The 250,484-nt window shown below is 45.1% G+C and overlaps 2 protein-coding genes, 1 long non-coding RNA gene, 8 other non-coding genes and 1 pseudogene across 39 annotated transcripts; 6 read left to right on the plus strand and 6 right to left on the minus strand.

Annotated features, from left to right (window-relative positions):
* Positions 1–3,432: 3,432 nt before the first annotated feature.
* On the minus strand, positions 3,433–28,750 carry ZNF746 (zinc finger protein 746). Of its 7 annotated transcripts, none has more exons than XM_009454474.3 (7): positions 28,457–28,750; positions 25,149–25,448; positions 24,934–25,015; positions 23,802–23,915; positions 8,204–8,395; positions 7,562–7,687; positions 3,433–6,120 (listed from the first exon to the last, which is right to left on the minus strand). In XM_009454474.3, exons 1-7 carry the CDS (start codon positions 28,478–28,480, stop codon positions 5,024–5,026), a joined length of 1,935 nt encoding a protein of 644 aa, XP_009452749.1. In that variant the 5' UTR covers positions 28,481–28,750; the 3' UTR covers positions 3,433–5,023. The 7 variants fall into 7 exon arrangements, with proteins under 7 accessions (XP_009452749.1, XP_003318918.1, XP_009452747.1 ...); XM_003318870.4 differs by having other exon boundaries at positions 3,433–6,123; XM_009454472.3 differs by having other exon boundaries at positions 24,934–25,060.
* A 48,397-nt stretch (positions 28,751–77,147) lies between these two features.
* On the plus strand, positions 77,148–77,219 carry TRNAC-GCA (transfer RNA cysteine (anticodon GCA)). The gene has a single exon. It is a non-coding gene; the product is annotated as a tRNA-Cys (tRNA).
* Positions 77,220–77,769: 550 nt separating this feature from the next.
* LOC107975983 (zinc finger protein 746-like) lies at positions 77,770–212,240 on the minus strand (annotated as a pseudogene).
* TRNAC-GCA (transfer RNA cysteine (anticodon GCA)) lies at positions 107,049–107,120 on the plus strand. Its single transcript has one exon. It is a non-coding gene; the product is annotated as a tRNA-Cys (tRNA).
* TRNAC-GCA (transfer RNA cysteine (anticodon GCA)) lies at positions 111,404–111,475 on the minus strand. Its single transcript has one exon. It is a non-coding gene; the product is annotated as a tRNA-Cys (tRNA).
* TRNAC-GCA (transfer RNA cysteine (anticodon GCA)) lies at positions 134,127–134,198 on the plus strand. Its single transcript has one exon. It is a non-coding gene; the product is annotated as a tRNA-Cys (tRNA).
* Positions 145,387–145,458, minus strand: TRNAC-GCA (transfer RNA cysteine (anticodon GCA)). Its single transcript has one exon. It is a non-coding gene; the product is annotated as a tRNA-Cys (tRNA).
* Positions 163,285–163,356, plus strand: TRNAC-GCA (transfer RNA cysteine (anticodon GCA)). Its single transcript has one exon. It is a non-coding gene; the product is annotated as a tRNA-Cys (tRNA).
* On the minus strand, positions 189,704–189,775 carry TRNAC-GCA (transfer RNA cysteine (anticodon GCA)). Its single transcript has one exon. It is a non-coding gene; the product is annotated as a tRNA-Cys (tRNA).
* Positions 206,130–206,201, plus strand: TRNAC-GCA (transfer RNA cysteine (anticodon GCA)). The gene has a single exon. It is a non-coding gene; the product is annotated as a tRNA-Cys (tRNA).
* Positions 212,241–213,415: 1,175 nt separating the features above from the next.
* Positions 213,416–233,063, plus strand: KRBA1 (KRAB-A domain containing 1). Of its 23 annotated transcripts, none has more exons than XM_009454479.4 (17): positions 213,416–213,556; positions 218,031–218,157; positions 218,494–218,613; positions 219,320–219,475; positions 219,869–220,024; positions 220,912–221,043; positions 221,275–221,448; positions 222,219–222,374; positions 223,137–223,334; positions 223,800–223,973; positions 224,372–224,545; positions 227,007–227,159; positions 227,672–227,854; positions 228,631–228,825; positions 228,912–229,052; positions 230,156–230,260; positions 231,698–233,063. In XM_009454479.4, the coding sequence occupies exons 1-17, from the start codon at positions 213,545–213,547 to the stop codon at positions 232,537–232,539; spliced, it is 3,198 nt and encodes a 1,065-aa protein (XP_009452754.3). In that variant the 5' UTR covers positions 213,416–213,544; the 3' UTR covers positions 232,540–233,063. The 23 variants fall into 23 exon arrangements, with proteins under 23 accessions (XP_009452754.3, XP_024213844.3, XP_009452753.3 ...); XM_024358076.3 differs by having other exon boundaries at positions 213,417–213,556; positions 219,872–220,024; XM_009454478.5 differs by having other exon boundaries at positions 213,427–213,839.
* A 4,748-nt stretch (positions 233,064–237,811) lies between these two features.
* Positions 237,812–240,138, minus strand: LOC104007443 (uncharacterized). The gene is made up of 2 exons (XR_008536297.2): positions 240,052–240,138; positions 237,812–237,950 (listed from the first exon to the last, which is right to left on the minus strand). It is a non-coding gene; the product is annotated as an uncharacterized LOC104007443 (long non-coding RNA).
* Between the last annotated feature and the right edge of the window lie 10,346 nt (positions 240,139–250,484).

Genomic DNA, 250,484 nt, shown 5'->3' on the forward strand with positions numbered 1-250,484 from the left:
CATAATTATTTAAGTGTATGTATTTCATGTCTAAACTGTATTTTTAATGTTTTTAAACAATCAGGTACAATTGTACAGCTCTGGGCTAAAAGAAACTTGACAATTACAACAAAATTAGAAACTTCATTTTATAGCTGTCAGGGAATGAAGGCCTCCTTGTGACTTCTAAGTTTCTTGCCTTATTTTTTAATTTAATTCCTTTTTAAATTTTTTATTTTTTGAGACAGAGTTTCACTCTTGTTGCCCAGGCTGGAGTGCAATGGCATGATCTTGGCTCATTGTAACCTCCACCTCCTGGGTTCAAGCGATTCTCCTGCCCAGCCTCCCAAGTAGCTGGGACCACAGGCGCCTGCCACCACACCTGGCTAATTTTTCGTATTTTTAGTAGAGACGGGGTTTCACCATGTTGGCTAGGCTGGTCTCGAACTCCTGTTCTGCCCGTTTCAGCCTCCCAAAGTGCCAGGATTACAGAATGAGCCACCGCGCCCGGCCTCTTGCCTCATTTTTAAACAGACAACTTTTACACACAAAGGGAGAGATGGTCTCATGAGTTGACGGATGGAGCCTGAGCAGGGGTCTGTGGGAAAAACGGGGGAGGTATCAGTTCCACCTGGAGAGATCAGGGAAGGCTGGGTGCTGCCTTGGGCCAAGACCCTGGGGAAAGTGGGAGTGCACCAAGTGGGCCATGAGGAGGGGAAGGAGGACACGACATGCAGTGGGAACGGCATGGTGCTCAGGGAAAGGCCGGCAGTTCGGTTTGTCTAGAGGGTGAGATGCAAGTGGAGGAGTGGATGAGGAGAACAAGGAAGAAGTGCCCTCATGAGAGGCTGGATGTGCTGTGCTGAAGTATGGATTTCGGCCAGCAGATGACGGGGAGCCACTGGAGTACTTTAGATCAGGGAGCCTCAGTAAGCAGACTTCCCAGTTAAAAAGGCCCCCCTGGGTCAGTATGAAGGATGGACTTGTGCAGGGTGGGGGTAGGAGTTATAGACCTAAGGCCCAGAGACCTCTAACATGGCTTCAATGTGGAAAAATGATCGATGAATGTCAGAGGAATGCCAGCGTAATACTTACAAGTGGTCAGGGCAATCTTCAAAGATCTCGATGCTATTGAGATGGTTAAAGTGCAGCTTAACTCATCTTGTCTTCAATCTGCCTGTGAACATGACAATGATGCAGCATTGCAACCTAACAATGGAAAGAGTTGGAGGGAGGGGGCCATCTTCAGAAGCATCGGGAATAAGAGAACAAAACTGTAAAAAGATGAAGGAAAAGATGTCAAGAGGAGGTAATAGCAAATGAGCACCTTTTGATGGGCAACAGAGGGTGGCCAAGATGAAGGAATGGCTGGAATGATGAACCTCAAATGTTCTCATTTTGGCACAAGTTATTTCGGTACCAGAACATATATGAATGTCCCAGGGAGTATTTGGCCTGGCCTCAGAGAAGCAATGAGGGTTGCCCTGACTCTTGGGAGGTGTGGTAAGTTGAATAATGCACCCCCGCCCCCCCGCACCCAGGATGTCCACATCCTAGTCCCCAGAACCGGTGAATGTGTTAACCTTATATAGCAAAAGGGACTTTGCAGACGTGGTTAAATTTGGATCTTGAGAGGGAGAGATTATCTGAGTGAGCCCAATGTAATTCCAAGGGTCTTTAATGAAAGAAAGGCAGGACAGTGACAGTCAGAAAAGATGTGACAATAAAAACAGAGGTCAGAGTGATTCCTGTTGGAGGAAGGGGCCACAAGCCAAGGAATGGAGGGAGCCTTAAAGGTTGGAAAAGGGAAGGAAATGAATTTTCCTCTGAAGCCTCTGCCTCGGGAAGCAATTCTGCCCTCATGATACTTTGATTTTGGCTCCAGAACTCATTCTGGACTCTGATCACCACAATTGTAAGATAAACGTGTGCTGGTTTCAGCCACTAGGTTCGTTATCATTTGTTACAGCAGCAGCAGCAGCAGGAAACTACTAGAGGAAGGGAACCCTGTGCTTGGCCAAGCATGATGCTTTGGGACAATAGTAGTGCAAGGGTTCCCAAGAAGTCCGTGGGGAGTGGTGGCCCCCTCATTCACTGGTACTTATCTGGTCTCCCTCACAACTGACCGGGCGCCTCCTCTGGGTGTATGAAGCAGAACTCAACTCCCCTGCCCAAACCTGCTCCTCCCTGTGTTCTGTCTTGGTGAGTGGTACCCAAACCAGAGACCAAGGAGTCCTTCATTTAGGAAACCACACGCCAGGATTCTGGCCATGATACTCAAGATTTCTGCATTTGGTGTGTGAATGAGAGGGAGTGTGAGAGCACACAAGATCACTGGGGAGGGTATGGGGTGAAGAGGTGCCCCAAGCTGGACAGACACCAGAGGCTACCCCAGCCAGCTTCCACGTGCTGGAGACCCATCCAGGGGGCAGGTGGACCAGAAGCACAGCAGAGAGGTCAGGGCTGGCGAGGAGGGCAGCGTGTTCCCATCCCCAGCTATCCTCATAGCAGCCAGGGCAGATCTTCTCCCATGCCCGCTGTGGCAAAAATTAAGGTGGATTTGACATTTTCATTTTCTTAAAAAGGCTATCACCAAAACAGAAGACTGAAAACATGAGATAAAAGGGTAATGATTATTAACTCTGGCTGATGGGAATATGGGTGCTAGCCTGGCTCAACTGCTATTGGCTAGACTTTGCTCTAAGACCTGGATTACAACTACAGGCATCACGGTCCTTTCTTCACCTCCTGCCCAGCCAAGAAAAGATGCAAGAAGAGGCCGGGTGTGGTGGCTCACACCTGTAATCCCAGCACTTTGGGAGGCCAAGGTGGGTGGATCACCTGAGATCATGAGTTTGAGACTATCCTGGCCAACATAGTAAAACCCCGTCTCTACTAAAAATACAAAAATTAGCCCGGTGTGGTAGCGGGCACCTGTAATCCCAGCTACTTGGGAGGCTGAGGCAGGAGAATCACTTGAACCCAGGAGGTGGAGGTTGCAGTGAGCCAGGATTGCACCACTAAACTCCAGCCTGGGCAACAGAGCGAGACTCTGTCTCAAAACAAAACAAAACCCCGAAAAGATGCAAGAAGAAAGCATCCAACATCCATTTATCTTGGATACTCTGCAATTTTTCTCCCAGACTTTCCTATCTTCATGTATGTCATCTCAAATCATATACAACGTAATGACGTAAACCATGTTTATATCCTGTTGGAAAGTGATTTGATGTGTTTTGATTCTCTCTCTAAATGTCAGTTTTTCTTCACAGAGTCAAATTTCTCTGGAATCTTCCATTCCTAGTTCTCAAGGTCAGTTACCTGTCTGGGTCCAAGGTGACCAAGCCTAGGAGGAGGGCACTAAGAAAGCTGACCAGACAGCCCCTTGGAGGGCATGTTTGGGGGCATCAGCGACAAAGACACATGCCTAGGAATGGAACCCAACAAACTGCCTTGGTGCTGGTTAGGTTTTATTTTAACAGGATGTTTTCTCTTATTTTTCAAAATATCAGTTATATCAATATTAGAAGTGTAAACAGGTACAAAATATACAGTACATAGAAACAATTTTCTTAACTAGTCTATCGCCTAATAAAAGTATGCATGAGGGGGCTGAATGAATGGGCACTGCCAGGTCCCTCCATCTGCAGGGGAAACAAGAGGACCAGTGGCTGCTTCAACAAAACAGGAATGGATATTTGTGTGGTAGGAACAGCACTGTGGTCGAATCAAGAAATCTGGGCCCACCTTTATGATGTTAGATGCTGGAATGAACAAGCCACTTGGCCCCCAAACCCAGCCTCGCGAGCTGTGCCCTCTGAGAGTGCACACATTAAGGAGGCTGGGGCACAGGGGAGGCGGCTGCTACAAGCAGAAGTTCCTTTGAGGCCTGGTGACTGGACTCTTGTCGGTGTGGGACAAATATTTTAAGAGGGAAAACCTGGAAATCTCTGCTCCCCCACAATGATGTTCCAGTAGAATGAGGCATCTCACCTGTTGCTCTTCCCCACTCATGGCACGCCACGTGTACCCACAGTGAGAGGCTGAGGTGTGTCCCCTCTGAGCAGTTTGCACCTCTAAAAAGAAATCCCTGTCCTGCTGCTTCCCAAGGTCACAGTAATGATCAAATGAGATGCATTTTGAAAATAAGAAACTACCACACAAAGTGAACAGGAGACAGAAGCATCTCACGGAGTGGGAGGCAGCCCCAGGTTGGGGTGGGCGGCCAGGCTTTGCTCCCAGCTCTGCTGAGAGCTAGACGTTTGTGGTGCAGCTCCCCAGTTTCAGCTTCTCCATCTCTCCAGACCTAACGCTGGGATTTCAGACAACTCGTCCTTATGAGGCCAGGGAGTCACACACTAGGGGACACCACCAAGTGCCCTTGGGACGGGTACCACAGATGGCCCAAAATAGAGAAAAGTTGGGGCCAGCACTTTTGGGGGGCCTTTTCAAGAGAGGCAAGCTGGGAAATGCAACCGCTACTCCCGGAGGGGTCCTTCCTGCTGCGCTGAGGTGTGCTCCAAGGGACCCAATGGCCCTCACTGCCCAGGGGCTTGGTGCGCTAGGCCCACTCAGCCCAACTGGGCAGAGCAGGGGCACACACAGGACCCCATCCCCAGGAGTCAGTGGGCCAGGGGTCCCCAACTGGCCAACCTTCCAACACACTATCAGACTCAGTGAGATAGTGACAGAAATGCACGCCCTGAAAACCAAAAGTACCTACAAAATTTAAATGGCCCTATTACTATTTTCCAGCTTTTTCCTCAAGAATTAAAAAAAAAACAAAAAACAAAAAATAAAACAGGTTTGCAATTAAATTACTTAAAATTCTACGGCGCTCCCATTTCACAGAGAATTCTACTTGGTGTAGAGGTGGCAGCTGTCCTGGTGGATAGTTTCTCCTTCTCCAGTGATCATCAGTTCAGCAACTTGGACATTTGGTTCTCCCCATCCCGCGTCTGCCTGAAGCTTCCACGCCGCCCTGCTGCCTGCACACGGGGCTTTTTACACGTGCGGCCGGCAGGGGCTATGGGGCTGGAGGCGCTCACATGTCCCCGCCATCGGTGGGTCCCAGGACGCTGAGGCCACAAGTCCAGTCGGTCACAAGGTCTGTGGAGGCCAAAGGTCCTTTGGAGGCGGGGCTCTTGAAGGGATCAGGAGGTGCGGGCGGCGTCGGGAGTGGCTGGCCTCGGGCCGGGGTCTTGGCGCCCGCTGCATGGTTGCGCTGGTGCTTGCGGAGGTGGTCCTTGCGGATGAAGCTTTTGCCGCAGACGGTGCAGGTGAAGGGCCGCACGCCCGTGTGCGTTCGGTAGTGGTCGATGAGCTTGGAGCGTTCGGTGAAGCGCTTCTCACACTCGGTGCAGGGGAAGGGCCGCTCGCCGGTGTGCAGCATGCGATGGCGGATGAGGTGCGCGGGGCGCGTGAAGCAACGGCCGCACTCCCCACACCGAAGGGCGCTGCCATCCCGTGCGCTGCCCCCACCGCTGCCGCCACCGCCGCCGCCGCTGCCGCCGCCGCCACCACCTGTGCCCGGGCCCGACCCGTCGGGCGCCCCACAGCTGCGCTGGTGCGCGCTCAGGCTGACTTGCAGCTGGAAGCTCTTCCCACACGTGGCGCAGGTGAAGGGCCGGCCCCCGGGGGGCGCCGCGGGGTGCTTCTTCAGCCCTGGCTTGTGGCCGAAGCCTTTGGTCCGGCCAGGGTATTTACAGGGTTCGTTGAAGGGCCTTGGGGCCTGGCTGGGGTCCAAGATGGCCTCTCCGTTGTCCGGGGAGGAGTAAGGAAGCCCCTCGGGCCCCGTCCTCGGGTTCAGGCCCACTGGCGGTTTACACCGGAAATTCCAGCCCCACCGGACCCCTCCGAAGAGCCAGTCCCCAGGAGGGGTCTCCTCCTGGGCCACAGCCGGACTGAGCTCACCCATGTCCCTCTCAGGCCGGGCGGGCTCTCGCAGCCCCAGCACAGGGTCCTGGCTGGGGAAGGAGCTGCCCTGGCTTTCCCAGGCTCCTTCCTGGGCAGGACTAGGGAAAAACCGTGTGGCTTGGCCTGGTCCAAACAAGGTCCCGTGAGCCTCTAGGTCAGTAGGATGTACGGGTGTGGCCACCACCTCCTCTTCCTGGACTTCTGTTTTTATTACAATTTTTACATCTGCTGAGAAAGACAGAGAGACAGATACTGACCTGTCCCTTGACTGCTGAGCGAGCCACGATCTGCCACCATCACCTGCTCAGCAGCTGCGTGGCCAGACAAACTCCACCCAGGCCCTCGTGGCTGAGCCCAGAGGGCAGCTCAGCAGAGCAGCCTGGTGGCTGTGAGGCTGCCTCCCCCTCGAGGACACCAGTGTTCTGGCACCTTCACCACAGGACAAGCCACCATATCTGCTCCCCAGGCTCCATTTTTCAGTTTGGCTGTTAAGGCTAAGCATGAATTGATCCTCAGAAAGGAATTCGAACTGCTGCAGGCACTGTGCCCCACCACAGTGCAGGGAATGGGGGTTCAGACAGCTCGGCCACACACCAGCTGTGGGCTGCAGGCAGTTTCTAACCCACAGCTCATCTGTGAATGCCCACTTCACAGGTGTGAGGATTAAACCAGACAACATGTCTGAAAGCACCTTAGTGAGCTATTTGACATGCAGCAGCATTCAATAAACGGACCCACTAGCTAATGATAAAAATATTAGTGAATAAGAATGTGTTTGGCCAGGCGCGGTGGCTCACGCCTATAATCCCAGCACTTTGGGAGGCCAAGGCGGGGGGATCATGAGGTCAGGAGATTGAGACCATCCTGGCTAACATGGTGAAACGCCGTCTCTACTAAAAATACGAAAAATTAGCTGGGTGTGGTGGTGGGCACCTGTAGTCCCAGCTACTCGGGAGGCTGAGCAGGAGAATGGCGTGAACCCAGAGGGCGGAGCTTGCAGTGAGCAGAGATCGCCCCACTGCACTCCAAGCCTGGGGGACAGAGTGAGACTCCGCCTCAAAAAAAAAAAAAAAAAAAAAAAAAAAAAAGAATGTGTTTGATTTTATATAAGCGTACTTCAACTTCACATTCTGAGGTTTCACATCAGGGATCTTGGCTATTAGCACGTTTTTTGGGTGCTAAAATATGACGTTATTATAGTAACAGGTGACTGGTCTTCAAAACAGAAGTAAACAGAAAGCTAACAGATAAATTTGGTGGTGGTTCTTCTGAAATCGGCCTTCAGACACCTGTCTTTGGTAGTACCAATATCTAAGAAGTGGTTTCAGTTCAATTTTGTTTTCCTCCATGCCAGAGAGAAGCCACAGTTTCCTAAGCTGGGGAGGAGGTATATCCTTCAAGAGATCGGCTTATTAGAATAGACCACTTAACACCATATGAAAAAGCAACAGACTGAAACATGGATGTCCTCAAGAAGGGCTGCTGACACCTATGATTTGGCAAGGAGATAAATAACAGAATGTGCAAAGGGTCATAAGAGTGCAGACACCCTAATGTCTGTTGGCTGGAAGGTCAGAGCAGTTCACCAGTGAAAATGGGATGCCTGGACTGAGGTACTCCCCACAGGCAAGCATGGCCCTTCCCTTCCTCCTCTCGCCACCTGTACCTTCCGTGGAGGCTGCTGTGTTGAGCTTCAGGGTCCCGTCCGAGCATGCTGAAGAGGGATGGTGGGGAGGGAGATCCGCTTGCCAGGAGGTGGGCGGGATGGTGGTGGAAAAGTTGGAATGGACACCTGCGGTAAGGGGAGAGCAGAGCCGGTGGGTTAGGGGACGGATGGGGAGGACAGAAGACTGTTGGGGAGGAGAGCAGGCTAAACTCTGAGGTCCCCCCACTGGGGGCTTTTCTGAGTGAGCATGAGGACCCAACCTCTCTGAACCCAGTGTCTTTTGTCCCCCTTTCTGAGGCACTGGGAAGCTCAGACATCATCAGTATGTTTCCCACGGGCCCCTCTCGAATAGAGGCAGCCAGTGACTTCAATGCCCAATGCTGGGGCAAGAGGAGCGGCCTCACAGTGATATAGGGGCCACTGGAACAGGGCCAGAGAGAGACCCAGGGACAGCATCAGCCACCCGAGAGAGGCTCGAGACAAGTCCTTTAGTACAGTCCTACCTCGAGACGGGAAAATTTCTAAAGTTGTCAGGCCGGAAGTGTTGAGGGCCCACAGCTCCCCCATGCTGCCACGAGCCCTCCCCTGTCCCTCCCGTGATCCCTGCAACTTGTTCCTTATGTCCCCGTCTCAGCCACTTACCAGAGGTGGCATCCGTGGAGATGTCTCCTGCTCCGGAATCCAGCTGGCTGAGGCCCCAGGGCTCCTCCCCGATATCTGGCTGCCCGGCTGCCCACGCCTCCACGCCCAGGGCCTGCTGCTCCTGGAGCTGGAGCTCACCCTCCTGCTTGATCTGCATCAAGAGGTCTGGGGCAGGAACTGGGGGCCCCGAGCCTAGGAAAGGGAGTGAGTGTGAGGATACAGCATCACGGCCCCTCAGCCCTGGGGCATACACGCATCCAACCGGAGAGAGAGACACAGGGGCCTTACAAGGGTCCAACAGCAAAAGAGCCTGGTGGGAAGGGAGGCAGCAGCAAACAGGATGGGAGCCTAGGGCAGAGCCTGAGGTCACATGGTATTGGGAATGCGGGTAGGGTAGGAAAGGCTGAGGTGGGGGAGGGGAAGAATACACAAGCACATTCTCAGGGCTAGGCTGGTGGTCCAGGGGGAGACTAAGTTGCCCTGGGGATGGCCTGCCCTCACTTGAAACACAAGAAATGCTGAACAAAAGTGAACCCCAAGTCCCCCTAAAACCTTCCCCCCTCATATATTTAAGTGAGTGCAAAAGAAAAGATCCCAGAGGCAAGAATGACAGAGAACACACAGAGTCAATCAAGAGTTACAGTGGAAGGCAAGTGACCTAGAGAGTTGTTGGAGTAGGATACAGGCCTTAGGGGCTGGGCTTTCATGTCATGTGAGGTTGGGAGTGTGGCTGAGCCGCCTGCCTGAAGCCAGGAGTCATAGGCTCTGGCCTGTCTGTGAGATGGGGACTAGGAAAACTCTGTCTGCCTGCGGGAGCCACCAGGAAGCAGCCTACTTGTCCAGGGCTATGTGTGGGAAAGAAACCCATAAAAACTTGGAATCCCATGTCCACACAGAATTCACACTACCCACACAGGCAGACACCATAAACTGAGAAATTCACAGAAAAATTGGCTGAGAGCCATGGCAACTCAGGAGGCCCCAGCATGGGCAAATGCAGATCTGCCTCAGAGGGGCACCCACACAATGCAGTCCACAGGGGGCTCCTAAGGGAAAACTAAAACCAGAAGAAAAACTAAAACTTACAAAACAGAGGAGGTGCCAAATGGCCATGAGAGTCATGGCAGAGTTCACTCCCAAGAACTAAAGAAAAAAAGGAGAGGCTGAAAGATACAGTAACCTAAGTATGTCTAAGATCATCAAAGAGATAAAGAACAGAATCTTTAAGGCAAGAACAGCAAATTATTTTGAAAAAGGTAGATTTGAAAAAGATCTCAACATTCTAGAAACGACAGAGGCAGCTGTGGAAATGAAAAACTCAAATGGATGGCTCTGGCTCAACAACAACAGACTGAACACAGCTAGAGAGAATATTAGTGACTTGGGAGAGAGATCCAGGGAAATAACCCAGAGTACAACACTGAGAGATAAAGAATGAAAAATATGAAAAAGTTAAAAGACATGGAGGACAGAATGAGAAATTCCAACACATGCTGGTAGAAATCCCAGAAGAAGAGAATGGAGAAATGAGTAATGGCAATAGGTAAAGAAATAATGGTTGAGAATTTTCCAAAACTGAAGGCATTGTAAGTCCACAGTTTGAAGGAACAGACCAATTCCCAACTAGGTAACAAAACAAACAAACCTAGACAACATTCATGTGAAATGGAACCACAGCAAAGACAAAGAGAAAAATCTTAAAACGTACCCAAGAGAAAATAATGACATTCAGACTACAGGAGATTTTCTTCAGCAACTAGGATATCAGAAGACAATGGAATATCTTCAAATGTTGAGAGAAAACATCTGTCAACTCATTTTATGAGGCTAAGACAATTTTTATTGCACAAACTAGAGGGGTAGTATATGAACAAATTTAAAAAATAATCTCATATATGAACAGATATGCAAAGATTCTAAATGAAAGAATTACAAATCAAACTCAGCAATATATTTTCAAAAAAGAAAAAGACATATTATGAACACATTGGGTTTATTCTGAGAGCTCAAGGATAACACTAGAAAATATAATATTATAACGAACAAAGTTAAGATTAATAGCAAAAACAATATAATCATCTCAACAGATGTAAAAACAGCATTTAGCTCTTCTATTTCTGACATATGGCTGGCTAGATGTGCAGAGAAACAGAAATTCCTCCCAATGTGGAATATCTAAAATTGCTGAGTAGGCTGGGTACAGTGGCTCATGTCTGTAATCTCAGCAGTCTGGGAGGCTGAGGTGGGAGGAGCTCTTGAGCCCAGGAGTTTGAGGCTGCAGTGAGCCATGTTTGTGCCACTACACTTCAGGCTGGGTGACAAGGTGAGACCCTGTCTCAAATAAACAAACAAAAAAAGCCAGCCTAGGCAACATAGAAGACCCTGTCTCCACAGAGGGGGAAAAAAAAAGTTTTTAAAAAAAGTTAGCCAGGCATGGTGGCATCCCCTGTGGTCCCAGCTACTCAGGAGGCCCATTGTGGCCCAAAAACTTCCAGGTCAAGACTGTAGCTTGAAGTGGTCCTAAGTCTGCATTGGCATCAGATGACCAGCTGAGGAACACACACACATTCTCAGGAGGAAAGCATTTTAAACATAGCTTTCAAATAATCAATGAGCTCACAATTACACATCACCATCTCAAGAAAATCAGCACCACAAACTCAGCAGAAATCATGAACTGGAGAATATGACCAATGACTTTGGATATTAAAATTATCATATAAGGAATATAAAGTTCAATTATTTACAGAAATAAAAAGGGGGAATGAAAGTATGGGGAAATAAGACTATCAAAACTGACCAAATTTTGAAAAAGAATCAAATGTAACATTCTTTACAATGGTGAGAAAAAAATAACTGTTGTTTTTTTTGTTTGTTTGTTTGTTTGTTTTTTGAGATGGAGTCTCGCTCTGTTGCCCAGGCTGGAGTGCAGTGGCGCGATCTTGGCTCACTGCAACCTCTGCCTCCCGGGTTCAAGCAATTCTCCTGCCTCAGCCTCCCCAGTAGCACTGGGACTACAGGTGCACGCCTCCAGGCCCAGCTAATTTTTATGTATTTTAGTAAAGATGGAGTTTCACTGTGTTGCCCAGGCTGGTCTTGAACTCCTGAGCTCAGGCAATCTGCCAGCCTCGGCCTCCCCAAGTGCTAGGATTACAGGCGTGAGCTACCACGCCTGGCTAATAACTGAAATTTTAAAATCCAATGTGTAGGTTAAACAACAGAATGGAAATGATTGAATGGTGAATAATGAACTAACTAGAAGATAGAAGAAATTATTCCAACCTTAACATAGAGACTGAGCTAAAAATATAAAGAGGGGTTCGAAGTTATAAAGGATAATATGAAAAAGTTCCAGAATAAAAGGTTAGAGAGAAAGGGGGCAAGGCAAAATTCAAAGAGGGAAGATAACACATTTTCCCAAATTGGTGAAACATTTCAGTGATTAAAGCAGGATAAAAGAAAATAAATCCACATCTAGACACATTGTATTAAAACTGCAGATCACCCAAGACAGAGACCTAAAAGCAGGGAAAGAAAAAATGCAGATCATCCACAAAGGAATCCTGATTAGACTGATGGCAGATTCTCAATAGCAACAACAAAAGCCAGAAAAAAAGGGCATATTATCTTCAAAAGCTAAGAGAAAATAACACTCAAGCTAAAATTATGTCTTTCCACTACAGTTGTCCCTTGGTGTCAGTGGGGGATTGGTTCTAGGGCACCCCATGGATACCAAAATCCCACAATACTCAAGTCCCTTATATAAATTGGTGTAGTATTTGCATATAACCTACACACATCCTCCTGTATACTTTAAATCACCTCTAGATTACTTATAATACCTAATACGACGTAAATGCTATGTAGATAGTTGCTACACTGTATTGTTCAGAGAATAATGACAAGAAAAAAGTCTGTATATGTTTAGTAGACACCTTTTTTCCTGAATATTTCAAATGTGCAGTTACCTGAATCCACAAATGTGGAATACATAAATACAGAGGACTCACTGTATAGGGATGAAATAAAGATATTTTCACACATATAAACACATATAAACTCATATATACACACAAACTGAGGGCTCATTACCATCAGACCCACAAAAAATAACTTCTAAAGGAAGAAAAAATTTCTAAAGATTCCTCTATAACAATAGAAATAGAATACATAACTGTCAAATTAATTTAAAATAACAATAGTTTGAAAAGGAAAAAACCTAAATGAATAATTCCCAAAGGAGAGGCAGGAAAAATACAGAAAAGGCAGAACTAAAGATTAACAGCACAATTTAAGATAGTAAAAAGAATCCAAATAAACTAATAACCATAATCAATGTAAATGGTCTAGACCAGAGCTAAGAAGAAAAAAGAATGTGAACCACATATCTAATTTTAAGTACTCTGGTAGTCATGTTAAAAAAGTAAGAACAGGTGAAATAAATGTTAACAGTACATTTTATTTAGCCCAAGATATAAAAAATGTTACTTCAACGTATAATCTATATAAAATGATTTATATTATTTTATACATGCATATTTTGTACTCACGGCTTGTTTTTGTACACGGTTTTTGAAATGCGGTATGTATTTTATCCTTACAGCACATTTCAAGTGCTCAGTAGCTACAGGTGGATAGTGGCTACTGTTTGGATATTTAAAAGGTAAAGGTAAAGATTTTCAGACTAAAACCAAACAAATCCCCCAGCTATCTGCTGTTTACAAGAGACATACCTAAACAGAAGGACGCAGAAAGCAATGTAAAAGAATGAAAGATGTACTAAGCCAGAACAATGTAAAGAAATGATGTAGCTATACCATATCACATGAAATAAACTTTGAAAGTAAAAATATTCATAGAAATAAAAAGAATTACTGCATAATAGAAAACTAACCAGGAAGATAAAGTAATTCTAAGGTTTTTTTTTTTTTTTTTGAGATGGAGCCTTGCTCTGCTGCACTGGCTGGAGTGCAATCGTGCAATCTCGGCTCACTACAACCTCCACTTGCCAGGTTAAAGCAGTTCTCCTGCCTCAGCCTCCCGAGTAGCTGGGATTACAGATGTGTGCCACCACGCCTGGCTATTTTTTATATCTTTAGTAGAGACAGAGTTTTACCATGTTGGCCAGGCTGGCCTCAAACTCCTGACCTCAGGTGATCCACCCATCTCAGCCTCCCAAAGTGTTAGGATTACAGGCGTGAGCCACCACACCCAGCCAATAACTCTAATTTTTTAAGCTTATCATATAGCTTCAAAATAATAAAGCAAAACTGATAAAACTCTAGGGAGAAATGAACAAATCCATCTTTACAGTAGGGGATTTTGATATATCTCTCTGTAATTGATAAATCTAGCCAACTAAAGGTTATATAAAATTTGAGCAACTCTACTAACAAACCTGATTAAAGGGACCTAAGCAGATTCCAAACACAGAGAAAACACAAGCTTTTTAAGCTACAGAGCGTTAAGGAAAAATGAACACTTTCTAGGTCATAAAACAGACTTCAGCAAAATTTAAACGACTAGTATTTTACACACTGCATTTTCTAGCTACAACACAATTAAGTTTGAAATCAATAACTCCCATACATACTAAAAATTTAAAATATACCGCTTTCTAAATAATCTGAGTCTAAGAAAAAAATCACAATGAAAATTAGAAGGTATCTGGAACCCAATATTAATGAAAATATTATCTATCAAAATGTATGGGCTACAGCTACAATGGTACTTAGAGGAAATTTTATAGCCTTGTATGTTTATATTAAAAAAGATAACACAGGGGCTGGGCGCAGTGGCTCACACCTGTAATCCTAGCACTTTGGGAAGCTGAGGCGGATCACGAGGTCAGGAGATCGAGACCATCCTGGCCAACATGGTGAAACCCCATCCCTACTAAAAATACAAAAATTAGCTGGGTGTGGTGGCATGTGCCTGTAGTCCCAGCTACTCGGGAGGCTGAGGCAGGAGAATGGCTTGAACCCGGGAAGTGGAGATTGCAGTAAGCCAAGATCACGCCACTGTACTCCAGCCTGGTGAGAGAGCGAGACTCCGTGTAAAAAAATAAAAAAACAAAAACAAAAACACAGGTCAAAAATTAATGGGTTAAGCGTCAATGCAAGACATTAGAAAATAAATAACATTTAAGAACCTTTTCGGCTGGGCGCGGTGGCTCACGCCTGTAATCCCAGCACTTTGGGAGGCCGAGGCGGGCGGATCACAAGGTCAGGAGATCGAGACCATCTTGGCTAACACGGTGAAACCCCGTCTCTACTAAAAATACAAAAAATTAGCCGGGCGCGGTGGCGGGCGCCTGTAGTCCCAGCTACTCGGGAGGCTGAGGCAGGAGAATGGCGTGAACCTGGGAGGCGGAGCTTGCAGTGAGCCGAGATTGCGCCACTGCAATCCGGCCTGGGCTAAAGAGCGGGACTCCGTCTCAAAAAAAAAAAAAAAAAAAAGAACCTTTTCAAAAGTAGAAGGAAATAATACATATAAGAGTATCATAAATTAATAAAAGAGAAGACAAAGATAGAATATAGTTAGTCAAAGTTGGTTATTTGAAGAGACTATTAAACCAATTCACCTCTAGCAAGGTTATCAAGAGAATGGGAGAGACAGCACCAATAACCAATTGGAAGAATGAAAAAGGGAACATAATGATAAATGCAGCAGAGATTTAAAAGATATAGAGGATATTATGAATGTTATTCCAAGTAATTTGAAAACTCTGGGGAAATGGACAAATTCCTAGGAAAATTTCAACCTGCGAAAACTAAAGAAGAAATAGAAAACCTGAATAGTCCTGTAACTAAAATAAATTACATCGGTAGTAAAAAATCTTCACCACAAAAAAAACTTAAGGCTCAGGTGGCCCCACTGGTGTTTTCTACTAAATGTTGAAGGAATAGATAATTCCAACATTACAAAAACTCTCTGAAAATTAAAAACAGAATGAATACATCATAGCTCATATTTTTAATACCAAAACCAGACAAAAACAGTCTGAGAAAAGAAAATTACAAGCCCATCTCCTCCATGAACAAAGATTCAAAAATCCTAAACAAAATAATTAGCATACAGCAATGTTCATAAAGGATCATGACAAAGTTAGGTTTATTCCAAGACTGAAAGGTTGGTTCAACATTAGAAAGTAACATGATTTACCTTACTAGCAGGTTAAGGAGAAAAAAATGTATAATCATCTCAATGGATACCAAAAGAAATTATATAAAATTCAAGTCATTACTGTTAGAAACACCTAGCCAAACACAGACACAGGAAACTTCTTTAGCCAGATAAAGGATATTTGTAAACAAAAACTTTAGCAAATATTATACTCAATGTGAAAAGTTAAAAAGTGTCCTCTTTAAAATCATGAACCAATAGGACACCTGTTATCATCATTTCTATTTAAGGATTTTCTGGGAGTTCTCAGTCAACACAATAAAACAAGAAAAAAACCCATAAATATTTAAAAAGAAAAAATTATTACTCATAGATATGATTAACTTTTCAGAAAAACTGAGAATGATTAGACAATTAATAGAAAGGTTATTAGCATTAATGAAAATTTTAGTAGGGTTCCTAGATCATTATCAATAAATGAAAGACAACTACATTTTTATATATTAATACTGTGAGGTTTTTGAGAAAGCCTATCAGTTACAATTTTTCTTCCTTATCAAGGGTCTTAACAAACACAGAAAGAAAACAAAAGAGGAAGACAGGTGAGGCTAATCTATTTTTATTACTGATAATTCAGGGCATAATTCTGCATAAAGGGCAGGGACATTGGAATGCGCTCTTGTGATAGGAGAAAAAGCATTTGAAGAGGGGTATTCTCTGCCCTCAAGTCCCCAACAGCAACAAACAGAAAATGCAAGTTAAAAAAAGATACCACTGACAAAAGTGATTTAAAAAAAAAAAAAAGAACCTAGGAATAGATCTAACAAAATATGTGCAAGACCTTAATATAAAACTTCATTGCGACATTATAGACAAACCAAATGGAGTGACTTAGGACAGTCACAGATAACATGACTGAATATAGTAAAAGTGTCAATTCTCTCCAAAATGTTAATAGATGGAATGCAATTGCAACCATAACCCCAACTGGAATTTTTCATGGAACTTGATAAGGCAGTTTGAGGGGCTATCTGAAAGAGCAAAGGAAAAGAAGAACCAAAGTGCAGTGAAAAAGAAGCAGGGTCTCCACCTCATAGCACCACAAAAGTCCATTTCTGAAGGATGAAGAACTTGAACATGAAAGACGAACTCTGAAAACCTTTAGTAGGAAATATGAGAAGGTGCACTGGTGTACTACAACATTGAAGAACGTAAACATTTCTTAATTGCTTAAGACACAGAAAGGACAAACCACAAAGGAAAGACTAGTAAATCCAAGTACATTAAAATGAAAAGCATCTGTTCTTTAAAATATACCACAAATGGAGAAGATAACGGCAACACACATAGTTGACAAAAAGGTTAATATTTAGAATACGTAAAGAACACTAACAGGCCAGGCACAGTGGTTCACACCTGTAATCCCAGCACTTTGGGAGGCCGAGGCAGCAGATCACTTGAGGTCAGGAGTTTGAGACCAGTCTGGCCAACATGGTGAAACACTGTCTCTACTAAAAATACAAAAATTAGCTGGGCGTGGTGGTGCACACCTGTAGTCCCAGCTACTTGGGAGGCTGAGTTAGGAGAATTACTTGAACCCAGGAGGCGGAGGTTGCAGTGAGCCAAGATTGCACCACTGCACTCTAGCCTGAGCAACAGAGCAAGACTCTGTCAACAAAAAACAACTTAAAAAATGCAAAGAAGACATAAACACGCATTTCACAGAAGAGGAAGGACAAACGGCTCACCAGTAGAGGATGTAATGCTCAATCTTATTAATTAGGAAAATCCAAGTTTTAAACCATAAATTTTAAACCATTTCACTCCCACCAAACGGGCAGAAATAAAAACAGCATTTCCCAGGGTGGTGAGGATGAGGTGTGATTGGAACCCCCAGGCCCTCCTGGAAATACCAGCTGGTATCCCCACTTGACATCACCTGGAAAAATTTGAATACATGTCTTTTCTTTCCTATGACCCAGCAGTTCCGCTCCTGGATCTACACCTAGAGAAGCTTTTACATATGCATAAGAATGTTCACACCAGCAAAAAAAAAAAAAAAAAAGAAAAGAAAAGAGACAACACAAGCACCCACCAACAGTAGAAGGAATAAATACATTGTATTATGGTCACAAAATACAAAACTGTAAAGTGGTGAAAATCATGAAAATGAATGAGTTACAGCTATACTACATTAACATGGATGGCTCTCAAAAACATAACGGCAAATGAGAAAAGCAGGTTAAGGAAGAACATATGTGGTATGATTCCATTTACAAAAAGTTCCAAAGCAGATAAAACTAAATGTGTTACTTAGGATACATACTGAGGGAATAAAAATGTAAAGAAAGGCAAGGGACTCTATTTCTGAATTTTCAGTTTATGTATACTATAAGAGGAAGGAAGGGGTGTGATCAGGGGAGGACGGGGGTCCAGGAGGTTCAAGCTGTGGTCTCTCTCATGCTGGGTGTTGGGAATATGGGGTTTACTACTAATCTCTAAATGTCACACGAATTTTGTTTTGTATGTATTTTGCTTGTTATGTATAATACACAGTAACAATGTTGTAAAACAGGGGTCCCCATGCCCCGGGGAACCTGGACTGCACAGCAGGGGGTGGGTGGAAGACGAGCAAGTGAAGCTTCATCTGTAATTACAGCCACTCCCTTGTCGCTGGCATTATTGACTGAGCTACGCCTCCTGCCAGATCAGTGGTGGCATTAGAGTCTCACAGCAGCGCGAACCCTATTGTGAACTGTGCATGCGAGGGGTCTGGGTCACACTCCCTTCTTATGAGATGGAACAGTTTCATCCCCAAACCATCCTCCCGGTCCCCCATTGGTGGAAAAATTGTCTTCCATGAAACTGGTCCCTGGTGCCAAAAAGGTTCCGGACTGCTATTTTAAAAGAAACAAAACACAATATTTTTAAAAAGGAGAAAAACAGCATTTGATACAATATAACACTTGTTCACAATAAAAACTTTTGGGTAGCATGGTTAGAAGGAAATGTCTTTAACAGTATTTTCAAAAGCCAAAGGCAAAAATCATACTTAAGGCTGAAACTCTAGAAATATATCTTGTCCACAGACAGGATGCCAGTATCACTGCTGCTATTCAATGATGTCCTAGTCAAACTGCTAAATAAGAAAAATAAAGTTATAAAAAGTTAAAAAACAGACACAATCTTTGTGTGATTTGTAGAGGATATAATTACCTACATAAAAAATCCAAGAGAATATAAAGAAACAAACCATTAGACATGAGAGCAAGATTTTTTTTAATAAACAAAAGTCAACAGCATACCTGTACACCTGAAATAACTAATACATCTAATAAACTGTAAAAATCTCATTTATAATGAAAAACAACTATCAGAAGAAAACTGTAAAATCTTATTCAAGCACATAGAAGCCTTCAATAAATGAGTGTTCCAATGAGTAGAAAGGCTAATGTTGTCATGAGAGCAATTCTCCAGAAATTAGACTGTAAAGTCAATGCAATTCCAATCAAATTTCCAACAGGATTTTCTTAGGAACTTGACATACAGATCCCAAAATTCATATAAAAGAACAAAGATCCAAGAATAGCCAAGACAATTTTTTGAAGAACAAGCAGAGAAGGATTAGTCTGCTAGATATCAAGGCTTATTATGAAGCTAAAAGAGCAAGCTGTTGGTGCAGAGACTGACAAAGAGACCAATGACACAGAAGCAAGCACCCAGAAACAGACTTGTGCACATGCAGAAACCAGCTCAGGACAGAATCGCATCACAAATCAGTGGAGAAAAGCTAACACATTCAGCAAACTTTGTTGGAAAATCAGACCATCGTTGTGGGAGAAAAAACCGAAACCCTCCCTTGCAAGCTACACAAATTTTAATTCTAGATAAATTAAAGACTTAAATTTAAAAAGCAAAACTTTAAAAAATTTATTAAAAAAATAGAGAAGAGTATCTTTCTGACCTTGAGTGAGGTAAGCAAGGATATCTCACTACAGAAAAAGCACAGATCATAAAGGAAAAGACTGACATGTTTGACTCTTTCAACAGTGAAAACTTCCATACAAGAACTACAACGTTAAAGACCTGCCACCGACACGGAGAAAATGTTTGTAATGCAAATAATAGACAAAGGATTTGTATCTAGAACACATACAAAGAAGCCCTGAATCAAGAAGAAAATGAAGAATATCTCAAAAGAAAAACAGAAGACAACTCACTGGAGAAGCAGCCAAATAATCGTATGAAAAGGGCGTGCAACTTCACTAACAGTAGGGAAAATACAAGTTGAAACGAGAGGCCATCTCACCCCCATCAGGTCGGCAAAAATGTAATTATGGAAACTGGGCAGACGTTAGGAAGCAAGTTCTAGGAGCACCCGCTGGCACTGGGTACCCCTGGGGAGGGCCATACAGTAACGGAAGAGATGAAATCAAGCCTACGACATGGTGAGGCCACCGCTGGGTCTACTCCCTGGAGCAGCATCCCCAAGGGCCACAAAAAAACAGGCGCAAGAACGCTCACTACAGTATTGCTTGTGAGAGTGAACAATCAGAAAAAGCTTAAGTGCCAATCAGTGGAGGAATGGAAAATAAATTACAATATAGTTGCTTCTGGAATATTAAGCATCTGTTAAAAGGAATGAACTTGATCTACATGTATCAACATGGATAGGTCTGAAATACAGAATGAGTGATAAATATAATGACATCTATGTAATTTTTCAGAACACAAAAAACCGTATTATATATTGTTTACAGCTACCAAAGTACACAGCAGACGTTTTAAAATGTGGATACAAAGAATAAACAGAAAATTCCTAGGGAGGCCTGGGAGACCTAAAAAGGGATTTAAATGCTATCAGAAATACATTATTTCACACACACACACACGTTTTAAATTTTGAAACAGCATACATTCAGCAAATAGTTATTGAATTCCTACTCTGTACTAGGCAATACTCTAGGTTCCTAAAATGATTAAACAGGTAAAAATTTTTATACTTTTGAAATTGACATTCTAATGGAGGAGACCTGACATACGATGAATCTATAAATAGGAAACATATATATTATGTGACACTGTCTAACACGGAAGACCCAAAGCAGGAAAGTAGGCCTGGAGTCCTGGGTGGGGAGGGCCTGCAGTGCCGATGACACGAAAGGCCTGCAGGTGGGACCTGCCTGAGGAGGACTCCCAGTAGAGGGCACTGCGAAGGCCCTGGCACAGGGCGGAGGGAACAGCACCAGGGATGGTGCAGCTGGGCAGAGTGAGAGAAAAGTGGAGGAGGTGAGCTGACGGTGCGGGTCAGATGGAAAGCCAGGACTTGGGTCTAAAAGGGATTACTCTGCTGGGCTGAGGCAAGACTCTGGGGGATCAGGGCAGGAGGAGAGGGGCTGGCAGGAAATGACGGGCCTACGTGGCAGAGTAGAGGGGACAAGGCCAAGTAAGAAGACAGACCATTCAGGACCACGGAGGGCCCTGGTAACCGAGGTTGGAGAGGTTTTGGTGGAAGGGGTAACAGAGTGGGAGGGAAGGTGCAGGAGACAGCAAGCGCAGATGTCCCCAAGGGGCTCTGCCACAAAGGGGAACAGACAAGCGGGCAGTGGCTGCCGGGGTAGAGGTCAAGGCAGGATTGCTTGTATTGCCCTTGAGAAGATGGCATGAGGTGGGATCTGGTGCCAGATCGAAGTGAGGCTTTGGCTGGAGGGTTGACAGTTTAGCAGTCACAGAAGTGAAGGCAGAGAAGGGGGCACTGGTGCAGGCAGATGGCGTGGAGAGGGCTGTGCGAGTGGTGCGTTTCTCTTTAAAAAAAAAAGGGTTAAAATATAAAACTGTTCTCAGCTGTGCACCATACAGAAACAGATGAGCTAGGTTTGGCCCTCAGCCACAGTTTGCTGGCCCCTGGGCTAAGGAGACACGGTGTGACTGCGTGGCAGAGCGCCCACTGAAGTCGCTGGTCGTGAATGTCACGTGACACCAGCAGCCAGCTTACCTGGTTCTCTGCAGCCATGTGCAGCTGCTTGGCTGCAGGTGCAGAACACCGATGGATTTCACTAAGTGGATACAATGAACAAAACAGGGGCAAGAGTGCTGAGGGTGTGTGTAAGGGGGGACCACAATGGTGGGCATGGAGGGAAATGAGGATGAGTCAGGGCAGTGAAAAGGCAGCAGGGTCGATGGCTTGCAGGTCTTGAAGGACTGGAAAACTGCTGGAATCAGGACACCAGACGGAATTGAAGGGACGGCAGGAGGCGGCCAGGGAGTGGTGTGCTGGAGATGGAGATGGTGGGTATGGTAAAGTCACTGTCGTCACAGTCACGGATGGCTGTGGGATGGGTGAGGGGGGCACAGGACAATCAACAAGGAGGCTGCCATGGCCAAGACTAAGGGCAGGAAGAGTGATGAGAAGAGAGGGAAGGTCTGCAGAAGTAGCAAAAAGACAAGGCCTGAGACCCAAAGGCAGGGTCTCTAGAGAGGGATTGAGGCTGGCAGAGGCACAATCTGAGGGGTGAGGACCCTGTCCCCAGTGGGCCTGGGCTGAAGACGGAGGCAGGGAAGAGGATGACAAGCACTCAGAGGGCTGCAGTCCCCTGGAGCTCAGTCCGAGCAGGGAACACTCAGGACCTAGCGGGTCTGCTGAGCCCTGAGTCCCACAAGGCTCAGTGGAGGGATGTGCAGGAGGTGAGGAGAAGGGGAGGTGAGGTCTCACAAGGGGATGGGTCAGGCCAAATGTGGCAAGGGATAAGCTGGGAGTCCTGGCTTCTCAGACAAAGGGGACAGGGATAAACGCCACACAGATCCCTGCCAACAGGCTCAGGATGGACAGTGGAGTTTGTGTCTACTCATCTTGTCTACTGGTGGGTAGAGGCCACGGATGCTGCTGAACATCATACGGTGCAGCTAGAGAGTGTTACAGGGTCTTACCAGCAACCAGCGTATTTCCAGCCCCTCTTTACTCTCATTGAATGATGCTGTGGAAGTGAGGGAAGCCTCCACACATGGTGTAAATACAACGAAACCCACCCACCCAGAACCTCCCACCCAGGCTAAGAAGCTGGACGCGCATAGGTTGTAACCCTCTTTTCCAGCCCAATAGTATCTGTTCTCAGCCATCTTTCTGTCCTCTAGTGTTCAGCACTGTCCTTGACACCTAGAAGATTCTTAAAAATGCATCTGTAGAGCTAAACTGTCAATGTCCCGATGACGACTGGCAAAGCGGCCAGCCCGGAACATGCTTCTGCCCTTAGGAAAGTGCAAATCTGACTGAGATGAGATGACGGACATGGGGGATGCATTTAATTTCACGCAAGTGGCGCACAGGAGGGCCTCTGCGGAACACCACCTTTCTCAGTGTCAGACGAAAGGGAAAACCAAAGCAGGTGGGACGGTCAAGGGCGGGTCTTCTGGAGGAATCAGGGGTCGAGCCTTGCAGAGATGTGGTCTCCCTAGTCAAATGACCCAGCAGGTCTTCACTTTAGGAATTTGGTTTTTCTCCTGTGTCCACCTGTCCTTCCCTTAACTTTCAAAGGTGCTGACTGGCTCCAGGGAAATCTGAGACGCTGATATCTGGTAACAAGATCCACCTTAAATAAATGTGTGCTTCTAATAATACCAAACCATAAGGCTGACCAATGTAGACCAAAGTAGCTCTACAACTGCTACTGGTTTAAATTAAGGTTGGTTCTTGGAGGCAAGGCTGACTCTTTGCAAAGCTTTGGATTAATTTTGTTGTCAATATACAGCTGACCTTGAACAACATGGGTTTGAACTATGCAGGGCCACTTATAAATGGATTTTCTTCTGCTTCTGTCACCCCTGAGACAGCTAGACCAACCCCTCCTCTTCCTCCTCAGCCTACTCAATCTGAAGAAGACAATGAGGAGGATGACCTTTATGATGCTCCACTTCCACTTAATGAGTAATAAATATATTTTCTCTTCCTTATGATTTTCCTAGTAACATTTTCTTTTCCCTAGCTTATTGTAAGTATCACTATGTAACAACAGAACATACAAAATATGTGTTATTGACTGTTCATAGTATCAATAAGGCTTCTGGTTAATAGGAGACTACTAGCAGTTAACTTTTTAGAGAGTCAAAAGTTATACATAGATTTTTGGCTGCGTGGGACTGGGGGCTGGTGCCCCTGGCCCCTGCGTTAAGGGTCCACTATGCTCCTGCCTTCCCTCTCAGTGTCCTCCTCTCCCTCCCCTCAACCTGTGCCCTGCCTTTGTCTCTTCCTAAAAGATTAGGTTTGCCACCTGTTTCCCCGATAGAAAGTGTTCATTTCTGGAGCATTAGCTGACTAAGTTAGAGATTAAAACTCAACTATAAAAAACTCAAGACATAAAACCTGTAAGTTTCATGTTTCTCCTCGACTCTCTCTGGAAAGATCACACCCTTCCTGGCCTTTCCGTCTCTGTTTCCCGCACAATACCTGATGCCTCCCTGGCCTTCTCCCAGCCCTTACCTGGACTGGGGTCCACAGGAACATCTGGAATCTTGGGGCCAGGGCGGCGCCAGTTGCAGGGCTCCTTCCCTTGTTCAATCTGGGAGAGGACCTCGGGCTTGGAGATGGCGTAGTCTGAGGAAAGACAGAAGGTTAGTTTTTGCCACGTTCCAGTCAAAGCTGGGGACAGTCATCCCGGAAAACCAACAATGGTCTAGAAACGAAATCTCTTGATTGTCACAAAGCAGTAGCTCTCAACCACAGGCAATTTTGCTCCCTGGGGGCATCTGGCAAAGTCTGGAGACAATTCTGGTTGTCATGCCCAGGGCTGGGGGAGAGGTGACTGGCATCTGGAGATGCCCTGAGAGGCCAGGGCTGCTGCTCAACATCCTACGATGCAGAGGATGCCCCCGACACACAGAATCACCTGGTCCCAAATGTCAACAGTGCCAGGGTGAAGAAACTGCCACAGAGCGTGCACGTTAAACAGCAGTGCACTTGTGCTGACGAAACATAACCTCACGTCTGCACCTGCTCCTGCCCTCTCTAACAGGTCTCACTGCCCTCGGCTCCGGGGTCACACAGAAACCATTAGGAAGAGGAAACCAGCCCAGGAAGAAACAGAGTCCAGGCCCTTCCTGGGCAGGATTAAACAAGGAGAAGAGCAGTAGCCCCAGGGGCTGAGGGAAGCAAAGTTTTGAGGCATGAAGAAAATGTCTGCTGCAAGCAGCACCGTCTGCCCACGTTCTCCACTGACCTCGAGGCACGTTGCCGTAAGGGCCACTCATGTTTGTAGGAGAAGGCTGAAGGAAAGAGTCTTTCTCAAATGTGAGTCAATTACATACTGGATCTGAGAGCAGATGGGGCCTTCCCCGCTCCAAGTCAGCAAGAACAGAAAGGTCCACATCCCGGGCCTGCGTAGGAGAGAAGCCACCGCCGTTCCCAGACTGGCATTCTGGGAAACTCAACACAGGGAGAAGGGAGCTTTTAACTCCATCACCCAGGGCTCATCCTTCACAAAAGGTAACAACTTGCAAGGTCAACAATGTTTCTGGTGATTTATATAACACTGACATGAAAACAACTACGTGGAGGGAGAACTCTGAGGACTTGCAAAATCCCATTTAACAGAGAAATGAGTGTCAGGCCTTACCCAGGGAGACCAGCGTCTCGTAGTTGCCCCTCATCACGTGCTTGTAGAGCTCCTTCTGCCAGTCCTCCAGCTTGCCCCACTCCTGCTCGGAGAAATACACGGCCACATCATCAAAGGTCACGGGCACCTGGAACCACAAGTGTCACACTCGCTCACCCACACGCTCACGGGTTTGGCCGCTTGGGCTCCCACACCCCAAGGCGTCCCAGGGCTACCTTAGGGGACTCCCCCTTGCTGCCCGGGGGCAGCCGCAGGATCCAGAAGTTCCTGTTGCGCAGCAGGTTCTCCACGTTCTCCAGCCGCCTCTGCAGCAGCCCGTACTCCTGCAGCAGGGTCCCCAGCACGGCCCACTTGCCCTCCAGCTGGTTCCCGAACTCCACGGCTGTCTTCTCGCAATCAGCCAGCTTCTTCTCGGCCATCCCGGTTCGACCTTCTAGGGAAAGCAGGCGAGCAGCCTGCGATTCAATCTTCCTCTCCATGGCCTGAATCGTGGCTGCCATCGTCCACGGAGAAATCTTTCAGAAACAAAAGAGAAACTGGCATCACTCATTCCATCCACTGTCTTCATTGAGCCCCTCTCTCCCTAGGCACGGGGGAGTTGGGCTGGGAGTCCATATGTGTGGACAAGTGGGGCTATCCTATACCACATGCCAGATCTCAGGTTGGCCATCACCTGCTTGGGTATGTTAGGTCTATGTCTGGGTGGGTGCCTTTACTCCAGGCCTCTGCAGCACAATGCAGACCCTTATCATGGTGCTTATCACCCTACACAATAATTTCCTACCCACACCTACACTGGGCTCCCTGAACATGGTATTGCATCTTTTCATACCACTGTCCTTGACACATGGCAGGTACCCAGTGCAATTTTGCTACGTAAACAGTGACTTAGCATTGCTGGGCATTTTAGTGGAGAAATGGTAAACTGCAGATTTACTAGAGCGCAGCCTGCACCTCCCCTCATGATTACACAGGAACTGTCTACTGATGATGACCCAGCAAAAAAAACAGCTGGTTCACTGAAACAGCACAAACAAGAGTATTGCTCAATTTCTTTTTTCTTTCTTTTTTTTTTTTTAAAGCATCTCATGTCCCCTTTTAACAAACATAAAAATCTAATGGCCAGTTCCTCTTCCCCCAGGACAGTCTCATTTTGTCACCTTCCCATCTGCCCCTCCCCCGCAAGCTAAAATCCCCAGGACTGCAAATCTCCATCAGTCCAGAGTTAGGCTTTTTGACACTGCCTGAGCCCTACAAGATTCTTTCTCTTTCCCAATTCCCACCCCCTCAAGGTAAAAATGACGGCCTCCGACATTTTTGTAGCTGTACCAGGAGCAGTGACGTACCCTGCAGTCTGGTGAAGAAAGTACATATATGCCACAGTTAGACTTGTATATGGGCAGCAACCATCTTAATTAGAGACGGGGGCCTTCCCTGTCATTAGAAATGTTCACATGGCGTATCAGTGACCGGCAGCTGGGACAAGGAAGAATGGGCACATTTTGCGGTGGGTAGGGAGCTGGACTGTTTGAGCCACCCACATCTGAATGTGGGACCTACAGGGCACAGAGGAGCTCCTGGTATCGGGACCTGAGGATCAACGCCTCCTTACAACATTCTGCAAAATAATTCCTCAACAAAAGGTTGGTGATTATTTCCAAAATGAAGAAGTAGCTACTAGAAACCAGTGTGGATTCACTTAGAGAAAGTCACTGAGAACTAGAATGTGGATGGACAGCTCAAAAAATAGAGACAAAAGGAGAGTTTGAGCAGAGGGAGAAACAAACTTGTCTAGGACAGTGCTTAAGATACTGTCTATTTGGAAGGAAGCAGGACCCAAAGAAGGTAGGACTCTAAGGGGTCTTCAAGCTGGGAGGTTCTGGACAAGCTGAACTGTTTCTAGGCGAAAACCCCAATGCGGGTGGGAGTCTTGCTCTCAAGGAGTAGGTGGTCCTACAGCACCTGAGTGGGCCAGCGTGGTTCTGGGCTTGAGTCCACCCTCCACCTAAGGCCACTGTTCCTTCCCTCACCTCTCCTTTCTCAGATCAATCCCTGTCACGTGATCCCAGACGCCAAGAGTTTACTCCAGAAGCTTCCTTTCAACTGGTCACCAGCTCCCCATCCACTGAAATCCTACCCATCCTCCACGTGCATTATTATGGGCTTTGTGTGGCATGAAAGGGACCTCTGCTAAACTACTTTATTAAGAAAATATTAGTCTTTTACTCATGGACAACAAGGTGCATGGTTTTCTTACAGTTCTGATGGGGCCAGGAAACCCTGTGTAAGGCCTTCACACTATGTGGTGGGAGGTGGCGACTGCGCTGCTCACTCCAGCCCAGCTTCTTACTGACAAGTGGCTGGAATATGTGGGGCTGTCCTTGGACTCCTGCCAGGGGAGCTGAAACTCTTTGCTTGAGAGGAGCTGATGGTAAGAGGAGCCGGATCCCTCACCCACTGCCCACCCGCAGGATGAAGTCCAGGCATGCAAACCCCTTCTTAGTCTCTCTCTGCAGACTCCTTTCCCACTGCCTCCAAACCAAAACCATCTTCTCCAGGCTCATGGACTCCTTTCTGTGCCTGCACACGCCCTGCACTGTCCCGTCTCTCTGCGCCTTTGCCCAGGCACTCCTCCCTCCCTGAAAGCACCACCGGTCTAGCTGGGCCTGAAATCCTAGCCTTCCCTAAAAGCCCGGCTCAAATCACAGAGGCGCAGAGCATCAGGCCAGGAGGGGTGGACAGCGGTACCAAGAGGCCCCCTGACACTCCTTCCCCCGGAGCCAACCGCCAGCTTCCACCTGGGCGCCAGCACTCACCCCTTTCTGTTTTGCACGATTATTGCCCGCGTACCTGTCTGCCTGGTCCTTGAACACACAGCCACTGTGTGTCTTTTCACACTTTCCAGCTGGGTAAGCCTGGGCAAGTTAAGTTCTCTAGGCCCCGGGTTTTTCTTTTGTATGACAGAGATTAACACCAGTACCCATCCCACAGGCTTGCTGTGAGGACAGACTAACGCCTCAACAGGGCTTGTTGAAGTGCGTGGCTCTATATTCCCTTCCGCGCCGACCCCGGGAAGCTGGGCACGTAGTGGGTGTCGGTGTATGCGGATTCGAAGCCGGACACCTCCCAGGTGCCACCAGGCCGCTGCGGGGGAGATGGAGAGGGACCTACAGGCCGAGCGCCAGGCAGAGAAAGGAGCCGCGGGTGGGGGGGCACCCAGAAGGAGGGGACAGCGGCTGCGGCGGGGGCAGGAAGCCCCGGAGGGCCCAAAGAACTTGGCGTGGGGCGGCCCCGGCGCGGGGACAACCGTTCCGCCAGCGCTCGGCTTCGGCTCGGAGTGGGGGCCCGGCCGACCGGCGCAGTAGGCCCCGGCGGACCCCGCGCCCCATTCGCGGGAGCCCCAGGCCCGGTGGTCCGGCCCGGACCCCGGAACCCCTCCCCAGGGCCTGCGGCGCCGTGTGCCGGGGCCGGGCCGCCTGGGGCCCCCAGGCCGCGAGTCCCTGCGCGCGCGGGTCGCCCTTACCGGAGCCGCGACCGCCTCGGCCATGGCCCTGCGCTGTCCCGCCCGGCCCGGAGGAAGTCGTCGCCGCCGCCGCGCGCGGCACCACGCAGGCCCGGCCGCCCGGTGCTCTCCGCAGGCGGCGCCTGCCTGGCCTTTCCTCTGCCGCCGCTCCTCGCTGGCTGCCCCTGCGCCGCGCCGCCCGCAGTCGCGCCGCCTCCGTCAGCGCCCGGCCGGTCCACACTGCATCCTGGGAGCCGGCGCCGCGGCCCGGCAGACGAAGGCCCGTGAGGCTTCCTGGAGGCAGCGCGGCCGCACAGCCCCACCTGCAGCCTGAGAGGCGAACGGCAGGCGCTGCGCCCGCCTGCCCGCGGCCCCGCCCCGCCCAGCCCCGCCCGCGGGGCCCGACGGGAGGACCCAGCGACCCCGGGCCGACCCCGCGACCCTGCGACCCCGGCCGGACTGCCGAGCGCGGGGGGAGTCACTGCGCTGGCCCCGCGGCCCAGCCCGAGGACTCGGTTATTGAAAGGGTCCCCCTCATGGGACCCGCCTGGCCGCGCCCGCGGGCGAGCACGGGCTTCCGGGCAGGGCGGCCCCCTCGCCCTGGGATGCCCGGCTCCCCTTCCCCCGCCCCACGGGCACTTCTCCTGCCCGAGGTCCTGGGTCTGGAGGTTTAGGCTATTTTGGGGAGGACAGATGTAACTCATGCCCACCTGTGTTTGAAATGGAATAAATACTTCCAACAACAGGAATATAGTTCGGTAAACCCCGGTAGGCAACCACTTAGCATTTTCTGTAATGGGTTTATTACAGTACATTTTTTTAATGGCATGAGCAATGGGACGCAATACCATCATTTAAAATTATTTCGGTGAAGGTCTTGGTAGGGACAGATGTTCATGATGTTTTAAGAGAAAAAGCCTGTCCAGGACGATCCTGTCTTTGTTTTAAAAATAACATTTTAAAACAATATAGGACATATGTAGCGTCATATACTGTGTACATGTATAATTACAGTTTTGAAAAGTTTGGAAGCATATATATCAACATGGCCTCAGTAGTTCTATTAAAGGTCTATTCCTTTAATAGACCACGGGCCGTTTTTATGCCTTTTCTAATTTTTTCCAATTCATGTTTTTATTTTTCCATGACAAGGATAGTATTTTTAAACAAGGAGAGAAAAATAAAAATTTAAATGTTCTCAAAGAGGCCAACCAGAGCAGGGGAAGGAGGGCGCCTTGGACGGGCCCCCACGTAGTTTCAGAGGCTCATTGCCTTTCAGGAACACGACTTGCTCATCTGTGTATTCCCCAAGACTAACTAGCCAACTGCCTAGCACACGCTGATAAGAAAATATGTGAGAGATCTGTAATCTTTTTCAAAGAAGGCAGACCATACAGAATAGATAAAATTTGAGCTGGATCTTGAAGAATTGGCAAAATATTGATAGGCAGAGAGCATTTCAGACCAGAGGGTGGTAGTAGAGGTGTGAGCTGGATGACAGCCCCAAAAAAAATTGATGTAGGAAGATATAAAGCATTTTAGGGCCGGGCGCAGTGGCTTACGCCCGTAATTCTAACACTTTGGGAGGCCAAGATGGGTGGATTGCCTGAGCTCAGGAGTTTGATACCAGCCTGAGCAACATGACAAAACCCCGTCTCTACTAAAAATAGAAAAAATTAGCGAGGCGTGGTGGCACGCACCTGTAATCCCAACTACTGGGGAGGCTGAGGTACGAGAATCGCTTGAACCCGGGAGGCAGAGGTTGCAGTGAGTGGAGATCACACCACTGCACTCCAGCCTGGGTGACAGAAATACAGTGCATTAGAAATAAGAGACATTTTTAGTGTGCAATTTTAAAAGTTCCCTTTTGACAGGCTGAGTCGGATATGCCAGGGTCATCTCTAGGTAGTAATTTCCAAGCCTGGCTCTCAGAGCAGCTGCATCAGTCTCTGGGGAAGCTTGTGAAGGATATGGATTTCTGGATCCCATCTCATATCTACTGAATCAAAATGTCTTTGGGATGGGTCCTGAGTAATGTGGAGAAAACTTATTTTAAAAGAAGGTCTCTTTTTAACAAGTTCCTTGTAGGGGTCGAGGTAAGGGTGAAGCTGGGGCTCTGCAGACAGCCAAGTTAGGGTAATGATGACTTGCTCTGTCCTCCACTGAAGACAGGCATCTATTGCAGAGCATCTCTGGTGCTGGTTTTCCAGCCTCTATTTGTAAAAAGAATGAAGACAAACCTCCTTGTATTGATATATGAGGCTTCCAAAGCCTTTCCCTCCATTTTGGGCACAGGTGTCAAAAGCAGGCATGAGAGTTTCCACTCCTGTGCCTTTCCTCATGCTTTTCCCCTCTCCTCTTGCCCACCCGAAGTTCTCACACCTTTTCCAGACCAGCATATGCCCTAATTCTTCCAGTTAAGTCTCTCCATGCCAATCACGCCTGCAGCAAGCTCTGCATTGTCCCAACTCTAATAATTTTTATTCTCAGTGCCATTCATTTGGCACTGAGAAAAAAATTACAATACAAGGTAGTAGTTCCTAACTCACCTCTTGGATTATAAGTTCCCTGAGAGCAGGGACTATATCTTATTTCTCTTGTCTCTCCTGCAGTGCCTAATACTGGGCAGGTTTAGGCAACATAAAGTAATGATTTAGTACAAGTCTTAATTGATTGCTCTGTGTGGTGTGATCAACTGTGGTCCAAAGAATCATGCCCCTCCTCTGCTCTAATACTTCTGCAGCCCCTACAGTCTCCACCTTCCTGCTGAGTATTCCTAGAAGAAAAATCATAAAGCATTTTCAACACACCCAGAAGGAGCCTGGAAGGGCTAGAGAACATGAGACCACATGTCAACTCAAGGTGTCAGGGAGGCAGGAAGTGTGTGGTTCAGACTGCATGTAGACTGTGTAGATGTAGGGGCTATGGACCCATGCACCCCTATGAGTGCTTCCTATACTCCAGCAGGTGCAGCAGAACAGGTGGACCTCTATTTTTCCAGCTGCTCCCTTAGGCCTGAGCTTTTCCCCTGGGACCAGGCACACAGCCTAAAAGTTCAGGCTTGGGGTTTTCAAAAAGACTGTGGTAATCATTGCTGCCCACTAAATATTTCCAGCTGGTTTCTCTTGAAGAACATGGCTGGATGGCACTTCCTGGTTTCTTCTGGCTGGGTTGGACCATGTGACAAGTTCTGGCTGATGTTTCTTCTTTCCCTCTACTATGGTAACCCAGCAATATTTGAGGAGGTGGGTGCTGTATTTGCCTGCATCCTGGAGGCAGGGGACATTGAGTAGACTCCCCAGCCATCCCATGATGAGCTACTTACAGCATGAACATGAAACTTTTTGTTGTAACATGGTTTGGGGGTTGCTTGTTCCACAGTTTAACCTAGCCTATCCTGACAGATACAAAGGCATGGTGAAAGTTGGCCAGGCATTGCAGCAGGCATCCTTGGGCTCCAGGTGGTGTCTGCTCGAGTTTAACTTCCCTTACATTGTCTGAGTGCTCTCACATTGAGCGTTACCCTGCAGCGGTTAGATGTGATGAAGTGCTGGAGAACTTGCAGCTGGCCCTGGGGTCTCTCCCATGGAGCCAGTGCCAAGTTCCTGCCTCAAATCCCTCAGTGAAATTTGCAGATGCGGATGGTGGACCATGGCTCTGAGAAGCTACCTCCTTTCCTTCTGCTGGGAGCTGGGAGACTCACAGTCCTCTGGGGTTGGCTGGCTGGAGGCCAGTGCCTCAAAAATATTCTATACCAGAGCCCTTGAGTACAGAGAAAAGTGAATGTATGTCCTGTGGGTCTGGACGCTGCCTGAAATGGCCCTTGGTGAGCCAGAAGTTGTGATAAATTGTCATACTTTAACAATCCATTAGATCTTGTCTCCTTTATAAAACTTCTGTGCTTGTTTTAATTTTAAAAGATTATTTTGATTTATTGACCAGAGTAAAAAATTTATTTGATGTTTCAAAACCCCTCTCTTGCTCCTGAAATGGGAACAATTCCCTCATCCGCCTCTCAGGGTGTGAGATGGGGGCTGCAGCTCACTTTGTCAGTGCCCCGCTGCTCAAACCTCTAGCGGGAGCATGTAGGCAGGCAGGCTGTGGGGCTTATCACAAGGACAGAGGGCTTTCTGTATCCTGGGGTTCTTGCCTTAGTGTGCCAGAAAAATTAGACCACGCGTGGGCTTGGGGGATGGGTGCAAGGCTTTTTATTAAGTGGTGGCAGCTCTCAGTGAGGTGGATGGGGAGGCCAGAAGGAGGATGGAGTGGGAAGGTGGCCTTTCCCTGGAGTCAGGCCACCCAGTGGCCGGGCCCTCCTCCGACTGGCCTCTGCTGAACTCCGTGTCGTCCCGTCATAGATGGCCTGCCGGCGTCTGCTGGTGTCTGCCAGTGTGTTCTTCTGCTGTTGAGTTCCTCTCGATGTCCAGCTGCTTGTGTCCGTGCCCGCTAGGGTCTCAGGATGTTTAAAGGCACAGGATGGGGTGTGTGGCAGGCCAGGGTGGTCTTGGAAATGCAACATTTGGCCACAGAAACAGAAATACCTGTCCTCACCTAGGTCAGTGGGCACAGGCCTGAGGGTAGAGCCTTTGCCAGGGACCCTGCCTTTCTCTACCCAGCACTTTCCTGCCTCCCTCCTGTATCACTCCCACATCCCTCCTCACCCTGGACCTCCCTTTCAGGGGGTCCGTGCCTCCGTCTGAGAAGCATAGCTCCAGGCATCTCAGGTGTTGCTGAGTTTCCACCATGATGGCATCACCCTCTGCCAACCTGGAGGTAAGATCCTGATGTGGCATTAGAAAGCCAGGGGCAAGGTGGGCAAGTGGCAGATGTGTGGAAGAAGTTTCAGTGCCCTGGCGTCCATGATTGCCTTTCAAGTTTTCTAGAAGCTTCCATAGCCTCAGTTATTCTGATATGGTGATGTTAAAACCTGCCTACACCTAGGGTGTTTATGACTGACAACAGCTTAGAGAGTGACCCATCCCAGGGCCCTGGCATCTTCTCTGGGGTCAGAGCTTTGAGCGACAGGAATGAACAACAGGGCATTCCAGACGCCCTCAGCAGAGTGCAAGTCTCTGCACCTGAGCTCTCCAGGGCAGGAGTGAGGTCACCTTGCGCCAGTGGAGGTGAGGTGGATGGTAAAAGAATATAGGAGGCCCTTCCATATTTGGAGCAAACTCCAAATATGGAAATATGGAAAAATCCAGACATATGAAACAAGCATCAGAGTTTTGTTTTTAGATTCATGAAAAATTTTTAATAACTAAAGTTATTGAATTCTCCCATAACTAAAATCTCCACAGCTTTTGAAAATAGTGTTCTAGGTACAAAAATTAGATTTCTCAAGGAGTACTTACTGTGCAGAACATGGCCCACCCCAGCAATATTATTAATTATAATAGAAACAAGCTTATTACTCAGATGCTGACTCATATTTACAAGAGATTTTGAAGTTTTATAGGTCTGACCTTTGAGTTGTCAATTTTTGAGGACCTCACAATAGTCTCTCATGGCTTTCAGAGTGGGGGAAGCCTGTCACATCAAAGCCTAGCCAGATGAAATGAAGAATATTTTATAGGGACACTGAGTCCTTTTGAGCTTGGCTAGGGACAAAACCCACTCAGTAGAAATTAGTCAACAAGTCTATACTGAGTACTTACTGGGTCCTCAGCCAGATTATATATGTGAAACGTATATAATCAAGGTGACAGTATTTTCTAAACAGAAAACTCACGGTTTTTAGTATAACAAAAGATCTTTATGTCATTTATTGGTGCTAAGAGATAGTCTGGGAGATGCAATTTGGACCTCAAATATAGAAAAATATGGGCCAATTTATGCATTCATTTGAATAAAAGAGAATATGTGAAATTATGATTGTCCAAGTATGCATGGTCCTTTGTTCAACAAAAACTGCCCAGGGTTCAGCACAAAGATGAAAGCTGCAGTCCTTGCCTCAAAGAGCTCACTGTCTAGTCAGAGATGGATGTGCAAATCAACAACAATCAGGGGATAGATGTGAAAACAAAATTCAGGAGAGTGAATAAGGAGTGCTAAGTCTTGTCTGGGAGTCAGGGATCGCTTCTCAAAGCAGGTAACTTGAACTGAACAGAGAAGGATCAGTAGACGTTTGCTAAGCAAACTTGGGTCAAGAAATATTCCAGACAGGAAATAGAATGTCTGAAATATGGGGGAATTGGACCATGCATAGAGAATGATAAGAAAATTCAGTATGGTTAGAATGGTGAGTGGCCATAGGATGGGGTGAGGGATGAGAGGCGAGAAATAAGACTGAGGTGAGATCATAAGTAGTTCTGTATACCATGTTCATAATTTATTGTAATTTTTATGGTTTTTTTTGAGACAGGGTCTCACTTTGTCTCCTGGGCTGGAATGCAGTGGCATGATCTCGGCTCACTGTAGCCTCAACCTTCTGGGCTCAAGCAATCCTCTTGCCTCAGCTTCCTGAATAGCTGGGACTACAGGTATACGCCACCACACCTGGCTAATTTTGTTTGTTGGTGGAGATGGGTTTTTGCCATGTTGCTCAGGCTGGTCTTGAACTCCTGAGCTCAAGCAATCTACCTGTCTTGGCCTTCCAAAGTGTTAGGATTACAGGTGTGAACCACTGTACCCGGCCTCATGTACATAATTTAGATGCTATTATCTAAGTCAAGTGCTATCAAATCATTTTAGCTCCAAGCCCCGTTCTTCAAATAAAAATCTGAGAAGTGCAATATAGAAATCGGATCAATGAGAAATTGCCCTGTGGGAGTCTCTCTCTCCTTCTGTCTCTCTCTCTCTCTCTCTGTGTGTGTGTGTGTGTGTGTGTGTGAAGGGGGAGTTCACAAGCCCCCTGGCAGCTTGACCACTTCCACATCCCTACTGGAAGTTCTAGAAGAATTTCCACAGAAAACACTTTGGAAACCACTGATTTAGGAATTGGAGAGTAGCTGATAAATTCTGAGGAGGGAGAATTAGGTATTTTGAAAGATTACTCTTGAGGTTTTATGACTGGTTGCTGTAAAAGGAGTGTGGCTGATACCAAGAGATAAGCACAAAAGTTCAGGTGAGATAGCAAGAGGACAAATTGGAGCTCTCATTGTTGAGAAAAGAGGCCTTGATAAACACACCACCCTTTCAGCTTTGACCCTTGCAGGGCTAGATCAGCTTCATAAACACTCACATCCAATTTGGAATCATATCATTCCCAGACTGATCTATGATAATCTGCTTCTACTCTAACTGCCTGACAGGAGGAAAAGCAAATTTCTCTGAAAGAAGAGAACATCTTGTACAACCTCAAAATATTACATTTTCAAATATAGTATCTGTCACTCAATCAAAGACAACCAAACATGCAAAAAGATAAAATTGAGTGAGAATCAAGAGAAACACAGATGATAGATACAAATTCATGAAAAAGCCACATAGTAAAGTTACCAGACATAGACTTTAGGTTAACTGTTATTTATAAGTTTAAATGTGATTAATAAATGACCTGATGGATAATTTCAATGGAGAATTAGATATGATAAAAAGAATCAAACAGTCATTCTATAATGTAAATAAATAACTTAGTAGATGAGTTTAACAGCACAGTGGGCACAGCTGAAGCAAGAATTAGTAAACCAGAATGCAGGTCAGAAGAAAATATCCAGACTGATGCACAGCGAGACAAATAGTGAAAAATGTATAAAATCTAAAAGAGAATATGGGACATGGAGAAATGGCCTAACATATGCATAATCGAAAACCCAGAAAGACAGGAGAAAGAGAAAAGAGGTAGGAGTAATACATAAAGAGATATTGACCAATAATTTTTGAAAACAAATGAAATGAGACAAGCGCAACTTGCATGAGTTACAAATTCCAATTAGAATAAATAAAAAGGGAATGATATGAACTGATATACTATGGTTTATTTATCATGGGAACTCTCTGTACCTTCTGTTTAATTTTGCTGTTAACCTAAAACTGTTCTTAAAAGTAGTCTATTAAAAAAAAAGATCCCTCACTTATGAAAAAGGAAACTAGGCCTAGACTCACAGACAAACAACTGAAAACTGAAGGACAAAAGGAAATATTATATGTAGCCAGATAAAAAGGACATATTCATTTCAAAATAACATAAATAAGACCTATCACTAACTTTCAACAGAAAAATGGAAGCCAAAGGACAACAGAATGACACTTTGAAAGGACTGAAAGAAAATAGCTGACAATCTACAATTCTATACCCAACAAAAGTATCCTTCAAACACAAACATAAAATAAAGACACTTCCAAAAAGCAAAAACAGATAATTTGTTAGCAGCATATCCTTACTAAAGAAAATAAAGAGGGGGAGTTTTTAAGGCAAAAGAAAGATGAGTCAGATGAAAGAAGGTGTAAATGCAGAAAGGAATAAAGAGCAACAAAAAAAAGTAAATATCCATGTAAGTCTGCATTAATTTTGACTATGTAAAGCAATAATAATAATTAATAATAATAATAATAATAATGTGTCTCATCTTTAAATTATATGTTGGGTTTTTCAAAATGTGATAATAATAATAGAAAAGGCAAGATAGAGAGTAAATGGACTTAAAATGTTGTAACATCCTATATTGTCCAAGAAGCGTTAAGAGTAGTAACTTAAATAAGATTTTAATAAGTCATGGTTGTGTATTGTAACATCTAAAACACTGAAGGAATAGTAAAAGAATATATAACTTAAATTAGTTTTGTAGGGACACTATAACAGATTACCACAAACTGGCTGGCTTAAAACAACAGAAATTTACTCTCTTATGGCTCAGGAGGCCAGAAGACCAAAATCAGGGCATTTTGGGAGCAGGGCCATGCTCCCATCAAAGGTTCTGGAGAGGGTGCTTCCTTGCCTTTTCCAGCTTCTGGTGGCTTCTGGCATTCCTTGGCTTGTGGCTGCATCACTCCAATTCCTGCCTTTGCCTTCACATGGCCTTACCTATGTGTCTGTGCGGTCTGTGTGTCCTTTTCTGTCTCTTATAAGGGCATTATCATCATTTGACTTATAGCCCACTCTAAGCTCTACTTTAATTACATCTATAAAAACTGTATTTCCAAATAAGGTAACATTCTGAGGTTCTGGATGGACATGAATTTTGGGGGAACACTATTTAGCTCACTATAATAACTAGCAAAGAAGATTTTAAAAAGTAGAGAAAAAGGAATATAGAAGAGTTGAGACCATGAAAAAACAAATAATAATAATAATAATAACGTATAAAAGCAAATATATCAGTAATTAAGTGAAATGAAGTAATTAAAAACAAAAATTTCTAAAATTAGAATTAATATAATCTCCAAACAATGAAATTATAGGAGCCATACTTTGAAGCTGAAGATATGTAACATAAAATGACAGGGAAAATATGTACCATGCAAACCTAACAAAAAGAAACAACGTAAAGTTATAGTCCACAAATTATATTTTAAACAAGAAGCATTCCTACAGATAGAGATATTTCATAATGATACCAAGGTCAACTCATCAGAAACATTAAAACAAATTTAAATTTTAGTGCACAGAATATCACAGTCTCAAAATAGATAAAGCAATAATTAAGAGAACTAACAGAAAAAGTGTTTAAATATATAATCATAGTGGGTGATTTTATTTTATTTGTTTTAAAATTAAACATTCAAAGCCAATTGTTCTGAAGAGTGGGTGACTTCAATAACCTCTTTCCGTAGCTGATAGAAAAAGTGGGGAAAATTAGAAAAGATGGGGGGCCTGAAAAATCTCAATTAATAATTTTTTTCTAAGCTGGGCACAGCGATGCATGCCTGTAGTCCAGCTACTTCAGAGGCTGAGGTGGGAGGACCACTTGAGCTTAGGAGCCTGAGAACAGCCCGGGCAACATAGCAAGACTCTGTCTCAAATAAAAAATTTTGATCTACTTTACAAGTATAATACAGTATGCAACGATTGAAGAATAAACTTTCATTTAAGTGCACATGGAAAATTTACCAAAATTCACCATATGTTAGGTCATCAAGCAAGCTTCAACAAATTTTGGAAGACTGAACTAATAAACTATATTCTTGGCCACAGTAGAATAAGCTTGAAATCCATAACAAAAACATGATGAGATAATCCTCAAATGTTTGGAAATCAAACAATATGCTTCTAAATAACTCATAGAAATTAGAAAATACTTTGAAGAGAATGATAAAATGAAAATCGAACATATGTAAAGTTTGCATGTTACAGCTCAAGCCATGCTTAGAGGGAAATCTAAATCCTTAAATTCACAAATTAGGAAGAAAGGCTAAAAAACCATATATGTAGCCATACCACAAAATTAGAAAAAGAAACAAATTAAACCTGAACAATGCAGAAGAAATGAAATAATAAAGACAAAAACAGAGCGACATTACCAAGATGGCAGAACAGAAGGTAATCTGCTCATATACCCCCACAACAAAAACAACAACAATTCTATATGCATCAACAGTCAGAAATCTGTCTGTGGGAGCCTCAGGATTCAGGTAGGTGTTTGTGAAACTTCAGTGGAGTCCAAGACCTTGGAGGGTCATTTTGAGAGTACAGATTAACACCCAGGTGACTGGTTCATCAAACTTGCTCTTGGGTTCAAGCTCAGAAATGACAGTCCTCCGAGATCCTGGCTACAGCTCCGTTTGGCTTTGAGCTTGTAACAGAAACCATCTGCCAAGGGGGCCACGAGGAACTGCGTACACTACTGCCTTGGTGGAAAAGCTCATCTGCCCACTGACATTGGTCATGGCAGTGAACCTGAAAGTTGCCCTGTAACTCAGCTACAGCTCTCCTTAGCTAAGATCCCAGCTCAAAGCTGCTCACACAAGGATCTGAAGGGAGACTTGCCCATATCTCACAACTCAGGAGTCTGGGCCTCCTTATTGGGCCTGCCAACTTCCATCTCACCACAGATCCCAAGGGGATCCAGCTTCAGTTCTGGCCCTCCTGCTGCAATCAGAGAATGATCCTCTCTGTGCTTAGATCTGCTGGGAAACCTATACTTGTCTGGGCCAATGAGACAGGCTCTCCAGCTTCTGTCTCACAGCACATCCCAAGGGGGCCCAGTCCTAGCCCCAGCAACTCCTGCTGCAATCAAGGAACCATCTTGTCTGTGCAGGGACTTGCCAGGACACACATACTCCTCTAAGCCAGTGATGGTGGGCTCTCCAGCTTTTGCCATACAACAGATCTTCAGGGGGCCTGGTCTCATCTCTATCCCCTCCTGCTGCAGTTGAGAAACTATCCTGTCTATGCAGGGACCTGCTGGGAGATGCCTGCCTCTATGAGCCAATGTGATAGCCTCTGTTCCACTGTAGATCCTGAGGGGAGCAAGTCTTAGCTCTGGTCCCTCCTGTTGTAGTCAAGGAATAACCCTGGTTGTGCAGGGACCTGCTGGGTGATGCATGCCCACCTGAGCCAATGAGACAGGCCGACCAGCCTGTGTCCCACAGCAGATCTTGAGCGGGGGGCAGTCTCAACTTCAGCCCATCTCACTATTTTTGGGGACCCATCCTACCCATGCAGAGGCCTGCTGGGAAGCATGCCCATCTGGGCCACCAGGACAGTCTTGTGGACTCAGGTTCCTGGCCAGCATTCCAGTAATGCTGGATCTTACCCAGGTTTATCGGACCTGGAAAGCCACATCAACCTAGAAGTCCTTGTGAGACTTGTGGTAAGCCTGAGTTTAGAGTATCCTCTGTTGCTGAGATGGCTGCAGTGGTCACAGTCTAAGGAAATTCAACAGTTCGTTCTTAGAATCCCTGGAAGAACTTCTGAAGGACAGGCACAAACAAAGCCAGGCTGTAAAGACTAAAATAAATACCTAACCCCTCAATCCAAAGACATTGTCACACATGCACAAGCATCAAGAACATTCAGGGAAATATGACCTTACTAACATACAAAATAAGGTGCCAGAGACTGACCCTAAAGTGATGGAGATGTGTAATCTCTCAGCCAAAGAATTTAAAACAGCTATTTAGGCCAGGTGCAGTGGCTCACGTCTGTAATCCCAGCACTTTGGGAGGCCGAGGCGGGCGGATCACGAGGTCAGGAATTTGAGACCAGCCTGGTCAACATAGTGAAACCCTGTCTCTACTAACAATACAAAAATTAGCTGGGCATGGTGGTGTGTGCCTGTAGTCCCAGCTGCTTGGGAGGCTGAGGCAGGAGAATTGCTTGAACCCGGGAGGCAGAGGTTGCAGTGAGCTGAGATTGCACCACTGCACTCCAGCTTGGGTGACAGAGTGAGACTTCATCTAAAAAACAAACAAACAGCAACATCAAAAAAACCCCAGCTATTTAAAAGAAGCTCAGTGAACTTTAAGAAAGCACATAGAGCCATTTCAGAAAATTATCAGAGATTGAAATAATTTTAAAAAACAAACAGAAATCCTGGAGCTGAAAAACACAGTGAATAAAATGAAAAATGCAATAGAGATCATCAATAACAGAACTGATGAAACTGAAGAAAGAATCAAGCTCAAAAATCAACTATTTGAAAGTACGCATCAGAGGAGCAAAAAGTTTGAAAAAATGAAGAAAGCTGACAGGTCCCATGGGACAACATCAAAAGAGCAAGCATTCAGGTTGTTGAAGCTAAGGAGGAAACTGAGAAAGACAAAGGTGTAGAAAGGTTATTCAAAGAAATAGCAGAAAACTTTCCAAACCTGGAGAATGATATAAATACTCAGGTACAGTAAGGTCAAAGGTCATCAGTGAGATTCAACCCAAATAAGAATATCCTAAGACTTGTTATAATCAAACACTCAAAGGTCAAAGACAAAGAGAAGATCCTGAAAGTAGTGAGAGAAAAGAGGCAAGTAACATGTAAGCAAGTAACATGTAAGAGAAAAGAAGCAAGTATGCATGGAAGCACATTTCTCAGCAGAAAACTTACAGGCCAGAAAGGGGTGGAATGATATATTCAGAATGCTGAAGAAAAAAGGCTGCAAACTAAGAATATTATATCCAGGAATGCTGTCCTTTAGAAATGAAGAAGAGAGAAATACTTTCCCAAACAAAAGCTGAGGAAATGTATCATTACCAGAACTGTCCTGTAAGAAATGCTAAAAGAAGTTCTTCAAACTGAAAGGAAAGGATGCTAATGTAACTGTTATACTAATATTGTAATTGTGGTGTATAAACCATTTATATCTTTACTAAGTAGACTAAAAGACAAAACTATTAAAAACAATAATTACTAGGCCGGGTATGGTGGCTCATGCCTGTAATCCCAGCACTTTGGGAGGCCAAGGTGGGTAGATCCCCTGAGGTCAGGAGTTCAAGACTAGCCTGGCCAACATGGTGAGACTTGTCTCTACTAAAAATACAAAAATTAGCCAGGCATGGTAGCAGGTGGCTCTAATCTCAGCTACTCAGGAGGGTGAAGCAGGAGAATCACTTGAACCCAGGAGGTGGAGGTTGCAGTGAGCCGAGATCACACCACTGCACTCCAACCTGGGCAACAGAGTGATACTCTGTCTCAAAAAAAAAAAAGGTATCTACTACATGTTGTTGAGAAATAGGCAATATGAAAGGGCAAATTGTGACATCACAAATTCAAAATGTGGGGCAAGAAGGAAGAAAGTTAATGTGTATAGTTTTTTTTCTTTATAAAAGGTAAGTTGGTATTTCATGTAGTTTGGCTCTTTGTCCCTACCGAAATCTCACCTTGAATCGTAATCCCCATAATACTCACATGTCAAGGGTGGGACCTGGTTGGAGGTAATTGAGTCATGGGGGCAGTTTCTCCCATGCTGTTCTCATGATAATGACTGAGTCTCACAAGATCTGATGGTTTTATAAGCGTCTGGCATTTCCCCTGCTAGCACTCATTCTCTCTCCTGCCACCCTGTGAAGAGGTGTCTTTCTCCATGATTGTGTTTCCTGAGGCCTCCCCAGAGATGCAGAACTGTGAGTCAATTAAACCTCTTTTCTTTATAAATTACCCAGTCTTGGGTAGAATGAACTAATAGAGTATTAGTTTTTTTTTTCACTTAAAAAAAAGTCTTTATTGAGATTAAATTCACATACCCTACAATTCACTCACTTAAAGTATACAATGGTTTTAGTATATTCACAGACTTGTGCATCTGTCACCACAATCAACTTTAGAACATTTTCATTACTCCCAAAAGTAACCCATACCTTGTAGCCATCACCATATGTTACCCAAATCCCCCAGTCCTACACAATCACTAATCTACTTTCTATCTCTATAGATTTGCCTATTTGGAACATTTTCTGTGAATGAAATTGTGTAATATGTGGTACTTTGTGAATGGCTTCTTTTACTTAGCATAATTTTCAAGGTTCATGTCATTTGTTTTTTCAGATTTCCAAATTCTGTCCTGGATCAAGTTAGACAACCAGATGTCTACATGCTAGGATGATAATAGTTTATCTCAGACATTTTATTTATTTACTTATTTTATTTTTATTTTTTAAATTTATTTTAAAAATTTTTAAATTTTTATATTTCAATAGGTTTTGGGCGGAATAGGTGGTGTTTGGTTACATGAATAAGATCTTTAGTGGTGATTTCTGAGTTTTTAGTGTACCCATCACCTCAACAGTGTACACTGTACCCAATGTGTAGTTTTTTATCTATCACCACCTGTCACCCTTTCCCCCAAGTCCCCAAAGTCCAATGTTTCATTCTTATGTTTTTGTGTCCTAATAGCTTAGCTCCCACATATGAGTGAGAACATACAATGTTTGGTTTTCCATTCCTGAATTGCTTCACTTAGAATAATAGTCTCCAATTCCATCCAGGTTGCTGCAAATGCCATTATTTTTTCCTTTTTATGGCTGAGTAGTATTCTATGGTATATATATGCCACATTTTCTTTATCTACTTGTTGATTGATGGACATTTGGGCTGATTCCATATTTTTGCACTTGCAAATTGTGCTGCTATAAATATCTGTGTGCAAGTATTTTTTCTTGTGTAATGACTTCTTTTCCTCTGAGTAGATACCTAGTAGTGGGATTGCTGGATCAAACAGTAGATCTACTTTTAGTTCTTTAAGGAATCTCCACAATGTTTTCCAGAGTGGTTGCACTAGTTTACATTCCCACCAACAGTGTAAAAGTGTTCCCTTTTCACTGCATTCATGCCAACATCTTTTTAAAATTTTTTTTGATTGTGGCCATTCTTACAGGAGTGAGGTGGTATTGCATTGTGGTTTTGATTTGCATTTCCCTGATAATTAGTGATGTTGAACATTTTTCCATATGCTTGTTGGCCACTTGCATATCTTCTTTTGAGAATTGTGTATTCATGCCTTAGCCCATTTTCTGATGGGAGTATTTGTTTTTTTCTTGCTGATTTGTTTGAGTTCTTTGTAGATTCTGGATATAGCCCTTTGTCAGATGTGTAGATTCTGAAGAGTTTTTTCCCATTCTGTGGGGTGTCTGTTAACTCTGCTGATTATTTCTTTTGCTGTGCAGAAACTTTTCAGTTTAATTAAGTCCCATCTATTTATTTTTGTTTTTGTTGCATTTGCTTTTGGGTTGTTGGTCATAAAGTCTTTGCCTAAGCCAATGTGTAAAAGGGTTTTTCCAATGTCATCTTCTAGAATCTTTATGGTTTCAGGTCTTAGATTTAAGTCTTTGATCCATCTTGAGTTGATTTTTTTATAAGGTGAGAGATGAGGATCCAGTTTCATTCTTCTACATGTGGTTTGCCAATTATCCCAGCACCATTTGTTGAAAAGGGTGTCCTTGTTCCACTTTATGGTTTTGTTTGCTTTGTCGAAGATCAGTTGGCTGTAAGTATTTGGCTTTATTTCTGGGTTCTCTATTCTGTTCCATTGGTCTATGTGCCTTTATACCAGTACCATGCTGTTTTGGTGAATGTGGCCTTATAGTATAGTTTGGAGTCAGGTAATGTGATGCCTCTAGGTTTGTTCCTTTTGCTTAGTCTTACTTTGGCTATGTGGGCACTTTTTTGGGTCCATATGAATTTTAGGATGTTTTTTTCTAGCTCTGTGAAGTATGGTGGCAGTATTTTGATGGGAATTGTGTTGAATTTTTATGTTGCTTTTGTCAGTGTGGTCATTTTCACAATATTAATTCTACCCATCTATGAGCATGAGATGTGTTTCCATTTGTTTGTGTCGTCTATTATTTCTTTCAGAAGTGTTTTGCAATTTTCCTTGCAGAGGTCTCTCATGTCCTTGGTTAGGCGTATTTCTAAGTACTTTATTTTATTTTATTTTTTTGCAGCTATTGTGAAAGGAGTTGAGTTCTTGATTTGTTTCTCAGCTTGGTCACTGTTGGTGTATAGCAGAGCTACTGATTTGTGTACATTAATTTTGTATCCTGAAACTTTGCTGAATTCACTTACCAGTTCTAGGAGCTTTTTGAATGAGTCTTTAGTGTTTTCTAGGTATACAAATATATCATCAGCAAACAGCAACAGTTTGACTTATTCTTTACCAATCTGGATGACCTTTATTTCTTCCTCTTGTCTGATTGCTCTGGCTAGGACTTCCAGTATTATGTTGAAGAAAATTGGTGAAAGTGCCATCCTTGTCTTGTTGCAATTATCAGGGGAAATGCTTTCAGATTTTCCCTGTTTAGTATAATGTTGACTGTGGGTTTGTCATAGATGGCTTTAATTACATTAAGTTATATCCCATCTATGCCAATTTTGCTGAGCATTTTAATCCTACAGGGATGCTGGATTTTATCAAATGCTTTTTTTTTTTTTGCATCTATTGAGATGATCATGTGATTTTTGTTTTTTATTCTGCTTATGTGGTGTATCACATTTATTGACTTATGTATGTTAAACCATCCCTGCATCCCTGGTATGAAACCCACTTGGTCATGGTGGATTATCTTTTTGGTATGCTGTTGGATTTGGTTCGCTAGTATTTTGTTGAGGATTTTTGCATCTATGTTCATCAGGGATATTGGTTGTTTCCTTTCCTTGTTATGTCCTTTCCTTTTTTTAGCATTAGGGTGATACTGACTTCATAGAATGATTTAGGGAGGGGTCCCTCTTTCTCTGTCTTTTGGAATAGTGTCAATAGGATTAGTACCAATTCTTTGAATGTCTGATAGAATTCTGATGTGAATCCATCTGGTCCTGGACTTTTTTGTGTGTTGGCAAGTTTTAAAATTACCATTTCAATCTTGCTGCTTGTTGTTGGTCTGCTCAGAGATTCTATATCTTCCTGGTTTAATCTAGGAGGGTTGTACATTTCCAGGAATTTATCTGTCTCCTCAAGGTTTTCTAGTTTATGCACGTAAAGGTGTTCATAGTAGCCTTGAATAATCCTTTGTATTTCTGTGCTATCAGTTATAATATATCCCATTTTGTTTCTACTGAGCTTATTTAGATCTTCTTTCTTCTTTTCTTAGTTAATCTTGCTAATGGACTATCAATTTTATTTATCTTTCCAAAGAACCAGCTTCTTGTTTCATTTATCTTTTATATTTTTGTTGCTGCTGTTGTTTCAATTTCATTTAGTTCTGCTCTGATCTTTGTTATCTCTTTTCTTCTCGTGGGTTTGGGTTTGAATTGTTCTTGTTTCTCCATTTCCATGAGGTGTGACCTTAGATGTCTATGTGTGCTCCTTCAGACTTTTTGATGTAGGCATTTAATGCTATGAACTTTCCTCTTAGCATCACTTTTGCTGTATCCCAGAGGTTTTGATAGGTTGTGTTACTATTATTGTTCAGTTCAAAGAATTTTAAAATTTCCATCTTGATTTCATTGTTGACCCAAATTCAGGTGCAGGTTATTTAATTTCCATGTTTTTGCATGGTTTTGAAGGTTTCTTGTGGAGTTGATTTCAAATTTTATTCCACTGTAGTCTCAGAGAGTACTTCATATAATTTTCATTTTCTTAAATTTAATGAGACTTGTTTTGTGGCCTATAATATGGTCTATCTTGGAGAATGTTCCATGTGGTGATGAAAAGAATGTATATTCTTTAATTGTTGAGTAGAATGGTTTGTAAATATCTGTTAAGTCCACTTGTTGTAGGGTATAGATTAACTCCATTGTTTGTTGATTTTCTGTCTTGATGACGTATCTAGTGCTGTCAGTGGAGTATCAAAGTCCTGCACTATTATTGTGTTGCTGTCTATCTCACTTCTTAAGTCCAGTAGTAATTCTTTTATAAATTTCGGAGTGCCAGCATTATGTGCATATATATTTAGAGTTGTGATATTTTCCTGTTGAACTAGTCCTTTTATCATTATATAATGTCCCTCTTTGTCTCTTTTAACTGCTGTTGCTTTAAAGTTTGTTTTGTCTAAGAATAGTTGCTCTTGATTGCATTTGGTGTCCATTTGCATGGAATATCTTTTTCCACCCCTTTACCTTATGTGAGTTTTTATGTGTCAGGTGAGTCTCCTAAAGACAGCAGAAACTTGAGTGGTGGATTTTGATCAATTCTGCCATTCTGTATCTTTTAAGTGGAGCATGTTGGCCATTCATATTCAATGTTAGTATTGAGATGTGAGGTACTATTCTATTCATTGTGCTATTAGTTACCTTAATACCTTGTTAGGTTTTTTTAAATTGTGCTATTGTTTTATAAGTCCTGTGAAATTTATGCTTTAAGAGGTTATATTTTGGTGTATTTTGAGGTTTTGTTTTAAGATTTAGAGCTACATTTAGCAGTTCTTCTAGTGCTGGCTTGGTAATGGCAAATTCTCTCAGCATTCTCTCAGCAGTCACAGGCCTCACCCTGCACCCTGCTCCCATGCAGCCTGCAGTCCTAAAGGTCAGTCTCACTCCCATCGTGCCCCCCAGTAGCACCAAGTCTATTTCAAGGCAGCCAGTGACCAGGGCTGAGAACTTTCCCCAGAACACAAGCCTCCCTGTTGAGAAAGCAAGCGTGCTCACAGTTTTTTGGCATCTCAGGGAGTCTGCGGCACTGATTCAGTTCCTTCAATGGGCTTGTGGATTCTCTTGGCTTTCTTGGTATGTTTATGTGGTAGCTCTTGGAGCAAAAGTTCACAAGGTGATTCTCCACATGCTGCTCTGTCCATCCGAGTGGGAGCTGCAAGCTAGTCTCACCTCCTATCTGCCAACTTCAACCCCCATTCTGGTATTCGTTTTAAATAACTTGTTATAACTATAGAATTTTTTGTAAGCTTCATTGTAATCACAAAACAAAAATGTATACTAGACACCTTAAAAATAAAAAGCAGGCCAGGCACGGTGGCTCACACCTGTAATCCCAGCACTTTGGGAGGCTGAGGCGGGCGGACCACGAGGTCAGGAGATTGAGGCCATCCTGGTTAACATGGTGAAACCCCGTCTCTACTAAAAATACAAAAAAATTAGCCAGGCATGGTGGCAGGCGCCCGTAGTCCCAGTTACTCAGGAGGCTGAGGCAGGAGAATGGCATGAACCCGGGAGGTGGAGCTTGCAGTGAGCTGAGATCCTGCCACTGCACTCCAGCCTGGGCAATACAGCGAGACTCCATCTCAATAAATAAATAAATAAATAAATAAAAGCAACAAATTAAAACATAATACTAGAGAAAATCACTTAACCACAAAGGAAGACAGGAGTTACAAAACAACTAGAAAACAAGTAACAAAATAGCAGCAGTAAGTCCTTAATAATAACACTGAAAGTAAAAGCACTAAATTCTCCAATTAAAAGACAGAGAGTGGCTGAATAGATTTAACAACAAGACTTAAGTATATATTGCCTAGAAGAAATTTACTTCACCTATAAAAGCCCAGATAGAATGAAAGTGAAGGGTTGGAAAAAGATATTCCATGGAAACAAACAAACAAAAAAGAGCAGGAATAACTAAAGTGTATATCATATATTTGTATCAGATATAATAGACTTTAAATCAAAAACTGTAAGAAGAAACAAGGATGGTCATTACATAATGATAAAGGTATCAATTCAGCAGGAGGATATACCCATAATAAATACATATGCACTCAACACCGGATCACCCAGATATATAAAACAAGTATTAAAATATCTAAAGGGAGAGACAGACTGTGATACAACAATAGTAAGGGACTTCAACACCCCTCTTTTGGTAATGGGTATATAATCAAGGCAGAAAATCAACAAAGAAACATTGGAGTTAAATTTTGCTGTAGACCAAGTGGACCTAACAGACATTTATAAAACATTGAAACCAACTGCTGCAGAATACATTTATCTCATCAGTCCATAGGACATTCTCCAGAATAGACCATGTGTTAGGCCACACAACAAATCTCAACAAATTCAAAACAGTGAAGATCATATCAAGTATTTCTTCTGACCACAATGGAATAAAACTAGAAATCAATAACAAGAGGCACCTTGTAAACTGTACAGATACATGGAAATTACACAACATACTCCTGAATGACCAGTGGGCCAATGCAGAAACTAAGAAGGAAATTGTTAAAGAATTTGAAATAAATGAAAATGGAAATACAACATACCAAAATCTATGGGATACAGCAAAAGCAGTATTGAGGGTGGAGTTTATAGCCATAAGCACTTACATTAAAAAATGGAAAGACTTCAAATAAACAACCTAACAGTGCACCTCAAGAAACTAGAAAAGAGGAAACCCCAAAGTAGTAGAAGGAAAGAAATAATAAAGATCAGAGCAAAAAAAATGATATTAAGACTAAAAAGAAATATTTTAAAAAATCAATGAAACAAAAAGTTGGTTTTTTTTTTGCAAAGATAAAATTGACAAACCTTTAGCTAGACTACAAAAAGAAGAGTGAAAACCCAGATAAATAAATTAAAATATTACAAGGGATACCACAGAAATAGAAAAGATCATTAGAGACTACTATGGACAAATATATGCCAATAAATTGGAAAACTTAGAAGAAAAGGATAAATTCCTGGGCCCATACAACTACCAAAGTTGAACCATGAAGATACAAAAGAACCTGACCATACCAATAATAGGTAATGAGATCAAAACAGTAGTAAAAACTCTTTAATTGAAGAAAATCCCAGGACATGATGAATTCACTGCTGAACTCTACCAACAATTTAATGAAGAACTAATACCAATTACTCTCAAACTACTTCAACAAATTTAAGAGGTGAGAACACTTCCAGACTCATTCTAGGAGGCCAGCATTACCCTGATACCAAAACCAGACAAGGTCACAACAACAACAAAAGAAAACAATAGGCCAATATCACTGATAAACATAGATGCAAGAACACTCAACAAAATATTTGCAAATGGAATTCAACAACACATTTAAAAAATCATTCACCAGGGATGCAAGGATGGTTCAACATACGTAAATGAATAAATGTAACACATTGCATTAACAAAACTAGGGATAAAACCATATGATAATTTCAATAGATGTCGAAAAGCATTCAATAAAATTCAATATCTCTTCATGATAAAATCTATTGGATATAGAGAAACGTACCTCAACATGATAGAGGCCATATGTAACAAACACACAGCTAATGTCATACTTAATAGTGAAAAGTTGAGAGCCTTTCCACTAAGATCTGGGACAAGACAAGGATGCCCACTTTCTCCACTTCTATTCAACATAGTACTGTAAGTCCTAGGCATAGCAAGTTAGGAAGATAAAGAAAGAAAGGGCATCAAAATTGGAAAGGAAGAAGTCAAATTATCCTTTCTTGAAGATGATATAATCTTACATTTAGAAACACCTACAGTCTCCACTAAAAACTCTTAGAAATGATGAACAAATTCAGTACAGTTGCAAAATACAAAATCAACATACAAAAGTCAGGAATATTTTTATGCACTGACAGTAATCAATTTGAAAAATAAATCAAGAAAACAGTCCAATTTACAACAGCTTACAAAAATAATAAAATACTTGGAACTCAATTTAACCAAAGAAGTAAAAGACCTCAACAAGGAAAACTGTAAAACACTGATGAAATCAATTGAAGAGGACACCAAAAAATGAAAAGAAATCCCATACTCATGAATTAGAAGAATCAATATTGTTAAAATGTCTATGCTACCCAAAGCAATATACAGATTCAATGCAATCCCCATCAAAATACCAATGCCATTTTCACATAAATAACAAAAATATCCTATAATTTGTGTGGAAACAAAAAAGATCCTGAACATGATACTGGCATAAAAACAGACATATAAACCAATGAAAAGAATAGAGAACCCAGAAATAAATCCATGCACTTACAGCCAACTCATTTTAGACAAACGCACCAAAACATACATTGAGGAAAGGATAGTCTCTTTAATACATGGTGCTGGGAAAACTGTATATACGTATGCAGAAGAATGAAAATATATTCCCATCTTTCACCACGTGCAAAAGTCAAATCAAAATGGATTAAATTCTTAAAGGTAAGACCAAAAACTATGAAACTACTGAAAGCAAACATTGGGGAAACATTACAAAGACATTGGTATGGGCAAAGATGTTTTTGGGTTAGACCTCAAAAACATGGGCAACAAAAGGAAAAATAGATAAATGGGATTACATCAAGCTAAAAAGCTTCTGCGCAGCAAAGGAAACAATCAACAAAGTGAAGAAACAACATACAGAATGGGAAAAAATATTTGCAAACTACCAATCTGACTATATAGATATAGATATAGATATAGATATATCTCAGAATATATAAGAACCTTAAACAAAATAGCAAAAAAACCAAATGACCTAACTAAAAATCACGCAAAAGACCTGAATAGACATTTCTTACAAGAAGGCATAAAAATGGTACAAATGGCCAAAGGTATATGAAAAACTGCTCAACATCACTAATAATTAGGAAAATGCAATTCAAAAGCACAATAAAATATTATCTCACCCCAGTTAAAATGGCTATCATAAAAAAGACAAAAGGGCTGGGCGTGGTGGCTCATGCCTGTAATCCCAACACTTTGGGAGGCCAAGGCAGGCAGATCACGAGGTCAAGAGATTGAGACCATCCTGGCCAACACGGTGAAATCCCGTCTCTACTAAAAATACAAAAATTAGTTGGGCATGGTGGCCTGCGCCTGTAGTCCCAGCTACTCGGGAGGCTGAGGCAGGAGAATCACTTGAACCCGGGAGGTGGAGGTTGCAGTGAGCCGAGACCATGCCACTGCACTCCAGCCTGGCGACAGAGTGAGACTCCGTCTCAAAAAACAAACAAACAAACAAACAAACAAAAAACAAAAAAATTGTGGCAAGGCTGTGGAGAAGGGGGAATCCTCATCCGCTATTGGTGGGAGTGTGAAGCCGTATAGCCATTATGGAGAACAGTGTGGAGATTCCTCTAAAACTTACAAATTGAACTATCATATGATCCAGCAATCCCACTTCTGTATATATATCCAAAAGAAGGGATATCAGTATATTGAAGAGATACCCGCATTCTTATCTTTATTGCAGCAAAATTCACAATAGCCAAGATATGGAATCAACCTAAGTGGCCATTAACATATGAATGGATAAAGAAAATGTGGTCTATATACACAACATAATTATTATTCAGCCATAAAAAAAGAATAAAATCCTATCATTTGCAGCAGGATGGATGGAACTGGAGGTCATTATGTTAAGTAAAATAAGCCAAGCACAGAAAGACAAATATTGCATCTTCTCACTCATATGTGGGAGCTAAAATAGTGAATCTCATGGAGGTAGAGAGTAGGGTGGTGCTGACCAGAGGCCAGGGAGGGATGAAGGAAGGGAAGGCTGAAGAGAAGTTTGTTAAGGAGTATAAAAATACACTCAGATCAAAAGAATAAGATCTAGTGTCTGATAGTACAATAGGGAAACTATAATAAACAATAATTATTATAGATTTCAAAATAGCCATGAGAGAAGAATTGTAATGTTCCCAAGATAAGTGTTTGAGGCGATGGATAGTGAAATTACCCAGGTTTGATCATTATACATTATATGTAGGTGTCAAAATATCACATGTACCCCAAAATATGTACAACTATTATATATCTGTAAAAAAGATTTAGAAGGTAAATAAATAATGAAGATAAGAACAGAAACAAAACATTTATAGATAGAATCAACAAAGCCAATGTTCATCAGTGAAAAAGACTAACAAAATTGATAAGTCATTAGCAAAACTGATAAAGAGAGAAAAAAACAAGGCACATATAGCCAATATCAGTAATAACAAAATGGAAGAGCACTTCAGATCCTGGAGACAACAAAGAGATAAAAGAGGGATTTTATGAACAAGTTGATGCCAATACATCTGAAAAAATAGATGTAATTTTCAAGGAATTTTCAAATTCCTAACGACATAATTTATTAAAACTGACCAAGAAGAAATAAAAAATTGAATTTACTTATATCTGTTAAATAAGTTCTCTAACTAAAAGCCTTCCCAGAAAGAAAACTTGATTCTCAGATGGCTTCACTGGTGAATTCTTCTAAATATGTAAGGAAGAACTAATATTAATCTTATGTACAACCTTTCAGGGAATTAGAAACATACGACATACTTCTTAACATATTATATAAGGCCAAAATACATTGATATTAAAATCTGATAAAGACAAGAGAAGAAAATTGTAGGCAAATCTATCTTGTGAACTAGATGAAAATATCCTAAACAAAATATTAACAGATGAATCCAACAATATTTAAAAGGATAAAGCATTATGACTGATCAGATTTATTCCAGGAATTAAAGGTTAACATTTGAAAATCAATATAATTCATTACATTAACAGAATAAAGGAGAAGAATCACAAAATCATCTTAATCAATGCACAAACAGCATTTGAAAAACTCAACATCTGTTTATGAGTAAAAACTATTAGCATAATATGGATAGAAGTTGTAGTTTCCTATGGCTGCTGTGACAAATAACCAGACTAGGTGGCTTAAAAGTATACATTTATTATTTTACAGGTTCTGTAGGCCAGAAGTCCAAAATGAGTTTCACCAGGCCTAAATCAAGTCAGCAGGCTGCACTCCCACCATAGTCCCTAGGGGAAAGCCCACTCTTTGCTTCTTTTAGCTTCTGGTGGCTGTTGGCATTTCTTGGCTTGTGCTCACATCCCTTCAATCTTAGCCTCTGTGGTCATATTGCCTTCTTCTCTGTAAATCTCTCTTTGCCTGTCTTTTATACAGATACTCTTGATTTATTGCATTTAGGGTCTATCCAAATTACCTAGAATAATCTCCCCATCTCAAGATCTTTAACTTAATCACATTTGCAAAGACCCATTTATCTGTGTTAAGGTGACAGTTAGAGGTTCCAGAGATTAGGACCTGATATTTTTTGGGGCCATTACTCAGCCTACCATTGAAGGCAACATTATTAGTCTGATAAAGGGTGTTATAAAACTTCGATAGTAAGTACCACATTCAAGGAGGAAATATTGGAAAGGTTTTCTTTGAGAGTGGGAAAAAGGAACTGATACCTGGGGTTACGATTTATATTCAAAAGGAAATGTAAAGCAAGAATGATAAGAATAGAAGAAATAAGATTGTCATTATTCACAGATGATATTGTGCATGCAGAAAATCCAAAATAATATACAGATCAACTATCAGAATTAATAAGTGAACATAGCAGGTCATTAGATACAAGATGAAGCCACAAAAATTAGTCCTATTTCTGTATGACAGAAACATGAAAGTTAGAAAAATTTCAAACAATTCTATTTACAACATAAAAATCCACTACAGAGGAATGAAAGTGAAGTTGTGCAAGATTTCTACACAGAAAACTATAAAATGTCATTGAACATGATATTTTATTTAAAAAAAGATAGGATATACCAAATTAGTGGAATGATGGACTAAGTATGGTAACAATATCAGTTGCTCCCTCATCTTTATAGACTCAGAGTCATTTCAACCAAAATCACATTCTTTTTGTGGATATTGACATGCTAATTCTAAAATTTTAATGGACATTTCAAAGGCCAAGGACAGTAACACACTCATGAAGAAGGAGAACAAAGTTGGAAGAGTTTATTAGATACACTCTATATAGTAATTAAGACTACAATAATTGGTGTGGCATTGGTGCTTGTGTAAATACATAGTCAGTGGAACAGAAGAAAAGGTCCAGACACAGACCCACACCTATGTGGGCACCTGATTTATAACAAGCTTTGTGCTGCAGTTTGGTGAGAAGGAATGGTTCTTCCAGTCACTGATGCAGAGTTAGCTAGATAACTGTATAGAAAAAAGGTTTAGACTTTCACTCTGTACAATACAATTGATTCCTAATAGATTGTAGCTTGAATATAAAAAATAAAACAATGTGCTCCTGGAAGAAAGCATAAAATAATATCCTTGTGTCCTGGTGTAAAGGTAAAGATTTACTAAAGAGAACATAAAAAACACTAAACATAAATGAAAAGATTGATTCATGAGACCATTATAATTAAGAATTCTTGTCATTAAAGGACACCACTCAGAAAGCTAAAGGTCAAAGAGAAGATATTTGGGCTGGGTGCGGTGGCTCATGCCTGTAATCCCAGCACTTTGGGAGGCTGAGGCAGGCGGATCACGAGGTCAGGAGTTCGAGACCAGCCTGGCCAACATGGTGAAACCTTGTCTCTACTAAAAATACAAAAAATTAGCCAGGCATGGTGGCACACGCCTGTAGTCTTAGCTACTCAGTAGGCTGATGCAGAAGAATCGCTTGAACCCGGGAGGTGGAGGTTGCAGTGAGCCGAGATTGTGCCACTGTACTCCAGCCTGGGTGACAGAGTGAGACTCCATCTCAGTAAATAAATAAATAAAGATATTTGAAGTGCACATAATTAAGAGAAAACTTACATTCAAATATGAAGGTAATACCTACAAGCCATTAAGAAAAACGACAGAAAACCCAATAGAAAAATGAGACTGGAATAGAAAAATCATATCCAAATGGCCCATAAATTGGTACACACAACCACTTTGGAAAATTGTATTTTATTAACTACCAAAACAGAACAATTGCATATCTATGATCCAGCAATTCTACTAGTAGGCATATATTTAATAGAAATGTGTACATGTGTTTCTCAAAGACACATATGAACACATTAATAGCTGCTATGAATAGCCTTAATATTCCTAATAGCCACAAGTTGGCAACAACCCAAACACTCTTCGACAGGATGTTAGGTGAGTAAGTCATGATGCATTTGCATAGTAGAATACTATATAGCAAACAAAACGAGTCAACCATTCTTACATACATTAGTATGGCTGGATATCACAAAAATAATATGAGGAAAAAGATACATAAAATTCAAAAATAGTGTTAGAACAGTGGTTACTTTAGGAGAGAGAGATTATAAATGGGAAGAGGCACAAGAGTGGTTTCTGGGATGCTGGTAATGGTTTTTCTGTTTTTAGTTTTAAAAATAATTTTTAGACAAGGTGCAGTGGCTTATACTTGTAATCCCTACACTTTGGGATGCTGAGATGGGAGGATAGCTAAAGCTCAGGAACTTGAGACCAGCCTGTGCAAGATGGTGAGCCCTCGTCTCTACAAAATTTTTAAAAATCTAGCCAGGCATGGTGATGTGTACCTATAGTCTCAGCTACTCACGAGGCTGAGACAGGAGGATTGTTTGAGCTAGGAGGTCAAGGCTGCAGTGAGATGTGACCACGCCACTGCATTCTAGCCTAGGCAACAGAACAAGACCCTGTCTCGAAAACATAAATAAATACAAATAAAAATACAATTTTTTATTTTTACTTTGAAAATCTTAAACCTGTTGAAAAGTTATAAAAATAGTATAATGAAAATCCTTATACTTTTTACCAGGATCGCCAATTGTTAACATTTTGCTACATTTGCTATTTCTCTTTCTTTCTATATACACACGTGTGTGTGTATGTGTGTGTGTACATATAGATATACATATGTTTTTTCTGAATCATTTGAAAGTTAGTTGGAGAAATCCTGGAACCCCTAAATATTTCTACATATATCTTCTAAGAACGAAGGCATTCTCCTATATAATCACAATATACTCAGAAAGTTTATGAATTACACAATCAGCTGTTATGCAATGCACATTCTATATTTCTTAATTATCCCAATAATATCATTGACAGTCTTTTATTTCTAATGCAGGACCCAATCAAGGCTTTTGTTTGTATATGGTTGCCATGCATTTTAAGATCACTTTAATCTAGACTAGTTCTCTAGACTTCTGTTTTCTTTCACGATGTTGACATTTTTGAGGAGTCTGAGCCAGCTGTTTTGCAGAATGTCCCTGTATTCAATATCTATACAGCAGCATGACTGGATCTCACAAACATAAAAGTATGTAAAGTCAAAAATAGGCCCAAAATATGCTAAAATTAGTATATTGGTTTCTTTGGAGAAGATTTGTCTAATTGTTTTCTCATTATTTAAATAAAGTTCAATATTTTGGTAAAATTACTACAGAGGTGGGGTTGTGCTCTTCTCAGTGCATCACATCAGGAGGCAAGGAAGTCAGTTTGTCCCATGACTGGTGGAGTTGAATTTGATTATTTAACTTAAATGGTGTTTGACATATTTTTAAAAATTCTGTTCTCCAACAGTTTTCAACAAATTTAGCATCTGATAATGATTGTTACCCAAATCAATTACTACAATGATGTTTATAAAATGATGTTTTATATTTCCATCATTCCATCTATATTTGTTAGTTAATTTTTTTGGTAAGGAAGAGATTTTCTTTCTCTCTTTATGTTAAATAAAAAAATAAATTTACTAATATGGATTCACAGACTCTTTAATGAGCTATAAAATATTCCTATCTTTATTTGTTGCAATGCTTAAATTGCCCTAAATTTAGCTAGGAGTGAGTCTCTTCAGGCTGGCTCCTGTGTTCTGTTGACATAACTCTATCAGTTTTTAAGCACTTTCTTCTGGCACAAGATGTTCCATTGTTTACCTTTTAGGTTTCCTGTCCAGCCCTGGAATCAGACATTTCTTCAGGAGTTCCTGACTTCCCTTTCTTTCTTTCTCTTTCTCTTTTCTTTTTCTTTCTTTCTTTTTCTTTTTCTTTTTTCTTTCTCCTTCCTTCCTTTTCTTTTTCTTTCTTTTCTTTCTTTCTCTCTCTTTTCTTTCTTTTTTTTTTTTTTCAGAGTCTTGCTCTGTCACCCAAGCTGAAGTGCAGTGGCGTGATCTCGGCTCACTGCAAGCTCCACCTCCTGGGTTCACGCCTCTGCCTCCCGAGTAGCTGGGACTACAGGTGCCCGCCACCACACCCGGCTAATATTTATTTATTTATTTTTTTTTTTAGTAGAGACAGGTTTTCACCATGTTAGCCAGGATGGTCTTGATCTCCTGACCTCGTGATCCACCTGCCTTGGCCTCCCAAAGTGCTGGGATTACAGGCGTGAGCCACCACGCCTGGTCTCCTGATTCCTCTTAAGGGAATTTAATTCTAAATTATGGGCATTAAGAGTGCTCAATGCAACTAAATGATTGTTTCTGGTCCTTTTCAGAAGGCAGTTATGAAATTCTGTGTGTGTGTGTGTGTGTGTGTATTTACACCACTACTTACAATGTCAGTCCAACACTGTGGTACTTCCTTGCCTCCCTCTGAGAGAGGAGAAAGGAAAAAAACCCAGTTGAGCTGACAGTTAAGGCAGGTACTAAGTAGAATTTTTTCAGACAGAGAAACAGCCTGAAAAATAAAGCTGCAGGCCAGGTGTGGTGGATCATGCCTGTAATCCCAGCACGTTGGGAGGCCAAGGCAGGCGGATCACAAGGTCAGGAGATCGAGACCATCCTGGCTAGCATGGTGAAACCCTGTCTCTACTGAAAATACAAAAAAAATTAGCCAGGTGTGGCAGGTGCCCGTAGTCCCAGCTATTCAGGAGGCTGAGGCAGGAGAATGGCGTGAACCTGGGAGGCAGAGCTTGCAGTGAGCTGAGATTGCACCACTGCACTCCAGCCTGGGCAGCAGAGTGAGACTCCGTCTCAAAAAAAAAAAAATCAAGCTGCAGCTGCACAGATATGGGAGAAAGCCCCAATAAAGAAATGCCTTTGCTCTTTGTATGATCAACAGGCTCCCAAGAAAAGGTTTCCTCCCTTTCTATGAACATGCAAATGGTGGGCTCCGTGGAAACTTGCATGTTGGGGGAGGCTTACCTGAGACATGCTGCAGCTCCACAGATAAGGGCAGTTACACAGACAGCTACACAGATAGGGAAAGTTTCTTATAAAACCCTTTGTATTCAACTGAAAAAATGGCAATGCTTCTGGGCCCCCTGCTGTGGAGAGCTTTCCTCTTTTGCTTATTAAACTTTTGCTCCAACCTCACCCTTGGTGTCCACACTCCTTAATGTTCTTGGTTGTGAGACAAAGAGCTTGGGTAATACCTCAGACAACAAGACTGCAACACTGTGGTGTGTTGGCCAGGAAACGATATATTGGAATGGTGAGCAGGAGCTGACCTCCAACTCTTTCATTTCTGAGACTTCTCATTCTCAGTTTTTAAAAATTAAACAAAACACTGGAACCCTGTCAGCCAGTTAAAGATGAATAATGTGGCTGCCAGCCTTACAAGACTAAGGGGACAGACATGCTGGAGAGGACTTTGTCAATCCCCGATCACCCTCAGGTGGTGGGAATGTTGGCTCTGTTCCAATCCAGTTTCCTTTCATGGAGGGCCTAGCAATTGCGTGGGGCTGGAAGGAGGTCCTGGGGCAACTGAAGGTTTCTTGCCAAGGCTACACCTCAGTGTTACCTGAAGGCCCCTGGACTAACTCCAGTCCTCAGCAGGCCATCAGGGTATTGGCACCAGGACTTCCAGATTTTCTTATCACATTTTCTTCCTTTCTTTTTTGTAGCTTTCATGTCTCCTATCCCTTTTTTGTATGCTATATTAAGGGAGTTTTTACAGCCTGGGGAGATAATCTTGTTGGGTAAAGTTAGCAAATGTCTTAGTAACCAGGAATGTAACTCAAAGAATTGCTGCTTCTGTGATTTTCTTGGGATGGGGTGATTTCAAGATTTCAGTCTAAACTTTCACCTAGTAAGGGCCTTTTTGTCAACCAGTGGTAGTCATTCATCGCACTGTATAGGGGGATATTTCACCCTGAGTGAATACTCTTTTCTCCATTTGGGTTGTTTTTTTTCCTCCATGTAAGAACTCAGCACTGCCCAATGAATTCAAAAAGTTCCTCCATGAGACAAATCAATTTTTTTCCTGCCAGTAGGCATATTGTGGGGACAGCCTACCAAGCCTCACACCTCTCTAACCTCTGCCTGGAAATAATTTGGAGTTAAAGTTTTAACCAAACATTTCAGTCTCTGCCACGCCACCTAGTGAAATGGAATTTTTCTTCATAGGGGGCTTTATCGTCCCTTTGTCCCAAACCTCTAGTTCCCCAAATCCTTTCCCTCCTGCATCCCTCTATCAGTAGTCAGACCCCATGCCCTATTTATAGGCAGGTAAACTCCACTTTCAATAGTTGGGAGGAAACCACCCTAAAGAGACAAATTCTAGCTTAGTACTGTCCCCATAGAAGGCATGACAGCCATTTAATCCTTATGTTCTTTTGAGACACCTGTTCTACATCCAGCTACATTGCCATTTAAACAAAAGGGATTTTATGCTTAGAAATCCGTTGGTTCCATTCTCTATGAATTCAGTAGTCCATCAGAGCCATAGTAAGAGAAGCCAGGTATAGAGTCAGGACAATCCCTCCATTAAAGGGTCTTGCCCAAATCCAGTTACTGCACAATCTCTCCTGGGCTCATGGGGTACCTTGGAAGCCTTTTGGGTCGAGTAGGTTTGGGAAACCCAGAGACAGACGGAGAGCTAAGGCATCAAGTAGGTAAGCATGACTACTCCTGCTGACTAGCTCTTACAGATCGATGGGTGAAGGTCATGCTTGCATCAATGGGCAGCACCTATGATGGTTGCTGGGACCCAGAGGAGACAAAAGGAAAGAGGAGAAGGGGGACACCCTTTCTATCTTCCTCTCTACCCTGGGTCACTCTAATGGGAGGGAGAAGACTAAGGGACACCTTTCCCCCCCTCCCTTTCTAGATCTTCAAGCCTTCACTCCACTTGAGTGTAGCCTGGATCTCCTCTAACCCTCAGACCCTGAAGTTCGCTCTGGGAAAGCCCCAAATTCACTCATGTATAGAGGTCTTCTAGGATTTAACCCAAGTATTTACACTCTCCTGGAAGGATGTTATATTACGCTAAATCAAACCCTAACTGCTGCTGTGAAACAGGAAGCCCTGCAAGCAACAGAGAAATTTGGAGATAAACTTTCTGTCTCATACAGTGCCAGGGAAGGGGAAGAGCCTTAATCAATTGGGAGAGTAGTAATGCCTTTGGAGGACCCTAAATGGGACCATGTTAATAGCATCAGAGATGGAGAGGGAAGTTCTTTCAAATGTGTATTTTGGAAGACTTGCAAAAGACTAGAGCCAAACCTATTAACTACCTCAAGCTTTCCATAATAGATCAAAACTAGATGAAAATCCCTCAGCCTGTCTGGAAAAGCTGAGAGAAACGTTAGTGAAACATACTGCCCTGTCTCCCAATTCAACTGAAGGACACCTAATCTTAAATAACATATTTATTACTCAGGCAGCCCCTGATATCACAAGGAAATTGCAAAAACAGGCCCTGTCCAAAGATCTCTCTGATTTTTCTGACCGTCAAGTTGAAGTGTTGCAGTATGTCAATAACATTCTCCTCTGTGCCCCAACCAAGAAAGTCTCAGGAAGGCACTGAGGCTGTCCTCAATTTCTTAGCTAAAAGGAGATATAGGGTTTCAATATCTAAGACTCAGATTTCAGTAAAGTACCTAGGACTAGTCTTATCAGAAGGGACCAGAGCACTAGGTGAGGAAAAGATTAGGCCCATTTTCTCCTTTCCCCTACCCCAAATTCTTAAACAACTGAGGGGATTCTTAGGCATTACTGGATTTTGCAAACTATGGATACCTGGGTATGGTGAGATAGCTCACCTTTTATACTGCCTTATAAAAGAAACTGAAGCAGCTAAGATTCACTACCTGACTTGGAAACTTGGGGCTAAAGAAGCCTTTAACCAGTTAAAACAAACCTTAGGTAAACCATCAGCCCACAGTCTTCCCATAGGGAAGGCATTCGGTCTCTGTGTATCAAAAAGGAAGGGAATGGCCCTGGAAGTTTTGACTCAGGCTCAAGGTCCAGCTTAACAGCCAGTAGGTTACCTAAGCAAGGATCTAGACTTGGTGGCTAAAGGATGGCCAGCCTGCTTCTGAGCAGTTGCTGTGGTGGCTTTGCTGGTGCCAGAAGTCACCAAGTTAACCATTGGGAATAAATGTATATACCCAAGATAATGTGGTTAGAATTGCTGTTCTCTAAGGGAAGTCTCTGGCTAACAAATAATTGCCTCCTCAAATATCAGGCTCTGCTATTAGAGGGATCACAGTCCAGTTAAAAACTTGTCCTTGTCTGAACCCAGCCACTTTCCTCCCAAAGGAAACTGGAGAACCTGAACATGACTGTGAACAGGTAGTGGTGCAAACTTATGCAGCCAAGGAGGACCTCAAAGAAACTCCCCTAGAAAATCCAGAAGCCGGACATGCCAGCAAAAGGATAAAAGTTTTTTTTTTTTTTAACCAGTCGGACTTTTGTCTTCTTTCTCCCTGTGCAAACTGGTAAAAGAAGAGATAAGGATCACTGTTTATATTCTCTGCAAAGTTTTAATTAATGAAAAAGGATGTTCTTAAAGAGTACTCAGCTTAATTAAAAGTGGATATCCTTGGGAGGCTGAGGTGGGCAGATCATGAGGTGAGGAGAACGAGACCATCCTGGCTAACATGGTAAAACTCTGTCTCTACTAAAAAAAATACAAAAAAAATTAGCCGGGCATAGTGGCAGGAGCCTGTAGTCCCAGCTACACAGGAAGCTGAGGCAGGAGAATGACATGAGCCTGGGAGGTGGAGCTTGCAGTAAGCCAAGATCACACCACTGCACTCCAGCCTGGGAGACAGAGCGAGACTCTGCCCCCCACCCCCCCAAAAAAAGTAGATATCCAAGTTATAGGTATATTTTAAAAAGCCTTGGCTGGGCACGGTGGCTCACACCTGTAATCCCAACACATTGAGAGGCCAAGGCAGGTGGATTGCCTGAGGCCAGGAGTTTGAGATTACCCTGGCCAACGTGACAAAATCTCGTCTCTACCAAAAATGCCAAAAAAATTAGCTGGGCATGGTAGCGTGTGCCTGTAGTCCCAGCTACTCAGGATGCTGAGGCAGGAGAATCACTTGAACTTGGGAGCAGGGATTGCACTGAGCCAAGATTGCACCACTGCCCTCCAGCCTAGGTGAGACACCAAGACTTTGTCAAAAAAAAAAAAAAAAAAAAAAGGGCTTTATGTTTTTTTCTTCTTGGATCTTGTTTTTCTGGAAAGGTTTTCTTTTCTTCTTTTTTTTTTTCCTCAGTCAACTAAATTACTTTTCTCCACTTTTTCTTGCCACTCTTAATGCATGCATAAAAAGCCCTAGGACAACTTCTAATGGCCTGGGACTCCTTGGAAAAAAGAAAAGACGCCATGGATTCCATTTTGGGAGAAATCTCTATTTTCCTCATGGAACACCAGGAATTGGAGGTAAATAGATTCATCTCAAAATCTGTTTTTGTATACCAGGTATGCCTGTTTATTAGGCCCTAGAAACTGTATGATTTCCTAGCCCTTCTCTTTAAGGGCTTCACCCTGAGGCTGGTAATCTAATATGGAGATTGATAAACAAACAAACAAAAAACCCTTATAACTGCTGCATCTTCTGTCTGTCTGTGTAGTCATATGTATTATGTGTATAATGTTTATATTTAAAAAGCTCTAATCAATTGGCTTAAAAAATAAGCACTTAGATCAAATATTTTTTGAAGGAAAAATAAAAGCTATAATGCATTTAGTTATGTCACTTTAATCTTTAAGAAATAAGACCAGCCTTAAAGACTATTAGTAAAATACAAATGTCTTCATATGTAAATATGTGGTTTAAATTATGCAGGTCAGATACTAGGTTTGCTAAATGTTTTAAGGTTGTAAACTGCTTCTTTGGTCTTTGAGAACTATTTGACTTGGCTGCTTCACAATTAATAAGCCCTGGGTACATATCAAATTTACCATGCCCTTAACTATGCTGGAAGGAGTCAGACTTTATCTGTGCCTAGTATATAATTAAAACAACTTACCAGGTTTTACATTAAAGTTAAAAATTGCTAAGAGTTACCATTATAACATGTAATTAAGATTACTGAAAATAGATTTACATGCAATGTATGTAAAAACAGTAAAATGTTTTTTAGTAAAAGATTATAAGAAGGCATGGAAATGTAAATTTCTGTCTAGGGTTAAAGGGTTGTTTTAGATTACAGTCATCATTTTGACTAAAATAAATAGCTTATAGTCATCTGGAATTGTATTTTGTAATGTCAAGTGCTTTGAACCTCTAACATATTTAACAGGCTTCCCAAAATCAAACTTCAGTTTCAAGGTTGTCTTTTCTAACCCCTAACTTTTGGATGCTACAGAGGGCCCCTGGAGCACCTAACAGGGAGGTAAACAGGATTATTTGTCATGTCTGGGTACGTGGAATTGTCTTTTTTTTTGAGACACAGTTTCACTCTTGTTGCCCAGGCTGGAGTGCAATGGCACGACTTTGGCTCACTGCAACGTCCGCCTCCCAGGTTCAAGCAATTCTCCTGCCTCAGCCTCCCAAGTAGCTGGAATTACAGGCATGCGCCACCACTCCTGGCTAATTTTGTATTTTTAGTACAGACGGGGTTTCTCCATGTTGGTCAGGCTGGTCTTGAACTCCTGACCTCAGGTGATCCATCTGCCTTGACCTCCCAAAGTGCTGGGATTACAGGCGTGAGCCACCGTGCCCAGCTGGGATTGTCAAAATGATGTTTAGTATTCTTCAGGTTATATTTTAGTAAATAATATCAACATATATTCCAACATTGTATGGGATTTTAAAAATTATAATGTCTGAATATATGCTACCAACTATAATTAAGGATATTATGTTAAGTTATTGAAAACCACAGAAATAACCAAATTTGTCAATCATGTTCTTAACTGTAAATAACCTGGACATTTCATCATTTCACAGACAATTGATGTCTTGTTTTGATCCTCTTCAAAAGATGGTTATAATCAGCTATAGGACTCTGACAGGTGCTCTCAAATGCAAGTATCTGATAACTTTGGAGATTATAAACATTGGAATAAAGTAAAAATGTACAGGACTAATGATGAGCTGAAATGTTCATGAATATTAACAAGAGTTAACAAAATGGACTGAACTAACAGAAAACTGAAGTAACCTTTTTAGCCTTTTTGCTTAAAACGTTACTGATCCTTGTTTTGTTTTTCAGTCAAGAAAACTTATCTTGAGCTATTTACTGCCTTCAATAATTGAGTAAGGTATATTCCTGTAAACAAAATTCGAAGCATGTTTGTTTATCTCTGCCTGGCATCTCCAGAATTTGGAAACTATTTGTGAGTATTCCTAAATTATGGCAATATACTTATTTGCATCAGTGCAATAAGAATCCATTTTCTTTTGCAACAAGACACAACTGGAGATACTGGTCATTTTACCAAGGCTTTGACCAGAATGGTGTGCTTCCCTTTAAGGAATCAAGCTTCACTTGCAGAGTCAATAAAAGCCCCTTGGAAAAACTAACCTCATACCTTGTCTACCTAGTCCCTGTACAGGGTTCCTAACCTGTGGTGAGTAAAGAATGTCACTTTCTAACAGGCCCAGGAGCCCCATATTCTTGGGACCTCAAGAAGAGAGGAATTTACCCAACTCATAGATATTTAAGGGTACAAACCCATGGGTGGGCTCAGGTTTAAAAGGTCTCATCTTAGATTTTTTTGTGGAGCACAGTTCCATCAAGGCCAATTTAAAAGCCTCTGTGAAGGATTGGTATTCTTGCTGCACTTTACACAAATAATCAGGCCAAGTATAAAACTAAAGTTTATTTTGCAAACAACTAAGTCTTATCATGATTTGTTTTAGAAAAAATGAGGACTGAACAGAGAGAAATTATGTTTCAAGACATATACACTTGTCAATTAATTCTAATCTCAGTTGTTTTTAAGTTTTTGTCTACATTATAGATTCACCTTGCTTATTCCTGTAAACCAGCCAGTGATCTATGGCTGCAGCTCAGAAGAAACAAAAGGGATAGGGAATATAAATAATCTGGATCAATATTTTAATTCTGAGCAATTATCCTGCAAATCCTACCAGGTGATGGGAATAGATAGGGTGCCCATAACTCAGAGGTTTGTGTGTTTGGGAGAATAAGACCAAGAAACCTAACCAAAGTCAAGTCCCATGCACCCAAATCTTAACAGGCATAACTATAGCCACCAGTTACTGGGGAGTGTTGACAGCCTTGGGATTTTTGAGCTGTCCTTACCCCCACCTTGTTTTGTTTTGATACATGTCCTCTAATAATCCAAACTGTTTCTTCTCACTTAGAGGCCATTGAACTTCAAATGGTAATGTAAATGGAACCACACATGGCCACACCATTCTTCTGGGGACCCTTAAATTAACCTCAGGAGAAGCCTTGACTGTTATAGTCCCCCACACGATGCCACTATTTAGCCAGAATTAGCTAGAAAGATCATCACCCAACCTCCCTAACAGCAGTTGGGGTCTCCAGTCCTGAGTGGGGAAATGAGAGCAGAAAAAGGAAAAAAACACCCAGGTAAGCAGACAGTTAAGGCCAGTCCTCAGTAGAATTCTTTTAAACAGAGAAAAAAACCTGAAAAATCAAGCTGCAGCTGCACAGATAAGGGAGCAAGGCCCAATATAGAAACAACTTTGTTCTCTGTGTAATTGGTAGGCTCCCAGGGAAAAGTTTCCTCCTCTTCTATGAACATGCACACAGTGGGATCCGTGGAAACTTGCATGGGAAGGAGGCTTGCCTAAGACATGCCTGCAGCTGCACAGGTAAGGGCAATTACACAGACAGCTACACAGAGAGGGGAAGTTTTTTTTTGTTTTGTTTTGTTTTTTAATAAAAGCACCTGTATTCAACTGAAAAAAAGGCAAACCTCTCAGGTCCCCCTTCTACTGCAAAGAGCTTTCCTATTTTGCTTATTAAACCTTTGCCCCAGCTTCACCTTTGGTGTCCATGGTCCTTAATTTTCTTGGTCATTAGACAAAGAGCTCGGGTAATAGCTCAGACAACAAGACTGCAACACCTCCATCCCATGTTTATATTTCCTGTCTTCCACAAATGGAACACTAGCACCCCCAAATATCAACGTACAGGTTTTGTAAGCTATACCAAATTAACTTAACTAAGTAAAGTTCAATATCTAATTTTTTCCAATATCTTACTTTTTTCCTTAGAATATACACCACTGAGAGTTTTTTAATTCTTTGTAGGCATTGAATCAATGTAATATATCATTAGATTTATTGGTTTTATTTATATTTATTTTTAGGTTTATCTCCTCATACTTATTTTTTGGAAATGTAAAATATTAAAATGATTCAACTGTCAAGGCTACATAAAAATGTATACTTAGAGAATAGTCATTCCCTGCTCCATTCCTTGCATTTCATTGGCATCTACCCATGAGTAATGTTCTATTTCTTGATCTGGATGTGAGATTACAAAGGTATATTTAATTCTTCTTATTCTTAGAGCTGATCACTTATTATTTGTGATTTTTTGTATGCTTCACAGTGAAAAAGTTTAAAAATACCAATGAGATGTGTCAGTCAGTATTCAATTAGGGAAGCAGAATCACTTAAGTATTATTGAATGAGAAATTGTTATAGGACTAAGACCATGCACAATTATAGGATGAGTTAGGGAAGATGGAGGATCAAAGAGCAGTCACTATCCAACCTTCCTAAAGCATGGCAAGGTGGACAAATTGAGATTGCAGGGGGCCCTGAGAATCCAAGCACATTCAGCTGCTGAAGTGGGGCTACAAAGAGTCTAGAGAAAAACTCCAAAGAAATTTAGCTACCACTTCTGTAGGTCCTCAGACAAGTATCTGGTGGTGGCTACTGGGGCTACTGCTAATGGACAGGGCTGGCCACTGGGAAGAGCTGAGCACAGAGCGAGGGAGAGCAGAATGAGCTGGAATCCACTGGTAACTGTCTGTATGTTACAACAACTAGCAACAACAGCTGTCAGAGGGTAATGGCTGTGGCTTCTCTTCTACCTCCCAAATATCACTCAAATTCTTTTGTCCAACTCTAACCTGAATTTCGACGAGGAAATAATTCTGGGAAAGTAGTTTTAGCTATACCAAATTGACATGGTACAAACTGCCACTAGAGAGATGATAACAGTCTTAGGGCAGTGATTGTTGACGTGGAGAAAAGGAGAAAGACTAGGGAGATGTATATGAGTTAGAATTGGTCAGATTAGTTAATAAATTAGATGCGAATAGTGAGGGAAAGTGAAATCTAAAATGACTCTCAGGCTCTAACTTAGACAGCTGTGTGGGTGACGGTGTCATTGACTGAGGCAAAGACTCCAGATGGAGAACGTGGAGATGATGGCTGCAGGGAGATAGGGCATTTAGTTTTGCCCATGTTGATTCTGAGAAGGTGGTGGGGCTTCCAAGTGAAGATATGCATTAGGACCCAAAGATATTACTATATTTTTTAAATGGGCTTTTGCTTATGATGACGATTTATCCTCATTGTGACTGGATTTATCCTCCTATCTAAAATAGCCAAAAAACTGAAAAATATAGGAAACAACAGTTTCAAGACATTGGACATCAAGCAGCAAGGGACAGTGATCCCTGAGCAATGGAAAATAAATCCTATGAATGCTGCAATTGACTGCCTTGGGAAAGCTTCTAGGATACAGCACACAGAAGAGAAACCCAGGCCAAGCCCTATGGACTCCAGGAATTAAATAGATGGAGCTCTGAGCCTTGAGAGATAAAGGCAGTCAGAGTTTGCTAAAGAGAATACTGGAGAGAAGAGAGATGCCCAGAGATAGAGAACTCTGGAGCTCTGCAGAGGATCATACTCAAATGCTCAGCTAGGCACTGATCAGCACATGCACACGAGGAAACTCTCCAGGGCCAAGGAAAGAACCATCTGAAAGGATAAGTGGTAACAATGCATGGTGTTCACACTGGAAATAGTACCTATTTTCACCAGCCAGACTGGAAAACCTCATGATTCATGGGGCACTGGGTAGAGAATACAGAAGTGCCTTGCCCTGTTTTCAAGCAGCTTGACTGAATTCCAGAACAAAGCTCAAGAATATCTATGCAAGTATTAAAATATCCAGCTGCCAACAAGATAAAATTCACAATGTCTGCAGCCAAAAATTACTAGGTATGAAAGAAGTAGGAAAACACCACCTACAATTAGGAGAAAAGTCAACCAACAGAAACTGACCCAAAGTGACACAGATGTTAGAATTAGAGGGAAGAACATTTAAAGTCATTATAAGTGCATTCTGTATGTTCAAAAAGTAGTGGTATAGACTGAATATTTGTATCCCCCTCAAATTTGTATGTTGAAATTTTAAATCCAAAGGTGATGGTATTAGGAGGTGGAAATTTTGGGAGGTGATTAGATCATGAGGGCAGAGCCCTCGTGAACAGAATTTATGCCCTTATAGAAGAGGCCTGAGAGAGGACCCTTGTGCCTTCTGTGATGTAAGGTTACAGCAAGAAGATGGCTGTCTATGAACCAGGGAATGGGCCCTCACCAGACATGGAATCTGCTGGGATGGATCTTGAACTTCCCAGCCTCCAGAACTGTGAGAAATAAATTTCTTTATAAACTACTCTGTCTCTAGTAGTTTGTTGTAGAAATCAAGCAGTTTCATTGAAGCTTTAAAAAAATAGTATATAATAGGGGAAAAAACCAAACTATTTTCTTCTACTATACTCTCAACACTCCACATAAAACACTTCTGGTTAGGAAAATGCGGGGCTGTTTTTCCCCATAAAGCATTCTCCAATTTTCTACAAACACCAGCTAGGTGTTCTACAATTCAACTAATCTGACTCTATTTAAGTGGAGTTAGAATGAGATGCCACAGGTTAAGGGCTTAGTCACACGTCCGACCTCACTTCAGTTGCCGATTTTAAGTGCAAACTTCAGTACTTCTGACAGGCTGGCTATAAATTGGGAGTTCCTATGACCTCCTTCTCATATTTGGTCTTTTGCTAGAATGGCTCACAAAACTCAGGGAAGTACTTACTTAAACTTACCACTTTATTTTAAGGGACATTACAAGGGATGTGGATAAACAGCCAGATGAAGAGGTACATGGAGCAAGGTACATGGGAATTGGCATGGGGTTTCCATGCCTTCTCCAGGCATACCACCTTTCCAGCACCTTCACATGTTCAGCAATCTGAAAACTCTTTGAAGGCCATCCTTTTGGGGTTTTATGCAGGTGTATTTAAAGAGGCTTCACTGTTAAATCATTGGTCAATAGTAATCTATTCAACCTTCAGTCCCTCTCCCCTCCCTGGAGGTAGGGGGATTGGGCTAGAATTTCCAACCCTTTAATCACAGTTGATTCTCCTGGCAACTATCCCTGATCCTGAGGCTACCCAGGACCCCCCAGCCATCAGTCCTCTTACTACCATATTCACCAGACACTCATCACTTCAGAGATCCCAAGGATTTCAGGAGCTGTGTGCCAGGAAATGGAGGCAGAAACCAAATATGTATTTTTTAAAATTACGTCACAAAGACTAAAAGTGAATGAAAGAGATGAAAACTACAATGGTGAGTAAAAAAGACACTGTTTGATTTTAACAAAAGATTAGACATTGTTGAAGAATCATTAGCTTGAAACCATAGCAACAGAACTATTCAAAGTGAAATACCTACTTTTAAGAGAATTTTAAAAGAAAGAAAAAAGAACACAGCATAGTGAGCAGAAAAGAATTTCTGAAAGTTGGGGTGTAGGGCAGAAAAATATCTGAAAAAATAATGCTCCCCAAATTCCAAATTTTAGACCAACTCTACACCCACATATTCAAGAAGCTTAATGAAACCTGGGCACAAGAGATGTGAAGAAAATAACACCAAATTACATTACAGTCAAATTACTCAAAACCAGTAATAAAGCAAATCTTAAAAGCAGCCAAAGGGGGTAAAATACTATGTATGGAAGAACCAAAATAATGACAAATATTTTATTGGAAACAATGCAAGCAAGAAAACAGTAGAGCAACATCTTTAGAATAGTGAAAGAAAAAGAAATCTCAACCTCATTCTATACTGAGTGGAAACACTTTTTTTTTTCTTTTTTGGCGGAGCCTCGCTCTGTGGCCCAGGCTGGAGTGCAGTGGCACGATCTCGGCTCACTGCAACTTCCGCCTCCTGGGTTCACGCCATTCTCCTGCCTCAGCCTCCCGAGTAGCTGGGACTACAGGCGCCTGCCATCATGCCCGGCTTATTTTTTGTATTTCTTTTAGTAGAGATGGGGTTTCACCATGTTAGCCAGGATGGTCTCAATCTCCTGACCTCGTGATCTGCCTGCCTCAGCCTCCCAAAGTGACACCCTTTCAAAACAAATGTGAAATAAAAGCATGTTAGACATAATAAAGTTGAAAGAATTCACCACCAGGAGACTCACAGTGAGACAAATGTTAAATAAGTTCTTTAGGCAGAATAAAAATGATACCAGGCCAGGCACGGTGGCTCACGCCTGTAATCGCAGCATTTTGGGAGGCTGAGGCAGGTGGATCACGAGGTCAGGAGATCAAGACCATCCTTGCCAACATGGTGAAACCCCGTCTCTACTAAAAATACAAAAACAAGCTGGGCGTGATGGTGTGTGCCTGTAGTCCCAGCTACTCAGAAGGCTGAGCCAGGAGAATCTCTTGAAAGGAGGTGGAGGTTGCAGTGAGCCGAGATTGCACCACTGCACTCCAGCCTGGGTGACAGAGCAAGACTCCCTCTCAAAAAAAAGATACCAGGTGGAAATGTGAATCTAAAAAGAAATACAGAGCATCAGAAATGGTAACTATGTGGGTACATCTATATACTTTTTCTTAACTTTAGATCTGTTGAAAGATAACCAACTGTTTAAGCAAAAATAATAACAATGTAGTGTAATATTTGTAGCACATATCAAAGTATAATACACAACAACAATAACACAAAGTTTGGGAGGGGAGAAATTGAAGTATAACATTGTGAAGTTCCCAAACATGCAATGGTATCATATCACTGGAAGATAGTCTGAGATAAGTTAAAGGTGTATAGTATAAACCATAAAACAATACTAAAATAACACAACAAAAAGTTGTAGCTAATAAAATAACAAAGGAGGGAACATGAAATCATTTAAAAATAATAAATATAAAAGAAGGTAGAAATGAGGAAAAGCGGAATTAAAAAACACATGAAACACACAGAAAGTATAAAGATAATATATTTAAATTTAACTATGTCATAAATCTCATTAAATGTAAATGGTTTAAACACTCATATAAATGACAGAGATTGTCAGATTTGATTTTAAAAAATCAAACATCTACATGCTGCTCCAAAGAAATACACTTTTAATATAAAAACATAAACTAAAATATATAGCATGCTAACAGTAATCAAAAGAAAGCTGGATTATCTACATTAGCATTACAAAAATTGGTTTTTAGACGAACAAATATTACCATAGATGAAGATAGTAATTCCATACTGATAAGGGGTCAATTGATCAAGAGAACATAACAATCCTAAAAGTTGATGCCCCTTATTAACAGAGATTCTAAACACATGCAGTAAAAAAGTTTCTGTATTAATTTGATTAGGATAATGGCCTCCAGCTGCATCCATGTTGCTGCAAAGGACTAGATTTTATTCTTTTTATGGCGGTGTAGTATTTCATGCTGTGTATGTACCACATTTCCTTCATCCAATCCACCATTGATGAGCACCTACATTGATTCCATTTCTTTGTTAAATAGGCTACTTTCAATAAATGCATTTTATTTATTTGAGACAAGGTCTCGCTCTGTCACTCAAGCTGGAGTGCAGTGGCATGATCATAGCTCACTGCAGCCTCAACCTCCCAGGCTCAAGCAATCCTCCTGCATCAGCCTCCTGAGTAGCTGGGACTACAGGGGCAAGCCACCACATCTGGCTAATTTTTGTTTTGTTTTGTTTTGTTTTGTTTTTGAGATGGAGTCTTGCTCTGTCACCCAGGCTGGAGCACAGTGGCGTGATCTCGGCTCACTGCAAGCTTCACCTCCTGGGTTCACACTATTTTCCTGCCTCAGCTTCCCAAGTAGCTGGGACTACAGGCACCGGCCACCACACCCGGCTAATTTTTTTGTATTTTTAGTAGAGATGGGGTTTCACCGTGTTAGCCAGGATGGTCTCGATCTCCTGACCTCGTGATCCGCCCGTCTCGGGCTCCTAAAGTGCTGGGATTACAGGCGTGAGCCACTCTTTCCGGCATAATTTTTGTATTGTTTTTTTTAAGAGACAGGGTCTCACTATGTTGTCCAGGCTGAGATGCATTTTAAACATAAAAATACAGATAAGTTAAAAGTAAACAAATACAAAAATAAAGACTATGCAAACACTAATTATAAGAAAGCTAGAGAGACTATATTATCAGACAAAGTAGACTTTATAATAAGAAATACTGGCCGGGCGCGGTGGCTCACGCCTGTAACGCTAGCACTTTGGGAGGCCGAGGCAGGCGGATCACGAGGTCAGGAGATTGAGACCATCCTGGCTAACACAGTGAAACCCAGTCTCTACCAAAAATACAAAAAAAAAATTAGCCGGGCATGGTGGCCGTGGGCGCCTGTAGTCCTAGCTACTCGGGAGGCTGAGGCAGGAGAATGGCGTGAACCCGGGAGGCAGAGCTTGCAGTGAGCCGAGATCGCGCCACTGCACTCCAGCCTGGGTAACGCAGCGAGACTCCGTCTCAAAAAAAAAAAAAAAAAAAAAAAAAAAAAGAAATATTTCCAGTGATAAAGATGGATATTTCATAATGATAAAAGGGTTAATTTATTAAGAAGATGTAAGAATCTTAAGTGTGTACATGCCTAATTACAGAGTTCCAAAACACATAAAGCAAAAACAAAGGGAAGCATAAAGAAAATTGACAAATTCACAATTATAACTGGAGATTTTAGTACTTTCCTTAGTAACAAGTAACACAAACAAGCAAAAAAGTCAGTAAGAATATAGATTTAAACCACACTATTAACTTATTTAAATTGCACTTATGTAACACAACATCCAACAACTACACAATACACATTTTTTTCAAGTGCATATCGAATATTTACCAACATAGACCATATGTTGGGCCATAAAACAAGTCTGAATCAATTTTAAAAGCTTTGGATCATACAGAGTATGAACATCTATGAATGTGTCTCCTGGTGCACATGGAGCAGAGTTTCTATAGGGCATATGCCCGAGAGAGAAATGAGGGTATATGCATGAGTAGCTTTACTAAATAATACTAAACTGTTTTTCAAAGAAGTTATACAGGTGTATGCTCTCACCAGCAGTGTAGAAGAGCTCTCATTGGTTTACATCATTGGAGTAGAAAATGTACTCTGACACCATGGAGTGCCAGGAAATTTAATTTCTTACTAATTTGGTGACGACTGTAACATGGTATTCCATTTTAAATTGCATTTACCTGATTACCACTGAGGTTAAGCATTTTGTATATGTCTAGTAGTCTTTCCTGTTACTTCTAAGAAATGCTTGTCAAGTTCTTTGCTTATTTTTCTCCTCTCCTTTTGGCTATTTTCTTATCAAGATAGTCTGTATTCTGGATAGAAGTCCTTTGTTGACTACTTGGTTGTGCCAGAAATTAAACTATACTGTCTCTTAGCTCTGAGCCCACCCTTCTTGACCCTGCTTACTGAGGCTGTGGCACTCTGCAAACTACATTTCTCATCTACCTGCTGGCTTCCTGCAGATTCTGCTGATTGAAGCAATAGATGAGGATGCGACGGCAGAAAGAGAAGAATGGGACATGCTTTTGTTCCATTTGTTGTTCCCATCAGCACACCCCAGCAATGACCCTTAATGCTGGAAGCACTGGGTCTTGTGCCAGCTTTCTTATGGCACTCCTGGAACCACCCTCATTGGCAGCGCTCTACCTTGGAAGACCCACCCTCTGAGCTCCTGAGTTACTGGCACCAGCTGGGCAGCACCCCATCCTCACAAGTGTGAGGTCCAATTCCTCAGAGCCCCTGCTCCACAATTCTCTATTCTGATAACTGCAGCCTCTTCACTTTTTCTCTCAAAACTAGCAGGAGAAAGCTGCTTCCAGACGTTATTATCTCCGCATCACCTTGGGGTTCTCTTTGCCTTTCCATTTCATGAATGCCTATTTAACCAATACTTTATAATCAATTCTTTCTGTTGAAATGCCGAGTGTAGTTTCTGATTTCTTACTCTACCTTGGCTGATACAATGATTCACAAACCTCTCTTCCTGCTATGTGACTCACCTTTTCACTATCTGAGGACTTTCAGAACAGAGACGTTTCTTAACTGCAATGAACCAGAATGGATTAATACATGGATTAATAAATCTTTTTTTATATTGTCTTAATTTGAAAATCCTTCTTCTACTCCAAGATCTTAAGAATTTTCTCATATTTTCTAAATTTGTTAAAAAGATTTTTTTATATTTAGGTCTTGAATCCTCTTGGAATTTATTTTGTGAATGAATATCTAATTGTCCTAGCACTCTTTTATCAGAGAGTACACCCTTTCTTCACTGGTCTACAATGCTGCCTCTCTCATATATCAGGTTTCTATCTATGGATAGTCAATTTTTAGAATCCCCATTCTCTTCATTAGTTTTGTTTGTGTACCCTTATGTCAATACTACACGGTCTTATAACATTATAAGTCTTCATGTCTGGTAGCGCTGGTTTCCTTGCCTAATTATTTTTCTTCAGATAAACTCTACCTATTCCCAACTCTTTATTTTCCCACATAATTTTTAACATTAGTGTGTCAATTACTATAAAAATCACTATTAGGATTTTGATTGCAATTGCATTAAATCTGTAAATTTGGAGAGCAGTATCTTTACAAAATTGTCTTGTCCTATCCAAAAACAAAGCATACTTCCCTACTTATTTAAGTGCCCTTTAAATATCTTTCAATGAAGCTTTAAAATAGTCTAAACAAAGGTCTTGTACAACTTGTATTTATTCCTAGGGAGCCTGTATTTTTGTTACTCTGTTAAGAAATTTCATTTCTGTTACAGGTGTGTGGAAATATATTTGATTTAAAATAAGTTTATTGTATAACTTATTTGAATTTATTAAAATTAATAATTCAGATAATTTGTAGATTACTTTGTGTTTTCTATATAATCACAGTGTCACTGAAATAATGGGTGTTTTGTTTCTTCTATTCCACTGAAAAACCCTACTTTTTTGGTCTTAAATGCACTACCTCTAGCTTTTGGTGGTTTTAAATAGAAACAAAGCTACCACGCATCTTTGTCGTTTCCAGTTTTTAAGAGAATGCTTCTAACGTTGCACCATTAAGTATGACGGTTGCTGGTTGTAGACTTTTGGACTTTTTAGAGTCTTATTGTTTAACAAGAAGAATTTTAACATGAGGATTTCTTTAATTCCTTCCTTGCCTTTTCCCTTTCCAATAAGAGAGGACTATTGTTGGGGGACCCAGAAGACCGAGAGAGTAGCCAGTGACAGAGCTCCACGTGTCTGTGAATTGGCTCATCTCCTCCAGCAAGAAAGATGGATTCTGAGCTCAGAAGAGTATGCATGCTCAGGTTTGGAGAACTGAACACCAAATAGCAACAGAGTTCATTTGACTGGTGCTACCTCAAGTAATTTATATTAACTCTATTCTTAGTTATTAACCTTGCCAATTTTGCTGTCTTTACTTCCCCCAATAAATATTTATTGCATCCCAACTTTTATGCTCAATATTGTGTTTGGCACTGTAGAAAGACACAAAGAGATTGCATTTTCCTTTGTGAGCCTCTGTGCATTCTGAGCTTTGGTCTCCGTGACAGTTATCACAGGCACTGCCACCATCTCATGTGACCCTTTGGGTGGGTGTCCTTTCTCTACATTTTTGAGATCTGTATGGCCTTTTAATGTCAGAAGTGGCCTTAATGTAGGATGTTGGCCAAGGGCCAGGTTCACTTTGCAGGACCTGTGGTGCTGTGCCTCAGGGCAGGTGTCTGCCCAGCAGAGGAGACATTTCTGGTCCTTGCTGCTTCAGTTGTGCTTCTAGCCTGAGGCCCCTTGGGACAGCTGGGGAAGCTTCCTGAGCTCCATGATGGGATTCAAATAATTCGAATTATTGGTATGGGCTTTCCTGGGTTCAGTCAAGACCATGCAAAAAACCAAGAATAGTTGACATGAGAATAAAAAGAGAGGAGATGAGCAGAAAAGCCCCCAATTCTATCCACTGGGGTAGGGGTGAGGGTGGAAAGAAGGGATGTGGGGACACATTCAAGTTAGTGGACTTTAAGGAGAAGATGAAGGAAGAAAGGAGTGGCCCTGCTCTTGGCAATGATTCTTCAAGCAGGTGTCTTGGAAGTGGTCCTAAGACGAGATGGAAGTGAGCTGAGGAGGCTTCTAGGGGACCAAGTAGGGAGGGATTAATAAGGAAGAAGAGGGCCAAAAGGGCTAATTTGCTGTGAGGCAAAATGTCCAAATCTCTAAAACTTTCTAAGAGTCAACGTAAATTTCAGTGCATAGATGTGAGTGTTGCAACATAGGTGAAAAGGTATTTAGTAGAAACTCCTAGAAGCTGAGGGGGTATAGCTCAGGGGTAGAGCACTTGACTGCAGATCAAGAAGTCCTTGGTTCAAATCCAGGTGCCCCCTGGAAAGAGTCTTTTTTTAGTACCACATACCAATTGGTACCTTTAGGTTGCCCCAGGTCCTATGGCAGGTTGAGGGGAGGTTCCTGGGAAGGAAGTGGAGGGAGAAGAGATGGAAAGGAATCTAGTCATCCTTTGGGCTGTGGCAATGGAAAGTCCCAAAAACTAGGAATGTGGTTCTAGCTATGATCTTGTTATTAATGTGATGTGTGAACTCAGGCAGGCCTTTAGTCTTTGTTTTTTCTTTCAGGCATATAACATGCAAGTATAGACTAAAATCAAAGTTGCCAAACATGTCTGAGAACCAGAATGACCTGGGAGGGTGGTCAAGTATACAGATGCCTTGGGTCCCACCTTGAGATTCTGATTTGTTAGGTGTGAGAAGTTTGATTTTTCTTTCATTTAATCTTCCCACATCACAGAAACACCAGATGATCTCCTGGGCCGCAAAATTCAGCAAACACTTAGGAAGCAGATTCACCACGTACCAGTTATTAATCTGCAGTTTGTACCACTTGCTCGAGTCCAGTGATGCAGAACACTCACACAGCAAGTTAAGCAAAGCAACTTTATTCCTTACAGGCAGGCAAGGGACAACAGAAGCCTGGGATGTAGGGTGAACTGGTCCCCCAAGGCTCAGGAACCTGCCCAGGGCAGATGGAGTCTCACCTGTGTGTCCCACTTCACACTGCAGCTGAGGGACCCTGAACGCCCTCTGCTGTCAAGTTTTATACCCCAAGGGCAATTTGGATCATTGGGCTAAAGCGTTGCAGGACATCCTGTTCTAGGTGTGATGGGAACAGAGTCCAGGTTTAGGACAGTTCCTCCTTATCTCAGGACAACACTCCCAGTACATTCTCTAGTTACTCTGAGAACTACAACCAAGAAAAGAGGGAAGCACCGGGTTGGCCAAGGCCATCCGGAGACTTGTCCTGCTGGGTCATTTAAAAAGCTTTTCTAGGATAACGTTGGCTTTCCAAGTGGTTTTCCAAGCTGATGTCTTTCCCACTGAGGAGAAGCTGTAGGCCTGTGGACTGCCAGGTAGGAGGAGGTTGGGGTTTAGAGGAAAGAGGAGAGCAGGAATGGGTTGTTTGCAGTGGGGCTGTTCCCATGGACTCACCAAGAAGAAATCGAGGTGCTGATGGGGCTGCACAAGTGCTTATCAGAAACAGCTGTAACAAGTGAGGGGTGCAACTGAAGGTACAGCATTTGCCTGCAGGCCAAGCGGTCTCTGGTTCAAATCCATGTGCTTCCCACCCCCCTTCAGTTTTCTACTTATTGAACAAAAGCCTTTTCACCTTGGGTCTATTATACTGGAATCTTCCTGCAAGGAGAGAAGAGAGGCTAGACAGCATAGAGCTTTGCCAGGAAGCCTCTCTAGTTTCTTGTAGGCCCCAGTGAACTTCTCCAGGCGACTCTGTCCCCTCATTAACCCTTATCCTCAGAGCCTTGAAATGGGCCCAATTGTCCCATAGAACTGATGTTTATGGTTTCTCTTGAATAAACCTAGAAATTGACCCTCTCAGTCTTGAAACACAAGGAGAAATTTACTTTTATGTCATCTGAATTCCTTTCTCAGGAAACCAGCCAGCAATCCTCCCAGACGGTATCAAGAAACTGAAATTTACCAGATCCCCACATCTGGAAAGTGAGAAGCCAGACCCCTCACCCATCATGATTCCCCAGGTGACCACCTGCTGCCTGTTGGCCAACTCCTCTTCCTTGCCCCTCGTTAATCCCTGTTTTCCCACATGTAGTTACATTTCTTCCCTGCTATATAAACCCCTAATTTTAGTCAGTTGATGACGATGGATTTGAGACTGATCTCCTGTTCACCCTGTCTGTAGCACCTGGATAAAGCCTTCTTCCCTGACAATACTTGTCTCAGTGACTGGCTTTCTGTGAGATGAGCAGCAAGACCTAGATGGAACCCCTGGTGTTTCCGCAACAGCCTTGCAACTTTCACTTTCCCTGTGGGAACGCTCATCTCGGCCATCCCCTGGAAGGGCGGGTAGGGAATTGACTCCTCTGGAATCCTCACCCCCAGGGACTGTGTAGCATAGGGCCTTGCCTGGAGCAGGTCCCATGGCTGCAGCTGCTCCACCCTGAGCTGCTCTGGCAGGGTCTATACAGAGTGAAGGAACTAAAGGAAGAGCGGTGAGGAGGGCTCCTAAGTGGCACAATGACTGCCAGGAAGTGGCTGTTATAGGCAGGGGTTTGCAAGCTACTTTCAGTCAGGAGGCCCCACACTATGCCCTGGGGCTACTTCCCTGCCCCTTGTGTGTTTATGAAGCCCCAGTATCTGCTTCATAAACACCAGATGTGCATGTGGGGGGCATCTGTTTCCCACCTGAGCAGAGGCTCCCAGTGCCCACTGGGGTGAGTGAGCTGCAACGTCTTCTCAGGGAGGTGAACAAGGTGAAATGCTGTAACACTGACTGTTGGAATCTGGGAGAAAGACTGAAAGAGGCAGTGGTTTCCCCTGTGTCTGAATGAGTGCTCAATTATTCCTTGTGGCAGCATCCCGCGGATGATCAGTTGTTGCTTGCGGGCTTTGTTATTTCAAGTCAATAAAACCACATCCTTACCAATAGGGAGACATCTATTCAATTCCCTTCTGCAAGCGGTATCAGACTTCCACGTGTGGGTTCGCTGCCTCGTTTTATACTAGTTGAAATTCTTATTTGGGACTCGGGGGACCTCTCTTGCCCAGCATGCCCTGCTGGGCTCACTCCATTCGGTCTCTCCATGGAGTTAAAAGCAACAACAGCTAAAAGCAAAGATCCGAAACAAACAAAAAATAATAATTACTTTTTAAACAAAGAAAAAAAAAAAGCAAAGATCTGAACCCAATTCTGCTTAATCCCTAGCAGATTTTTTCTCCCTGAACAAGAGTATAATAGTCCATAATAACATAATTGTAGCTGCAATCTGCTTACTCCCATAAAATATTAGCCTAAGAGACAAACACTGCCACTTTCTAAGGTGCAAGTCAATTTCTTTTCAAGTTTTGAAGAGTGTAGAAGTTGGAGTCTCATGTAGGAAGCCTGGCCTTGCTCTTGCAGAGCTACAGGCAGGAGCCGTGCAGGCAGAAGGAGCCTCAGCAGAGGCCAGCATCAAGTGCGGGTCCTGGAGTGCCTGAGGACGGGGAGCGTGGGGAGTGGTGCAGGGAAGGTGGTGCAGGGAGTAGCAGGGGAACAGGATGCTAAAGATGGAAGGGCTTTATAGTCACCACACAGAATTTGGTTCCATGCAATGCAGCTCAGAGCTACCCTCCGTCCTTTTTCAGCTCTCCAGACTTCTTTTTCCCCTATGACTTCTACCCACCAACTTGCAGTCAGAAATGCGGATATAACTTTTGACTCTCCTGAAATGTAACTACTAATAGCCTACTGTTGACTGGAAGCCTTTCTGATAACATAAACAGTCAATGAACACATATTTTGTATGTTCTATGTGTTATATACTGTATTCTTAAAATAAAGCTAGAGAAAAGAAAGTATTAAGAAAATCATAAGGGAAAATTTATTTCCTATGGAATAAGTAGAAGTGAAGTGAATCATCATAGAAGTCCTAATCTTTGTCATCTTCACAGAGTAGGCTGAAGAAGAAAAGAGGAGGGGTTGGTCTTACTGTCTTGGGAGCAGCAAAGATAGAAGACAATCTGTCTGTTAAGTGGACCCACAGTTCAAACCTGTGTTGTTCAAAGTCAACTGTAGTTTTACTTATAGACTTTACAGATTCAGGACCAGGCTTCCTGGGTCAAAGTAATGGGAAGTGCAGAACCACCTTTGCTGACTAAATGCAAGCCCAGATGAAGGGCGCTTGAACTGGAAGCAAGGCCTCCTGGTCTGCACTCAGCTACTGCACCCTGGCACTGGCACCTGGGCTGGCTGAGCAGTATCTCTGACTCTGGAAGCTGAGTCCCACGCTCTTGTTGCCTGCGGCTCTTTCTTCACACCCAGAGTGGCTCTGGTTTACTAGCAGGCCTGCTCCCCTGCTAAGAGGACACCTTGCTTCCCTTTCAGTCCCCTCTTCTGGCCATTTCAGCCGGCCCTCCTCAGCCTGAAGTCTTCAGCTCCTTGGAGGGCAGGTGGATAGAGAAGCTAGAACCACTTCCTCAGATCTCACTTGGGCTTTTCTGGTAGCTAGGGAGCTACTGTAATTTAAAAATCAGCTCACCCTCTGGGCGTGTCTCTCTGCAGAAGGTACGTGCTCTAAGAGGCGGTTTGTGCATGTGTTGCTGAAGGGGACTTAGGAAGTGCTTACCTTTATTCGAGATGATGGGGAATCTTCCAGACCAGGTATGACCACTGGGAAAAGTGACTGTCTGGAAAGCTGGGGTTGCCTAGAAACATATATGAAGGGGAAAGGTGCTGTGACTTGGTGTTTGTTCCTCCCAGCAGGACCTGAATAATCCCTGGAGAGGGGGCTCTGCTGTTGGGCAGGCAGAGGACAGGACGCTCTGGCCCAGTGCAGCAAACACTCCAGGGGCTGCAGGCCACCTCCACCCTAACATCAGCCTTGCTGCAGAGCCCCCTGCCTGTGCTGATGTGGGAAGGGGTCCTGATTAGGGAGTGTGAATAGTCCTGTAATTGGGAAGATCTAGAGTTGTGAAATAATGTTCATTTTTTGAAATTGTGGCTTTGGGTGAAATTCAAACATTGCAGAAAGGTGAGACCTAAACATGGTACTTATGCTGAGAATCTGCTTGGGGGGCCCACCTGAGCAGCCAGCCAGCCCCCACCCTGATGATATTGCCACTGGATTACAAGGCATGGAGTGTCTCAGGCTTATCACAGGTAGGGGTGAGAATAAAACAGGAGTCATGGGCTTTGCATGGAGATACAGAAATAATCAGACAACTGAGGTCTTTGAAGCCTCAAAAGGACTGTGACTTTTGACATCACTAACGAAGCTTTAGGACTCAGGCCTAGACCACCCCTTCTCTAGCAGGAGTTCATTGATAGCTGACCTGATCAATGGCTTTACTGTTCTTCTACAAACACCTGTACCATATCACTCGTAGTTTCCGATCACTAATCACTCAACATACTCATATCTTTTATGGCCATTCTTTGTGCGTCTTTTCAGCTTCCCCCTCTGCTGTCGGCTCCTCTTCCCTTTCTTGGTGTCTGTTATGTTAACCATCTTGAAAAGAGAGAATCTGATTGGTTATTAACCCTGTGTGGGCAGAACTGCAGGTCACTGGTTCACTTGCATATTAGCTGGAAAGAGAGGAAAACGTCAAAGAAACTAATTAATATTCTGAGAGAAATATGAGAAAATATTCCATCTGTTAAACAAGACACATAAAAGGGTCAATTATAGAACAGATAACTTAGAAATTAAGAAAAAAGCATAGAAGATATAAAAAATTAAATATAAAGTTTGAAAAATAAAGCTGAGGCAGCTTCCCAGAAAGTAAAATAAAACAAAAAGACAAAGGAAAAGATAGTAAGAGAGATAAAAATAAGAAAGTTAGAGGTTAAAACCAAGATGTGTAAAAACCAACTAACAGGCTTGGCACTGTGGCTCACACCTATAATCCCAGCACTTTGGGAGTTCCAGGTAGGAGGATCACTTGAGGCCAAGAGTTGAAGACCAGCCTGGACAACATGGTGAGATCCCTGTTTCTACAAAGAAAAAAAAAATCAGCTGGTCATCGTGGGGTGTGTCAGTAAGCCTAGCCATTCAGGAGGCTAAGGTGGGAGGATTGCTTGAGGTCAGAGGTTCAAGTTTATGGTGAGCAAGACACTGTCTCGAAACAAACAAAAACTAATAAAAGTCCCAGAAAGAGAACAGGATGGAAAGGACATTATAAAAGAACATTACTCGTAATGAAAGGACTTGGCTATGCCTTAGAAAAGATACTCCAAATGCCCAACAAAATGAATAAAAAATTATCTTCATCGAGTACATCATAGTGTGATTACAGAATACCAGGACAAAAGGGAAGATCTTCAAAACTTAAAGAGTGAAAGAAACAGGTGATATACAAAAGATAGAGGATCACAATGGCACTTGACTTTTCTAGAGCAATACTAGACACCAGAAGATAACAGAAACAATCCTTCACAATATGAAGGATTATGAGTTGAAACTAGAAATCTATGTCTGTCCAGACAGCTAATCAAGTGTGTAGGTGGAATTACGGACATTTCGAGGCATGCAAGGTCTTCAAAAATTCACCTCTACTCACCATTCCCAGAAAACAGCTGGAGGACATCCTCTGCCAAAATGAGGAAGTAAATTAAGACACATTCAAGACACGGAATCCAGGAGAAAGGGACTTGCACACAGGAGACAAGAGATGGAAAGAATGTCCTGGTGAGGGTGGAGGAAGTCCCGGGGCAGGGGCTGAGCAGCAGGCTTTCCAGGGCAACCAGAACAAACAGAGCAGGAAGCCAGAGATCTACTGGAAAACAAGAAGTGAAAATGTTCATTATGTAACAGCTTTTACAGTGTGGTAAATTGACTTGACAGGCATTTCATGGAGCAATGAAAGGTTGTGGAAAACCGTAGATATTCCAAGAAAACCAAGCAGTTGAAAATGTGAGGCTATCAGTAACTTGAGGGGAAAAAAAGTTCCATCAGAACTCTTAGTTCAGCTTAGGATTATGTACATTGGCCATAAACACTATTAACTAATCATAATAATTAAAACATGGAAGATAAAATTGAACAGAAAGTAAATATATAGCATTTTATCTGAGAAGTTGATATATAGTAGGTATATCGGAAAACAGAAAAGGCACATGAGTGATAATCCTCACCTACAAAAATAAGTCAGCTAATGATGTCTAAATTTGATTAAATTAGACATACCATATTATGACATATTTATATTACTTAAAATTATAGAGGCAAATAGACTAGAAGAAACAGCCAAAAGGGTGGAGAGTGGCTGCCTCTGGGTGGCAAGAGGAAAATACAAAGGACTGAGGTTTCTTTTATTATAAGCTTTAAAAGCAATATTTGACTTTCAAAAATAGTTGCACAAGATACTTAGATGAAAACAAAAATATATATAAGGTTTAAAATAGCCATGCACTGAGAATGGGGGTGTAGTTCAGGGTAGAGCTTTCCACACTAGCAGCGGAGTTTTCTGGCCAAAACCTGGAGGAGCTGTGTGGTCCTCATGCTATGTTGTCTCCATGATGCTTCCCAGGACTACTCTCTGATCCATGTCAGGGCCTGGGAACTTCCCTGTTTCATGAACTGGATTTAATGGACAGATTCCAGATTGAGAGATCTTCAGATGTCGGTATTGCATGCCTCAATTTGTGTCTCCAAACTGCTATTTTGTAGTGTAACAAGAAGAAATCAGACATGTAGACCTAAAGGCTGTTCCAGCAGTAAACGGAAACACTCCTCCCAGCTGCTCCTGTCACCACAAACTGAGGGAGGGCAAGGAGATGTGCCGGCACGTGAGCAGGGTCCAGGGTTTGGGAATTGGGGATGGACTTTTCTGGGGTGAGTTTGTGGTAAAATCAGTTGCTGGTCTTACTCTCTAAAAGTAAGCAGGAACTTTCAATGTGCTATAGGACTGCTGGGTGTGATTACCAACATGAACGGTGCTTATTAGACACTTATGACAAGCAGGGCGTATAGCTCAGGGGTAGAGCATTTGACTGCAGATCAAGAGGTCCCCAGTTCAAATCTGGGTGCCCCCTACTGCACTTTTTCTATTCATACAAGCTGTTATGTTCTTCACAGAAGCTGTTGGTCATATTCCAGTTTCTTTTCATCCATTCCGCCTATGATTTTCCCTGGAACTGGAAGCTACAGCTCAGGCCTACCCAGCTGCAACCTGCCTCCATGCATAACTTCTTTTCGTCTCTTCCAGCACCAGTTCCATGGGTATCCCTCATATTATTGGTATTCATGGTATCTAGCTCCCTGCTCCCCCTATAGATGTAATTTCTCAAGCTGTGATGCAGTATGCTTCTGGGTTTTTCCAGGGCAGACCAGAGAGTAGTACTGCAGCAGGCTCCCCAGAAACAGACAGGGAATGGTACCCCAAGCTATCACTCTCCTGGCTCCTTCCCACAGCAGCAGTTTGGTGCACTGGAGTGGTGGCCAGACCTGGGGAGACACATCACAGCACACAGCATTCCCATGGAGGGCAGATGTTTCCCCTGGAGAATTGGTTTCTCCCACGCCAGAGCTCACTCACACCCTTGCTTCAACCTTGTAGGCCAAAAGCCTGGCTCAGCTACTCTAACAAGGGAGACAGAGGCTCTGCAGTGCTGCCCCTATGACCAAACTCCTGTAGCTCTGCGGCTGCATGTGAATTACAGCCCACTCTGTGACTGTGGCCCAAGGCTTGGAGGTGGGGGATTAGACTGAAGAGTCTGTTCATATGAGATGATTGGGAATTCCAACTTTGTTCTGTGGGCCACAGGGAGTCCTGTGTGCTGCAATGAAGAACCAGGTCAGGTCCTTTGTCTAAGGAGGTCATTTAGGAGACATTACAGATACTGGTTTGGAGTTTGCCAAAAGACAAGAACAGGAACTGGTGTTATTTTTTTAATGCTTACTATGCCCTACTATGTGCTAATATCATGCTAGGCAGTTTATCATCAGTTATCATATTCGTCCGCTCTGTCTTCACTGCAGGAAAAAGGGAGCTGGGCTGGGAGCTTGGGTTAGTCTGTGGACTGTTTTGGACACCAGTGGCCAGCTCTTGGGTTAATCCCAAAAAACAATGGGAAATGGCTCGGAGTTCTGCAGACAGCCTCCATCCTTTTCTCCTGCTCATGGCTCCACCCAGAGACAGGCCTGGTGAACTGCAGAGCTGAGGGAAGGTGTCTAGCTGTGAATCAGGTCTGGCAGCTTCCAGAAAGTCAGTCCTGGAGGGAAGCCATCATTTAATTTTACAAAGCTGAGTGCTCCCACACTGATGAAAGGTATTAACTAGGTAACCTCAGTGTGCCATGGGGGTATAGCTCAGGGCTAGAGCTTTTTGACTGTAGAGCAAGAGGTCCCTGGTTCAAATCCAGGTTCTCCCTTCTGTTAAGTTTAATTTTGGTAGCGAACTTTATCCACATACATCTTAGATTGGCATGGGCCACACTGATGTTCCTTCTATCTGTATGGGGTTTACCTCCTCAATCCATTATAATCATCCAGATGCCCTGAAGGCTGCCTCGTCTTGGAATCCCCCACCTCATTAGTACAGTGCACTCAAAGCAGGTCTCAGGAATTGCTCAGTAGATAGCACTTCCAACCTCCCTAGCCACTCCCTCCATGCTCCTCCCCTCCAGACCCTCTCTCTACCTTCCATCCCATACTCCTGGTCAAGGAGAAATGGTGCTTGTTTTGGTCCAGAGCCAGCCACAGAGTGCAGAGCTGCATTTCTGAATTCTTAGAATTGGCAAGCTAAGGTTTGAGGGGTAGGGACTTCAGTCTCATGAGGCTGTGCTAACAAGGACAAGTACAACCTGGAGGGGAATACCTGAGGAGGCTGAGGCTGTCAGGAGAGTCACAGTTGAGTCACAGTCATTTACTCATTGAATGTCACCTATTGAAGAGGTGCCAAGCAGTTTGCCCCGCTCTGGAATTACGAAGATCACGTGTTCCTTGCATACATCTGGCAGCAGTGGGAAAACCTCAGAGTTCCTGTGGGATGTCTGATTTCTATTCCAAGAGGCAGGCCCTCCTGGATGCTTGCTGGGGCGTGTGAGGTGAGTGACAACTCGCATAAGTTACTCAATCTCTACTGGGCCTCAGTTTCTGCATCTGTCAAATGGAAGACAATAATCGTGCCACCTCAGAGGTTTTCTTGGTGAGGGTTTAGAGCACACAGAACAATGCCTGGCTGTGTCTGGTGGCTCATGCCTATAATCCCAGCACTTTGGAAGGCCGAGGCAGGCAGATCACCTGAGGCCAGGAGTTTGAGAGCAGCCTGGCCAACATGGCAAAACCCCGTCTCTAATAAAAATACAAAAGTTAGCCAGGCATGGTGGTGGGTGCCTGTAATAACAGCTACTTAGGAGGCTGAGGCATGAGAATCACTCAAACCCAGGAGGCGGAGGTTGCAGTGAGCCAAGACTGTGCCACTGCCCTCCAGCCTGGTTGACAGAGGGAGACTCTGTCTCAAAAACAAAACAAACAAACAAACAAAAAAACCACTAAAAAAACAGTAAGGAGTCGGCATGGAGATTTGAAACAGAGAGATTTTTTAGTCTGTAGTCTCATGCACTAGATCCAAGCCGTTGACATGTCACTCAACAGGTGAATGACTGAATTTTTCTGACTAGTCCCTTCCCTCCCTTCCCCTCCTCTCCCTTGTCTTCCCTTTCCTTTTTCCTTACCTCTCCTTTTCTTCTTTCAAGAGTCTCACACTCAGCTCAGGTCCAGCTCAGACTGGAGTACAGTGCCATGATCACAGCTCACTACAGCCTCCAACTCCTGGGCTCCAGCAATCCTGCCACCTCAGCCTCCTGAATAGCTAGGACTACAGGCACGAGCAACCATGCCCAGCGAATTGTTTTTAATTTTTAATTTTTTATAGAGACAGAGGTCTCACTCTGTCACCCAAACTACAGTGCAGTGGTATAGGTCACGGCTTACTGTACCCTCAAACTTTTGGGCTCAAGCAATCCTCCTGCCTCAATCTCCCTAGTAGGTAGGACTACAAGCCTGTGCCACATGTTTAGCTCATTTTTTTATTTTTTAATTAATAGAGATGGGGTCCTGCTGTTTCCCAGGCTAGTCTAGACCTAGCCATCTCAAGCAATCCTCCTGTCTCAGCTTCCCAACAGCTGGGATTACAGGCATGAGAAACCACGCCCAGCCATAACTAGTATTTCTTCAGTGTTGAAACCACAGCTATGACATTGCCATCTTACATCAGCAGGGTTGACCCACCCCACTGAAAATGTGTCTCTCTTCCTGCTGCCTACTCCCCTTCCACTAAGGCCACGGAACCCTCAGCCAGCAGCCCTGCAGCCTCCTCTCCCTCATCTTTCTCCCTCTGGGTGAGAACAAAACTCCAGAGAGCTATTGACCTATACAGAGTCAGCAGTCAATCCCCTCAATTAAATTTCTCAAATATTTAGTAATCAGGAGGCCAGTCTTTGTGGGAGGATACAGAGATGAGTGAAATCTAGCACAAGTCATCCCTGTTCTCTCTTAGAAGCTCTCGATCTAGTGAGAAAAAGTGATGTGCAACAAAAAATGATATTAGCTGTGATAGAAAGCAGTGTGGACTACAGCCGGGATACCTCTGGGTGTGGACTTAGTGACAGCTCTGCAGACAGTGAGCGTCAGTGGGGTCTTGAAGGTGAGTGTGTGGGAAGGGCATGCCAGCCAGAAAACGCAGAGGAACAAAGATGCAACGTTGTTGCAGTGCTTTCTGGGTCTAAAAGAAAGACCCAGGTGTGTGTGCACCTGTATGTGTTCATGCTTGCAGGTGTGCCTGCTTGCATATGGAGTAGATTGGAAGTGTTTGTGTGATGAGTGTGCAGAGCAGGGGGTGGGAAGACTGTGACAGCAGCCTAAGGCTTGGAAGCGGGTGACTAGACTCAAGACTCTGCACGTATGAGATGTTTTGGAATTCCAACCGTTCTTTTTTTGAGATGGAGTCTCACTCTGTCACCCAGGCTGGAGTTCACTGGTGCATTCTCAACTCACTGCAACCTCCGCCTCCCGGGTTCAAGTGATTCTCCTGCCTCAGCCTCCCGAGTAGCTGGGATCACAGGCTTGTGCCACCACACACGGCAAATTTTTATATTTTTAGTAGAGACGGGGTTTCACCATGTTGGCCAGGTTGGTCTCGAACTCCTGACCTCAGGTGATCTACCCACCTCGGCCTCCAAAGTGCTGGGATTACAGGCGTGAACCACCGTGACCGGCTGAATTCTGAGTTTGTTCTGTGGGCTACAGGAGTCCTGTGCCCTAAAATGAAGCAACCAGGTCAGGTCATTTGTTTCAGGAGGTCATTTTGGAGACACTACAGAGAACGATTTGGAGTTTCCCAAAAGACAAGGACAGGAAATGGTGTTATTTTCGGAACCCCTGTTATGTGCTAATATCACACTAGGCAGTTTATCATAAGTTATATTTGTCATAAGAAATGTTATCTGTGTTTAAGAAGAACAAACTGAAGCTTATAGAGTTAATTACCCTGCCCAGTGACACAGAGTAAGGAAAGGAATGCAGAGGAGAAAAAGGGATTCCAGAGAAACTTTCAAGATAAAATATGTAGGACTTGGTGACTGATCAGATGTAAAGGCTGAGGAAAATGTGAGAAAGAAGAGTCGAGAAATAAAAAATTTCTTTTTTCCAGAGAGAAATATAGCAGTAGCTACAAGGGAAAGTGGGCAATCTAACCTAACTTAGGATAGAGACTGAGCATGCTTTGGGTGGGGGAAGCAGAGATTGAGAAAGAACACAATCAATTCAGTTATAGAGACAAGAGTACAGATGGGGTGATTTGCTTTGGAAGGAAAGAGGAGAATGTTTTCTCTGAGACAGAAGGGAAGGGACTGAGAACAGATGAAGAGAGATGTCTCCGTGGTAGGGTGGGAAGCCGAGGAGCTGAGGTATGGCAGCTTTGATTCTCTCTGTAAAGCAGAGGGAACGCATCGCAAGGACAGAGTGTGGGGAGACAGCAGGTCACTGATGAGCCTGCAGTCCGAGCAGAGGGACTTGGACAGTGCGAAGAGGAGGAGTGTCATTTTGTTGGAGCTGGAATTGGGTGCCGCTCCTCTCTGGAGTCCACCTCTCAATGGGCACTGAGAACACTGATGTCCCCAGATACACTTGTCCCTGCCTAGGTTAACACAAAGAGAGTGCCAATGATTGTACTCTCCAGCTCTTTATGTTTTCATTCTATGCAGATCCTGGCCCAAGGTGTCTAGGTCACTCTCAGGAGTAGACCAGGTTACTGGTTTCCTCGTGTACAGCCCAGTTCTACCTTCTGTCAGTCACACATTAACCATCTTTGGGTGATCCCCTCAGCAGAGGAATCCATTCGCTCAGGGGACTCTTGCAGATTTTTACTAGTTAATTCCAGGCTTGGCTGTGGTAGGAATCTCACCTCTAAACTGTGAGGATCTCTTTCTACAGTGTCCACAAGAAGACCGTAAAGGAGATAAAAAGAAACTAGAACTTGCCGGACAAAGGTAGGAAATTTAATCAAAAGTGTTACCAGTATGAACATGGAATATAATCCATTAAATTCCCTACTTAAAACACAAAAAAATTCACTGGATTAAAAAAAATTGTATCTTGTTCACAAGAGAGGATACAGAAATGTTAAAAATAAAAGAACAGGAAAAGATATCTGTATCTATAACAACTACATATAATGTAGCTATAGTAAGTAATAAAGAAAATAGTTTTTGAGGCCTGAATCATTACCAGGGATAAAGAGAGTCATTTTGCATTGACAGAAAGTTCAATTCACCAAAAAGAGTAATTCTAAATTTGGTATACCTAATAACATAGCCTCAAAATATAATAAGCAAAAATAAACAAAATTGAAAAAGAGAAATGGATAAACCTCCGCTGGATCTTTCATGTGAGAGATCTTAAAAACCCTCGTGAATTTGTAAACAAGCACACATAGTATCAAAAGGACACAGACGATTTGGACAACATGACTAACAAAACTGACCTGTTTAACATGTAAAGAATCTTGCACTTAAATGCAGAATATGCATTTTTTCCAAGCACACGTGGAACACTGACAAACATGAGTTGTATACTGAACCACAAAGCGAGTCTTAACAAATTCCAAAGTATTGAAATCATAAAGAGCATGTTTTCTGACAAAAATAAAATTAAGCTAGAAATTAATAACATCAAATAACTAACAAATCCAACAAATATTAGAAAATCTTTGTGTTTAGAAACTAAAAATTCTACATATAAATAACCCATGGGTCAAAGAATAAATTGTAATAGGAATTATAAAATATTTTGAACTAAATGATGAAAATACTAGATATTAAAATTTATCAGTTGCAGCTCTAGAGTACTTAGATGGCAATTTACAGCCTGAATGCATCTCTAGTATTATAGAAAGAAAAGGTTAAAATGAACAAACTAAGCATCTCTCCCAAAAGGCATGAATAATAGTAAAATGAATCCAAGGAAAAAATAAAGGAGAAAGTAATACATTAATTAATGAAAGCACAAATTAATTAAGTAGAAAACACACAAGAGAGAGGGTCAATGAAGCTAAAGTTGTTCTTTGAAACAAACAATAAAAGTAATAACCCAGACAAGACTGACAAAGTAACACTAATAACCAATATCAGGAGAGAAAAGGATGCATTATTATAGTTCCCCCAAAATTAAAAAGATTGTAAGATATTATTATGAGCAATTTTATGCCAATGAAATGTAATATTTACATGGCATGGAAAAGTTTCTAGAAAAGTAAAACTTACATGAAGAGAGAAATTCTTTGTCCGCTTGATGGTCTTGGCTCTCCCTCCCTTCTCATTAATCTACTTTAGTTTAGCAGTACTAAACTGGTTCAAAGGAAAAACATACAATTTTTTAGCTGATACAGGTGCCATTATGCCAACCTCATAAGCACTTGGTGGCAATGCTCCACATTCTCCTGTCTACCAGCAAGGCTGATTCTTTTGCCAAGAAGCTTCTACTATTACGTATTCCCTCCAAACTTCCCTGTAAATATCTGATGTGACACAGAGAAAGAATGTCTCTTCTGGAGTACTTGCTACCGTGTGTCTAACTGTGTCCAGCTCAAGAACATGCTTCCTTGAAATAAAGAGAGTTTGGGAAGTTGCAGACATTCTGATGCATTGTTTGTAACTTTTCCCAAATAAATCTTACTTTATGCTTATACTAGTGGTATTTGTCCTCAACATCTGGCTTAATTTTATCAAAATTGACACAAGAAGAAGTAAAAATCATGACTAATCATGGAACAATTAAGGAACTTGTATTTACAATGAAACATTTTGCCATTAAAAAAGTAACAAAAAACTTCCAGGCACAGATAGTTTAAACACTTGTTATACCAAACACTTGTTATACCAATCACTTCAGAAAGAAATGATGTAAGTCTTACACAGACACTTCTGGAGAATAGAAAACTAAAAGCAGCAGTCCCTTTCCCACCTCATTTTATGAGGTTACACTTATTATAAAAAATAACAAAGACAATGTAAGAAAACAGGCCAATCTCACATATTAATATAGAATAGACTTTAAAAACCATAAGCAAAACTATTAATAAATCAAAGCCAGCATTACATTAAAAATAACACATAATAACCAAATTAAGATCATTTCAGAATGTAAGCTTGACTTAACATTAGAAAAATCTATTACTGTAATTCACCACACTATAGGATATAGCAAATGCTGTTGCTGCCCCACTGATATTCCTTCAGAACTTATCAGTTCTGTGCATGCAGGCCCCAATTTCAACTGTCAGCACCTGTAACTTTATGTCTGAGGGCATTCTCAGGCTGCCCAAACATATAACAGGCTGAAAGTACCAAATAATTAGGACCCAACCTTCGAAAGCAACCCTCTACCGATGACTGGTAGCAGTAGATGGAGAAATACACAAGTTGCCTTGTTCTTTTGGAGAGGATAACCCTCAAGCATGTTATACATCTTACAAAGTCCCCAACGGTATTAAGCTCCAGTTGCCTATAATGGTAACTTGTCCAATATCCCACTGTGAAAGTTGTCAGAATGAAAATGGAGTCACTTGTGTTAAAACCCGACAAATGGAGCCAGGGAAGGCCACAAAGGTAGAGCTTTTATACATGAATTCCTGATAACAAGAACTATCACAAAAGACTCTGTGAAAACCACAACCTTGCACAAAGGCCATTGTAACCTTACACACTCACAAAAAATACTTCTGCAAGGACATCTGCCCAGCAAAAGCCTGACCAGCCTTGGACTGTTGCCACCCTTGTTACTGATTGCTAGAGCCAGGAATTATTTCTCCAAAACAATTTATATAATCCTTCTCATTTTGCCTTTAAAAACTTTCCCTTACCATGACCTCCTCAAAAACACACATAGTTTACTGTGACACCTGTATTCCCATTGCCAATGCTCATTCCCTAAATAAATATAATTTCCTTTCAGAGAGCTTCCGTCTGTTATTTAGGTTAACACCACCTTTTATTGGCTTCTTTCCTTTCTCTGACTTCCCACTCCTTACTGGTGTTTCCTGAACTTATCTCCCAAATAAACTACTTGCTCTTAAATTCTAGTTTCAGGGTCTGCTTCTAAAGAAATCCAAGCTAAGACAACAGATTAAAGGAAAAAAATCATGTCATTAAAATAGATGAAGAAAAACATCCAATCAAATTCAACACATCTTCATGATGTGTCTACCTAAAACATAAAAAGAAATCTTATTTAATGGTGGGATGGTGAAAGCTTTCAATTGAAAACTGAAAGCAAGACAAAAGTGTTCTTAAAGGAGAAATGGAAACTGAATTGAGGAGCACAAGGCTATCAAAATTCACCAAATATATTTTTTAAATAAATCAGCTAAGACATTCCAGAAATGAAAAGTATCAATGTTTTCCTTTTTATTTACTTTTAATTGAAATACAACTCACAGTAAGGTACAGAAATCTTCAACGTACAGCTCAATTAATTTGTACACATACATACCTATGTACCCACCTCCCAAATCAAGATACAGAAAATTTCTAGCACCTCAGAAGGCCCCCTGGGTCCCCTTCCCAATTACCCTCTCTCCCGAAAAGGTAACACTATTCTATCACCAGGGACTAGTCTTGCCTGTTCTTGATTTTATATACTGGAATCATACATAGTTACTCCTTTGAAACTGTTTTATTTCACTCAATCTTATGTCTATAGGATTTATCTGTGTTTTTCCACTGTAGTGGTACTCTGTCCTTTTAAAAACTCTGTTTGGGATTCCATTGTATGACTAGACCATGACTTATTTACCTATCCTACTGTTCATGGACATTTGTTTCCAGTTTGGGACTATTAAAAGAAATGCTGCCATGAACATTCTTGCATGTACATATACATTCTCTGATGTCTGTATCAAGGAATATAACTGTTGAGGAAGAGGGTGTTTCTATTTTTACTTTTAGCCAATAATGTCAGACGGTTTGCTAAAGTGGATACAGCAAATGACACTACCACTAGCAGGGGATGAGAGTTACTATGGTTCCACATACCATCACTGAGTAACATCAGTCTCTTTCATTTTAACCAACCTAGCAACAATTCTAGCAATAGTTCACTGTGGTTTAACTTGCACCTTTCTAGACTCATGAGGTTTGAGCATCTTTTAATAGGCTTATTGGTCGCTTGGATGTCCAGTTGTATGAAGTAACTGCTCGAGTCTCTTCGTCATTTTTCTACTGAGTTGTGTATTTTTAATTGTCTTGTGCAATTCTTTATATATTTTGGGTATAAACACTTCATCAGTTATGTGCAATAGATACCGTCTCCTGCTGTATGAGGTTTTATTTTCTTACTTGTGTTTATTGGCTCTCATGAATGTCAGCTGATTTCCCTGCGAACTTTTTAACTGTTCAGCAAACAGTATACAGAAGTTACTACGTGCCAGTCCTGTCTTCAGTGCTTTACACAGATTAACTCATTCAATCTACACAACAATCCATCAAGTAGACACTCTTATTACCCACATTTCACAGTAACAAAGTTGAAGAAAGGGAAGGGCAGTAATCTGCCCAAGGTCTTCTAGTGGGGTAGGCCTTGAAGCCAGGCTGTCTGACTTCAGAATCCACACCATTGGTATCCACGCCGCACTGTTTCTCCCAGGCTTATTGTACTTGTCCAAACTCTATCGATAGGCATTCTTTGAAGCATAGTTCCTGATGCAGTCTGGGGAGGATTTTCATTTGGCCAGGAGCCTATAGCACTACACATCCAACTGCAACATGAAATAAGTTGCCTGTAGTTTTTCAGACCCAATAAAGACTGTGAATTCAGGGCCCATTAAACCCCAGTCACTCAGCCCGTGGCTAGGGATTCTCGGGACTGGTTTTCTTTTTCCTGTCTTCTCTTCACTCCTTCTGAAAGAGCTCAGCCCTTCTTGTATCCTGTCTTTGTGCAAGGCAGTCTCCTTCCTGATTCCTCACCATGTGTGGGGCCTAAGACTTCTTCCTAGAAATGCCCGTTCATCACTGTACTACTGACACGTGGCCTCCAGAATCCAAACAAGTCCCAGCCTTCCTGGACTCAGGCTGCTGCCCAGCCCTGCCAGCAGAGCGTTCTGTGCTCCTGCAGGCTCATCAATCCTTTGCATCTTCCCTGGCAGTCCACCCTACTGCCAAAAAGTAAAAGCAAGAGGATTTTAACATTATCATAGAAATCACGGTGAAGTCAGTGTTTCCCCAGGCTCTTGGGCCTGCGGCAGAGAGAAGTGGCTGGCCGTTGACTGCCTTCTGAGAAGGCTGCCAGGACTACAAGGCAAAGGCCTGTGGGTAAAGGAGAAAATTCCAGTAGCAGGGAAAGGCCGTTTACAGAAGAAGAGTTTGCCAGCTCCTGTGACAAGAGCAGAAGTAGGGCCTTGGCACAGCTGAGGAGGTGAAAAGGTATAACCCAAGTGTTACTCCAAGTATTCTTTCTAGGTGGGATGGGGCTCTGTCTGTCATCAGAAAAGGTCACATGGGATGCTGGAAGCAGTGGCTCATGCCTGTCACCCCAGCACTTTGGGAGGCCAAGGAAGAAGGGTGACTTGAGGCCAGGAGTTTCAGACCAGCCTGGGCAACATAGTGAGACTTCATCTCTACAAAAAAATAAAAAAGATTAGCTGGGTATGGGGGCACCCACCTGTGGTCCCAGCTACTTAGGAGGTTGAGGTGGGAGTATTGCTTCAGCCCGGGAGTTAGAGGCTGCAGTAAGCTATGATTGTTTCACTGCACTCCAGCCTGGATGACAGAAAAATATCCTGTCACTTAAGAAAAACAATGCAAGCGAAGTGGGGTTGTTCTGTACCAACAGTTTTTGGTCATGAAACTATGGTAACACTGGCCCTATTAATGCTTTTGGGAAATCTACTCAGCTACACACTTCTCACTATTTCTTGGAGTTGCTCCTTCTCTATCATTCTTCATTTGTATTAACTGAAGAAGTAAAAGTTGGAAGAATCATCTTTTGTCCTAGACTGCAGTTGTGCTGAATCTGCCCTGAATGGAATAATGGGCTAGGAGAGCCAGACCTAACTCTGTCATTAAGTGTGTTAGGATAGACACCTCGGTCACACAGTTTCTCTTGTACATGCCCACCATAACAGGTACTGGAGGTTGACTCTCAAGGCCATTCTAGCAGCCACTGGCAGTGCTTTTCCAGGCTGCTGCCCGCAACCAAGGACTCAAGGCAGGGAAGACACAAGATCCAGGGTATTTGAGAAGGGGGCACTGCCTCTTGTTATGCACAAGGTCAATGAGTTTTCACTGAGGTAGGCCTGGCAGCTCCTAGGAGCTTCCATTGCGAAGTGGCAACGCATAGGTCATCTGGGTGTGACTGTACAAGTCAAAGACATTAATTGAACCCCACAATAGCAGGAGGGGGCATAGCTCAGGGGTGGAGTGTTAGACTACAAACCAAGAGGCCACCAGCTCGATTTCAGATACCCCCTCCGCATTTTCTATTTTGACATTTGTAGAAAGTAAAAAGTTTTGTTTTCAAAGTTTCTCTTTTTATTAAAAAATAAATCATGAGTGTTAAAAGTAATAGTTTCTTTTAAAAAACTAACTTCTTTCAAGCCTCTTTGCTTTGTGCCGATAACTCTTTATTAAGCCTTATCTTATGTAGCTGTTACATATAAAAGAATAAGTACATTCTATGTTTTGTACTTTAACCAAGATATTTGTGCTAAACATGCTTACAAGCACATTCTAGCTCGCATCCTGTGTCCCTTCCTCATTAAAGAATGTTATTACTTTTCTAAGTCTTTTCATAAGCAACTTCCTCTTTTCCTTTCTTCTCCATTACTTTTACCTATTTTAAAGTTTTAAATTGTAAGCTAATCAAATTTAGTTTAAATTATAAAGTCTAGCTCCAGCCAATAGAGACAAGACACAGTAGCAAAGACAAGCTACATAAAAGATAAATGTGCTCTGGCCATTATTCCATCTGCAAAGAGCCCCCTTTCTACACAAAGTAAAATTGCCTTGCTGAGAAAACTTTTTGTCTAAATGCAAATTTTTCCTTGCAGTACCAAAAAACAAACATTTTATTTCTAAATAAACATTTTACTTATAACAAAATGGTGGCCCGTACGGGGACACATTTTCTTCCTCTCTCATGAAGACACGCCCCACTGCCTCATTGCAGTGGCCTCAGGGGTAAGGAATTGAGTCACACCCGGTGCGACAAATAAACCTAGACTCTCAGCAAGGCAGAAAGAAACCAGCCGGCAACCTAGAGTAAAAGATCTTCACATACCACATGGACCAGGTAACCTCATGCATGAGCCAAGGAAGGAAACACCAGAAAAGCTGGTAAAGAATTTCATTGGTGGTCAAGACTAAAGAAAGAAAAGCTGCAGGACAGTGAAGCATTCCTTGGTTAAGACATACCAAGGAAAGAGAAACCACAGGGGCGATAAAGCATTCCTTAGTCAGGACTAAGGAAAGAAAAGCTGCAGGAGGCGAGTGAAGTATTCTTTAGTCGGGGTGTCTTGGAGGTTAAAAAGAGGTGAAAAATCCCCATTAGGGGGAGATTGAACCTCACACAAACCTCTGGTAGTAGGAAAAAATATTTAGAACTTCCCTTTCCCGTCTTCTCAGGGGAAGAAAGAGGCTAAGCTCCACTCCCGCCAGCCACTCCCTAGCGGGAGGGGAAGGAGAGAGGAGAACAGCAGTGTAGGTGGCTGGCAGAGGCATGGAAAGACCAGCAGAGAGAGAAAGAGAAAGGGAAAGGCAGAGACAGAAAGCAAAAATCTTTTGGCAAAGTTTTAAAGTTTTCTAGAAGAGGTGAAAGAAGAAAGGGAACTCGGGAATGCAAAGAGAAAGAAAGCAAAGTCAGTACTTTAAAGGAGAAGGTCAAAGTAAGTGTGTAACGGCTATGGATGTGAAGGTAAGGAGGAAAGACAAAGGGGCCCTCTAGCCCAGGGTTAATTACTTGTGCAATTTGCACCGGGCATCTGCTGAGCCTCTGGGCTGGCGTGGCCCGGGCCCAGACTGCGGCCACGCAAATCCCACCCAACCCAAAAGACTAAGTAGAAAAGAAAAAGGAAACGGGATGACAGAGAGAGAGAGAGAGAGAGAGCGCGCAAATGAGAGAGAGACAGAGGGAGAGAATAAGTGAGAGAGAGGCTGAAAGAGACATAGATTACAGAAAGACACAGAAGGTGTGACTGGGGAAAGAAATAGTGTTAAAAGAAGTCAGAAAGTTGAGGCATGTCAAAGATGGCCTATGAAAGTTGTAAAAAATGTTATAATAGGGAATTTATGCAAGGAATATTGTATAAAAGTAATTAGGTGTCCTAAATGTAAAACTATTAAAGAAACAGTTTATGTGCAAAGCATGTAAGGAAAGTGAAATATACTTTTACTAAAAGAATTATAAGGAGGCATAAAAATATGGATTTTTACCTACATTAAAAGGTTAAAAAAATAGGTGCTAATGAAAATTCAAAAAGAAAATAAATATTGCTAAACCAAAGAGAAATATTATCCAAACCCCTTATAAAGGAAATCTTGCTCCAACTGCATCAAAAAACCCATTAAGGGCCCTCAAGCGCAAAGTTATTAACAACAAGTTTCCACCTCCAGCGGCTCCTAGAGAGGCTGCAGCACAAGCTGATGGGGGAACCTAACCTTGAACAGACATTTCCTGTGCAGGGGAGGGGGTCAAGTGGCCATTAGACAGCACAGCCCAGCCCAAGGCCAGGGCCAGACAGCGAGGGCTCGGACAGGAGCAAAGTCTGAAGGCGGCCAGGTGAGGTACAAAGCCCCTCATTCCCAAAGCCGCAACGCACAGGAGCAGTGAAGGCCACGGGGAGGTGGAGACCTTAAGAGGGGGCAGGGCTGTCGCGTCCCCTAGGCGACGCTAAGTGGGGATGAAGCAAGGGGTGTCACCATGGGGCCTTGAGCCCCAAGATATGCAGAGTTCTGACAAAATAAGGAGCCCCAGAGAGTCCCTCAGATATAAGTAAAAATAAAAAAAGAAAATTTCTCGGCAAAAAGGCACTAGAGACTATAAAATCAAAGAGACACCTATAAATTGCCTTACTTACATTCCACTGCTAACGTCCCCATATTTAAAACAAAAAAAGCAGTTTCTCAGAAATTATAGACTTAGTTTATCTTCCACTTTCCCTTCCCTCAGAACTAAAAGTCTTTTAACACAAGTACCACCCCTAAAATTTCTGGTAAACCAGCACCAGCCTGGAGACCATGTCATCATCAAAAGATAAAAAAAAAACAAAACAAAAAACTCAAGCCAGTCTCGGGATGACCCTGCCTCATGCTGCTAACCACTGAGACTGTCATTCGCACAGCAGAAAAAAGACAGACACATCACACCCAAGTCAAGAAAGCATCATCACCGTCGGAATCATGAGCTATTGTTCCAAGGTTAAGCCCTATCAAATTAAAGCTAAGAAAAACTCAATCTATCTTTTCTTTTTCTTTTCTTCCCTTTACTCCCCATCTTATTATTAATGTAACTAGATCTAACTCATCTCAAGTTATTACTTTTGATGCCTGTTTAGTTATACCTTATAGAGATTAACATAACCAAAGACAGCTTACTACTTCAAAAAAAATATCTCTGTCTCTCTTGGACTTCCTCAGATTGGGAAGACATAATGAGTTCCTGTAAGCATTTATAGTATAAGAGCCAACATTTCAAAAAAAAAAATCCTAGAGAAATTTTTGAAATGCACTTTATTGCTACTTCAACTTCTCCATCAATCACTCCTCCCAAACACAGTGACAAAACCAAAGTCTCTATAGTAAAAGAAAATCTAAATCAAACAATAGCAATTAAAACAGGGTATCAGGATATAAATGCCTGGCTAAAATAGATTAAATATTCTATCTGCACTCTAAAAAAAAGCAATTGTCATGCTTGTGTGCATGGTAGGCCAAAGGCCCAGCTAGTCCCCTTTCCACTCAGATGGTCCTCTACAAGACATCAACTGCATGGTAGCTCCTTTTCAAAATCCTACAGCCTGGGATAGTGAACTGTGCCAAACTCTCTCTCTGCTATTTCCTGAAGTGCAGTACCCTGTGGGTCAGCTGCCGAGGGCCATCCAGCCTCCATATTCCAAGACCAATTTTACCTTGTGTCTCCAACAACAAGAGAATAATTTGGTGTTCCTTAGAGACTAAACAGGAGGCAGTGAGGTCAAGCACTTCCAAGAGCTGACGCATCAGTATGCCCTTATTCATCCCAAAGCAGATGTATAGTAGTATTGTAGAACACCTTTACTAGACACCCTGACAAATAATTAGAGCAGTACTTGTGCTCTAGTTCAATTAGCTATCCTTTTACCCGGGTATTTCATCAACCAAAAAAACTTTTTCTTTTAAAAACTCAAGCAAAACAGCTAAGCCAAGACATGTTAAGAAAGTTTAAAGAGAAAAAAACTATAAAATCAAGAGGAGCAAATTGTAGAAAGTAAAAAGTTCCCTCTTCAAAGTTTCCCTCCTTGTTAAAGAATAAATCATAAGTGTTAAAAAATAATAGTTTCTTTTAAAACCTAACTTCCTTCAAGCCTCCTTGCTTTGTGCTAATAACTCTTCATTAAGCCTAATCCTATGTAGTGGTTAGATAAAAAAGAATAAGTACATTCTATGTCCTTGTACTTTAACCAAGATATTTCTGCTAAACTTGCTTACAAGCATGTTCCAGCTTGCAGCCTATGCCCCTTCCTCATAAAATCATGCTGCTATAAAGACACATGCACACGTATGTTTATTGCGGCACTATTCACAATAGCAAAGACTTGGAACCAACCCAAATGTCCAACGATAGACTGGATTAAGAAAATGTGGCACATATACACCACGGAATACTATGCAGCCATAAAAAATGATGAGTTCGTGTCCTTTGTAGGGACATGGATAAAACTGGAAACCATCATTCTCAGAAAACTATTGCAAGGACAAAAAACCAAACACCGCATGTTCTCACTCATAGGTGGGAATTGAACAATGAGAACACATGGACACAGGAACAGTCAAGCCCCTCAGCTGCAGGTCTGTTGGAGTTTGCTGGAGGTCCACTCTAGACCCTGTTTGCCTGGGTAAAACCAGCAGAGGCTGCAGAAGAGCCAATATTGCTGAACAGCAAATGTTGCTCCCTGATCGCTCCTCTGGAAGCTTCATCTCAGAGGGGTACCTGGCCATGTGAGGTGTCAGTCAACCCCTACTGGAGGGTGCCTCCCAGTTAGGTTACTCAGGGGTCAGGGACCTACATGAGGGGGCAGTCTGTCCATTCTCAGATCTCAAACTCCGTGCTGGGAGAACCACTACTCACTTCAAAGCTGTCAGACAGGGACATTTAAGTCTGCAGAGGTTTCTGCTGCCTTTTATTTGGCTATGCCCTGCCCCCAGAGGTGGAGTCTACAGAGGCAAGCAGGCCTCCTTGAGCTGCAGTGGGCTCCACCCAGTTCGAGCTTCCCAGCTGCTTTGTTTACCTACTCAAGCCTCAGCAATGGTGGGCACCCCTACCCCAGCCTCGCTGCCGCCTTGCAGATCGATCTCGGACTGCTGTGCTAGCAATGAGCGAGGCTCCGTGGGCGTGGGGCCCTCTGAGCCAGGTGCGGGATATAATCTCCTGGTGTGCCGTTTGCTAAGACTGTTGGAAAAGCGCAGTATTGGGGTGGGAGTGACCAGATTTTCCAGGTGGCGTCCGTCACCGCTTCCCTTGGCTAGGAAAGGGAATTCCCTGACCCCTTGAGCTTCCCAGGTGAGGCTATGCCTCAACCTGCTTTGGCTCATGCTCAGTGGGCTGCACCCACTGTCCTGCCCCCACTGTCCAACAAGCCCCAGTGAGATGAACCTGGTACCTCAGAGGGAAATGCAGAAATCACCAGTCTTCTGTGTTGCTCACGCTGGGAGCTGTAGACTGGAGCTGTTCCTATTTGGCCATCTTGGAACCGCCCCCCACTACAACATTTTAAATAGGTGTCTACGTTTTAACTTCTTCCTTATTAGACACTAGGGTAAAGGTTTCATTTTTTTCTGAAATCAGCAAATGCTGAGGCTAGAAAGTGGTGGTTCTTAACCCCAGATATAAATTAGAATCACTTGAAGAGTCCATGAAAGTGCCATTTCCCAGGCCTCACACCAGACCAATTAAATCAGAGCATCCAGGGTAAGGCCCAGGCATGATAAAAGCTCCCAGGAGGCTCTAGACTGTAGCAAAGGGCAAGACCCCACTTTAGCAGAGCTTCCAAGAAGCCTCCGTAGCCCAAGTCTCCCTGTTCCCACTCTGCCTCTTCTTATTCATCCTTAGGTGAACCCCAAATATCTAGAGAAAGGTCTCCATTAATTATGAAAGTGTATTTTGCCAAGGATGCAGATGCATGTCTGTGACACTGACTCAGGGGGTCCTGACAACCTGTTCCAAAGGTGGTAGGGGCACAGCTTGGTTTTATACATTTTAGGGACACATGAGCTATTAATCAATACGTGTAAGATGTACACTCGTTCCATCCAGAAAGGTGGGACAACACCAGGTGAAGGTGGGACAACTGGAAGCTGGGAGGGGGCTTCCAGGTCATAGGTAGAGAAGAGACAAAAGGTTGCACTCTTTTGCATTTCTGATGAGCCTCTCTAAAGGAGGCAATCTGATAGAGATTTATCTCATAATCAGAGGGGTGACTTTGAATAAAATGGGAGGCAGGTTTGCCCTAAGCAGGTCTCAGCTGGACTTTTCCATTTAGCTTAGTGATTTGGGGCCCCCAAGATTGAATTTCATTTCACACTTATGTAGACAGCACTTAAAACTGAACCAGAGGCCGGGCGCAGTGGCTCACGCCTGTAATCCCAGCACTTTGGGTGGCCGAGGTGGGCAGATCATGAGGTCAGGAGATCGAGATCATCCTGGCTAACACGGTGAAACCTCGTCTGTACTAAAAATACAAAAAATTAGCCGGGCGTGGGGGTGGGTGGCTGTAGTCCCAGCTACTCAGGAGGCTGAGGCAGGAGAATGGCGTGAACCCGGGAGGCGGAGCTTGCAGTGAGCCAAGATCATGCCACTGCACTCCAGCCTGGGTGACAGAGTGAGACTGCGTCTCAAAAAACCAAAACCAAAACCAAAACCAAAAACAAAAACAAAACGAAACAAAACAAAAAAACTGGACCAGAACAGCATCTTCCAGGAACAAAGGCTGTTTCAACATTTCCTAGTTGTCTTAATTTTTCCCTTGCCTGATCCAGACATTCTCTCTGGGATGGGGTGGTATTGGTCTTCTATTTCCAAGACAAACCACCAGGATCTACAGCTCAATGAGTAAGCCCTTATAAGGCCAAGACAGTTTGCAGAGGATGAAATGTCAACATGTTAAAGTATAAGTAAAGTTCTATGTTGTGTTCAGATGTTCCAATTATCAACGGCAATTTTACATCATAGTTAAGCTTTAAAGGTGAACTTCTGCAGAAGGGATCACTGAAGTATATCAACCATCTCAAAAACTAGAGGATGTCATGGCGTTCTATGCTTTAGAGAACAAACAACTTTTTTGACACAAATCTTAAAATTCATAGAGGTTCAACTATACAGCATAGAATTCTGAAGCACAATTCATGATTTTTAGTATCCCTTATACTAATCATGTTTTATGAACCTTTTTAAAAACTACCTTATATTTAACAATTCTTCAGATGTATATAAACAACATAAGTTTATACTTTAGATAGGTTGAAAACATGTTCTGGTAATAAAAGTATTTGAAAGCAGCAAAGTCTTACTATCTTTACATTGAATGGCAGGAAAACACAACAGAGAAGCAGGCACTGAAGACAGAGCCTGGTCAAGTGTAGTGTCACTTGAGGCTCTGTCTAATTTGATCATTTTGCAAATGACACTTTGCTGTACTCCTCTGAGTTGAAAATATTCTGCATCCTGTGACTCTCCTTATTAGTATAAGATGTATGGCCTGAAAAACAGAACTTCTTTTATTTTCAATGATATGTTTCATAATTTCTTACTCATTAAAGCGGATTCTTTTAACAAGAGATGTGAACTTTTTATTTAGTATTTTTTTTCCCTCCAAAAAGTGGCATTGGTAACTCAAACGATAAATGCTAGAGGGGATGGATACCCCATTCCCCATGGTCAGCTTATTTCACATTGTATGCCTGTTTCCCAATAGCTCATGTACCCCATCAATATATACCACTATGTACCTACAAAAACTTAAATTTTTAAGAAGTAGCTTTTGCTGTTTCAGTTCCACACTTAGAGCTTTGGCCTAGAACTTGGGTACTTGCCCCTTTCCTGTCCCTGCCCTCCAATACCTTCTGTTAGTAGAAATGGTCTCTTGGGGCAGCCTCCTTCCTGTATCCCCATTACTGTTTCAGCTCCTCTACCCAAGCCCAGCCCTCCAGCTACTCTATAAACAGTCTTCTTCCACCTTAACCTTGCCCTGCAAGTCTGCCTTTTTATGCCTCCTTGTACATTTGAAGGCCAGCTTTCCCCTAAAGCCATCCCTCCCCTTCAACTCCCAGAACAGAGGGTGGGGTCACCTTCTCAGTCACATTCTCCATGTTGCCCCCAAGCCCCAGCTCCTCCGCCATCCCTCCCTGCTTCCCTCTCTCAAAGACATCTCCTTCCACCACTCTCTCACCATTCATGTCTTCTCTGATATTTTACACTCCAGGAACATTGGACATTTTTAGAACCAGACTAACAATCCTATTTTCCTCACCGCCCTCTCCTTTTGTCCTCAGGAATGTCAAACACCACGACAGAATAACAATCCTATTTTCCTCACCACCTTCTCCTTTTGTCCCCAGGAATGTCAAACACCATGACAATGTGCTTCCAATGCTAAGGACTTCCAGTGCTAAGAGATTTCCATCTTCACGGCTCTACAAATGTTCACAAACTCTACTCACTGCAGCTCTCAAGGTGTGTGGTGAGACAGAGATTCAGCATTTTCCACCAGTGTCTTCTACCCTGCTTCTTGGTTATCAGCTGGGCACATGGCTTCCCCAAAGGAAAACTGCATTTCCCAGACCCTCTTGGAGCTGTGAGGCCACAGGCATAAGGCTGGTCAATGAGATGCAGGTGAAAGTGATGGATGTCCTTACAGGAAAGACTTGTCTTTTCCATCTTCCTGCTGCCTGGGAGGTCGATGAGATGCTAATGTGGGTGATGTCATGCTGGAATGAAAGCCAAGCTGGCCAGACAGCCAGAAAGAAGAACTTGAGTTCTTGACCCTATGGAAAGCCATGCCTGGACCACCTAACTGTGGACTTTTAAGCGGCAGATAAGGAAGCTTCTGGTTTGTTTGCTGCTTCTGGTTTTAATCGTTCAGTATTCATAGCCAAATGTGATCACTGCTCAAACTATTCTCTTTCAAGATCTTAGAATCAGAAAGTACTTTAATGACACCACTTCTGATGTTTACCTGTTCTCCTTACTGTGCCTCTCTGCTAATAAGCAATAATTCTATTCCTTTCTAATTCACCTTTTCTCCGTTTCCCACCATGCCTGGTTCACGCTTTGCCCTTCTTCCCAAGTAATGATTCCCACCCTACCTCCTTTATTCTCTTTGGATGACCTGTTTTCTACCTGACCGAGAAGACCAAGATATAGAGTTCCCTCAGCATCCTCTGCTTCTCTGCATCTTCACCTTCTCCTCAACCCCTCCAGAGTAAGAGACAAAGCCTGGTTTTAACCAATTCCCTGCCAATGGATATTTTGATGGTCTCCAGTGTTTGCTGTGAGGAATTAAAAAACCGCTATCATGAATCTCCACATACATGTGTCTTCATGCAATTATAGGAATATTTTTGAAGGATAAATTACTACAAGTGATACTCTGTAGAGAATCATCTTTTCTATGTTTTCTTTTTTTTTTGTTTTTATTTTAGGTTCAGGGGTACATATGCAGGTTTGTCATATAGGTAAGCTCATGTCATGTAGGCTTGGTGTACAGATTATTTCATCAGCCACGTACTATGCATATGTATTTTTTCTGATCTTCTCTCCTTCCACCATCCACCCTCAAGTAGGTGCCAGTGTGTGGCATTCCCCTCTCTGTGTCCATGTGTTCTCATCATTTAGTTCCCACTTATAAGTGAGAACATGCATTATTTGATTTTCTGTTCTTGTGTTAGTGGCTAAGGCTAACGCCCTACAGGTCCATCCATGTTGCTCCAAAGGAAATGATCTCATTCTTTTTTATGGCTGCATAGTATTCCACAGTGAATATGTGCCACATTTTTAAAAGACTAAGTATTATTTTCTGAGTATTTTTTTTTAAACAAAAGCAATTTGCTTTTCCCTTGACAAATTATCATGAACAGTATTCTACGTCAAATACAAGTTTCCAGACACAGGCTCTGGTTTCCTTTCAGTGCTGGAGAGGGTGGTGTCACCTAGTTAGAGTTCCATCCCCAGCCTAGCACACCTCACATGATGCTCAACAATTGCTACTGTCTAAGAGAATTATCTGGATGACTTGAAGGGTCTCTCCATTTATAAAGCTCAACAAGGCCACCAGGGTGTCCTTAACCAGGTACACACAAAAGTGATGGAGAAAGAAGTATCAGTGACAGGAGGGAGGCCAGAATTCAGAGAAACAACCGGCGTAGACATCCAAGCCGGCAGAGCTTGGTCTTGCTCTTGCTGTGCTGACACATGAAAAGGGTGTTAATTACACTGTCTACCTATGACTGGGGGTATAGCTCAGGGGTAGAGCATTTGACTGCAGATCAAGAGGTCTCTGGTTCAAATCCAGGTGCCCCCTACACTGTTCTACTTTTTAATCACCAAAGTGGGTCCTGGGTCATAAGCTCCACCCAATCCACCCACTTGGGGAAAAATGACACAGCCTATCTAATCTCTGACCCACAGCATCTCTGAAGTGCAGACTCAATAGCCCTCAGGTGATTTCATGGGTTTTAAAGTTTGTAAGGCACATCTGTCTCCTGCAGCCCTCTGGATACCACTCCAGGACTTTTGCAGAGTTCTCCAGAATCTCCCCAGGCACATCCATGTGATCCCCAAGAGAGGGCTGGGCCATGTCTCTAAGTCCTGCTGTATTCTCCACAGCACCCAGCTTCCACTGTGGCACAGGAGAACCTGAACCAGCCACAGTCTCATGCCCGCCTCCAATGGGTATGAGAAATCTAATGAGCTTAGATTTCTAAGTGTGCTGCACCCTGGACTTTGGCTCTGGGCCTTCAGGTTCTGGATTTCCCATCTGGGGCTGCTGCAGACTCACACCCTGGCCTACCCAGACCAAGGACTGGGGAAAAGCAGGATTCTGGGAGGCTCTGTGAGACTGTGGGCAAGGAGCGAGATGATAGAGGAAGTCAGCTGGGACTACCCAGAGGACTGACCTGATCCCATCAACCTCTTCTCTCTCCTCCATGCAGACAGATACAGATCACGGGCTCCAGCAAGGGAAAGGAAGCTGGAGTCAGATTCCAAAATCAGTAAATAAAAATAAGAATCTGTAAAGGGCACCCTGATTGGAACCTTTTGGTCTGTCCTCTAAGGCTCATCTCATTATTATGTGATGAAAACCTTGCAGTCTGTAGCCTTTTGGGTGAGAGGAGCACACCATGGGTAGTAACTGTGGTCTCTCGAGCCCCCTCTGATGGTGGTGGTAGCTGAACAAAGCAAGATGCAGGATGTGGTCTTTTCTGGAATATTCTGATGTTCCCCAAAATACCAAACCTCCAGGAGCTTCACAGATGCAGCAGAGCCACCAATAATCCCAAATTATGTGGATATTTCCCACTCCTCAGTGCAGTTTCCAGGCAAATGGCTGAAGGGGCTATTATGGGAAATCTGGCAGGAGGATTCACTGTCCATGACTGGGTATTTTGGCAGAGTACTTTTCTCAAGCTTGGCTTTCTCGTCATCAGGGGAGGCAGGTTCTTTGAGCAGATTCAGACCTGGGGAATGGGTCAGAGGCCAGGAACCTCCATTGTGCCGGCTATGGTGGTAGTTCAGGTCTACACGTCTAGGGGACCATGATGGGCTCCCCACTGTCAGGCCTAGAATCCTCCCACTGATGAGTCACAGCCAAGACCTGTGTGGCAGAGACCATGGAATAACATTCTTTGGTAAAGTGTCCACTGCTTGGCCTCTGACACCCTAGGATCCTCCTAGCCCCACTGAAATCAGGAGCTTCCTTTCCGCTATCATCACTCCCACCAGCATTTTTGTCTACAGAGAACAGCTACCAGGATTCTTTTCATGAATGTAGAAGCTCCACACACCTAGGTATTTTTCAAGCCAGGGCAAGTCACGTGTGATAAATCCACTCCAGCTTACCTACCCCCTGAAGCCAATGGATTCTTTCTACATTATAGCAAGAAATTCCTAGTATCTCAAATGCATTTAGAATTGGCCTCCTGTGGCTGGGCGCGGTGGCTCATGCCTGTAATCCCAGCACTTTGGGAGGCCGAGGCGGGCAGATCATGAGGTCAGGAGATCGAGACCATGCTGGCTAACATGGTGAAACCCCGTCTCTACTAAAATTACAAAAAATAAGCCGGGCATGGTGGCGGGCCCCTGTAGTCCCAGCTACTCGGGAGGCTGAGGCAGGAGAATGGCGTGAACCGGGGAGGCAGAGCTTGCAGTGAGCCGAGATCGCGCCACTGCACTCCAGCCTGGGAGACAGAGCGTGACTGCGTCTCAAAAAAAAAAAAAAAAAAAAAAAAGAATTGGCCTTCTGTGAATCCAGGCTTAGGTCCACCAACTGAGCAAACAGGTTTATCCCAGCTGCTCCAGCTATGGTATCTTAAATAGAATTTTAATTGGGAACACTCCTAATAAAAAAATTCAGACTCATTTAAAGTTATACCCTTTCTACTTTATAAAGTATTCCAAGAATCTACATCCACACATGCTCTTTAAGTTTTTGCTGACAGACATTAGCCAGTTGGAAATGATTTTGGTGTGTGAGTCTTTGCCTCCCAGCAACTGGTGCCCAGGCTCAACTGAGATCTTACTCTCACTGTAAGTCAAGAGACAATGAGGATGGGGAAACCAATCTCTTGCAGTGAAAACCCTTCCATCTGGGCTGGTCGGCTTTCGCGGGAAGAAGGGGCAGGCTTGGAGATTAGGGAGAGCTGGTGATTTGGGATAAACTGAGTTTTCCAAATGCTTCCATAAACCTACCTTAAAATTCCTGAAGTTCCACTCTCTTAATCACTGACCTATTTTCAGCTGGGAGACTGGGGGAAGCTGCAGATTCCATGGACATCAAAGTTTGGTAAGCCACAGGGATCAGACTTGGCTTTCATTTTCACCTAGTTCAGTTATTCGGGGGCAGGAGATCAGAGAGTTTTGTTATACAGTCAGAAAAAGCCCTGTGTTTTCAGTCCATGGGAATGGATCATACAGGGTGACAAGTGAGCTACTTGCTTTGTTTAAACTGGTAGGACCAGTCATCCTGCCCAGAGGCCACTTATAATCTGGGACTACAAATTGGTCCTGATGGGAATGCAGGCAAAAGTTACTCAACTTTTCTACAGCCTGATATGGGCTTCTGGATTTCTATCCCCTCAAACTGCGTAGATTTTCATTACCTTCAAGTTTAATGAGGCCAGATTCCCAATCCACATTCCTTTTATGTTTCTGTAATCATTTATTATACATCCCTGGTACCAGCAAGGGCACTTTGATTAAAGAAGACATCATCTAAGGTGAGTGGAGACACAGAGGGCAATTGCTGACAGGATGGCGAGGAGCTCACGCACTTCAGAGAAGCCTGCAGAGCCAGGCTCATCAAACAGGCAGGACCTCAGCCCACCCTGGCTAGGGAGCCACCACTGCCACCACAACAGACACTAGCTGCAGCCTCTAGCCCTACTGCCATTGCTAGAGCTCTGCCATCTCCAGAATGAATTCCAAATTCACCCTGCCTCCATGTATGATTTAATCAACATTCATAGTCTTGTTTAGGGGAATATAATTGGCTAAACTGAAGCCATTACCAATTGTGCTGGTTAATTTTACATGTCAGCAGGGCACAGTGGCTCATGCCTGTAATTCCAGCAGTTTGGTAGGCTGAGGCACGTGGATCGCTTAAGCCCAGAAGTTTGAGACCAGCCTGGGCAACATGGCAGAATCCCATCTCTACAAAAAATACAAAAATTAGCTGGGCGTGGTGGTGCACACCTGTGGTCCCAGCTACTCTGGAGGTTGGGGTAGGAGGATCTCTTGAGCCCAGAAGACGAAGGTTGCAGTGAGTGGAGATAGTGCCACTGCACTCCAGCTTGGGTGACAGAGGGAGCTTCTGTCTGCCTCAACAGTTTTTTTTTTTTTCTTTAAATGTGTCAACTTGGCTAGGCCATGGTGGCCAGATGTTTGTCCATACCAATCTGGATGTTGCTGTGAAAGTATTTTTTAGATGTGATTAACATTCAATCTATAGACTTTGACTAAAGCAGATTACCCTCCAAAATGTGAGTGGGCCTCATGCGATCAGATGAAAACCTTATGAGGAAATATCTGCTGTCCCCCAAGAAAGGAATTTTGCCTCCATGCTGTCTTCAGGCTGGAGCTGCAACCTCAACTCTTCCCTGCTTCTCCAGATTGCTGCCATGCCCTGAAGACATCACACTTGCCAGCCCCCACAATGGCATGATCCAGTTCCTAAAAATCTGTCTATGTACACACAGGTGCACACGTGCACACACACACAAGCCCCTATTGGTTCTATTTTCTCTGAGGATCCCTGATTCACACACCAACGTTCAGGGAGACAACATATCTGACCTTGTATTTTCCTTGACCAGAAACAGGATCCTGTCTTCCACCAAGACTTACACAATTGTGAATTCCCCAAATGAAGAGGGTTCAGATGTGCAAGAAAAAAAGAGTTCTCCCCAGACCTGTGGACAATGACAGCCTTCAAGAAACTGGGTTTCTCTACAGCTTCTGGTGTCAGGTGAGGCTTTCTAGTGAAGACCTGACCTGCCTCCTCTCTCTCCTGCTTTGCAGAATGAATCCATGTGTTGAAGAAAGGCTAGGAATAGAACATCCTATCATGTTCAGTGAGTGAAAACAGGGAGGGGGCACCTGGATTTGAACCAGGGACCTCTTGATCTGCAGTCAAATGCTCTACCCCTGAGCTATACCCCCATTTGACTACCTGTCTCTAATAAGTACTATAAACCTGTATGGCCACATCCTGTCACCGTCATGAGATGTGTACTTGCTTTGTCATGATACACCCCCTTCCCACTCCACACCTGCCTGCCAGCTCTACTTACAACCAGCATCCTTCCTCCTCCAGTGTGTGACTGAAGGCAGGGACATTAAAATCACTGAGGTTTGCAGCCAAAACATCCTTCAGACTCGCCTAGAACAGAGGGACTCAAAAGAATTGGTTGTTCAGCAGAGCTGCTGGAGGTGAGGATGGGCTGGGCTGGGCAGGGCAGGGCAGAGCTGGGTAAAAGCAAAAGTTCTTGGGCCCCACTTGAGGACTCCTAAGCCAGACTCTCTGGGAAGGGACCTAGGGACATGTGTGCTTCTAAAAAACCTGCAACATTCTGACTCATGGTTTGGAGATACTCGTTTAATCTGTTCCCTTCCATGGTATAGATCTGGAAAAAATGACAGTAATTAAAATCATACCCAAACAAAACACACCTGATTAATGACCAAGTCAAGACTAGAATCCACATTCATGATAAAGGGCCTCTTTGCACTGAACACTCTGAGGCAGGAGCTGAACTGCCTTTTCCTTTCCTCTTTTCCATTTGCTGAATCCCACAATGTGTCAGATAAAAGTAGTGACCAGAAGACAGGATCCAATCCATGGAAAAGTGGAGAAGTGGGGAATCAGAGAAATCTGTGGTCACTGGGACATGACACAGGACGGAGTGACTGCAAACACGTGGGCAGAGTGAAAGGAAGGGCCAACAAGTGACACCATCTTGAACCAGGGACTACTTGATATGCAGCCAGATGCTCTGCCCTCAAAATGTGCCCTCTCAACTGTTTAGACTTTCCTGATTGACACTGTTTCACCTATGTTCCCACGCCCAAGGATCTAACAGACATTATAATTTCTCATCATTTTCAGTGAACCACTGGCAACTGACCTCCTTCAGACAGACCTCTATCTGGCTTTGAACTTACCCTGTCCTTCCCCATGGACCTATCAGAGGACTTCTAGAAATCTTTCCTGCCTAGAATCCTGCAGCCTCCTCCTCAGTCCCTGTGTGGGGCAACCATTTGGAGAACTGCTGTTTAGAGCTGGAAGCTTCCTCTCTCCTTCTCTCCTGCTTTAGTTTTATCTTCTTTAACCTACATCCCATACTCTCTCTCCACTTCACTTTCACCCTCTGCACAGTGGGGTACTTTGGGCCCTGGCCTACATTTTTCGACTGTCTTCTCTTCTTCCCTCTCCTCACTTACTAGTCCTTCCCTTTAAAAGGGAGACACCTTAACAGAGGGGACCCAGCCCCATGCTAGCCCCAAACCATTAGCTCAGCACAACTGGCAGAGCCAGGACCAGGCACGAAGGCTATTTGAGCTCTGAAGCTCAGGCCTCCAGTATCCTGAATTAAGACAAGGATCTCTCCCCATCAGGTTGGCAGAAATGTAATTATAGAAACTGGGCAGACATAAAGAAACAGGTTCTTCATAGCTAGCTGCTGCTAGGCGCACCTGGTGGCACTGGGGTACTTCTGGGGACAGCAATATGGCAATGGCAGAGACGAAATCAAGCAAGCCTATGATATGGTGAGGCCACCGCTGGGTCTGTTTTCTGGAGTAGCATCCCCACAGGGGCACAAAGAGACAGGCCCAAGAATGATCACTACAGTATCGCTTGTGAGTGTGAAAAATCAAAAAAAGCTTAAGTGCCAATCAGTGGAGGAATGAAAAATAAGTTACAATATAGTTGCTTCTGGAATATTAAGCATCTGTTAAAAGGAATGAACTTGATCTACATGTATCAACATGGATAGGTCTGAAATACAGAATAATGAGTGATAAATATAATGACATCTATGTAATGTTTCAAAACACAAAAATCCATATATTGTTCACAACTACCAATGCACACAGTAGACATTTTAAAATGTGGATAGAGGGTGAGCACGGTGGCTCACGCCTGTAATCCAGCACTTTGGGGAGGCCGAGGCAGGTGGATCACGAGGTTACGAGATCAAGACCATCCTGGCTAACATGGTGAAACCCTGTCTCTAATAAAAACACAAAAAATTAGCCAGGCTTGGTGGCATGCGCCTGTAGTCTCAGGTACTCCAGAGGCTGAGGCAGGAGGATTGCTTGAACCTGGGAGGCGGAGGTTGGTGTGAGCCAAGATCGTGCCACTGCACTCTAGCCTGGGCGACAAAGAGAGACTCCGGCTCAAAAAAAAAAAAAATGTGGATAGAAAGGATAAACAGACAATTCAGGACAAGAGGCTGCCCTAGGGAGGTCTGGGAGACCTAAATGGTATCAAAAATCCATTATTTCGCGCACACACATCACACACATACACACATACACGTTTTGAATTACAAAGCATGGCATACATTCAGCAAATAGTTACTGAATTCCTACTCTATGCTCAGCAATATTCCAGGTGCCTAGAATGAATATATGAAGAAAACAGTTAAAAAGTCTTTGTACTTTGAAACTGACATTCTCATGAGGTAGACCTGACATACGATGAAATCTATAAATAGGAAATATATATATTATGTGACGCTGTCTGACACGGAAGACCCAAAGCAGGAAAGTAGGCCCGGAGTCCTGGGTGGGGAGGGCCTGCAGTACCGATGACAGGAAAGGCCTGCAGGTGGGACCTGCCTGAGGAGCACTCCCAGCAGAGGGCACTGCGAAGGTCCTGGCACAGGGTGGAGGGGACACCACCAGGGATGGTGCAGCTGGGCAGAGTGAGAGAAAAGTGGAGGAGGTGAGCCAATAGCGCGGGTCAGATGGAAAGCCAGGATTTGCGTCTAAAAGGGATTACTCTGCTGGGCTGAGATGAGACTCTGGGGGATCATGGCAGGGGCTGGCAACAACCTCAGCAAGAGACGATAAGCCTGGGTGTCAGAGTGGAGGGGACGAGGTGTGGACAGACTCTGGGCAAACCTGGCAGGGAGGGCCAGTAGGGTTTTTGGTGGAGTGGATGGGGATGTGGAGGAGGAGGTCAGAGAGGACTCCTGGGGTTTTGCCTGCAAATGGAAGGATGGAGCTGCCATTTACTGGGTTGGGGAGAATGTGGGAGGAGCAGGCTATTCAGAGAAGACAGGAGCTCAGCGCTGGGAATGTTTGGGGGGAGTTTATGAGACACTGAGGTGGAGATACAGGCCAAGCAGCTAGATGTGCGGAATTTGGGGCAAAAACCCAGGTTTGAGGCACACATTCCTAGATGGTATGCGTGGCCCCAAGACCCTGGGAGACGATGGGAGTAAGGAAATGCAAGTAGAGAGGGGGTGTGAGAACCAAGGGCGCTCTAGGGCTGAGAGGCTCCACAGGGCAACAGGAACCAGCGAAGAAAGAGCAGTGAAGGTGGGTGGCAGGTGAGAGGAAAGCGAGCAACATGGCAAGTGTTACGAACAGGCCAAGTAAGAAGACAGACCATTCAACACCACGGAGGGCCCTGGTAACCAAGGCTGGAGAGGTTTTGGCGGAAGGGGTAAAAGAGTGGGAGGGAAGAGGCAAGAGACAGCAAGCACAGATGTACCCAAGGGGCTCTGCCACGAAGCGGAGCAGAGAAGCAGGCCGTGGCTGTAGGGGTAGAGGTCAAGGTAGGATTGACTGTGTTGCCCTTGAGAAGCTGGCATGGGGTGGGATGCAGCACCAGGTGGAAGTGGGGCTTTGGCTGGAGAGTCGACAGTTTAGCAGTCACAGGACTGAAGGCAGAGAAGGGGGCACAGGTGCAGGCAGATGGCATGGGGAGAGCTGTGCAAGTGAGTGGTGTATTTCTCTTTAACTAAAAAAAAGGGGGTTAAAATATAAAACCAATCTCAGCTGTGGGCCATACAGAACCAGATGAGCTAAATTTGGCCCTCAGCCACAGTTGGCCGGCCCCTAGGCTAGGGAAACACAGTGTGACTGCGTGGCAGAGCGCCCACTGAAGTCACTGGGCGTGGATGTCACGTGACACCAGCAGCCAGCTTACCTGGTTCTCTGCACCACGTGCAGCTGTTTGGCTGCAGGTACAGAACACTGATGGATTTCACCAGGTGGATACAATGAACAAAACAAGGGCAAGGGCACTGGGGCTGTGTGCAAAGGGAGACCACAATGGTGGGCATGGAGGGAAATGAGGAGAGAGGGGCAGTGAAAAGGCAGCAAGATCGATGGCTTGCAGGTCTTGAAAGACTGGAAACTGCTGGAATCAGGACACCAGAGAGGGAATTGAAGGGACAGCAGGAGGCGGTTGGGGAGTGGTGTGCTGGAGATGGAGATGGTGGTTGTGGTGCAGTCACTGTCATCATAGTCATGGATGGCCGTGGGATGGGTGGAGGGGGCACAGGACCATCCACAAGAAGGCTGCCATGGCCAAGACTGAGGGCTGGAAGAGTGATGAGAAGAGAGGGAAGGTCTGCAGAAGCAGCAAAAAAGACGAGGCCTGAGACCCAAAGGCAGGGTCTCTACAGAGGGAGTGAGGCTGGCAGAGACGCAATCATGAGAGGCAAGGACCCTGTCCCTGGTGGGCCTGGGCTCAGATGGAGGCAGGGAAGAGGATGACAAGCACTCAGAGGGCTGCAGTCCCCTGGAGCTCAGTCCAAGCAGGGAACACTCAGGACCTGGCGGGTCTGCTGAGCCCTGAGTCCCACAAGGCTCAGTGGAGGGATGTGCAGGAGGTGAGGAGAAGGGGAGGTGAGGTCTCACAAGGGGATGGGTCAGGCCAAATGTGGCAAGGGATGAGCCATGATTCCTGGCTCCTTGGAAAAACAGGACAGGGATAAAGGCTACACAGGATCCCTGCCGACAGGCTCAGGACGGACAGTGGAGTTTGTGTCTACTTATCTTGTCTACTGGTGGGTAGAGGCCACGGATGCTGCTGAACATCATACGGTGCAGCTAGAGAGTGTTACAGGGTCTTACCAGCAACCAGCGTATTTCCAGCCCCTCTTTACTCTCATTGAATGATGCCGTGGAAGTGAGAGTAGCCTCCACATACGGTGTAAATACAACGAAACCCACCCACCCAGAACCTCCCACTCAGGCTAAGAAGCTGGACGCGCATGGGTTGTAACCCTCTTTTCCAGCCCAAAAGTATCTGTCCTCGGCCATCTTTACGTCCTCTAGCGCTTAGCACTGTCCTTGATACCTAGAAGATTCTCAAAAATGCATCTGTAGAACTAAACTGTCAATGTCCTGATGACGGCTGGCAAAGCGGCCAGCCCGGAACATGCTTCTGCCCTTAGGAAAGTGCAAATCTGACTGAGATGAGATGACGAACATGGGGGATGCATTTAATTTCACACAAGTGGCGCACAGGAGGGCCTCTGCGGAACACCACCTTTCTCAGTGTCAGACGAAAGGGAAAACCAAAGCAGGTGGGACGGTCAAGGGCGGGTCTTCTGGAGGAATCAGGGGTCGAGCCTTGCAGAGATGTGGTCTCTGTGGTCAAATGACCAGCAGGTCTCCAATTCAGAAATGTGGTTTTTCTCCTGTGTCCACCTGTCCTTCCCTTAACTTTCAAAGGTGCTGACTGGCTCCAGGGAAATCTGAGACACTGATATCTGGTAACCAGATTCACCTTAAATAAATGTATGCCTCTAATCATACTGAACCATAAGGCTGACCAATGGGTTTATGTTCTACAACTGCTACTGGCTTAAATTAAGGTTGAGTTTGGACGCGGTGGCTCATATCTGCAATCCCAGCACTTTGGGTGGCCGAGGCGGGCAGATGGCCTAAGGTCAGGAGTTCAAGACCTGCCTGGCTAACATCGGGGGTGAAACCCTGTCTCTACAAAAATACAAAAATTAGCTGGGCACGATGGCAGGTACTCGTAATCCCAGCTACTCGGGAAGCTGAGGCAGGAGAAATGCTTGAACCCAGGAGGCGGAGGTTGCCAGTGAGCTGAGATCGTGCCACTGCACTCCAGCCTGGGTGACAGAGCAAGATTCCGTCTCAAAAATAAATAAATGAATAAATAAATAGACACTGGTTCTCGGAAGCAAGACGGACTCTTTGCAAAGCTTTGAATTAATTTTGTTTTCAATACACAGCTGCCCTTTGAACAACATGGGTTTGAACTATGCAGGCCCACTTATAAGTGAATTTCCTTCTGCCTCTGTCACCCCTGAGACAGTAGGACCAACCCCTCCTCTTCCTCCTCAGTCTACTCAATCTGAAGATGACAGTGAGGATGATGACCTTTATGATGACCCACTTCCACTTAATGAGTAGTAAATATATTTTCTTTTCCTTATGATTTTCCCAATAACATTTTTTCTCTAGCTTACTATAAGTATACAATACATAACATATAGAGCATACAAAATATGTGTTATTCCCTGTTCATAGTATCAAGGCTTCTGGTCAATAGGAGACTATCCGTTAACTTTTTGGAGAGTCAAAAGTTAGACGTAGATCTTCAGCTGCGTGGGATTGGGGGCTGGCGCCCCTGGCCCCTGTGTTGTTCAAGGGTCCACTATGCTCCTGCCTTCCCTCTCAGTGTCCTCCTCTCCCTCCCCTCAACCTGTGCCCTGCCTTTGTCTCTTCCTAAAAGATTAGGTTTGCCACCTGTTTCCCTGATAGAAAGTGTTCGTTTCTGGAGCATTAGCTGACTAAGTTAGAGATTAAAACTCAACTATAAAAAATTCAAGACATAAAACCTGTAAGTTTCATGTTTCTCCTCGACTGTCTCTGGAAAGATCACACCCTTCCTGGCCTTTCCATCTCTGTTTCCCACACAATACCTGATGCCTCCTGGCCTTCTCCCAGCCCTTACCTGGACTGGGGTCCACAGGAACATCTGGAATGTTGGGGTCAGGGCGGCACCAGTTGCAGGGCTCCTTCCCTTGTTCAATCTGGGAGAGGACCACGGACTTGGAGATGGCGTAGTCTGAGGAAAGACAGAAGGTTAGTTTTTGTCACGTTCCAGTCAGAGCTGAGGACAGTCAGCCCTGAAAACCAACAATGGTCTAGAAACGAAATCTCCTGATTGTCTCCTGAGAGCAGTAGCTCTCAACCACAGGCAATTTTGCTCCCCGGGGACATTTGGCAAAGTCTGGAGACAATTCTGGTTGTCGTGCTCAGGGCTGGGGGAGAGGTGACTGGCATCTGGAGATGCCCTGAGAGGCCAGGGCTGCTGCTCAACATCCTACGATGCAGAGGATGCCCCCGACACACAGAATCACCTGGTCCCAAATGTCCACAGTGCCGGGATAAAGAAACTGCCACAGAGCGTGCACGTTAAACGGCAGTGCACTTGTGCTGACGAAACAACCTCACGTCTGCACCTGCTCCTGCCCTCTCTAACAGGTCTCACTGGCCTTGGCTCCAGGATCACACAGAAACCATCAGGAAGAGGAAATCAGCCCGGGAAGAAACAGAGTCCAGGCCCTTCCTGGGCAGGATCAAACAAGGAGAGCAGCAGTAGCCCAAGAAAATGAGGGAAGTAAAGTTTTGAGGCATGAAGAAAATGTCAGCTGTAAGCAGCACCACTGGCCCATGTTCTCCACTGACCTTAAAGCATGTTGCCGTAAGGGCCACATGTATCTGTAGAAGAAGGCTGAATTAGAAAGAGTCTTTCTCAAATGTGAGTCAATTACTTACTGGATCTGAGAACAGGGGTCCTCCCCGCTCCAAGTAAGCACCAATAGAAAGGTCCATACCCTGGACCTGTGTAGGAGAGAAGCCACCACCTTTCCCAGCTTGGCATTCTGGGGCCCTGCACACAGGGCGAAGGGAGCTTTTAACTCCATCACCCAGGGCTCATCTTTCACAGGAGGTAACAACTCTCAAGGTCAACGCTTCTGGTGATTTACATATCACTGTCATGAAAACAACCACGTGGAGAGAGAAGTACACGGACTTCCAAAATCCAATAATGAGTGTCAGGCCTTACCCAAAGAGACCAGCATCTCGCAGTTGCCCCTCATCATGTGCTTGCAGAGCTCCTTCTGCCAGTCCTCCAGCTTGCCCCACACTTGCTCAGAGAACTACACAGCCACATCATCAAATGTCATAGGCACCTGAAACCACAAGCGTCACACTCGCTCACCCACACGCTCACAGGCTTGGCCCGCGGCCTCCCCAACCCCAGGGCGCCCCAGGGCTACCTTAGGGGACTCCCCCTTGCTGCCCGGGGGCAGCCGCAGGATCCAGAAGTTCCTGTTGCGTAGCAGGTCTCCACGTTCTCCAGCCGCCTCTGCAGCAGCCCGTACTCCTGCAGCAGGGTCCCCAGCACGGCCCACTTGCCCTCCAGCTGGTTCCCGAACTCCACGGCTGTCTTCTCGCAACCAGCCAGCTTCTTCTCGGCCATCCCGGTTCAACCTTCTAGGGAAAGCAGGCGAGCAGCCTGCGATTCAATCTTCCTCTCCATGGCCTGAATCGTGGCTGCCATCGTCCACGGAGAAATCTTTCAGAAACAAAAGAGAAACTGGCATCATTCATTCCATCCACTGTCTTCATTGAGCCCCTCTCTCCCTAGGCACGGGGGAGTTGGGCTGGGAGTCCATATGTGTGGACAAGTGGGGCTATCCTATACCACATGCCAGATCTCAGGTTGGCCATCACCTGCTTGGGTATGTTAGGTCTATGTCTGGGTGGGTGCCTTTACTCCAGGCCTCTGCAGCACAATGCAGACCCTTATCACGGTGCTTATCACCCTACACAGTAATTTCCTACCCACGCCTACACTGTGGGCTCCCTGAACATGGTATTGCACCTTTTCACACCACGGTCCTTGACACATGCCTGGCACTCAGTGCAATTTTGCTACGTATACTGTGACTTAGCATTGCTCGGTATTTTAGTGGGGAAATGGTAAACTGCAGATTTACTAGAGCCCAGCCTGCACCTCCCCTCATGATTACACAGGAACTGTCTATTGACGATGACGCAGCAAAAAAAAAAAAAAAACAAAAAAACCACAGCTCGTTCACTGAAACGGCACAAACAAGAGTACTGCTCATTTTTTTTAAAGCATCTTATGTCCCCTTTTAATAAACATAAAAATCTAATGGCCAGTTCCTCTTCCCCCAGGACAGTCTCATTTTGTCCCCTTCCCATCTGCCCCTCCCCACAAGCTAAAATCCCCATGACTGCAAATCTCCATCAGTCCAGAGTTTTTTGACACTGCATGAGCCCTACAAGATTCTTTCTCTTTCCCAATTCCCACCTCCTCAAGGTAAAAATGATGGCTTCAATCATTTTTGTAGCTGTACTAGGAGTGGTGACATACAGTCTGGTGAGGAAAATGGACACATGCCACAAACTTACACTTATACATGGGCAAAAACCATCTTAATTCGAGATGAGGGGCTTCCCTGTCCTTGGAAACATTCACATGGTGTATCAGTGACTGGCAGCTGGGGACAAGGAAGAATGAGCACATTTTGCCTTGGGTAGGGAGCTGGACTATTTGAGCCACCCACATCTGAATGTGGGACCTATAGGGCAGAGAGAAGCTCCTGGTATCCATGCCCAAGGATCGACGCCTCCTTACAACATTCTGCAAAATAATTCCTCAACAAAAGGTTGGTGATTGTTTGCAAAATGAAGAAGTAGCTACTAGAAACCAGTGTGGATTCACTCAGGGAAAGTCACTGAGAACTACAATGTGAATAGATACCTCAAAAAATAGAGACAAAAGGAGAGTTTGAGCAGAAGCAGAAAAAAACTTGTCCAGGACAGTACTCAAGGGCCTGTCTGGCTGTTTGGAGGGAAACAGGACCCAAAGAAGGTAGGACTCTAAAAGGTCTTCAAGGCTGGGAGGTTCTGGACAAGCTGAACTGTTTCTAGGCGAAAACCCCAATGTGGATGGCGAGTCTTGCTCTCAAGGAGTAGGTGGTCCTACAAGTACCTGGGTGGGCCCGCTTGGTTCTGGGTTTGAGTCTGCCCTCCACCTAAGGCCACTGTTCCCTCACCTCTCCTTTCTTAGATCAATCCCTGCCACGTGAAGTTGAACGCCAAGAGTTTACTCCAGAAGCTTCCTTTCAACTGGTCACCAGCTCCCCATCCACTGAAATCCTACCCATCCTCCACGTGCATTATTACAGTCTTTGTGTGGCATGAAAGGGACCTCTGCATAAACTACTTTATTAAGAAAATATTAGTCTTTTACTCGTGGATAATAAAGCACATGGTTTTCTCACAATTCTGATGGGGCCAGGAAACCCTGTGTAAGGCCTTCACACTATGTGGTGGGAGGTGGCGACTGTGCGCTGCTCACTCCAGCCCAGCTTCTTACTGACAAGTGGCTGGAATATGTGGGGCTGTCCTTGGACTCCTGCCAGGGGAGCTGAAACTCTTTGCTTGAGAGAGGCTGATGGTAAGAGGAGCCCGATCCCTCAGGAGCCCCTCACTGGCCGCCCACCCGCAGGATGAAGTCCTGGCATGCAAGCCCCTTCCTAGTCTCTCTCTGCAGACTCCTTTCCCACTGCCTCCAAACCAAAACCATCTTCTCCAGGCTCATGGACTCCTTTCTGTGCCTGCACACGCCCTGCACTGTCCCGTCTCTCTGCGCCTTTGCCCAGGCACTCCTCCCTCCCTGAAAGCACCACCGGTCTAGCTGGGCGGGAAATCCTAGCCGTCCCTAAAAGCCCGGCTCAAATCACAGAGGCGCAGAGCATCAGGCCAGGAGGGGTGGACAGCGGTACCAGGCGGCCCCCTGACACTCCTTCCCCCGGAGCCCACCGCCAGCTTCCACCTGGGCGCCAACACTCACCCCTTCCTATTTTGCACAATTATTGCCCGCGTACCTGTCTGCTTGGTCCTTGAACACACAGCCACTGTGTGTCTTTTCACACTTCCAGGTGTGCAAGCCTGGGCAAGTTAACTTCTCTAAGCCCCAGGTTTTTCTTTTGCATGACAGAGATAACACCAGTACCCATCCCACAGGCTTGCTGTGAGGACAGAAGGACAGACTAAGGCCTCAACAGGGCTTGGTGCAGTACCTGGCTCTATATTCCCTTCCGCGCCGACCCTGGGGAGCTGGGCACGTAAGGGGTGTCGGTATACGCGGATTCGAAGCCTCACAACTCCCAGGTGCCACTAAGCCGCTGGGGGGAGCTGGGGGAGGGACCCACAGGCCGAGCGCCAAGCAGAGAAAAGAGCCTCGGGTGGGGGGACGCAGATGTAGGGTTCAGCGGCTGGGGCGGGGGCAGGAAGCCCCGGAGGGGCCAAGGAACTTGGCGTGGGGCGGCCCGGGGCGGGGACAACCGTTCCGCCAGCGCTCGGGCTCGGCCGGGAGTGGGGGGCCCGGCTGGCAAGCGCAGTAGGCCCCGGCAGACCCCGCGGCCCTGTTCCCCGGAGCCCCAGGCGCGGTAGTACGGCTCGGCTCCCGCAGACCCCGTGTGCCGGGCCCGGGTCGCCCGGGGAATCCAGGCCGCGAGTTCGTGCGCGCGCTGGTCGCCCTTACCGGAGCTGCGGCCGCCTCCTCCATGGCCCTGCGCTGTCCCCCGCGGCCCAGATAAAGTCGTCGCCGCTGCTGCGCGCGGCCCCACGCAGGGCCCGCCTCCCAGTGCTCTCCGCAGGCGGCGCCCGCCCAGCCCTGTCTCTGCCGCCGGGGCTCCCTGACTGCCCCTGCCCGGCGCCGCCCGCAGTTGCGTCAACGCCTTTAGCGCCCGGCCGGTCCGCACTGTATCCTGGGAGCCGGCGCGGCCGACGAAGGCACATGAGGCTTCCTGGAGGCAGGCAGCCGCACAGCCCCACCTGCAGCTCCGGAGGCGAACTGCAGGCGCGACCCCGCCTGGCCCGCGCCCCGGAGCTGACCCCGCGACCCCTGGCCGACCCCTCGCCCCTTCCCCGACTGCCGAGTGTGCGCGCGCAGTCACTGCGCTGGCCCCGCGACCCAGGCCGAGGGACTCGGTTACCAAAAGAGTCCCCCTCATAAGACCCGCCTGGCCGCGCCCGCGGGCGAGCAGGGGCTTCCAGGCAGGGCCCTCCCCGGTGACCGCGGGCAGTGTGGCCCCCTCGCCCAGCTGGGCCCCGGCGCGGCCGAACAGGCACTTCTGCCGCCCGAGGTCCTGGGCCTGGAGGTTTGCGCTGTTTTCGGGGGGGCAGCTGTAACTCATCCCCATCTGTGTTTAAAGTGGAATAAATACTTCGAACAATAGGAATATACCAGTAGATGCCACTTAGCATTTTCTACCATGTGTTTATTACAGTAAATATTTTTTAATGGCATGAGCAATGGAACGCAATACCATCATTGAACATTATTTTGGGGAAGAACTTGGTATGGACAGATGTTCATATTTTAAGAGAAAAAGCCTGTCCAGAACGATCCTGTCTTTGTTTTAAAATTAACACTTTAAAACAATATATGACATCATATGTAGCATTATATACCGTGTATATGTGTATCTATAGTTTTGAAAGTTTGGAAGCATACAAATGTCAACATAGACTAAGTAGTTTTCTTTAATAGAGCACAGGCCGTTTTTACGCATTTTATTTTTCCAATTCATGTTTTTATTTTTCAATAACAAGGATATTATTTTTAAACAAGGAGAGAAAAATAAACATTTAAAAGTCCTTTAGAGGCTGGGGATGGAGGGCGCCTTGGACGGGGGCCCCCACGTGGTTACAGAGGCGCATTGCCTTTCAGATTCCTGGGCTGAGTGGGGCTCTTTCCAGCTGGGGAACCTGCGACATGTGATGCGGGGTCTATGGGGCTTGCCAGGCCTAGGGACCGGGATCTGAACATTCTCCCCTAGTTTCTCTTCATCAGCGTGGGCTGTACGTTCAGTGTATAAAAATGGAATTGCCCCAGGAGTCGTGTGGGGGAAGACTTTACTCATAGTGTTGCCGATGCTCCTGCGTCCGACTTGCTTCTTTGGGTCACAGGCACAACCTAGCTATTCTCTGATGCCTCTCATCTCTGGGCGATTGTCCCTCAAATGAGGGGGTTTAGAGATTTCCTGCCTGGAGCCCTTGGCATCATTTTGTCTTTTGGAGTAAATCCGACAAAGGGTAAAATCACCCTACTCACCCCGTGAGCTGTAGGAGAATGTCCCTGGACCTGCCCCAGGTTTTTCCTGTTTTTTTTTTCCCTTCAGCTCTTCCACGTGATTCCTTCCCCTCTCAAGTAACACATCTCCTCTCCTAGGGGTGGACTCGTGTTTTATGGGTCTGCAGCTTTTGTAATCAGGAAGAACATTATTAAGAAAAAGCCTCATAAAATTACAAATTTAGAAGGAGGCACAGAGCTGGTGCAGAGAAGGCACTCTGAAGCTTCCTTAGCTTCACTGTAATGTCCTGGATTAAAAAAAAAAAAAAAGCCAGCAGGGACATCAAACATACCCAAGCCTTGTCTAGGCTGGGACATGTGCACCACAGAGATTGTAGGGGGAACTGGGAATCAGGAGACCTGTCAGTTCTGTCATTAACCAGTCGAGATCCTTGGGCAAGTCAGTCAGCCCTTGCCTCACATGTAAAGTGAGGAGATTGGAGTAGATCATTCTGCAAATGTCCCTGAGTCCAGCCTTCCTTTCACCACTTGATACGGGACCCAGTAGAAGACCACTGCTTCCTCTCTCACTGTGGCCTTTTTGCGGGTCACCCTGCATGATAATTCACCTCTATTATCAAGACAACAATGTGTTGGCAAGTCCCTGCCATGTTGCCTGGAAGAGCTACTCCCGGATTACCTTGGAAAAGGGCCTTATTCCTGTTTGAGGAGACAGAGGTGTTATCTCCATGGCAATATGGCCCCTAGGGGAACTAGTGCTTTCATGGTGTGTCCCATGGTGTGTCCTGGAGGATGTGAGCAGTGGGGCAAAGTGCGGTCTGGACTTAAGTGACCATCTGTGTGTCCCTTGAAGGAATTTAACATCATAGAAATCACTGTGGAATTCAGTGTTTCCCAGGTCCTCGGACCAGAAGTGGAGAGGAGTGGCTGGCTTTGCTGCCTTCTGAGAAGGTTGCCAGGGCTACAAGGCAAAAGGCCTGTGGGTAAAGGAGAAAATTCCAGTAGAAGGAAAAGACAGTTCACAGGAAGGGACAGTTTACCAGCTCCTGTGACAAGAGAAGAGGCGGGGCCTTGGCACAGCGGAGGAGGTGAAAACGAGCTAACCCAAGTGTTACTCCACGTGTTCCTTCTAAGAGGGACAGGGCTCTGCTTGCCATCGGAAAGGTCACGTGGGAGGCTGGACGCAGTGGCTCATCCCAGAGCTTTGGGAGGCCAAGGCAGGAGGATCGCTTGAGGCCCCGAGTTTCAGACCAGCCTGGGCAACATAGTGAGACGTCTGCTCTACAAAAAAATAAAAATAAAAAGTATTAACTGGGTATGGTGGCACACACCTGTGGTCCCAGTTAGTTGAGAGGCTGAGGCGGGAGAATTGCTTGAGCCCAAGAGTTGGAGGCTGCAGTGAGCTATGATTGTTTCACTGCACTCCAGCCTGGGTAACAGTAGAATACCCTGCCGCTTAAAAAACAATGAAAGAGTCAAGTGGGGTTGTTCTCCTGCAACATTTTTTGGTCCTTGAAACTAGGTTAACATTGGTCCTTTTAAGGCTTTTGGGGATTCCAAAATCTACTCAGCTACCACCTTCTCACTATTTCTTGGAGTTGCTCCTTCTCCATCATTCTCCATGTATATTAACTGAAGAAGTAGAGCTGGAAGAATCATCTTTTGTCCTAGATTGCAGTTGTGTTGAAAGTGCCCTGAATGGAATACTGGGCCAGGAGAGCCAGACGCAACTCTGTCATTAAGTGTGTTAGAAAAGACACCTCAGTCACATGGAGTTTCTTTTGTAGGTGCCCACCATGACAGGCACTAGAGGTTGACTCTGAAGGTCATTCTAGCAGTGCTTTTCCACGCTGCTGCCCCAACCCAGGGACTCAAGGCAGGGAAGACACAGGATCCGGGGTACCTGAGGAGGAGAGACTGCCTCTTGTTACGCACAAGGTCAATGAGTTTTCACTCAGGCGGGTCTGGCAGCTCCTATGAGCTTCTATTTTGAAGTGGCAACTCATAGGTTCCTGGTAATCTGGGTATGACTATAAAAGTCAAAGATATTAACTAACCCACACAATAGCAGGATACAGTATAGCTCAGGGGTAGAGTATTGGACTGCAGATCCAACAGGAAACCAGTTCAAATACAGATAACCCCTCTGGCTTTTCAATTTTGACATTTTAAATAGGTGCCTACATTTTAACTTCTTTTCTATTAGACACTAGGGTAAAGATTTCATTTTTTCTGGAACCAGCAAATGGTGAGGGTAGAATGTGGTGGTTTTATACATTTTAGGGAGACATGAGACATCAGTCAATATGTGTAAGATGTACATTGGTTAGTTCTGGAAATGTGGGACAACTTGAGGTGAAGGCAGGACAACTGAAAGCAAGGAGGGGGCTTCCAGGTCACAGGTATATAAGAGACAAATGGTTGCATTCTTTTGAGTTTCTGATGAGCCTCTCCAAAGGAGGCAATCAGATATGCACTTATCTCAGTGAGCAGAGGGGTGACTTTGAATAAAATGGGAGGCAGCTTTGCCCTAAGCAGTTCCCAGCTTGACTTTTCCCTTCAGGTTAGTGATTTGGGGGCCCCAAGATTTATTTTCCTTTCACACTTAAGTGTACAGTACTTGAAACTGGACCTGGGGCTGGGTGCGGTGGCTCACACCTGTAATCCCAGCACTTTGGGAAGCCAAGGTGGGCGGATCACGAGGTCAAGAGTTCGAGACCAGCCTGGACAACATGGTGAAACCCCATCTCTACTAAGAATACAAAAATTAGCCGGGCATGGTGGCACGTGCCTGTAATGCCAGGTACTGTGGAGGCTGAGCAGGAGCATCTCTTGAATCTGGGAGGCAGAGGTTGCAGTGAGGCGGAGGATGCAGTGAGCCAAGATTGCGCCACTGCACTCCAGCCTGGGCAACAGAGCGTGACTCCGTCTTGGAGAGAAAAAAACAAACAAAACAAAAACTGGACCAGAACAGCATCTTCCAGGAACAAAGGCTGTTTCAGCATTTCCTAGTTGTCTTAATTTTTCCCCTTTTTCATCCAGGCATTCCCCCTGGGATGGGGTGGTATTGGTCTTCCAATTCCAAGACAAACCGCGAGGATTTATAGCTCAGTGAGTGAGCCCATGTAAGGCCAAGAGAGTCTGCAGAGGATGAAATGTCAACAGGTTAAAATATAAGTAAAGTTCCATGTTGTGTTTAAATTTTGTAACTATCAAAGGCAATTTTATGTCATATTTAAGCTTTAAAAGCAAACTTCTGCAGAAGGGATTATTGAATTATATCAACCATCTCAAAAGCTAAAGGATGTGATGGCGTTCTATGCTTTGGAGAACAGCTTTTTTGGTACAAAATGTCAAAATTCATGGAGGTTCAGCTATACAGCATAGAATTCAGAAGCACAATTCATGATTTTTAGTATCCCTTACACTAATCACCTTTTATGAATCTTTTTCAGAACTACCTAAAATATGTTTATTAATTCTTCTGATTTATATGAACAACAGAAGTTTCTACTTTAGATAGGTTAAAAACAGGTTCTTGTAATAAAACTATGTGACAGCAAGAAAGTCTTACTATCTTTACATTGAATGGCAGGAAAACACAACAGAGAAGCAGGCATTGAAGACAGAGCCTGGTCAAGTGTAGTGTCACTTGAGGCTCTGCCTAATTTGACCATTTAGCAAATGGTGCTTTGCTCTACTCCCCTGAGTTGAAAATATTCTGTATCCTGTGACCTTTCTTTTTAGTATAAGATGTAGGAGCCTGAATAACAGAACTTCTTTTATCTTTGGTGACGTGCTTTATAATTTTCTTTTCCTTAAAGCAGATTCCTTTTGTTAACAAAATATTCGAATTTTTTATTTAGTACTTTTTTTTTCCTCCAAAAAGTGGCATTGGTAACTCAAACAAGAAATGCTAGAGGGGATGGACACCCCAATCCCCATGATGAGCTTATTTCGCATCGCATGCCTCTTCCAAAACAGCTCATGTGCCCCGTAAATATATATACCACTTTGTACTCACAAAAACTTACATTTTTTAAGAAGTGGCTTTTGCTGTTCCAGTTTCACACTTAGAGCTTTGGCCTAGAACTTGGGTACTTGCCCTTTTCCCGTCCCTGCCCTCCAATGCCTTCTGATAGTGAAAATGGTCTCTCGGGGCAGCCTCCTTCCTGTATCCCCATTACTGTTTCAGCTCCTCCACCCAAGCCCGCCAGCCCTCCAGCTACTCTGTAAACAGTCTCCTTCCTCCTTAGCCTTGCCCTGGGAGTCTGCCTTTTTATCCCTCCTTGTACACCTGAAGGCCAGCTTTCCCGTGAAGCCATCCCTCCCCTTCAACCTCCAGAACTGAGAGGGTGGGGTCACCTTCTCAGCCTCATTCTTCATGTTGCCCCCAAAGCCCAGCTCCTCCACCATCCCTCCCTGCTTCTCTCTCAAAGCCATCTCCTTTCACCACGCTCTCCTCTCCACATTCATGTCTTCTCCACAAACCTAGTGGAAATTTTTAGAACTAGGCTAACAATCGTATTTTCCTCACCTCCTCCAGCTTTCATCCTCGGGAATGTCAAACTCCAAGGTAATGTGCTTCCAATGCTAAGGCCTCCCAAGATTTCCATCTTCCTGGCTCTAGGAATGTTCACAAACTCCGTTCACTGAGGATTTCAAGGTGTGCGGTGAGGCAGAGGTTCAGAGTTTTCCACCAGTGTCTTCTACTCTGCCTTTTGGTTATCAGCTGAGCACATGGCTTCCCAGAAGAAAAACTGCATTTCCCAGACCCCCTTGGAGCTGTGAGGCCATAGGCATAAGACTGGTCAATGAGATGCAGGTGAAAGTGATGGGTGTTCTTATATGGAGAGGCTTGTCTTTCCTCCTTCCTACTGGCTGGGAGGTCGATGAGATGCTAATGTGGGTGATGGCATGCTGGAATGAAAGCCAAGCCAGCCAGACAGCCACAAAGAAGAAATCGGGTTCTTGACCCTATGGAAAGCCATGCCTGGACCACCTAGCTGTGGACTTTTATGTGGGAGAAAAGGAAGCTTCTGGTTTGTTTGCTTGTTTTTGTTTTGCTTCCATCCTTTGTTATTTTGGGTGTTCAGCATTCATAGCCAAACCTGATCATCACTTAAACTATTCCCTTTCAAGATCTTAGAATCAGAAAAGTCCTTTTATGACACGTTTTCTGATGTTTACATGTTCTTACTGTTACCAAAAATGTTTCATTATCCTCATTTTGACCTTAATCTTGTCTACCTCTCTCTGTTCCCATGACCGCAGGGCCACCTTGGGGCTCAGCTATCTGCCTGCCCATTATTGATCCCATGTTTGGCCTCTCAGTCATGATTCCAGCTCCTTTGAGAGCTTGGTCTGTGGTCTATCTACCTCTCTCATGAGCCCTTCTGCTTCCGCGGATACACACGCCTTTGGCCTTTCCCACCTTTGCTCTGGGGGAGCCAGTCTTTGATGGAGTAAATTGTAGAGTCAGGCAAATGGTCCCACTGCAAATCTACACCAGTTTGACCTCAACCAGTGCCTCTCTCTAATGAGCAATGATTCTATTCCTTTCTAATTCACTTCTTCTCCATTTCCCACAGTGCCTGGTTCACACTTTGCCCTTCTTCCCAAGTAATGATTCCCACCCTACCTCCTTTATTCTCTTTGAAAGACTTTGTTTTCTATCTGACTGAGAAGACCAAGTCCATGGAGGCCCCCCAGCATCCTCCGCTCTGCATCTTCACCTTCTCCTCATCCCCTCCAGGCTAAGAGGAAAAGCCTGCCTGCTCCTCTCTAGAGCACATCCTGTGTTCTTTATCCACCCTTTGGCTTTCCCTGGGATCTCCTTCCATCAATATATCCTCTCTTTTTTATTGACACATTTGAGCATATTCATATATGTACTGGCCATTCATGATATACAGGGAACCCTACAGGCACATCTTTGCAGCAATTATGGCGAACTGTGTGTGCTTTGATAGACATACAGGTGCCATGGAGCATGTGGCAGGGGTCCCACCCAACAGGAGGGTTAGGAGGGCTTCCCAGGAGAACACCCACCCAAGTGCTCCACTTCATTGAGACTGTGCTTGTCACAGTCCTTGGTGACTATGTGTCATGGGTGATTCTCATCTTTAATTCAAGCCCTCAGTAGCATTTTTTTTTCAATCGACATTGGGGCTGTCACTCTTTTTCTGTTGTTTTCTTTGTACTTCTCTGCCACTTTTCCTCAATCTCTTTTGCTGGTTTCTCCTTAACATCCCCATTTTTAAACATTCGAGGGCCCAGGTCTTAGTTCCTAGACCACTTTTCTTTTCACTCCCACTTCCTCAGTGCTCTCATTCCATCCTGCGGCTTTAATGGGATGATGACCCTCAAATTTATATCTTTAGCCAACACCTCCCCTTTGAACTCCAGCTTCATTTTTGACATCTCCATTAGACCATTTAACAGATGGATTCAATTTAATACATCACAGATTGAACTCCTGACTTCCACCACCCCCTCAAATTTCATTTCTGCTGCAATGAAAATGGCCATCTCAGAGAATGGCCCCCCCATCCCGCCGGGTGCTCAGGACAGAAAACCTTGGCATTATCCTTGACTTTTCCCTTTCTCTCACACCCTGCTCTCAAATCATCAGCAAATCCTGTTCACACTGCTTCAAAATATATCCAAAATCTGACCACTTCTCATTGCCTCCACCATCAGACAAAGCTGAAATCATCTCTCATCCAGGTTATGGTGACAACTTCCTGAACTTGTGTCCCGGCTTCCATACATGTCCTCTAGTGCCCTCAGGCCAGCCAGAGGACGAAATCAGCTTATGTCATTCCTCTGCAAGAAATCCTCCAATCACTCCCATCTAATCCAGAGTGGAAGCCCATGTCCGTACACAACCTATCCCAATGGTGACTGAAACAGACATGGGCTCTTGAAACTAGAAGAATAGATCAAGATGTACAAGTGTTCACAGAAGTTAAAAATGGAAAATATGAGAAATACTAGATGGTAAGATGCAGGGATATTATAAGACTATTACTGGGATATCAAAGCGATTGCAGGAGGTAAGGACACTTTCCTTGAGGAAGTGATGTTTCATTCATGGCGTACTGGTAAGGTAAAATATTTGTGGTAGTTATTATGCATAAGTAGTGTGTATACCATTGGGGCTGATGTGAAAAATTCTCTCTCTTGGGTAGTGTGGCCATCCTGCTGGCTTTTTCCAGGGCACTTACTGTCCATTTTAGCCATAGAAGCTGGTGCTGGAGTTCACCTCCTTTGCCCAGCTAAGGCTTCTGCACAGTGAGATGAGGCAGGTAGTGACTCCGGCCCCAGGAAACTCTCACTGATCCCTGTGGTCTCCTTGGGCTGCCTCTGTCTGTGCCTTGTGTGTGTTTCACTCTCCCAGCCCCTTTTAGGACCCCCTGAGAGAAGATCATTCTAGAGATTCTATTATCTAGACAGTCTAGATAGTCCTAGATATGCCCTAGCCTGCCACGTTGGGACACCTGGAGCCAGTCTTCACCACATCATGCCCACCAGAGGAGATAAGTTCTCTTTTATGAAGATGGAATTTGCCATCACAAAAGAGGCTTGCCCGTCCGCTCTCTTCTTCCTTGCTGAGGGCAATATTGCATAGTTTCCGGAAGGTGGGGCAGGGAAATTTGAGAGGAAAATTTGCCCAACTGCCTTCTTTTCATCTATACTTTTACTTCCTTGGCCTCTTAGGTCTCTTACTACCTCTGGTTTTGTGAAGAGCCACCCCCTGGCAAGGTCAGTCATGCCTGGAGTTCCCATGCCATGTAAAATTGTCTGTATGCTGGTACAAGGACTCCAACTATTGCTAACCTTCTAGTCTCCTTACAGTTAGCACATTGGTCTGAGTAATTTATGTAATTTCCCTATTGGAAGCTTAGGGCAGTTTCCGAGGGGAATTCTAATGTAGGAGGAAAAGGGGACTCTGGGGTAGGGTGGCCACAGTGTGCAGTTGATTCCTTGTTGATGTTCGCTCCAGCATGAGCTGCACACCAGCTGGCTACTTCCACAGGCACACTCAATGCAGGAAGCCATCTCCTAAGGACAGTCACTGACTCTTTTTAGGGCCACCACAGTGAGATCCAGACTGAGAAGACAGGAGCTCGCCTGGTACTTGGGGTCGTAGGACCATTTCAGGCAGAGAGGCCTTCAGATTCCTCCTTCTTCATGCAGGGGCCATTGGATTCGTACAGGAGCTGCATTAGTTGCTCTCTTTCTTGCTCTTCAGGAGGGCTTCCTAGCAACTGCCCTGCTGCCCCCACCCCAACTCAGCCATCTCTCTCATACAGGGAAGACGACTTGTCTATTTCTCTTGCTGTATATGTGGTTTTATCACTGAGCAGGGGACTTGTCCCTTCCTTGATCGTCTTCCTCGAGGTATGACTAGAAAGACCTTTCTCTGCCTTTAATAATGCTGACACCATCATTTTGACCTGATTGTAAGCCCCAGCTGACTCGGGAGGGCAGCATTGGCATTTTTATTTTTACTGATTCCTGCACAGTTTATACACCTCCTTGGGCATGGTACTACCGGACTATACTAGGTCCTCACCATCTGAGAGGCCTCTGGGGAAGCAGTAGGTCAGGGTGCAGAAGGCAGGTGTGGAAGGGGGTGCTGTGGGACTCAACTCAAGTGTGGCTGAGGGACAGGGGGTCAGGGCCTGGGTGCTGGGCACAGGACACAGGCAGCAGGGATGCCCCTGGCCCATTGTGGGTGCCTTTTGCCCTCAGACTCACCACCCCCATGGTGATGTTCCAGCCGGGTGGACAGTGGACAACTGCTGTGTGAAAAAAGAGTGACAGCATCAGAGGGGAGGGGCTGAACACTGGGAGGGATGAGAGCTACCTGGAAGGAACAGGGCAGAGGAACTGGATGAGAGAAAGCCTGGGAAGATCTGAAGAAGGAGGAGGAATTAGGACAATGCCAGCTGCAGGAGGCAGAGAAGACTTCCTGGGGAATATTTTATCAATTTCTCTCTTTTATTTTTAACCACCCAGAAGGCTCAGTACCTGGAAGGCTGGAAACATGGACATTGAGTTATCACATGTAAATCGGAAAAGAGAAGATTCCCCCACCCGCTCCCTGGTTTCTTCACCTGCTCCCAGGGGGTTACCATTAACTATTGGTCTATTATCATTCTTTTTTTATGGCCACACAGTATTCTATGGTATATATGTGCCATGGTTTTGTAATACTGAGTATTATTATTTAAGTAACTTTCTTTTACAAAAGCAATTTGCTTATCACTTGGCAAATTATCATGAACAGTATTGTATGTCAAATACAAGTCCCAGACACAGGCACTGGGCCTCCTTGCAGTGCATGGGAAGGTGGTGTCACCCAGTTAAGAGTTCTGTCTCCAGTCTAGCACACCTCACATGATGCTCAACAACTGCTACTGTCAAAGAGGATTATCTGGATGACTTGAAGGGTCTTTCCAGTCATAAAGGTCAACAAGGCCACCAGGGTGTCCTCAGCCAGGTCCACACAGAAGTGATGGGAAAAGAAGTGTTAGTGACAGGAGGGAGGCCAGAATTCAGAGAGACAGAACTGGCCTGGACATCCCAAACTGCAGAGCTGAGTCTTGTTCTTGGTGTGTCGACACATGAAAAGGGTGTTAATTACACCCTCTCCCTGGGCCTGGGGGTATAGCTCAGGGGTAGAGCATTTGACTGCAGATCAAGAGGTCCCTGGTTCAAATCCAGGTGCCCCCTACCCTGTTTCACTTTTAATCACCAAAGTGGGTCCTGGATCACATGCTCCTCTCGGGCTCTCTCTATTAACTCAACCCTGGGCAAGATATGACCAGGCCTGCTGCCCCCTCTGCTCCTACTCCCCATCTGCTGAGCCCTCAACAGGCCCAACGAGATGCCCGCCTGCACCCCCTCCCCCGCCCACCCCGGTCCCTGAAATCACCCAACTGACTTCCAGTTGAAAGTCTAGCACTAAGAGGCACTAAATTTGCACCATGGACCTCTTGACCTGCAGGCAAATGCTCTTCCTCTGAGCTAGAAACCCACTTCAGAAGAGTTCCCAATGGACACTGCTTAAGGATGTCGCCTGCCCAAGGGAGGGATCCTCCTGAAACCCACAGTAGTTTCTGTTTACTCCAGGTCAGGTCCCATGTCCTAGCAGACCTATCTCATACCAACCAACCCTCTCTGGCCATTGGCTCTATCCCTCTCCCACTGACCCCTCATTTGAGGCCCAGAGCCTCCTCTGTACTGTGTGGTCCGTTCTCCTCCTTCTGTCTCAAGCTGAGTGCGTAAGCTTTGACATCACTTCTTGCTGGAATGATCATCCACTACATCTCTCCTTCCTTTGCCTCTTCCTCATGGACATTTATTCTAAAATCAACCCCATCCACCCCACCCTCACCCACCCTTTAGACAACGGCTGGATTTTGCTTCTTTTCTTTTTTTTTTTTTCTTTCTTTTTTTTTTGATGGAGCTCATTCTGTAGCCCAGGATGGAGTGCAATGGCACGATCTCTGTTCACTGCAACCTCCACCTCCTGGGCTCAAGCTATTCTCCTGCCTTAGCCTCCCAAGTAGCTGAGATTACAGGCATGCGCCACCACACCCGGCTAATTTTTGTATTTTTAGTAGAGATGGGGTTTTGCCATGTTGGCCGGGCTGGTCTCAAACTCCTGACCTCAGGTGATCCGCCCGCCTCGGCCTCCCAAAGTGCTGGGATTACAGACGCGAGCCACCCCCCTGGCCCTTTTTTTCTATTTTCTACCTTTTCCTCCTCTTTTATCCCAAGGCCAAATTCAAGGCCTTGGACTGCAGGGCTGACCCTAGGGGAGGTGGAAGCTGCCCTCCTGGTGAGCAGCCCAGTTGTCTCAGAAGGTGTCACTCAGCAGGTCAGCACATATGAGGGATAGGGATTGGGCGTAAGCCTGTCTGTCTGGGGGTCCAAAGCCCAGGCCCAAAGGGGCTTCTGAACTGGGATGAGGAATCCCTCCCTCCAGTGGCTGAGCCACGGCCCCAGGCACGTGAGAACACAGGCAAACCGGGCACCTTCCCTGGCAAGACACATCCACAGGGACACGTGGTGCTGTCCCTTGCTGTAGTCAAAGGCCACGTAGATTCCAGACTTGTGGCACAGGGGTCCCGATTGGTGGGAAAGCCCCTAGATATTTTCTGTTACTACAGTGAGTGGGAAGCTTTGGCACTTGGTGGGCAGCGGCCAGGGCTGCTGGGAGTTCTATGAGACACTTCATCAGCTGGGAGAGGAGGCTGCTTTTGCTGTCATGGAGATTTGGCAGAGTTTGGAGTTTGTTTGGATGTTTGTTGTGAATTCTCCACATCTTCTCGTAAATTCTCTCTACAGTTCTTGGATTGGTGTTCTTTCCTGAAAAATGCCCCAGCCTTCACATGAGAGCCCAGGGAGGCTGTGCATTTAACTGAATGCAGCAACTGCAAGATCCAATTTTGCCTCTGGTTTTCTGCTATGACACACGGGAGCCTTAGAGAAGATTCTCTCAGCATAATGCTGGAAGCTCTAGGAACCCTTCTGCGCGTTGCATGGAGAAGCTGGGCCTTTGCTCTAGCCTAGTAGTTCTCCATGCATTAGAATCGGCTCCCTACCTGTAGCTTCTCCTGTTTTATGGCAGCTGGATCTCTTGCCCTCAATGGGCTCCATTGCAGCCAATCACAGGCACCAGTGTATGTAGCTCTTCCGCTGTTGTGAGCCCTGGTCTGCTGGATTCCCATCCAGGAAGAACCAGCTGGATTTTTATTGACTTCAGTACAACTAGATCTGGCAACTCCAGTGTCCTCCCACATACCCATTTCTCTGAGGATCTCTTGCTTGCAAATCACACCTGGTACCAATTTCTGTTCTAGGCACAGACACAGGCACAAAACTAGAACCTGACTTTGTCTAATGGAAACAGATGAAACCATCGCTGACAGTACCAGGAGCTCACAGCACTGATGGGAAGGTGTGAACCTAGGATCACGGCAAGGTCACAGCAGAGAGTGTGCTGGCCAGGGGTCACTGCAGCCCCGCCGGATGCTGGATGCAGCTGCTAGCCCTGCTGCTAGGCCAGAGCTCTGCCATCTTGGGATGCAGTTTATCAGCCCTGCTCTGCACATCGTCCAGTCCACATTCAACATCTGAGCAGGCCCTTACCACCCGAGGTCGAGGCGGGAGTATTTGGCACACCTATTTGATGTAGCATGTTGCAGAGCTATGCTTTCCCCCAAGACTCACATTATTTTGGGTTCCTAAAGTCATATAATAATACAAACATCCACCTCAAGCCACAAGAGAGGGACAGAGTCAGCACCAGAGGGCTGGGTGGCAGCGCCCGTTGCCTTCCTCCTAAGTTTTCAGAACAACAGCTGGCTCAGGGCATAAAAGCATAAGAGCTAGGGGACAGCTGGATTTGAGCCAGGGACCTCTTGATCTGAGTCAAATACTCTACTCCTGAGCTACACTTTTTCTCTGCTGTAACTTAGGTTTAGCATATTGACCACTGTGGCCTCACCCACAGACTCCAGCACACTGTAACTTCCATTTGCTGCTCTTAGTCTACCCCTGGCACCCAGCAGATTGATCTCACTACACACTGCCTCTTTGGGCCATGAGCTCACCCTGTCCTGTGCTTCTTGTGAACTCCAGAAGTCTCCTCCGCCCTGACCTAAGGTTTCCCTCCCTCAGTACCCATCTGGGGTCACCACCACTTCCCTCACCCCAGGACCACTGGATGCGCTTTTGGGTTTCTCTACCATATACTCCTCTGCGGTCTTTTTCCCTCATCCTATGGCCAAGACTTGGCAGGGTCTGCAGAGACTTGCTTGACACTGTGGGAGACATTTGTCCAGAAAGGCTGCCATCTCCATGCTAGGCCAAGATGCAGCCCCATCTCTCACAGGAGGCCCCACACTGGCAGGTCAGCACGGCTGGGGAGGCACCAAGCCTGGATATCTGGAGGACTTAAAGACCAGGCCCTAAGGGCCTCTGAACTAGGACTAAGGACTCTCTCTTTGTCCTGCCCAAGCCCTGGCCTCCCTGGCAGCAGGACAGACCACACTGAAGAGTGTGCACCTTTTCTCTGTCAGGCAAACCTGTAGTGAGGCATGCCACTGCCAGACCATCCGAGCACCTAAGACGCCTGATGGATGCCAGGATCTCAGCCACCCCGGGGGCTACTGATGATGTGGCAAAGATCTGTTAGGAATGGATTCAATAATTCTTATTACACAGACAAGTTCCATGTGAGAAAGAAAGAAAGAGTGAGAGAGAGAGAAAGAAAAAGAAAGAAGAGAGGAGAGAGACAGAAAAGATGAAAGAAAGAAGAGAAAAATAGAAAGAAGAAAGGGAGAGAGAAAGAAAACAGAAAAAGAAAAGAAGACAGAAAGAAGAAAAGAAAAAATACTAGTTTTCTTGAAAATCTCATGTCAGTACCTCCTGGCCTCTTCTTGAGTACATTATAGATTCTCAACAAATGCTTGTTGACTTAAAAATACATAGAACATTTAGGAAACACAAATAAAAATCAGGAAGAAAACAAATACTCCTATAATCACACCAGCAAAATAACTCCTGTTCAGAGGTCTGTTTCTATTCTTCCAAACTTAAAATGCACAGCCCTGGGCAGAGGACTGAAGTGCTTGCTGCCACAGGGTTGACCCAGGCCCAGCTCCTTGGTGCTGTCCCGTCAGCTCCCTTTCTGTTGGGAGCTGCCTTTCTCCCTTAGCAGTGTCCCCTGTCGTGTTCTGTAAGAATTTTGAATTTAACAGCAGGCATATCCCTGAATTTATCTTCCTTTTATATCAAAATTATTGTAATTCTTTAAAAGGTGGTAGGTACTTTCATACGGGGCTGCTGGGATGAATTGCAATTGGGGTATCTTTTCTGGAAGGCTGCTTGGCAATAAAAATGTTTAAATATCTGCATTTGCTTTGTCTCATATGAGTGTGCAAAAATGTACATACATGGTTGGTCATTGTAGTGCTCTTTGTAAAAACGAAAAAAGCTGCGCCGGGCGTGGTGGCTCACGCCTGTAATCCCAGCACTTTGGGAGGCTGGGGCGGGCGGATCACGAGGTCAGGAGATCCAGACCATCCTGGCTAACACGGTGAAACCCCGTCTTTACTAAAAATACAAAAAATTAGCCGGGCACTGTGGCGGGCGCCTGTAGTCCCAGCTACTCGGGAGGCTAAGGCAGGAGAATCACGTGAACCCGGGAGGCAGAGCTTGCGTAAGCGGAGATCGCGCCCCTGCACTCCAGCCTGGGTGACAGAGCAAGACTCCGTCTCAAAAAAAAAAAAAAGCTGCATAGACACACATTCTGTGTAGGTGCTGAGAACTCCATGAGAAGACCATTTGAATGGACACTGTGTGTGGCTCTGCAAGCTATGAAGGCAGCCACTGCCACCCAACATGTGGTGGTCAAGGGCAACTTCTAGCCTCTTCCCCTTCATCCTCAATTTGAAGTAGAGAATTCATTTTAGCTATAGCGTCTGTCACTGGTTGACAAAGACATGCAATTAAAATGGTTTTCAAAGATGCCAGAGCTCCAGTAAATAAAGTGCTTCTAAATAATGTATTGAAGGGGTTTTCTCCTAACCATTGTGTTGGTGGAAGCTATGGGGCTGGGAGTGACGGCATGTCACATGAATTTAGTACATTTGACCTTTCCAGTCTCTTCAACTCTAGAGTTGGCTAGGCATAGTGGCTCACTGGCTGTAATCCCAACACTTTAGGAGGATGAGGCAGACGAATCACGAGGTCAGGAATTGGAGACCAGCCTGGCCAATAGGGTGAAACCCTGCCTCTACTAAAAAATACAAAAATTAGCCAGGCGTGGTAGTGTGCGCCTGTAGTCCCAGCTACTTGGGAGGCTGAGGCAGGAGAATCGCTTCAACCTGGGAGGCGGAGGTTGTAGTGAGCCGAGATCGCGCCACTGCACTCCAGCCTGGGTGACAGAGTAAGACTCCCTCTCAAAAAAAAAAAAAAGTCTAGAGTTACTGTTCAGGGGTTTGCTGGCATCTCAATTTCATCTGTCTTTGAACAATTTTGATTTCTGATTTTAATCAGCAAGTTGAGCAAATAATAAAATAATCCCAAGCTGCTCCAAGTAAGACATCAAATGCAGAATTCAAGAGCACTAAATGCAGTAGAATTTAACTGTTTCCACCCTCCTTAGACAAGTGCTGTCGAGAAATCACTTCTGCACGCATTCCCCAGATTTTTGGTGCTATAAATCAGAATAGTCGTGATTATTTTTGTGTTGAAGCCTCTACCTTCAAGGTGTGACTTTGTAATTGACTCTGTTGGTATGCTAAGATTTTCTCAAATTATAGAACAAAAGAAAAACAGAGGGTGTGGTGAGGTAAGAGGCGGAGCAGCACTGGAACAGGGGCAGCAGGAGAAGCAGCGCTGTCTTTAGCTGGCAGAGGAGGTGCAGAAGACTTCATGTTAGGTATAGTTTGGGTTCTACAAATCTTCCATGGATCCCCGTGACCATTCCTGGGGGGTCTCACTCTTTCCAGATCAAAGCCCTAGATGTTCTTCTTTTTAATTAATTAAATAATTAATTTGAGACAGAGTCTTGCTCTGTCACCCAGGCTGGAGTGCAATGGCATGATCTCGGCTCACTGCAACCTCTGCCTCCTGGGGTCAAGCAATTCTCCTGCCTCAACCTCCTGAATAGCTGAGATTACAGGTGTCCATCACCACACTCAGCTAATTTTTGTATTTTTACTAGAAACAGAGTTTCACCATGTTGTTCAGGCTAATCTCAAACTCCTGACCTCAAGGATCCACCTTGGCCTCCTAAAGTGCTGGGATTACAGGCATGAGCCACCGCACCCGGCCCAGAGTCCTAGACGTTCACACTAGGAAGGCTGTAATTGAGCAATCTTGCAGAATCAAACACTGCCTTTGGCTCTCTGCTAAGCCTCATGGCTGCTAGAAAGGAGAGATTTTGGTTCTTTTCATTGGACTTTTTGTTGTTTCTTTCTCTAAGCTATCCCAGTACATCAGCTACACTGCCAGCTTCCATTTCAATAACAAGAAGCAAATGTGTATCTGGAAGCCTGGTCCCTAGTGGGCACTTCATTCCAGATGACCACTAGCAGTAATTTTCTTAGTTATTTTGCCAGTGTGGGCTATAGGTTATACCATATTCCGAGGCCCAAAGATTAACTGGATTGCCTCCAAATTTAGCCTCAGCCAGTCTGGATAATCAATACCATTTTCATAATGGTCTGTTGCCTGAAACCCACTCCTAACACCAACTTATGTAGCAGGTAGAAAATCTGGGTACACAGCCAGGTGCGGTGGCTCACGCCTGTAATCCCAGCACTTTGGGAGGCCAAGGTGGGCGGATCACGAGGTCAGGAGATTGAGACCATCCTGCCTAACATGGTGAAACCCTGTCTCTACTAAAAATACAAAAAATTAGCCGGGCATGGTTGCAGGCACCTGTAGTCCCAGAGTACTCGGGAGGCTGAGGCAGGAGAATGGTGTGAACCCTGGAAGCGGAGCTTGCAGTGAGCCGAGATCGTGCCACTGCATTCCAGGCTGGGCGACAGAGCGAGATTCTGTCTCAAAAAAAGAAAGAAAGAAAAAAAAGAAAATTTGTGTACAAAACCAGAAGCTAGCTTTGACTACCTGAAACAGACAAGGTGACTGTTGTCAGGCAGTTCCTAACACTGAAAGAAAGCCTGCAACAAGAGGCTTAGGAGTTGGGCAGGATCCCAGAGGCACTTGGCAGCCAGGCTTTAGTCAGAGTCACACCGGCACAACGGGCTGTGAAGAGAGACTTCACACTGTTCTGAGCATTAAGGTGTAGGGGAAAAAAGAGAGTGACTCCATACTGGATCCATGCCAGAGCTACTGCACCAGCAAAATAAACTCTAAACTCTTTTCATTTCTGTGTTTCACTCACTTGATTACCAAAGTCTGAGTGACGAATTCCCCTACCCAAGCTCGCTGGAGATGTCAGACAGCATCTCCATCTGCCGGAGACCCTCCATGCACCCAAGACCAGCTGTGTCAGAACAGCCAGGTGGCAGGGCTGCTTGCACTGCCCCTGCCACCAGCTGGAGGGGTTTCTCTTGCCCTAGGCCCTATACAAAGCCTTTCGGGTGGGAGCAGCACACCATGGGTAGTAACTGTGGTCTCTCAAGCCCCCTCTGATGGTGGTGGCAACCAGGGCAAGGTGCAGGATGTGGTCTTTTCTGGGATATTCTGATGTTACTCAAATTACTGGATCTCCAGGAGCTTCACAGATGCAGCAGAGCCACCAATAATCCCCAATTATGTGGATATTTCCCACTCCTCAGTGCAGTTTCCAGCCAAATGGCTGAAGGGACTATTATGGGAAATCAGGCAGAAGGATTCACTGTTAATGAGTGGGTATTTTGGCAGAGTACTTTTCTCAAGCTTGGCTTTCTCGCCATCAGAGGAGGCAGGTTCTTTGAGCAGATTCAGACCTGGGGAATGGGTCAGAGGCCAGGAACCTCCATTGTGCCAGCTATGGTGGTAGTTCAGGTCTATGCATCCAGGGGACCACGATGGGCTCCCCATTCTCAGGCCTAAAATCCTCACCACTGATGAGTCACAGCCAAGACCTGTATGGCACAGACCACAGAATAACACCCAAACTTCACTTTGGGCTGAAGTATCACAGTGCTTGGCCTCTGACACCCTAGGATCCTCCCAGCCCCACTGAAATCAGGGGCTCCCTTTCCACTATCATCCCTCTCACTAGCATCTCTGTCCACACAGAATGGCTACCAAAATTATTTTCAAGAATGTAGAAGTGCTGCCAGGTGTGGTGGCTCATGCCTGTAATCCCAGCACTTTGGGAGGCCGAGGCGGGCAGATCACGAGGTCAGGAGATCGAGACCATCCTGGCTAACATGGTGAAACCCCGTCTCTACTAAAAATACAAAAAATTAGCCGGGCGTGGTAGCGGGCGCCTGTAGTCTTAGCTACTTAGGAGGCTGAGGCAGGAGAATGGCATGAACCCAGGAGGCGGAGCTTGCAGTGAGCCAAGATTGTGCCACTGCACTCCAGCCTGGGCAACAGAGTGAGACTCCGTCCCCCCAAAAAAAGAATGTAGAAGTGCCACACATCTATGTATTTTTCAAGCCAGGGCAAGTTACATGTGATAAATCCACTCCAGCTTACCTACCCCCTGAAGTCTATGGATTCTTTCTACATTATAGCAAGAAATCCCTAGTATCTCAAATGCATTTAGAATTGGCCTCCTGTGAATCCAGGCTTAGGTCCACCAATTGAGCAAACAGGTTTATCCCAGCTGCTCCAGCTATGGTGTTTTAAATAGAATTTTAATTGGGTACCCTCCTAATAAAAAAATTCAGACTCATTTAAAATTATACTCTTTCTACTTTATAAAATACTCCAAGAATCCACATCTACACATGTTCTTGAGGTTTTTGCTGACATACATTAGTCAGTTGGAAATCATTTTGGTGTGTGAATCTTCGTCTCTCAGCAACAGGTGCCCAGGCTCAGCTGAGATCTTACTCTCACCGTAGGTCAAGAGACAATGAGGGGTGGGGAAATTGATCTCCTGCAGTGAAAACCCTTCCCTCTGGGCTGGTTGGCTTTCAGGCAGGAAGAAGGGGCAGCCTTGGCCATTAGGTAGAGTTGGTGATTTGGGATAAATCAAGTCTTCCAAATGCTCCCATAAGTCCACCTTACAATTCCTGAAGTTCCACTCTCTTAATCACTGACCTGTTTTCAGCTGGGAGAGTGAGGGAAGCTGCCAATTCCACGGACATCAAAGTTTGGCACCCACAGGGATCAGCCTTGGCTCTCATTTTCAGCTGTTTCGCTTATTCGGTGGCAAGAGATCAGACAGTTTTGTGATACAGACAGAAAAAGGCCTGTGTTTCAGTCTACGTGGAACAGATCATAGAGGGTGACAGGTGAGCTGACTATTTGCTTTGTTTAAACTGGTAGGACCAGCCACCCTGCCTAAAGGCCACTTATAATCTGGGAACTACAAATTGGCCCTGAGGGAACTGCAGGCAAAAGTTACTCAACTTTTCTACAATCTGATATGGGCTTCTGGATTTCTATCCCCCCAAACTACCTAGATTTTCATTACCTTCAAGTTTAATGAGGCCAGATTCCCAATCCACATTCCCTTCATTTCCCTGAAATCACTTTTTACACATCCCTGGTACCAGCCAGGGCACTTTGATTAAAGAAGAAGCCATCTAAGGTGAGTGGAGACAGGGACATCACTGACAGGATGGCAAGAAGCTCATGCACTTCAGAGAAGCCTGCAGAGCCAGGCTCATCAAGTAAGCAGGACCTCAGCCCACCCTGGCTAGGGAGCCACCACTGTCTCCATGATGGATGCTGGCTGCAGCCTCTGGCCCTACTGCCACTGCCAGAGCTCTGCCATCTCCAGAATGGATTCCAAATTCGCCCTGCCTTTTATGTACAATTTACTCAACATTCATAGTCTAATGTTTAGGGGCATATAGTTGGCCAAGCATTAGCCATTACCAATTGTGCTGGTTAATTTTATGTCTTGGCAGGGCACAGTGGCTCATGCCTGTAATTCCAACAGTTTGGAAGGCCGAGGTGTGCAGATTGCTTGAGCCCAGAAGTTTGAGACCAGCCTGGGCAAAATGGAGAAACTCCATCTCTACAAAAAATACAAAAATTAGCTGGGCGTGGTGGTGTGCACCTGTGGTCCCAGCTACTCCGGAGGCTGGGGTGGGAGGATTTCTTGAGCCCCAGGAGGCGGAGGTTGCAGTGAGCAGAGATCATGCCACTGCACTCCAGCCTGGGTGACAGAGCAGGACCCTGTCTCAAAAAAAAAAAGTTTTTAAATGTGTCAACTTGGCTAGGCCATGGTTCCCAGATATTTGTCCAAACCAATCTAGATGCTGCTGTGAAAGTATTTTTTAGAGGTGATTAACATTAAATCCATAGACTTTGAGTAAAGCAGATTACCCTCCAAATTGTGGGTGGGCCTCATCCAATCAGATAAAGGACTTACGAAGAAATGTCTGCTGTCCCCTGAGAAGGAATTCTGCCCCCATGCTGTCTTCGGACTCGAGCTGCAACCTCAACTCTTTCCTGCAAGTCCAGCCTGCTGCCATGTCCTGTATCGACTTGCCAGCCCCCACAATTGTATGATCCAACTCCTTAAAATCTCTACGTATACACACACACACACACAAACACACACACACACACGCATGCACCCTATTGGTTCTATTTTCTCTGAAGAACCCCGACTCACACACCAACAATCGAGGGGAGGAAATATCTGATCTTATTGTTTTCCTTAACCAGAGACAGGATCTTGTCTTCCACCAAGAGTTACACAATTGTGAATTCCCCAAATGAAATTAAGAGGGTTGAGATATGCAAGAAAAAAAAAAAAGTTCACCCCAGACCTATGAGCACTGATTTAACTCTCAAGAAACTGGGTTTCTCTGGAGCTTCAGGTGTCAGGGGGAGCTTTCTAGTGAAGACCTGACCTGCCTCCTCTCTCTCCTGCTTTGCAGAATGGATCCATGTGTTGAAGAAAAGCTAAGAGTAGAACATCCTATCATGTTCAGTGAGTGAAAAGGAAATAGGGGGCCAGGTGTGGTGGCTCATGCCTGTAATCTCATGATTTTGAGGGGGCGAAGGGGGGCGGATCACCTGAGGTCAGGAGTTCGAGACCAGCCTGGCCAACATGGTGAAACTCCATCTCTACTAAAAATACAAAAATTAGCCGAGCATGGTGGTACGTGCCTGTAATCCCAACTACTCAGGAGGCTGGAGCAGGAGAATCGCTTGAACCCAGGAGAGGAGGTTGCAGTGAGCCGAGATCGCGCCACTGCACTCCAGCCTGGGCAACAGAGTGAGACTCTATCTCAAAAAGAAAAAAAAAAGTGAACTAGAGAAGGGGCACCTGGATTTGAACCAGGGACCTTTTGATCTGCAGTCAAATGCTCTACCCCTGAGCTATACCCCCACCTACTTACTTGTCTCTACTAACCACTATAAACCTGTATGGCCACACCCCTGGCTGTCACCATCATGAGATGCATACTTGCTCTGTCACCATATACCCCTTTCCTATTTTACACCTGCCTGCCAGCTCTACTTGTAACCAGCATTCTTCCTTCTTTAATTCTATTAAAATCACAGGTTTGCAGACAGAACATCCTTCAGACTCACCTAGAGAAGCAGGACTCAAAGAACTGGTTGCTCAACAGACCCTCTGGAGGTGAAGCTGGTCTGGGCAGAGCTGGGTAAAAGCAAAAGTTATTGGGCCCCACTTGAGGACTCCTAAGCCAGACTCTCTGGGAAGAGAACTTGGATGACATGATTCTAACAAACCTCCTATACCACTCTGACACATGGTTTGAAGCTCCTGGTTTAAACTGTTCCCTTCCATGGTACGGATCTGGAAAAACTGATAGTAATTAAAATTGTGCCCAAACAAAATGCACCTGATTAATGACCAAGTCATGACTAGAATCTACATTCATGATAAAGGGCCTCTGCACTGAACACTCTGAGGCAGGAGTTGAACTGCCTTTTCCTTTCCTCTTTCCTCTTCTCCTCCATTTGCTGAATCCCACGATGTGTCAGATGGTAGTAGTGACCAGAAGACAGGATCCAATCCATGGAAAAGTGGACAGGATCCAATCCATGGAAAAGTGGAGAAGTGGAGAATCAGAGAAATCTGTGGTCACTGGGACATGACACAGGACGGAGTGACTGCAAACACGTGGGCAGAGTGAAAGGAAGGGCCAACAAGTGACACCATCTTGAACCAGGGACTACTTGATATGCAGCCAGATGCTCTGCCCCCAAAAGGTGCCCTCTCAACTGTTTAGACTTTCCTGATTGACACTGTTTCACCTATGTTCCCACACCCAAGGATCTAATATACATTGTAATTTCTCATCATTTTCAGTGAACCACTGGCAAATGACCTCATTCAGACAGACCTCTATCTGGCTTTGAATTTACCCTGTTCTTCCCCATGGACCTATCAGAGGACTTCCAGAAATCTTTCCTGCCTAGAATCCTGCAGCCTCCTCCTCAGTCCCTGTGTGGGGCAACCATTTGCAGAATTGTTTAGAGTCGGAAGCTTCCTCTCTCTTTGTCTCCTAAATTTCACTTTCTCTAACAAACTTCCCATACTCTCTCTCCACTTCACTTTCATCCTCTGCACAGTGGGGTACTTTGGGCTTAGTCCTACATTTTTTTTAACTTTCGGCTCTTCTTCCAGCTCCTCATTTACTAGTCCTTGTCTTTAAAAGGAAGACACCTTACCACAGGGGTCCCAGCCTCATGCAGGCCACAAACTAGTAGCTCAACACAACTGGAAGAGCCAGGGCCAGGCACAAAGGCTGGCTGTATGAGCCCCAAAGCTCAGGCCTCCAGTATCCTCTGTATTAGGACCAGGATCTCTGTCTCTGTGGACCTTTTCCCTGGAAATTTCTACTATAAGACCCAAAGACCACACAGATCCTGAGGATGCAGGGAAAGGACGATCATCTAAAAGGGTGTAGCAGATGAAGGCAAGGAACTGTGGGAGTGATGACAGCGAGGCTGAAGCCAAACATTCACTGGGACTGCAAAGGATCATCAGGGCACTATGCAGTGTTTTTCTTTTTCTTTCTGTCTTCCTTTCTTTCTTTCTCTTTCTTTCTTTTTTGCAGTTGCAAGATTTAATAGAGTGAAAACACAGCTCCCAAAGTGGGTTGCCCCCAAATGGGGTTTTGCCACCCCCAGCTTGAATGCCTGGGGTTTATATCCCAATCATTGTCCCTCCCCCTGTGCTCTCAGGCGATATATGATTTGACTATTTCTTTACCTCCTGCTTTTAGCCTAATTTGTATTTTAGTGAGCCCTCTTTACTACCTGATTGGTCGGGTGTTAGCTGAGTTACAAGCCCTGTGTTTAAAGGTAGGTGCGGTCACCTTCCCCAGCTAGGCTCAAGAATTCTTAGTCAGCCTAGGAAATCCAGCTAGTCTTGTCTCTCACTTTTTCTAATTGTTCATTAACTAAGTCCTCTAAAGCCTCCAGTTTCTCTTTACTTAGCGGCCACTGTTCTATCCAAATTGGCTTATCTGTTAACCATTTTAAAGGTATAGGTTCTGGAGGCTTAACAATAGCCACCACCAAAAATAATATCCTAAACCTTGGTGGGAACTTTGTCTTTCCGCTTGAAGTGGTTCCTTCAAACCTTGCAAATTGTTTTCCTTGTCCCATACCGGGGACATACCCCATTTCATGCATCATATGTTGACTTTGAAGGCTGTATAATTGCTCTGGAATTAGAACTTGTGCTTCCCATTGTTGTAGTAATAAATCTCTTTCCCATAAATTTATAGGTACAGAAGTTAGAATTGGTTCAACAGTCCCAGGTTGTCCATCAGGCCCTTCACAATGCAAAATATAACTACTTTGATATACTTCAGGGGCTTTACCAACTCCAGCTATGTTAAATTGAGCAGGTTGAATTGACCATGCAGATGGCCAGTGGAATTGATTGAAATGTCCGCTCCTGTATCTACCAAACCTTTAAATTTCTTTCCCTGAATAGTTATTTCACAGGTAGGACATTTATCAGTAATTTGATTCACCCAATAAGCTGCTTTGCCTTGTTTATTTGTGCTTCCAAATCCTCCTGTTTGTTTAATTTCAATTTTCCCCATTTCCACATATGGCACAATTAGGAGCTGTGCTATACGCTTTCCTGGCTCTGCTTTCCAGGGAACAGAAGCAGATATAACAATTTGAATTTCCCCATTGTAATCTGAATCAACGACTCCTGTTTGTATTTGTACTCCTTTTAAATTTAAACTAGACCTTCCTAGAAGTAATCCTATCGTCCCCGCTGGCAAGGGTCCACCGACTCCTGTTGGGACCTTCTGCAGGGGTTCCCCAGGTAGAAGGCTCACAGCTTTTGTGCAGCATAAATCTACTGTGGCACTACCAGCTGTGGTGGGGGACAGACATTGTACAGGGGTGAGGAAATGGCCTGAGCCAGAAATGCCCCAGTTTGGAATGGGGATCGGGATGGGCCCCTCATGGCGTTTCCAGAAATCAGATTCCCATCTTTATCAAACTTAGAGTGACACTGATTAGCCCAATGTTTTCCTTTTTTACATTTTGGACATATTTCAGGCTCAGCAGTTTTCTTTTTTCTCCTATCTGGTGGTCTGACTTGCTGATTTTTTCTATATTCTTTTTTAGTATGACCATGCTTCCCACAGTTAAAACAAGCTCCAGGAAACAGAGTATTTCCTTTACCCACTCTCAGTCCTGCCATTGCCTGGGCTAGCAGAGTAGCCTTATGCAGATTGCCTCTGATACCATCACAGACCTTGGTATAATCAACTAAATGTGCTTTCCCTCTAATAGGTCGCAGAGCAGCCTGGCACTCAGAATTAGCACTATCAAAAGCTAATAACCACAACACTATATCCTGAGCAGCCAAATCTGCAATCACCTTTTTAAGAGACTCCTGTAACCGAGCTATAAAATCCGCATATGGTTCTTTTGGTCCCTGTTTTATAGCACTAAAGGAAGGGTATTGTTCTCCACCTGAAGTGATTTTTTCCCAAGCTCAAATGCACACTCCTGCATAACCACTTGTGCATCTAAACCAGCCCAGCCACTGACCCCCAAAAGTTGGTCTGCAGTTATATTAATTTGAGGTTGGGCCTGGGCATTGTGAGCAGCCTGAATGGAAGCCTCATCTACCCACCAAATTTTAAATTGTAAGAACTGGGAAGGAGTTAGGCAAGCTCGAGTAAGAGCATCCCAGTCAGTAGGAATCATCCAACATTCTTTAACAGTCCCATTATAAAATGAGAACCTGGTCCATATTGATTAATAGCTTGTTTAAATTCTTTGAGTAATTTAAAAGGAAAAAGCTCAATGTAGCTATAATATTTCCCTGTTGATCTGGGGGGTATATTCTAACAGGGAACTGCCAGGCCTCTATATCACCCTCTCTTCTAGCTTGCTGAATTCCTGCCTCAATAGAACTGAGAGCGGTTGCTCGAGGCACTGCTCGAACAGTCACTGGGGCAACTACTTTTCAACCAGTGTCCTCTGGAAAAGAAAGATCTGGAGGGTCACACCACTCCTTTTCTTCAAAATAAGGAGGGGGTGCAGAACGGTAGGGATGAACCTCTTCCTCCTTTGCCACTTTACCTTTTAGCTGGCAAACAAATCTGCTCTGTTACTTAATTATACTCTTCTTCTTCCTGATCATCAGTGTGGAAAGGTTTCAAGGTAGAACGAACCAGAGCCCACACTTGTCCCATTGTTACCCTGATGCTCCCAAGCTCCCCTTCTTCCTCACAACAGGGATTGCTTAAGAGTACTCAGGTGTCCTCTAGCTTAGTTCCACGTTCTCCAACCATCGCTCTGGTGACTCTTCCACCTGGGTTCGAGCCCCACATATGGGCGCCACTTGCCGAGACCAGCTCAGTTGTGGAGACCCTAACCCAGTGGCTCTAGAGGAATTAAAGATGCACACACAGAAATATAGAGTGTGGGGTGGGAAATCAGGGGTCTCACAGCCTTCAGAGCTGAGAGCCTCGAACAGAGATCTACCCACATATTTATTGACAGCAAGCCAGTGATAAGCATTGTCTCTATAGATTATAGATTAACTAAAAGCATTTATTATGGGAAATAAAGGGATAGGCCGAAATAAAGGGATGGTCTCTGGCTAGTTATCTGCAGCAGGAACATGTCCTTAAGGCACAGATTTCTCATGCTATTGTTTGTGGTTTAAGAATGCCTTAAGTGGTTTTCTGTTCTGGGTGGGCCGGGTGTTCCTTGCCCTCATTCTGGTAAACCAACAACCTTCGGCTTGGGTGTCATGGCCATCAGGAACATGTCACAGTGCTGCAGAGATTTTGTTTATGGCCAGTTTATGGCCAGATTTGAGGGCCTGTTGTCAACACTAAGAAAAATAATAGGGAAGATCTAAATAAATAAACTCAGAGATGAAAAAGGAGACATTGCAACTGATACTGTAGAACTCCAAAGGATCATAAAGGCTACTATGAGCCTTTAGGCTCACATGAGCCTAACCCTAACCTAACCCTATATGCCAATAAATTGGAAAACCTAGAAGAAATGGATAAATTCCTAGACACATACAACATACCAAGATTGAACCAAGAAGAAATCCAAAACCTGAACAGACCAATAATAAGTAACGAGATTGAAGCTGTAATAAAATCTTCCAGGAAAAAAAATCTCAGGACCTGATGGCTTCATTGCTGAATTTTACCTAACATTTAAAGAAGAATTAATATGAATCGTGCTCAAACTATTCAAAAAAATAGAGGAGGGAATACATCCAAACTAATTCTATGAGGCCAGAATTACCCTGATACCAAAATCAAAGGCACATTAAAAAAAAAAGAAAGAAAACTACAGGCCAAGATCTCTGATGAACATTGATTTAAAAAATCTTCAACAAAATACTGCAAATCGAATTCAACAACACATTAGAAAGATCATTCAGGCCAGGCGTAATGACTTATGCCTGTAATCCCAGCACTTTGGGAGGCCAAGGTCGGTGGATCACTTTAAGCTCAGGAGTTGGAGACCAGCCTGGGCAACATGGTGAAACCCTGTCTCTAAAACAACATAAAAATTAGCTGGGCTTTGGTGGCACATGCCTGTAGTCCCAACTACTTGGGATGCTGAGGCTGGAGAATCACTTGAGCCTGGGAAGCCTAGTTTGCAGTGAGCAGAGGTCATGCCACTGCACTACTGCCTGGGTAACAAAGTGACCACCATCTCAAATAAATAAATAAATAAATAAATAAATAAATCATTCATTATGACCAAGTGGGATTCATCTCAGGGATGCAAGGATGGTTCAACATATTGCAAATCAATCAATGTGATACATCATATCTACAGTGAAGGACAAAAAACATATGATCATTTCAATTGATGCTGAAAAAGCATTTGATATAAATTCAACATCTCTTCGTGATAAAATCCCTCAAAAAACTGAGTATAGAAGGAACATACCTCAACACCATAAAAGCCATACGCAACACACCCACAGCTAGTATCATACTGAATGAGGAAATCTGAAAGCCTTTCCTCTAAGATCTGGAACAAGACAAGAATGCCCACCTTCACACTGTTATTCAAATAGTATTGGAAGTCCTAGCTAGAGCAATCACACAAGAGAAAGAAATAAAGGGCATCCAAATTAGAAAGGAAGAAGTCAAATTATCCTTATTTGTAGATGATATGATCTCGCATTTTGAAAATCCTAAAGACTCCACCAAAACCTATTAGAACAGATAAATTCAGTAAAGTTGCAGGGTACAAAATCAACATACAAAAATTAGTAGCATTTCTATATGCCAACAGTGAACAATCTGAAAAAGAAATTAAGAAAGTAATCTCATTTACAATAGCTACAAGTAAAATAAAATATCTAGGAATAACATTAACTAAAGAAGTGAAAGATCTCTATGATGAAAACTATTTAAAACATTGATACAAGAAATGGACAAAGACACAAAAGTTGAAAGATATTCTATGTTCATGGATTGAAAGAATCAATATTGTTAAAATGTCAATGCTACCCAAAGCAATCTACAAATTTAATGCAATCCCTACCAAATACCAATGACATTCTTCATGGAAATAGAAAAATTAATTATAAAATTGATATGGAACCACAGAAGACCCAGAATAGCCAAAGCTGTCCTGAGCAAAAAGAACAAAACTAAAGGAATCATATTATCTGACTTCAAATTATACTATAGTGCTATAGTAACCAAAAAAGCATGGTACTGGCATAAGAACAGACACACAGACCAATGGAACAGAACAGAGAACCCAGAAATAAATTCATACATCTACAGTGAGCTCTTTTTTGACAAAGGTGCCAAGAACATATATCAGGGAAAGGACAGTCTCTTTAGTAAATGATGCTGGGAAAACTGGATGTCCACATGCAGAAGAACAAAACTAGACCCCTATCTTTTGCCATATACAAGAATCAAATCAAAATGGATTAAAGTCTTAACTCTAAGACCTTAAACTATGCAACTACTATAAGAAAACATTGAGGAAACTCTCCAGAACATTGGACTGGGCAAAGACATCTTAAGTAACACTGCACAAGTACAGGCAATCAAAGCAAAAATGGACAAATGGGATCACATCAGGTTAAAAAGCTTCTGCCAGCAAAGGAAAAAATCAACAAGTGAAGAGACAACCCACAGAATGGGAGAAAACATCTGCAAACTACCCATCTAACAAGTGATCGATAACCAAAATTTATAAGAAACTAAAACAACTCAATTAAAAAATTTAATCATCCAATTGAAAAATGGGCAAAAGTTCTGAATAGTCATTTCTCTAAAGAAGACATACAAATGGCAAACAGGTATGTGAAAAGATACAGCTCAACATCATTGATCATCAGAAAAATGGAAATCAAAACTACAATGAGGTATTATCTTACCCCAGTTAAAATGTCTATAAGCCATTTTAACTGGGGTAAGATAATACCTCATTGTAGTTTGGACAGGCAAAAGACAGGCAATAACAAATGCTTCTGAGGATGTGGAGAAAAGGACACATTTGTACAACCACTATGGAGAACAGTTTGGAGGTTTCTCAGGAACCCAAAAATAGAACTACTATATGACCCAGCAATATACACAATAGGCAAGATTTGGAAGCAACCTAGGTGTCCATCATCAGATGAATGGATAAAGAAAATGTGGCATGTATACACAATGGAGTACTATTCAGCCATGAAAAAGAATGAGATCCTGTCATTTGCAACAACTCAGATGGAACTGGAGGTCAATATGTTAAGTGAAATAAGCCAGGCACAGAAAGACAAACTTTGCATGTTCTCAATTATTTGTAAGACCTAAAAAAATTTAAAATCATTAAATTCATGGAGACAGAGAGTAAAGTGATGGATACCGAGGCTAGGAATGATAGTGGGGCAGGGGGAGTGGGATAGTTAATGGATACAAAAATATAGTTAGATGGAATGAATAAGATCTAGTATTTGATAGTACAACAGACTGCAATCAATAATAATTTGTTGTACACTTTAAAATAACTAGAAGAGTATAATTGGATTGTTTGAAACACAAAGAAATGATAAATGCTTGAGGTGATGTTTATCCCATTTACCCTGATGTGATTATTGTGCATTGAATGCCTGTATCACAATATCTCATGTATCTCATGAATATATACACCTACTGTGTACCCACACATTTTTAAATTAAAAAATAATAAAAAGAAAATCAATATAATAAATCATATACATACAACAAAACAAAAATATCACATGATCATCTCAATAGATGCAGAAAAAGCATTTAGCAAAATCAAACAGCCTTTCATGGTAAAAACACTCAAAAACTAGGAATAAGAAAACTTCCTCAACCTGATAAAGGGCATCTTTGGAAAATCCCACAGCTAACATTGTACCTAGTGGTGAAAGACTGGATGCTTTCCTCCTAAGATCAGGAATAAAACAAGGATGTCTGCTCTTACCATTTCTATTCAACATTTTACTGCAAATTCTAGCCAGGGCAATAAGCAAGAAAAATAAAAGTCATTCACAGTGGAGAAGAAGTAAAACTATACCTATGCACAGACAATATCATTTTATATATAGCAAATCCTAAGGAATTCACTAAAAACTTTTTAAACTAATAAATCAGTTCAACAATGTTGCAGGATATAAAGTTAATATACAAAAATAAGTCTATTTATATAAACTTACAATGAACAATCCAAAAATGAAATTAACAAGACAATTTCATTTACAATAGCATCAAAAATAATAAAATACTTAAGAATACATTTTACAAAAAACCTATTATCTGGAGCTAAAACACTGTTCAAAGAGATTAAATAAGATCTAAATAAAAGAAAAACATTCCATGTTTGTGGATTGGAAGACTTTATATTGTTAAGATGATGCAATAGACTGAAGGTTTGTGTCCCCCTCCCCACCCCCCAAAAAATCATATGTTGAAACCAAATCCTTAGTGTGATGGTATTTGAGGTAGGACATTTGGGAGGTGCTTAGATTACGAGGATGGAACCCTCATGAAGGGGATTAGTGCCCTTATAAGAGACCCCAAAGAACTCCCTGTGCCTCTTTTGCCCCTTCTGTAGCATGAGGACACAGTGAGAAGATAGCCATCTATGAACCAGGAAGTGGGCCCTCACAGACATTAAATCTGCCAGTGCCTTGATCTTGGACTTCCCAGGCTCCAGAACTGCTAGAAATAATTTTTTGTTATTTATAAGCCACTCAGTCTATGTTAGTTTGTTATAGCAGCCACAACAGACTAAGATAGTGATACTACTCATCAAAGTGATCTACAGATTCAGTGCAATTGCTATCGGAATCTCAGTTGACTTTGTAGAAATTGGCATGCTGATTCTAAAATTTGTATGGAATTACAAGGAACCCAGAATAACCAAAACAATTTTGTAACACTCAAGAGAAACTAAAACAAATATTCACACAAAGACCTGTACATAAAAGTTTATAGCAGTCCGGGTGTGGTGGCTCACGCCTGTAATCCCAGCACTTTGGGAGACCACGGCAGGCAGATCACAAGGTCAGGAGCTCAAGACCAGCCTGGCCAATATGGTGAAACCCTGTCTCTAGTAAAAATACAAAAATTAGCCAACCGTGGTTGGGGGGGTGCCTGTAGTCTCAGCTACTCAGGAGGCTGAGGCAGGAGAATCGCTTGAACCTGGGAGACGGAAGTTGCAGTGAGCCGAGAATGTGCCACTGCACTCCAGCCTGGGCAACAGAGCAAGACTCTGTACCCCACCCCCCAAAAAAAGTTTATGGCAGCAATATTCATAATGGCCAAAAGGTGGAAAAATCCTAAATGTTCATCAACTGATGAATGCATAAACCAAATGTAATATATCCATATATTCACACAATGGAATATTATTTGGCCACAAGGGGAGTGAAGTCCTGCTACATACTACAATATGGATCAATCATGGAAACACTATGTTTAAGTGAAAGAAGGCAGTCATAAAAGACCATGTATTTTATTATCCCATTCATAGGAGATGTACAGAATCAGGAAATATATAGAGACAGAAAGTAGATATGTGATGGCCTAGGCTTGGGGGTGGGGAGTATGGGAGGATAGGATTATAGCTGAAGAGTATGGGTTTTGGTTATTTTTTAAATTTTTTTGAGGTGATAAAAATACTCTGAAATTGTCATGATGGTTGCACATACCTGTGAATATACCAAAAAACCTATTAAATTGTGTACTTTAAATGGGTGAATTGCATAGGATGTGAATTATATCTCCGTAACCCTTTTCAAACCTTTATTTACAAATCCAGGTAGAAGGTGGGATTTGGCTCTCAAGCTATGGTTTTACTTCTTTATATATATATATATTTTTTTGAGATGGGGTCTCACTCTGTCACCCAGGCTGAAGTGCAGTGGCACAATCTCGGCTCACTGCAACCTCCGCCTCCTTCCTAACCAAGGAAGTGAAAGACCTTTACAAAACACTGCTGAAACAAATCATAGGTGACACAAACAAATGAAACACATCCCATGCTCATGGATGGGTAGAGTCAATATTGTGAAAATGACCATACTGCCAATAGCAATCTATACATTCAATACAATTCCCATGAAAATACCATCATCATTTTTCACAGAACTAGAAAAAAAAATCAGCAGTGTTTTGTGGAGATATTTCGCTTCCTTGGTTAGGTATATTCCTAAGTTATTTATTTATTTATTTATTTTGCAGTTGTTGTAAAAGAGGTTGAGTTCTTGATTTGATTCTCAGTTTGGTCACTATTGGTGTATAGCAGTGCTACTGATTTGTGTACATTGATTTTGTATCCCAAAACTTGACTGAATTCATTTATCAGATCTAGGAGCTTTTTGGATGAGTCTTTAGAGTTTTCTAGTTATATGATCATATTATCGGTAAAAAGTGATGTTTTGACTTCCTCTTTACTGATTTGGATGCCCTTTATTTCTTTCTCTTCTCTGATTGCGCTGGCTAGGACTTCCAGCACTATGTTGAATAGAAGTGGTGAAAGTGGGCATCCTTGTCTTGTTCAGGTTTGCAAGGGGAATGCTTTCAACTTTTCCCCATTCAGTATAATGTTGGCTGTGGGTTTGTCACAGATTGCTTTTATTACCTTAAAGTCCCTTCCATGCTGATTTTTTTTTTTTTGAGATGGAGTCTTGCTCTGTTGCCCAGGCTAGAGAGCAGTGGTGTGATCTCGGCTCACTGCAAACTCCGCCTCCCAGGTTCATACCATTCTCCTGCCTCAGCCTCCTGAGTAGCTGGGACTACGGGCGCCTGCCACCACATCTGGTTATTTTTTGTATTTTTAGTAGAGATGAAGTTTCATCGTGTTAGCCAGGATGGTCTCAATCTCCTGACCTCATGATCTACCCACCTCGGCCTCCCAAAGTGTCTATGCTGATTTTGCTGAGGATTTTAATCATAAAGATGCTGGATTTTGTCAAATGCTTTTTCTGCATCTATTGAGATGATCATGCAATTTTTGTTTTTAATTCTATTTATGTGGGGTATCATATTTATTGACTTGTGTATGTTAAACCATCCCTGCATCCCTGGTATAAAACCCACTTGATCATGGTTTATTATCTTTTTGATATGCTGTTGGATTCAGTTAGCTAGTATTTTGTTGAGAATTTTTGCATCTATGTTCATCAGGGATATTGATCTGTAGTTTTCTTTTTCTGTTATGCCCTTTCCTGATTTTGGCATTACAGTAATACTGGCTTCATAGAATGACTTAGGGAAGATTCTCTCTTTTTATATCTTTTGGAATAGTTTCAGTAGGATTGGTACCAATTCTTCTTTGAATGTCTGAGAGAATTCAGCTGTAAATCCATCTAGTCCTGGACATTTTTTGTTGGAAATTATTTTTATTACTGTTTCAATCTCACTACTCATTATTAGTCTGTTCAGAGTTTCTATTTCCTCCTCGCATAATCTAGGAGGGCTACATATTTTCAGGATTGTCCACATTCCTCTAGGTTTTCTAGTTTGTGCACATAAAGGTGTTCATAGTAGCCTTGGATGGTCTTTTGTATTTCTGTCGTATCAGTTGTAATATCTTCCATTCCATTTCTAATTGGGCTTATTTGGATCTTCTCTCTTCTTTTCTTGTTTAATCTCAACCATGGTCTATCAATTTTATTTACCTTTTCAAAGATCCAGCTTTTTGTTTCATTTTATTGATTGATTGATTTAGACAGAGTCTCACTGTGTTACCCAGGCTAGAGTGCAGTGGCACAATCTCAGCTCACTCTGACTTCTGCCTCCCAGGTTCAAGTGATTCTCGTGCCTCAGCCTCCTGTGTGGCTGGGATTACAGGCATGTGCCACCATGCCCAGCTAATTTTTGTATTTTTAGTAGAGACAGAGATTCACCATGTTGGCCAGGCTGGTCTTGAACTTGTGACCTCATGTGATCCACCTGCCTTGGCCTTTCAAAGTGTTGGAATTACAGACGTGAGCCACTGCAACCAGCTTCATTTATCTTTTGTATTTTTTTGTTTGTTCGTTTCAATTTCATTTAGTTCTGCTATGATCTTTGTTATTTATTTTCTTCTGCTGGGTTTGTCTTTGGTTTGTTCTTGTTTCTCTAGTTCCTTGAGGCGTGACCTTAGATTGTCTATTTGTGCTATTTCAGACTTTTTGATGTAGATATTTAATGCTACGAATTTTCTTCTTAGCACCACTTTTTTTGTATTCCAGAGGATTTCATAAGTCACTATTATCATCCAATTCAAAGAATTTTTAATTTCTATCTTGATTTTATTGTTCATCCAATGATCATTCAGGAGCAGATTGTTTAATTTCCATGTATCTGTACAGTTTTGGGGGTTCCTTTTGGAGTTAATTTCCAATTTTATTCCACTGCGATCTGAGCAAGTACTTGACTGATATAATTTCAATTTTCTTAAATTTATTGAGACGTGTTTTGTGGCCTATCATATGGTCTATCTTGGAGAATGTTCCATGTGCTGATGAAAAGAATGTATATTCTGCAGTTGTTGGGTAGAATGTTCTGTAAATATCTGTTAAGTTCATTTGTTGTAGGGTATAGTTTAAGTCTATTGTTTCTTTGTTGACTTTCTCTCTTGATGACTGGTCTAGTGCTGTCAGTGGAGTATTGAAGTCCCCCACTATTATTGTGTTACCAGCTATCTCATTTCTTAGGTCTAGTAGTAATGTTTTGTACATTTAGGAGCTCTGGTGTTAGGTGCATATATAATTAGGATTGTGATATTTTCCTGTTGGACTAGTCCTTTTATCGTTATATAATGTCCTTCTTTGTCTTTTTTAACCACTGTTTCTTTAAGGTCTGTTTTGTCTGATGTAAGAATAGCTACTCCTGCTTGCATTTGGTGTCCATTTGCATGGAATGTCTTTTTCCACCTTTTACCTTAAGCTTATGTGAATCCTTAGTCAGGTGAGTCTCTTGAAGACAGCAGATACTTGGTTTGTGGATTTTGATCCATTCTGCCATTCTGTATGTTTTAAGTGGAGCATTTAGGTCATTTATATTAAACATTAGTACTGAGATGTGAGGTACTGTTCTATTCATTGCGTCAGTTGTTGCCTGAATACCTTTTTTTCTTCATTGTGTTATTGTTTTATAGGACCTATAAGATGTATGCTTTCAGGAGGTTCTATTTTGATGTGTATTTCAAGGTTTTGTTTCAAGATTTAGAACTCCTTTTAGCATTTCTTGTAGTGCTGGCTTAGTAGCGGCAAATTCATTCAGCATTTGTTTGTCTGAAAAAGACTTTATTACTCCTTCATGTATGGAGCTTAGTTTTGCTGGATACAAAATTCTTATTTTGTTTAATGAGGCTAAAGATAGGACCCCAATCCCTCTGGTTTTCAAGGTTCCTGCTGAGAAATCTGCTGTTAATCTGATAGGCTTTCCTTTATAGTTTACCTGATGCTTTTGCCTCACAGCTCTTCAGATTCTTCCCTGTGTCTTGATGTAGACAAGTCAAGACTTTAGATATGTGCCTTGGTGATGATTTTTCTGTGATGAATTTCCTGGGTGCTATTTGAGCTTCTTGTATTTGGATGTCTAGATCTCTAGCAAGGCCAGGGAAGTTTTCCCTGATTATTCCCTCAAATCAGTTTTCCAAACTTTTAGATTTCTCTTCTTCCTCAGGAACACCAATTATTCTTAAGCTTGGTCGTTTAACATAATCCTAACTTTCTTGGAAGTTTTGTTCTTTTCTTTCTTTTTTTTTTTTTTTTTTTTTGAGATGGAGTCTCACTCTGTCACTCAGGCTGGCTGGAGTGCAGTGGCATGATCTTGGCTCACTGCAACCTCTGCCTCCCAGGTTCAAGCGATTCTCCTTCCTCAGCCTCCTGAGTAGCTGGGTCTACAGGTGCACACCACCACACCCAGCTAATTTTTGTATTTTTAGTAGAGGCGGCGTTTCACCATGTTTCACTCCTGACCTCAGGTAATCCACCCACCTCAGCCTCCCAATGTGCTGGGATTACAGGCATGAACCACCATGCCCAGACTGTTCATATTTTAAAATACTTTTTTCTTTGTCTTTGTCATAGTGGGTTAATTCCAAAGGCTTGTCTTTGACCTCTGAAGTTCTTTCTTCTACTTGTTCTAGTCTACTGTTGAACCTTCCCAGTGTATTTTGTATTTCTCTAAGTGTGTCTTTCATTTTCAGAAGTTGTCATTATTTTTTCTTCATGATACCTATTTCTCTTGGAGACTTTTTCATTCTTATCCTGCAGGGTTTTTAAAAAATTTCTTTAAGTTGGTTTTTACCTTTCTCTGGTACCTTCTTAAGTAACTTAATAATTAATCTTCTGAATTCTTTATTTGGCAATTCATAGATTTATTCTTGGTTTAGATCCATTGCTGGAGAGCTAGTGTGATCTTTGGAGGGTGTTATACAACCTTGTTTTGTCATATTCCCAGAATTACTTTTCATTTGGATAGCCAGTTTCAGTGGAAAGATTTGGAACTCAAGGGCTTCTGTCCAGATTTTTTTGTCCCATGGGGTGATCCCTTGCTGTGGTGCTCTCCTCCCCTCCCTACGGATGGGGTTTCCTGAGAGCTGGACTGCAGTGATTGTTATTGCCCTTCTGGGTCTAGCCACCCAGTGGGGCTACCAGGCTCTGGGCTGGTGCTGAGGAATGTCTGCAAAGAGTCCTGTGATGCGAGCCATCTTCAGGTCTCCCAGCTGCAGATACCAGCACCCTGCTCTGGTGGAGGTGGCAGGGGAGTGAAATGGACTCTGTGAGAGTCCTTGGTTGTAGTTTCATTTAATGCACTGATTTTCTTAAATGTTGGTTGTGCTAGCAGTAAAGCTGTCATGTGGACAGACTCAGGACCTCTGGTTAGGCAGGATGTTACTGGCAGTGGAATTAACTGTTGTTTTTGCCTTTGGTGAGGGATGCTCTGTTATACATTGCTGTAATGGCTTGAGTTAGTTGGCATTTAGCTAGGAGGTGGTGCTTTCAATAGAGCACCAGCTGTGATAGTAGAATGGGAATATAAGCTTGCCCTAAATTGGCCAGGATAAGTATTCAAGTTTCCCAGGTGATTGGTGGGGCTATAGAGCTCCCAAGAGCTTGTCTTTTGTCTTCGGCTACCAGGGTGGGTAAAGGAAAGCCACCAGGTGGGGGCAGTGTTTAGCGGGTCTGAGCTCTGATACTTCTTGGGCGGGGCTTGCTGCAGTCACTGTAGGGCATAGGGTGAGTGGTTCTCAGGCCAACGGAGCTGTGTTCCAAGGGGGATTATGGCTGTCTCTGCTGCATTATACAGGTTGCCAGGGAAGTGGTAGAAAGCCAGCAGTGACAGGCCTCACCCAGCTCCCAAGCAGTCAGCAAGGCCAGTCTCACTCCCTCCATGCCCTGCCAACAGCACCAAGTTTATATCCAGGCAGCTGACACACAGGGCTGTGATCCTGCTTCAGGCTACAAGCCTCCCCACTGAGAAAGCAAGCAGGGTTTTCAGGCCTCATCCCTCCCTGTCTGCCCATGATGTCAGCTGCAGCTCCTGTACTCATACCTACACATCTCATTCATCCACTGGATTCTGCTCAGGAAAATTCGTGCTCAGTTGAAATTATTACAAAGCTCAACTAGAAGCTTCTTTTACCCTGTAGCCCCTCCCTAATTCTGCTCTCTGCCTTCCCCAAGGACCCCTGTGAGATAAAGTCAGGAATGGCTTCCCTGGGCTTGAGCTGGAGTCTGGGAGTACCTACGGGGCCCTTCTTACTGCTTCTTCTACTTTTATATTTTGCTCAGCTCCCTAAATCTGTTTCAGCTGTACATAAGGTTAAATCCTACTCCCATGATCTGGGTTTTTAGGTTCCACAGTGAAGATGTGTGTTCAGAGGCAAACCTTCCCCACTCATACATTGGGAACTCACAGTTTTTTGTCTATCTCATAGAGTTTGCAGCAGCAAGCTGCTTCTTTAAAAGGGTCTGTGAGTTCTTTTGGTTTTTCTGGTGTGATCCTATGGTGGTTCCTGGAGCAAAAGTTCATGATGTGAATTTCCACATGCTGTTTTGTTTGTCCAGGTGGGAGCTGCACATTGGTCTTCTCTTCCATCCATCATTTTCTACACTCTCAGCATTTTAGTTTCCATGAACCAGTTTCTGTGACTGTGCATGCTTTCCATTTTGTCCAATTTTTGAATGTAAATGTTTATTGCAATAATTCTGTTCTTGTATCATCATTGTACTTGAGGTGTTCAATGGGTAGAAATTTTCTCTTTTGAGTTCATAGATCTTTGAATTAAGAGAAGCCTCATCTGATTTAATGTAGATCACAAGAGCTTGGACTTTGTCTAATTGAATGAGGCTTTGAGAACCTTGGGATAGAGGTGAGTATATTTTGCACGTGGGAGAGATGCAAGTAATTATGACCAAGAGGGCAGTTCATGGTAGATGAAACTGTTGGCCCTGAATTTTGACTTATTTCTGCATCTGTGGCCTTTACCTTCTTTTCAGATCTTCCCACTGGAGGTGAAACATGCTTTCTTGCTCTTGCGTTACAGTTTGGTCTTGTGACTGGCCATCTTGATCATTGAGGTGTTCTCACATGTAATGCAAATAGGGGCTTGAAAGCTGCTTTCATAGTTGGGCCTACCCCTTTGCATTTCTGCTGTCACCGTAAGAAAAGTGTCCCCTTGCTAGCTGCTACTCCTCCACCTGGGATCATAGAAGGAACACACATGGAGCAGATCTAAGCCCAGCTCAGACAGAAACCAAGCACAGATGGACCCACAGCTTGAAGCAGATACACCAGGTCAAGCCCAGCCTACATCAGCTGATTGGCATACATGCTGCTGACCTATGAGCATGAGAATACATGCTTATTGTTTCAAGCAGCCAATTTTGGGATGATTTATTATGACACATTGTTGCGAAAATAGCCTTGATACTTAGATCTGCCTCTCCCCCAACCCCTACTCCCATCAGGTACTGAGTAAGGGAACGGGAGGAGACCTCAGTTGAAGGAGTTCAGGTTGTGGCTACAAGGTAGAAAGATGCCATTAGACAAGTGACGGGAGGTTCTTTGGGGAGTGAAGGAGTGAACCCATGGCCTGAAGAGCAGTCTCTAGTCATTTGTGGTAGGGCTGCCAATTTCCATAAGCTGGCCAGGAATTAATACAATTTACAGTGCACTATAGAATCCTTGGGTGTGGTGACACAGGTGAAATATGCTAAGGAGGAATGTCCACCAGGCAAGGGGGTATAGCTCAGGGGTAGAGCATTTGACTGCAGATCAAGAGGTCCCCAGTTCAAATCTGGGTGCCCCCTGATGCCACTTAGCTGTGGGTTCTCTTTTTCTGATGTTAGGCTTGCTTGTCATCCTCACCACTGTCCTTCCTATAGCTTGTGTCAGTTTTCTCAGATGACTTCATTTTTCTGGCACAAGTCATGGTCAAGTCACTAATAATCTGCATGTGTTTCAGAAGTTCTAATTAGCTGCTCTTCTTTGAAGTTTATATTATGGCAGGACAGCCTGAATCAGAGGTCACCCAGTCTGACTTTGCATCAGAATTACTGACAGATCTTATCAAAAATACAGATTACTCCCTAGAAGTTCCAATTTAGTAGGACTGAGGGGGAATCAGAGAACTTCTACTTTTGGGGGTCATTTGGGGCATAATCCCCTGTTAATACCTGTTCTAACATCCAATAATTCTAAGTGGCTGGAAAATTGTTTTGGAACTTACAACAACTTGTCATTCTAAACAACATCCCAGTGGGAAGCATCAGTGATGTTCAAGCTAGTGCCTGCCTTCAGTCCATCACTGAGGGCATGTGGGGTGCTGAGCTGCAGGCATAGGCAGTGGCCAGGTGTGTAGAGGTGGGAGAGTGTGGGAAGGTGGGGGAGGTCAGAATGAAGCTGTGGGCATGGTAGCAGGGTGACCAATTGCAATGGCACAGTCAGCTAGGGGTGGTGGCAGGCCATGAGTGATTACTCGACTCCCTGCATTGAAGTTCAGAATTGAAGCATGCTCAAGGCAACACTGGTCGTTTTTGAGTAAAGCATTTGATTGATGATCCACAGGTCCCTGACTCAAATTCATAAGTTCCCTACCTACACTAATTTCTTCCCATACTGACCAGAGTATTCAAAAACAATTTCCTTTCACCTCCTGAGGCCCCTGCACCTGACTCTTCCTGCAAGGTGGACGAGAGTGTAAGGAGGTTGGTTTGTCCCATGCTCCTCTCTACTTTCCTGCTGTCCCATGTGACCTGCCCAGATCTGCTCTGCAAGCCTGATTCAGTCTTGTCTTGCTTTGCTTTGGTGAGCATTTCTCTTGTGTTTTCTTTTTTTTCTTCGTATTCTTCCCCACCCTGTGAACCCTCTGTCCACATTTTGAGGTTCCCCAGTTGTGTGAGGCACAGTGGAAGACATGGCTCTGCTTGCAGCACCCGAAGCTGAAGGAAAAAGCCTCTTTCTCTCTTTGTCTTCCTGGCACTTCTGGCCACCCAGTGCCACCGACTGACACAATGCTTGCAGACTGAGTGACTTGTACAGGCAGAGACAGCTTAGCATTCATTCCTGGGCTGGCAGAGCTCAGGCACAGTCTGACACCTTCCTAACCAGTGTGACTTCCTGAAAGCCAGGCTGCCTGGGTCCCCCTGGATCCTCCCTGCTTCAAAAGCCCAGGCTTCCAGACACATGGACAATGGCCATCTCATCTGTTTCACTGGACAGAACCAGTTTCTGTAACGATGTACCTAGGCAGATATAAAAATTGCAATTGGAGAGGGTTGCAGAAAAAGGATCCTAAAGAAAATGGAGTGTAGGATGGACTTTCTGTCATGATTGGGATTGCAGAAAGTAGAAATCTAGTTGATTGTTCAGAGTTGACAATCTGGGAGCCCAAGGGTCTCAGGGATAAAGTAACTGAGTAACTGGTCACCTGGATTCAAGGCTGCTTACTCACCTGGTAGGCATTCAATGGTTGCTTATGGCTGGCATTCATTCTGATTGGTCAGTGTCTCTGCTGTAGCTGTTGTTAAATATTTCAAGTGTCACTTCTTCTTGGAATAAAGTTCCCACTGAAGGACAAAACTTTTAGAGACCAGCTGTTGTTACATAGCAGTAAAAAGGGCCCAGCCAAGTCTGACAGCATTAGGAAGCTCAAAGACATACAATGGAAAGCTCAGATGTCTACGCCTTCTCCAGACACAGATGGAATGTGCAGATGTCCCCACAACTACACCAAAACACTCAGCTCTTGATGTTGAATAACTGAGATTGCTGAAAAATGAAAAGGCAGAATTGCCAATCTGCAATTCTTGTTGATTTCACATTTCCCCATCTCTTGTGTTATGAATTGCTACTTCAGTGATAGCTGCAGGGAATTTTTGGAAGATGTCAGGAGAACTTCTCAAACTTGGAAGAAATTGCTACACTCTACTCTCACATTAGCCTTTGTTGGGATATTTTTCTGTTCCTGAGATAATGGTGCCAGGAAGGATAAAATGCTGAAGTTCAATGGTTCTCCCGGATTAGTTAACAAGAACACCAGGGAATGGGTTCTACTTACCAAATTCTACCTACATGTGTGTGTGTGTGTATATATATATATATATATATATTTCTATATTTCCAATAATCCAGAAAGTTTTTTTTCTAACAGTTAACTCATGTGCACACACACACATTTGATATTGCTCATTTTGAGTGTCTATGGTGGCCTATCCTTTCTGCTTGTTATCCAAAAATAAGTTGAACTTTGTGATAAGAGAAACAGCCTTGGCACTAAGTGTTTCTAGAGTTTATTGGTTTTATTATTTCCAATAAATCAACTTTTGGCTTTGTTGCTTTTCTCTGATTGTATGATTGGTTTTTATTCCATTGGTTTCTCCTCTGATGTTTGTTATGTATTTCTTTTTAATTTAAGGTTAAATTGCTGGGTTTTTTCTTGATATTTAGATATAAGCATAGATATAATGCTTGTTAAAACTCATACTCTTAGTTGAAGATATAAGAAAAAAGGCTGAATATCAGATATCTGATACTCAGTTATCAGTTATATGAAAAAAGAAAAATAAGGCTAAATATCAGATAATCTGATCAGTTAAGAGTATGAGTTTGGGCCAGGTGTGGTGGCTCATGCCTGTAATCCTAGCACTTTGGGAGGCTGAGGCAGGTGAATCATCTGAGGTCAGGAGTTTGAGACCATCCTGGCCAACATGGCGAAACCCCGTCTCTACTAAAAATACAAAAATTAGCCAGGCTTGGTGGCGCATGCCTGTAATCCCAGCTACTCAGGAGGCTGAGGAAGGAAAATCACTTAAACCCGGGAGGTGGAGGTTGCAGTGAGCCAAGATCACACCACTGCACGATGGGAGCGAGACTCCATCTCAAAAAACAAACAAACAAACAAAAAAGAGCGTGAATTCATGACTTTACCTGTACCACATGAATTTTGATTTGTTATATCTTTGTTAACATTTGGTTCAAGATACTTTCCAATTTCTATTTTGATCTCTTCTTTTGCTTATAGGTTATTTGGATGTGTATTGTTTGGCTTCCAAGAGGCTGGGGATTTCTAGTTATTTCCGTTTCTCGTAACTTAGCCTAATTCAGCTATAATATGGTCCGAAAACATTCTCTATGATTTCAATCCTCAAATTTGTGGCAACTTACTTTATATCACCAAATATTGTTAACTTTGATAAATGTACTGTGTGCATTAAAAAATATAAAATGTGCTATTGTATGGTGCACTGTTCATTATATATCAAATAGGTCATATTTTCTGGTTGTGTTATTCAGATTCTTCATATGCTTAGCAACATTTTATTTGCCTGTTCTATTAGCTACAGAAAAAGGTGTGTTAAAATCTGCCACTATGATTAAGGATATGTCTATTTCTGTTTTTAGTTCTATCCATTTTTGTTTTATTTATTTTCACACTATATTTTTAGGTGCATTCAGATTTGGGATTATAATAGCTTCCTGCTAGATTGACCTCCTTATCATTTTTAAATATCCCCTTTATCTGTAGAAACTCTTATCAAGTTAAAGTCTCCTTTGCATCATATTAATATTGCTATACTAGCCTCTTTGGTTATTGTTTGTATGGTGTGTTTTTATTTATACTTTCACCTTCTGCTATATGTGACCCTATGCTTAAGTTTCACCTAAGCAACTTATGGTGTAGTTTTGTTTTCTCATTCAGTCTGAAAATTTTATATTTTAATTGGAGTTTTAAATACTTTTATATTATTTAAAGTAATTGGGTTATTTACTTTCAGCACTGTAAAAATATTGTTTCATGTCACCTGGCTCCCATAATTTTTTGGCAAATAATCTGTTAATTGTAAAATTTGATTTTTTTTCCCTACTGACTGCTTTTTCAGATTTCTCTTCCTCTCTCTCTTTTTTTATTTTTTCTTTGAGACGAAGTCTCATTCTGTCACCCAGGCTGGAGTGCAGTGGCACAATCTTGGCTCACTGCAACCTCCACCTTCTGTGTTCAAGTGATTCTCCTGCCTCAGCCTCTCAAGTAGCTGGGATTATAGATACATGCTACCAGGCCTGGCTAATTTTTGTATTTTAAGTAGAGATGGGGTTTCACCATGTTGGCCAGGCTGGTCTTGAACTCCTGACGTCAAGTGATCCGCCCACCTCAGCCCTACCAAAATGCTAGGATTACAGACGTGAGCCACTGTGCCTGGCCTCTTCCTCGCTCTTTAAAAACATGGTTTCTTTTGGTTTTGTTTGTATGTTTTGTCCTCTGTCTTTTCCTCCATCACCTACACATGGCGTTAATATCTCCTTTGTTTTTATTTCCTTTTGACTAACTGAATTTCTTAAGTAAGTGGGTTGATGTCTTCCATTAGTTTTGGAAAATGCTTGTCAATTATCCTTTCACATCTTGGTTTTGCTTCATTCACTTTCTTACCTCCTTTTGGAATTTCAATGACATGTAAGAACTTTTAACTGTTTCCCATTTATATCCTATTTTCCTTTTCTTTTCATCCATTCTTTACCTTTCTGTGCTTCAGTTTAGATATTTTTCTATTGATTTGTTTTTCTGTTCACTAATCCAGTGGTCCACTGTGACTAAGTTTCTGTTAAATGCACGTATTAAAATTTTAATGTTAAATATTATAATTTTTGTTTTAGAATTTCCTTTGAATTTTTTTCTTACAAATTAGAACATGAAATTCACACTTTTCTCACATTTTTTCTATGTTCCTGTTTTCCTAAATATATTATCAAAGTTATTTTAAATTCTATGATATCTAGATCACTTGCTTCGACTGTCTGTTTTTCTTTTGGTTTTGTTCATATTTCTCTGACTGTTGATATACCTAGTAATCTTTATTGAATGCCAGACATTGTGTATTAAAAGAATAAAGGCTCTCAATAAAATTATTGTCTACTAGACAAAATTCACCCTCCTCCTCCTCCTCTTCCTGCTTTTCCTGCTCCCTCCTCCTCCTCCTTCTTCTGCTTCTGCTTCTTCTTTTTTGAAAGAAGATAGAGTGGAGGGCTGATGATTTTAAACCAATAAGGAAATGAGTGGTCTTTTCTGCTAAGAAAAATGAAAATGTAATTTTGGTAATGTTCCTTCTATCTGTGACTTGTCCCACTTTTTGAGTGTTGCCCTACCAGGTTTGCAATAAAAAACCTGGCAGGTCTTTGTCTTCTCAACCGAGAAATCCACTCTTGTTTTTAGAGAGTTTGGGCTTATATTTCTGGATTCTTCCTTCATGGAGCTTCACAACTCAGCAATTTTCTTGAGGAGTGAAACCAGCTATGTATTTAAGGACTCTAAAGTCTCCATTTTTATGCTCCAGCATTGTACATCTGTTCAAAAGCTCCCTTGGTGTTCCTATTTCCTGACACATGTATGCTGGTGCCAACATTGGGAGCTCAGCCTCTAGCTGGGCTTAGAATTGGCAAGTGTCCCAGAGAAACAGTGGCTGCAGATCCTCAGTGTCAATTCACTACTTTCTTCAGGGCTTTCACTCTCTCCTGGTGTGTTCTTTCCCCTTTCTCTACCCCAGGAATTTTCATCTTCTTAGTACCATGAAATGGTTACAAATTCTCTTCTTTTTCCCAGAGATTTTCCTTAATTTTATAACCTCTTGCCCCACATAGTTTTAGAATTCTGAAAATGTCTAGAGGTAAAAAACAGCTATATGTTTAATGTCCCCCAAGTCTACAGTCTTGTCACAGCAACCCTGAGTGACCAACGAAAGTTTCATTGGGTTCCCAGTACCTCAGCAGCAGCCCTATGCTTGGACCTAAGGCAGATTATCAGCCTGCACCCAAGACTGGAAAATGTTCTCAGGTAAAATGTGACTGCAGTGCATCAACTCACTTACAAAAGGTTCTCTCCTCTCTGGAATTTTAGTTCTTCTAGTCCTTGCTGCTTCTGCAACTCTCTGATGCTTTTAAAATGTGAATTGCCTTTTTTAAACTGGATTTTCTAGCTTTCTTTGGCATGACACAAACTCCTTCATCCTACCTGAAAGAAAATTATACAAATGTGGTTTTAAGAATTATTTTGGGTAGAAACAGGAGAGCAACAAGTGAAAATGTCTGATGATAAAACTGAATTCCTTAGCTCCTATTTCCTTTTTTATTTTTAGGAAAGGAGAAGGATTATTTCTAAGTGAATACAGGAGGGCAAAGAGATGGAAAGCCTGATAGGACACCACCAAGTGGCTAGGGATTAGCTGAACTTTTCCCCCAGGAAGAGATTTGGTTCTTAACTATAAGTTTGGATGAATAGGCATCAAAATATCAACATTTGTTTAGCTTGTGGCATTATAGGTAATTTTACTTTTTTCTTGATGCTTATTTGTGTTTCCTAAGTTTTTAATCTTTGTAATATGTAATTTTACATATTGTTAAATCCTGTGAGGCACATTAGAGAGATTCAAAGAAGTTATATTATTAGTATTTACATTGAAAATATATTTCCTTGATAATCCAAATAATAAATTATTTGCCCCAAGAATAAAACACTCCAGGGCAAAACCCCTTTGGGGGGCAACCCCCTTTGGGTCCCCTCCCATCATATGGGAGCTGTTTTCACCCTATTAAATCTTGCAACTGCACACTCTTCTGGTCCGAGTTTGCTATGGCTTGAGCTGAGCTTTCACTCGCCATCCACCGCTGCTGTTTGCCACCATCGCAGACCTGCCACTGACTTCCACCCCTCTGGATCTGGCAGGGTATCCATTGCGTTCCTGATCCAGCGAGGCGCCCATTGCCACTCCTGACTGGGCTAAAGGCTCGCCATTGTTCCTTCACGCCTAAGTGCCCAGGTTCATCCTAATTGAGCTGAACACTACTCGCTGGGTTCCACGTTCTCTTCCGTGACCCATGGCTTCTAATAGAGCTATAACACTCACCACATGGCCCAGGGTTCCATTCCTTGGAATCTGTGAGGCCAAGAACCCCAGGTCAGAGAACAAAAGGCTTGCTGCCATCTTGGGAGCAGCCTGCCCCATCTTGGGAGCTCTAAGAACAAAGACCCACCGGTAACATTTGGTGGCCTGTATGGGGATTTGCCAAAGCGGTGAGTAATATCAGACCACTTTTGCTTGCTATTCTATCCTATCCTTCCTTAGAATTGGAGGAAAATGGCAGGCACCTGTCAGCTGGTTAAAAACGATTAGCATGGCCACCAGACTAAAGACTCAGGTGTGAGGCTTCCTGGGAAAAGGCTTTCTAACAACCCCCAACCCTTCTGGGTTGGGAACACTGGTCTGCCTGGAACCAGCTTCTGTTTTCACAATTTTCCTGGGGAAGCCAAGGGTTGACTAGAGGCAGAAAGCTGTCGTCCTGAACTCCTGCATTGGCCGATCGAGATCATGGTGCAGCCAGAAGTCTCTACTCAACAGTTGCCCATGCATGGGCCCCTACCTCTCCTTCTGACCCATACCTCCTGGGTCCTGACCATGACTTTCTTGAAAGTGTAGCCCCAAAATTCTCCTTACCTCTGATTCTACTTCCTCCGATCCCTGCCTCCTAGATACTAATGCTTCAGACTTCACTTCTTCTCCCAAGTATTAGAGCAGGTTGTATCTCCAAAGGGATCTAAGGAAGCTCTACACTGTGTCCTTAGGCACCTAGGCTATGAACCCAGGGAGTCTTGTCCCAATTTAGGCATACAGCTCTTGACATGGGCAGTTATGTGGGACCCATTCCCCACCACCCTTTCCAGGGCCTTAGAACTGACAACCCAGTACTTTAACAACTGGAACTGGATCTACAACAACATAATAGATCAGGATGAAAATGAATTGAGTAAATTAAAGGGAGTTGCATATTCCTATAGTGGCAAATGGGGGCAACGAGCCAATGTCCTTCCACTGTGTTTCCAAAATCCATCTACAAAGACAGAGAGGAGAGACAGAGAGGAGAGAAAGAGAGAGGAAAGAGAAGAGAGAGACAGAGAGGAGAGCAACAAAGAAACAGAGAGGGAGTCAAAGAGAGAAAGTCAAAGAGAGAGACAGAAAGTCAAGGAGAGAAAGAAAGAGAAAAATAGAAGTAGTAAAGAAAAAAAACAGTGTACCCTATTCCGTTAAAAGCCAGGGTAAATTTAAAACCTATAGTTAATAATTGAAGGTCTTCTCGGTGACCCTATAACACTCCGATACCACCTCGTTGTCAGTGCAAACAAGGGCATAGCTCGAAAGCACTGAGGCCACTGACAACCCATAGCCTTCCTATCAAATGTCCTTAACCCAGTAACCCATGGATGGGCTAAATGCATTCAGTCCATAGCGGCAACTGCTTTGTTAAAAGTAGAAAAATAACCTTTAGAGGAAACCTCATTGTGAGCACACCTCACCAGTTCAGAGCTATCCTAAGTCAAAAAAAGCAAAAAGGTAGCTTACTAACTCAAAAATCTTAAAGCATGGGGCTACTCTGTTAGAAAAAGGTGATTTAACACTAACCACTGAAAATTCCCTTAACCCAGCAGATTTCCTAACAGGGGATTTAAATCTTAATTACCATACAAAGGTCCAACCAGAACTAGGAGGAACTCCCTTCAGGACAGGACATAGATGGTTTCTCCCAGGTGACTGAGAAAAAAATCACAATGGGTATTCAGTAATTGACAGGGAGATGCTTGTGGAAGCAGAGTTAGGAGAATTGCCCAATAATTGGTCTGTGCAAGCTGTTTGCACTCAGCCTAGCCTTAAAGTACTTACAGAATAAAAAAAAACTCTCTCAATCCTGACTCAAAAGTTTACCTACACCCTCTCTGAAATGAATTGTTGTTTATGGGAATGCATCTTGATGGGGCAGCTGGGTTGTTACAAAATACTCAGGAACCCAGCCCAGCTCTAGGACTCACCCCTGAGCACACAGGCAATGCTGGGCACGCTGGTAAAGGATCACTAGAATCCAGCAGCCCGGACCCCTTTCTTTGTAGTCAAGAAAGGCAGGAAAACGGGTGCAGATTGCTACATCGGTGAGCGTAACTAATCTGATAAGCAGAGGCCCATGGGTGGTTACGTACCTTGGAAAGGAATAAGCATTAGGACCATAGAGGACACTGTAGGACTAATGCTCATCAGAAAATGACTAGGGGTGCTGGCATCCCTATGTTCTTTTTTCAGATAGGAAACTTCCCCCCAAAGGAAAGACGCCCGTAAGATGCATTCTGGAGAACTTGGCCCAGTCAGAGTGCATGTACCTTTTTCCCTCTCAGACTTGAGGAAAATTAAAATAGACTTAGGTAAATTCTCAGATAACCCTGATGGCTATATTGATGTTTTACAAGGGTTAAGACAATCCTTTGATCTGACATGGAGAGATATAATGTTACTGCTAGATCAGTCACTAACCCCAAATGAGAAAAGTGCCCCCAAAACTGCAGCCCGAGAGTTTGGCGATCTCTGGTATCTCAGTCAGGTCGAGGATAAGATGACAACACAGGACAGAACAATTCCCTACAGGCCAGCAGGCAGTTCCCAGTGTAGACCCTCATTGGGATGCAGAATCAGAACACGGAGATTGGTGCCACAGACATTTGCTAACTTGCATGCTAGAAGGACTAAGGAAAACTAGGAAGAAGACTATGAATTACTCAGTGATGTCCACTATAACACAGGGAAAGGATGAAAATCCTACTGCCTTTCTGGAGAGACTAAGGGAGGCATTGAGGAAGCATACCTCTCTGTCACCTGACTCTATTGAATGCCAACTAATCTTAAAGGATAAATTTATCAGTCAGTCAGTTGCAGACATTAGAAAAAAACTTTAAAAGTCTGCCTTAGGCCCAGAGCAAAACTTAGAAACCCTATTGAACTTGGCAACCTCGGTTTTTTATAATAGAGATCAGGAGGAGCAGGTGGAACAGGACAAACGGGATTAAAAAGAAGGCCACTGCTTTAGTCATGGCCCTCAGGCAAGCGGACTTTGGAGACTCTGGAACAGGGAAAGGCTGGGCAAATCGAATGCCTAATAGGGCTTGCTTCCAGTGCAGTTTGCAAGGACACTTTAAAAAAGATTGTCAGAATAGAAATAAGCTGCCCCCTTGTCCATGCCCCTTATGTCAAGGGAATCACTGGAAGGTCCACTGCCCCAGGGGACAAAGGTCCTCTGAGTCAGAAGCCACTAACCAGATGATCCAGCAGCAGGACTGAGGGTGCCCGGGGCAATGGCGCCAGCCCATGCCATCACCCTCACAGAGCCCCGGGTATGCTTGACCATTGAGGGCCAGGAGGTTAACTGTCTCCTGGACACTGGTGTGGCCTTCTTAGTCTTACTCTCCTGTCCCGGACAACTGTCTTCCAGATCTGTCACTATCTGAGGGGTCCTAGGACAAGCAGTCACTAGATACTTCTCCCAGCCCCTAAGTTGTGACTGGGGAACTTTACTCTTTTCACATGACTTTCTGATTATGCCTGAAAGCCCCACTCCTTTGTTAGGGAGAAACATTCTAGCAAAAACAGGGGCCATTATACACCTGAACATAGGAGAAGGAAAAAGGGTAAATATATATACAGACTCTAAGTATGTTTACCTAGTCTTCCATGCCCACGCAGCAATATGGAGAGAAAGGGAATTCCTAACTTCCAAGGTAATACCTATCAAACATCAGGAAGCCATTAAGAGATTATTATTGGCTGTACAGAAACCTAAAGAGGTGGCAGTCTTATACTGCCAGGGTCATCAGAAAGGAAAGGAAAGGGAAATAGAAGGGAACCACCAAGCGGATATTGAAAATAAAGAGCTGCAAGGCGGGACCTTCCATTAGAAATGCTTATAGAAGGACCCCTACTATGGGGTAATCCCCTCCAGGAAACCAAGCCCCAGTACTCAGCAGAAGAAACAGAATGGGGAACCTCACAAGGACAAAGTTTCCTCCCCTCACGATGGCTACCCACCAAAGCAGGAAAAATACTTTTGCCTGCAGCTAACCAATGGAAATTACTTAAAACCCTTCATCAGACCTTTCACTTAGGCATTGATAGCACCCATTGGATGGCCAAATCATGATTTACTGGACCAGGACTTTTCAAAACTGTCAAGCAGATAGTCAGGGCCTGTGAAGTGTGCCAAAGAAATAATCCCCTGCACTTCAGGCCATATATTTCAATCCCTGTATCTTTAACTTCCTTGTTAGGTTTGTCTCTTCCAGAATTGAAGCTGTAAAACTACAAATCGTTCTTCAAATGGAGCCCCAGATGCAGTCCATGACTAAGATCTACTGCGGACCCCTGGACCTGCCCGCTAGCCCATGCTTTGATGTTGATGACATTGAAGGCACCCCTCACGAGGAAATCTCAACTGCACAACCCCTACTATGCCCCAATTCAGCAGGAAGCAGTTAAGAGCTGTTGTTGGCCAACGTCCCCAACAGCACTTGGGTTTTCCTGTTGAGAGGGGGTACTGAGAGACAGGACTAGCTGGATTTCCCGGGCCGACTAAGAATTCCTAAGCCTAGCTGGGGAGTGTGACTGCATCTACCTTTAAATACGGGGCTTGTAACTCAGCTCACACCCGACCAATCAGGTGGTAAAGAGAGCTCACTAAAATACAAATTAGGCTAAAAGCAGGAGGTAAAGAAATAGTCATATCATGTATCACCTGAGAGCGCAGGGGGAGGGACAATGATTGGGATATGAACCAAGGCAGTCGAGCAGGGAGCGGCAACCCCCTTTGGGTCCCCTCCCTTATATGGGAGATCTGTTTTCACTTTATTAAATCTTGCAACTGCACACTCTTCAGGTCCGTGTTTGTTATGGCTCAAGCTGAGCTTTCGCTCGCCATCCACCACTGCTATTTGCCGCCGTCCCAGACCCGCCGTTGACTTCCACCCTTCTGGATCCAGCAGGGTGTCCATTGCACTCCTGATCCAGCGAGGTGCCCATTGCCGCTCCTGATTGGGCTAAAGGCTCGCCATTGTTCCTGCACAGGTAAGTGCCCGGCTTTGACCTAGTTGAGCTGAACACTAGTTGGTGGCTTCCACGGTTCTCTTCTGTGACCCACAGCTTCTAATAGAGCTATAACACTCACCACATGGCCCAAGCTTCTATTCCTTGGAATCCGTGAGGCCAAGAACCTTAGGTCAGAGAACAAAAGGTTTGCTGCCATCTTGGGAGCCACTTGCCCCATCTTGGGAGCCGCCCGCCACCATCTTGGGAGCTCTAAGAATAAGGACCCTCCTGTAACACTGGTTCCAATCCAAGATCTACCTGGTCTAATTTCGAGACAAAAACTCTTTCTCTGAAGGAGAATTGCCACTTGCTGAATAAGGCATTGATTTGCACCAAGAATTTGCAATCCTCCCTGGTGATTGTCCTGTCCTGGCTTGTCACAGGCCCCTTTCAGTATCCTGAGTGGCCATAGACACTGAACACTGAGATCTATTGGGTATTAGAGTCAAATGGCAGAAGTGACCCAGCTAGAGTCTTCCCCTGTTCTTGGCCCCACTTAATTCTGGCACGCAAAGGCTCCAATTTCTCCATATCCTCTCCAAAACCTATAAATGGGCTGAGAAAGTACAAACAAATGTAGTGTAGGCAATTTCCCCCCACTCCACCAAAGCAAAGAGGCTTATCAAATACTATGCCTCTCTCTTAGTGTTAATGATGGCTGTGGGAAGGGTTAGGGCAATGTTTACCAATTCATCATTCACATGAGAGGAGTAACCTGACAATCCCCAAACCACTAAGATACCCAGAAACCTCACTGAGGTGTCAGGTACTTGTTATTTTATGCAATTTTTCTCCCATTCCCTTGCACTCTTGTGACTTATCAGGGCATCTAGACTACTTTATATTTGGTATTCTCTGGGTCCTAGAAGAATACTATCAACATGTGGGCACACTGTGGTGTCCTATGGGATAATGGCTAAGTTCCCTGTGGACCAAATTGTGGCACTAAGCTAGAGTCAATGTAACTCAGGGGCAAGACAGTGAAGATGCACCTAAAAAACAAAAACAAATTGCTTCTAATGCCTTCTGCTGACTAGTATTGAGACAATATGCATTAAATCAATATTTAATTTGGCAGACAGAATTGGGATTACCACACAACTATTCATTATAAACCATCCCCATTCTCTAAGGCCCATCTATTTTCACCACTAAGTGGTAGACACAAATTGACAGGTGTTTGAAATATCCATCCTTGCAACTTTCAACTCTTTAATGGTAGCTCCCGTTTCTGAGACTTCTTCAGGAATGTGGCATGGATTTTCTTTTTCAATTTTTTTATTGTGGTAAATTACATTTACCATTTTAACTGTAAGTTCAGTGATATTAAATATGTTCATAATGCTATGCAACCACAACTATCCATCTCCAAAACTCTTTTCATCTTGTAAAACTGAAACCCTATATCCATTAAATAATAACTTCTCATTTCCTCCTCCTCTGAACCCCTAGCAACCACCATTCTACTTTGTTTCTATGACTTTGACTACTCTAAGCAGCTCACGTATGTGGAATAATAAAGTATTTGTATTTTTGTGACTGTTGTATTTTACTTAGCATAATGTCCTTGAGGTTCATCCATGTTGTAGCATATGTCAGAATTTCCATCTTTTTAAAGGCTGAGTAGTATTCCATTGTATGTATTTACTACATTTTGCTTATCCATTCATCCATCAACGGACAGTTGGGTTGCTTCCACATATTAGCTATTGTAACTAATGATGCTATAAACATGAGTGTACAAACATCTCTTCAAGACCCTGCTTTCAATTCTTTTGGGTATTACTCAGAAATGAATTGCTTGATCATATAGTAATTCAATTTTTAATTATTATAGGAACCATCATACTGTTTTCCACAGTGGCTTTACCATTTTACATTCCCAAAGACGGTACACAAAGCCTCCAATTTCTCCATATCCTCTCCAACACTTGTTATTTTCTGTTTTTGTAATAGTAGCCATCTTAACGGGTGTGAGGTGGTATTTCATGGTGATATTTCATGCATTTCTCTAATAATTACTGATGTTGAGTGTCTTCATGTGATTATTGGCCATCTGTATATCTGTTTTGTAGAAATATCTATTCAAGTCCTGTGTCTATTTTTTAATTGGGTTGTTTTGTTGTTGAGCTTTAGGAGCTATCTATATACTCTAGATATTAATCCCTTACCAGACTTATAATTTGCAAATATTTTATTTTATCCCATTCTGTGAGTTGACTTTTTACTCTATGGATAGGTGTTTTGTTTTGTTTTGAGATGGAGTCTTGTTCTTGTTGCCCAGGCTGGAGTGCAATGGCACAATCCTGGCTCACTGCAAACTCTGCTTCCCAGATTCAAGTGATTCTCCTGCCTCAGCCTCCCAAGTATCTGGGATTACAGGCACTTGCCACCAAGCCCGGCTAATTTTTGTATTTTTAGTAGAGATGGGGTTTCGCCACATTGACCAGGCTGGTCTCGAACTCCTGACCTCATGATTCGCCTGTCTCAGCCTCCCAAAGTGCTGGGATTACAGGCATGAGCCACCGCGCCCAGCCTGGATAGTGTCTTTTGATGCACACAATTTCAAATTTTTCATGCAGTTCAAATTTGTCTATTTCTTTTGTTGTCTGTGCCTTTGTTATCATATCCAAGAAATCACTGCCAAATCTAATGTTGTAAAGTTTTTGTCCCATATGTGCTTCTAAGAGTTGTATTCTTTTAGTTTTACATTTAGGTCTTTAATCCATTTTGAGCTAATTTTTGTATATGATGTAATAATGAAGTTAATAACTTCTAGGATATCTATTCTATTCCATTGGTCTATATGTCTATCTTTTTGCCATTACCACAATTTTTGATTATTGTAGATTTGCAGCAAGTTTTGTCATGAAGTATGAATCCTCCAACTTTGTTCTTTTTCAAGATCATTATAGCTATTTGGGGTCCCTTGAGATTTCATAGGAACTTTAGGACACATTTTTCTATTCGTGAAAAACAAAAGCTTTTGGGATTTTGATGGGATTTTTGGTGATTTTAATCTACAGATAATTGCATTGTATCTGTAGATTTTTGGGGGTAGTATTAACATCTTAACAATATTAAGTCTTCCAATCTATAAACATGGGGTGAGTGTTTCCATTTACTTACATCATCTTTAACTACTTTCAGCAAAGTTTTTGTAGTTGTTTTTTCTAAAATTCTAAAACTTCCAAGGCCATGTCTTTTGCCACCTTGGTTAATTCCTATTTTATTCTTTTTGAAACTATTATAAATGGAATTGTTTTCATAATTTCCTTTCCAGATTGCTCATTGTTAGTGTATAGAAACGCAAGTGATTATTGTATGTTGGCTTTGTATCCTGCTATTTTGCTGAATTCATTTATTAGTTCTAACAGTTTTTTGTGGAATCTTTAGGATTTTCTACATATAGATCATACCATCTTTAAGCAGAGATAATTTTATTTCTTCTTTTCCAACTTGGATGCCTTTTATTCCTTTTCCATGACTAATTGCTCTGGCTAGGACTTCCAGGACTATGTTGAATAGAAGTGGTGAAAGTGAGCATTCTTTTCTTATTGCTGATCTTAGAGGAAAAGCTTTCAGTCTTTTAACATTGAATATGATGTTTGCTGTGGGTTTTTCACATATGGCTTTTATTATGCTGAAGTAGTTTCCTTCTATTCCTAGTTTGTTGAGTGTTTTTTAAATCATGAAAGGATGCTGAATTTTGTCAAATGCTTTTTCTGCATTAATCAAGATGATCACATGCGTTTTTTTCCTTCATTCTGTTAATATGATATAATGATTGATTTTCATATGTTAAACCATCCTTGCATTCCAAAAATAAATCCCCCTTTGTCACTTTGTCACGGTGTATAATCCTTTTAATAGGCTGCTGAATGTAATTTGCTAGTATTTTGTTGAGGATATTTGCATTAATGTTCATAAGGCATATTGTATGTAGATTTCTTTTCTCATAGTGTCTTTGTCTGGCTTTCCTAACAAGGGCCACACTATTCTACCTGGAGATAGTATCAGATTTCACAGGGTAAGGGCTCAGTCTCATGAGACTGACCCCACTTCATATGCTAATGGAAAGTCCCAGATTGCGACCTGTGCTTCCGACTGCCAGCTATAAATCAGGATTCAATAATTTGCTAGGATGGCTAACAGAGATCAGATAAATGCTTTACTTACGTTTTCCCATTTATTATAAAGGATACAACTCAGGAACAGCCAAATAGAAGAGATGCAAAGGGCTAGATATAGGCATGAGCTTCCATGCCCTCTCCAGATGTGCCATCCTCCAGACACTTACAGGTGTTCAGCAATCCAGAAGCTCTCTGAACTCTGTCCTTTGGGGTTTTTATGTAGGCTTCATTACATAGGCATGATTGATTAAATCATTGGCCATTGGTTACCAACTCAACCTTCAACCCCTCTCCCCTTTCTGGAGGTCAGGGGGTGGGGCTGACAGTTCCCACTCTCAAATGACATAATTGGTCCCCTGGCAATCAACCCCCAGACTGAGGCTATCCGTGAGCCCCAAACAACCAGTCATCTTATTAGCATACAAAAAGACACACATTACTTCAGAGATTCCAAGGGTTTTAGGAGCTTTATGCCAGGAAGGGGAAAAGTGGACCAAGTATGTATTTTTAATTTTGTCACAGTCCTTATAAGAAGAGAAAAAGACTACAGCTCACTCTCTCTGCCAGGTAAGGATACAGCAAGAAAGTGTCCCTCTGTAAGCCAAGAGAGGGCCCACATCAAGAACTGAATTGGGCAGCACCTTTGTTACTAGAAAAAGATCCCAATCCAGACCCCAAGAAATGGTTTTTGGCTCTCACACAAGAAAGAATTCAGGGTAAGTCCACAGAGTAAAGTGAAAGTGAGTTTCTCAGAGAAGGAAGAAACAAAACAAAAGAATGGCTACTCCATAGGCAGAGCAACCCCAAGGGCTGCTGGTTGGTTATTTTTATGGTTATTTCTTGATTATATGCTAAACAAGGGGTGAATTATTCATGAGTTTTCCAAAAGAGGGGTGGGCAATTCCCAGAACTAAGGGTTTCTCCCATTTTTAAACAATATAGGGTAACTTCCAGACATGGCCATAGCATTTGTAAACTGTGATGGTGCTAGTGGGAGTGTCTTTTAACATGCTGATGCATTATCATAAGCACATAATGAGCAGTGAGGACCACCAGAGGTCACTTTCATTACTATCTTGGTTTTGGCAGGTTTTGGCTGGCTTCTTCACTGCATTCTGTTTTATCAGCAGGGTCTTTGTGACCTGTATCTTGTGTTGACCTCCTCTCTCTCATCCTGTGATAAGAATTCCCAGGAATGCAGCCCAGCAGTTCTCAGTCTCATTTTACCCAGCCCCTATTCAAGAATCACTCTGGTTTGAACTCCTCTGACATATTTCCCCCTCTCCCTTTTATAAGGGAACCTTTAATTTTAGGGGTTGCAGAGGGATGAAGCTCCATATTCTATAGCTTCTTCAAGCTGAATCGGGGTGGTGATACTTCTTTCTTTTAGGTCTCTTGTATTCAGAGTAGGGAGGAATTCAGTCAGAAAACATCAGTATGGTGAAGGTCATTCATAACTCTGAATCCCAACAAAAGATGGTATCTGGAAGCTTAATAAGTGTTCAATTTAAGAAAACATTGACTAAGGTTATCCTGCATTCTTACACGAAGAGTAAAGCAGTAATATAAGTCAATAAGAAGACTTTTCATGAACTGGAAAATTGTTGGAACCACGCTGATATAAGGTTGCTAGCCAATTCTAATACATGCCCAGAATAAGAATACTTATCCAGATTTTTACATTACCCATCCCTCTTGTTTCCTCTGAGCAGCAGCCAGAGATCACTGATTGGTTCACAGGGGATAAGCAGGGTCAGTCTTAATTGCAGAAAAAAACTCAAAAACAATAGATGAGACTAGAATCTAATAAGAGGTGTACCATAGTTTTTGAAACATAGTTTTTCTCTATCTAGTCCCCATTTTTATTTTTAAAAAATCATGGCAAGACTGATTCATTTACAAAATAAGCTTTAGTCTTATTATACTTGGGCTGATTATTTGCATAAAGAACAGCAAGAATAATTATTTGCCATATATGCTCCTTTTAAATTGACTTTGGTGGAACTTTGTTCTATCAAAAAAAAAGAAAAGAAAATCTCTTATTAGACTTTTTAAAGCCATGAGCACAACCATGGGTTTGTGTCTGCAAGTACCTGCATGAGTTGGGTAAATTCTCCTTCTCTTGAGGTACCAAAATAACTTGGGGGCTACTGAGCCTGTCAGAAATTGACATTCTTTACTTACTACAGGTCAGGAAACTTGTACAGGGATTTCATATGCAAAGTATGAGACCAGTTTTCCCAAGGGGCTTTTACTGGCTCTATAAGCCAACTTTGATTCCTTAAAGCAGTATGTTTGTATCTGAAAGCATGCCATTCCAGTCAAAGCCTCATAAAATAACCAGCGTCTCCAATTGTGTCCAGTTATAAAAGAAAACAGATTCTTATAGCCCTTATGTAAAATACTACATTGTCATACACTGAAGGTTTTAACATGAAGCTTTACCTATCTAACTTAAAACAACATTTTAACCCTCTAAACTAGGCAAAACAACAATGACAACAACAACCCACATTCCTATGCCTTATTATAATCTTTTACCAAAAACACATTTTACTTTCCTTATACACCTTGCATGTAAAACTATTTCTCCAGTAGTCTTAATTATATATGTTACAATATTTACTCTTAGCAACTTTTATTTTTGGTGAGAAACCTGTTAAGTAAGCAATTTTCATTATGTACCAGGTGTGGAGCCCAGGACACCAGACAGAAGTGCAGGAAAAATCTGACTCTTTCCATCCCATAGTGGGCATAGCCAACTCCACATGTCCCCAGGCCTTAGCTAGAATCTAATGGGTCCAAAGCAGGAAGTTGAACAATTATCAAAAGTCAAAGAAGTAGTTTATGTAGCTTAGTAAACACAGTATATGACCTGCCTAATCTAGACCAAATATCTAAATTTTGAAGACATTTTAATTTTACCAATAATTTTTAAAACTCTTTATTTCTTAAAGATTACTAAAGTCACGTGAACTACAAGGCATTACATTTTCTATTTTTCTGACAAGATATTTGATTTAAGTGCTTATTATTTTTAAGTCAATTAATCAGAGCTCTTTCATATTTTTAATAGTAAAACATCACATACAACACATAAATACATAGACAGACAGACAGAAGCAGATCTGGTACTGTTTCAAAGCTTTTCTTTCCTATTTTCATGCTGAATTCTGGGTCCCCAAAAAGAGGGAAGTGCTACAGGACCAGAAAGTGCAATGCTTTTACTATGCATTTTACTTCCAGTCCATTCCCCTGAAGCTGGTGGGCAACGCAAAGCCAATCAGCCCATCTCCTGTAGGACTTTTACCTCTCTGGGGGTGGGGGTGGGAATGTTTTCATACTTTCTAGGTGGCCAAAAGTATGCTCCCCTGATCCAAACATGCAAAGAGCCAAGTATCCCCCCATAACTGCCATTATCCATCTCTAAAAGTATATTTTCTACCTAGCTATTACATACTAAAACTAAAAGCTCTCTCATAGTGCTAAGCAATTTCTGATACCCCCAAAAGTAAAAAAATGCGAGGTAGCACAATGCAAAACAGAACGGAGCTTTAGATTTTGAGAGGCATCTATGCACTTTCAATTTCTGGGGTTCCAGGAGGAAACTAGAGGTTTTTCCAAAAACAGGGACTGTGGCACCTCCTCTGTTTTTCCCAAGAGTCCCAGGCTGTTAGAAATTATCTTAGTTCCCTTCATATGAGCATCAAGAGTGGCAAGATGACAAAATGGAGAAAAATAATTCAGTGTACTCAGAAAAAAAAAAACCTTTTTTCAGAAAAACAAGATCCAAGAAGAGAACATAAATGCCTCTTAAATATATGTATAGCTTGGATATCTGTTTTTAATTAAGCTGACTTTTAACCAAATCTCTTATTCCCAGACTCCATCTGGGACAAAGAGCCAATATTTCTGGCTTTTCAATTTTACTAAAGGTAACCTCTGAGGTGAAACCAATAAGCCTAACTAAGGTACATAAGTTATACCTTAAGTTATACCATAAGTTATGACTTAACCATGGTATAAAAGATATTTTGTAAGAAGTGGTAAGCAGTTTTTACAAGATCTAGAATCTCCAAAGGTAGCTCAGAGAAAAGAAAATTCAAGATAGGAAGTTAGAAGTTGTTCACACAGGGGAAAATAATCAATAAATGGCAAAAATCACACACGTAGGCCGGGTGTGGTAGCTCACGCCTGTAATCCTGACACCTTGGGACGCCAAGGCGGGCAGATCACCTGAGGTCGGGAGTTCGAGACCAGCCTGACCGACATGGAGAAACCCCATCTCTACTAAAAATACAAAATTAGCCAGGCATGGTGGCACATGCCTGTAATCCCAGCTTCTCGGGAGGCTGAGGTGGGAGAATCACTTGAACCCAGGAGGCGGAGGTTGCAGTGAGTCAAGATCGCCCCATTGCACTCCAGCCTGGGCAACAAGAGCAAAACTCAATCTCAAAAAAAAAAAAAAAAATCACACATATGTCAAACCAGAAATGACTCATTCCCTAAGCTGGGAGTTGAACCTGGGATACCATTGTAAAAAGACAAAGCCTTAGCTACTGAGCTATAGCATTCGGTTGTTTCTAGTGTACTTCCCAGAAGGAGCCTAGAGCAGCCAATCTTGAGCTTGCAAAGGTTTTTTACTGTTCAAGATAATTTTTAGGGCTATGACATGAACCCCCAAAGTCCCATCCTCCAGTTAGTGGAAGTCAAAAGAAAGTACTTCCACATAGTCACAGGGTCAAGCTCCCAAGGACATAAAACAAAACAAGAGGAAAATCTCATCCAGTTTTTGTTTCAGGGACCTGCAGCAAAGTTTGTAACTGACCAGTTTGCTAGGTTGGCTTGAACGGTGGGCTTGGGTCCTACACCCACATTTTATCCTTTGGTATCCCTTTTTATGATAGAACAACACAGAAAAATTCATAGCACAAAGTACACCAGATTTGCTACAGCCTAAGAATAGCTTCACAAACCCTTTTTCCCATTAGTCAAAATCTTGCAGAGGAGACAGTGACTTTTATCATTCTTTCAGCTGGTTTACATAGAAAAAGAGAGGCCAGAAGTCTGATTCATAAGAAATTCTTGCCCTATTGCCAGCATGCTAGGTTTCTGGGTTCCCTTTCTCTAAGCGGCTCTGATGGCCTTGCTTGTTGCACCATAGCTATGGGGGTTAAGCCACATTACAAAGGAACCATAGGCAAAAAGCCTCTCAATTTTGCAAGACACCGCCCAACTGGCTGCATAGGGAAACCAAATTAACATTTTCCTTTCCAGCTGGAGCAAAATATGTGTGACAAAACAGACACTAGCCACCCTGCTCAGTGCCCAAAATCAACCTAGCAAGGCTCAAACTTGCCCCCGTTGGTCCATGTTGTCTTTGATCCACTCAAAGTGGAGTGGAATGATCTCTTACTAGGAGTTTCAACGTGGGTCTCTGGGCAAGATGGAACAGCAGACAGTCGCCCTGAGTGAAAGAAAAGATAGAAAAGGGAAAGGTGAAACAGAGAGAGGGAGGAAAGGGAAAGGAAGAAAGTGCTGCTTGCAGTGAGGCAGGGGAGGTGAGGAGCTCAGGAAGGCTAGAGAAAGACCCACTCATTGCAGCTATACTGAATCAAAAGTTCAGGAAGCTGCTTATCAGTCATGAAGGAATCTTTTCCAGTAGTTCCATCAGCTCTCAAGTTTCCCCCTTTCAGGAGAAAAAAGCTCCCCATGTCTCGTGATCCTGCATGTGCTCAGTCCTGTCACCCACAGCTGTCAGCAAAGAGTGCAAGGTGAATTAATCCAAAGAGAATAGCAATTAACATCCTGTAGAGCCAAATCCATTCTTTATTTTTGAGACAGGGTCTCACTCTGTCACCCAGGATGGAGTGCAAGTGGTGCAACTACATCTTACTGCAGCCTCAACTTCTCAAGCTCAGATAATTCTCCCACCTCAGCCTCCCAAGTAGCTGAGACCACAGGCATGCACCACCACTCCTGGCTAACATTTTTTTTGGTAGAGATGGGGTTTCACTATCTTTCCCGGGCTGGTCTCAAGCTCCTGGTCTCAAGAAATCCGCTTACCTCACCCTCCCAAAGTGCTGGTATTACAGGTATGAGCCACCATGCCCAGCCTAAATTCATTCTCAACCAAGAGGGGCCTTACCAAGGGGGACCATATAGGGTATCTTCCAACATTGCCATGGCATTTGTAAACTGTCATGGTGCTGGTGGGAGTGTCTTTTAGCATGCTAATGCATGATTAACATACAGTAAGCAGTGAGGACCACCAAAGTTCACTTTCATCGCCATTTTGGTTTTGGTGGGTTTTGGCCAGCTTCTTGACTACATCCTGTTCTATCAGCAGGGTCTTTATGACCTATATCTTCTGTCGACCTCCTATCTCATCTTGTGACTAAGAATGCCCAGCCTCCTGGGATTGCAGCTCAGCAGGTCTCAGCCTCATTTTACCCAGCCCTTATTCAAGATGGAGTCACTCTGGTTTGAATGCCTCCAACACCTTGATCTTGAACTTCCCACCCATCACAACTGTGAGGAATAAATAAAGTCCTATCATTTAAGCCACTCATTCTATGGGATTTTTGTTACAGCAGTCTGAAGTAAGACACAAGGACTCCCTCAAGTTTACCCAACATCCTCTTTATTCCAGGAAAATTAAGTCTGGGAATGAACTCAGTTCAGGCAATTTGGTCAGAGGCAAAGATGCTCCACCTTGTTGGCTCTTGTCCAACCTCTATTCACCATACCTGGGATTATCTACAAGTAGGATTCTAGTGGCAGGACCAGGATGAGGGGGACTCCAGGTAACCATGCAGGTTGCCCCTTTTTCTTTTTTCATTTCTAAGGACTTGTTGACCTAGAGAAATAAGCTGAGTCACAAAATATAATATTAAGTTTACTTGAGCCAAAGCGAGCACAGCTGTCCGGGAAATGCTTCCAAGTTGCCTTGGGATATGCTCCATTAGGCCTTTGTAATAAGCAGGTGTTTTGTTTCTTTTTTTTGAGACGGAGTTTCGTTCTTGTTGCCCAGGCTAGAGTGCAATGGTGCAATCTCAGCTCACCACAACCTCCGCCTCCCGGGTTCAAGCGATTCTCCTGCCTCAGTCTCCCGAGTAGCTGGGATGACAGGCATATGCCAACATGCCCGGATAATTTTGTATTTTAGTTGAGATGGGTTTTCTCCATGTTGGTCAGGCTGGTCTCGAACCCCTGCTCTCAGGTGATCTGCCCGCCTCGGCCTCCCAAAGTGCTGGGATTTCAGGCGTGAGCCACCAAACAAGCAGGTTTTTAAAGGTGAAGGAAATAAGGAGTGGGCTGATAAAAAAAAATTGTTTGACAGGAATTCTCATTGGTTTACAGAAATAACATTGATTAGTGATTGGCTATACATTGTTGAACTACTGGATATGAGTTAGGGTGTCCAGCCTATGGCATTGTTAGGTTAACTCATGGCTGGTTCGCATCAGTCAATCTAGAACCCACATAGTAAGTGGCTTCAAATGCTGGCATTATAAGCATGAGCCACTGTACCTAGCCAATGCAAGCTTTTTTAAAATAGCAACATTCATCCATTCATGAGGGCAGAGGCCTCATGACCTAAACACCTCCCATTAGGCCCCAACTCCCACACTGTTGCATTGGGGATTAAGTTTCCAGTACATGAATTTTGGGAGACACATGCAGACCATTGCAAATACCAAGAGATTTAGCCGCCCTACTCCACAGTGCTTCATGCAGTTCTAGAGTAACTTAGTACACCAAAACCAAAGTGCCCCCATGGGCACTTCATTCCAAGTGACTCGTGATATTCAGATCACCTATTTTGTTACTGTGTATCAATGACTGTCAGGTTCTAATTCCTGAATAACTAGCCAGATGCTCACTGCTTTTGGTCCCAATAAAAGCAGGTATCCAGTGTCATATTCCTCTTACTTTCTTCACCCCACTCCTAGTACTAGTTTTCATACTCTCAGCATTCTGTCTCAAAATAGAAACTGGCAATGGCTACTTGAATCAAATAAGGCAATTATTGGCAGGATGTCGGGAAAAAATCTCACAGCACTAAAAGAAGCCTAGAGATCTACACTCAGAAAATGCCTAGGACTAAAAGGCAGCCAAGGGGTCAGAATAATTTACCCCCATACAACGTCCTGGTTAGGGAGCTGATAGTACCCCCACTGAAAGCTGGCTGCAGCCACCAGCCCCGCTGCCAATGACAGAGCTCCGCATTCCCTGGAGTGCGTTCCAAACTCTTCCTGCTTCCATGTACCTCATTCCACATTCCAAGTCTCACATGTACCTGTGACTAGGCAGGCTTAGGGCACTTCTAGGGCCTATGGGAAGAAAAACATCTGGTGCTTTTGGCTTTTGAAGTGTAGTTAGGTCCTGGTTTCTACTCAGAGTCACATATAGATTTGGATTTGCCCCAAACATAGAAAAGAATTTCAAATGTTGGGGGTGTAAAAAAGACAACTACAAATACCTTCCACAAGCAACATAAGTGGGACTGAGCCTATGCCAGAATAAAAAATCGTGGAAATTGCTTGAGGCTGCCAGAGCCTGGGGTGGTTTTCTGGCAAAGGCCTCATCTGCTTCTTGTCTCTCTCTTTGCAGGAAGATGCAGTCTAGCTAGAATGCTAACTCCAAGCCTGAGTAAGAATGACAGGAAGTCCACAGAGTGGAATAGTATTTAGCAATAAGAAGAAATGAACTACCAAGCCACAAAAAAGACATAGAAAGACCTTAAATGCTTATTGTTAAGTGAAAGAAGCCAATCCCAAAAGGCCACATAGTGTATAATTCCAACTCTAAATACTCTGGAAAAGGCAGAAGACAGAGATAGTGAAAAGGTCAGTGGTTGCCGGGGGTTTGTAGGGAGGGAGAGATGAACAGACAGGGCATGGGGTGGGGGGGTTTCAGGGCAGGGAAGCACTTCTGTATGATACTGTAATAGTGGATACAAGACGTTATGCATTTGTCAAAACCCATAAAACTGTGCAGTGCAAAGAGTGAACCGTGATGTAAACTATAGATGTCAGGTAATGATAACGTATCAATATTCATTCCTTAATTTTAACAAATGTACCACACTAATCCAAGATGTTAATGAAGGGGAAATGGGTGGAGGGAACTGTCTGTACTTTATGCTTTCTGTACTTTCTGTACCTTTTTCTGTAAACCTAAAACTGCTCTGAAAAATAAATCTTAATTTAAAAAATGACAGCAGGTTGGGGCTACCTGGATTATGAATCAAAGACCATGTGATCTGTATTCAAATGATTGACCTATGAGCCATTGTTGTTCTCTGACAACCACCTTTTCACCCAGTAGTGATATTCAGAGCTCTCATACAGTAAGTCACCAACGTTTTTGTGGTCTTCCATGAAACCTAGGAGGTCTCCATGGCAGACAGACACACCTTTCCTACCAGTCTCCTTCCCACCCTCTCCGTCCTCTGCCCACCAGGCAGCTGTCTGCGCCTGTGGCTCTCAGTCCCCTGCAGAGGACATCAGCTTTGATAATCAGGCCAGTTTGGGTGAAATGTCCTTTAGAACCATCCAGCATAGTTTTCCCCGAAATGTCCCTGTCAGAATCATCTAGTGTGTGCTGGGTGGGAGGAGGCAGGAGGAAGAGTGGAGGTACGCGTTGTTTTTAAAACAAAATATCCAGTGCTCTCCTCAGACCTACACATTGGAGCCTCGTGCTGAGGTCCAGGTACACTGTGCAGGAGCAGCGCCCAGGTGGTTCTGGTGCCGTCAGTGCAGTCTGGTGCAGTCATTCAGCCTGCTCCCCCGACTTCCTGCCTATGCTTCTCCCTTGGAAAGATAAACAGTAAACGAGAGCTCCCAAAGCACAAATGGCCACCCTGGGTCATGATGAAAGCCTCCCACAGCCACTTCCTGAGCCAGATTACCTTGGAGCCTCCTTCGCTCCTTTTCCTTCCTCTTCCCCTACCAGTCCACAAGCCACTTGGGTGAAATTAGCCACCTGAAAAACTCACCTAATACGCGGTCTGATGGTGACTTGGGTGGACTCAGAATAGTCGAGTTCATAGAGTATCCTGAAGCAGAAAGAAAACCAGCAGGGGGCACCCGGATTTGAACCGGGGACCTCTTGATCTGCAGTCAAATGCTCTACCCCTGAGCTACACCCCCATGGGCCACATAGCTTTCCAGCCGGCATTGTTTCATGGTGTTGCAATGCTCGGGTGTCCTACAGTGTACAGAGATCCTTGTTCATTCCCACTGAGCCCGCGAGGATCTGCTGGCTGCATCCCTCACACCCACGCCTTCTGCCCTCATTTCCCCTAGGGGCTGTTTCCCCCCGGTAGGATGATTCCTCCGCAGGCTCTTGCAGTCGCCGCCTTTTCTTTCTTCTGTGTGAAATCAGTTATCGCTCGCCCATCTGCTTTTTGTCCTGTGGGTTTATACTTTTTTAAAAATTACTTTATTTTTATTAGGAAAATATTCTTATTTTAAAAAGTTGCATAGTTAAGTAAAATCTTCACATAAACAAAATAAAATAGAGTAAAATAAAATGATACAACACTACCGTATTTTAGTAGGAAAAAAAGTTTTAGAAAAAAACTCTAACCATAACTCAAATTCCACGACCTCAAATCTAATACATGCACTGTTATACATAGTTTAAAACAATTAATATTATCAGATTCAATCCAGGATGGTCACAATTACTAAGAATTGTTTTGTTTTGTTTTTATTTTTCATTTTTAATTGCATTTTTATTATTTTATTTTTATTTACTTCCTTTACTTGTAACATTTCCCCCCTCAAGAAGGATAGTTCAAAATGTATAGTTTTCTCGTTTTTAAATTATGTAATTTTGGCTGGGTGTGGTGGTTTACGCCTGTAATTCCAGCATTTTGGGAGGCCGAGGCGGGTGGATCATCTGAGGTCAGGAGTTCGAGACCAGCCTGGCCAAAATGGTGAAACCCCGTCTGTACTAAAAATACAAAAAAGTAGCCGGGAGTGGTGGCCGGCGCCTGTAATCCCAACTACTCGGGAGGCTGAGGCAAGAGAATCACTTGCACCCGGAGGGCAGAGGTTGCAGTGAGCTAAGATCACGCCACTGCACTCCAGCCTGGGAGACAGAGGAAGACGCCGTCTCAAAAATAAATAAATAAATAAATAAATTCTTCCTTTACTGTTTGTGTGTTAGTTAAAAAAAAAAAAAAGTTTAAGGCCTGGTAGACATATCCTTTTGGCTGTCAGGGCCCTCGAACCATGTCATTTCAAAATAAAATAATGTCATGATGCTTTGATGAGATGAGAATTGAATAATAAAGTTGTGTTACTGACACTGTACTGTTAGGAAATGCTTTTTGAGGGCTGAAGAAAAATAACCTCCGACTTAGAATTCTGAACCCAGGTAAACCGACAGCCAAACGTGCGGGAGAAATAAAGCCGTTCGGGATGCACACCACCTAGGCGCGTGTATTAGAGCGGAGCCTCCCTGAAGGAGCAGCCAGGGAGAGCGAAGGGGAAGCCGGGGACACCCCGCGCCGCCGCAGCCTCCCCTGGCCCCGGCGGAAGGGGCCCTCGGTCACTAAGTCCTTCCTCGCGAAGCCCGCAGGCATCTCCAGCCGCGCGCAGTCCTGGGTGCTCCCGCCGCCGCCCACCGAGGCATAGGCACCTTCTCCGTGAGCCGGGCTCCAGGCACCGCCACTCAGCTCTGCGACGGCCGGCCCCGTGCGGCCCCAGCCCGCCCTCGCCTCCGCACCCTGGGGAGCCACCTGTCCACTTCGGAGCCGCTGTCACAGCCCCCACCAGCTCCGGCGCTGGGATTACAGGCGTGAGCCACCGCGCCCATCCCCCCATCACTTGTTATTCCCTCGCTCAGTTTTCGTAACAGTCCTTATTAGGTCTGCATTAGAGTAATGCCGATTTTTGTTAATGATCCTCACCCTCCCTAGGATGGAGGCCCCATGAAGGCAGACACTTCATCTGTCTTGTTCTATGTGCTGGGTGCTTACTCACCAATCAAAAGTATTTGTTGAATAAATGGATGAATAAACAGTAAACAAAGAAAGAGATAAGTATGTAGATAAATTTAAACATAAATGTTATGTATAAAAATGATAAATAACTACAGTTTCTTGGGGTTTAAAAACATGTGGTGGTGAAGGGGTGTAGTATTCCAGGTAATAATACAACAAATATGAGAGTTCTGAGAGAAGTTAAAATACTCCAAATTCCCTATCTTAGTTTACAAGTGAGAAAATATATTATTAGAAAAATTGGGCTGGGTGAGGTGGCTCACGCCTGTAATCCCAGCACTTTGGGAGGCCGAGGCCGGTGGATCACCTGAGGTCAGGAGTTCTAAACCAGCCTGACCAACATGGAGAAACCCCATCTCTACTAAAAATACAAAATTAGCTGGGCGTGGTGGTGCATGCCTGTAATCCCAGCTGCTCGGGAGGCTGAGGTAGGAGAATCACTTGAACCCGGGAGGCAGAGGTTGCGATGAGCTGAGATCAGGTCATTGCACTCCAGCCTGGGCAATGAGAGCGAAACTCTCTAAAAAGCGAAACTCTAAAAAAAGAAAGAAAGAAGAAAGAAAGGAAGGAAGGAAGAAAGAAAAAGGAAAGAAAGAAAGAAGAAAGAAAGGTTAAGTATACACATTAAAAAGTACTGGGCAACCACTAAAAAAATAAAATAAATAAAATAAAATAAAAATACATAACTTACAAACCAGTAGGGATGGGAGTAGATTTTTCTTCAAGTAATCCAAAACAAAATAGAAAGAAGGATGAAGAAGAAGGTATAGAAGGTAGAAGAAGGAAAAAAGAAGAAAATGAAAAAGGCAAAATGATAGGAACAAGTTTAAATCTATTAGTAATCACAAAAAAAGATGAATTAAACTCAACTATATCCACGGCTAGACATTCATAAGAGATTTTCTCAAAACATAAAAATAAAGGTTAAAAATAAAGTAACTGAAAATGACTGACCAAGAAAAGGTATCAGAATATTTATATGAGAAATAAAAATTTATAGCAAAAAAAATCATTAATGGAAACAGAGATTTTACATTATAATAAAAGAAAAAAAATCCTTCAAGGTATAACAATCATGCCAAGTCTTGAACTATCTAAAGCAAAATTGACAAAATTATGCCAAAACATTATAAATCCCCAATCAGAGATTTATATACAACTCTGTCAGAAACAGATCAAATAGGTGAAAATATAAGTAAGGCTAAAGGATATTTTTAAAAATAATCAAATTACCAAGAATATATATGTATAAATACGTTAAAATCTCTCTTGCCCTCTCTAGAGGACAAGAAAGATGAGAGAGAGAGAACTACAATCAACAAATACAGCAAATATACTGTTAAAGCACTCACAGAATATTTACAAAAACTGAGCAAATACTAAGACAGAAAATAAGTCTTTAAAAAATTCTTCCAGGCACAGTAGTGCAACCCTGTAATCAATCTCAGCACTTTGGGAGGCCACGGCAGGAGGATCACTCGACTCCAGGAGTTTGAGACCAGCCTGGGCAACATGGCAAGACCCACAACAAAAACACAAAAACTAGCTGGGCTTGGTGGCACGTACCTGTAGTCCCAGCTACTTGGGAGGCTGAAGAGGGAGGATCACTTGAGCCTAGGAGTTCCAGGCTGCAGTGAGCCGTGCTTGCACCCTGCCTGGGCAGCAGAGTAATACCCTATCTCAAAAAAAAAAAAAAAAATCTAAGGAATCACAATTGTATGACCACAATGCAGAAACATCAGGAAACTCTAATAATACAAAAATGCCACATATGTTCAGAAACACACTACCAAAAAATGACAATATAAACACAACAAAATACTGTATATGAAAGATTTCTTTAATGCAGCATTCAAATAGATATGTTTGAAGATGAAAGAATATTAATGAGCTGATCATTCAATATAAGATTATAAAAAAATAACAATAAAGCCTAAAAATACTAGGAAGGAAACTTAGAAGATAACAAGGAGAAAAAAAGATACAAATCAAGATACAAACCAACAGAGAAGGACAAATCCAAGAGTTAGTTATTGAAACAAATCATAAATTAGACAAAGCTCGGGCAAAACTGCTCAAGAAAAAGACAGAACATACAAATAAAAAACAAGAGGCCGGGCATGGTGGCTCATGCCTGTAATCCTAGCATTTTAGGAGGCTGAGGCAGGTGGATCACGAGGTCAAGAGATCGAGACCATCCTGGCCAACATGGTGAAACCTCGTCTATACTAAAAATAAAAAAATTAGCTGGGCATGGTGGTGCATGCCTGTAATGCCAGCTACTCCAGAGGCTGAGGCAGGAGAATTGCTTGAACCCAGGAGGTGGAGGTTGCAGTGAGCCAAGATTGCGCCATTGCACTCTAGCCTGGTGACAGAGCAAGACTGTCTCAAAAAAAAAAAAAAAGGCAAAGGGATACAAATACAGATATTGTAGAAATGCAAAAAATCATGAGCTGCTATAAACAAGTTTATAACAACAATTAAATATGTATAATTATAAAATAAATTGTTACATAATTTCATCATATGTACTCAGATGAAATGCATATCTTTTAAATAAATTTAATAAATGATCAAAAATTTCATTTAAAAATGGACAAAGATTGCTTTATAGATGATTTCTACAAAACTTTTGTGAACAAATGTGAACCTGGGCTGAGTGCAGTGGCTCACACCTGTAATCCCTGCACTTTGGGAGGCTGATGGAGGTGGATGGCTTGAGCCCAGGAGTTGAAGACCAGTCTGGGCAACATAACGGGACCCTGTATCTACTAAAAGTACAAAAACTTAGCTGGGCATAATGGCGCACACTGTGGTCCCAGCTACTCTGGAGGCTGAGGCAGGAGGATAGCTTGAACCCTGAAAGGTGGAGGCTACAGTGAGCCATGATCACACCACTGCACTTCAGCATGGGTGACAGTGAGACCTGTCTCAACAAGAAACAAAACAAAAACATCAAATGTGAACCCGAAACAGCCAAACTTCAAGATAGATCCTGAGTGGCTAACTGGAACTAAATTTAACATGGAGCCAAGGCACAATTTGCCGACTAGGGGGTCATGCAAAACCCTTAACTTTTCTCCCAAAGCCCACATCTTTTTATCTTTGTGGCTTTTCTGCCAAAAGCCCACATCGTTTTATCTTTGGGACTTTCAGAGCTCATGTGCCTCAGCCATTCAGGGCTGAGCCATATCAACCAATCAAAGCTCAGCTCTATTGACAAAACAGAATTCCTCTGTATCAACCAATCAGTACTCAGCTGGGCAACATAACAGGACCCTGTATCTACAAAAAAATACAAAAAATTAGCTGGGCGTCATGGTGTATTGCCCAATCAAAACTCAGCTGCCTCAATCAGAACTATGCAAGTTTCAAGCCTTCATTTGCATAAACGGACCTTATAGAGAACCTGGGTAGAAACTTTTGCTGTAAAACCCAGCCTTCCTTTTGGTCTCTGGAAGGCATCTTCATTTTACATCAGAAGGTGTGCCTCCCTGGTTTGCAAACTGTTCCTGGAATAAAATCTGTTTCCTCCAAAGTCCTTTTTCAGAGAACTTTTGTTCACACTTTCAAGAAACAGATCATTCCTGTCTCTCCCAGATGGTAGGAAAAGAACTACCCAATTTATTTTATAAGGCTAGTATAATATCATCTCCAAAGTCAGACAAAGACTGTGCAAGAACATACAGATACAGATGCAGATAAACTCCACTTACAAAATTAAATGTAAAAATCCTTAATAAATATTAGCAAATTAAACCTAACAATGTTTTTTAGAAATAATTTATTATCAAGAAGGGTTTATTCTAGGAATACAAGGATGTTTCTTCACTAGGAAATTGGTTAATGTAATCCATCACATTATATATTATAGGAGAATAATTATATGATATCAATAGATGAGGATTTGATAACAATCAATATGTATTCATGTTTTATTTTTTAAAAAAAGCTCATAGCAAATTAAGAATATCAATAAATTTCCTTCACCTGATAAGCAGAATTCACCATGAACCAATAGCAAACATAATATATGAGAAGCTATCCTGTTAAATTAAAAAACAAGGATGCCCACTATCACTCTTACTATTCAACATCATACTAGACATCCTAACCTCTACAATAAGAAAGATACATTGAAAGAATAAGGATTGAAGAGACCAATTGCCCTTTTTACAGATATTATGATTGCCAACACTTAACGTGTAAACAAATTATTAGAACAACATTGTTCAGCAAGATTACCGAGTGCAAAACTGACCTACAATGTTGCAGGAAGTCAGGGATCCCAAACAGAGGGACTGGCTGGAGCCACAGCAGAGGAACATAAATTGTGGAAGATTTCATGGACATTTATCAGTTCCCAAATAATACTTTTATAATTTCTTATGCCTGTCTTTACTTTAATCTCTTAATCCTGTTAGCTTCGTAAGCTGAGGATGTACGTCACCTCAGGACAACTGTGATAATTGTGTTAACTGTACAAATTGATTGTAAAACATGTGTGTTTGAACAATATGAAATCAGTGCACCTTGAAAAAGAACAGAATATAACAGTGATTTTTAGGGAACAAGGAAAGACAACCGTAAGGTCTGACTGCCTGCGGGGTCAGGCAAAAAGAGCCACATTTTTCTTCTTGCAGAGAGCCTATAAATGGACGTGCAAGTAGGAGAGATATCACTAAATTCTTTTCCTAGCAAGGAATATTAATATTAATACCCTGGGAAAAGAATGCATTCCTTGGGGGAGGTCTATAAACGGCCACTCTGGGTATGTCTGTCTTATGTGGTTGAGATAAGGACTGAGATACGCCCCGGTCTCCTGCAGCACCCTTAGGCTTACTAGGGTGGGGAAAAACTCTGCCCTGGTAAATTTGTGGTCAGACTGGTTCTCTGCTGTTGAACCCTGTTTTCTGTTGTTTAAGATGTTTATCAAGACAATACGTGCACCGCTGAACATAGATCCTTATCAGTAGTTCTGCTTTTTGCCCTTTGAAGCATGTGATCTTTGTACCTACTCCCTGTTCTTACACCCCCTCCCCTTTTGAAACCCTTAATAAAAACTCGCTGGTCTGAGACTCAGGCAGGTATCATGGTCCTACTGATATGTGATGTCACCCCCGGTGGCCCAGCTGTAAAATTCCTCTCTTTGTACTGTGTCTCTTTATTTCTCAGCCAGCCAACACTTATGAAAAATAGAAAGAACCTATGTTGAAATATTGGGGATGGGTTCCCCCAATACAACAATGAATATCATTCCTCATAAACCCACAGTAATCAACTAGATAATGAATTACAGTAAAACTCCTACTAATAACAAAAACAAAAACTATAAGGTAACTAAAAATAAAGTAATATATGTGTAAGCTCTTTACAGACAAAATGATAAAATATTACTGAAGGATATAAAGGAAACCTGAATTAATGGAGATGATACCATATTCACAGATAAGGAACTCAATATTATAAAGATGTCAGTCCTCTTCAATTTTATTATTTTGTTTGATGTAATTAAAGCAAAAGTTAAAAAGGATTTTAGTAGAACTTGAAAAAACAATATAAAATAAAGAACAGCAGCAGTTTAAGACTTGCCATGACAATTTCGGATATGAAAACAAGAAGGTAGGACTTGTTCTACCAGATGATGCAACTTATAACGGGAATTAAACTGGTGAAGCATAGCAACAGACAGACAAACAAATGGAACAGAAAATGTGCCCCGTGCATAGGTGGGAACTTGGTATTTGAAAAGGGTGAATGTATGTCCTGCTTTACTTGGGACAGTCCCGGTTTATGCTTGTTGTCCCAGCACAAATGTGAATAGCATTCCCTTTCATTCTTTAAAGTTTCAGGTTGGGGTCGGGTTTGGTGGCTCATGCCTATAATCTCAGCACTTTGGGAGGCTGAGGCAGGTGGGTCACTTGAGGTCAGGAGTTCAAGACCAGCCTGGCCAACGTGGTGAAACCCCATCTCTACTAAATATACAAAAATTAGCCGGGCATGGTACTGGGTGCCTGTAATCCAAGCTACTCAGGAGGTTGAGGCAGGAGAATCACTTAAACCCAGGAGGCAGAAGTTGCAGTGAGCCGAGATCGCGCCATTGCACTCCTGCCTAGGCAACAGAATGAGACTCCATCACAAAAATAAAATAAAATAAAATAAAATAAAAGTTTCAGGTTGGATGATTAATATACGGTCCTCCTATATATGATGAAAGTGGAATTACAAACTAGTGGGGAAAATACTGAATTGTTCAACAAATGGCATTGTTAAAATAACTAGTTTTCCATACTAAAACAACGACAACACAACAAAAAAAAACTTAGAATCCTCACCATATAGAAAGGTAGATTCTGGGTGAATTACATAACTAAATGTGGGAAAAAACTTTTAAAATTAAACAACACAAAAGGCACAAAATATTTTTAAAAAGATAAATCAATTTGTCTTCATCAAAATAAAAAGTAAAATATGATATTTAAAATGAGTAATGGTTGTTTCTCAATGGTTAGAGGCAAGATATCATTTGTAGTGTTTCACCAAATTATCTTTATCTGGCTTAAAGACAGCTAGATTGAACCACAGGTTAAATTTCCAAAACTGTTGATTTCATTTCATATTCTTTATTTCTGCTAAACTTAAGAATCATAACTTTTTAAACTTTTATTTTTTATTTATTTTGGAGACAGGGTCTCACTCTGTTGCCCAAGCTGGAGTGCAGTGGCACGATCTCGGCTCACTGCAACCTCCACCTCCCAGGGTTCAGGTAATTCTCATGCCTCACCTCCTGAATAGCTGGGACTACAGGGGTGCACCACCATGCCTGGCTAATTTTTGTATTTTTAGTAGAGACGGGGTTTCACCATGTTGCCCAGGCTGGTCTCAAACTCCTGACCTCGAGTGATCCACCCGTCTTGGCCTCCCAAAGTGCTGGGATTACAAGCGTGAGCCACCACACCCAGCCAAGAATCATAACTTAAAGGTCAGAAAGAATGGCAGCAAATGTTTGGGGACTCTGGCAGATAGTCATGAATATTCCTATTAAATGAACCCAGAAATTAAATTTCTCACTAAAGACTGCTTTCAGCATTCACTCGGATAATACAGTGACAAGTCCTTAAGTCCAGAGAGGTGAATATTCCAACATGGGAGACACTAGTGTATGAATTTCTAGTTCACTCTTTGGCTCTGGGAGGTATTTCTTTAGACTCAATTGTAGCATTCAAATGTGGTTTCAAAATATGCCCAGTAATACACCATTGATTCCTTTCTATACCATGGATGAAGAAAATCATCAAGCATAGAGAATAAGCTAGATACTCAACTATCAAATTGTGTGCACCACAGACAGGTCTTCTTAACCAAACAACAAAGCATGGTACTGAAGCCCTGGTGTGATACATTCTGGGTATTCAAAATACATGTATGCCTGAGATATTCCTCTTGAGCCATGCCTCTCCATGTCACAGAAATGGTCCTTATCAGCATTTTGAAGAAATGTTTTCATCTCCTCTCTCATTTCTAACACTCGTGAAAGCACTCTTAGTGACACAGGATTTTTTTTTTTGGTGCCAGTTCCCTAACCAGAAACCTCTGTGGCCCATGGCTCGCGCCACTTGGCCCAGCAGGCTGCACTCAGTCCATACTACTGTCCTGGATCCCATGCCTCCAAGGGCGATCCAGGTGCAGAGTGGCCAGGGGTAGGTGAGCAAGTGAGTGTGGGGTCTGGCCACTGTGCACAGCCAGGCATGCCAGCTGCTGTGGTAGTGGGCAACTCCAGGCACCAGCACCGGCACCAGCTCTGGTTCCATGCAAGGCTATGGCTGGACCAGACGTAAGGCAAGCAGCTTCCACTGTGGGCACTGAGGTCTGGACAGGGGAGACGCCATGGCACCCAAAAGCTTGGAGATGCCATAAGCCACAGAGCCCCAAAAAGGGTGTTACAGCCCTGGCTCTGGGAGCCCCTAGGTCTGAGCTCCCTTAAGGGCCACTGCTCTTCTCTCCTGTTGCCTGCAACCTGGTGAGCTGGAAGGCATGTTTCAGCCCTGTTTATGTCACAGCTCTTTCAGTCCTGCCATTCAGTGGGTCCCCAGTTCTTGTCCCATGTCCAGGAAGATTGAGGTACATGGACAACTGGAGGGTGAGCAAGGTGAAGAGGAGCTTCATTGAGCGAGAGAACAGCTCAATGAAGACCCAAAGGGCATAGCTCCTTCCTGTAGCTGGTAGTCTGGCCAGCTGTCTAAGTCTGGCTGAGTCCGGGGTTTTTATGGGCTCAGAAGGGAGGAAGTATGTGCTGACTGGTCCATGGGTGGCCACGGGCGGCCCAGGAAAGCACCGTAAGTTCTCACTCCCTGCCGAGTGCTGCACCTGGAACCGACAGCCTGGCTTCAGGCCATCCCTGGCTTGAAGGTGGGTTAGGACCTTCCCCTTTCTACCCAAAAACCTGTCTGCCTCCTGCCATTGACATGCCATCCATGGCACCCAGACTGTTCATGCCAAGGGCACCTAACAGGCCCACAATGAGCCGCCCCCCGTCCCCGTGGTGTGCTCCTCAGTGCCCAAAGTCTGGAGGGGGCCAAGGCGGCAAGGAGCTGGCGTGTCAGCACCACCCCAAGTGCATGCACACACACCTGGCCGGGTCATGACAGCACCCAGGCTCAGTCACAACTTTGCTCTGCACTGGAGCAGCAGGCACTGGGAGTGGGGAGAGGCCTGGGAGTGGGGGCAGGCAGCTCTTTCAAGCCTGAGGGTACATGGCATTTCCAGGGCCCCTGAGACTGCAGGGATGCCTAGGTCCAGAGCTGTGGCTGGGTGGCTGCACCTGTACCTGGGAGGGTGGGGCTCCCACCCCATCAACTCAGTAGGAGGCAGGGCTCCCACCTGTTCCTGGCCCCCCAACAGGCTCTGCAGAGTGTGCACCTGGGATGCGCCTACCCCACTGTAGCTGGCGTCTTTGTAGCAGCTGCTCCAGACGGGCCACTGCTGCCATCACTAGTGGCCAGCACACATCAAAAAGCAGAATCCTGTACTCTTTCCCTGTTGCTTTGGCCAGGAGGCTAAAACAACATATGTTTAGAGACCACAGGGATGCCTAGGTCCAACAATGGCAGCCTAGGCTGCCATTTTGTCAGTGCTAGTTTTCCCTATTTCCTTCCACAGTGATCAAGAAACATATTTTCTCTGCAAATGAAGCAGTGGGTGGATTAATGTTTAGGAGCAGGCTCTTCCGTGTGGCACTGCCCTTGGTGACTGCACCCAGTTGGGCCTGGTGAAACTGATGCCCACACACTTTTTCTAACATCAACATACCTCATCAGATAAGTATTAATCACATGGAAAGTATCTTCTCCAGAGCAGAGGTTGTCAGTGATGAGCAGAACAAAGATTTGAGAAGCACTTTCCCCGCATCTGGTTCAGACTCTGCTCATCAATAATTTCATCCAGAATTAAGCAAAGTATTTGTTACTGCACACACAGATCATAAGTGCTCTGCTGCACTGTACATCTGAAATGCAACAACCACTGGTTTGCTCTGTCTCTCTCTCAACTTGATCTCTATCATTAACTTCACACCTGATTTATCATCTTCTTGGGGAAAACGCATTTATAATAACTTTTGCTATTCCTGGAATATAGTAGCATCCACTCTTGGCCCCTGACAACTGTGTCTCTGCGCTACAGTCAGAGAAATGGAGGCTGCATTTCTGCCCAAACTTTCCATGAGATATTACTGGTTGTGACAATAAATTCTCCCTTTTGGGTTCCGCTACCCTCAGGTTAATTGTGTTACTTGCAGCACAGTTCATTCCTTGCGTGAGATGAATCTGCCTTAGCACATTTCTATGGAGAGAGAGGCATTGAAGATAGAGGAGAGAGAGCTAGGAGGAGGTTTGCTGAACCAGGAGCTAAAGTCAGGAGCTGGTGTGCATAGAAGCAACAGCATGACAGAGGGGTGACCTTTAAGAAAGAAAGGACAGTAGAGCGGAGGGAAGATGGAGTGTGGATGGGGAAAGACGGGGAGTCTTTTGATGGTGTGAGATGTTGAGGGAGCAGAGGCCAAAACCAGTTTAATCTGGTCATTGCTGTATCCCAGCATCTAGCACAATGTCTGGAGCATGACATACACTGAATGTTAGTTAAAGAAATGAAGGAGGTCAGGCCAAGTGGCTCCTTATTTTTTCTGACATAGAAGGCGAGGTCAAGCACTGCTTCCTGTGAGAGTAAGTGATGAGGGGGAGGGGGCTGGAGGAGGGCAGAGGGCTGGGGGCGTTGCTAGAGAGTCCCCTGCCCCATAATAATGCTTCCCCTGACGCTGACTGCACATCTGTGTCCCCGCAGTAGAGGATCCCTTTCCAGGTCAGTTCTAGAAAAACATGGATGACTTTGACTTTGGTTTTTTTTTTTTTTTTTTGAGACAGAGTCTTGATCTGTCGCCCAGGCTGGAGTGGTGCAGCGGCGTGGTCTCAGCTCACTGCAACCTCTGCCACCCAGGTTCCAGTGATTCTCCTGCCTCAGCCCCCTGAGTAGCTGGGATTACAGGCACGCGCCATCATGCTCGGTTAATTTTTGTATTTTTACTACAGACAGGGTTTCACCATGTTGGTCAGGCTGGTGTAGAATTCCTGACCTCAGGTGATCCGCCTGCCTTGGCCTCCCAAAGTGCTGGGATTACAGGCATGAGCCACCGCACCCAGCCGCTCCTCCTCTTCCTATAAGGATGTTAGTCATATTAAAGCCCACTTAATCCAGTGTGACTCAACTTGATTACATCTGCAAAGACCCTCATTCTAACTAGGTCACACTCACAGGTACTGGGGGTAGGACTTGAACATCCCTACATGGAAGGCCTGCCCTCTGCTGGGACATGCAGAACCAGCAGCGGAGTCTTGGATGTGGTGCCAAGAGCTAAAAGGTGCCAATTAAGTATGTTAATACGCTTGGGGCAGCATTCGGCTGCAGATCCAGAGATCTCTGGTTCAAAGTCACATCCACCTTGTTTACTTGCTATTTTTATTCACAAAAAGGTGGCTGACAAAGTAAAACTGAGCTAAGAGAGAGAATAAAAATTGCTCAGATAACACTGGGTGGGACTAAAGACAGCTATAAAGTCAACAGGAAAGACCATCTCTCCCGGGCACAGCACAGCTCTAAAACGTCATGACAGTCTCCTTCTTTGAGAGATTACTATTTTCTTATTTGCTGAGAAACCTTGTTCTCTAAAATCATAGACTGTCAGAAACTTTGAAATATTATCAGGAAGAAAGAAACAGCCCACTTAAAAATTGTTTAAATTAAAACAACTCAAATTTATTCTCATACAGTTCTGGAGACCTAGAATCCAAAATCTATTTCAGTGGTCCGAAATCAAGGTGTCAGTGGGGACATACTCCCTCCAAAGGCTCCAGAGGAGAATTGTTTCCTTTCCTTTTCCAACCTCTAGAGCTGAAACAGTATACTTTTGCCTGGAGGACACAAGTTGCTTTGAGGCAGAGAAGCAGCCTCAACTTCTGACTCATGTACAAAACTTCAGATAAGAGGCTTCTGGACACAGCATCTCATGTCTATTTCCCAGGCCCATGGTGCAGCCCACACCCAAGGCCCATCTCCACAGCCAAGGCCACAGCCTTGCTTTGCTTAGAGCCCGCTTCACTGAAATCTCCCCAAGCCTCCAGCCTTGCCCAAAAGCCTACCTGTTCCTTTGTTTGATGAAGCCCCCCAGGGTTCCTTGGTGCACACTCTCCCTCAGTGCAGAGGTGAATAAACTTGACTTCGTCTACTGTGATGCTAAGAGGCTGGGGCTGGCACAGTGATGCGACATCACCACCTCATCTGCTGCTGGGCTGCGTGAGTTTGGATGAAGACAGAGCCCCAAGCAATCTTCTGGTCCTGACCACTGCCCACCCCCAGCAAGGGCTCTGGGACTTTGCCCTGCTCAGTCCTCTACTGGGATTTAACTCTTTGTGATTTTTTTCCCCTCTTTTTCTCAAATAGACACATACCCTTTCTTTAACCTATGTCCCTTTTTCTCTTTCCTTTCCCAGGCACTCTTTTTATTTATTTATTTTAATTTTTAATTTTGTTTAGAGACAGGGTCTCGCTCTGTCACCCAGGCTGGAGTACAGTGGTGCAATCACGGCTCACTACAGCCTCGAACTCCTGGGCTCAAGCGATCCTCCTGCCTCAGCCTCCCAAGTAGCTAGGACTACAGGTGCATACCACCATGCCAGGCTAAATTTTTCATCTTTATTTTTGTAGAGGTGGGGTCTTGCTACATTGCCTAGGCTGGTCTCAAACTCCTGGCCTCAAGCAATCCTGCCTTGACCCTCCAAAGTGATGGGATGACAGGCTTGAGCCACTGCGCCCAGCCCACGCATTTCTTCATCAAGGTGAGGTCTATTTCAGAGGTCAGGAAAAGATAGCCCACAGCCAAATCCTGCCTGCTTCCTGTTTTTGTAAATAAAGTTTTACTGAAATGCAGCCACACTCATTCATTTACTTATTGTCTATAGCTGTTCTCAAACAACAGCAGAGCTGAGCAGTCATGACAGAGGCCACCTGGGCCAGTGAGCCGAAACGGTTACTATCCAAGCTCCTGGAAGAAAAGTCTCCTCACCCAGCTCTGTCTTCACAACTCTGTCAATTCCATTCATTCCTCAGCTCGAGGCCAGCTGTCTTCCCTGCCCACATGCTACCTCTCTTCTATCAAAACTGCCTTCCAATGATAATACTCAGTTGCCAATAAATATATATAAACACTTAGACCAATGCCTGGCACAGAATATGCATTGCGTAACAGGTATTATTAGTTTTTCCTTTTTTTTTTTTTTGAGATGGAGTCTTGATCTGTCGCCCAGGCTGGAGTGCAGTAGCATGGTCTCGGCTCACTGCAAACTCTGCCTCCTGGGTTTAAGCAATTCTCCTGCCTCAGCCTCCCAAGTAGCTGGGATTACAGGCATGCACCACCACACCCAGCTAATTTTTGTATTTTTAGTAGAGACAGGGTTTTGCCATGTTGGCCAGGCTGGTCTTGAATTCCTGATCTCAGGTGACCCACCCACCTTGGCCTCCCAAAGTGCTGGGATTACAGGCGTGAGCCACTGTGCCTGGCCTATTATTATTGTTTTTTAAAATTATTATTGTCCCCTTCCTCCCCCTTCATAGAACTCTCTTCTCCTCCCTTTGCTTTCAGGACACTGCTCCTTCCCCCTCGTCCTCCCGCCTGGCTGGCCACTCTTTCCTCTGCCTGTGTAAAACAAAACCCTCTTCTCATTCCATAGTTCTTGCAGAAAAGTCACACTCAGGAAGTCCACACTCAAACTCCGCCTCCTCCTCCCTCCTCTGTCTTCTCCCTTTCCTCTTATTCCTTCCCTCTCCTCTCCTTCCCCCCCTTTCTCTCCCTCCTCTTCCTCTTCCCTATTCTTTCCCTCTCCTCTACTTCTCTCTTCCCCTCCTCCCTCTCCTCCTCTCCTTCCTCCCTTGTCCCCTCCCCCTCCTCTTCTTCCTCCTAAGTGCTGCGTCAGTGATTGGCACTGCTAACTCTCCAAATCCCCAAACCAGACACCTAGGAGTGAACCCAGCCTGCCCTCAGCGGGACTGCCCCTGTATGCCACCTGCAGAGGTAGCATCCGCACTCCTAGTGCCTAGCCAGGTCTGCTCTCCTTCAGCCCAGTTCCTCCTGTACTCACTCGTCCTCTGGAATGCCCCCGTCTCCTGCCAGTTCCATTCCCTAAGCCTCAGCTCTCTGTATCCTATGCCCCTCCAAAATAAGGAGCCACTGAACTACAGCATAGTCAGAGGACAAGCAGCTTGCTATGGTCCGTGGTTTAAATTCTGGTGCCTGCCATCTGCTCTGGCTGATCCCTGGGGCTGGGGCATGGAGTGTGAGGACTGGCTCCAGGGGTCCAGTTCATGCACGAGTTCAAATCTTGGAGTTCCCCATTAGCTTTTCCTTGCAGAAAGTGCTTCCCATGTAGCACACTCCTGCTCTTCTAAGTCCATATTCTAGCCCCCTCCATGGTCTTGGATGTATATAAATCTATTCATATGGCTCTGTCTATAAAGTCTTTACCATTTTGAGCCAATAGAAGACAAGGACAAGAGAAGATAAGAGAGTCTCTTTTAGTAACAGGGTCCTGAACCCAAAGTCAGAAAGAGTAGACTGAATCTGTCAATAAGGAGTGTGTGTGCCTGGGAAGAACATTAATGTTGAATCTCTGTTGTCAAACGTGCACTATGAAGGGCACAGATGAGTGACTCTGAAGGCCCTTCCGGCTATAAATGCCGGTGTCAGTCCTCTTCCTGAAAGTACAAGGAAGCTGCTACAGGAAGAGGAACTGTCACTTGTTTTGCATCAGGGAGATAAAATTGCAGTTAGGGAGGTTTGGCAGCTTTGAGGAGGCCCAGCTGGAATGAGCATCTGTGGTAAAATTTTATAGGAATGTTGGGCATGACTGCACAGTTAAAAGGTCTTGCTTAGGCTTATACTTCCATCAGGGGGTATAGCTCAGGGGTAGAGCATTTGACTGCAGATCAAGAGGTCCCTGGTTCAAATCCAGGTGCCCCCTGCTGTGTTCTTATTTTACCCTCTGGAGCTGGTGTTGAAGATTCAGCACCCTTCTCCAATCCTAAATCTCAGGATACTGAGCCTCCCTAAATCTGTGAAAAAGCCAGGAGCAACTTAAAACCCTGTCACTGTCTCAGACTGATAAATTCCTTCAACTTGGACTTTTTATTTCACTTACCAAAGACTTTGTTCTACCTTGCCTGGTTTTGTTTCACTTTTTCTACACGTTTTCATGACCCCAAGTCAGTGAAGTGCAGGTAAATGTTTAACGACCAGCTCTGAAGGGGGTGATTTGTAGTGTTTTCCAATTTCACAGAGTGAAAAATAATCCCACCATGGCAAATTTCAAGCTACAAATATGAGATGATGAACATGGAGTTGGGAAGGTGTGCTAACAAATGGCTGTCTGCTGCAAGCTAGCTCAAGCATAACACTGCCCCAATCCACCTTCCCGACAGAGGCCTGGGCTCTCTGGCCGTGCTCTATCTTCGGGATGCCTACTGACATGAGGGCAGTGGTTCTCACTCACCCATTCATCCATGGAATCATTCATTCATTCGTCATCTGATTCCTTCTCAATGCCAGACACAGGAAAGACAGAGATAAGCAAGAACTGTCTGTAGTAAGCAAAATAGTCCAATGAAGAAATGATCCAAACAACGACAAGGACAGCTGAACAAAAAAAGAAGGGGCACTATTTTTAAATGAAATGTTCTATTACCATTAACATTCTCAACTAGATAATCTAAAACGCCTCCTACCTCAAAACACCCAGAAATGCAAGACAAGATATAGTAAATATATATTCTTATATATAGCTGAGCTCTCATAACAGTAAAGGATATCTCCGGGGTGGCAGTTAGGGATGAACTAAGACCCTGAGAGGTAATATGAGCTGATCCTGGGAATGCCTGTGGTGGTTGTGGTGAGCTAGCCAAGGTACTTCAGTTTTCACAGCCATTTGGGTACAGGAGATTTGGCCTAAGACCTGAGTCTCCCTTCTCTTGTACCAAGTCAAACTCTTAGAGAGCCATAATATTAGTAAAAGCATAGGAAAAAAAAAAGCATCCACTAGCATAAGAACCCAAGACATCTTTCTCTTCCTAGGGAGGCAGAGGGCATCACCCCTGAGAATCCATAACCATACATCTATCCTCACACTTGTTATGGCTTTGAATTTACACCACCTACATGGTTCAGAAATTCCTCAACCTGAAAGTTAACATAAAAAGTACTCAGGCTAACAATGATTCTAGAGTATCCCCCGGTGGCTCACACCTGTAATCCCACGACTTCGGGAGGCTGAGGTGGGTGGATCACCTGAGGTCAGAAGTTCAAGACTAGCCTGGTCAACATGGTGAAACCCCGTCTCTACTAAATATACAAAAATTAGCCAGTTGTGGTGGCGGGCGCCTGTAATCCCAGCTACTCAGGAGGCTGAGGCAGGAGAATCGCTTGAACCCGGGAGGTGGAGGTTGCAGTGAGCCGAGATTGCGCCATTGTGCTCCAGCCCGGGCAACAAGAGTGAAACTTCGTCTCAAAAAAAAAAAAGTACTCAGGCTGACAATGATTCTAGAGTATCCAAAAGAAGCAAACACAAACCATGAAGGACATACCCTCAAGCCAGGCTGCACAGGATTCCTACTGATAAAGCCTGGCTTAAGACGGCCTCACAATTCAAAGTAATAAAATATACAAGGAACCAGCCTATTATGAGTGAGAGCCAACAATAAAGTCAGGCCATAGAGTTACCAGATAGATACTATAAAGTAAGGATACTTAAAAATCTTTAAGACATGAGGAATTGAAAGCGTGGACACCTATGATTTTTTTTTTTAAAGATAAAGCAGATACATCTAAACCGAAAAGTGCAGTCACTAAAATTGATCATTTAATTAACAGATTAAACACACATTAGACAAAACTAAAGAGAGATTTAGGAATGAAAGAATGTAAATCTTTTAAAAATCACTAAGCATGAAGCACAAAGGCCTAAAAAAATGAAAAATATGAAAGACTAGCTAAAAGAGATGGTGCAGAATAAAGGGGTCCAACAAAGGTCAAATACAAATTCCACAAGAAGAAAGTGTAATGGGGAAGAGGCAATATTTATTTATTTTTATTTATTTATTTATTTTTTGAGACAGAGTCTTGCTCTGTTGCCCAGGCTGGAGTGCAGTGGCGCGATCTCAGCTCACTACAACCTCTGCTTCCTGGGTTCAAGCAACTCTCCTGCCTCAGCCACCTGAGAAGCTGGGATTACAGGTGTGTGTCACCATGCCTGGCTAATTTTTTGTATTTCAGTAGAAACAGGGTTTCACCATATTAGCCAGCCTGGTCTCGAACTCCTGACCTCAGACGATCTGCCCACCGTGGCCTCCCAAAGTGCTGGGATTACAGGCGGGAGACACCACACCTGGCCTAAATTTTTTTTTTTTTTAGACGGAGTCTCTGTTGCCCAGGCTGTCGTGCAGTGACACGACCTCAGCTCACTGCAAGCTCCGCCTCCTGGGTTCATGCCATTCTCCTGCCTCAGCCTCCTGAGTAGCTGGGACTACAGGCGCCCGCCACCACGCCCAGCTAATTTTTTAAATTTTGTATTTTTAGTAGAGATGGGGTTTCACCATGTTGGTCAGGCTGGTCTTGAACTCCTCACCTCGTGATCCACTTGCCTCGGCCTCCCAAAGTGCTGGGATTCCAGGTATGAGCCACCATGCCCAGCCTGGGAAGAGGCAATATTAAAAGATATAATAGCTGAGAATTTTCCAGACTTGTACAAAGATGTGACGCCTCAGATTTAGGACTCACGAGTTCCAAGAAAGATAAATAAAAGATCCATACCTAGCCACATTGCAGTGAAACTTCATGATACCACAGATAAAGAGATTTTTTTTTTTTAAGACGGAGTTTCGCTCTTGTTGCCCAGGCTAGAGTGCAATGGTACGATCTCTGCTCACTGCAACCTCTGCCTCCTGGATTCAAGTGATTCTCCTGCCTTAGCCTCCGAGTAGCTGGTATTACAAGCATGCACCACCATGCCTGGCTAATTTTTTTTGTATTTTTAGTAGAGTCGGGGTTTCTCCAGGTTGGTCAGGCTGGTCTCGAACTCCTGACCTCAGGTGATCCTCCCGCTTCAGCCACCCAAAATGCTGGGATTACAGGTGTGAGCCACCATGCCCGGCCAAACAGATGATTTTAAATGAAGCCAGAGAAGTTAAATCATATGCAAAGGAATAATTAGACTGACAGCAGACTTTTCAACAGCAACAATGAAAGTCAGGAGACAATGGAATAAAATATTAAAAGTGTGAAACAGTTCTCTCCCTAGCTAAAGTATCATTCAGGAGTGAGAAAAATGTAAGACATTTTATATAACTGAAAGTATCCACTTCTAAAATATCCTTGCTGAAAGAAATTTTAAAAGTTCTGCTTCAGGAAGAACATTGAACCCAGAAGGAAGAAGAAAGAGGCAAGAAAAAAGAGTGAACAAAGATAGTGGTAAGCACATTGGTAAATCTAAACAGCATAGATTGTATAAAACAAAAACAATGACTTCAAATATCAGGAGAGAGTCTTAAAAACAAGATGTAACTAAAAAGAACAATAATTACACACAAGACAGAAGGGGAACAGTGTGATTAAACTCATATTCAAAAAGCTTTCTATCATTTGCGAGAAGATCAGAAGTAGTAATTAATATTAGATTCTATTAAACCAAATATGTGTGTAAAATTACAGAGTAACCCCCAAATGAATAAAAAAAGGAAAGCCTAACTTTCAAACCAGTAGATTCATGATTATGATAGAGATTGTCAGATTGGATTCAGCAGCAACAAAAAAATCTAGCTACATGCTCTTATATGACACACATCTGAAACATAAATATACACAAAGTTTGAAAGTAAAAGGACAGGAAAAGATATATCAAAGAAATACTTGCCAAAATAAAGTTAGTGTAGCTGCAGCAATATCAAACAAAATGGATTATAGACAAAAACTATTATTAGGGATAGTGTTACTTTCTAATAATAGAATGAACAATTCTCCAGGAAAATACTACAATTCTAAATTTGTAAGCACACAGCCTCCAAACACATGAAGCGAAAATTCTCACAAATTCAGGGAGAAATTGACAAATGCACAAACTTGATATGAGATTTTAACACCTCTTTAGTAACTGATAGTTACAAACGCAAAAAGATGATAAACTATAGAAGGCATAAACCACATGATTGATAAGCTTGATTTTACAGCTCTAACTAGATCCTACACCAATATTAGAATATATGTACTCTTTTAGGCAAACATGGAACATTTTCAAACATCTATTGCACACTTGGCCACAAAGCAGTCTCAGAAAATTCTAAAAAATCAACATCACTTACTACATTCTCTGACTATAAGGCAAAACTCAAAAACAAAATAACTCATAAAAAGATTCGTATTTGGAAATTAAAAAGTAATTTTAAATAACCTCATGGATGGAAAAAGAAATAATAATGAAAATCAGAAAATCTTTTAAAGTTGCAGCCATTTTCACATGGAGGACTGGCCAGCACAATTTGCCTTTAGATTCATTTGGGAAAAGTGCTGACTAGTTCACCAAAAGTCAATTCACAGAATGACCAGATAGCCAAAAGCCAAATATGGTAAAAGCTAAACCACTGAATATCAACTTGCTAAACAACCAATCTGAATTACTGAATTTTTTTTTTTTTTTTTTTTTTTTTTTTGAGACAGGGTCTTGCTCTGTCACCCAGGCTGGAGTGCTGTGGTGTGATCTTGGCTCACTGCAACCCCCCTCTGCCTCCTGGGCTCAAGAGATTCTCCCACCTCAGCCTTCCAAGCAGCTGGGACTACAGGGGTACACCACTGCACCTGGCTAATTTTTGCATTTTTTGTAGAGATGCGGTTTCATCATGTTGCCTAGGCTGGTTTGGAACTCCCAGGCCCAAGCAATTCACCAGCCTTGGCCTCCCAAAGTGCTGGGATTACAGATGTGAGCCACCGTGCCTGGCCCCAGGCAAGGAATTTTTAAAGATGTGTTTCAGCTCCACTCCTGCCTTTGTCTGTGTCCAGAGCCATCCAATAAACCTGGTTCAGGACAGGTCTTCACAACTATTTTTTAACGCACACACACGGGCTGAGGTAAATACAGGTCTACAGGGTCAAAGGCGCAACTAAAATTTGGGGGATGGGGGTGCCAGGAAGTGTCTCCATAATTTAAATAATTGGCCATGCAGCAAATTTCATGTTGGTGAACTGCTTTTAGTGACTGATGGTCCACAAATGGGGCAGGAAGCCTAGCCAGGAAGTGGAAGTTTGAGTCAAAGAGGTGCCAAGAATCTGCACAGGTTAAAACAAAGGTGCATCTTACTTGGATAGAGATTTCTTTCTACAGGTGTTAAAGTTTAAGGCAGGGGTCCCCAGTCCCTGGGCTATGGACCAGTACCAGTCCTGGCCTGTTAGGAGCTGGGCAGTGCAGCAGGAGGTGAGCTGCGGGCAAGCCAGGGAAAGCTTTATCTGTAGTTAACAGCCACTCCCCCTTGCTCGCATTACCCCTGAGCTCTGCCTCCTGTCAGATCTGCAGGTGCTGGATTCTCATAGGAGCCAGAACCCTGTTGTGAATGCGGGATCCAGGTTGCAGGCTCCTTAGGAGAATCTAATGCATGGTGATCTGAGTTGGAACAGTTTCATCCCAAAACAACCCCCCTCCTAGTCCATGCAAAAATTCCCTTCCACAAAACCGGGCTCTGGCCCAAAAGGTTGGGGACCCCTGGTTTAGGGGGTTTTAAAGTTTAGGGATCCTGGGCCGGAGGGTGGGCGGTGGAGAGGAGCTGGGAGCAGGAACACATTACTGTAAGAAGCCCGCCTCACCTCGGCACGGAGGTGGGACCCGGCCTAAAGCCCAGGAGGCGACTTACCCTGAGGGCTGTGGCCTGTAGGGCTCTTGACATGAGAAGTTGGACTTTTAAGTTTTCCCTTTCCGCGAGGTGGGGCCTTGTGATATCTTCAAATCCTTGTTCAGCAGGCTGCGCACACGCCGGTCCTGTGTCTAAGGTGTCTCGGGTATGACCGAGGGGGCTTTGCCCGAGCGGGCGCGCGCCTTTCCTCGGAGGCCGGGTCGAGGGGTTGTCGGCATCGTACCCGAGTCCGTGATCATGGCCGGCGCGGCTGCAAGGGCCAGCCCGGGGCGACTGGGCGAGGAATTCCCTTTCCTTCCCTCCGATATTGCCCAGGCAGAGCGCTGTCTGGGCCGCAAGGTCTGGACGGGGCTTCCAAACCCAGAGAAGAGTCTCCTCTGCGTGGGACCACAGGCTCCCCTTCCCCTCCAAGCTTCTGTCTGGCACAGCAGGCTTAGCCCCGCAGGCCCCCTTCCAGCAGCCTTCTATAAAAATGACGGGGTCCTTCTCCAGACACGAAAACCAGGCTCGCTGCGCCTCGCCCGCACCCCCGGAGCGCTCTCGCAGCGCCCGCCCAGACCAGGCCTTCGAACTCGTGAAGCGCAGGCGGGGGGCAGAGGAGGGTGGGCCGCGCTTCCTTCCCGCACCACACGTTTATTTGAGGCCTACTATGTGCCAGGAACAACTGGGGTTACCACACCAGCAAACAGGCACGCAAAATGTGACACGAAGGTAGGTCATGGCTGCGGCGAGCGGGGGCGCGGGCGAAAGACGTGAGGATGTACGGGGGCCTGGCAGCTGCTCTGGCCCACCCACGCCCGGCCGGACCCTCGACCCCTTTCACTCCAGGTCGGGTTTCCTCGACCGCGGCCTGTGGGAAAGATGGGTCCCTTTTCATCCCCACCATCAGCCCCTGGCACATGGGACGCGCCGAGTGGTGGCTGCGGGAATGAATGAGTGATAAGCGGCGCGTACCCGCGGGCTTGCACGCCCACAGTCGCCTGGCGGGTCTCGGCGCGCAACCTCTACCCGCAGCTGGGGGCGGGGACGAGGGGAGGGGGCGGGGACGAGGGGAGGGGGCGGAGACGAGGCCCGAGCCAGGTCCGCCCCGCCCCGCCCTGTCTCCGCCCCCGCTTCCGAGCCGGCGCCGCGGCGCCTTCTGGGAAGTGTAGTCCGCGTCTGCGCCGGCCGCCGGGCCGCCGAAGCCGGGGGCTCCGGGCGGAAACGGCACCACCCGCCAAGGGATGCGAGGCGCGCGGGGCGGGCTCAACGAGGCCGGGGGCGGGCCCGGGCGCGCCCACCCCCGCCCCTCCCCCTCGGCCCAGGCCCCGGGCCCCGCCTTCTCCTGCGCGGACCTGGGCCGCCGCCGACGAGGGTCGCGTGCGCCCGCGCCAGGGGCCGCGCCGGAAACCGAGGAGTGGCGGGGAGGCTGAGCCCGGGGATGGCGCGCCAGGTAAGGCAGGCGGACGCGCGGACCCCTCGGCGCAGTGCGGCCCCGAAGGCGGCAGGGCGAAAAAGAGCTGGGACCCCCCCTCAACTTCTGGATCGGCTGGGCGAGGCGGGGCAGGCCTGATGCTCAGGGGCTCGTGCCGGGAAGTTCAGGTCCTCGGACAACCTCTCTCCAGCTCTCCGCCGCCGGTACCCACGGCCCAGTCTCCACCTGGGGAAACCCCCTTGGCGTGGCTTGTTTCATTACAAGTTATCCTGGTAGAGTGGGCATGAAGGCCTCGGAGGCAGTGAGTAAATCTCATACTTCTGTTCTTGGTGGAATCCTGGATCCCGGGGGCTGGGGACGTGGAAATGGGGAGAAACAAAGATAGAACAAACCCCAAGTTTTGTCTTGGGAAGCCTGCAGGTAAGGCGTTTAGATCCGAGAACTGGAGGGAGAGCCCCAGGCCGTGACAGCCTGGGCACCGTTTGCGCTAGGTTGTGTGTGGGCTGTGACGATGCTGGGAAACTCTGGTGCTGATATCAGTGAGGTATCAGGTATCTGGTGCTGATACCAGCAACTGCTCCACGTTCTTCTGGATGGGCACCTGGAGCCAGTTCTGCAACCGTGGTGGCTCCTGAGCTTTGGCCAGTCCGAGGCAGCCATGGATGGGGGGCAGCGTGTGACTAGGCAGAGCAAACACTGTGCCAGGCCCTTGGCGTCATTAGTGCCCCCAAGCATTTGGGGAGAAGGGAGAGGCCAGGCAAATTAGATGTTGTTGGGCAGGGACAGTCAAATGTCCTTTTCAGGTCTGGCTGCACAGTTAAGTAGCCTAGGGACACCCTGGTTCAGACATGCCCATGGCCCCATCCTAAGGCCTCCTCATACCACAGTTTCCTGTTCTGTAAAGTGAGGAGTTTGGGCCATTGACCTTTCAGATCTGATGAGGGGAATATCCTCACACTACGTAGCTTCATGGAGAAGGTGGCCAGGAGTGACCTTGGGGAGTGGTAGGTCACTGTCAGGTGGAGAGGAGCGGGGAGGGTTCCCAGAAGCCCAGGGCGATGTGAGCACAGCCTCCAGGTTGAGAGGTCCTGTGGCAGGGTCTGATCAGGGAGCCCGAGCCTGAGGCCCACTGGGAGAGCAGGTCTAGGTTGGGAAGGACTGTGAGAGAGGGGCAGGTCCAGCAGGCACTGAAGCTGCAGTTTTTGTGCTGGGCTAGTGACATGGTGGAAGGGTGATGTTAGGAGGACCACTGTGCAGCTATGAGCTAGGAGGCTGCCCGGTTGCAAGAGTCCTGGGTCAGCCCAGAAAGCTTTTCTCCATTGGTTGGGGGAAGGAGGTGAAGTGAGGCCCGAGGAGGAAGGCCGGTGGTGTGTGGGCAGAGCCAGCCAGTGGTGGCCTTCCTCCTCCCGAAGATGAGTGTTGTAGCCCAGGTGTTTGCACACTCACACTTGCTCACTCCCTCACACACAAAACCCTCACTCTTTGCTTTTTCTGGGGAGAGGGAGGCCACTGGCAGAAGCGCCTACCCTGGCCACAGTCAGTTCCCATTCTCATTTTGTAAGAATTTTGTCACAAAACAGTTTGTCTTGAGGCTGAGATGGTGAGAGGCCTGGAAAGCATCTCTTACAGATTCCTGGAAGAGCTGGGATATATTTAGCCTGGAGCGAGAGAGACACCGGTGGTCAGGAGCAGTATGTGGAAGAGCTCAGCTGGCAGGCTCAGACCTGCAAGCGGGCATTAGGCAGACAGGTCTGGCTGCAGTATTACTAATCATAGCACTTAATATTAATAGTCCCCGCATTTGTTCTAGGCACTATTCCTGTATTTGTTTTGTCTTCACAATATCTCTATGAGGTAGGTTGTTATGATCCCAGTATTATAGATGAGTTCACTGAGGCCCAAATAGGTTAGGTTTGGCTGAGGTCTCATAACTAGTATGAAACAAGGCAGGGATTGGAATTCTGGCAGCCTGGCTCCTGAGGCTAAGCCCCAGTCACCGTGCTCTGCCCTGGTCTCTGGGTCCGGAACCTCTTAATGGCCACATCAGGTCAGCAGTGGTACCAGTGGAACCAACATAGCTGGTATCATGTTCTTACCTAGAGCTCAGACCTGCCTTGCCAGCCCTGTGTTGAGCCATCAGAATGTCATGTGGGAACCCTCTGCCTGGCATGAACCAAAATTCGAGACTCCCAGAAGGAAAGCAGGGGTGTGGCACACACCACGTTGTTTGCTCAGCCTAGGCACCTTGAGCCACTCCCATCATTTAGGGAATGGTGGGAAGCCTCCTGACACCTAAATACCTGGAAGCCAGCCTGAGCCCTCCTGGCAAGCAGGCCTTCCTAAGGACAGCGGTCTAGGGCTGCTCTGCACGCTCTTCTGCATAGACCCTGATGTTGGCTACATTTTCTCTGTTCCAAGATGCTAGGAAGAAATGTAAATAACTCTTTGAGAGAAGTTTCAGAGGGTGTCTGAGACTGTTCCTGAGAGGGAGTGACCATACCTGGGCCAGAGCCACAGAGGTTTGCTCAGGGAGAGTCTGCACATCGAGGCAGGAGGCAAAGGCTGCGGCGTCTCACTGCCCATTAGCCTCTGGGCCTCCGGGCCTCAGGCAGGCAGTCACGGGAGGGGCTGCCCCTTGCCAGGGGTGTAGATGCAGCCTGGCCAGAGGGGAGCACTGGTAAGTGTAACTGCATGGGACAAGTTATCAGCTGTTCAGGGAGAACAGGCAGAGAGCCCGGCAGTAAGTGGACAACAAGGCTGCCGGTTAGTGGCAGGGACGGTTTTTTGTTTTTCTTGAAACAGGGGCTGGAGTACAATGTTGTGACCTTGGCACACTGCAAATTCTGCCTCCCAGGTTCTCCTGCCTCAGCCTCCCAAGTAGCTGTGATTACAGACACCCACCACCATGCCCGGCTAATTTTTGTATTTTATTAGAGATGGGGTTTCATGTTGGCCAGGCTGGTCTTGAACTCCTGACCTCAGGTGATCCACCCACCTGGGCCTCCCAAAGTGCTGGGATTACAGGCATGAACCATCACACCCAGCCTGGGACAGTTTTTAGAATCACTGACCTGGGTGGGTGCAGGGGCTCACGCCTGTAATCCTAGCACTTTGGGAGACCAATGTGGGAGAACCACTTGAGCCCAGGAGTTCAAGACCGGCCTGGGCAACATAGTAAGGTCCTGTCTTAATTAATTAATTAATTAAAATAACTGCCCTGAGCAGATGAAACAAGCGGTGAATTGTCTTTGCTTTATTAGGAGCGTGTTCGTTTTCTTTAATAATTTGTTCTCACAAATAAACAGTTTAACATTCATTTCTCAACAGGAAGGACCCTTCCCATAATTTACCTTCTGTTTGCTTAATTTGCACAGTTAATTTTTGCCATAATTTTAAATTCAAGCCTATTGATGCTGGTCATTTTCTAGTGTCTGATGGCCACTTTAAAGTCCACTGAAGGACTTTTTTTTTTTTTTTGAGATGGAGTCTCGCCGTATTGCCCAGACTGGAGTGCGATGGCGTGATCTTGGCTCACTGCAACCTCTGCTTGAGGCAGGGTCAAGCAATTCTCCTGCCTCAGCCTCCTGAGTAGCTGAGATTACAGGTGCCCACCACCACACCTGACTAATTTTTGCATTTTTAGTAGAGACAAGGTTTCACCATATTGGCCAGGCTGGTCTCGAACTCCTGATCTCAGGTGATCTGCCTGCCTTGGCCTCCCGAAGTGCTGGGATTACAGGCGTGAGCCACCGCACCCAGCCGAAGGATTATTTTGTAAAGAAACATAGACAAAAATGTTCGTGTTATTTTAAAAAGCCGCAGGGTAGGAGGAGATGAGTACAGAGAATAGGAGATAGGAGTACAGAGTGTAAAGGAGCCTGGTGACCCAAAGCTTCCAAGGGCAACCCCAGGTTTCTTCTGAGCACTTCTCTAAACCCAGCACACAAACTAGGTGGACAGCAAGAATGTCTTCTCTCACAGCCCTGCAGACCCGAAGCCCTACGTCACAGTGTGGGCAGGCCACACTCCCTCTGAAGGCTCTGGGCCAGGATCCTTCTTGCCTCTTGTGGCTTCTGGTGGCCCTGGGCATTCCTTGGCTTGTGGCTGCATGACTGTAGTCTCTGCCTGTCTTCACACAGCTTTCTTCTTTTGTGTCTGTCTCTGTGTCTCTTCTGATAAGGAATGAGTCATACTGGACTAAGGGACCCCCCTACTTAAGAGTATGACCTCATCTTAAGTAATTCCATCTGCAGGGACTCTGTTTCTAAATAAGGTCCTACTTACAGGCGTGAGGGTTAGGACTTCAGCGTGTCTCTGCAGAGACACAGCTCACCCCCGGCACTGTCTCTTGAGGGGATTCCTGCATGTCAGACCCTGGCTATTATCCTGGAGTGTGCGCCTGGAGGCCTAGGTGGGGTTACCAAGTGCAGGGACAGCTAGGCTGTCCCCTCTGGGATGGAACAACCAACCCCCCCGGAGACTGTGCCTGCAGGTGTCCATCACCTTCAAGGACTTGGCCGTGCGGTTCTCGGAGGAGGAGTGGCGGCTCCTGGAGGAGGGGCAGAGGGAGTTCTACCGAGACGTGATGCGGGAGAACTACGAGACGCTGGTCTCTGTGGGTAAGGACGGGAGGGAGCAGCACGTGTGGCAGGAGCCTGGTGGGCGGTGGAAGGGAGGCCGGAGTCCCTGGGACCCGGCAGCCTTAGTCTTTCCACCTGAGAAATGAACACGGGGATCGTTCACGCTGCTGCTATTCTATGTCCCGGGACCAGGTTCTAGGTACAATTCGGTGGGGGTATGCGGCGGCCTCTGAGGTTCCGACCACTCTGCGGTTCTTTGAGTTTAAGTGGTCACGTGAATGTGCACAGACCTGCAGGGGCCTGGGCTGCGATGCAACTGTGTGCGAAGCGGAGACCACTCCATTCCCAGGGCCACAGTTCCCTCTTCTTTCCCAGGGACAGCTGAGCTGCTCCCCCTCTCTGCTTTCCTGTCACCCTCAGAGCCTGGAAGAGCTGTTGGGGGAGGGAGCCACGCTGATGAGGGGCAGGAGCCTGCTGGTTGTGGAGATCCCCAGGGTAAGTTATCTGTCAGACTTTGGGTATCTCCTCCCACTCATCGGTCCTCAGCCCCAGGCAATGCGTGACCTCAGCCTACTCAGTCCAGCCTCTCACCTCCCTGCCTCCCCTACTGCAACCTCCCAAGCTTTCACCCCTCATCCCTCTGGGCTGGAAGCCTGTTATGCAGAGAAGCACTCAGAGAAAGCCTGGGGTCACCCTGGAGAGTACCTCCTGCCTCAGGCCCCCCACCCGCCACCACCCTGAAGCCTTATCACAGCCACCCCTGCAGAACCTGCCCCAGCTCCCAAAAGTCCTGCCACGAGGCTTACATCCCAAGACCTCAGATGGTGGATGTGCTCCACTGGCCCAGATTGGGCAAGGCCAGGCATTTAGGGGGTGCCAGGAAAGGCAGAGGGCCCAGATGGTGGGAGAAGTGTGGCGGCAGCCCGCCTGGGCATTCCCCTGGGAGGCATGGAGATTAATGAGTAACGTAGAACAGAGGAGCCCTGTTACCCAGGCCCCGCCCCCATGCCCTGGCTGTCCCTTGGCCAGAGCGCCTGGCTTGAGCCCAGGTCCTCTATATCTCATGGGACATGGTGTCTCCTCTGGCTGCTCCTCATGTGGCTGGGAGGATTACGTGAGATGCTGGGTGTGAAAACACGCACGTAGGTGTGAGTGCTGAGCAGCCGCAGGGGTGCGGGGGGTCACTGTGGCCTCTCTGCAGGGGGACAGCCCCGGCACAGCCTGCACCTCACAGCCCTGGTGCAGCTGGTGAAGGAGATCCCAGAGTTCTTGTTTGGAGAAGTCAAGGGCGCTATGGACAGCCCCGAGAGCGAGAGCCGGGGAGCCAGCCTGGATGGAGAGCGAGCGAGCCCCGAGGGTAAGTCAGACAGTGGGGCAGTGCACGCAGCCTCCTCTGCACTCCCCATGATGAAGCGCAAGTCCATGGCACTGCACCACATGTGGGCTTGCAGGCACAGGCCGGGAGGCAGAGTCACCTGCTGTTCCTCATGGCTAGGCTGTGTGCCGCCCTCTGAGCACATGCCCATAGCTGGCGAGAGGGCAGCTCTGACTTTAGCATGGTGGTTTCTGTGTGGCTTTGTCACCCTCCACCCACCATGGCCCCATTCAGAGCCCAGTGATGACGACACATAGGTGGCTGACATCCTGGTCATTGTTAGCAGTACATGGCAAGGGAAGGACCCAGAATGTGACAGTGTGACAATGTTAGGGGCATCTTACCAGTTGTTGATTCTCCCTCTTTTCCCGACAGCAGCTGCGGCAAGAGAGCCCTGCCCTCTCCGAGGCCTGCTCAGCTGCCTTCCAGACGGCCCTACCAGCCGGCCCCACCTGGCCACCACGCCCACCGACAGCTCATGTTCCAGTGGCCCAACTGGTGACGGGGTCCAGGGAAGTCCTCTCCCCATCAGTGAGTCTGACACAGCAGGGACAGGGAGAACCAGCATTTCAAAAGCCCCGATCGTGGCGTCAGAGGACCTGGACCCTGTGCCCTCTTCATTTTTTTCTAGGACTCAGTTCCCTTGTTGTGCTGTTCTTTTGTTAACAAAGTACGCCAGGGAGCAGGACAACATATTTAGCCTCTGGTGTAAACACCAAAGAGGAGGTGTGATGCTCAGCCCCTGGGGAGCCTGTCATCCCGCCCCGATCACTGAGCACTTTGTACACAGAAAGCCTCCGGCAGTTTCTAACATGCAGGCCCACGGCCAGCAGCATTGACCTACCTGTGTGCACTGGTCTGATCCTTAGACCGTCTCATCACAGCAACCCTAACTGCAGAGCAGGTCAAGGGGAGCTCCTAGGATTTCTCTGGGGTCTCATTTTATTTTTAAAACTTCTCACAAATTTTGCATTTGTCTGTTTTTATAAAAAAATACTTCAAATTTATATGGAATAAAATTGGCACTCCCAAAAAGCATACCCCATTTAGCCGTGGTTTCATCTGGTGTTCAGGGGTCGTCGGGCACACTTCTCTGGGGTTCTGTGTGCCCTGTGTGTGCCCTGGTTTGAGAAGCGTGAGTGTGAGATTGTGGCCTACATGTCGAGGCTGCCGGCATCACTTGCTGAGCCAAATTCCGAGGCTGGGCTCAGGGGGAAGGGTCTGGGAGTGTTCACAGTGAACCAACAGTCTTGCTGTTTCCAGTTAAACCAGAAAGAAACGGTAAAGGCCCTCAGCCCTCCTCGAACAGGGACTTGGGTGGCTGGAGAGGGCTGTCCTCTATGGGAACCAGATCTGGGGTGATTTTCCAGAGTCTGGAGCTGGGGCTAGAAAGGCGCTCTTGTCTTCTCCTGCAACAGAAACTGCCGACAAACCGTGGCCTACAAGGAAGGAAGGCCCAGGAGCCCTGGGCGGGGAGCCCAGCCCTCCCACCCATAGCCCCAGCAGAAGGAAGAGCCACAGAGGACAGGAGAGAGGGACCTCGGAGGCTGGTGAGAGGCGGGCTTTCCTTAGTGGGGTGGCGATGGGGAAGTGTGTTTAGTTCACACGAGGAGGTCATGCTGCTCCCCCGCCTGGGCCTGGTGGCAGCTCCACCGGGCAGGCCTTGTCTGCGTTCTCACGGGCGGGAATCTCAGCCGCCCGGAGACCTGAATGCTTGCCAAAGCGCTCCCGGTGTCCCGTCAGGACTGCACTGACCCAGGCCCACCTTGCATGTGCCACAGGAATTTCTCCTGGGAACAGCCCCTTGCAAGGCCTCATCAACTGTCTGAAGGAAATCCTTGTGCCTGCGCCCCGGCACCCCGAGACATCCCCAAGCTTCTTGCCACCTCTCCCTAGCCTGGGCACGTCCAGGCTAACCAGAGCAGACCTGGGGCCTGGGAGCCCGCCCTGGGCAGGTGAGTCCTGGGGCCTCAGGCTGAGGTCTCTGAAGCTTGGTTTGCATTTCAACAGCGATTCCTCCTGCTCCAAACTGTCTCCCTTAGGGATCATTACCAGCTTGGTCGCTGCTGTGTTGCCAGTGTCACCTTTCTGGAGCCAGGTGGCTCTCTTAAGGGCAGCGTTTGGGAAAAGGAAACTCGGAAGCAGGCTTTGCCCTGGTTTCTTCATGTCTCTTCCTCCTCCCGACTTGGGACCCGAGGGGAAGAGCTGCAGAGCTCATGTGTTGCTTTGCATTGACGCCAGGCATGATGCATGGGGTGGGCTTGGGCTCTGGACAGCATGGTGGAGGGGCCAGGGCACAGGTCTTGGAGTCAGACCCAGAGAGGCTCCTGATGCCTTGAGCCTAGGCTGTTCCTACTCACAGGGCCACAGTGAGCTTAGCTGCAGTAATGTGCTTACTGTACAACTCCATTTTCCTCAAATGTAAGTTCTGTTCAGGACCCCAGAGCTATCTCAAACAGTGACCCTGACAGCCCACTTCCTTCAATTTGTCCTCAGAGTGATGCCACTTGTCTGCCTGCAGGGCGACTTCCATGGCTTCCCTCTTTGCCCTATCCGGTTCTGGCAGGTGTGTGGACCCAGGCACTGGGAAGACTCAGCGAGCCACTGGAAGAGCCTCATCTTCAAAGTTGGCCCCACGCCCTTCTAACTTGTCCCCTGTTTGTTGTTTGTCATGAAGGCTGAGGACACTGAGCTCCAGGTGAAAACATGTTCCTTTTTCCTTTAGTGAAGACCGAGGCGGTTTCAGGGGATTGTCCCCTCCAGGGTCTGCTAAACTGTCTGAAGGAGCTCCCCGAGGCCCAGGACAGGCATCCCAGTCCCTCAGGAGTGGGGAACCGACGGCTACAGGAGAATCCAGGAGCCTGGAAAAGGGGTTCTGGAGGTAAAGGCTTCTCGCTGGGCTGGGAGGGCCCCCAGACATCCTACATTACCCTGCCCCAGGCAGGGCTGTAGGTGGCCCCCACCACAAACACTCAGGCCCCCATATTGGCCTGTTGGGAAGAGGAGCCGGATGCGGGGGATCCCCACTGTGTAAGTGGAGCGAGCTGTGTGGGAGGGGCTCGGTCAGCACTTGATAATTCTCAGGCTGGCTCTTAGAGGAGGAGCTGGACATTCTGAAAGGAAAGTGGGGAGGGAGCGAGATCAAGAAATAGAGGATGGAGCTCTAGCCCAGCACACACGCAGCTCCTCATTGTGGCTTGGGGTCCTGTGTGTTTGGGTCAGGTTTCTGCCATGTGTGTGAGAGCTGGGAACCCCAAATCCTAATTATACCCACCCAGCCCACACATGGGTTCATGTTCCGTGCATGTCACCTCAGCTTGTTAGCTTCTCAGAACAAAGCCCTGAGCAGCTGGGTTGAGTCAGGTGTGCTGGCCATGGAGAAAGACATGATTGGTGCTGTCTGGGGAGGGCCGACTTCATGCCTGGTAGAAACCTTGGAGGCACCCCAAGGGGCCATGGTAGGGGAGGAGGCGTGTGACTCAGGTCTCTGCTGGTGATTGACAAGTGACAGCAGTCTGAGCCAGTGACTGCCGTGGAGGCACAGGGGCTTTGGAAGCCCCTCCTAACCCTATAAAGGCCACAAGGGATTCTCAGGGTGAGTCCAGGCCTGAACCTTGGGCTTCCCAATGGCCTCCTCCCGCAGGGCCTGGATGCCTCCTGACCCCTCCTCCCTGTCCTGGTCTTGGAGCTGGCAGTCTGCTCTCTGTGAAGATGGAGAACAGCTGGGTCCAGAGCCCCCCAGGACCCGCATCCTGTCAGCCTGGCAGGCAGCCCCTCAGTCCCTCAGCCACTGGAGACACCAGAGGGGTCCCCCAACCCAGCTGGGGCCCTGAGGCTCAAGGTGAGGCCTGAGGTTGGCTGCTCTGGTGGTCTTCCCCATGGGCTTGTCAGTCCCTGGCAAGGTTCCAGTAACCCCAGGGAAGCAGCTCTCAGCAGGGAGCCGCCCCCTGGCCTTTCTTCCCAAGCAGTGAATCCCTTCATCCACGGCCTCCTCAGCCCAGGCCTTTGTCCAAGCCCCCGCTGCCTCGGGGCCTTCGTTTTGCAGTGATTCCTGGCCCTGAAAGCTACCCCTGCTGACGTGTGGCCCTCCTCACTCCCCTCCTATTTTCATGCCTTCCAGGGAGCAGGGTGGGGGGCGAGAGCCGATCAGTCTCCCACAGAAGGGTTTCCTGCCTGGCAGGTGCCAGAGCCTGGTACAGGACTCGTCACCCCTGCAGAAAGCACGTCGGGTAGAGCCAGCCAGGGGTCTGATGGGCAAGGCTGGAATGTGTGGGAGATGGTAACAGGGTGCTCTCTCCTGTTCCAGCTGCCAGTGCCTCAAGCTCACCGCTGGAAGCCCTGGAAGCCTGTCTGAAGGGCATTCCCCCAAATGGGTCGTCACCTTCCCAGCTGCCACCCACTTCTTGTTCCCAGAACCCCCAGCCAGGAGACTCTAGGTCTCAGAAGCCTGAACTGCAACCCCATAGATCACACAGTGAAGGTAGATTGTGGCCATGGGCGCGGGGTGGCATGTCCCTGAGCGTGGCAGCGGAGGCAGATGCTGAGGACTGTCGGGTCATTGTGTTCCCCGGCCTCCTGAGACACAGGCCCGTTCCCCCAGGCTGCCTTTCATACTCACCCCCAAACAGCCGCCCGCATGTGCTGAAAGCCAGTGCAGATCTTCCTGCCCTACTTCCTTCTCTCAGAACTCTCTCCAGTCACGAGACTCACTGTGGGGTTTCTGTGGGTCACGTGCTATGGGAGTTGAATCAGTGCCACAGGGAAACCCTAGTGGGAGATACTTTGGGGCAGGGTCTTCTGGTGCCCGTGCACCCCATGGCCCAGGAGTCTCTTCTCCAGTGAGCCTCCTGGTGACCACAACTGTGCTGTTCCCTACAGAAGCGACCAGAGAGCCTGTTCTGCCTCTGGGTCTGCAGAGCTGTGTGAGAGATGGCCCCACCAGGCCCCTGGCCCCCCGAGGAACCCCCACCAGCTTCTCCTCATCCAGCAGCACCGACTGGGACCTGGATTTTGGGAGTCCTGTGGGGAACCAGGGGCAGCATCCTGGAAAAGGTGAGCTGGGCCAGCCCGAGGCTGGGGTTCATCCTGGGAGAGGACTCAAGGCCCCTTGCCCAGTCCCTCTGGCTTGACTGGGTCAGACCCCCATGCCCATGCTGGGAGCAGAGCCAGGGATACTGAGGCAGGAGCAGATGGGGGACTTACCTTGGGTGGGTTGTGGGAGCCTAGGGTGGAGGGGGGGCTCCGTTTTAGTGACTTGTCTCAGAAGGGACAGGACAATGTCTAAGATTTCTTTTAAAATCTTTTTGGGCTGGGCACAGTGGCTCACGCCTGTACTCCCAGCACTTTGGGAGGCTGAGGCAGGAAGATCAGTTGAGGCCAGGAGTTTGAGACCAGCCTGGGCAACATAATAAGACTCCGTCTATACAGAAATTTTTTTTTTTTAATTTTGAGACAAGTCTAACTCCTGTTGCCTAGGCTGGAGTGCAGTGGCACAATCTCGGCTCATTGCAACCTCCACCTCCCGGGTTCAAGCGATTCTCCTGCCACAGTCTCCCGAGTAGCTGGGGTTATAGGTGTCCGCCACCGTGCCCAGCTAATCTTTGTGTTTTTAGTAGAGAAGTTTCGCCATGTTGGCCAGGCTGGTCTCGAACTCCTGATCACAGGCAATCTGCCCGCCTCAGCCTCCCAAAGTGCTGGGATTACGGGGATGAGCCACCGCGCCCAGCCTGTACAGAAGATTTAAAAAATTATCTGGGTGGAGTAGCACCTGTAGTCTGTAGTCCAGCTACTCAGAAGGCTGAGGCAGGGGATCACTTGAGCCCCAGCGTTTGAGGCTGCAGTGAGCTATGTTCACACCACTGCACTCCAGCATGGGTGACAGAGTGAGACCCCCATCTCAAAAATAAATACATAAAAATTTCCTTTTTGCATTGAATTCCTTACCCCAGCCACAAAGAATTGCCTGTAATATCAAACTGACCCCCAACTTAGGAAAACATACAGTGAGGTTCATGTCAGAAACATTTGAGCGTGTGCTTGGTGACCTGTGCCTCCCCCGGTCACTCCAATCGAGTTGCTCCTGCAGACTTGGGGATCTTGCAGGACTCCAGCATCCCCTCTTGGCCTTTTTATTTCCCCCACCTGGTTAATCCGAGTCCTCTTGGTCTGTGTTGTCCTGCCGACACCAGTCCCTCCGTGCTCACCTGTGTCCTGACTGCCAATGTATTCACCGAACAGGCCTCTCACAGCAGCCACAGCTCTGGCCAGGCCTGTGGGGCCTGTAGAACAGGCCTGGGGCCTGCCAGTGTCCACAGCAGCCTGAATTCCCAAGCCCCACTATGGGTTAGCCCCTTGGGTGTGGGGCTTTTCCCCTAAAGTGCAACTGACTTCATAGGTAATATGATCACATAGCTTTGTTCAAAAGCTATAAAAGGTTATGTAGGGAAAATGAAGCCTTCGGCACTCCAGCCCCTCCTGCCACTGCTGTGCGTTCACTCCCCTCCTCCTCCTCACACAGAGGGCAGCATCTATACATGCCCCCTCCAGGCTGCCTTTGTCGTCAGCATTTGTCTTTGACCCCTTTCTATACTTTTCATATTCCTTGGCCACTAGCACCAGTTTCTTCTTTTGGACAGCAGCGTGGTATTCAGTAGCGTGCTTCATGTGTCCTGCCTGGGCAGACTTTGTTTACTAAGTAACCCAAACTGCAGGATATTTCACACTGCCTGTCAGAAGCTTCCAGCCAACTCCCGGCTCCCTCTGTTGCCCCAGAACTCAGCGAACGTGCTGTGGAGAAAATGCATGTGGGGGTCCTCTGGTTTCCAGCCCTTCCTGGTCTGGAAGGGCTGGTCCCTGCCCTTCCAGCCTGTGGACATTCAGAAGTTCTGAGGGTTACCCTCCCACCCTGTGCCTGGGCCCAGAGTCGTCAGCAAATGCTCTCGGGAAAGAGAGTGGCAGCACTGTCCGCTTTATTAGGAAGGGCTCTCCTCACTCCAGAGTTTCAATCCATCTAGTTCCTGTTACTCGCACAGCTGTCACTGGAAATAGGATGTTTGCAGTGTATTTAGTTCTTTCCTAGTTGAAGTTGCATGCATGTTGGCCTGCCATGGCCCAGAGGCCAGGGGGCCTGTGTTGTTCCCCTGCTGTGAGTGGTGAAGGAAGTCTTAGCACATTCCATCTGTGGGGCCATCCCCTGTGCTGGGGACACAGGATGTGTCATCCCTCACGGTGGTGGCAGCTGGGTGTGCTAAGGAGGACTAGAGCTCACACCTGTGGCCAACGCCCTCATGACAGCCGCAGGCCAGGCTTCTGTGTGGGTGGCCAGGACAGGCCAGGCTTCTTCCACGGCAGCCAAAGCAGGGCCGCCCCAGAGCCAGGACTGACACGTCCAGTGCTCTGTGCCCAGCACCCCTGTGACCCCCCTTCCCTGGACACAGCAGAAGACAGGGGGCTTCTGCAGTTTGTAGAGATTGAGCTACAGTCCCCCTCATCTGTGAATGTTTGATCTTCACAGGAAGCCCACCAGGAAGCTCCCCGCTGCAGGGTCTGGAGAATTGTCTCAAGGAGATACCTATGCCTGCGCTGCGGCCTGCCTGGCCCTGCTCCTCAGCAGCAGACAGGGGACCGAGGAGAGCAGAGCCCAGGAACTGGACAGCAGACAAGGAAGGTAATAGTGGCTGCCGGGGCCCTGGGTGTAGACAGGGCTGCTCTGAGGATGCCCTAGGCGCTGCACCTGTGGGCTCAGATCTGCTCCTGAGCCAACATGGTGCTCTGGAAACAGGCCTGGGCAGAGCCTTGTTGGAGGCCAGAAAGCCAGATAGTCTGCAGCACACATGTGTAGACCTGCTGGCACCTTAGTGCCACTGTCTGCGGTTCCACCATCCCAGCTGGAGCTGGCTCCTTGTGGCTGGGTGTCCTTGTCCCGGCCGTGCCAGCCCCACGAGCCTTGGTGTCTGGGCACCAGTCTCCAAGCCCAGGGGTCCACGCAGCTGGGTCTGGGAATAGAGAGGTTCTGGAGGGTTCGGGCGCTCCCTGGAACATGACAGATGGGTGTTTCCCACACCTGATGCTGGTGTGCCTGAGAGCCCAGCAATGGCAGAAACTGTTCCCTGTCCCTTCTTCTGTGGCAGCACAAGGCCCCGTGGGGCTGACAGGCCTTCTGATTTCTCATTAAAACAGGACTGAGGGCCGAGGCCCGCGAGTCAGCCCGTCTCGGGCAGAGTAGGGGAGAAGCGCCCACCCGGAGCCTCCATCTGGTCAGCCCACAGGTGTTCACCTCCAGCTGCGTCCCCGCCTGCCACCAGCGGGGGTTCAAAGACCCTGGGGCCACCAGGCCAGGAGTGTGGAGGTGGCTCCCAGAGGGTGAGCTGGCACCTGCCCTCGGTACTGACAGCCCCGCTTCAGTTAAAGTGTTTGACAAGGAAATAGACTTCCCTCTCTGTCCCTCTGTTTCTTCCCCATCTCTCATCCTTTCCCTAGAGGACAGAAGCTGGTGCCAAACAGAAACTGAGGTTCGCTAAACAAGAAGATAAAGTGTCACAAAGTGCTGACAAGGAGCGGGGTCGGGAAGATCATTGTTTGTGTCCATCCATTGGGTTTCTCCAGTGGAGAAGCTTCTTGAGGGGGCTCCCGCCGTCCACTGCTGCTGCTTGGTTTAACTTCCAGCAGAATTCCTTCCTAGATCTGCTGCAGGGCCTGCTGGGATGCCTTTGCTGAATAAATGCGGTTTTGCTGACCCTCCCATCAGACAAGGATGGGCCCTAACTGAGCCCCACCCTTGGGCTGCTGGCCCCTGTGAGATACTGGGGTGCAGGGATGGCACCTGCCTGGTGGGAGAAGCCGCCTGGCCTGTGAGACCTAGGCCTGGCTAGAACCTGACTGCTAATGGCTTCCAAGGACTGGAGACTTCCAGAAAGTTCCCCAGCAGACTTTCCAAAGCTGCTGGGGTCCTGGCCAGGCTCTGGCTTCACTTTTGTCCTCTTTCTCTGGCAAGAGAGGCAGCCATTTAGTCTCCACTAGAACGCATGCTGATTGTGGGCTGAGCTGAAAAGGGGACTGGTTCTGTGTGCCCAGACACTAAGGCAGAGGCCTGGCTCTCTTCAGGCTGATGACAGAGCACTCTCTGGTCCCCTGCCCAGGGTCTGCCCCCAAGCCCTCCCCGCTGCACTGCCTGGAGAGCGCCCTGAGGGGGATCTTGCCTGTAAGGCCCTTGCGCTTCGCCTGCGTGGCAGGCCCCAGCCCCAGCCCCAGCCCCGGCTCCAGCTCGAGCTTCAGCGGCTCTGAAGGAGAAGACCCGAGGCCAGAGCCTGAGCTCTGGAAGCCGCTCCCCCAGGGTGAGCCTGTGCGGAGAGGGAGGATAGCAGGGTGTGTGCCAGGGCGCCAGTCACCACTCTGATGCCAGCTTTGTTTGTGACGTTAGAGAGGGACCGCCTTCCCAGCTGTAAGCCTCCTGTCCCTCTGTCCCTATGTCCTGGTGGGACCCCTGCTGGCAGCAGTGGCAGCAGCCCTGGTGAAGACCCCAGGAGAACAGAGCCCAGGTACTGCAGCGGCCTCGGTGCAGGTGAGCCTGGGGTCTCCTGAGGGGGCGCCCATGCGTCCCCCAGAGGACCAGGAGTCCAGACTGGATCCTCTGAGTCCTGCCTGTCGCTTTGCCTGGCTCTTGCCAGGGAGTCCTGCACATTGGCCATGCTTTAGTTCCCTGTAAGGTGAGCTGTGTCTGAGAAGGAGGGCGGGACTGCTGGGGGTGCTGGTGAGCAGCTGCAGGGAGGTCTGAGCCACTCACTTGATGCCACGTACACGGTGTTTGCACTTGCTAATATACACGTGTGCATGTAGACAGATGTGGATGTATTTATACAATAATAGCGTATGCTTTTAAAACTTGGCAATCAATAACAAAAGTCTCAAAAGTGAGATTTCCCCAGCTGGGGGTACTTCTTGGAGAGTGTCCCATTAGGAAAGCTAGAATGCTGCCTATTGCCCCAGGCCACCTTGCTTCTCAATCTCACTGTGACCCACTGTTTGCTCCTAGCAGAAAAAGCAGATGGGACAGGAGACAGGTCCCGGTTGCCTGGGAGAAAAGAGAGTTTAGAGAGTACCTGCTGTCCTGGCCCCCTCAGGAGTGCTGGAGGACGAGGACGAGGAGGGAGAAGCAGTGGTAGAAGGAGGGAGAAGCAGGGGAGAAGGAGGAAGAGGCCAGAAATGGTCAGGGGAGGGAGCTCTCCCCAACTCCTGCAGCTGGCTCCATTTACAGGCATTGGCCCTAGTCTGTGTAGACCCGGGCTGTACCACATTCTTCACTCCGCAGTGGGCCTAGCGGAAAATGGCAGAGTGGGCTGGGTGTGGACCACAGGATGCCCCAGCACGCCCTTGGAAGTCTCACTGGGGCAGGACCCGCAGATGAGAGTCCTTTTTCCCAGCTGCCTTCCCAGCCGCCTCCTCCTGCCGGAGCCCCCTGCATACAGGGCAGGAACACCACACACACACGCACCGCGGCGGGTCCTTCCACCAGAATTAGGCTCCCTCATGGGCCAAGTTTCCGTCTTCTATCTCATTTAATCATTGTTTAAAAGTTGAGAGTTTGATATTGTTTTAGGGTATGTCAGAATGGCTCTGGCCAAATGATCGTCTCCCTGCCCCAAGGTCTCTGTGCTCTTTCTATAGGTACAGCTCAGGATCCCTGCCCGGTTTCTCAGCTGGAGAAAAGGCCCAGGGTTAGTGAAGCATCCAGAGGCCTGGAGCTTGGACATGGAAGACCCAGAGTTGCAGGTGAACTGGTGACTTCCCCCATTCCCTCTGCACGGGCCAGGACCCAGAGCCCCAGCTTGGGGAAAACAGCCTTCCAGGGTCAGTGTTTGGGTGATGGGTAGGAAGTCTCACCTGTAATGCACTTCAGGTTGCATATTTCCTTTCAGTGTTTTATCACAGAAGCAGTTGGGATTTTCATAAAAGCAGACACACCTTTTAGAGGTGGAAATTGAGAAGTGAAGGATCGAAGTTTGGGGCTTGAGGGGACTTTAGAGAATAGGTGAGGAAACTGAGGCTAGGATGACCTGGCCATGGTCATTGTGAGAGGGTTGGCTCCGTGTCTCACACCTGCCCCTACGGACTCATGGTGGAGACATGCAGGGGGCCTGGCACCTAGTGCCCTGGGTCACTTGGGGACAGCCCCACACCAGGAACTTTCAGTGTGGCCTGCAGCAGGTTCTCTTACTGGCTCAGGATGTTGGCTTCTGTCCAGGCACCACCACTTTGCTGAGAGCTCTGAGCTGCCTGGGGCCACTGAGCCTTGCCTGTCCTCTGTAGAAGTCCTGGCTGGGGTCTCCAGGCCGAGATCCTTGTTGATGAACTTGACCAAACAGCGGTTGGGTCCTTTAGCTACTCCAGTCTTCACTTTTTCCTCGGTTTAAAGCCCTGGAGGTGCCGAAAAGAGCAGGGCAGAGCCACAGCTGGGGGCCCAGAGAAACAGGGAAGAAACCATCTCTGCGCCTGGCCTGGGGCTAAACAGGTTAGGAATGGCAGGTGCCTGGCCAAGCCTTTCCTGTGGTTTGCCCAGGGTTGGGACCAATTCCAAGGGAATTTAGGGCGAAGGATTAGGTGATCTTTTTTTTAAAAAAAAAAAAAAAAAAAAAAAAAAAAAGCTTATGACTCCTATGAATCTGTAACTTCTCAATAGGGAGAGTAAAAGCAGAAGGGGGTGGGAACCCTTGTGGTTTGCCTGTAACGAAGAGCACTGAGTTCTGGAGTGGCCCCAGGGTCACCCCACAAAAAAATGCGCAGAAGGCCCTTGGCTTGCCTGGCCCATCTCCTGGTGCTCCCACGGCCTTGGCCTCATGCTGTCTCGGGGGCTCTGGACCTTTCTCACTGACTCCTAGGGCAGGGTGCCATTTGGTCTCATCAACAACACAAAGACCCACCGATTCCTAGAAGGTGGGAAGACCGCAGTTTAGGAAAGCCTGGTTACCACAGAAACCCAACCTGTGTTTGATCCTGCCCATCAGTTTGGGGAACAGCCAGGAGACATAGCCAGTTTTCATGCCATAAGCATTGGCATCTGCGTTCTCAGGCCTCACCCACCTTCCTTCCTTTCTGGAAGCTGGGCCTTGGAGGAGGCAGAGTACTGAGCACCCTTGGTTCATGGGACCTCTGGGGAGAGAAAGGTCCTTACAAACCAGGAACTCTGACCGGTCCTTGCTCTGGTTTTAGCCAAGACCCATGAGAGGCTGCTCCCCCAGGGCCTGCCTGAGCTGCCCAGTGAGTCTCCCCCTCCGGAGCTGCCCCCTCCGGAAGCTGCGCCTCCTGTGTTGCCAGCCTCCTCCCTGCAGCCGCCATGCCACTGTGGGAAGCCCCTGCAGCAGGAGCTGCACAGCCTCGGTGCTGCCCTTGCGGAGAAGCTGGATCGGCTCGCCACGGCGCTGGCAGGCCTGGCTCAGGAAGTGGCCACCATGAGGACCCAGGTGAATCGGCTGGGGAGGCGCCCCCAAGGCCCTGGGCCAATGGGCCAAGCTTCCTGGATGTGGACCCTCCCACGGGGACCTCGCTGGGCTCATGGCCCTGGTCACAGACACCTGCCCTACTGGAGGCAGAAGGGACCCACGAGGCCTAAACCAAAGATCCTGCGTGGCCAGGGAGAGAGCTGCAGGGCTGGTGACCTGCAAGGACTCTCCAGAGGGACCGCTCGCCGGGCACGTCCGCTGCCTCCAGACGCTCCCCCGGCAGAACCTCCTGGGCTCCACTGCAGCTCTTCCCAGCAGCTGCTGTCCTCTACACCCAGCTGCCATGCTGCGCCGCCTGCACACCCCCTCCTCGCACATACCGGGGGCCACCAGAGTCCCCTTCCCCCTTTAGTGCCTGCTGCCTTACCCCTGCAGGGAGCCTCTCCTCCTGCAGCCAGTGCAGATGCAGATGTGCCGACCTCAGGAGTGGCACCAGACGGGATCCCAGAGCGGCCCAAGGAGCCGAGCAGCCTGCTGGGAGGAGTGCAGAGGGCCCTCCAGGAAGAACTGTGGGGTGGGGAGCACAGGGACCCGAGATGGGGGGCGCATTGATGGCATTCCTCTTCTCCACATCTGCTCGTTCTTGCCGAGGGTGCAGTGGTGGCGTGGAAGCCCTGTCACCCCACCCCAGGCCACCCTCTCCCAGAGGACGCCATCTCCCTTACTGTTGCTGGGAGCCTCGCCCTTTGTCCCAACTGGGTAGAGCCCCCAGGTGCTGTTTGCTCAGAAGGCTGCTGTGGGGGTGCCTTCCTCAGCCTCTGGCCCTCTTGGCTCAGATTCAATCAAATGTTGCTTCCCTCTCCTGTCTTTCCCACTGGAGCCGCCCAAGCTTGTAGGTGGGTGGTGTGCATAGGCCATGTGTGCCCCACATATGCAGGGGGTGCCCCACACAGCTAGAGCGGCCAGGAGAGCGCCTCCTAACCACCAGCTGTTCCTGATCTCAGGAGCCTTGAAGGGCTGGGCTCTTGCCTTCCTGGAGTAAATATTGGCACAGATTTCATTTGAGAGAACTCAGCCCCCTGGTCTAAGCTGGACTTACCTCTGTGGATTCTGAAATTAAAGAAGTGAGTTGCTAAGGAAGGCCCTGACTCCTATAGAAGGGAGCTCCATGTGGGCCCACGCTGGGGCAGGGCTGGTTGTGCCACCAGCACGCTGCCTCGTCTCCCAGACATCCTCGAGAACATTCAGGAGTGTGCCAGGAAGGGCGGGGCAATTCCCACAGGACTCCTGGGGCACACTCTGAGTCCCCTGGGGCTGCCTCACAGAGGAACCCTGACTGGGCAGCTTCAACAGCAGCACATATTGTCTCTGTCCTGGAGGACAGAAGTCTACAATTCAGGTGTCAGGTTCAGTTCCTGTTTTGGGCTGGGAGGGAGGATTGGTCCCGGGCCTCTCCCCTTGGCCTGTAGATGGCTGTCTTCCTGTTCAGATGGTGTTTTCTACACAGCTGTCTCCAGATTTCCCCTTCATATCAGGGCAGCAGTTGTATGGGGTTATGGCCCATCCTAATGACTTCATTTTAACCTGATTACCTCTCTAAACACCCCCTCTCCAAGTGAGGTCACATTTGGAGGTACTGGAGGTTAGGCCTTCACCATACACATTTGGGGAGGGGCACAGTTCAGCCTGTAACACACCGAACGGGCTGGGCCAGTCTTCCTGGTTTTGTCTTGGGAAAAGACATGACCAGGTATCACTAGCCCACTTCTGTCCTGGTTACCGGAATGTGCCTGCTCCCAGCCCGCTCAGCTGGCGCTTGGCAATGCGTTGGAACCAGCCTGCCTGTCATTCCCTTGCATCATCTTCCCAAGAGGCAGAATGCAACCTGTGTGCCCCCAAATCCCTTATTTGACCTGAGGTGGCTTCAGGACCTGTATGTGCACCTGTTGACTGGCAGGGCCAGCCTGGTGTGAGCTGGCACACTTAGCCCTGTCCTCAGGTCCCTGAGGAGCCTGGGACACCAGCACTGTGGCCTGGGGCAATGCTGGCTGCCCACCATGACTACAGGAGCAGTGCCTTGTGGCTGCAGCGCCCAGTGTGTCCCTCAAGTCAGGGTCACTGGGGACACACTCGGAGCCTAAGTGCCCTGCAGCTGAGCTTGGGAGCTGAAGCCCTTGCTCTTTGCCACCCTGTAGAAGCAGCAGGGCAAGGACACCTGTCAGAGGGGAATGCCCGCAACGGACTGAACATCACAAAGGGATGGGAAGATGCTTTCAGGACTAGAGTGAGCCCCGAGGTGACTGTCTGGAAACAGATCCTAAGACCATACAAGTAGGATGTTTGTTGAAATACGGAGGCTGTTCGCTCACAGCCATGCTTGCACAGAATCAGGAAGGGAAAGTTTCTAGGTTGCTCCTGCCTGAGGAGCTCTCCTTGTAATAAGCAGGGAGCAGTGCCGGGCACATTTCAGAGCCACGGCAAGGGGTGGGACACAGTTTCAGAGGGGGGTTGAGAAGCGAAACTGCCCCTGCCCTGACTCTGGCTGTGAAGAGAGGACTCTTGCCCACCCCTGCTGCAGCTGGTGCAGTCCCATCCTGCCTGCCTGTCCTCCCATTCTCCTTTCCCTTCTAAGCAGGGGTCACTGGGCTGTCGACTCAATGGGAGGGGGGCCACCTTACACTTCCATGTGGCACATTAAGGTGGTTTTGCTTTGCTGGCTTCCGAAACAGCCACCACGCAAACCCTAGTTGACAGGCACAACTGAACAAATGAGCATGGTGGCTGTAAGTGACTGTCACAGTTAGGCAGCCTTCAACCAGCAGAGCTAGGAAGAGAGCTCGAGCCCTCACCAGTGCCGCCAGCACTCGGCGCATCCTCACCCTGGGCACAGATGCCCCCTCCCAGCCTTTGCCTGCTGGGACAGACCAGGGTATTATTTTCTGGCCACCCCCAGGGGTCCTGATGGAAGGGAGGCTGGCCTGCGGGGTGCAAGAACCACGATTCACTGCTCCCCGCTGAAGGTGCTTGGTCAAGAGCAGCAGGCATGCTGTTAACGTTTGTGCGGGTTTGTGTTTTGGATGTGACTCCTATGCACAACCTAAGGATTTTATCTCATAAACCATCTTGATAGATTTTGCTCGTCAACTGGGAGCCCTTAATCCATTTAAATGTAATCGACTGACTGATTTATTGAGGCTTTAACAGACTTTCTTACTTTGTGCTTTTTGTTTGTCCCACCTCTTCCGAGGGGCCTTTTCTTCCCTGCCTTATTTTGTATTAACACTGTTGTGGGTTAAAAAAAATTCCATTCTTTCCTCTGCTGGCCTCAAAATGTAAAGAACTAAAAGGAGAAACACCCAAATTCACAATCATATTTGGGAGGTTTTAGCATATCTTTCTCGGAAAATGATGGAACAAATTGGGAGGGATGTAGAAGATTCGAACAGGCTCCTTAACAAAATTGGCCTGATTGATGCCCGTATCGGACAGTACACCATGGGGCCGGGTGCGGTGGCTCACACCTGTTATCCCAGCACTTTGGGAGGCCGAGGCGGATGGATCACTTGAGGCCAGGAGTTCCAGACCAGCCTGGCCAACACAGTGAAACTCTGTCTCTACAAAAAATACAAAAATTAGCTGGGCATGGTAGCATGCACCTGTAATCCCAGCTACTTGGGAGGCTGAGACACGAGAATCGCTTGAACCCGGGAGGCAGAGGTTGCAGCGAGCTGAGATCATGCAACTGCACTGCAGCCTGTGTAAAGAGTGAAACTCCATCTCAAACAAGCAAACAAAAACTGTGTGCCATGAGACTGCTTAATATACATTCTCTTCAAGCATACACAGGACATTTACAAAAACTGACCATATATTAAGCTCTACAGTAAGTGTAAATAAATTTAAAATATTGAAATTATATAGGGTATGTTCTCTGACAATACTTTTACCTTTTAAGCTAGAATTAAATAACCAGAAATTCTTATATATTCAAAAATGAGAATTATGCTGCTAAAATAACCCATGTGTCAATGAAGAAATCATAATGGAAATTAAAAATGTTTCCCACTATGAAGGAAGTACCACAGGCCAGGTGTGGTGGCTCACGGCTGTTGTCCCAAAACTTTGGGAGGCTGAGGCAGGCAGATCACTTGAGTCCAGGAGTTCGAGACTAGCCTGGGCAACATGGTAAAACCCCATCTCTACTTAAAAAAAAAAAAAAAAAAAAAAAAAAAAAATATATATATATATATATATATACACATACACACACACACACACACACACACACACACACAGACAAAAATTAGCCAGGTGTGGTGGCATGTGCCTTTAGTCACAGCTACACAGGAGGCTGAGGTGGGAGAATCACTTGAGCCTAGGAGGTGGAGGTTGCAGTGAGCCGAGATCGTGCCACTGCACTCCAGCCTGGGTGACAGAGTGAAACCCCGTCTCAAAAAAAAAAGAAAGAAAAAAAGGAAGGAAGGAGAGGAAAGGAAAGGAACCATATCAAAATGTGTAGCATAAAGCAATATCAGTACTTAGAAATGTATAGACATAAGTGAGTATGTGGAAAAGGAAGGACAGAATTCACAAGGAGAAACAGAACAGCAAAGGAAATCCAAAGAAAAGTTAAAAAGGGCACACAAATATAAGAGCAGAAATTACTGAAATAGCATACATATAAATGATATAATCAACAAAGCCAAAAATCATTTCTTTACAAAGCTAATAACATTGACTACTAGCCTGTGATGAAATCATCAATGAAAAAAGAAAGCACAAATAACCAGTCTCAGAATGAAAAAGGTGACATTACTGCAGATGCCGCAGGCTATAGAAAGACAATAAGATGATATTATAAGCAACTTTTTGCCAAAAGTTTGAAAATTCAATGAAAATAACTCCCATAAGAATGCAACTTAGACTCAAAAACAAAACAAAACAAAACCTGAATAGTCCCATATCATTGAAAAAAAAATGCATTAGTGATCAAACATCTTACAAAAGAAACTGTAAGGCCAGGCACTGTGGCTCAGGCCTGTAATCCCAGCACTTTGGGAGGCCAAGGCAGGCAGATGGCCTGAGGTCAGAAGTTCAAGACCGTCCTGGGCAACATGATGAAACCCTGTCTCTACTAAAAAATACAAAAAATTAGCCAGGTGTGGTGGCGTACGCCTGTAATCCCAGCTACCTGGGAGGCTGAGGCAGGATAACCACTTGAACCAGGGAGGTGGAGGTTGCAGTGAGCCAAGATCACATCACTGCACTCCAGCCTGGGCAACAAGAGCAAAACTCCATCTAAAAAAAAGAAAAAAGAAAAGAAACTGTAGGCCCAAAAGGCCTCACTAGTAAGTTCTATCTCACATTTAAAAAGGAAATTATGTCAATAATATACAAACTATTCCAGAGAATGGAAAAATATGGGACACTCTCTTGACTCATTTTACGAGACTGGCATAATCTTGAAATTTCCAAAACTTGAGGACAGTACAAGAGAACAAAATTACAGGCTAATCTCAAAAAATGTACATAGGAAAAATACTCAACAAAATATTAGCCAAAGAGAATCTAGCAATATACAAAATGTTTTACTGAGTAAAACATCATTACCCAGTTGGCTTCATCTTGTAGATCAAGAATGGTTTCAACATTTGAAAATCACCAGTGGTAACCCACAATAATAGATTAAAGGGGAAAAGTCACATGATCATCTCAATAGCTGCAGAAAGATCACTTGATAAGAGCCAGCACCCATCAATATTCCAAGTGAACTGGGATGAGAAAGGAAATTTCTTAATTTGATGAGGATTATATACCAAAAAAAAAGATGATAGCTGTATTAGCCTATTTTCATGGTGCTAATAAAGACAGACCCAAGACTGAGTAATTTATAAAGAAAAGAGGTTTAATGGACTCACAGTTCCACATGGCTGAGGAGGCCTCACAATCATGGTGGAAGGTGAAGAAGGAACAAAGGCATGTCTTACGTGGCGGCAGGCAAGAGACTGTAGGGGAACTGCCCTCTGTAAAACCATCAGATCTCATGAGACTTATTCACTATCATGAGAAAAGCAAGGGAAAAACCCACCCCCATGATTCAGTTACCTCCAACTGAGCCCCTTCCATAATGTGGGGATTATGGGAGCTACAATTCAAGATGAGATTTGGGTGGGGACACAGCCAAACCATATCAATAGCTAATATGCTTAATGGTGACATATTGAAGTGTTAAAAACCAGTATACCAAAACTAAGTTATATTTACATATACCCACAGCCAACAGTTAGAAAGTATTACTTTAAAGATTTTATTTGTAGTAATAAAAAACTCAAGAGCCCAGGAATCAATCTAAAAAAGATTTATGTGGAGAGAACTATTGAGCACTTTTTGTGATTTCCTTGAAGCACAGAAATTAAGAAACTTGCTCAAAGCTACACAGTTGCTAGGTGAGTTTGAGCTGGGATTCTCTGGCTTCAGAGCTAAGGAAGGCCCCAAAACATGCAGGGCGAGAGGCACACTGAACTCTGGACCTTCACATTAGATTCGTCAGTGTCTGAGGCAAATCAGGGAGGAAGAAATAGATTGTTATAAAAATTAGTAACCTGCAGCATCTATTTGTGTGTTACTTTGTTGAATGTCTGCCCCCCACACCCACCAGCCCACAGTTGTAAGCTCTGTGGATGAGGCAAATACATATGGTATATCTGGCATCAACACTGGATCAGCTACATAGTGGGGGTTCAATAAACCTGGATTGAATCTCTGAATAACACTCTTTTTTGGGTTTAAGACAGAGAGTGGGCTGGGCGCGGTGGGTCACACCTGTAATCTCAGCACTTTGGAAGGCTGAGGTGGGTGGATCACTTGAGGCCAGGATCGAGAGCAGCCTGGTCAACATGGTGAAACCCCATCTCTACTAAAAATACAAAAAATTAGCTGGGCATGGTGGTGTGCATCTGTAATCCCAGCTACTTGGGAGATTGAGGCAGGAGAATCGCTTGAACCCAGGAGGCGGAGGTTGCAGCAAGCCGTGATTGTGCCACTGCCCTCCAGCCCAGGCAACAGAGTGTGACTCTGTCTCAAAAAAAAAAAAAAAAAAAAAAAAAAAAAAGTCAGTGAAGGCGTTGGAATAAATGCATCGAAATTTTCCAAGTGTTTATTATTGGACCCTTGGATTCTAGTAGAAACCATGAGCTGGTACCATCAACACCTCAGGCTCAGCACCATGCTTCAGTTTTCCATGTTAACAGGCCAGTCACACTTTGTTACAGAAGACAGGGCATTGCCCTAGGGCATCTCTGTTGACCCTGCATGTCCTCAGACACTCCTTCATCCCCTCCATTTAAAATTTTTAAAAATGATTCTGGCTTGGTGGTAATCTGGACATAGATCTTTAAGATGATGGAGAAGTTCATAGAGCAACAGTTCTCTTCCCTGAGTGCAAACTGGGGTCACTTGAGAGAGATTTAAAAAATCAGGTTTAGGCCCCACCTGTACAGATTCTCATTCATGGAGAATGAGATGATTGATAGTTGGAGTTGGCATCTATCATCTATCTAGCCATATGTATGCGTGTATAAACTTTTTATTAAAATACAATATACAAAAATGTACACATTCAATTGGTATATTTATAAATTGCTGGAGATTCTGCCATGCAGCCCATATTGAGAACCATTCTTGTTGGCAAAACTGTAGAACAATCAGAGTTTACCACTGCTGCCTCCCAGCCATTCCCCCTGCTAACCACAGAGAACTTCTGCATCTATCTGCCTTCCACAGGCAGCATGCGTTTATTGCATGCCAGATTTCAGAGTGCCAGGAGCCCGGGAGCAGCCACTGTAGGTCTCAGCAGGCTGGTGGCACTGCATTAGGCGGCCGCAGTTCGCCAGAACAGTGGGCCAGGGAGGGACCACAGGCCCCCAAAGATAAGCGGGCGGAGGTCTCCAGAAGGAGCTGTGAGTGTGTGCAAGCCCCACCACAGTCCCGGGTCGCAGCTGAGAATAATCGAGCCAGACTTTCCTTTACCTCCCCTCACCACCAATAATGACACATCTGCTCTGAGTCCCAGTACCTTGGGAAATTCTCAACTAGGAAACTAAGTAAATTAATCCATTCTCTTACCTCCTCCCAGGAAATAATTTGTATTTTGCCAGAAACTTTCAATCGACTTTGAGGCTGCTGTGAGCAGAACAGGCAGCTGTTCTGAATCTGGAATGCCTTTGCTCGTCCATCAAACCACACTGAGACCACCTGCTCTGCCAGACCTCCACACTGAGACCACCTGCTCTGCCAGACCTCGGGCAGAGAGGCAGGAACCTGCGTTTCTGGAATCCCTATTTCGGAGGGGAGAGCTGGTCAAGGAAAGGGGCTTCCGTTCCAGCGCCTCGGCGCCATCTGCGGGGAAAGAGAGGCAATGACAATTCAGGGCTGCAACTGGTCCCCGTAGGGGGCTGAAGGGAAAACAGAAGCCATGAAGCCCACCTTCCTACTCCCGAACATTACCTTAAGGGCTTTCTCGGAGATCCCACGCTGCCTTGTATATGAAGCCACCTTGTGTGTATTACTGGACAGAGGGTGAAGAGACGCCTTGCTACCAGCTCTCTTTCTACAGCAGAGCTTGGTTCTGCAGTCACCATGCTGGAAGGTGGGGGAAGGGCAGCCTCCTTCGGAGGTTCCCCACTGCCGAGAGAATCACGTCTGTGCTTAATCCTGGCACGGCCTTCCAGAGAGGCAGCCACGAGCAGCGGTGCTGGGTTCGGATGAGGACATCACCTGTGGGGCTGTGGAAGGGACTCCAACTTGGAGGGAGTGAATGATGAGAGCCAGATGAACTTTAACATCACGCCCCAATTTAGGATTTCATATACCTGTCAGGTCTGATGTGAGATTTTTTTTTTTTTTTTGAGACAGGGTCTCACTCTGTCACCCACGCTGGAGTGCAGTGACATGGTCATACCTCACTGCAGCCTGGAACTCCTGGGTTCAAGCAATCCTCCCACCTCAGCCTCCCGAGTAGGTGGGATTACAGGTGTGCACCACCACGCACAGCCGGGTTTTTTTTTTTTTTTTTTTTTTTTTTAAAGAGACAGGCTCTTGCTATATTGCTCAGGTCTGTCTCAAACTTCTGGGCTCAAGCAATCCTTCCACGCTGGCCTCCCAAAGTGCTGGGATTGCAGGTGTGAGCCATCATGCTTGGCCAAGATGAATTTGTACCTTGAAAATATTGTGGCCAGGTGCGGTGGCTCATGCCTGTAATCCCAGCACTTTGCGAAGACAAAGCGGGCAGATCACTTGAGGTCAGGAGTTCAAGACCAGCCTGGTCAACTTGGTGAAACCCCGTCTCTACTAAAAATACAAAAATTAGGTGGGCGTGGTGGCACATGCCTGTAATCCCAGCTACTCGGGAGGCTGAAGCAGGAGAATCACTTAAACCCGGGAGGTGGAGGTTGCAGTGAGCCGAGATCGCGCCATTGCACTCCAGCCTGGGCAACAAGAGCGAAACTCCGTCACAAAAAAAAAAAAAAAAAAAAGAAAGAAAATATCGTTTGAATGTGTGGCTCAAATAAGATCATTGAAAGCATAATTGTAAAATGTTGAAGTTTTGTGCCAATGTGTGCAAATATTTGGAGAGAGAGACCACATTCTCATTTAGACTCTTAAAGCAAACCATGTATTTTCCAGGAATGTTTCCTTGACATTGGCTTGACTTCGTGCCAGATCCCTTACTTCTCCCTGGCAGTGGCGAGTCCCTAACTTGACCCAACATTGCCTGAGCTGTTCTGTTTACTAACTACAGCAACAGCAACTAACACTTACTGAGAATTTATTATATGCTAATCACAAGAATGACATTTAATAAGGACCTATGTTGGAAAGATTTGAGAACAGTCCTGCCCTTGACCACTTTTATAAATTAAGATTTAGTGTTTTTCAACTGACTTTAGCTAATATTTACATCCAGAATGTGCCAGGCACTATGCCATATTATTTCATTATTATGCATTATTTCACTTTATTCTAGCACCAACCAAAGAAAGTATAATTTTATCTTGATTTTGCAGAGGAGGAAATTGAAGCTTAGATCAGTCAGTCAACTACTCAACATGGTGAGGGGGAGGGATGGTAGACAAGTCGCCCCTGAGCATCCTGCTGGTCTCTCTAGCTATAATATGTACTTGTTTTCCTCAGAGTCTCTTACAGTCTCACAATATCTGAGTTGGTGCATGTTGCAACTTTGTATAAGAATAAATGCAGACCCAGAGTCTAGGCAGTAAAAACATTTATCATTGACCCAATAACTTTTTCCCATAAAAACTTCTGACACCCCACTGTTTCCCAGCATTGCACCCTGGATTTTATTGGCAGAGATTTACAGTAGCTTCCTAGGCTGGCTTGTGTGCGCGTGGTCAGCTGAGGGCCAGATCTGGGCCTTCTCTATTGCTGCTCATCTCCCTGGCATGAGTGAGGGACTCAATGAGAGAAACATCTAATGGGGTGCACCAGAGAACTCACACTCTTGGCCCATCTCCTACTTCCCACCCGAATTCAACTGTCGACCCATTTCTGAGAGACATGTGACCAGAATTTCTTCAGGCAGGAAAGCTGACATGGAAACATGAACAGGTGGGGAGAAAGTAAGAGGGACACGGCCCAACCTGCAGATCTCCTTGTCTGGGCACATGTAGTGAAGACACCAGGAGCTGGGTCCCTCACCTGGAAGAAACCATGCCTGCAGCCCTTCTCTCCTCCAGGATCTGAAAGCAAGGTGCCAGGCTGGGCCTGATGACTCAAGCCTGTAATCCTAGCACTTTGGGAGGCTGAGGCATGAGCATTGCTTGAGGACAGAAGTTCGAGACCAACCTGGGCAACATAGCAAGACCCCATCTCTACAAAAAAAAATTAAAAATAAAAGCAAGGTGCAGAAGTAACCAAAACCCCTTGTCACCCCATCCACCTCGTGGCAGTCCTGAGACAGGGATCTAAGAAAGGAAAGTAAGTTTACGTGAAAGGATAATTTGGAGAATGTCCACTATTTACACGGGCCCTGGGTCAGTCAACAAAGTAGGGGAGAGACTGCTGGTCCCTCTGCCCTCTTAGCCTTGTTCTGTGGTTTCTATCCCTTCATTCCTGGCAGGGAGCACAGAGGAATCAGAGCCTCTTGGGGTGCTCAAGGCGGGGCAAAGACCTAGGGCCGGGTCTTGCTGCTTGCCAAGGCCCAGTGGCAATTCAGGGTGACTTCCTGTCTTGGCACAGGCAGGAAAGGTGACACCACAAGGAGTCGACTGGTGCCCTGGCTGCTGTTCTCCCAGAGGATGCAGGGGCTGCACTGCTCCTAGGACTGCATAGCCACCCAAGTGCTCCAAATATCGAGAATCGTGAGCAGCAAGGGAAGGGCCGGGCTGGGTGGGGACAGCTGCTGGAGCCACGGTCGGTCCCCCAGGCAGGGGAACAGCCTTCCAGCAGGGTCTTGGTGACACTCTTATTGATCAGATCCAGAGCCAGACCTTCTGTTAGGGGCTAGCTCAAGGCCAGAAACCTTTAGCTCAGGAGAGCTTGGCTTTAGATTTCTAGAAATAATGGGAACAGTTGCCAAGTCACTAACACAGCCCCAGGAAAGAGCATCTCCTTAAATGTTGTGCCCTGGCACCTTGCTTTCCTCACTCTAGTCTCAGCTTTGGCTGAAGGGGTCAGAGGCAAGGTTAAGGGCTGTCTGTTGAGGGGCTGGTGGATCTAGTCAAAGAGAGGCCACTTCAGTGGAGTAGTGCTGAGATCTGTCAGCCTGGGAAGTTTGGCAAGAGGCCATAGGCACTCTGGGGGCTCATACTGGGCTGAAATCCTCATGACTGGGCTGGAGTATGAGCCCCAGGAGTCCAGGATCATGGAGAAGATGGCTTTCCTTGGGATGGAGGAATTGAGCAGCTTCTTGGACACCTCCTTAATGGATGTCTAAAAGGGTTCTTCCTCCTGCTGGGAGAAGCCAAGCTTGGAGGTGGGCTCCAAAACCTTGTCTGGAGGTGCTGAGGCCCTGAGAATTGCAGGTTGGGCTCTTTCAGGCCAGGAGAAAACAAGATCTGTTTCTACCAGACCTGAATTTCCTCCCTCTCTCCCTCTGCTAACCATCAGTATTTCAAAGACTCCTGGGTTGGGGATGTAAACCCAGTATAGGAGGTCTTTGTCCTTGAAATGAGAGGCTGGGACAAGTCCCTCTAGGACTGGACTGACTCCTCTTGGAGATCTGGGATGGGAAGATGCATCTTTGCAAGGTGGGCACTCCAATTTGATGGCGTCTAGGAGAGGCACTGCCTCCCCTGGCTGGATTCCTCTAAGAGAGGTTTCTGCTTTTGTCCAGTCCCGAAGCAGGAAAAGGGGTTTCTCCTTCCTCAGCTAGGACCACCTGGGGGCTTGTGAACTCTCTGGCAGTGATGACTGAATCTGAGCTCATTAGTTTATGGGTGTAGCCCCCAGGGAAAGTTGGATCTTCACTGAGGGCTGCAACACCAAGGCCTGTTCACGGGGAATTAAGTGGGCCAAGGTGTGAGTGGGCATCAGGGAGTCCAGGTTGGATGCACAGATTCCTGACAAGTTCTGAAGTGGGTCATCCCTGCTATTTAAATACCTGGGGCACCCCCCAAGTAGCCACTGGCATTGAAGCAGATGGCCCAGAAGAAGATCTTGCCATTGGTGGATATTTCGCTAAAAACATATCAGGGAGGAGGCTTGGCAGATGGAATACTTCCAGCCTGATGTAGAGTGAGCTTCAATTAGGGGAAATGTTTCTCCATCCTTGTATAGATGTCTTCCAGTCACGTGTTCCCATCCATGTTGAAGGCAAATTGAATCATATCCAGTCAGGCTGGGGCACCTCATTATTAGCGGGCTCTGATCCCAGGGTGGTTGTCTGTCTCCATTGCTTGCTGCTGCTGCTGGAGCCCAACCCATCAGAACTCATCTTTCCAAGTCAAGAGTGAAGCACAGCTGCCTTGTGTCTGCCTGGAATGGGCTCCAGTGGTTTGGAGGATGAGTTCTGGAGAGCGAGTTTGGAGAATAAACTTCTAGGACCGCCTGTTGCTACTGTCTTTTCCTTTAGTGGTCAAGAATGAGACATTGTTCAGACTATTGCCATCTTTGGGGACAGCCATTATCTGGGTGTTGGGTGGGGGTGGGGGTGATTAATAACCTTGATTCCAGTTGGAAACTTTCAAGGGTCAGCACTGCTGCCTCTCAGGAGCCCTGCACCCGACCAGGATCAGGTCAAAGCCCTGAGAACAGCCTGAGGTCAAAGCCCTGAGAACAGTAAGGGGAGGGGAGCAACCAACATTAGTGTAAACCCCAGAATCTGAGCCTGAGAACAGAAGCTCTGATGTCCGAGAGCAAAAGATGACGTCCCAACTCTAGAACAGAGAGCAAATTCACTTTTCCTCTGCCTTTTTGTTCTAGCAGGGCCCTCAATGGATCGGATGGCACCCACTCACTTTGGTAAGGGCAGATTTTCTTTCAGTTGACTGATTGAAATGCCAGTCTCTCTCAGTAACAACCTCATACACACCCAGAAGTGGTCTTTTACCAACTATCTGGACATCCCTTGGCCCAGTGAAGTTGACACATAAAATTACCCATCACAGAAGCTCAACTCAACTAGCCAAGACAAAAGGAGAAATAGGCCGGGCATGGTAGCTCACACCTGTAATCCCAGCACTTTGGGAGGCCGAGGCAGGTGGATCACTTGAGGTCAGGAGTTCAAGACCAGCCTGGCCAACATGGTGAAATTCCATCTCTACTGAAAATACAAAAAATAGCCGGGTGTGGTGGTGCTGTAGTGGTGGTGCACCTGTAGTCCCAGCTACTTGGGAGGCTGAGGCACAAGAATCATTTGAACCCAGGAGGCAGAGGTTGCAGTGAGCCAAGATCATGTAACTGCGCTCCAGCCTGGGTAACAGAGAAAGACCTTGTCTCAGAAAAAAAAAAAAAGAAAGAAAGAAAAGAAATATACTGGCTCAATGAAGTCATGGGAATGATTGCTTCAAGAAGCAGGCAGAATTACAGGGATAAGAGATTTATTGGGAAGTATAGCTCCCATCAGAGGTGAAAAAGGGAGAAAGCAGTCTCAGGCATGATGAGCATCCGACCCCTCTGCAAAGAGAGCTGGGGGCGGGGGGAACAGGATTGTGCAGCTGGAGCCTCAGACCCTGATGCACAAAGTCTCAGACACCCTGGCAGAGAGCTCTGGCCCAGAGAGCTTATTCACCGGCTTATTAGACGACTTCCACTTTGGGTAGAAATAGCCCGGCATGGTCACTGGCTGGGGACTTCCTGGGAGGAGCATGGCCTTGGCTCACAAGCTGAGGTGGACCCTGGGTGCACTGACAGCAGCCAGCTGTCAGCTCACCATCCTCTTCACAGAGGAGCAGCATTGGGTTTGGAAGGGAAATCCAAGGGTGCATCTCCATGGTTGCCACAGAAACAAGGGATACAGTTTGGCCTAAGGAATGCCAAGAATCTGTGGCTCATCTGATACAAAGATCTTCTTCACTCCTCATTCCTACTTTACTCTGCGGTCAGCTCCATTCTCCCTCACTGAAAACCAATCTCATTCACATGATAAGAAATATGGCCTATGGAAGCTTCCATGTGTTACTTCCTATAGCTTTTGTTACCCAGGAGGGTCTGACTCACACGGTCACTGGTCCAAAGTTCAAAATCCTGGGGAAGGCCAACTGGCCCAGCTTGGGCTGGGTTCCCTCTCCTGGACCAATCACCTGGTGCCAGGGCCAGGACCATGCAGAAATACAGCAGCTCCATCTCACCAAGCAGCTCCATCTCACTGTTTTTTAGAAAAACAGCAGCACTGACTACATACAATTAGATATCTGTTCCAAATGGTCTACACATCTTGTCTCCGTTTCCTCACTCCAATTCACCCTTCAGACATTTGCAATCTAACTTTTGCCACCATCATTCTACTGAAGCAGCTTTCTAAGTGACCGCCCATGAGTTTATAGTTAATAAATCTGATGGTCCTCTTGAACTGTCAATATAACAGTTGCTGACATAGGACTGGCTCTAGCTATTGTGCCCACTGCAGTAGATACTTGGGCCTTGTAGGGACCAGATGTAGGGGTGGGTTGCCCCTACACACCTGTGGGTGTTTCTCGTAAGGTGGAACGAGAGACTTAGGAAAGAAAAAGACACAGAGACAAAGTATAGAGAAAGAAATAAGGGGACCCGGGGAACCAGCGTTCAGCATATGGAGGATCCCATATGGAGGATCCCATATGGAGGATCCCGCCAGCCTCTGAGTTCCCTTAGTATTTATTGATCATTTGTGGGTGTTTCTCCAAGAGGGGGATGTGTCAGGGTCACAAGACAATTGTGGGGAGAGGGTCAGCAGACAAACACGTGAACAAAGGTCTTTGCATCATAGACAATGTAAAGGATTAAGTGCTGTGCTTTTAGATATGCATACACATAAACATCTCAATGCTTTACAAAGCAGTATTGCTGCCCGCAGGTCCCACCTCCAGCCCTAAGGCGGTTTCTCCCTATCTCAGTAGATGGAGCATACAATCAGGTTTTATTCCGAGACATTCCATTGCCCAGGGACAGGCAGGAGACAGATGCCTTCCTCTTGTCTCAACTGCAAGAGGCATTCCTTCCTCTTTTACTAATCCTCCTCAGCACAGACCCTTTACGGGTGTCGGGCTGGGGGACGGTCAGGTCTTTCCCTTCCCACGAGGCCATATTTCAGACTATCACATGGGGAGAAACCTTGGACAATACCTGGCTTTCCTAGGCAGAGGTCCCTGCGGCCTTCCGCAGTTTTTGTGTCCCTGGGTACTTGAGATTAGGGAGTGGTGATGACTCTTAAGGAGCATGCTGCCTTCAAGCATCTGTTTAACAAAGCACATCTTGCACCACCCTTAATCCATTCAACTCTGAGTTGACACAGCACACGTTTCAGAGAGCACGGGGTTGGGGGTAAGGTTATAGATTAACAGAATCTCAAGGCAGAAGAATTTTTCTTAGTACAGAACAAAATGGAGTCTCCTATGTCTACTTCTTTCTACACAGACACAGTAACAATCTGATCTCTCTTGCTTTTCCCCACAGGGCCTGACTGTCCAGCCCGGGGGCCAGCATTTCCCTGGGAACTCCCATTTCTTCCATAAACGGGTAGGACATGACATCCATAGGACAACGATCATAGCTGAACAACCCTGGGATCAACTTGACCTTAGCTTAGCTAGATTCTTTCTTCCAGGAGTCTGGAATTGAGAAAGTTAGTCAATTGTTTGAATGACTACACCAGTAACTGGTCAATGTGGAAGCTATGGAGAGGCCACCTTTGCTGTGCTCTATGAGTGAAGAAGCAGGAAAGCTGGTCCACAGAGAAGGAAGGAAGGAATGCACAGAGAAGCAGGGGAGAAAATAGCTCATCTGGTGAGTAACCCTGGAAGAAAGTAGTTGTGTGGGGTACACAGCAGAGCAGAAGCTGAAGGGTGGTCATTTAGAGGGTGCATTGCCCTCATTAGGGAGTCCCTAATGAGGAGCCCCATACAGGGAGCAAGTGACCTAGAAGAACTCAGCAAAGGACCTCATGAGAGACAAAGTCACTATTCCAGCAGCATCCTGCCACACAGAGGACACCTGGGTTGGGTGACAACAACACTGGTCAGATGGGAGGCATTCTCCTTCCCCTCCTTCCTGTCATCCCCCTGGGGGAGCCAACTGGGGCCCAGGGTGTGAGGAAGAGCAGTGAAAGAACAAGATGGAGATCACTGAGACCTGGGCCCCTTTTCCCATCACAGCAGTCCCCAGTGAGATTGGAGAGATGCTTCAGAGTGGATGAGATATAGAAGTTGTGGGTTAGATGGTGCTAGACTTTTTAGTAACTGAAAATGAGACTATTCTAACTTCCAAGATATATTAGGATCCACCAAACATATGGTCCAGGAGTGGGTGCGACCAGAACTTCTCCTGCCCCCGTACACTCACTACCGTGCCATGGGTCTTGGCTGCTGTTCCCACCAAAGACTGTTTTCCCACCTCTTAAACCTTGGGGGGCTTTGTAACTTGATTTGATCAAGAGAATATGGCTGAAGTGACATTGTGTGAGTGCTGCAGCCATGGCTTCAGGAAGCCCTTACAGATTCTGCACCAGCCCCCTTGGAATACAGAGCTGGCATGTCGGAGGCCCGGGTCAGCCTCCTGGAGGAGGAGAGAGAGGCCTAGCCAATAGCTAGCACCAACCACTGGATATGAGAATAGGACCATTTTGGACCACCCAGATCCAGTTGGGCCACAAGAGCCACAAGGTAACTGTACCTGCAAGGAGGAACCCAGGTGAGACCAGCCAAAAACCACTCTGCTGAACCCAGTCCAAATTGCTAACCCACAGAACTGTAAGCAAATAAAAAGTTGCTTTAAGTGGCTCAATTTCGGAGTGATTTGTTACACACAATAAAAAAGTGATATAGCGAAGAAGGCAGATACAACAGAATGGGTTTGAATGCGACGATGAAAGAAGAAAATAAAGTTGTTTCTTGCCACTTCCCAAGTCCAGCTCATTTAATTTACAAGCAATATTTGCAAAAGGCAGATCCCTGCAGCGATGTGAGATTTTTCCCCTGGGTATTCTCAAGTGCCTAAATACCTACTTGGTTTAAAATAGATAATTCTCAGCTGGGCACAGTGGCTCAGGCCTGTAATCTGAGCACTTTGGGAGGCCAAGGCAGACAGATCACTTGAGGTCAAGAGGTTGAGACCAGCCTGACCAACATGGTAAAATCCTGTCTCTACTAAAAATACAGAAAAAAAAAATTAGCCAAGCGTGGTGGCAGGTGCCTGTAATCTCAGCTACCCAGGAGGCTGAGGCAGGAGAATCACTTGAACCCAAGAGGCAGAGGTTGCAGTGAGCCGAGATCGTGCCACTGTGCTCCAGCTTGGGCGACAGAGTGAGACTCTGTCTCAAAAAAAAAAAAAAACAACAACATAGATAATTCTTATCTCTGGACTCTCCCCTTGTCCCACTCTGCAATGTTTCCCTTCAGACATCTCCTCACAGAGCTATGGAAAGCTCAGAAGGCCCCTCTCTGAAGCCTGACTGCTGGTCACCAGCATTGGCCCTCAGAAGGCTGCTGCCAATCAGGGCTGAGGAGAAGCCATGACCTTGACTGGGAATAGAAGTGGGGGCGAGGGGTGAGCTAGCTCTGCTTTCTTTCCTGAAACAGCAAAATGAGACAAGTGTGTGCATGCTGTGCTGCTGCAGCTGCGAAATGAAAAGCTTCTCATTAGCATCCTTTGCACAGGGGTAGGGGTGGGGGATAACTCAGGAACAGCTTTCAGAGTGCAGAGCTGGGACTTCTGTTCCCAACCCAGGCCCCCGGCAGGCCCCCTAGGTGTGTCATCTGCCTCCAGCCCAGCTAGGCAAGTGTGCTTCCATCTGGGTTGGGGAGAGGGATGGGTGGAAGGCTCCTGTGGGGTAATTGTGAGTCCTGATCTGGTCCCAGAATGTGAGCCCACCTTAGTTGTGGGACCCTGGGACCCCCACCCTCCCC

This window comes from Pan troglodytes, chromosome 6 (genome assembly GCF_028858775.2).
Source record: "Pan troglodytes isolate AG18354 chromosome 6, NHGRI_mPanTro3-v2.0_pri, whole genome shotgun sequence".
In the NCBI taxonomy this organism is placed as follows: Eukaryota; Metazoa; Chordata; class Mammalia; order Primates; family Hominidae; genus Pan; species Pan troglodytes.

What these genes read in the sequence shown, in the direction of transcription:
- ZNF746 (XM_009454471.3), bottom strand. Translation starts at nt 28,480, where the DNA reads ATGGCCGAGGCGGTCGCGGCTCCG. An exon ending in CGAGACGCTGGTCTCCCTGG is followed by an intron (nt 23,916 to 24,933) that starts GTAAGGCCTGAC and finishes GTCTTTCCTCAG; the next exon opens with ACTACGCCATCTCCAAGCCC. An exon ending in CTCCACGGATGCCACCTCTG is followed by an intron (nt 7,688 to 8,203) that starts GTAAGTGGCTGA and finishes CCCTTACCGCAG; the next exon opens with GTGTCCATTCCAACTTTTCC.
- KRBA1 (XM_009454478.5), top strand. An exon ending in CCATAGATCACACAGTGAAG is followed by an intron (nt 223,974 to 224,371) that starts GTAGATTGTGGC and finishes TGTTCCCTACAG; the next exon opens with AAGCGACCAGAGAGCCTGTT. An exon ending in CTGCAGCGGCCTCGGTGCAG is followed by an intron (nt 229,053 to 230,155) that starts GTGAGCCTGGGG and finishes CTCTTTCTATAG; the next exon opens with GTACAGCTCAGGATCCCTGC.